This window comes from Rhopalosiphum padi, chromosome 2 (genome assembly GCF_020882245.1).
Source record: "Rhopalosiphum padi isolate XX-2018 chromosome 2, ASM2088224v1, whole genome shotgun sequence".
NCBI classification, from domain to species: domain Eukaryota; kingdom Metazoa; phylum Arthropoda; class Insecta; order Hemiptera; family Aphididae; genus Rhopalosiphum; species Rhopalosiphum padi.
The window spans coordinates 59,977,822-60,187,144 of NC_083598.1; the positions used below are offsets into that span (position 1 = coordinate 59,977,822).

Below are 209,323 nucleotides of genomic sequence, written 5' to 3' on the forward strand. Positions count from 1 at the left end.
CGTTCTCCTCGGCGGTGCCCGCGACACGAGAGAGATGTGGTTTCCGGCGTCGTCGGTCCGGCGCGGGTCAGCACCGTCAGTGCAGTTATAATAATATTGCAGGACTGCGGGACCGCCGCCTGCGTGCGTAAACGTCACGTCGTAAACACCGGTAATCGGCTTTACGACGACACCGCGATAATAACTCGATACCCACCCACCCACATACCACCTCCCACCCACACACACACACACACACGAGCACGCGTTCTCAGTACGCACGAACGAATCGTCTCGTGAATAATAATAATAATAATAATAATAATACTTTTATTCGTTTTCCCGTTGGATAGGATTCCGGGAAGCTTCGATAAGTTCAATAACGAAACGCGGAATCGTATGCAGAACGCTTCCGCTTGTCAGTGTCGCCGTTTTGTTTTATTTTCGTTTCTCGGACCGCATACGTTTCCCCCTCAAATTACTGACGAATGAATTATGGCCTTTTTCGATACTATATTATATTCGGGCGGAATGAACAGAAAAACCAATATCATAATTTTTTTATTCGTTCTGCCGTAGTTTACAACTACTCGCAGGTTTCTGTACGATTTGATATACTTAACAATTTTTTTTCTCAATCCGCGATTTCGTTAATTTAACGACTAAAATGTTTTAGAATAATCCATTTTAATTCATATAGTTTACGATACTAAACAAAATAAATATAAATAATACCAATTAAAATGTATGTATGGTGAAGTACAATATTATTTATCGTTTATTCATATAATTGTCCACCGCAAAATATCTCTAACGTCTTGTACGATTATTTCGATCAATTCGATGGTTGCTCATCTTTTTGCATAATAATCCTAATATCCCGAATAAATTTTTAAAACGACAATGATGGTAGACCTCTTCAAAAAATTCCACGGCGACATAATAATGTTATTATTGTGATTTGAATAAACATCGCATGGAATGAACCATTGTGGTAAGGTTATCTTCTTCTCTGCTGATATGTAAAAAAAAAATGTCTGTTTAATAATATATAACTTTTACTTATTGTGTAAACAAATTGAAAAAGTATTATTATTGTTTTTTTTTTTTTTTTGTAAAAAATAAAGTTTTAAAAAATAAAATACTTATATGAGATTTAATAACAGCTGGTTTCTTTATTCCCTACACACTTTCATTAATCATTACAGTGTCTTAAAAACGAATTCAATTTTATTTTCAACTTTTGAAATATTAACATTTTATACGATTATACCATATGACGTACTGAACACCTATTGTAGATTTCCTAAAGTTGAAAAATAAATAAATTAAAAACATTATAAAGAAAATATATTAAATATAAATTTAAAGTAATATTATGACGTAAGACGTGACTGTTTGTACGTATAACGTTGAATAGTTTTCATACTTCCTCAAAACTATTAATTTTTGTTAAATATATAATTAATATATTACATAAGATCAAGATATATTGCATATTCGTTGCATTAACTTGATATTGTAAATATAAATCACGCGATCGTGTGATCATCATAAGATCATTTGTACACGTCATGAGCATATAGTCAGATAAAGGATTTTACTGAATGCCTAGGCACATAGTCAAAGAATTTAATTTTTATAAAATTTTACTATTCACCTAGTCATTTAACTAAATGCCTATTCAGACAAATTATAAAAATGATACATTTTGTATTATTTTAAAACTTAACTATATTTATTATTAATCATTCATTGCTATTCTATATAAAAAAAAATATTTATTATTTATTAATTTGTAAAATACGTAAGTGTATAAAATATTTTTAATTTCGTATCCTTCGGACCTATGGTTTAAAAATTAAATTATAAATAAGTATAGATAATTACTAATTAGAATTGATAATACGAGTAAAAAAATTCTTAAAAAGTTTATATTATAATTACAAATTTTTGTTAAATTTTAGTTATTACATGTTGTTACATATATTTTTACATGTTATTGTTTGGTGGCATCTACTGGAACATTTAACATTATTTTTAATACAAAAAATAGCGATCGTTTAAATTTTTTAAGTACGTTATATAATATGTGACACTTTTATTATTTGCCTGACTTAAAATAGGTATATTTAAATATTTTGAATAGGTATAAATTTCTAGGTGGATATTAGTAAAATTGCATAAAAATTAAATTCTTTAACTATTTTCCTAGGTATTTTGTAAAATTCCTGATTTAACTATTTGGCTATATGGTATATATAAAAGCAGCCAAATTCTCACTGTGTTCATTACATATTAGTTTCTCCTAGGTGTACAGTGTACATCGTGTACTCGTATATTTCGTAACTCGTAAGCATAGTACTTATTTTGGTAAAAGATAATTTACCTTTCATACTTAATATGTGTTTTAGTTATAGTGAAATATTACTTATTATTACTGTAATTAATTATTTTGTTTATTTTATCTTTTATCAATCAATCCACAATTGTAATAAAATAATAACAATATAAACATTACCTAGTTATTACTATTTAGTATTTACTACAAACACGATTATTTGTGTAAAAAATTAAATCATAAAGTTATATTATCACAATAATTTGATAACATTCGGTATAATTTAAACTTTAAACTTAAAAAATAGTTCATGTCAATAGAATTCTAAATTATTTATTATATACACTATATATTATACAGTGTAAAAGTTTCAAAGATTTAAAATTATCCAAATGTTGTTTTTAAGACTACACTATCAACATAACACGTCATTCTTTCTTCGCTAACTTCGAATGTCGCCATGACCTTAGCGTTATAATTCGCTGTTATCGTTGATAAATCATTGGACATAAAGAATCACGATTTTCTATTCAATTTAATAAATTACGCGACACTGACAAATAAAATATTTGTATCTGCCTATATCTATGCAAATATTAATAACTTCACTCTATTATAATTTATAATAACATGCTAATACTATATTTTGTTTGCATTTCTAAGATTGTACCATTAGCATTACATTATCTTTTCAAATGTCCAATGTTAGTAATGTTAGTATATTATCAAACGACCAATCGAGAATAAAACTATATCAATTTATTTATTTATATATATTATAATCCCACCGGAATACGTATAATATACATAACATAAAGTTACAGCTTTTACTTAAAATGTTATTGCAACTATTACAATTGTTGTCGGTTCTAGATTTTTCTTAGAAACCGATTTTTCGATTCTCAATTATTTTTTTTTTTTTATTTCCATATTATAATAACATTGTTTGTATGTATTTTATTCCTGTCACTTGATAGTTTTCCGGTACAATAGTTTCTATGTTTCGTGATGAAGTACGATCGAACACAGTTGTTATGGTGTTGATACTTTTTGAACAATATGATTGAGGGTGCTCAGCCTTTTTATTTTCGTGTTATGTTGCCAAACTTTTTGTTATTTCCATTCGGGTGATTAAATACGATATATATTTTTGTGGTTAAATTTTCACTGAAAGTTTTTGACAATATATATCGTTATAGATATATTTTAATTCAACCTCAAGCTAAAACTGCATTAAAATTAACTTGCAAAGTATCATCAAAATAACGTTAAATAATGTTATTTAAATCTGAAATTAAAAGGTTATGTAAGTTAAAGATAATAATTATTAAAATTATTTAATAATTATTATTTTACCCATTTCCAGTGTAAAACTGTTTTCTTATTAAGTATATATTTATTGTTTGAATTTGTATACATGTATGCAATTATGTAAACATAATAAAATGCCGTTACACTGAACTGGTGTCTTTATCATTATTATTTTTTTTTATTTAAGTTACAGAATACAGTTATTTATATTACATCAATTTGGTTAACTACCAAGAGTATCTAGTATAGAATATTTGATAAATAATTATTCAATATCCTACAAATAGTATTCAACAATTTTATATGAATAAGCGTTTTAGGTAAGTAGGTACCTATTTCTATCTTCCGATATTTTATACCAAAACTTTAAATTATTCCCTTTGATTTGGTGTTAATATACACATAAGGTTTACCCACGTTTAAGAACGGGTAATTTGTGTTTTATTTTTCCTCATAGTGAATCATAGTATATAATCTATGGTTGGTGATAGTCAAAAATTAAAGTCAACTCAGTAGATACCTACTTAGAATATTGAAAATTTTTGAAAATTATATTTAAATTTAATCCTATTAAATCAATTCACAAATCTTTTTGCACCTACAATTTTTGAAAGAATATATACTTGATTTGTATAAAAATAAGTACCACTTTAGGTATGCTGCACACCTCGTTACGTATTTAGTTTTCAGTTGAAACATATCTTCAGAAATTCTGTACTAACCACTCTACAAAAGTGTAAAGTTAATAAACAGTGAAGCTAAGGTGGATTCTCGTTACTAATTGAGCTGGTAATTGTTTATTTTATAAAAATTTCAGTTGAAGTATGTATACATTAATAGACGTCTGAACAGTTTTTTGTCATGTCACGTTAAAATAATATAATTATTTTTTTTTTAAACAATTAACTAGCATTGTATTACCAGTTATCGTGTGGCTGTATATTACTCGTATATCATAAAATATTTAATAACGCCCATAAAAAATGTGTAAGATATTTTTTAGACTTTTGTAAGCAGTATTAATATATTATGCAAAAATATTAAAAGTAACACACATAATAAATAAAATAATACATACTAATAAAACATAAAAACATTTAATATGGTAACATAAAATCAATATTAGAAAAAACTAAAATTATTTTACCTATTTTATCAACTGATTCTAAAAATAAATGCATGTAATAATTTTTATGAATAAAATAGCAGGTACAGTGATTATTTAAGATCATGTAGATTAATTATTATTAACATAGGCATTAGCTAAAAAAAAAAAGATAAATAATTTAAATCAAGAAAAATATAGTTTTATACTAATAATAATAGTATAGGAATTAAGACAGCTAGCTGATGTTTAATTCTATACAAATATTTCTATCATTTTTGTCACAGTTATAATTTTAATTTCAAACAAATAAAATCATATTAAATGTAAAATTGTAACTAGATCATGCTGAATATTTAAAATAAAAACATTTTCCTTCATAATATTAAACTGCATACACATTTTAAAAATTGCATAAAACTTAATATCTGATAAAATAACTTTTTAAAAGTTCTAATGAAAAATTCTTTAAATTTCTATTATGTATATTATGATGTATGATTTCCAGTATCCATACAAGAATATAAGTAGATATTTGAAAATATCGAAAGTGAATAATGTTTTAATATATTTTAATATGAATTAAACTGTTTAATATGGCCATATAATTGTAACAAGACAAATACTAAGTAAATTATTATAATATTTGTTGATTGTAAAAAATATTAGTTAGTAAGTTAATATTTCATTCGAACAATTTAGACTAACATTTCGTGGCTAAATATTTTATAATTTCTCCGCAAAGTAGGTACCTAAACACGGTTTGCCAATTCAAAGAGGTAAACGACTGCCGCGAACACGTACAGTTAAAATAAACGACCGAATATAAATTCAAACCTCGTTTTGGCGAGATGTGAGGATGGCAAGAAAAAATATGTGCATGTGGGTAGGTAGTACATTCTGGAACAATTCTAATCTCTACCAAAACCTCCGTGGTATTAGCCCAATACGATTGCTTACAGTTGAACTTTTCTTTTAAATCCAAACGTTTATATAATTATAATTTATTGACTCGTTCCCTTGAGTTTTTTTTTACATACAATTTATATAAATAACTATTTTATTATATTTTATTAAAATATATAATAATGAAAAACAGAATCATATATAACATAGGTATAAGGCAATTAAGTGATTGGATTACTATATAGAACAAAACTGTTTTGATAGGTATAATAAAATCGTCTAAAACGAAATATTTTGATATTGCTCTTCGGGGACCTTTAATAATTTCTGAAAATATTGAGCCATTAATATTTGTTTAATATTTACCACAAACTTTAAATGTTATTGCTTATGAGTAAGCAAGCATAATTAAATATGTTTAATAATAATGTATTATTGTCCTTGTCCTATTCCAAACCAAACTCAATGTTAATAAATTGCATTTCACAGCTTTAGAGATAATAAGGGTATCTTTTAAGCCGGTTAATGCAATTGTTATTAAGGGATGTAAAGACTTTATGTACATAAATAATAATGTTAAATAGTACATTTTATCAAGTTTTATCGTAAAGATTAAACATTTTTTTTTTTTTTTAATCAACCCATGAAAATGTCTTTGATAAGTGGTTACTATGTAAAAACTTATAAGACTAGGAGGTTCCCAAATTAAATTAATAATTTTAAGTCAAGTTTTTTCGTTTCGTTTAATTAGTAACATATTATATTAGTATACAAAGTTTAAATAAAAACGTTATTTTTTCGAATACCTACTTGAATAAATCAATTGTAAAATTACTAAGTAAAAATAATTTTGGTAGTATTAATATTCATTGAATATTGAAATAAAATATATTATGTACATAATAATTCATAAGCATAAATAATTGTTTATTTATTTTATTTTAACTTCGAATTCATAATGTACATAAATTATAAAAGTAAAAACTTTAAATTAATAAAATTAAACTAATATTAAATTATATACTTTAATGAAATGAAAATGGTTTTTGTATTTCTAAGTAAGTCGTTGACTTGAATACTGGATATTAACTTAGATTTATACAATTTATTAATCCAACTCTAAAATCAGAAAATATCATAACTCATAATGGGTCACTGCACTAATCAAAATTGTGTTAGTTTTACTCTTATTTACATAATATTACATCTAAGTATAAATTATAATAAAAAATAAACAATAAAAAAAAAATGAATTAAAATAAAATTGTCTTTATTTTTAACTTGATACTTACTAAGCTTTAGGCTTGAGTAAATTTTAAATATTGATATTCTGAGAAAATATAACGTTCCACTTCAAAATTTCTTACAAACTTTGAAAATTGATATTATTATTTACTAACTTTTGATATAAATTTAGTCGTTAAGTACCAAGTATTAATGCATATATTAATTTAATTTTTGTTTTTTTTTAAATATTATATTTCAAGATTTTCTTTAATTTTTCTTTAAATTATATATTGTAATATGGTATCTTAAAACTTTTAAAATGTTTCAAAGGATTTTATATTATATCAATAAATTGTTATATTTCTTGATAAATCGATGGATTTAATATAAATTTAAGATAAATTACCAGTAATTTTATATATATATATATAATAATAAAAACTTTGAATTACGTGTGAATTCTCTGAAGTAGTTATAATATATGGTAGGTACTCTCAAAATTATATAGGATACCTTAATGTATTATGTATGGTGTATACCTTAGGAAAACTGTATCATATCTTTTTACAAACAACTTTTATACCTATCAAACACAAACGTAATTATCAAAGTAGATATCTTAAAGCAATGTACACAAAGGAAAGTTTTTCATCATTTTGTGTAAAGTAATGTTGCGAAAATATTAGAAAATACAAAATAATAATCAAATAATGAATATATTATTATATTGGATATTATGTAATGAATATATTATATTTAAACAATAATGATATATTTTATAGACAGACAATCGTTTAAGTTTATGAGAGCAACAAATGGATAATATATAAGCATTTACACAGAATACTATGGATACCGTAATATAATAATATACTACATCGTGTGTAGCATCTGTTTATTTTCAATATAACCGAATGACAAAAAATAAAACGCGGAGATTATTCAGCATAATGTCTATATTACCATATAATCGGCTCCCTTTGGGATAATTATTGTTGCTACGCGGTGTCAGCGCATCCACCTCGCTGGAAACTGTCACGGCAGATGTAATCATTATAAAAGCATTAAGTGTATACTGTATAGCCGTATAACCGTATAGGTACAACGAATAATCACGATCGCGGATGATTTTCCTGCATGTCGTATAATCTTTTTTGCAAGTGACGGCAAAAGGCGAATGACTATTATTATTGTTTCCCTTTGTGAAGTAACGTCAAAAATAATAATATTATGAACATTATATCATGTCCAGTTTTCGTGTATCCTGGACAGCGTGAGCACGTACGCCTACGCACCGGTTGATCGATCGGCAGCTGTTAACTGGAAACCATGATTACACGCGCGGTATAGGGCCACAAAAACTCGGTCGATTACGATACCTGTGCCTCGTCCGGCTCACGCGCGGGCAATTGCAGTGGCACGAAAATCACTGGAATTGATCAAATATAATATCAGGGCCCAAAAATATTATTATTATTTATTATAGCCAGTATAGAAATATATACGTGCGCGATTACGGTTGTACATACTCATAGCCCATAGGTATATGATTATACAACCTATACTGGAGCAAATTATTATAATATTATTATAACCATTTACCATGCGTGTTAGACGATTGCGTAAAGTTGTTGTCAGACTGTCCTCTGGCGTTGATAATCTACACCGAAAACCAACATAATTGTATTAACGTCCCATAAATGTGATACGCGATCGACTTTTAAAAGGCTTTTACTAAAACGATTTTGAAGTAGTCTCCATTCAGATTCAATGATACATTGGTACAGGGATCTGTAAATTCTAAATGACTGAAATCTTTACAGTACCTACCTACTGCGTCTTCGGTGCATCAACAGGTACTACACCACTACATCGAGTTCTACAACAGCTAGGTGATCTCTGTACAATTACCCCGGGCAAATAGCCGACATTTTCTTCTACGCGTTGGCCATATAAACTGTAAACATACAATACGAGATAGTAAGCTGTGAGGTCGGGGGATCCCTGATTCTATTTGTGTTATTTATGTGCATTTATTGATCATTTCGAACGAATTAATAAACATAATTTAAAAATATTTGTTTTAAAAACGATAAGATTTGTTACCTGTAGATTTAAAAATAGTAATACTTTAACGTTTTTAACTGAAATTTAGATTAGAGAGCTATGTTATTTTAATATTATATTTAATTTTCTGTTGTACATAAAAGACAATAATTGATATAATATCTACAATTAAATCATTAAGTAAAGCTTTTTTTGAATAAAATGTTGCCTATTAATTGTATAACTTACAATGGTTTATTGTTATATGAGTATATATTTTAAACCATTTTTGTAAATAATAATACTAATAAATTATTATACTTAAAAAAATTTCAATTATAACATTTATTACTATACCCTAAAAAAAATATCTAATACTTTATACTTAGCAAGAACTGTCAAAGTTATTATTTTTCCAATTGGATAAGTACAAAATATTTCAATACAATCTTTTTTTTTTTATTTGAGAAAATACAGTCGTATAAAATCATAGCTTTATTGTTTTATATTTTTTTAATAAATGCAATAACATCTCTGCCGTTCTTTTCTTGTAAAACCATTTTAATTGTAATTAATTTAACTGCCACACATTTATGAATTTAAGAACTACAGAAATTGTACAGAACTATACTAGGATAGTATTAAATATTTAACAAAACAATAAACAGATAAAACAAAATTTGTTTAATGTTCTGGGTATAAATGAATTCTTATTTTAATATAATATAAACGGTTTTCATATACTTTAATTAAAAATATTCAGTTTGTATTTATATATTTAAATCTTCACTTATTATACTAATTAAGATAATAATAAAATAATTTGTTTGTAAGCCATTTGGATTTTGCTTGAGGTTTTTTTTTTTAAATAAAACCTTACTGAAAAATCTCACCAAATCCTCAACTGAAAGCAATGATGTGACAAAAGTTTACATCTACAACTCTCGAGTATCATCGTACCAAACAGCATTACGTACATACTCATACAAACACAATACACACAAAGCTACATACACTCGCATACTTGTCAAGACCTTGATGTGAATATGTGATGACAATATACGTCAGCCAAGTATATATGGCAATACATCTGTAGGATACAATTTGTTTCTATATTAAGTACATAAACATGTAAAAAAAATGTTAAACGAATACCTACTTGAATAACGTAGAAAAATTATAATAATCGTACAAACGTATGCAGAAAAATTCGTATTGATATACAGTCTAAGAATTCACATTTATTTTACAAAAACATTTTAAATAATTTAATTAAAAAATAATTTATAAATACTCAAAAATCATAAGGTATTTGCCTACGGCCTATATTATCAAAATAGTTATAGCGAGCCTATTTTTATTTTGTAAGTTAATCATAAACTTGTTTATAGTAAAATTTAAATCACTTTATTTCAAATAAATTTGTTTTTTATAAATTTAAAAGATTAATTTGTCAGTTCAGAACATGAAAGAAGTTGGTAAATATATTTTTAAATATATAAACTGACAATATTTGTATTTTCTACCTGTTCTTAAAAAAAAAAAAAAAACATAGTTAAAAATTGAAACTTTTTGAATGAAATTAAAAGTTAAAAATTATATAAATATTGAATAATATGATTTATATTTTACTTTGAGAAATTATTACTTCTTTTGTACATTATTATAACCTAATTTAAATATTTTTTGTTGAACAGTTCTTTGCTTATATTTTAACTAGAAAATATACACACCTACTCAAGTTTTACATCAATATTTGGTTTACCCGAATCATGCTAGAATTTATAAATAAAGTGACTATCTATCATTTTAATTATTAAATCGTAATTAAATTTACTCTCATTTTCGTTTTAAATTAAAAATTATAATTGAAGATAAAAAGTTTTAGTTAAGTTTCTGAACTATTCTACATTTTTATTTAACCACTTTATCATCATATTAGTAATAAATAAATTGTATGAGAAATTTAAAAGTAAGAATTTTAAGTTATAAACTATACAAATATGACCCTTAGGTCTAATTAATTATTATTTGATGTATAATAGTTTTTAATGTAGTTCTATTACCACCTAAATTGTTTGTAAATATATATTTCAAATTAATTTAGTAATACATGTATTAAATTAGAATATATCATGTAATATTTAATAATATCAATTTATACGTTAAAATTATTCTTAAATGATTATATTGCAGTGTACGAAAAATGAAATAAGAAGTTTTAAAAATAACCTAAATTGTTTATATACTATCACACTCTATCAAAAATCTTTTTTTCATTTCATACTCAGCTTCAAGTTAAAAAAATTAAAAACCACGCTTTAATTATTTCTGGTTTAATAATTTATAAATAAATATTATTATTATTTATGAATAATAAATTTGGTCAATAACAGTTATTTATATTCAAGTTTAAATGAGAAACGAGAACTATTAATGGAATATAATATTTAAGTTATTTTTTAAAAATATGTTACACGTATAATATGGTGATTCAATTTACACATTAATTGTTCAAATTCAGTTTTCCACAATCTTAAAATAAAGTATAAATTTAACAAAAAGTGAACTAATTTTTAATGTTATCTACTGCAAACATATAAACATTATTAACTGATATACATAGATCAAACGTTAAAAAAATATTTTTGTAAGATTATATACGCTTTGATAATTGTATGATAAAAATATTGTAAGCATGATAGTTAATATATAAGAATGAAGTACAATTTGAACGATTTTTAAACAATTTATACATATATCTAAATAAACTTAATATGCTATTATATTATTATATGTTATTATATAATTGTATAGAGAATAGATAAAGTATGTATGATTTAAACTGCCAATATTGTATATTAGGTTTCAATATAATATACAATTTAAATAAATATTATATCTTATGCAATCCGAACATTTAAAATTTAAAATTTTAATTACTTTCAAAGGGATAATAATAAATCTATTAAAAATGTAAAGTTTTAATTTTCTAGATACTGTGTATATTATCTATTATTTTTTTCTTTCTATGTTTTGTTATACGAGCCTCTCGATAAAAAATTCTTAACTTAAATATTCACTGTTTCTCTATGATAAGTTTGACTCAAGTTCAAGGGATGGTAATTTTATCGGCTATAAAGTTTCACTGTAATAATAGACACCATATCAAAATTTAAATTACATAAACTTTATTCCAGTTTGTTATCTGTGTCTGTGGATAATATATATATATATATATCTTGTATTCACAAAACTTTAAATATTTAGATCAAATATACTATATATTATTAAAATATTATATAATACTTTATACTATATTTTTTGTTGATATACACATCAGTAAAGATGCATAAGAATCATAAATACTATAAAACGCATCATATTCTAATAACGGCTCTGTTAAATTTAATTGAAATTTAGGTATGACTGGAGCTGATGTAGTCATACTAAAGAAAATCAAGAAAATATACAAGAACAACGACCATAATATATTTTAAAATCACTATCGACCTTTACTTTGTTAAATATAACATTGAAAAAAAATCACTTGATATTTAAGAACACAATTATTCAGGTATAATACGATAGTATATTAAAATATTCAAGATCTGATAGATAACAATTTGTCATCTTCTCATATCGGTGATACAGCTTGGTAGGTACTCAAGTAACCAATTGTTCTCATTCATTCGTTTTTGCTTCTAACCAATTATTTTCTTTTATGCATATAATATATATGTATCATACATATCAAAAGTTAATAGCGTAAAATTAATCTAAATGTTTTAAAAATGTCATTGTATATGGTGTATACTATGAAATATAATAATATACGTAAAAGTTTCAACACCCACCGAAAATATTTTTGAATGACAACAAATTAAATGAAATCGTTATTCTTTATTTAAATACTGAATTTCGTCCAAATTTAAAATTCAAATGTTAAGAAAAAAATAATCAGGCCATAGTTTTAATATTTTTAAATTGAACAAAAAAAAAAAAAATCAAAATTAAAAAAAAAATCAAATTTGTGAAATGACTAATATTTATTTAGTATTTACTTCATAAAGCGTCAAAATATTTTTAAAATGTTAAATGTATAAAAAAAATGATATATTATAAACATTATGAAAAATTTCATGTATCTACGGCCATTAGATATTTTAGTTATACAAAAAAAAAACAAAACCAATTTTGTCATATACTGATTTTATGTGAATGTGTACCATGTTTTTCTTTATTTATTATTTTAAAAAATACTAGATATTTTTAATTTTAATTTCTTAAGATAATAATTTTGTATCAGTTATACGTCGAAATTATTTTTTCTATTTTACGTTGTGTATATATATTATATACACATATACATACAAAATACATTATTGTAAAATCAATACATATTGCTTCGCTCACGTAAAAATCATTGGCAAATAAAATATTTTTAAATTAAGTGTGCACATGGTATTTAAAAATATCGTTATTAATAGTGGATTTCGGTACCAAACGATCGTATAAAATAATATGACGTAATTGACCTAATATCGATACAATTACACGAAATATTACAGACGATAATTATATCTGTAGGAGATTTATACTTTAACTTTCATTAAATAGTAAATTCTTAATCTCATAAAATGATTGTATTTTTGTTAAGCCAGTAACAAGCCAGTCGTAAAAACAAATGAACGCAGCAGTATAAACGTGTTTTGAAGTTTCGCATCCTACGGATTTTAAAAATGCCATTTAATAATTTCAGAAAGAAAAAAATGTTTCAATACTTTGTAATGATTAAACTTAGTATTTATAAATGAATTTTCTACAATATCGCTAGTTAGATTGCAAGCACAAACAAACAAACTGGTGGAAGGGGAGTCGGCGTCTGCTATATGGCACCTGTTGGGTCACAGTATCGATCCATAACCTGAAGGTCCCTTACCACTCCTCCGGAAATAGCTCTCCCTTAAGACTAGGTTTTACCTTCCAATAGCATTATAGTTGGATGAGATGAATTCGAAAAAACTAATAATTTAATATTATGGTGAATAAACTTTATTGTATATAGTCACATCGTGTTTATCGTGTTTAAAATATATATTTTAGAGAAGAATATAATAAATATTTACTTATTCTACACTAATATATTACGTTCTATGTATTTTTAAATAATTTACATTAAAGTGATCGAACATGAATCATAGTAGTATAATTATAATTTATAAATTTTTTTTTTTTTTATACTATTGTTCTTAAGAAAATTATTTCAATAAAAATATTACTTGTTTTTAGTAACCGCGACAACAATATTCAAAAATATTATTTTAAAATATATTTATTAGAAAAAAAAATAAATATTTGATTGCTATAAATTAGAAATTTATAAACACATTAAGCTAAGTTATGTATGAAATGTATTTATATAGAACCAGCTCATTACATACTACTTAATACGTTAAAGAACTTTATAATTTGGTTAGCCTAACCGAAAATAAATTATGAATAATTATAGTTGATTAGTTAAAATTAATTTAAACCCTGTAACAAGATGGATTAAAACTATTAAATAATATTCATAATTATTAATTTCACAGTGATGACACATTTTCCCTGTATAAATATTTTCTAAGACTCAGAACCTTGAAAAAATGAGTAATTGTATTTAAGTAAGATTACTTTTATTTTGGTTAAAACTTGTTTTTATTATCTACCGGTCAGTTTAACTGGATATTTGATTGCAGTAAAAGTACGATTAATATCGTCGTATTATCGTAAGTGTATAAATAATATACAATAAGTGGGATTAATAATTCTACGTTCTACCATACACTGTCGTTTGACGTTCACTCATAATAACAACACTAATTATAATAATTATTAAACAGCAAAGCATCATGGAAATAGAATAGTATAGAATAGTATCCACAAAATACTGACCAAAATCCATCATCAACATTAAAATTTTACGTGAATTACGTGTGCTAAAGTCAGTCACTAAAACTCGTCTTTTAGTATAGACTAGAATATAATTTTTTCAGGAAAATTAAACTCTAGGTTATTTAATAATACCGTGAAATAATTATTTATCCAACTATAATATTATAACCTCGATAAAACTTAGCTTATCTTGTAGTTGTGTTATGTCATTAAACACTACAATAACTAATAATAACTCAATTATTAATGAGTAAAAGTAAACAGATTAAAATACTATTCTAAAGACTAAAATAGATATCTTGGACGATTTACAGGACACAGCAACTTTTCTCAATACTCAAACTATCGATTAATCCATTCAATAAATTACTTTCTACTTTTTCAAACTGTCATAAATAATTTAATTTTATAACATACATTTAATAGATAAGTTAATTGTAAAATTATTTGTATTTCGTAACTCATGGTGAATTAATTTGTTTGGATTTATGTACAAATCATTTTTTGCACTACGTTTAACGACACTTCTGATGATTTTTCTTGCCATTGTTCGATTATTATGCTCCTCATGATTATGAATTTTGTTTAATTTACTAACAATAACACTCACAGAATATTTTTTTATTAGCACATCTACATCATCGTTTTTCTCGACGCGTTTCAAAATTATTTGACATTTCTACTTCCATATTAAACAGTTTACTGGCATACGTTTACAATTATCGCATTTTAAACACACTGTAGTCACCACTGTACTGAACCATAACTACTAAATACTAATACTGTACTAAAAGTAAGTAGATACAGAAAATCTAAAATGATAATATATTGAAATGATACAAACAATTGTAAGAATATATTGCTATCGAATATTTGATGATTTGGACTTCAGTCTGTGACGATATACACATATGTGTCGTTGTGCACACAAGAGTCGTCCGTTTTCCGGTTAACGACGGATTTCACTGAGCAAAAACGAATCGTCGATTTTCAGGTAAAAAAATTTGAATGTGCACGAACGAGTTACAGTGATATAAGAAAATATAAATCTCTCAACATTTAATAATACATCGACAATACCTATCGTGACCATTATATTGTATTATTATGCACACGTTATACACCGCCAACTGACTTACCCGACCGGCGACCACATAGGTCTGTTGGAGTGCGGTACGACGACTTATGCGATAAACACGACCCGTACCGTACGGTTGACCGATTGGCCTGTTTTGTCTCAAAGATACATACTGCATAAGTTTTCGGATTTTCCCGTCGCATATTATACCGAGTCAAACTCGTCTTCGTTTTCCGTTTTTTCCAAAATGTTAACGAGGAATGCTAATTGTTTATCGTTGATAACGGAAACATCGCAAGTCCTTTTTGCGTGTATAGTATTATATTAGTATTATTAACTATTAATATATATAAAAAAGACCGGCGGGGTTTTCTGTCACCCTGACGTTAGTGTTTGTTATTTCCTATTAAATAAACCACAAATCATTACAACCAGACCGTATCTGGATATTGTCTAGGAACTCTCCGCCACCTACATAATCCCCGCGTTCATATAATATAATCGACGACATATTTTATAATGGGCTTAAACAATGTTATTAAATTTAAAAATATTGACAATATTTTTCCAATAAGCTATAATTTATTTAACATATAATATATTATAATATTATACATGCTGTAGGTATATTATTTTGATGCGTGCAATAATCAAAACTTGTGGTAATATTATAGATGGAATTGAAAACACCAGGTCAGTAATCATATAATCGACTAAGATATATCATATGACGCACTAACATCGAATAATTATTAAAATAAGCTACAAACGTCTTCATCGCATTACTCAACAAGTGTGGTAATCTCCAAAAGTTTCCCCCCAAAAATTATGAACAATCGTAAATTTTATAATTGTTGTCTTTCGTTCATTTGGTATTTAAGTCACTTGGCTGTTGCTATTAGAACTATTGTGAATAACAAATGCAAAATGGGAGGTAGAATGTGTAGTAAGTAAGTACAAAATGTATTTATAAAAAAAAAAACTTAGAAGATCGAGTACTCATATTGCAGTATTGCACGGCATACAATTAGTTTAAACTAGCTAACTGTAGGTATAGCGATATATTCTAATACTCTATATTCCATTAATTTGTGGAACCATGTGAGGTAAAAATGAAATAAAAAACTCTTGAAATCGTATTTCGCATATTATCAATGCGATTGTTTCACGCGGACAAAAGCAAAAGACGTGCGTAAACTCTCAAGACTTGAAAATGCGAGGCGTCGAATAGGATACGGTGATGGAGGCGGTGACTATCTCGACGGCGTAGTCCGCGATCGCCGCCCGAAAACTGTGGGTGAAATAAATCTAGAACAACAATGCACGTCCACAGCTCCTCACCCGTTTAATATGTTGGGCCACCTTTTTTATTTCATTTTTTTTTTACGAGCCACCGGCGGCGAGTAATCTACACACATTCGTATGCGGCGCAGCGATATGGGGTCCCACAAAGGTTTTTCGTTCATCCACAACCCGCTCACCGTCTCATCAGCTACTGAACACAAAAAATGCATATTTTACGAAATAATATATGACCCGATAAAATATATAAAAATTCGATTGCATTTGTTTGGGAAGCCGTCAGTGTGGCCGCAGAACTTTCGAAATCGGTGTGATTTGCAGTTTTTATTTGTCACTACATGCAATTTTGTACTGTCCGTTATTGTAATATTATTGTAGCGCGTGGTTTTTAACCTTGTTACCAATGGATTTTTTTTTTAATTTTTTCATCAGCTATGAAAAGCTTATATTTTATATCGCAAAATTGATTATTACAAATAAAACGAAGTCGATAAAAAATAGAAATTGCAATACCAAATTAGTCATTCTAAAATAAATTATTAATAATTTAATAAATCATTTTATACAGAATCTAGATTATTTATTTTTAAAGAAAAATTATCATAATTTAATAATATTAGAAAATACTTCTCGTTCGCAATAAAACGATAGTTACATGGGTTGTTAATTGGCATTTATCGTTATTGTCGTCGCAAAAAAATATTATTAGTTATTAGTTATTATTACTATGTTATTCGTGGTCGACGCCGCGCAGAATACCGTTCAAAAATCAACTACACAGCAATCCATCAAAATTGCCTAAACACAGCGCCATTCAACAGATAGATTTTTTTTTATAATAATAATCGTTTGAAAACTATACTTACATTTAAAACTTGTTTACTAGCCTTTTATGTTTTTTTTTTATAATTATTATTTATGTATAATATATTATTAGTAACAAAAAAATATTTGTTTAGAAATTTAATTTTTTTATAAAGAATAACGACATATTTTCTTTTTTGATATTTCGTAAAATTCTAAATGTCCATCAATTCTAAAAGCTACTTTGTATACTCAGATATAAATATAGATGTTTATGATTAAGATGGTAAACACTAATCAGATGAAAACGATAAAAAAGTAAATTTCCTTATACTTATTAACTTTGATTTTTTTCTAGTGAATTAAAAAAAATTGTAGAATAAAAGGTATAATAAATAGGATATATCGTACAGTTTTTGCATCTTCCTCACAACTTTATTTCTCTATTACGACAATGGATATATTATATTATTAATGAAATCTTTTTTGTAGTAATAGTAATAATGTGGTGAGGGTAATGAGAAAAACAATTTTTGTGTCAAAATATAACACCTACCTGAAACTAAAAATAAATAACCATTTGGTTCCATTTTTTCCAACTGTTATAAAATAATAAAAACAATATAAATCATAATATTGAAGGCGTGGTATTATTAAAAATATTGATAGTAAACAACCAAAAAAATACTTACACTTTTATATGTATAAAGTAATTATTTGTCAAAATATTAATGAATCAAATAACTAAATTAAGATAATAGAATATAAAGATAAAATAGTAAAATACAAAAAAAAAATCAATTTTATATTAAAATCAAAATATTAACCGAAAATTAAACAAAACTTAATTAATAACCAAATGTTAAAATAAATATAATTTATATTTATATTACACTTACACATTTAATACTGTTGCATAATGAATAATACATGTTTAAGAACTAAATAATAAAATAGAACAAATTACTGAGCTTTAATTACAAGTACCTACGTGACATTTTTTTTATATTAGATAAATATTTACTTCATCATTAATTATTTGAAAAATGCGACCCATGACCCATGATACACAAATAGCTAGAAATAGAAGAAATTCAAAATATAAACTGTACAATTGAATCACCATTTCAAGTGACGTTTTTCTAAATTAAAAATCAACTCTTTATGATATTTTGAAGAGAACATTTTCGATTACTTTTTCAATAGCTTCTGTAAGTAAAAAAAAAAAACTACAGTTTGAAAATTTTGAAGAATTAATGTAAACATTCTAGCATATAGACTCTCTTTATTTATTTTGACTATCTTGATCTTATATCTTATATACCTACAACAAACCTTAATATTTTGTCCGTAAGCTATTTTAGTTTATAAATTTATTATTTAGATTTTAAGCTTTAATGTTTTGAATGTTTACACATAACACCAACTATATACATTTATTAGTCTATGCACTATGAAAATTAAATTAAAAATAATATTTAACAATGTTTTGTTAATTTATTGTAATGTGTATTCCATATTATGTATTATAATAATTATTATTATTTCGTTTTCAGTAATTTATCGTCCATCAATAATCAAGCAAATAGGTATTTTCAATTTGACTCTTATGAAAAATAAAAATCATTCTTTAAAGTGAAATAACTGAATATTTCATCTAGAACTGTATTCTAAAATTTTTTTTCATTATACTAGTGTAAAAATTCTTTGACCTTGCTTAATCACCATATTATATTCTCTTAAATGTATTAGAATATTATCGTCTATAACTGAGAATTGTCTTCATTTGGAAATCAATTGTCATATTTTCACGACTCGTTAGTTGTTTTAATACTTTAAAATAATCCAGCTGTTCAAATAATAAATATCATATAATTTTCATTAAAACACAAACGTGAATATTTGGTTTAAACTGTCTTTCTAACCTATTTATATATGATGAGGTATAACTAATTATATTAATAATAACATTGTATTATATAATGGCATTTAGATACAAAATTAGTTTTGTTTGATTAATAATAGTCAACTAAGAACATTTCTCTAAGGAATAGAAATATTATGTTTGAATATTAAGTACAATAATATATTGTATTACTCCAAGATATTAAAATTGTACATAAATTATTAATTACAAGCTTAAAATAAATGAAATTATAGAGACATACAAATTGAGAAACAATTATACTTGTATTATACAATGCACAATGTACATAGATTTTATGATTGTGTATAACATAATAAAAGTCAATATTATTACCAATAAGTTACAAAAATAAAAATATCCTTTTGGGATTTTAAAAACCTTTAAAATATTTTTTTCTGTCTGTGGATCAAGTACAAACGGAGCGAGGTACCTATTGGTTTATTTATGTGTTTGTTTTGGTTAAAGCTAGTTAGGGCCGTAAATCATAAAGTATTAAGTCTTGTTTGTATTATTCATTACAACGTTAATTTTATGGAATAAGGTAATTAAATGTATAATATTGCATAATTATTAACACGTTTTAAACATTACATAACAAATTTAGATTTGTATATAGATTAATAAAATAATATTGAGCAGAAAGATAACCTTAGCAAATCTAATGAAATTAGAAATTTATACAAGCCAAAGAATACATGATGGAACTTATACCAGATATAAAACCCCATTCAAACTTGTATGTTGAATAAAATATTACCTGGGATAAAAAAAAAAAATAAATAAGAAGAAGGAATTATTACCAACATAATATAGGCCAAGGGAAAAAGGTTTCTGCTATTTAGATCATAAGAGTTAGATTTTTCATCTTACGCAACGCTTTGGAAAACTGGGTATAAATTCTTACCCTGGAATGAAGTATAGTGCATAATATTTCATCGTAAACCAACGTGTCTATTGGAAAATAATTATGTACGAGTAAACTATATAAAAATATATAATAAGTACATATTATACTATATCAATGCATGTTACTATGTTAGAAGTTCTACAACTAATTGTTAATTAATTTGTTTGCTAATAATATATTATATTATTTAAATCGTTGTTTGAAAGTTAACAAAACTAATTAGAAGATATTTTGTATTAACTCATTATCATTATCATTTTTTATAAAATATCAATATTATGATTATTTTTATAAAATTAGTATTAATAATTGATTCACAGACATTCTTAGTTGAAGTTTAGAAATCTAAATTTTAGAAATATTATTCTAGAAATCATTCAAATCAACAAAATTTTATTGTACATATTTATTTAACATTTAGTGTATGGTATAGTTTTATAAGTAATTTAATGAATTAAAAACTTAATATAAATAACAATAACACATTTATTAGTAAAATTCTCGCATAATTATAATTGATTTTTGTAAAATCATTGGATATAATAACTTTGACATTGAAATTTATTAATGTTTATGTTATCGTTAAATATGTTAATGCAGGTATCAACATAAATAACAATGTTTCAAATACAATTTGGCGTAATATTATATTGGCAATGCATTTATGACCCTAGTGCACATCGTTTTAAATCAATAAAAATACTCGTGCATTAATACATTTATTTATAATTATTTTTAATATTTCTAAGAAAATAAAATACATTTTGAACTTAAATAACTCATTATATTATATGCACTTAACCTATGTACTATTATTTATTAGCTTATTAATTATTAACGATTTGCGTGAGTAAGCACTTACGTGTGTCATCGTTTGAAAATATAAAATTAATAATTTTCCATCTCCGAACGGGTGATTCCATTTCTAATCGTAAAATCAATCGTTCTCGGAGAATATAAGTAACTGTAATTTGAAAAGAAAATTTACATGATACTTATTATGGCTAAATACAGTGGTATATACTTTAACAAAATATTGTATCATCGACGCAGGCATGTTTTTATTATTACAATGTCTACATTTTGCAGCACAAAATACTGACAAGCAAACAGTGTTACGTACCACACATGCGCAGAACCAATAAGTTGAGAGCATATATCAGTGTATTTAGCCATGGTAGCTATATTCTTGTGGTTCCCCTGTTCAATGTTGACAATCGTAACTTCATACAGAGAAAACAAAAAAGATGAAAAAAGTGAGTAAAACAAAAATTGATTTTCATTTTTCATAATTAACATTAACTTAGATTTTGTTTATCATTTAATAAATCAAAATAAATAACAAAAACAATAAACGAAAATTAATTTGATCGTTATCCATTACTATCGTAGATCCTAGCTATTATCATTACGTGGTCGGAAATGTAAATCATTGAACTTTTAATGCATTGTTAACATTTAACTACGTACATTGTATGTTGATGCATTATAAGGAATTTACGATAATGTCTATAGGAAAATTGACATTAACACGAATACGTATGATACTATGCTACGTAAATATATATATATATATTGTATTTGAGTCATTTACCAGAGTGTGTATTATACCATTCGGCCACAAAACACCCATTGCATTATTAAATAATTTACATATAGTTTTGTGGTTACGTTTATCTAATTCTTCACAACATAACAAAAATGGTTTAGATGGTTCAGTGCTCAATTTTCCTACAATAACATTTGCGATATATCGACCGTCGGCGTCTGTCGTTTCATCTATTCCAACCCAAATAGGCCCATCTCCAATGATATTTTGAATTTTCAAAATAGTTTCTTCATAAACTCCACTTACATAATTTTTTCGAAGTGTACTCTCGTCGGGAATTTTATGACCAGTATATTTTTCCATAAATTTTTTAAATGCAACATTTTTCAATTTAAAAAGAGGAATGTCTGAACGTATTAGTGCACGATACAAATCATCATTAAAAACTGACTTACTATTGGTAGATGCGGATGATGTAGAAATAAAATTTTGTTGAAATTTAAGCTTTCTGTCTCTATTGCCTCTATGTTTACTGGTATATTGATGTGCTGAATAACTTGACCACGTTAGTCGACAGATACTGATTTATCGCAAGACTGACAGTATAAAACTTGTCCATCACTCCTAAAAGTTTCATTCGGAAATTCTTCCAAATAAATACTAACTTTTTTCCTTTTTGTGCGAGTGACTTTGGGCATATTTAAATAGTTAACAATATTATATTATACTAACTACACAAACGGACAAATACGAAAATAACGTGATCGAATAACGCTCATACGAATACTGATCGAAAAATGAACGTATATACTCTTCTACTGAAATTACTACCTACTACTTAGATAAGATATCGAATCGTTGTCGTTTGATGTCAAAGGCGTATAGTACAGAGACCTAATCGTATGGCATATCATATCGTAAAATACTAAAATAAAAACGGAAATTCTTCAATAATACAGAATTCGTATATTTATTTGTAAAATAATTAAAATATACACGAAAATTCTGCAATATTACATAATTTATGTATTTATTTATAAAAAAACTAGCAGACCCGGCGAACTCCGTTTCGCCACCAGATTCGTTTTATGTAACATTTCGTTTGGTGATTAAAAGATAAAGAAAAAAAATTTTTTTTGTTATATATTTGAAAAGGAAAATATTTATTTCATTTCACAACAGTAATAAATTCATTTCAATTACCTACTAAAATGAAGTGTTATTTAATTGTTTCATTGTAGTGCTCTTTGGTAAACCACATTTTTTGTTTTTTGGTCTGACGTTAACACAAACAAAGCGGATGGTTTCCCAACTCGTGAACACGCAACGTATAACTGTCCATGTGAAAAACAATGATTTTCCAAATTTATCCCGCAAACACTAAGCGATTGGCCTTGCGACTTATTAATTGTCATTGCGAACGCAAGGCGAACTGGGAATTGCAATCGTTTGAAGTCAAACGGAAGATCAGTCGGAATCATTGGTATTCGAGGAATACATACATTTTCACCTGCGTACTTTCCGTTAATAATGGTTGCCTCAATTAAATTCGGCATAAGTCTCTTTACCGAAAGTCGAGTACCGTTGCAAAGTCGCGGTGGATTCAAATTACGCAGTATCAAAATAACTGTACCAACTTTCAGTTGCAAGTTATGTGGTGGAAATCCTGGTATCTCCAGAGAGTTCAAAAACTCCGTTGGATAATTTACTACATCATCGGGATTTGTTATTGAATCAACGGATTTGTATGTCACCAAATCGCCAGCAATTTTTGATTGAATGGTGAAATTCAGTGCGTGGACATCATTATTCTTTGCTGCAAGAATTGCTCGTTGACCTAACCAAGCATAATTCTTATAATTCTCACTAATGTTTGGGAAAACATTTTCAATAAGAACTAATTGAGTGTCTACAAATCGGCAAAAGTCGTTGGTAAGAGTAATTAATCCAGATGTCGCATCAACTGGGACTTTTCCATTTCCAAGATCTAACAATTGTTTGGAAAATTGTGCAGCACTTTGATCATTTTGAAGTTGAACTCTCATATTAGTGGTTAGCGATAATGTTTTTACGTTATTCCATAAAGGTGATGCCTTTAGGCAAGCATTCAATTCATCTGCAGGCGTTCCACGGGGAACTACTGGCAACGTCTGCCTGAAATCGCCTGCCAACAATATCATCAAGCCGCCAAAGATGTTGTTATTTCTCCGAAGATCCTTCAGTGTGAAGTTAAGTGCTTCAAGTGATTTCTTATGTGCCATTGTGCACTCATCCCAAACAATGAGCTTGCATTGCATTAACAATTTTCCAATTGCACTGGATCGGGAAATATTGCACGTTGGAGTATCAATTGTGTTTAAATTGAGTGGCAACTTAAGCGCAGAATGTGCAGTACGACCGCCATCTAGAAGAGTCGCCGCAATTCCAGATGATGCTAACGCCAAAGCTATGTCACATCTTGATCGAATAGTGGCCAAAATCAATGAAATGACAAATGTTTTCCCTGTTCCTCCAGGTGCATCCAGGAAGAATAGACCACCAGTATTATTGTCCACCGCTTGCATTAATGTTTTGTATACTTGTTTTTGCTGTTCATTCAGCAACGGAACATTATTTCTAACGAATTCCTGCAATGTATCAACATTGTATTGCAGCTCTCGATTTAATTCTTGGTTGAATGCATCGTGCATCGATCGATTTGGCGCAATCATTCCTACTTCAATCAGTAGCTTGTTTGCAATAGTCAAGCATTGATCCTCAATCAGAATCAATCCTTCATCGTAGATTTCATCGGTTATTTGGATGTCAGGATTATTCGTTTGAATACGCAAGCGATGCAAGATATCTTCACATATGGCGTCTTTGTATTTGTTCCATAACTGAATTGGTTGTGAAGGAAAACATGTGGTGATGATAATTGCGAACAGCGTTCGTATTTGGTACGCATTTGATGAAACAACTGAATCTGCAAGTGTTAAATCCCAATGAGAATCGTTCTCCAGCAAACCCAATAGTTGACATGCTTCTCGATATGTTTGGCATTGGTGGCCATTCACAGTTTTCAAATGCGCAAATGATTTCGGTCCACGTACATTTACTAACAGCAGTCGCAAATAAAAACATTCATCGTTTCTAGGATGAACAGTGTACATACGACCTAGTGCATCAGTTGAAAACCTGTGGCCAGTCTGGAACTGGGGTTCCTTGTTTGCGACGTTGGAATTTCTTTGTTGATTGATTCCAAGTGTAATACTTGGGCATTTCAACGTACATCAGCGTCGCTGCGAATGGATCTGCTTCACACATTGCAAAGAAGCTAGTCAATGTTGTCGATGGTGGTCTCTCAGCTCGTTGTGCCGCATTAGCCTCAGTGAAGTAAACTCTTTGGCCATTTTCCAAATGCACTGCTAAATGTACAACTGTGGGATATCTTTCATGAATTTGAAATGACAATAATCGCCACAGTGCTTCATTAGTACTGACGTATCTGCCCATTTGGAAGTTGCTGATTTCGTCATTCACATTTTCCGACGCAATACCAAACACAGCCATGTCGCTGCCTTTTGTGACGTACTTGCACAAATATTTGATTGATTTGGCCGAATGACAACTCTCAACGTTTGCATGTGTTTCGAAAATTCGTGATAGCAGCGGGCAATATGGTACAATGAATTCATTTCCGATCTCAATCTCTTGATTTTGAACTTTAACTTTGATAGTTCGACCGTTATCTTCTTTTGAACGCCGACGATAAACTGGATATCCATCGTTCCCTGTGACTGTTTCAGCAACTAACGGTCGCGGATATCGTTTTGTGCACTTTCCATCAGCCATGCAAGGCGATAATGGATTTAATGCACCGCACGGTCCATGCACCATCTGTGTCGTCACAATGTCGTGTAGACGGGGATCAGTGACTGGATCAGGAATTTCAGCTGATATGATGTCATCCACTTCATTTGAATGTAATTTGTTCAGCAACCAAATTAGGATATGAGCATGCGGTAGTCCACGCTTCTGCCATTCCACCGAGTACATATAACAACGTGTGTCACCAAAAACTCGATACTTAGTAAGCACATCCATCATAACCTTGAGTTTTTGCTGAAATACTCTGGCGATTATGTCATGGCGATCTTGCGGTTTTTGACCCGGTTCCAACTCGCGTTCAATTTCCGTCCACTTCGGATTGCATGTGACCGTAATAAATAAATCCGGAGTTCCATAATTTCGCACGTACGTCATAGCGTCTTGAGCGTATTCGTGCATGTGGCGTGGGCTTCCGATATAAGTTGATGGGAGAATCGTCAGTCGTCCAATATTCTGAACATCACCATCTGAATGAATAGCATCACGCAAGTGTATATAGTCCTCAGATCGTAGCTTTGGCTGATTGAATCTGATGAACGCTAAACGTTCGGTCTCGACTTTGACATACATGTCAACAGCGAATTGCTGGAATAGCCGACCGCACTTCAGAATGACATTCTCCTCATGTGTACGAATCATCATACGATACGCATAGTAATTCATTGCGCTTAGATTTTTATTATTCGTTGATACTCCTGAAAATGCAAAATTAAATGAATTGTTAATGGAAACCAATAAAAGTAATAATGGAAATAATTAGTGTATGAATATTGTACCTGTAATTGGATCGACCATCTTCAACGTGATGTCGTATCCGTCTTGCCCTTGTCAATAAATGATTGGATATTGTAACGCATCGTACAAACGATGTGTCTCGTTTACACGATGCATGATATTGCTTCTTCGCTGAACGACAATGTCTCGTGATTTAGTTGGATCGCCAACAATAATTGCAGCAACATCATAAACGGTGGGTGCATTGAATCTTCGCACATGTTCACCTGTCGGAGTACAATCCGCTCTTATGACAAATTTGTGCGTATCCGATGGCATTCGTTCCAATGCTGTTTTGAACATATTAACCACAGCATTATTAGCGTGAAAAAATGCTTGCAACTGTTCAATAATTCGTCTCTTTAACTGTTGTGCTCCCTGTATATTGCACCGCACGTTCAGCTGATCCACCATCGACGAAATGAAATATATTTGCAGAAATTGATGCGGTTCATCTGGTGTTGGCACCATTGAACCATGCAAATGATATATTTGACCTTGTATCTGTAATTGCAAATAATCATTAAAATTTGTTCATGAATACATTGTAAATCGTGTGATGGTGTAGTGTGTGGTGTATATGAAGTTGTTATGTGTTGCAATTATGTGTTGGTTATGTGTGTTGTATCTTTTACCTTGCAAGTCGGCATGAAGCCGCCTTCTCGAATGATATTAGCTCCAAAGGAAGTCATGCGAAAGCAGTTATTGTATTCAAGGATGTGTTGAAGAAAATGGCTGGAATCGGGATCACTTCCATCAAACAATGTTTTCAGTGGCTGTGGTGGTGTAAGTAATGGATCCAGTTTGACTTTTCCACTTGCGCAGCACAATCCAACCGTTTCTCTTTTGAACTTTACCGCATTGCAATATCGGCATATAGTCGTCATTCGTCCAATATCCAAATTTTCATCATCACTGTAGTTCGCAGTGGGATCATATTGGAATGCCAAGCGATTGTATGATGCCAATGATCTTCGTGTGCTCACGCGATGTCTCAATCGGTCATTTTCTCTTATTATATTTTGTCTTTCTTCTCTTAAGTTCCTTGAATAGACTTGTTGCTGGCTTGCATGTCTTGTGCGGCGGCCGATGTTCGCACGTCGTTCTCTAGGCATTTTGGACTATGGACATAGTGTTGAATTTAACTTCAAATGCACGATCCATATAATTTACAATAAATGAAATTAACTGAACAGAGAATAATGATATCTGTCACACACTTTATCACGCACCGTTGCTATTGGTTTGAAGTACATGCTATGTATAATAGATGGCGCTGTATGTGAAAAACGATTTCCCCACTTTTCTGTTGAATTTTTCCTGAATTTTCCAGAATTTTCTTTGCTATAAACCTCACGGAGCCCAAGACCTTTCCAACGAATGCAAAACCGTGGAAATCGGTTCGTGCGTTCTGGAGTTATAGCGTCAGGGAGGAAAACCGGACTTATTTTTATATAATAGATTTAACTATTCTAAAATATTTAAAAATATTTAAAATAAAATTAGCATCCGATTACTTAAAATTAAATGAAACGTATATATATATCGAAAACTTTCCGATGCTATTACTACATAAAAATATTTATTTAAATTAAAATCCGTTCCCTATATATGACTAACAACGTTGTCTAAATTGTGACTTTGGCAGAAATATTTTCACAAAATTATAAATCTATATAATTTGAGTGTATATCATTCAAATTTAAAATATAAAATAGAATGATCTCAAGTTAGAACACTTTATTTTAATCGTCATATTTTATCATATTTCTTTTATATAGAAGACTGAATATCTGTATGTCATTCAAATAACGGAAATATTCATAGCTATTCAGTACAAACATAAAAACTATAATAATGATATTGTAAATTACAAACTTCGACCTTTTATAACATTAAATTTACAAAAAAAACCATAAACCCTAATGTTCAGACGACGTAGGTACTCGATAAAATTGAGTGCACTGAAAATAATGAAATATTGTATAAGCAATAAATCGACATGCGCTGAAATATCGACGATTAATGAACGCTACATTAAAAATCTGAAAATAGATTGGTTGTAATTAAATAGTACAATATTTTATACAAAATATTATTTATCTCTATCGTATGATATTATGTATTTTTAGCATAATTTGCATAAGTAATGTATTGGTATTTTTAGATTTTAGAACATCAATAATAAATTATAATATTTACCTCAATTTATATTTTATCAAATTTATCAACTGTATAATACTATATTTAATATAAAATCTATTTGTAAAGCTCTCACATTAGCTATACCGTAATGCAAAATAAGTGTATTATTTTATACACAAAGCAAAAGAGAAAAATGGTTTTTTTTAAACTAGATTTTTTTATAGGCTATAGTTCGGAGTTTCATAATTTCATTTATAAATTTCAAAGTAATCGCCTTTGAACCATGATAATATTTTTTTACCTTTCTTACTATAAAATAAAACTAGAATATAAGATTTTTTATCAAATATTTTCAATTAATCAAAGGTAAATATATTAATCTAAAAAACGTATGCGTAACTCGTGAGAAAAAGAGAGAGAGAGAAAGAGAAAACCTTTGTTTTGATTTGGTGACTTCGTATAAATTTGTGTCTTGGTCAATTTTATCATGTTGTAGATGTTTGTAAGTTTGTTGTTGAGGTATTTAGCAAGACTAATTGGAAAGTTGTATTTTGATTTTTCCTCATTAAATCAATGCCATTCTTATTGTAGATTTTTTATTTAGATTTCGGTTCTTCGAATGGTGCATAGTTCAAGCTCTATTTTTCCATAAGATGTTAGTGGGCATGCCAGGAATATCCTAATCTGAAACTTGTCAGTATTACATCCTGTTTTCTAGTAAAATTGAATGAATTAACATATCTATCGGTGCTATGTTTGATTTCTCCTTATTTATTTCTCAAACAATATTATTATTGTTTATTTTATGAAAGTCTTTGAAAATTTAAATAAACTTTTTCAACAGAAAAATAATTTTAATTTATAACCTTTTTATAGTCAATTTGCACAGCTTGCAACATATGGTTCATGGTCATATAACTTTTAACAATTTAAACAGAGTGCTCTGCGTATGCTTAATATTTAATTTAAATTATATTAATATTTATAAACTTACACCAAATTTGTGCCTGTTATCTCTTTTATTTTTTTTAACAATTTTTAAACTTTTATTTATATTTATATAAACAAATTTTAACTTTATGGTGATAATAGTTTAAATTTAATTAAGCGGACCGAACAAATATTTTTTTAACAATAATTATTTATTAGTTTTATTCTAACAAATAAATATTAATATTGGTTTTAATAAATAATAGTTCATAAGTTAGACACACCTAAGTAGCCTTATAGCAACGTTGACTAATAATATTATAATTATCGTACTTTGAACACCATAAATTTAATATCAAACCACAGAATTATCTATGAGTTTCTGGAATATCATTAAAATTAGGTTAGTCGTCCCCTCCCCAATGACGGCATACACTATACCTAATAGTTTAGTCGTTACCCGCGGTGTGTCAAGTACGGCCACGGCGTAAGCAATTACTCTACTGATGATTGCGCGAAGACAATACAAAATTATAATAAATATATATATATATATATATGTGTGTTTTACCATTATGATCAAACCGCTCAAACACGTGCGAAATTATATGAGCGACTTCAAGGGGTGTCCAATTTATTAAGAGCTGTTCAACAATAAACGTGATGAGTGGAGTCAGACTATTTTTTAGATATCATAATACATCTAAGCATGTAGGTCATCAATATGACGTCAACGCCTTTACTTGTACCTACTTTAAACAAATAACGTATATAATATGATAACATAATTTTATTATAATCTTGTACGTTGACGACATAATCAATCTGTAGGTTGATTAATTACATTATACAGTTATTACTTATTAATATAACTTTTCGACTATTGTTGGACGTACAATAAATATGACTTTGAAGTTGGAGATAATTATGCAGCGTGGTTCCGTTCATAGATTAATATTATAATAGATTATCATGATAGTAATGATTATCCGTTCAATAAATCACTACTCGTTTATCAATGATAAGCATTTATTTATGAATTCAAAAATAAAAATAGTGATCTATCTCATTTGAATATTTTAAAACATGTTTAAGTTAATTATTTTTATTTTTATCTTCTATAATATATATATTTTTATACATCATATTATATAACTTGAAACAACATTTTATTTGATACCTTATAACTAAAATTAAAATTTAGGCGTTAAATTATTGTGGTTATATGTAAAATCAAAACGATTGAAATCGTATCCATGACTTCGAAATACGCTAAAATTATTTTACAACTGTAATACGAAAATACAATATAACTATAATAATTGAAACGTATTTTTACCGGAATTCAGTCAATACGGTTACCTGGCATTTTTCATCTTTATTCTATTATTCTATATATCTATTGTTTAAACTTACAATGAACTTTCAAAACACCGTGTAAAGAAAAACATTTGATTAACCTTTTCAAAACATGGCACCATCGCTTCAATTTTATTTATTTATTAAATGATACGGGTCGAATCCAATATGTGGGATAACAACAAATAATTTATTTATGAATATAAACTAGAAAAACTTTTTTTTAATTTTAAAAATCAAACGCGGTTATTTCTTGAGTATTTTTATATTTTAATATTTAAACCTTTTTTTTTTAAAGTTTGGTGAGGTTTTCATTTTACTTAATATGATACTTTATCATTGGCCATGTATACAACACAAGTAATCATTTCTTCTACCACTAATAAATAATAATATAGAAGATTGAGTTACAGCAATTTTAAATTATAATTCTTAGTAGGGGAAAAACAATATGTATACAAACAATTAATAACCACTTGAAAAATAAGAAAGAATTATCGCTGGAAATACTCATTAACCGGTACAACGGTTTATTTCTAGTAAAGCTTGAAGTGCATAATGGAAAAAAGAAGGGCGTGGAAACCAACAAACCTATATTTCATGAAAATAAACATAATAATATAATATAAAGCGCGTCAAAATACTCAAGTTTTCCATCATTGCCATTCACCACCATCACAACTATAGTGTATTTGGCGCGGTGATCCGACAAAGTGCAAATATTTACTTAAAAAAAAAAAAACAATGTTATTATTACGATTAATTGACATTATTTACACAAGCATTTTAGTTAAAAATATCATACTCATATATTTATATCATATAAATGATAAAAATATGCTTGTGTAAAACCAATTAAATACCAATAGAGATAAAACTACTGAAAAAATGAAAGTGGTCAATGTTCGTCCTTCTGAGGTTTGGTGACTAGGGGGATGTTGTGTTACCGAGAAACTTCGTAAATTTTGTATGAAAATATAATGGTGTTCACTTAATATCAAAGCTCGCCAATCAATCGTTTCAGTTAATACGGGGAATTTTAGCTGGATGTTTGTATGAAATTCATTTGTTTCTGGTCATTTTAGCTCTGGTGTAATAATCAAAGGGTTGACAATATCAAAGAGCTAATTACTAATTTTCGTAATGATTTTTAAATTAATATGGAAATTATATTGATATAGAGAATTTTTGCCAACGCACAAAATAACCAGCTAAAATAAATTAAGGATGGGTGGGAGGAAAATGATTAACGTTCGTTGAAACGTGAAAGTGTATATTTCAGGATTTCAGGAATAATTATCGATATAAATACATTTTTTGTACTCATTCACGTTAAATTGTAACTAATATTATATACCTCGACCATATACATCTTTTAACTAAAATTATTTACATTTTTGAAATTGCATTCAATTATTATAATTATATCAGTTTTAATTTTTATAAATAAAATTACACAAATCTTTTTAGCAACACCACAATCAAATTATGTCTTATTTAGTAATACTTATATTTTACATGATAATATTCGTAAATTAAATTTTAATTTTTCATTTACGAAGATAAGGTTAAAAAAATTGTTAAATTATTACTAGTATATACTTATAATTATCTTACTTGTAAGAATTGAATAATTTTAGAACAAGTATGCACTGTTAAATATTTAGGTATAACAATTGATTATAAGTTAAAATGGAATGATTTCTTATTTAACTAAGGCTGTTCAAATTTTTTTTTATATTTTTAATGATATTAGATTTATTATTAACACAGATATTAAACGTATATTATACTTAATTTATCACATATGGAATTTGCATTTGGGGTCAAGCATATGACTCTCATAGGTATCGTTTAAAAATTACTTTAAATAGACTAATTAAATTTTTATTGCTTAAGCCTATGTTTTATAGCAACAATTCAGCGTATTTAGAACTTAATGTAGCGTCTGTTGATAATCTATATCTAAGTAACACCCTAATTAGTTTATTTAGATTTAAACAAAACATTACCCAGTTGGATCACTCATACAATACACGTTATAAAGATAATGTTAATATACCTGTGCAACATTTTAAAAAACAAATTGGTCTAAAATGTTGTATATCAGTTGCTATTCAAATCTATAGATTATACAAAATTAATATTTTTGACTTTTTTAATTTTTATATGTTTGTCATTTTTAAAAAAAAATAGATTTTTATAAATTTCAGTCACTATAATCCTATTTATGTATTTATATTTTGTTCTATTCTCTATTTAAAAAAAATATTTATGATGTCTTTTTAGTTGGTTATTATAAAATGTATTTTATTTTTTGTTTTAATTAACTATACTCTATATTATACTATATACTATATATACTGAACTCAAATTCTTAATCCCCATCACAAACATTACGCTTATAGGGGAATTTGCAGCTTGTATTAATTTGTTATTTCTTTTGTTTTTTGTTGTTTACAAGAAAAATAAAATTATTATTATTATTATTATATCATAATATTTATTAACTAGTAAGAATTAGTATATAATTTGAACACTATAACAAATAGTTATTATTCAAGGATTCGATTTGGGTCAATGTATAGCACGTGATGTTATAGAACTCTTCGCTAGTGTAAGGTATAGAAAGGTCGATCGATAATAGTTATTGTTACAATGTTACCTGTTGGCTATTGGCAAGTGCACAACTGCAACTGTTGGTAACTGCAAGTATAATCAGTAGTCACCCATATTTAATACCAGCTTGATTCGTATCAGACACCATCACTTTTATTGTGCGACAACTAGTGGTCAGATTTTAACATTTTTAATATCATAAATTCAAGAATTTTTCATTTATTAAAGATAAATACTGACCAAACTTACAACATAAAAATACAAAAAAGATTGTACAATAAATAGTGTTTACGATATGATTTTAATAAGATAACTAAAAAAATATGCACATACCAATCATGGTTTAATTTTGATAAAGCGAGGAAAACTTACAACTCTCTTTTTAGTTTTTAATTTTTTATGAATGGAGGTTAAGTTTGATTTGTGTAATTATAAATATTATTAATTATTTTATTGATAAATATATAATTATTTACATTTAAAAATTATTATAATGTTATACGTGTTCAGTGGCGTAATTACGAGAGGAGATTAAGGAGATATATCTCCTCCCTTGACCCACTCTTTTTTTAGCTATTTTTATATAGTTATAGTTGTGGTTTTTTCTATTTATAAATCTATCGGTAGATAATACAATTTTGAGCCGTTTGTCATCGGAAATTTTAATTATATCTCCTCCCTAGAAATCCTAAATACGCCCACTTTACGTGTTGTTATTAAGTAATATATATTATATTTATCAAATCATGTACTTAACATTATTCTTTTTTCTCATATTTACTCGAACTCCGTTTGACTTTAGGTGAAAAAATCAAGTAAGAAGTCTTATCCTAATATTTTAGGTATATTTTTGTACCTACTGTGTCTAAATATCTAACACTATTTTAAATAGCAACCAATCCATAAGCCACTGACACTGTTACTGCAATAACAATAATAATATCCAGTTAGACGCTTTTATCACCGCAGCACATAAATATAAAACGCCTACACTGCACTGTGGCCGTATTGGTAGGTACAGTAAAGGTGACTTATAAGGGTGTTGGGAATCCCATTGACTGTGGACATTAACGACGCTTTTTGGCCACCACAATTCACCAGCATCGTTAAGGGTTGAAAATAATAAAAATAAAAACGATTATTTCACAGTTATCCCAATGACAACAATAAGGGCGCGAATATAGATGGATCGTTTTTAATTAATCGTTGCCCATCTGGATACAAAACCCGTCTAAAAGAAAAACGAAAATTGGTAGCTATATACACTCTGAATAGAAACTTGAACCACCCACCACCGGACACATAGTTGTTCGGTTACACATTAGAGTACAGACATATCTAAACTCACATTTATAAGTCTGTTAAACAATATTATATACTTATGAATTACTCGTCATTTGATGGGCTAAATATAAATGTATAATCATGACATATATAGTATCGATATTTAAAGTTAATATGTTATGTATGTAATATAAATGACTAATGGTTATTATATGTGATATATATAATACATTTATATTTAATATACAAATATCATGATTTAAATTAAAAGGATATATTATAAAATTGTAATAATGACAAGTTTCTGATTTTTATAATATTATAATATATATATATATATTATCATTATTATATACTCATGACAACCAACAAATAGTATCATAAATACCATAAACTGTTAAAGGAAAACGTATTTTTGAATATAGTATTCCGTAATTAATACAATACCATTTAACTTTTAAAATAGTTTATTACCCTAGCTAATATAAAATTGTAAATTTATAATTTTTTTTTTTTTAAAGTCAATGTAAATCTTTTAATATATTTTTTATTTATGAATTCGTGATTAAAAAGTAGAAAATTCATGTTTAAGTAAATACAAAATTGTTATTAAACAATTTCTGAAATCTGATAGGTACGTCTACAATGTCAAAGTGCATTAATTCGTTTGAGACATGCAGTAAAAAATTATATTTTACTGAAATGTTATTTAAAAAAAATCTAAAACCAAATTATGAGTTATTTTACTTTGTTTTTTTTTCTTATTTTATCATCTTGGAATTCTAAAATGAATTTAATGAAGCTTGACAATCTAAGAAGTAGCTGAAACGAATTCAATTCCTTGGAAATGTTGTATTTTTATAGAATTCGTCCCAAATAAATAAAATCACAATATCTAAGAATTGATATTACTCTATGATAAACAGTTTTTATTCCTACATTTTATATAATTTAATTTTGTATGCTAAATAAAGAACTAAGTTAATTCCATTATAAGTACTAAATGTATTCACTGACATACATCACAGATTAAACACATTTTATCATAGATTTGTCTTAAAATATTTAAATAATAAAACCAATTAGTATTGTATTTATTTTATCAATATTGAGTTGAGTATCATTTAAAAAATATAATTGAAATATATTTAGATGAATGAATCAATGAAAATTCAAGCTTTCCAAAAGTCAAATAATGTATTAATTATAAAATAACATGATATTATTTTGTACGTTTGAATGAGTGATTGATTTTACTATTAGTAATCAGTAAGTTGAATTAATTTTTTCCAAAAATATTGCGTTTAACAATATCATAGTACGTATAAAAAATGATAACATACGTAAAAGTTGTACTATCCCCATTCCCCATGAATGATGTTTTTAAACTATAAAAAAATAACAAACATCATTATCAATTAACATCGTTTGATATATAATTTATTCCAAATTTGAACTTCAGATGTCTATAAAAATTAATTCTGATTGTATATTTTTGGATATTTTTAGTTCCAGTATAAAACGTTTATGTGGATCATTGTATTACATTTTCATACCTAAGCCTTATACATTTTTATAAACACATAAAAAAATTGTACATATACATATATTTTTAATATTTGTATACAGGTATAGTAATAATTTTGTATTAAATTTTCAAAAATTTTGACCCAGCAAATATTTTCTTATCATTTATAGAAAAAAATGTGTACATTTCAAATTTCTATAAATAGGTCAAAAACTGAAAAAATATTTAGAAAATTATAATATGTATAGGAAAAGCAAACATAAATATTTGATCTAAATTTCAAGTATCTACGATTATTTATAATTGAATTATAGCTAAAATACAAATATATTTGACTAAAAATTGGTTTTGTTTAAACATTTCCGTATTTCATTATTGTTTTTTTCCCTGCAGTTACTGAGAATTTTTTATTACCTTCACTTTCTCCACCAAAAAAACTAACAAGATGCAATTTGCTACCAGAAACCATCATCAAAATTTAAAATCTAAATATTGTTATTGCCTAAAAAAGTAATGACAAATAAAAAAAAATACACATCTTTATAAAATAAATACATTCTCCTAGTACTTTGCTCTATAAAATATTTTAAGTTATAATGAGCTATAATAAATAATCATAAAATTACTTTTATTAAATATTATACTTTTAACATTTAAAAATATTAATGGTCCATAATAAGCAATTATGTAACTATTTTTTTTAGTTTTTAGTAATCAGCATACTAAATCGTCATTACTCGTCATTAATGTTTCGTTAAATATTGTCATTGCGATACTAACAATTTCATAATATCATTAAATACGAAATGTTAGAAAAACTACAATGACATTTTAGATTCTACGTTGTTGAAATGTTGCGACAACTTTTTCAAACGAAGACATTTCCTAACTACCTAATTGTACGATTCTTCAGCTGTGGTATAAACATTTTCTTTTAGCACACAATGCCACCCTTGTGGCCTCGTCTCACACAAAAACACTATTTACCTCTTCTTCTTCTCAAAAAATGTTTGATAAATACGACATACTCAAACACAAGCAACAAATCATTTTTATAAACCAGTACAATAATGTATTGTGGGTCAGGTGTGTTTTGTTCCATCATAATTTTTCATATTTTAGATTCTAAGCGGAACAAGAAATAAAGTGGTTTTTACAAATAATGAATTTTTCTGTTCAGTTTAATATGTTACTGTTACTGTTACATTTTTTTTAGTAGAACGATTGATATAAATATTTAACTGTAAAACTGTTAAACTAAACATAGATAATATTCAAGTGAAGTTTATTTTTTGGAACGTTTTGTTATATTTCGGAAATTTTGCTTTAACGAAAAAACAATGAAATTTACTGTACACCCAGTTTTTATATATTACGATGTTCATGGAATACTTATTTGCTTTAGTATCATATTATTGTAGTAATCGATTTATAAATAATTTTATTTGCCAACTGTTGTAGTGTTATTTTATTTTTTAAAGTAAAAAAACATAAATGTATGCCCGTTTTTAATTAGTTTTTTAAAACAATGTGATACCGATAATATATCATCAATATTTAAAAGGCGTTATAAGTATACATATTTTTTACTTATTACTTATTAGTTATTTATAATAAAATATATATTCAACAGATGATATAATGTATGGATTTTTTAACGGTGTTGTTTGAAAATTTAAAACCCAAAGACAATAATTTATTTTCGAATATAATCTTTAATATAATTTTTTTTTACACCGCAAAAATCCCAAATTTTTTTCTTTGTGAAATACCACGTCACACAATAAGAAACTCGTAAATAACAATATAAACTGTACAAATACATTCTAAAAAAAATGTATCTTAATTGATATTATTTAGTGACAAAATGCTATTTTTACTTATACAAGACAACAAAAAGATTAATATCAAGCTATTCATCCTAATGAATATGTATAAAGCATAACATGTTATGTCAGCGATGTGAATAATCCGGTATTACGTCTACGTATAATGCCTAAGCGTTTTATAAAATAACAAAAAGCATCAAACTCAGGTATTGTAGGTATATTGGTACTTATATACTTATGTAATAATCAAACTTAACATGTACTTAGTTATAAGTATAAAACCGGACGTGAACGGGGTTAAATATTTTTTTAAATAAAATAGTTAAGATATATTGCGATGGTAATCGAGCACATGCTGTATAATAATATTTTTATTTAAAATTATTTTTCATTGAGGGTGGATGAGAATTAAATTTCAGATTGAAAATCACAATATTCTTAAAGGACCTTATGATCATACTTTTTTTTTGCGTATTTGTGTGTGTAAATATATACAAATTGTTCACTTTGCCCTTGTTGAATAATAATATATCGCTGAACATCTTCATTATGAAATATTTAATTCTTGAGCATACTTAAAACTTCGTGGATAGTATATAAAATAAGTAAACGTTACTAAACATAATTGTTATTGATACTAAAAACAAAATACATATAAATCATATAACTATTTATTGGTGAGTTATTTAATTATTTTATTTATTTTTCGTTTTGTACATCGTTTAAGTCTTATAATAACCAACCAGAGTAGTTTCACTCTATAATTAAATTCTATTGGCATCATTACTAACAATTTATAATCTCGTCCTTCCAATTTAATATATAATTCTTTATAAATATGTAATGAGAATAGTAATGTATTTGTTTTCTGTTATATGCTATTACGATAAAAGTATTTTACAAAATCAGATACTATAACGCTGACTAAAATGTAATGTATAAATAATTTTAATTACACATAATTTTTAAGATTCTATACGGAACAATTGAATTCACCAAACATCATGGTCAGCCCATTTGATCCTTTAATAATACATTTATTCAAAATTTGATTTTTAGAATTTTCATTTAATTTATTATTAAAAGACCATATTTTCAATTTGTTAAGAATATAAAAATAATATAACCAAATTAAAACGTGAAATAAAATTACCGTAAATATTATTTATTATCATCATAAGTTAGATGCAGACACGTAAAGTTCTAGACTTCTATACACGTCTATATACTTTTATCGCTGATCTAGTACAAATACTCGTAATCCTAAAAATATAAAGTTTCGCTATTTTAATTATAAAAGACTAATGATTCGTATTATTTTAAATTTAGTGTACATTTGGTTTTTATTAAAATACAATATGATTATAATAATATGTATTCTATACATTATTCATATAAAATAAGTATGAATTCCCGAATTATATGTGTAAAACTGTTAAACATAGGATAAAAAGTAAATACGACAGAAAGCGTTTGGATATTTTAAACACGAACGCGATATCATCATGTCCCGTGCGTAATTTCGTATTTCTTTTATTCTTTATCTCCTAATGACAAAGGCTAACGTAGGCTTTTGAGTATTTTTCAGTTCTCTGACGTGAGATGTCAAATCTACTGCGGACAGCTAATTCATTGTAAAATATGTTTCTTGTTTGGTTTTAATAAATAACAATAAAATACAAAAATAAAACATATTTCTTAATAAATCTTATTAGATCCAATAAATCATGAAAAAAATACAATCTAATGCAAAATATTATTTATCCATAGCAATAGTATGTATAAAGATAAATATCATATAATATAATACATTTAAATCAAATTACTAAAATGCTTTAAAAATATAAGAAAAAAAAATTAACAATTTAATTAGTTCAAGAATTTTAACACTTGTTCCTACAACATAATATAGACATTTATACATTTTATAATAGTTAAATTATAAACACATAACATTAAAATATTTAAAAATATATTATTTTAATAAATGTTATTATTTAACAATAATAACAGCAATATTCAATTTAATAAAATATAACAAATAATAATAGTAAAAAAAACCACATACCTAAAATTTATAAATCAAAAATCCAAATTACGTTTTAATTTTAACGAAAACCAGGGATTTTCCCTAAACTTATAGTCAACATTTTCTATAAAACTGCAAAAATAGATATTAAAATGTATTTTATCATTTAATTTTATGACAGGCTGATATATATAAAATAGTTTGAAAATAAATTAAAACAATACACTGGAGACACAACTTGTGGTTTTTGAAAAGACTATTTTAAATGTAGACCTTTTTAAGTTATATAATTGTTATGCCATTGATTAAGCAAAAAACCGCACGCTTTAAAGTATATTCAAAATCTTTATAGTGAACATGTAAATGTAAAATAATAGACACAATAAACCCCAATTAAAATAGTACGATAATTTAGGGATAATACATTCAACTTTAAATGTGAATAACTATTGATTTAGTTTTAAACTAAAACTAAAAATCTTGAAAAATAATAAAATAAAAAATATTTATGACTTCGGTTAATTATAAATGGCGGAAAATATCACAACCAATTCATTTCAATATAATAGAATTTGTTGAAATTGTGATTTTTTTAACAATAACTTTTAATTTTGTAAATTCCATACAATAATTATCAATCTGACGTAAATAATAAGATAATCACAAGTCACAACACAAAATAATGCTCTTAGAAGTTCGATATATAAAGTTAGCACATAGTTACCGTTCTGCTATACATTAGGTGTAAAGTAGGTCACAGTAATGGATGTGTAAAATTTGAATTTAATGATATATGATTGACGATTGTATACGAAAAATGATTCTGAGCAAAAAGACAGGTCTGTCAGCCTATATCACTAATTACATGACATTATATTATTTGATAACGTATAATAAAGTAATTTATTTTACTATAAGTATTAAAATGGGTTGAATTAATTTGACGAAAATTGCATTTGTTTTATTATTAATATTAAATTATTATAGTGAATTTACTATGTTATAATATTGTTATTAACTTTTGAATCAATACCACTTTACTATAAAATATCTTCATAGGTTAATGGTAGAAATTAGTAATATCTAAAAACTAATGTACATTGTTAACCATTTATATTTATATATGTGTTTGTAGAATATTAAACAACATATTGTAAACTGATATGCGTTTGCTGTTCCTTCATGCGACTGGTCGAAGAAATTTGGTGAATAGACCCTTTTAACCGAACGACCAGCTCGTATGCGAAGACGTACACACGTAGCAGCCAGTCTTTAAGTAGCGCTTTTCAATTACAATATCATTCTTTCAGAGTACTAATCTTAAGTTAAACAAATATAATTTAATAAAAAATATAATTTTGTGCCAAAGTAATTTCGTCTCGTTACATTTATTTGTTGTGAAGTTGCTAAGTGCGCGTCCATAACATTTTTGGTGCCAACAACATATTTTAAACATTTCATTGCGTATTATAGTAAATTCATAATATGACAAACAGTTTTAAGTCCCCGCGAATAATGTTTTTGAATAAATTATAACAAAATAATAAACAATTTCAACATTCGTCGTTTAAATATTTCATTTCATCCAAATTTGGACTTCAAATGTCGATAAAAAAAATAATTATGTTTAAATATTTGTTTTAAGATTTTTTAGTTTCAGTATGAACTATTTATGAACAATATAGTATTAAATTTTCAAGTTTTTTTTGTTTTTCCCAGTTCTTTTGAAAAGTACTGGGAATATTTTTACCCCTTTCCCCAGAATACTAACTAGACCCAATATGTTACCAGAATCCACCCATCAAAGTTAAAGATCTAATCATTTAAATTCCCTCAAAAAATGACAGATAGAAAAAAAACACATTATAAAATACATATAATATAATATTCTATATCTCGCTCCGCTCAAAATCTAAAACATATAACTGTTGTATGTAACAAAAATACAAACGATTACCTGATTCAACTCACTAATAGGTGCTTCATTACGTAAATTAAAAAAATATATATTATATAAATAACATTTTCACGTACACCGAAGACAAATTGATAAATTAGACAACACACCTTAACATTTACATTAGATATTAATAGAAAACTACAACGGGTTTGGATTTGACTCAAACACGTGGCTTGAAAAAACGGCTAGTACAAGAGATCAAAAGATTGATAACACACAAAAGAAGAAACACGTAAACTAAGGTGAAAAAAATAACAAAATCAAAGCCAACACAATGAAATGTACAAATTATGGTTAACTCACAAACACCTCACGGCTAAAGAGAAAACCCAACCACACGATACGCGTGCAATTTATAGGCACATTATAATATATACACAACTATAAATTGAATAAATGCTTCTCATTGAGTACAAAATACCTAATATTCAGTTGAATTAAATCTATTCATATCATCTTTAATTAAAAATTAATGAACTAATATTTTTAGTACATTATTTTAATTCAATATTGATTTAAAAGTTTTTCGTTAATATTAAGTACATTGAAAAGTATAATAAGTAATAAAATAACAATTTTAAAAATAATTATAATTAACTACAACCTTATATCCCAAATAATTCCGGATACCATTTCACGACTAAATGGATTTGTTTTAAATAATAATTATATTAAGTGCACAATTTATTTTATAACGTTAATGATAATGTTGTAGATATACAATTGGATCTAGTTTGTACTTAAAAATGTTCAAACTTAAAATTCCCAGTAAGTACTTATTTTTATAATTTAAATTCCCTACAAACAATACATCTCGAGAACTTACAGTGTGTGTACATTTATTTTGTGACGTTAACCTATATTTACTAAACATAGATATAGAAATTAGTGAAGTTTTCGAATCGCGGCGTGGAAGTGTTTGTATTTTTATAAATAACTAGCTGTCCCGTGCACTTCGTTTTCCATACAGGTATCCTGACAATTGAGCGAAAACTTATAGAGCGAAAAAAATATAATATTATAATTTAATTAAAATAAATTATTTGCACATACATATAATTATATGATTATATTATATAGTATTATAGAATAAAAATAAATAATAAATTAAAAAAATAATAAATATTTCATATTTTTCATACCTACTTAATGAATATTGAATTAATACATTTATACTCGCAATGAAAAATTAACCATCAGAAAACCAGTGATCGGATTCCGATATCAGATCCAAACTATGAGATGTACAAAAAACTATAATTCGTTGATTTGACAAACCATAGTCGTCGATACTGTCATATAAAACAAATTGTTTACCACGATCAGTCAATTTATATTCAATTGGCAATTGGTGTAAATAATCGAGAATTTGAGAATTAGGTGGAGCTAGGCAATTTCTTTGTCTCATTCTTTGAATTGTTCGTTTCAAGTATGCGATCTGTGGAAGTGCACAAAAAACAATTAGAACTACAGAAGATGACTCACTTATTATAACTTCAGGATTATCTTGAGTTTCAACGGCACGCTTTTTAATATTTTCGACTACTACTTTCGCTTGATTTTTAATTATATCGGCAACATGATTATGATCGGAAGGGGGCATTTAATAATTTCTTCGTTTTTTAAATTCTAACGCCCTGTACATAGTTTGTCTATACATCGCCAATATTCGACATCTTTATGTATTTTTTCTTTCCGATATGAGAAACTATTTAACTGTAGGAAAAGTATTCCTTGTTGTGACTGAATATACTGCTTTATTCATACACGTTAAAGAACACATTAATAGAAGAACTCCGGCGGACGACTAAAATGACAAATTCAACTTAGGTACGACGACAGTGATTCAGATAAGACAAATTATCATAAACGTAATCTTATCGAATCGTTATCGCGGACTTTTCGAATCCTAAAATATTTCACTGTACTTTCACATAGTTAGTACACAGCTGGTATAAAATATTTAAAGACGAAAACGTTTATATATATTTTTTCGCTCATATTTTTATTCACTTATTTACGTTCGCTCTTTTTCTTTCGCTCAATTGTCGTAGAACCGCCCGTACAAAATGCATCCGTGTTAAGTTTGGTTGCCTTATGCTAACATTGAGCGTGAGGATAAATACTATTTTTGGTTTTATGATTTGGTGTATAGATTATATTTCTGACATATGCACTTTATATCAAATATGCACTTAAAAATATCTGTTTTTTTTTTATTAATATTTTTAATATCCTAGCAACAAAAAATCTGTAATGATAAATATGTAAAATATGCACTTAAATATGTCTATGTTTTTTTTTTAATATATATTTTGTATCCTAGCAACCGTTAACAAAAAAAAAAAAAACTTAAATTTTTTACAGAAGTTCCTTAAGCAATGTAGAGGCGCGTTAATAATTAACTTTATCGGGCTGATTTGTGAATCTAAACCATCCAAGGCGTCTCCCAAACGCATACAAAAAATATTATTCAAATCGGTCCAGCCGTTTAGGAGGAGTTCAGTGACATACACACGCGTACAGTAGAATTATATATATAAGATTTTAAATTTAAATTTACTAAGTATTGTATTTTATTTTTTAAAACTAACTAACTAGTGATTTTTATTTTCGTTGTTCTAAGTCTGTTGAGGGGTAAGAAAAGTGTATGTAAATACTTTTAAACAAGCATTAACCAGTGCCGTATCCAGTGAAGGGGGTTGGGCTTAAGCCTACCCCAAAATCTTTTATTTTAAATAGTATGTGTACATATATGTTTTTAAATTATTTCCTATTTTCCTATAAAGTTAAGTATGAATGTTTAAGCCCCCCCCCCCCCGTAAATAAATTCTGGGTACGGCAGGCACTGGCATTAACTATTATCAATTATTAACATGCAAGGTAATTAAAAGTTAACTGTGCGCAAACCATGTGTCCATGTGTATGATTTAACTGTTTAAGCCTCAACTGTCCCCAAACGAGTGGTAGTTTTGTGCGCAAACAATTTGTCCTTTTTGGTATTTGTGCACAAACCAGTACCGCCTATAATTTGGATTATCAGATTTATTATAACATAAAATTATTTCCTGATTTGGAAACTGTGAATAACTATAGAAAAGGCAATAAATACTGTATCATCATAATTTTTATATCTAAGTTTTGAAAATTTAATAGAACATTCTACATAAATAATTCATACTGTAACCATAAAATCTAAAAAAAAAATACATAAAAACAATTATTTTTTATAGACATTTTAAGCTCCAATTAAGACGAAATTACTTATTCAAACGATTTATATATTATAAATAACGATATATTATTATTATGTTATAATTATTTGAAAACAGACATTATCTATTCATAGGTACTATGCATCTATTTTTACTGTTTTACGGTATTTACTGAAAGATAATTTTGTGTTATATTAGTTAACATAATGTGGTATAAACATATTATATTATTATAATAATTTAATACTATCTACTAATATAATAAGTGCAATATTTTCGGAAAAAACTATATCAACCTACTACTCGTATTATACTTAAAGTAAAATAAATTACTAATCTCTACATGAAAATAAAAAATTATTACTTGGTGATGTAAGCTGAAGATTTAATAATAATTATTTAATATGGTATAAGTATATCGCTTGTTTGCTGGAACAACGACATAACACGAAAAACATGATTTTACACAAAACGAATTTGAAAATTTTATTTAAAATTATATGATAATATATTATATAAATATTTTTATTAAATTAATTAAATACCTTTTAATAATATAATAAATCACGAAAAATACTACTCTAGTTCAGTATAAAAAGACGACTTGAATTAAAGTTTAACACGTGCATTACAGTGATCTCTCTCGACATCGAGCAGTCGTGAACTACACTCGAAACTTATTGTACAGTAGAGCAATAGATCTCCCAGGTTTTTTGTTGAGTAGGTATATAAACCATTTCAACTCAAACAATAAAACATATAGGTGCATGCAATATGAATAATAAATAATTAAATGAAAAACAATGTTTTGTTTTTGAGTACACAAAAGATGTTATTTTTTATATTATAATAATAACAAAAGTAATTTTCATGACAATGCATTAATAGGTATAAATTAACCAATAACAATAACGAAAAAAGGAGGGAAAGTGAATCGATGGCGTTCGTGAGAATTGAACTATTACGACTTCGGGTCATCTATATTCACGTCACTGCAGCCGGTCCCGATAGTCACTAGCGGTCGAGTGTAGTGATGGACATAGGGTTGCGGGCGGGCAATAACTGTGACCCAGTGATATTGACGGCGCAACTACAACGGACCACGAGAGCGATGTGACCCGTGCAATGTGGTGCTCTTGAATGGTAGCGGTCGAAGCAGGCGATGATGGAAATTCGAGCGAGTGCAAGTACGCTTGCAATAGAGTGCAACGGCTGGAACGAGCCGAACGCTCGACGGGATGCTGGGGCGAAAATCTGGTGAACCAATGTGATGGTTCATATCCGATATACGTTATTTTTGCCCCGGTGCCCCGCGGGTCGAATTCGAACGGCCGATCGCTCATACCGCTCACCGATGTGCTCGGAAACGCTGCGACCTGTTGCAAGACGTGCTTGCAACTGCGTTACGTGGTGTCGCGGACATCCGATTCGCCGCTATTTTCCCGAATTTGCGCCACTACTGTCGCCGCCATCGCTACCATCATCCGCGGATACCGGTGAGCTGTGTTGATACCCAACATCCGGCATCCTTGACACTGTCCGATCCTTACGTCCGTCGCGCCGGCAACCGAAGCCGACCAGTAGGTCGGACGGTTTCGATATAAATGACGTACTGTACCGCAACCGATATCCGCCTGAAAAACACGACCGTAGAAAACGTGATATTGATAACATACCACCTTACACGATTGTGCACTCTCGGTCTCTTTCCCCTTTTTATGTCCGCCTATTTTTATGACCTCTGACGTCATCAGCTACGTGAAATGCGCCGGCGTCAACGATCGCTCCTCTGGGCAATCCAATGGGTATAATTCATTTGACGTTTCAGCGGCCGTTTCCTCTGTTAGATAGACGCAATCTATCGGTCATTAATTTGATGTGTTTTCCGGAACGTTTTTCATAATGGTTTCTATTTACGTAAGGAATAACAACTCTTTTGACAATCCGTCTGTTACAGAGTATAAAAAGTAAATGATGAATTCAAAATTATTTCCATGATGTACTTACGAGTATAAATATATCGCCTTGACAGGCGCGAACGCAGAGGGGGGGATTAGGGTTTAAACTCCTCCGAAATATCAGGAACAAAAAATAAATTACCTGACCTACAAATGAATAGTATGATAATTATGTACATTTTTTTAAAAACCTTCACCGAAATTTTTTCCAGCGTTCGCGCCTGCGCCTTGACAATAATTATTAATGACATAACAAAATACTATAAACACCCCGTAATATAACTATATGAAATAAAATACTACCCTTTTTTAATTTAATCATTTATTGTTTTGTCAAATTTTATTGGAAACACATTTGTAATTTTGTGTATCCATTCATCCGAATAATAACTTTTTCTTTCCAAACGGTTTTTATTTTTTATTGTAATTCATAAAGGAATTACTGATTACTGTAAATGTTTGATATTTTCACAAAATGCTTATATTATCATTATATTAAGTTATGATTTTGACCAAAACGAAAATATTTTGACCATTTTTTAGCTATAAATATAGCCATAGGGTTTTTTTTCTATAAATATTGATAAAAAATTATTCGCTGCGTTAATATTTTTGAAAATTAAATCCAAAATCCCAAATAAGCTATTCTTATTTCCGAACTAAAATATTATGAATACATATTTATTAGCATATTTTTTTTTACGTGCATTTTAAATTAGAATTTTAACGAAATTCGTTAAAAACACAAGAATTGTAAACTATTTTGTAAATTCATAAAAAATGTCCTTTATAAATCTAAGTTTTGAAAATGTAATACAAGATTAATCATAAGTCATAAGTAATATAAGTTCATACTGAAACCATACAATTTAAAAAAATGTACATTATCTTTAAAATTATTAAATTTGGACAAAATGTAAACCTTAAATAACCATATTAATTATTTTTTTATAATTAAAAAATTTGGGGGAACTTAAAACTTTTATGAATACTATATTATTATGAACTTTACTATACACAAGGATATTTGTATTTATTTTTTAAATATTTTCTATTTATATTATTAACATACTTATGCTGTTTTACGGTAGTATTTACATGTAGTATTATGTTTTTGAATTATATAAATTGATCATATATTCATTTGATATAAATACATATTATTTAATAATAATAATAATTAAATATCAATTATAGAATAATGCAATATTTTCGGTAAAAATTATATCAATCTACCGACTACCGTAATACTAAAGTAAAAAATAACTTAAATATATCATAAAATATACTTAGTGATAAGTCTGACACTCTGACAAACCGTCTTCACTCAGAATCGTTTTTCGTATAAAATGATATATCATTGAATTCAAATTTAACACTCTCATAACAGTGACCCCGTCGACACCTAATATACAACAGAACATTACTGGTTACTTTACCTTTATTTCTTACTCTTTTCTCTAGATTTTGTCTTAAAAATGCTATTGCTACAAATAAACTATTGCATTTGTATTTTTTATAACGTTAGTATTATTTATTAAATCAAATAAAAATGTATCAACTAATTCTATTATATTTTCAAAGTTCTAAATAAAATTAATTTATTCTTATATTAATAAAGTTTACGATTTAGATTTTTGTAAAATTTATTTACAACATTATTACAACTAAATTATTTTTAGATTTTACGCACTTTATAGGCACCTATTTAGATTATTATATATAAGAGTTATTAAACAGTTTCTATATACCAAATTCAGTGCACATCATTATTCATTGTAAGAAAAAAGTTCAACAAATTCTCTAAAAAAAATTTAAATAACTGAAAAAATTGTAAAATTTTCTGTTAATCCAAAATTCAAAATTTTACTTATCTCTTAACGTAATAATTTTTGATACATTTCAATTATAGATAAAAAAAAAACAAACTGTCCTATCTCCTATACCATACGTATTTTGATTTAACCGTATTATTCTCATCTTATATAAGCGATAATAACATATTATTTGCATTCTTTATAGACTGCAGTAGCAATAGACTCTGTATCAAAACAATTTTAGTTAACTGCTTGAAATTTTATAATTAGCAATTGCTAAAACTAACCTAATGTTTTATTTTAACAAAATATTGCATCGGTTTAAATAAATTATGATAAAAAACAATTTTAAATAAAATGTCACAATTTTTAATATAATCTTAAATTATAGATTTGTCTAAAAGTTGTATAGAATTCCCATTGGTCTTACTTTTAATTCAACATTGACTTAAATTATCCAACTATTAAAGAGTATTAATATCTATTCATGAATACTGCTATATATTACAAAATGAATATTAATAGCATAGAAGTGTATTTATGATGAATTTATTATAATTACGAGTATAATAGTTATAATATAAATGTTTACAAGTTACAACTATAAATTCGATCCGCATAGTATAACATAATTACAATATAGCATGGCGTTTAATAGCACATTGTTATAATCTGCGAGTATAATAAGTCACAAATCAAAAAATATATTGTGTATATTATGCATATTTATTTTTTCGTTTATATATATTAAATATTTTCCCATTTAATTAATTATACAGTTATCACTGACAGAAATATATAATACGTAAATATAATAAAACGATATAAATATTTAATATACGTTAGCTTTATATTCAGAAAGAAAATTGTAATGTCATTTAATTTAAAATAAAATAAACATTTTTTTCTTTTTTAACTCAAATCTATTGTTATAAAAATATGATTTCGCACTTTGCTGTATTGTATTATTGCGTTGTAATATAGAATGGGCTGAAAGAAAATAACTTTGAAGAAAAATGTGATAAACAAATCGTATTGTGTATTCGTGTTGAAAGGTAATTTAAAAAAACAACCAATAGGTTTCTGGGTATTTTATTAATATTATTAATAACCGTATAGCTTTTTCATAACAAATTCTGTGATTAAGTATCACAACCTATAAATACTGCATTAATGTAAATTATCAGTTTCTGTTTCTGTCATCTATTAACTGTATACCAGTAAAATAAAATATTTTAAATCGCCTGAAATATTTTTATTAGTTGGTTAGTTGGTAAAATGTTCTAATAACAGTATTTATCCCATTATTTGATCTATTTTAATAAATCAGTATCTTTATCTAGGATCTATAAACGATTAACTGACATGTATTATCAATTAATTAGGACGGATATAGAGTACACAATATTTAAATATATTAGTTCCTGAACAAATAATTACAAAGATGTTCACCTAACATTTTTTTTAAATACATAAATCTTTTAATAGTAAATTTTTTTTCAATTTTATATGTATATGAATTTAATGAAAATAGATCTCAGTACAATAATAGCTGCATGGTGTGTGCTATATTTAACATTTAATTGTTCAGTACATTTTTCAGGTATTAACAAGTTAACTTAAAATATTTTGGAATTAAATTAACTTAATTTAATAAATATTTCAATATCTTTGAATAAGAAATATTTAAACACAATTTAAATATTTTTTGAGTGACCATAGATATGAAAAAGTTGCTTAAGGAACTTAGGTAAGTTTTTCACAAAATAAAAATATATACTTAGATAACATTATTTAAATGTATAAATTGAAAATAAATTAGGATATAATAATTTATAAATAATTAAATAATATGAGTATTTTAAAATTTATATTTTTAAGATCAAATTTTTTGTTATATTATTATACCTATTCATAATATATACATGTAAATTATATACCCGTATAGTTTTTTTTAACAATTTTTATATTTTATTTAAATTATTTCTTTATTGTATCAAAACTTTCAAACACAAACATTTCAACAATACATCTTTGTCAGCGTACTAGATTTATTAACTATAAACATCTTGTTATATAATTAATTTATAGAACAGTTTTTTTTAAACAAACTAATTATTTCAAAATCATTTAATATATAAAGTTAAAAGAAAAATATGCTTATTAAATTATTTTTGAATAAAGATAAAATTAAATAGTTTTTGGACCAAATTATATTTACTATTTGAACTTATAACTCTTGAATATTAGATATGTTAGCTGTGTAAATTTATCAAGTAATTGTTTTTTACCTTTGTTAAAAATTTAAATCATATGGCCCCTTGTTATAAATGATTCTACAACTGTAATAAATGTTCTTTTTTCACTACCTAATGTATTATTTAGTCTATACATACTGTATTTACAAATTTGTTAATAACATTTTGTTACGAATAAATTTAAGGGAAAGGTAGTAAAAAAATGGGGAAAACACAAATGTACACATTTAATGAAAATTTTAAAAAGGTAATAATTTGAAAATATATTATGATATCATACACAATTAAAATTGTTTAATAAAAATAACACAAAAAAATTTACCAATTTTATTTTGTTTTAGTTACATTCAACACTTTTTTGACTACTGGTAAATACTGCCTATCTATTTTATTATATAAAAATAAAAAAACCAATTAGGTATGGTACAAAAACCATTGGGAACTTGATTCACTTTACTCGTTTTTAAGATACATATATATTGGTATGTTGTCGTGTTGATATAATAAATTTGATAACAATGATAAATCGCATTCGGAAAACATTGATGAGTTTAGTAAAAAACACGTTAGTAGATATTTTTTTCACATTTATTTGACGATAGTGTTTCCATATGCTTAAAGAAACTTTATTATTTCATTGCAAAAAAAAAAAAATAAATTACCTTTTAAAAGTGCCGTTTGATTCATAAAATCAACTAAACTAATGAAGAATACTTTTCAAATTACTACAACTTCTATACGTAAAATCATTTACAAAAAAAAAAAAACTAACAATATTAAACTTATAACATTTCAATGTATTTATTGATACCATAACTCCAATAATAAAATTTATAATTTACATATTCCATTATCATAGCCAAAATGTATGTAATTCCGTAGTTCGATATACTATTCAATATTAATTTCACATTACCAATTCGTTTAATTGAAACGGCCTCAGGAAGGTCCAAAATATTAATTAAAATGATACGTACTACTGATTTTGGTAAACCACAAAATAGACAAACTAATTGAACAAAATATGACGTGTTAGAAATGTGGTCAGCCCTTAGTCAGTTAGGTTTAATAATATTGTTCAATTTATTTGTTAAATTCACACGAAAAAAATCACATTATTTATTTCATTCGTTATTAATTATTTCTTTATAAATAACTGCTATACTAACCTGTTCATAACAATATTCAATTATATTACAAAAAGGTTTTCCTGTATCTGGACAAGAGAAAGAGATTAGACGTAAACACCATTAGACCTTTTGTTCTAAGAAGTGCTAATTCGTATCTGATTATAGTAGCTTTTATAGGTAAATGATTTTAGAACAATGGTTTAACATATTTTAATAATGAGAATGTGTGTAGAATCAAATACGTTGCTATAATCTGTCATATCATTCATAATATTCATTTAAAAATTTTAACAATTAAATAAAATTAATCTATAAGTGTATCTTTATAGTAATACAATTAGAATATATATTTTTTCATTACAAAAATAATAGGATGTCTTTAAATTCATTAATTTTGAGTAGAAATATCCAGATCTAAAAAATAATAACTTTTTTTACAACTGAAATTTAGTGATTTGACATCTGTCAATATTATTTTTTTAAGAGTGTGTGTTTTGCAAGAAAATAAAAACAATTTCTAAAACGAAATTCAATACATAAATAAAAAACAGTAACATTCCCCATATTAAATAGATTTCCTGTCGATGTAAAAAATATATATCCAAAATAATTTCTGATTTCAATCTCAAATGTTGGTAAATTGGATTACAATATTAAGAGTATCTTAAGTTATCTTTACTCTTTTAGTTTAATTTCCTGTTACATACCTACTACTTTATTCTTCTTAATATAATATTAATCGTGCTAATGTCTATTGATTCTCTGTATTGTAATTTAAATCTGCAATCTCAGTTGAACTTTTAAATAAAATTTTATTTTACATATTCTAAGCGAGATGTAATAATGTAGTATTTTATCATTTTTAAATGATCATAGTTTGCTATAAAATTAAAATATCAATAAAACCTCTTCTCTAAATAATATTCTCATTTTTAAAAGGACACCACACCCACGTGTGTTGTCTCCGTCTTACAAACGTATAACATTGCAAATTTTCGTTCAGTAGGATCGATTTTATGTGTTTAGCTTTAATATATTTGAGTGAAATGACCTATTATCAAACTAAAAAAGGTGTAAACATTATCTGTGTTATGTAGCATTTTTAAGTATAAATATTTTACATATTCACAACTCGCTTAAAAATTAAAATACCGTAAAAAGCCGACGAGAAAACATCAATAAGTTACCCTTAAGTTTGAAAATAAGTAATTTTACTCTAATATTTAAGCTAAACATACAAAATTGGTCCTACTGAACAGAAATTTACCATGTTATACGTTTATAAGATAGAAAATCACCTCCAATTGTGGCGTCCTCTGAAATGCGATGATAAGTCAATTCATTTTCAATAACCGTTAGGCTAATCCAGTTAATAGATAGGTGAGAGTGAAAAATTTAATTACATATTTGTATGATACAGTTTTGCTTGTAAGATTGGTGACATCGTCTAATCTGATTATTACACGAAAGTCTAAAAAATGTATTTTTGTTCAGGTGCACTTTTGGATAAATTGATATTTACTATTAGCTGTGCAGTATTATGTACTCGTTTTAAACACAAGTCATCGGGTTTGTGTTATGTTTATCTTGTGTTGTGGTCGATTAGGCTAGTGATGTAATATTGTGATTGGTTCGGATCGTGTGTGTTATTACAATTATTGTCGCTACGGGTACTTGTTTATGTACTGTTATTTATAGATATTGCTAGTAAACTTGTGCTTTTCTATTATAAACCTGAAAATGACCATTTTATGATTTTTACCAATTCGGCTTAATACTTTTCATAGTCTACAACGGATATTTAAATTTTATTATACATACATATAATTTTGTGATGAATCATAATATCTCCTGCTACTATTTTTGCGAACGTAGCATCAACGGCAGCTGGCTATAAAACACGGTCATTCAGTTGTAAAGTCCAGTTAAACGTCATAGTCTATAGTTATCTCAAAGTTCATTGGTGACATTATATAGCCTTCTGTGAAAGGTGTTTGTGTTTACAAATCGAGTCACTATAATAGCTACGTCATCTCAGTTGGTTAACTTTTTAACTTTAAGTAATTAATGCCTCATCCCTTACTCATAATTACCATTCATGAAAGAAGAGGATAGATCCTCAGAATTATGTCACCCATCAAAGTTAATAAATTTTCATCACTTATTATGCCTCTCAACTCTAAATTTATAGTCTATAAATATAAATTATAATCTATAATGACCGGTGAAGTATACATGTACAATTATTGAATTCGTTATATTATGTAAATAAAAAAAACAAAATTAATCTCCATATGAAAGGATTGTACCCGAAAAATAAGTAAATTTCATTAAAATCCTAGTATAAATAGATTTAGGTATAATATAAGTAATTATTTTATATACATCATACTTTTATTCTGCATTTTTCTGCAATTATTACACAAATTTATGTAAATAAAACGCATGAAATACATTTAACTTGAAATCAAAAACACATAATACCTCCAAATTTTGGATTACTTCATCAGCCAAAAATAGGTAGGTAGTCTTATCCAAAACTATTTAAAAATATAAAAAAAATTATAGAACCAAAAAACTTAACAATAAGAGTATAAGACATTCATAATCCATTACAGTATCAACTCAAAATATACATAATAAATTACCTAGAATAAAAATAGTTCCCAGAGCTAGAGCTCAAATATTGAATATCAACGACTTTTTATTTTTATTTTTTTATTATTCACCTATCTGCCATTAGTTAAACACTTGGATAAATTAAGTTTAGTAATTCACTGTGATAAAAATGACATTGTTCAAATAGTTGCTATTACATAGTGAATTGTCTACATATGTTTTACTTTTTGCTTTTATTTGATGAAGCTATTATATTAAACTTTATACAGTTGGTCAACTGCATCCTATACACTATTATATTGATATAATAAAACTTTAAAAAAATGTATAAATATTATCAATACTCGATGTATACTAACCCGTGTTTATTGTGGAATTTCATAGTACCTATCTAACGTTGCATTTTGCTTTATTTTAATTTTAAGTCATTATTAAACTTGTAGGTAAAACTGGTATTCTGGTGTGTATTTTTGAAATTCCTAACTTATTTAAAACTGTAAACAATGAATTATGAATATTGAATACATAATAAACAAAAATGTATATTAAGAATTATTATTAACAATATAATTAGTGATAAGTTTATTGACTATACATTTTTACGTGCAAAATAAAAACATTTATAATCATTGATTATATAGATTATCATTTTGTTATTTAATACAATTATTCTTATGTCCATTCAAATATTATCTAAATTAAAATATACTTTAAAATGTTAGCTAGGGTTTGTATAGATAGTTAAATATGAATTAATGTTTTTTTTTAAACTTAAAAATTGTAAAATTGTATTGCTATATATTATATATTATATAATTTATTAATATTACATTATTAAAAATTAGATAAAAATTGTAGAAATATTGAAAATATATAATAATAACAATAACGTAAACATATTATTTATGATTAAAAAGTAATATTGTTTTATCTTTTTGTGACTTCTAACACTAATCATATATAATAGATATAATAATATGAATAATAATAATTACATTATATTAAATGTATTATTTTTTTAGGTTTTTATATTACTCGCAAATTTGATGATGTCTTCAGACCAGTACATAACCAGTAAGAATATTTTGCGTTTCTTTTCACTGATATTAAAACTACCTTTCTATTTATTAGAAATATATTTTTGAATAATAATAATTAATTACTTACGTCGTTTCTTTCATCATAAATTAATTTATTAAAATTACAAATTATATTTTTACTTTATGATAATTATAGTTTTATTCTTTTAAGAAAAAATTCAATTAACTCAAGTATAATAGTATACGATTAATAATATAAATATATATATATCTGTGTGTGTGTGTGTGTGTGTGTGTGTGTGTGTGTGTGTGTGTGTGTGTGTGTGTGTGTAATATTAAAAACATATTTTCACCAAGTTTTAATTTTTTTTATACCTTAGAAATCGACATCTCCAATGAAAACAACAAGCCATATTATAATACAATGATTAAATCATTTTTAATTACTTAGTGAAGTGAGCTGTATCTAATTAATAATGTAAATAAATAAAAAATATAACTTAAGAATATTGAAAAACCTTTGAAGTAAAAAAAAAAATATTTCAATATATATCAAAAGTTAATTATTTATACATTTTTAAAGTCCTATTTTTATTAGTATAAAATAAAATCAGTAAATTATCCAATTTGAGGTCCAAATATTCTAATGACCTAGAAACGACTATAAACTATAATACAACCGTGACAAAAAAAAAAAAAAAAAAACGTATCTTATTATCACCGCAAACAATGCTTGCAATGTGATAGCAGCTATATACTAAATGAGTGAGGTGCAATTGTATCATGCAGTACCTTTATACTGGATTAGTTTAAGTTTATTCACACCTACATAAAGCCGTGTTTTAAACATTTGACTCGAAGAATTTTTCATTTAACGTCAGAGAAAGCTTATAAAATGATTATATTAATATACTGTAAGTACCAATACTATACGTATAATATATTATATACTAAACATAACTATACAATATTTTTTCATTTTTTGTTTTTAATACAAATCAACCTTTTTCTTATATTTGTAGTTAAATAAAACCAACTAATTATCATTAATTGTAAATGTTTGTTTTTTTAACTGTTTTAATATTATAGGTAGTGAAATTATTAATAAGTTTTATTTTGATTTTTGATTTCATTATTATATCTAATTAAAATAACTGAAACTAAACAAAAAAAATAAATTACATAATAAATACATAGTTACATCATTTATAGATAATAAAACAGTAATAGTTATATGGTGTTATTATTTCTTGAAATCGTTTAAATCCAATTAAATTTATAAAAATCTAAGGATTAAAAGATACTGATATATTACATTAGAGACCATATTATATAGTGTTATAATTTTATATTGTCTATGACTATCAAACAACAATTTTTTTATTTTTCAAAGCTTTATTCAACATCAAATTGTAAAAAAACATAATGTATAATACTTTCGAAAACCTTTGTCCACTAATAGTAATAAAAATTTTAAAATCTCTCAATTCAAATTAACTTTTTGAACATACATTTATATTTTATATACAACATATAGTTATTATATAATAGTTGTTAAGATATTGAATTATAATCTGTTTGGTGGTACATTATTTATCAAAAAAAAAATTAAACCAATGACTATATTATTTAAACTTTAAAAAGTCGTAATAAAAGATAAAACTATAATCATTTTATATTCTTAGTAAATACAAAAATGTTATAATAATAAATTATGTCATTTTTTGGACGATTATCTTTAATTTTTTATTTTTTCAAATAGATTAAATAATTCATTAAATATTTTATTTAAAATTAATAAAACCATTATTTTATTTGCAGAATGTAATACTACAAACAGTAACCTAAATTATTTATTTTCAATGTTTGTAAAAACTTGCACAACTATTATTTTTACGCTATACATATTTTCAATTATAGTTTGAATGTGATACTTTCTCCTTGCTATTTTTTACACAATATGACAAATGGTCAGTTTTTTATTTTATTTTTTGTAATATTAAAAATTACAACATATCACTATTACTGTATTTTTAAACAAAAACTATTAATATACACAATTAAAAAAATAATAAAATCGATAAAACATTAAATGAGTACCTATTCAAAACTACAATAAATCGATTTATTAAAACATTGTTCATTCATCATGATCAAGTTTGTTTTGATTAAATAGCTATTAATAATAATATCTAGGGATTCGAATACATTAAAATAATCTAAAATTATGTGATATAATTCAAATATTAATAGGTACGTATATTATATACTTAGAACCGATATCAATACCATATATTACCATAATATAATGACATTTACCATATTGTAAACTATTATTCTTATTTTTGAATATAATGTATCAAAACAAAAAATTAACATTAACCCACGCCAAATTACTTTTATATTACTTTATAATTATACCTTATCCTTTTCAATTATTATTGTTTACCTATTATAAATATGGTTTTTATTACTTCTATTAAAATGTCTAGTCGCAAATATAACAAATATGTAAATTGTAATTTTATAAATAATTAATGTATACTTATATCAGTTATAACTTAAATTTAATACTTCTACTTTCGAAAAAAATGACATGTAAGATATAACTAAAGTTATTTTTAAATTAAATCTAGTTAAAACATCAACTTAAACATATTAATTAATATCCTTAGCTTTTCAGTATTAAATCAAAATATTAAAGTATGTATAAAATATACTTATATTTCTAAAATTACACCACATTTTATATTAAATACGGAAACAAAATATTTTTAAATAATATATTTTTACAAATTTTGTAAAAATGTTTTAATTTCCTTATCGTATATAAATATTATAAATAACCCAAATCTCAATAATAAGAAAAATCTCTTGAAATTATAAATATTCCTTACAGAAAAACCTACTTGATATATTTTTGATAAAATAATATTTATTTCTGTTTATTGAAAACATCGGCACCAGCGGAAAACAATGTATAAATATAAATAATATATTAATAACTAATAGTTTTTGATAGTGAATCCATAAATATGATAAATTTTAATAATCTTATTAACTTTCAATAAATGTAACTAAAAATAAAATATTTATGAAAGCTCACTACATAAAAAAATGTTAAACTAATCAATATTTATAAAATATATTATTTTAAATAAAATCTTAAAAATTTTACAAGTGCAACGTACAAGATGCAACTTTACTCATAAAACATTTTACATACTTTTTACACGCGTGACTTTTAAATTACTTAAATGTTCGTTCTATCAAAAATACAAAATAATAAAGATACTAAAAATAAATTAAAACTACAGTTGACTAAAAATACATATTTTGTATTCATGTGTTGTGCTTGTGTATATTAACAATTATTAAACTGTACAAAAACAAATATAAAAATGTAGATAGATGACAACTGTGTCTATAAAACATGATAGCAATCATTTTAATATTGAAATAGATATCTTATTTGAGAATATATTGTTTGACATATAATAATAATACATTATGATTATTCAAGCCCATTAAGAACCATTAATTTTTAAATTTCCGTTTGATAGCTATTTAATTTTTTCAATTATATTTGAATATAATTATACATATTATAAAGTAAGTACTACAAAAACATAAACTGACAAAAAAAAAGCATTTGCTTTATTGTTTATTATAGATATACAATTTTCAAGATTTATTTTTATTTATTAAGTTAAATTTAAGTTATATTTATATATCTTCAGCTATTCCTTACAAAACATATTATACATACACAAAAAATTATAGCTAAACGAATAAATAATTATTATGCGCTTGTAATTTACATGATTGCATTTATTCCGTATTATTTAGATACGATTAACATTATTTCAACGTTTTTAATTAACTATGTTAAAACAAAACAATTATGTAGTCTTAATTAGCATAGGTGCACGAATGAGAGAAACTATTTTAAATATGTATAATTAGTAATTACATTCATTATGAATAATTACCCTAAAATAAATGTTAAATTATCGTTTTGATAAGTTACAAAAGTAATTATTTTTTATTTTCGTTAACAATATGTAACAATATACATATATTTTTTAACATGAATAATGAAAATTTATAGACAAAATCATTTTATCGTGTGATGTTGATTAAGACTCTCTTAACTCATGTGTTTCTAATAAACTTTATATCGACAATTTAGTATTTTACAATTACGTAATAAAAAGAAAATTATATTGAGAAAAAGTACACAAGAATAAGTATATATAGAATGTATGAATAAGAAAGTTACTTTATTTTCACACCTATATAATTCAAATTTAAAAATATGTTCAATTTCTAAGTACAACCTTCTAAAAATTAACAAGAGTGCGAACTTTTTGATTACTGTAATTAGGACCGTGGCCGGATCTTTTTTTTTTTTAATATTATTATTTGATTATCTATTCGCTTCTTCGCTAGTGTATTGGAAACCCGTAAAAAGCGATAGCACGAGGGTGATAAGGATGTGTGACAATCTTAACAATATTAAATGCAAATACTATTAGACGGGCCCCCATTACTGGTCAAGTAAATTAACGTAATTTATGGGTTTATTATCAGACATTCAGTGGGATTGGATATAATATGGGGGAACTGGAAAAAATTAATTTTGCTCAATGACTCAGAATCGTGTGAATGGCGCCATGCACTTCAATTGCTAGTGTAGTACAAAAAAATCCATTTGTTTCGCTATTTACATTTAACCGCAATAAATGTATTATATATGCACACAGAATGTACACATAGAATAAAAATAGTTTTAATATTTAGGTATTCACATTCGCCATCAGTATATATTATTAAATTTAACATTTAGATATACACTAATTTTAATTTACATTATTACCCATCTTAAAAACATACCACCAATAAAAATATATATTATTAACCGCTCTTAGAATGATGGACTACGACTAAAATTTTATTACATTTTGAGTTATATACGTTTTATATAATATGGTAAAAATAGATATTATTATAAAAATTAAATACTAATAATGTAATAAATGCAACATTTTTGGAAAAAAATAAATCAACGTACTACAGGAATGCTAAAAGTAAAATAAATGACTATAATAGCTATATCATGAAATGTACTTATTTATATAAATTGACACATCGTCTTTACTTAGAATCGTTTTTATATACAAATCATTGAATTTAAATTTAACACACCCATAACAGTGATCAACTCGACTCCTAATGTACAGTAGAGCGGGGTACTTGACTACCTTTTTTTTATTATAATCAAGTCATCTATTATGTGCTTAACTAATACAGTAATTACACTTACACATTAAATAAATTGTTTTAAAGTCTTTTAGATATCGAAAAAAATCATTTACATTGAATAATTTTTGGAAAATTCACAAGCATTTCTAATAAGTCATAAGATAGGTTTATTTTAAATTATAATATCATCGTTAAAATTCTATTAAATTTATATTATTCTATTAACTTATCTCATTGTAATAAATCTTTTACTTCACATAAACAAAGATGGAAGTCTTCTTTGTAATTGTTTTAATCTTTTTACGAAGTCTTTAATGATCTATTCTCTAATACCACATAAATTAGACAAAACTCAAACCACGTAATAATGTATCACCCTGAAATAAACCAGTAATCACCACAGAATCTTTTGACACTTTAAAGCCTAGATTTAACCCATTGTGTAGGTTTAGGATATAGGGTAATTCCTTTAATTAATTAAATTAATATTTGTGAGAAACTACTAATTTATTATAAATCCAAAAAACTCATACACTACATTAACATCATTGTCTACATGTTAAGTTATTATTTAAAAAAAAATTTGAAAATTTTCAAAGTTATTCAAAGTTATTATACTATGAATATATTGTATGCTACGTATGCAGGAAATCATTTTTAGAATAAAAAATGAGTATTATCCATTGCGTTTGAAATCTTTAATTTTAATGAGAGGCCATATCTAATCTAACTCAATAAAACAGCTTGACCGAACAAATAAAAATTCAAATGATAAGCCATACAATATTAAAGTTGATGTTAAATTTGTATTATTTATTGTATCAACTAAAGTCTTTCATATGATTATACTGAAACTTAAAACATTTGTAAATTGTATTGTAACTTTTGGTAGGTAGGTAACTAATTAAATTATATAAATAAATGTATAAGACTATGTTGAATTATTATAATTATTATCCTACATCATTTTCAATATGAACATTCAACAACAGAATACATATCTCTAACACTTTGATTGATACATATATAAGTTCATTCAACGATTTCATGAATTAGAGTTTGGAGTTAATAAATTGAAAATATAAATTGGTCGGCTCATTCAAAAAAATTTTTATAACAACTGTAAATGAAAAAAATATATTTTCAAAAACGTTTTATATAAATTTATATAAAAAAAGAACAGGCCAATTTTATGTTCCAAATTTGTGACCACACTATTTAACTTTCCAATTTTTTTTCACAGAGCTGTTCCAAATACTCTTCTGAGTGTCGCCATGCCACCCGGTTTTTCATTTTTTTTTTTCTGAGGGGAGAGAGAGGGGGTTTGTATGTAAAAGTTACGGTTTTTTAGCGTGTTATTTAAATAGTTCAACGATTTTTTTTCTCAAGATTGTACCAAATGAGCCTATGAGTATATCACTCTTATTATTTCCAATTTCATTTTATTTGTCATTTCAGTTATAAATATCAAAAATTAAGTTAAATTATAAAAAATATTATACAGTACATGGCTAAGCTTTAAATAGTTTAATTATAATAATAAAAAAAAAAACAAATTCTATATGAATCGAATGGTTGCATCCAAAAACCGCACAATTTTGATTTTGACCCTAAAAAGGTCAATAGACAAAAACCACAGCTTATCGATAATATTATAACAAATTACCGAACATTTAGAATGGGTTAAAACCGCACACTATTTTTAGTGAAAATAGTGAAAAGATAATATTATAAGATTAGTACTATACAATAATCAAGTCTTTATAGTTGCCACTAAAGTTGCCTATTTATTTATAAGAGCATTTGTTTCAATTTTTAGAAGAATTTTTACGTGACGGAGATTGTATAAAGTTTTTAAATAACGCGGCAGTCGGTTTCAGCCAATCAAACTTTGTTTAACTATATTTAACACATACATGAAGCCAGCTTATTTATCTATTTCTCTATAAGATAATGAATGTCTACTATCTACACGAGATAATGATTAGATACAATACATTTTTACGTATTATTATTTTATCTTTAAAACAAATAAAAACTATAAACACATCGAAAATCCTAAATTTTACTTAGTATAATATATATATTTGAATCAATTTCAATTGAAAAAAAAAAATTACACTCGAAAGTAAAACAATCAATACATACAATTTCCGTGTAAGTATATACTTGGGAAGAGCTATGTGTCGGAGTCGAAGTATGCGTACGAGTAGCATTTATATTTCTTATATCTTACTACTATTTAAAGTATTGTATTTATTTAAATAAATATAGGGGGATTCGATAAACGATAATACGACTTTTCTACCTATATTGTTTCAATATAATTTGCATTTTATGATGTCATTGTATATTGAATTTATTATATAATTGAAATAGGAAGTATTTTAAATAAATGTGAACAATGTTGTTATCAATACTACAAAATAGAACAAATCACTAATAAGATGTGGGGAAAGTTCGATGGTGTTATTCTAAATAGTTAATTACATATTTTATAGTCATCAGTGTTAAGATAATTATGTTTTCCGAGAATTCTGATGACAGGTGTGGAAAAGGAATATGAATATTATTTTATTTTAATTATTATGAATTAATTTATATGAAAAAAGAGAACTTTATGGAAAATAATGTAACTGTGAATGAATACACATATATATATATATATATATATATACGATTATTAATGTGCGTAAAAAACGTTATGGGTAGAACGAATTGGTTAACTAAGAAACTAAGAAGCTGGTGGACTGAAGGTCTAATAGTATGGTGTTTGACTGGAGTAATTTTTAATAGAAAATCATGGATTAGGTATTAATTATTATTTGTTTAGCTTGTTTTTTTATTGAATCTTATTAGTGATATTTTAATTATTCTGTCTAAATAAATTAAGTATTATTAATGAATTATATTACATATCACCTTCACTATATTCAATAAATAATTGTTTTAGATTTATTTGCATATATTAAGTGTCTGACCAATTTCCTTTTATACAACTTTCAACTCATTAATTTCAATCTCTAACTTCATTTTTTCTATTAATGATTAAATAAATTCATGATTTTGGGATGCTTATTTCATAAACATGTAGTTCTATACTTCCATTTGAGCAATAATAAATAATATATATTGTCGACACATTTTATACGACATATACTTTGTTATTTTTATTTGTCTTAAATGTTTATGTATATCATAAACATTAATTATAAAACAAGTTTTGGAATCAAATTAAAAGTGTGTTAAGGAATTTTAGTTTTTAGTTTGATAACAAAAAAAAAATTAATTTAATTTTTACCTGATACCGATTAGAATAATATACGTAAATATTATTAACTTTTTCTTCGAACTCAATTTTTCTCTACCGCAGGATTTATCTAATGCAATACAATATAACTTTTGATTCATTTAGTAAATTAAAACAATCATTTTTTTTTTGAACTCATTTATTTTGTGTTTAATATTCTTAAAAGTATATTATATATTACACTGATTTTATGTATTTGTAGCTACTGAAATGTTCACCAAAAATTATTCTAAAGCATAAAGTGTATATTGTACACGTTAATAATACTTTTGTATGTTAGTATTGTTAGGATTGTACAAATGATAGACATAAAGCAGTGATATATATCAGTGGTTTTCTAACTTTTTTTAACACGGTATTCTTTGCTCTTTTGGTTAATATTTTACATAAAATAACTAAATAAAATTTTTTTTAAATGTAATTTTATATTATTAAATATTTTCGTATATTTTCACAATTTACAAGACCTTTTTTTAGACATTATTATATTTTTGGAACAAAATCGCATAGCGCATCAATCTGCCTAAATCCTAACCCAGTTTTACAATTACTGATATATATACGTACCTATATTATAAGATTAACTTGCAAGTATTAATTAAGAATACCTAATAAATGTATAAAATAGTATACTAGCTGTTACTTTTTATAATTATCGTTAAATTAAAAACTAAAAATATATATATATTTACGTATAAATTTTCGTTTGTATTTACCCATTGATACTATTGCTGTTATTGTACGATTTTTATACATATTTTTTATAATTAACAGCTTCATACAACGATAAAAATCGCACGATAATGTCGTTTTATATAAAATCGTTTTTGATTTGTGAACAAAGCCAGACAAAATCGTTCATTTGAATAGATTTATAATTATTACAACAATAATATTTATAATTAAGACGTGCAGCTTATTAAACAATTCTACTACTTAATTTAAGTAGTTTTTATCACGGAACATTACATAATGGAGAAAAGATTGTAAGTATCTAGTGGTATACCACTACACTATGGGGACGTATTAAAGTTTGGACTGCAGGCGTCCCGAAGGACGTTCGGTCGGGTGTTCTCGCCATGATAGGTATATGAAATAATGTAATATAATATACATACATAGGTTACTACCTACTGACTACCGTTGTCACAGAAACGTGTACATAGGAAAATACTCGTAAACATTATGCATTTTTTTGACGCGTTTATAGAGACGGACGAACAAACACACACACACACACACACACACACACACACACACCACACCAACATAGGTACTACATTATGTTATTATAATTTAACGGTGTGTACTGTGTAACCATTGCCTTTATTTCGAACTACACAATATTTGCGTCCACTGTATTGGGTCGTTATACTAATGTCTGTAGGTAGCACACCAAACAATAAATCGTTTATAATATTAGTGTATAGCTTTTTAACAAGCGCGCAAGAGATAAAACTGGGAGTCAGGGAAAAAACGTATTTGCCAAAATCAAAATATTTTATTAAACAGTGAAGATAAACATACATCGTAGTTCATAATAACATTTATGAATATTTTGAATACTTAACGATTTAAAGTCAAATTTATAAAGTTCTATAAATACTTATAAAAATGTGGTTGAATCATAAATTTCACATCTTTACGAGGTTGTACTGATCTTAAGCAAATGTTTACAACATGAACTACAAAAAACCTACATTAAATATGTACCATGAATCACATTTTGATTTTTTATATTATTTATTGAACTTATTATTATTACAACGTTTTCGTTTTATACCTATAACCAACATAAAAACTATTAAGTATTTTACGACTTAATTAAATTATTTAATGATCTTAACCGAAATACTTGTTACCTACACCAAAAGATGTGTATCGTAAATGAAATATTAATGTCAGTAATAATATACCAAATGCATATACGCATTTTTTTAATTAATTTGAAATAATTTTAATAGCCTTACAGATAACACCTTTTTAAAACTTTTTTTTTCAAATAAAACCTTAGCTTCATAATTTCATCTTAACTTAAATTTTTAATTAACTCTCTCTCAAATATTTAACTATTAAAACGTTTAAGACTTAAAGCTATAATAATTAAAAGTGCGTAGGTACCCATTTGTCCCATTTAAAAAATATATGAAAATTATAGTAGTTTAACTAACCCTTTATTTTTAAGATTCAAATAATATAAATTATTAATAGTTAAGAATAGGTAAGTAGATCATAGTTCTTACATTTATTATAAACATCTTAAATACGATCCAGTTTCGGGCGACTGCTTCCCAAACGAAAATTAAAAAACTTCAGATCATCCAAAATAATTGCTTGAAATAGCATAATAATAGCAATAAAAACCCTCTGGTTAATGTGAAACAGACAACTTAATAACAACACAGGACTACCTTATCTGTGGACTTGGATAATCAACCAATTTAAAAACTACCATGAAAGACTCAATAAAACTGAAAGTATACTCCATTACAAAATAGGCAATAAAACCATTAATCCTAGGCTGAAATCACGCCTGCCTCAAAATATATTTTTAGAAACCCAAAAGAACCGATCGGATAACTAAAAAACTATCATAACTATAATTATTATGAAATTGTATATCAGGTATAATTTCAAAAGACTATTTCTTATGTATAACAATACCTATCTTGTAAACTTATAAAAGAGTAATTTTTTTAAATAGCACGAGTATTGAAACAACTTAAATTAAAAAATAAAAAACTATTCCATATAAATTTATAGGAAATAATAAAGGTATATACACGGAAAAATGTTTATAATGTTAAAATAATTTTTTTTTAGTTTAAAAATATAATATAAAATCACGATATTATTAATACGGCATAATGTTATGTTAATATTATATATTATTATAATTATTTTATAGTTAACAACTTAATGATTTAAAAATACTTAGTTAATGAAAAAAAATAATTATTTAAAACATTTAATCATTTATAAAGTCTAAAAAAAATGTTTGTTTTATAATCTTCCAATATTTTTTTTCGTTACACTAATTAGTCACGCTCTCGTGTTCCAAGTTTAAATTAGATAAAATGAGATTATTAATAACTATGTTACTTTACACTATAATCCTTTTGTTAATAATTTATTCAAAGTAGATATAATATAAAATTTCAGCTTAATTGTAATTGAAATTGGTTTCGAAGTGCACTTCCTCGGTTATATAGGGATTATCTATGTACCAAATGTCATAACCATAAGTGCAATAGATTTGGTAGAGGATCGATTACACACTCAAACACACAAATATTTCTGTTCATTGATATAAATTAAATATTATACAAAAATAAATAAATACATTATAATACCCTTAAAACTATATAATTAATTATTAAGAATCACAATGTGATGGTTTATTGTTAATGGTAGCTTAAAGAATTTTTAGAATTTAACTAGAAATTAATTTCAACATATAATTTCTTAGAAGATTGTTTTTTCTCTATCACCACTAATAATTTAACCTTAAATTGAAAATCAGTCTACTTTCTAGATTTTTTAAATATTATCCATATATTATAAGTTGTATAATTTTAACTATTTAAAGGTGTTTTTGTTACAGTATGGATTCTGAGTTGTCTAGTATCAAGCAGAGGTGATTTGAGAGATTTACCAGGGTTCAAAATGTTTGAAAGTTGTATAGAACCGCCATCAAAGTGTCCAAACCCAAATATAACATTCCATTTATATACAAGGTAAAATAAAGTTTCGTAATTCACATAAGATATGTTCTTATACGTGAGACACAAATTTAATTAAAATTATGTATCGTGTAAAATGAAATGCAATATTTAAATTATTATTATTATTATTGTTATTAATTTGTATAAACATTGGTTTATTATTTAAACACTGTTTTAACAGTATAAGCATAATATATTTATATGTTTTCATCAAAAAAATTTAATGTTATACTTTTGGTTTTCAATATTAAAATACTGACAATTAACGTTACATAGAGTTGAAGATTTTTATACTTAGAGTATAAATCGAGTATATTATTCAATTTATACCACTTAAATTTTCATTAGTATAAATTAGAATGTTTACAAAAGTCTAAATTTTGTATTAAGAGCTAAAATTAAATATAAAGGCATTTTTATGGTAAGCCTCTTCCAGTTCCTTATACATAAATAAACATAGTATTATAAAAACCTAATTACTTTCAATATACTCATTAAGAAGATTAAAAACATAAGAAGGAAAAACAACCATGTTTAATTTAATTTTTAAATCTAATCGATGTATTATATTTCCATAACTCATAAAAACATTTTAAAAGTAAGATTTCAATCGTTATATTTTATAATTTATTTTAAACAACTACAGAAAATACTCTAAAATAAAAGTAGTCTGTAAAAAATTTTACCTCCCATTTTCCAATCTCTATCCTTTTTTTCTTTTTTTACGGAAATAATTCATTTTGATTTACGGCATCAAGTACACGGATCTCATACCATGGAATTTTCGTTATGATAGCTGTTTGGTAAAGCTATTAATTTTCACTATAGTAATAAATAAAAAACAATTTTCTAAAATCTGTATTTTCTATTTACTTTGTAGTATAAAGATGAAAATAATTTATAAAATTATAACTGCCGTTGAAATATAAAATAATCTGCCATTTATAATCATATTTTACAACATATTGATACGAAAAACTGATGTTAAAATCATTAAAAATGAAATGAATAGGTAATAAAGTAATTAAAACCCAAAACAAATATTATTTCAGCTAGTAAAAAGTATTAGGTTCTTGGTTAATAATTTATGTGCATTATACATTTTCGTATACCTAAAAACAACTTACCTACTAACTCATTTTCTCTACATTTCAAGTAAATAAAATAATTTAAAATAAAATCAAGCCTATAACTACTGTTACATAATATGCTATATAATATTATACATAAACCTATTTATATAATATATGTTATTAAAATTTAAAGCTCATGATAAATACAAATATCTACATTCTACACCTATTAACGTAGATTAAACATAACTATTATTATTATTGTACTATTATTTTATATTAGTATATTATAATATACAAACATTTACGTATTTACTTTAATTATTCATTTTTTTAACTTCATACGGCTGTGAAATTCTGATTTATGTCCGTCTAATTGATAAAAAACTATTTTACCATTATATGTATATAATATACATATTACTATTATCTAATAAATTATTATCTATTTATACTACATTAGTATTCAGCTATCACTATAATATTATATATTAATACATTTTAAAGAACAGTATTACAATACGCAATGAAACACAACAAATAATGATATACATTAAGTATGTATGGCATAAGATATTAAGATATTAACAGAGAAAAATATCCCGAAATTGGTTTTCCTTTTGCAAGTTATATCTTTATTGACGTAGGTACAACTATACAACTATATACAACTATTCTCCCGTAAAAGCACTCAATTACGCAGAATACTGTAGACTATCATTTTAATTTTAAATATGAATTTGTAAACTTATACCTACACGGCTCGTTAACTCCTAGAATATCATTCAACAGCAGTTTAATTCTAAATCAGGATTATCTTATAATTTTAATTAATATAGTAACATAATATATTCATCTCAACTATTCAAAAAAATTATATAGGTATTAAGTATTCTCGTGAATAAACTAGGTATATATCTTATCATACTTACCATATCATCAAAGTTTAAAATTTAAACTATATTACATTAAGATATTTTATAGATTTTAAAATTAAAATTTAATATCACACCATAATAGGTTGTCAGTTATCATAACTAAACAATAAGGTAAATACATATTTCATTATGTGAAATTAGTGAGTTTTTTTTTTTAATATTAATTATCTGACATATCCAAAATAAAACTTTAAGCTGCAAAGAGAATACTGTGATGATTAAATATGCATTACTATCAGTCTATAACGCATGAGTTTATTTAACTGAGATGGTATTCGCAAACAAAGTAAAAAAAAGATATTATTTAAATTTTCATGAACTGAAAACTAACAACTTAAAAAATAAATACATTATTATTTCCCTGTTAGGATACCAGATACGTGTTGGTGAAATTCGTCAACCAAAAGACGCCTAAAAAAACCATAATTTGAATCGAATTAATAATGTACTACACGTATAAACCTTCCCCGTCTCTACTCATATCACCCAAGGCAACGTAAGGTCATTTCCATATAAATTTTACTACCCGCTTGCCTATCGCAGTCTAAACTAACCCGGTTTATGCCTATACTCACAGGTTAGGACGATTTTGTTATTATACGCATATACAAGCAACACATATCGGTGTATTGTTGTACGCAGTCTGAATAATGTGCCAAAGAATGAGAACGCAATACAGAGTTGAAAGAGGAATAAACACAAAGTGGCAAATAAATCCAGGGGCACGCCGCTTACCCCTTTTTTTGTTTCTTCTCGATTCTGTTCTCCTCGCACGTCCATGATTTGTCAAAGATAAACGTAACCACGGGTTTCTCGTCGTGTTAGGGAAATGAAACGCTCTCAATGATCCTTTTCTTCGTTTTATTCTCTCCCTTTTTCTCGCATTTTTTTTTTTATACTCGAAGTGGGTTTTTTTACTCCATAAAACAACTTTCCTTTCAAAAAAAAGAAACTTACGTAGATTTTATTCCGGGTCAAGTACAGGAAGCAGACACTGGAGTTTACAAACGATGACGGGTCTCCTTCAACAATAATTTCAATGTATACGACACAACTTTTACTCGAAATCTTTAACGTAATTTTTCCAAAATTCTGTGAAGAACATAATCATCCAAATAAGAAACTATCCTATTCTGAATCATATCTAGTAATAGATATATTTTTTTACTTATTTATTTATTAAGTACTTTAATAATAATAAACAAAAAAATGATATGATTTACCAAGTGTAAAAATATATTTAAATAGATTATTTATGTAATTTATTTTTAAATTTTGAATAGAACGATGAAAGTAATAATTTTATGGTTATGTATGTGGTTTGCGTGTGTGTGTGTGTGTGTGTGTGTAGTCAAAGTAGTCAAAAAAATACTTCGATTTTCCACTTTGAGGATTATTTCCGATAGCAATTTATAATTATAGATTACAGACATTACAATACATAAACAATTAACATATTATTACAAAATAAAAATTATAAATCTGTATCTAATATTATTAATTATCTACAGTTTGTATTTATATTTTTAAATTAAAAATTTGCAATTTATCTCATATCTTTTTCTGAAGCTATTTAATATTAATATTAAAAAGCAATTATTATAGTATTCATTTTATATTTTGAAGAAAATATAATATAATAGCTCATATTATACGATGCCTATCTTAAAAATATAAATATATACTAACTATAGATTGATTTTAGATTCTGAGCGAACGATGAATTTATTGATTACACAATAATCGGGTTTTTCATTTAAATGTGTACCTATTATGTTACTAGGTATTATGCATTTATGTCGTTTATGACGTATGTTATAAATGTTTGAAAAATTGTCTAATTTAAATTTCAAACAGACACTATAATTATTTAAATACATCTAATTTATTTTATTGTTATTCAAATTAATACATTCGAACATTAAACATATTACAATGTTTACAACTTTACAACAATTTAAGTAACAATAAAGGAAAAAATATAGATAAATATTTATATACGTCTTAAACTATAAATTCTTAAATAAAAATGCAGACTTACCCGCGCTATTAAAATTTAATCTACTTAAGTCGTTAGAGCCCATTGAGTAAACGACCAAAAAATCATAAATAATAATATTTGCTTATAAATTAAATAATAATTAACAAAAATTAAAATGTAAAACTATGTTATTATAATTCTTTAAGATTCTCTTAAGTTGTATTTAAAATTTTGTTTCTTAAAACACAATTAATAGTACTACAATAATTATTTTCAGTTAATCAATTACAGTTAGACGTATAACACTATAGGCAATATGTATCTACCTATTAAGATATGGACTAAAAAAAACATTGCTAATGCATAGGTGTGATTTAAACTAATTGGATGGCATAGTTGGCCTAATACAATTATAGAGAAGGAAAGAAGAAGAACCCCTATGTTTTACTATCCTGTAAAATACCACAGTGCAAAACAATAAAAACCTAAGGTAGAAATAGTGACATAAGATTAACAACTTAAGATCGATGCTGCTAAAGAATAACATTGCAATGTTTTGTTTTGAAAGGTATTGTGATTTTAGAGCAAGATCGAGTATAATTCAACGGATAAATCACTGAAAATAAAAATTCTTAGCTAAGTGAAAATACAGGATATACATTTTTATTTTATTAAAAACTAAACAGATTAATTCTAAGGTCTTATGAAGACTTCTTAATCAAAAATTTATAAAATATAATATTAAAAATATTTTCACTACCCTGTATCATTATACTAAATTATTTTCCAAATATACTTGTTTTAACTTTTTCTCGAGTAAAGAATTTATTTAAATTATATTTTTCAGGACTTTAAAGTATAAATACTCTTAACTACTAAAATTTTAACGCAATTTAAAAATGCTTGTGTAGCGAGTACCTCATTTTTTTATTAAGAATTGTAAAAGAGTGATTGTTTTTGAAAATTTTAATTGATATAATGTATTGAAATTCGAACGAGTAGATTCTGAGTTCTTAAACTTTGAGTACAATTGATATAGTCTAATAATAGTCATAATTGTTCATTTAATTTTAAAATATGGCATAATAAAGTAAATACTTTACCATGGAATACGTTACAGTAGTCTGGTATCCTATTACTAATCCTGATAGGTGAGTATATAGTGTTATCTCAAGCGTGTCCATCGGAAATTTCTTAAGTTTTGTTGAGCTTTTATTTTAAGAATTGAATGCCCATCACAATATAATTCTCCTGTTCTTCATCTTTTCGACTTAAAGTCATTAGCTGATTGAAGGTAGAATAGTAATCTTGTCTTTAATTTATTGTCTAAAATTATTAACTCCGATATAGATGCTCCAGTATTATTAGGTAATATTAGTATTTAGTTTCCTTATTACTTTTCAAAACCTTCGCCATTTTCATTATTTTTTATTCCCATTTATCCTACTCATTATCTGCATATTGCACAGGACAATGAAGCAGGTTAACAGGACCCATTCCTCATTCCTCATTTGATTTACCTATTATTATTAGAATTATAAATGTTATTAATTTTATTATAATTTCATATTATTTCAAAGTAATTTTCTTACTGTTTTTATTTTAATTATTATGGTTACATATTACAAATTTTAATTTATCCGATTAACTTAGGCATATTATTTTGAATTGGTACGAACTTGTATGTATATAAATAAATAAATAACTTATTCAAAAGATGCTATGATGATTTGAAATTGATAGTAATTGTCATTAATATTTAATTTATTACAATTTTATAATTTGTAAAAACTGTAGAGTATTGATGTAAATACTAGACTAAATAGTAAGTATTTCACATATTTTATATTTTATGTACAGCTTTCAACAAAAAAATACATTGAGTACATAAAAGTTAATAACACGACTACTATTAAAAAAGAATACCTAGTTTTCATTTGGAAAAGGGATTGTATCACTATAAGCCATTGCAGCTTAAAATATCTAATTATTTGAAAATACAGTCTTTAAGTATACTTAAATATTAAAATTTGAATAAATAATATTGATTAACAAATAAATGGTAGGTACCATTATCGGGAAGGGGTCAGAATATTTGAGCCACCAATGCAAATAGGCCCCAGCCAGAAAATAAGATAAAGTTTTAAAGACTTTTTAGCCATTCTCCAATAAATACTAATAATATACTAATAAAGGAAACAAATAATTCTATTTAATATAAAATAAATACATTTCTTGTGTAACTAAAAGCACTTTACTTAAATTAACAGATTGAATACAAATTAATTATATAGACAATTAAATACTAAGCACTGCCAATTAAAATATTTTTGTAGATACCTAATATTAATATCAAAGTTGAATTGAACATACAAGCAAATATTATACTACATGTATAATATTTTCACAATTTATTAACATAATATATTCAACCATTCGTTAGACACTATTTACGTTTTAACAATTGCCCCTTGTAGTTCAGTTACGCAGGTACTACACTCAAAATCTATCTCACTTGTAAGTACACTGTGCCACTGTGGCAATTTCACCATCATGATACAAACATATAATACCTTTGGATGGTAAAACCATAAAATGACCCACACGAACAGTAAAACAGTCCACTAATATAAATATATTATAATATTATGTTCTCTGCAGTGTTTAATGTTATTAATTGTACCGAATTTGCATAATATACAATGTGATATATCATATCACATTTAATAATGTTTAATACTAATATTAAATATATAAAATAAATTATTTTGATAATAAATATATATATTATTTATATATATACGAGTTCATAATGACTCAGTTAATATCTAGAGAAAATTACTAATTTCTATTTTATTTTTATATTTGTCTTGTGGTAATAATATGCTTATATAAGTTAACCATTTATATTTAAATAATAAATATGTACCCTATTTACTTAAATTATATTACCTAATTAATAATATGTTAGGTACAATGTACCTACGAATCACAATTAGTATTAGGTACCTGCATTACATTTTATTTCATATTTTATAAATCAAAACTATTTATAATTACAGATTTCTATCAAAATATGTTTATAGATATTATTCCAGTTGTATATAAGCAATCATATATATATATATATATCCATTCAAGAGTTTTTTTTATCAAACATGATGGTTAACTAACAACTAACTAAAAAACTCGTAGTGGACTCTTATCGTTTTACGACTTATTGACTGTGTAAAATATGCATATTAAATACTATTTTATGATTTTAAAATGTGGACCAATCAACAATTTACTAAACATTAATAATTATTTATTAGTAGGTACCAATTTAAAGCGACACTATTAATGTATACGAGTTTTTCAATGTTTTTTGTTTATGTGTTTTGCCCATCCGTTGTTGTAATTTATTTTTAATTTAAAATTTTTCATTTAATTTTATTTTTACTAATTTTTACTATAAAAATAAAACGAAATACTCATCTTTCAATACTCGTAATTTTTCGTTATTTTTTCAATATCAATAAAATCAAAAAAAGGTATTTTTAATATTATAATCATTGTTTAAATATATTATTTTTAGTCAATTAAAAACATATCATGAAGTATCTATCTATTGTAATTGCAATTTATATGATAAACTCTTATTTTTTTTATTCTTGGTACATCACTGCAATTTGACATTTCACCAGCTTAAAGTTTAAATAATAATAGTTCATCGTACTTAAACCATTTCAACCAATCATTTTTTTTTTAAATTATCTTTTTTAAAAAAAAAACATCAACTATTATTTGAAAAAATTCATACTGTTTGATATTACAAGAAAAAAAATTATCTCGATTTTTTTTTTGAGACATCTACTGAATAACCTATGTATAACTTATGTATATTAAAAATATCACTCTTTAAACATAATATTTCACAATACATTATTTATTAACAATGTTTATTGTTTATTTTGTTAGTTATATTGTGTTTAACTTAAATTAAATTAACTCAAGAAGTAAGTAAAATTATAACAACTAATTCAATACAACAATAAAAATAATTTTTTAAACGATAGTGTTATAATTATATAAATAATTTAAGCAAATAAAAAGTGTTTAAATACAGATATGATTTTCTAAATTCAATATATTATATATAATCAGTACCTTTGGGTATTTAGGTTCTTATAAATATATGTGCTATACTCGTATACCTCGTACATTTATACGTATACAATAATTTCTCAATATAAATTATAGATGTTAGTTTCGTAGTTTCGTTCATGGAATAAAGAGAATATTTTCTTTTATCCCTCTCAAACCCTCTTTTTAATCTCCCAGGTGACCTGTCAATTTAAGTTTTGTTATTGTTTATAATAATGATTACAATGGCCTTAGTTATTAAATTAATTCTACAAGTTTATTTTATAATGAAATTTAAATCGCAATTAAATAATATAATTGTGTGCCTGACATTAACTATTTTAAGTGTTTTTCTAGCACGCTAAATTTATTATCATTTATTATAACATTTGATTATAGTTTATAGACTATAGTTCCATAAAAAATATTAAACATCTATAACAAGGTATCAACTTTAATATATATATGAAGTATATAATTACTATAAGATTTTAGACATTTAACATTTTTAAATTTCAGAAAATAATTTAAAATTTAGTAAACTGACATCTACAAAATTATTACAAGAATTCGATTTGCTTGTATTAATTTCTGAATAGCATGTAACAAAATCAACTAAAAAATACCCTCAAATCACCATTGAACTGTTAATATATTACCAAAATATCACCTTTTTTTTAAAATAATTTTTATATCCAGACACTTGGCACGCTCATACATCATAAGATGATTAAGATATGAGTATAATAAAAATTATTATGTCATAATCTCCAAATATTAATTTTAAGAAATTGGACTCCTGGTGTGCTTACACGTCTGTCACGTTGCGTGTACTTTGTATTCTTCTCTGTTCTTAAATTTACTTATTTTGTATTACGTGTGTGGAGTGTTAAATCAACTTCTGTCAATAAGTAAATAAGACTACTTTTTACTACAAATAATTTATGTTCTTATATATCACTTAAAATATTTTAAGCAATACACGCCGTGCATATTCGAACTAATATACTTAGATTAATACTGTATTCAGTAAACAAAATGCAGTTAACTTGGAATTTAATATTAAAATATAAATTTTTCATTACAATAATATATAATATTAAAATACTACAGTTCTATAGTTAGTATATTAAATATTTGTATTGCCCAAAATTCAATCCAAACATTTTTAACAATAATTTTAATTAAAGAATATATTTATACCAGTAAATGATTCAAAATGTTTTAAAATTTAAAAGATTTAAACTGTTGAAAAATTGTATATAATTCTTATAATTTGTCTCAAAAAGATTTTAATTTTAATACAAATCAATAAAAACATCAAGTAAGGCGTACAGACGTACAGTTAAAATTAAATAAATGTACGTCGTATTTTTTATAAAATATAATATCTATAGAACTATAAGTACTTAATTATAACTAGTAACCCACAAATCAGGAGCAGCACGTACCATTAAATTTTTCACTTTTCAAATAACTCTAAATATATCTATTATTTTGATATTTTCTTAAGTTTTTCAATCTTTCCTAATTATATAAATGAATTATTTTCCAAGCTTAAAAAGGTCCGGATTATAAGACGTGTTCTTTGATAGTGAAAATTGCCTCTTAAAATACCGTTTTTCATTGATTTACCATATTTACTAGAAGAAATAAATTTTATTTAGTTATTAGTGTACGACTCGAAAAAAATGTAAATTGTCTCTTATAGAATATAACGAAATATGCAGAGTACAAATTTAGAAAATGGATAAATAAAATAAATACGACCAATGGAAGAATAGTACTATACAGACGCACTATCTCATGTATGGTTAACCGGATTGGTTGTGTAACCGTAATAATTCATTATTGCACCATGCACATTATCATATTATTTTAAAGGTACCTTACATAAAATAACTAACTCTGTTTTGGGTTTGTCATATTTATCTATCGGGTTACTCGATTAGTGCACATTAGAATATTAAACTGCTAGTAAATTTCGAATAGAGTTGGGATTGCCTATCTACAACACTATTCTGAAGTATGAAACCGAAGTATAAAACCTACATGAAATATTGGTAACAAACTCAAACTTTTCCAAACTTATGAAACACGTATGTCATAAGCATATTAATTAGTATTCTACAGAAAGTCTCATTAAGTTACTGACGCACAAAATTGCAATGTTGAGGACGTACCGAGAACTAGGATAGACTTATATCTTAGTCCGTGGGGAAATACCTATCTAAATTGCCATGATTTCGACGCCACAGACCGCTAATCCATAAGAAAAAAATTTGTTTAATGATTTACATTCAATAACACCATTGATATACACCATACACCTACCTACCTATGTAATATTATTATAGCGAAACTCGTTGGCGTATGCGCTATACATAACTTTTGCATCTAAAACATATATTACCTATAGGTATCTTGAAGATTTGAAGCGTTCCCAGGGTAAATCACGATCCGTTGAACACTGTACTTATACTCACACTTCAGATGGTGGCGATGAGGGGTACGTGGTAACTAACGAGCGAGACATGTCAACCGAGACGTATTGTACTGTCATAGTGCCCTGTATGCATATTGTGTGGAATACGCGATACATACACATTATATATGTGCATTGTACATATTATGGAACTAGAAAACTCAGACGATGATGGGAATTTCCACGCGTAGACGGGTTTTAAGGTGCGTTAGAAATAATTTTAGTCTAGCGCATCGACCATAATATTATACGCGCGTTACACATGGTACCGCCAAAGTGGATAAAAAGCTGATGGGAAAAAAATCCGACGACATAATATGTCTGCCGTGTATATCAGTCAGAGTTTGAGTACACGACTGGTATGAACGTGCATAGTTCGTTTGACCATCGCGCAAAACATCGCTCTGTAGATTAACAGGTCCAGAAAAATCGCCTAACAATAATTCATATACACAACTACTATTTATATTGTTATAATATTACAAGACTACTTGCCGGCTTTGTATATTCATATATATATTATGTATAGGTAGGTATTATTATAATATTGTATACGATCATTTTGCAGCTGTGACAGTACATACTATACACGACGCAAACACAACATTATAACTTCCAATAGTCCGACCACATATGCATATAGTAAAGGCCAGAGGAGAAACTATATATGTAGAAAGACAGGAGCCGGGTGGGCGCGCAAAAGCCCCGTGGATAATTAAAATACCCACGGACCATATTTATATTACATGTGTGTTTGTGTGCGCGCCATGCGTTTATTATGCGTTTTTATACGCCCCGTGGACCGTTGACGATTTTAATTAGACAACAAGCGGCAACGGTGGCGAAAAAGACAGAATAATTATTGTATTCATAATAATCGCGTACCTATATATGCGTGTGTGTTGAATTTCTGTACGTGCGTTTGTGCCCTAAGGGCTACGTAGCAAAATAGTAAAACAAAACGAAAAAATAATTAATATACCAGTCTTTTATTTAGACGTATGTTGTTTTTCTCTTGCTTTCGCTGTATACACAACACATATAATATATATGTATATATAATATATAAATAGGTACACGGACGATTATGTGCTAGACTTCACGAAGCCGGAGACCTTGTTGGAAGCTCCTTTTATACTGCACGCACCCATCAAGCTGCTCATACACGGTTACACGGGTCACAAGGACTATTCGCCAAATACCGAGCTCAGACCAGGTAACTGTAACCCTTAACCTGGTAAAACATAACTATTAATTTTTACACTGCAGACAGCCTGCATTTTTTGTCGGTCCGCGGTGTAAAACTATATAGCGGATTGAGGAAAAAACAAAAAAAATTCCCCAAAATAAAAATGAATCCATCATAATATTTTATATGTGTACCTACCGCCTAACTAATAGTTAATAATAATTTTAATGTAAGTATAAATCAATAAAAAAATATTGATAAAGCTTATGAATAAAATAAAGTGTAAGAGGATCGCATAAAGAATACTATTAAGACGAAGTATTAATAAATGGTTATACAATAAATTATAGATCATTAACAAAAACACTTTTTTTAAATATGTTGATAAAAGGTGGACAAGTGGCTATATGCTGTACGGTAGGTTTTGTATGGGTCACTGTGATGAATGTATTACATTTTAAGTCAATGATTTATCATTGTAAACGAAAAATGATTCTAAACAGAGACGGCCTTAGCCTATAATATGGGCATGTGGCTAAGTATATTTTCATGTTATGGTTTTTGATATTGCTATTAGGTTATTTTACTATTAATAGTACAGTAGGTTGAAAAAATGTTTTTCGAAAATATCATTGAGTGTTTAAAATATAGTAATATTTGTAAAAGTTGTACGTCCCCATGAATAATTCTGTTTTTTAATAATAATTAAATAATGGTAATATCGTTATTCATAGTTAAAATATGTAATTTAATTGAAATTTAAAAACACATTACAATAAAATTTTAAAAATCTCGATTTAAAAACTAACAAATAATACAATGTTATGTATAAATACATATGATTGTGAATTTTGTGAAAATATAAAAAAATAATTATTTATATATTTCTAAAGTTTCCGTGCAGGTAATGTGTTTCTAATTTTTATAAACTCTATTGTTAATTGGGTTATATAAGTAAGATGTAACCTAATTGTATTTTCAGATGGCTGGTATTTACTTTTAATGTGCCTATCTAAACTCTGTTACAAACGTTGAAAAACATTGGCCTGTTTATAAAATTATATTTTTGTAAGCTACCCACTAGCTACTTTGTCAACATGTTTTAATATTTACAATTATATTTTTTAATCACCCCATATGGAGTTTATCATATTACATAATACAACGTATTTTAAACTTATTTAGTAGATAGGTATGCAATATTAATCAAAAATATTATTCAACAAAATAAATATGTTATAGGTAGTACAGATAACTAAAATTTCCGTTTAAATATTAATAGCTTTTTAATATCTGTTCTAGTTCAATTTACACAAATTCATTTAACTTTACATAATAACAAATTTTATCAACTTGCGCAACTTTGTATTTTAAACTAGTGTTTAAGTTTTGGTATACTATGTATTTACTAAGAATTTAGTAAGTCACTTGACACGTCGTTTTAAAGTCATACACATTATCATCATAATTATGAAACATTATTATTGTACCACATCACAGCGGATATAGTACTTTAGTATGTTGTTAACAAAAGCAAATTAAACGAGTAATGGGATTTCGGTGACAACCTTACCACATTAGACGAAATGTGTCGCTGGTCAAAAATATATTGTACGTAAACTAAACGCGTAATGATTATAACCAATAGACGCGTATAATGTATTAATGTATACTTTAGTCTTTAGTACTCAACACTCGTATAAACTTTATACTAATTTAAACAATTTAAACAAAATTAAAAAATTTATATTTTAGTTTTTTAATACTCTAATTGTTAAGATCTATTAAGATTTTAATTGTAAACCACAGCTATAGTAGGACTAAGTTAAGAAGATGACTATAGTTAACATGGGATAAAACTAGCTTATTACGCTAAACTAGTCATCGTTTCAACTTAGATAGTTAGATGATCTTCTATAGTGCGACTAAAAAACAGTGTTAGAGTGAGTCATGCATAAATTGAATAGTGAATATAATATTCCATTAGTATGTTCAGCATGAAAAATAATCTGTACAAAACATCATTTTCACAAAACAATGACTATTTTTTTAGAATAACACAATTTATAGTTTTTAATGATTTTCATTAATTTATTGAACACATAGTATAAGACGTTATAAAGGATTTATCATCAAACGGTTATTATATTTTATTTTAATCAAAACAAATATAATCGCAAAAACTTGAAAGATTCCACTATTATTTAAATTATCGATTTATATATTCAATTAAATGTTTAAAATATTTTAACTAAATTTAGGCTATTTATAGGTTAAAAAACTTGAAAAATCATCAAAATATTCCAAATAATTAATTCTTATAGTAGTCTAAAGATATAGAAAATTTTATCATTTTTAGGTATCATTTTTTTACAGGCGTTTGAAGTTAAAATTTTCTAAAACCGTCAAAATACTAAAGTTTACCAATTACTTTTTAATTAAAAATTTATAAACATTTTAATATTGATTCATTTTTATAAGAATAATATTTCATTTCTTATAAATTGTACTTACAGAAACCTAATATCTCAATAACACGGTTGCACAACCTTTTGTTATAAGTAGTTCAAGTTCAAATTTGATTAAATTTGATATTTGAACGAAAAATAACATTTTTTTTTATCTTTTGTTATTTAAAAAATAATATTTGTAGAAACTTAAAACTTTTAGTTAAAACCTATATTATTATTTATTATATACTCTGACATTTTAAAAAATATTTTGATTAATTTTAAGCTGCTGAATAATGCATACAAATCCAACCTACAGTAATAATTATTGTAAGATAGGTATACTACTAAAATTAGTAATTAGTAATTTCCATAGTAGCTATATAAATATATCACACAATATACTTAGTGTCATAAACTGACAAACAGTTTCCACACAAAATCGTTTTTCGTATGCAAAGATTTATCGTTGAATTCAAATTAAACACATACTTCACAGTGACTTACTCAATTACGAGGTACACTATAGAGAGTAGAGACAGCTATATAGCAGATCGGTTACCTTCTTGCCCACTTTTTAATTATTATTTTACATACCTACACAATCCTTTGATCCTAATGTTTTCTGCAATGTAGTTGCTTCAAAGTCTGATAATTTCCATAATATTACAAAACACGTGAAACTATACACTTTATAGTGTGTGTGTGTGGATATTTTCATACATTCAATATTCATAAATCATTTCACATTATATTTGATTTAACTTGATAATAATAACCTAGATAAAAACTAATCTCTCATAGGTATGTTTAATATTTTCACTGGTTTAAACATATTTTACATTATTTTTATATTTTTAACGTGTGTTTATTATTGTTAAATCTTAAATTTAATAATAGTTGAAAAAAAGTATAAATAACGAATTGTTATTATTAATATTAATATTAATTCAGTTATTTTTATGTTAAATGTTATTTTATGCAGTATGACATTTTCTTTTGATACCTAATCTTTTTCTTTTCGTTCAAACCATCAACATGACTTATTAAGTCTTTATATACCTATCCTATTATTTTATTTGAGCACTTTTAATAAATATTTATAAACATACATAGATATACAAATAGAATGTATTAAAAGCTTTTATTATACAAATTATGTTAGTTGGAGTTATATCACCTGATTACGCTTATAAACAACACCTTTGGGAATAAAACCGTTTTTTATCTATCTAGATACGTACTTGACATAATTTAGATTTAGTTTTTCTAAAATTAATTATTATTTATTATTACTATTATTATAATTTTGTATTTTACCATATCAGCAAAGTCAAAAACACAAAATAACTTGCTTTTAATTAAAGCAAAATTCTAGTCCGTATACAAACGCATTTAGGTATACCCTCGTGTTCCCATAATAATAATATCACGCACTCACTAATGAAATGTTAAATGTCTATTTCGGACGAACCATTATATTTCATGAATAATTACACGTAGTATGTGTAGCCCTCAAGTTCCATAGAATTTAATTTTTAAATAATACACTATACCGTGTATCAGTAGTTTTTATTAAGGTAGTCTTTTCATACAATAATAACAATTTAGTATGATTAAACCAACAATTACAAAAACAAGTAGTAAAATATCATAACTATACATCGTCCTACAACTCACTAATGAATGAATCTGTACCTCGACCCTTCGACCAAAATATTTCCATGTTAGCGCATACCGGCATACCAATCCTACACCTACTTCTTACGCGATCCACGCTCAGTAAATCAACCACTGATCGATCTATATCGACAATGATCAGCAACGCAGTGACCTGTTTAATATGTAGCCATCATGAGCCTGAAGTAACTGAATGAGCGAATTAGGACCCCAGAAGGTTAACTGATATCTGATGGTCAGTTTAAGTTGAATGTGCGAAATATTTATTATTCTACTTTACATAATTATAATTTATGGTCTCAACGGTAACATTATTATTATATTATTTTAATTCAAAAATATAAAAGATACCTACATATTATGATAAGCTCTCTCGATTATAGAATGAACAATAGTTTGTTAACTACTTGGCATACTTTACATGGCCATTCCTAGCCAATAGGGTACTTTTGAAAAATACTGTCTCTAACTAACATGAATAAAATAAAAAATTTGTAATTGTTTAAAATGATTTATGAACAAACAAAAACGTTACTAATTTTATATTACAAGAAATCATGATAGTATCTTTGGAAGAATGAGGTATGAGGAAAAACAAAAATTATGAAGATAGAAAATTGTGCGTAGCTATCCTATAGATCAGGGGTTGCCAACTTTAATAGACTTGCGATCGACCTCCGAAATTTTCTAGGTTGTCGCGATCGACCATAAAAAAAAAAAAGTTGTCAATGAACAATAAATATATTATAAGTAATGTACATGCGTGTTACACTTCTTTTACTCGATATCTATGTATAATCTCGTTTTGCATAGTTATTTATTGTTTTTTCTAAATATAATTTTTATATTCATGGGATATACAAAGATATACAAATTTACAAAAAATAAATAAATATATTTTAATTGTTTTCTGAAAAAAAATTCAAAAATCAAGAAAATGCGAAAGGGTGTCGCGATCGACTTGGGTGAGTTGGCCACCCCTGATATAGATAGATGAGGTGAATTATATGCGCATAATCAGGTGTGTTAAACCATGTCACGGATGGTTAGGAACTTAGCAACCTAAATTTGTGGATTTAAAGTAGCTTCGGTATACACCTCTCCAGTAGGAATTTATCCCAGCTCCTAAAAATAAAAGGTTAATTCATCTAAATTATAAAAATCGTTTCCTTCACCTCACCAACCCATAGATGAAAATTTGAAGGACAACATATTCATACGTATAATCTTATATGCTAAAACTCAGCACTAACTAGTTTAAAAGTTAAAGTTAAGTTAAAAATGTACTTCTAAAGTAACTTTCTAACTCAACTAGTCGGTTTTAATTTCATAAAACTTTCTAACTAAACGAGTTGGATTGAATGCATAAAATAATCTATCATAATGCGTTAAAAACAAAAAGTAATTACACTCTATCCAACTAAAAAATACGCCGACTATGTACAGTGGACACTGTACACCCTCCCAACCCTCGTCTCCACAACGCGATACTCTTCAATCGAGACTGGTTACACACTATGCAAAATATGGCGTGGGGATGCGCAGAAGAACCGATTTTCCGTTGGGCCACAATGTGTTCTCTTGCTGGACAGATTATAGTTATTTTTATAGTTTTCTTTATTGCAAAAATCTCTAAGTTGCGAGTACATATAACTGCCAAATACTGAGTGCCAACTAAACAATAATTAATAATTTTTTTGATTTTAGTATTAACTACTTGTGTATGAAGAACTTTGTAATTTGTATTAACTATGAAAATTACACGTTTTTATACATTTCCAATTGCAGCAAAAGGATTAACAAATTTTCGCGAATTTTGTTAAAATTTGAATTCCAAATGATTATAAAAATATTAAGCCTTTGTAATTTTAAATTTTCATATAGAGTTGTATAAGAAAAACTTATATGGAATCTTGTATTAAATTTTCAAGAATTTTGACTCAGTAAATAATTTTTTATCGACATATCTAAAGAAATAAAACTAAAAAAATTTCAAACTTCAAATATTTATAAGTATCTCAAAAAGACTAAACATATTTTGACAATTATATTTGGAGAAAATAAAAACATATCTATGGTTATTTTTTTTGAGATACACGAAAAAATCAAAATTGGTTTTGTCAAAAGGGTGTTGTCAGGCTTTTTCCTTTTGTTTGATTTTTCAGATCGGTTTTTAAAATACTGGAAATATTTAATTTTGACTTCTTTAAGTACAAACTATATTCAATAAAATATTATTATAAAAAAAACACAAATAATACGAACAAATAATCTATAAAAATGAATTTAAAAAAATATTATTTTATGAAAATATCATTACTACTATATTTATACTGTAATAGCCGCAAAAAGTTGGTTTCGCGTAATTTAAAAAATCATCAATAATTGAATCTTTTAATGATTGCTAATATCTCAATATTTCTTCTTACAACCACCAAGCAAAGAGAAAGTTTCGTTTACACATTATAGAATATTTCTGTTTCCTAATACACTATAAACATTCAATGTGCTGGTTATAGGCTTATATATTTATAAATGTGGGTGGCCCTTATTGTTAGTCCAGCGAATTATAGATTATAGTATCATACTTATTATGGTATATCACTTACGACACCGCTACCAAAAAAACTAACTTTTTAATTTCTATTCTAACTTAATTCTTATTTTCACCAAAAAACTTTTAACTAAATTAAAAATTTAGAAAATTTCAGAAACTAACTTATATTTTAGCTGATTATTATTTACATTAAAGTAACTTAACTTTAACTTGTTAAAAAAATAACTATCTTGTCCAGCTTGATTAATCTACATTATTACAATATAAGTAATGACATTGAAAATATATATTTTGTTACGATTGCATGAAAAGTTTAATTTTTTAATTTCGGTTGGAGCATTGGAAAATGACCTTTTTCCGTCCAATGGACAGTAAATACTATTTTTCTCCTCGGCAGACAGAAAAGATTTGCCGACGCATGCTGTAACTACTAAACTACCTGTAAAATGTTTTCCACTCGCTATATACAACTGTTGTTACGATGCGTTTGGCTTACCGGCCTATTTAATAAATTATTACATGAAATACTATCTGATAGTTGAGTTATTCCCGTACTGTTCTTTAAAAATAGATACAATATAGCCATAACCTCATAGAATGACGAACATACGTTGCTGTCGAAGTAAAAAAATTGTATTGCCATGATGGCTGCATGTTACTACCTATATAATAACCATTGCCGCGGTAAAATCGTACAGACGTAATTAGGCCATTAAGTTAGGCCAGTTAGGGAGCTGCAAGCAGGAGTCTTGCAGAATGTCTGATGTTTAGAGGTTTTACTGTACGCTCATTATCTCCAAACAATAATGAAAATTTAAAAATACATTAAAATAAAAGTATTATGGACGAAAAACAAATCATAACCACATTTATATATATAAAAAATCGGCACATTGCCAACGACTGTCATCCAGCACTCAGACGTCTAGTGTCTGACAGATATAAACAATTCATACACTGATGCTTTTACCGGAAATATAAACGATTTTTCATTGTTTCCAAACTTTGAATTGAGATTTAATTCTGAATTGATTTAAACATCTATAATAAAATAAAGTAGCTGGTACCTATTATATATATATTTTTAAAATCGTAGCGACAATAGAGTTAGCAATATCGTGCATACATAGGCAAACGTCTGTCCAAATACGTCTGCAGAATGAGCTTTAAATACAATTATGTGGGGGAGCTGTGAAACACGTACGAATTTCGTGCGTGAAAAAAAATAACATTTCGCGCGTAAACTAATATATATCCGTCTGTCGGGTTGTTGTCCACCAGCATACCTCGAATACCAAAACCTGAACGTGATATCGGTGGACTACAAGGAACTAGTGCAACCGCCGTGTTACGTGCAAGCGGTGCACAACGTGCCACTGGTGGGCAAATGCACCAAGATGTTGCTGTTGAGGCTGTTCAGATTGCGACCAGACCTATACCTGCGCGACTTGCACGTGGTCGGATTCAGCTTGGGCGCTCAAGTAGCCGGCCACGTCGGGCGGCTGATGAACAGCACGATCCAGCGGATAACCGGTACGTGCGAATCATATTCACATAATATCATCATGCACCGCATAGTATAATAGTATAGTAATGTTGTGTTCCGAGTTTATTGATTAATTAATTTAGTTTGGATGGTAAAGGTTCTATTACCTCTATATTATATACTGCCAACACAGCTTCTCCCGACTTATTATTTATTATAAATTATTTTTTCTTACGATTGTCGTTTTACATTGAACTCGTAATACACCGATATCGATGTGTATATTATAATAATTACAATACAACACCGTATTATTCGACCACCAGATGATAGGAAGTTTTCCTGGTCGAGTCAGTGCATACCATAACTACTTGCCTAATGCCGCACCGTCGATCAATAAATTACTCGTTTAGTCGCTTTCTATATGTTAAGCATAATCACTAAGACAATACATATACACAATTTAGAGAATTTATTATATGGTGAATGTTGTTCGTCATCACCGTTGTATACCTTTTGGCTTTGATAATTAAGTCAAGGAAATTGGTTCGAAATTTAAACATTTTCCAAGAGCAGCTGTTTCTGAGATCTATGTACCTACACCCGAAATCAATACTATATATAAACAGAATATAGATACATCACACATCCTCGTAAACTATTACATTAGTTAATTGAGGGTTTAAAAATAAATCTCGAAATAAAAATCATAATATCATTAATATCTTTATAGAACCCGCTATCTGATGACGAAATAGAAGCGCATTCAATAGGTAGATTAACATTACGGCAGCAGATAGCAGTGCCACTATATCGTCCCGTCCTTTCGAAGGAACACGATTTAAAATATACCTTAGGATACGTTTAATCGTGTGATAATGTAAATCTTAAATCATAAATCATAATTTATTCATAATATGCAATGATGAATGGATAGAGCCTACTAAATATTTTAAGAAAACATATAAGTCATAACTATACAGAATGCATAAATCATCTACCCATTTTTTTACAACTAAAACTTATAAACGGATTTAATCACAAAATTACTCATGTACCTACCACGGATATAGATACTATATAGTATCTACTATAGTATCTATATCCGTGGTACCTACACAATTTATATCACATTATTGCCAATTGTTATGAACCGCGATTAGGATAAGCACCAAATATATTATGTAAAACTTTATTGTTATTATTATTAAGAATAAAGACTTCAATGGCTGAGTGATAACTGATAAGTAGCATTTGAATTCGCATTACGTTGCAACTTGTAACATACATTAAGATGATAATAAATATATTTTTTTATTTAAAAAATTTAACTATGTATCATTATTATAATAAACTACTTATACTAGATAGTAGATACCTACTAGAAGAATATGTAAAAGACACTATTAAATTATTCTTATGGTTTGATTGTAAAAAAAAATCTTTGATTCATATGTGGTTTATATTTAACTACAAAATATGTCTAACGTCAAATTATAGATATAGTTTGACTTAATAGGTATAGATATTTTATTCAAAAACAAAAATATACTATAAATAGTACAAAATATGTATATCAAATCAATGAATGATATAGTCCCGGCTGGATTGATAAATATTTTACTTTTAAATTATGCTCGACTATATTATTATACTTACCCAAGATATTTTCGACAATCATCTCATAAGACTCAAATATTCAATAATTGATTAAACTTATTATAGAATATTAGGTACACAACAATAGGTATACATTATTGGGTATATGAAACTTGTTTATATTAATATATTTTAGATAAAATCTGCGGCGTTCTAAAACAATCTGAAGAGGAGTTAGGTAGTATGTAGGTAGTATGTATATGTTACTGCGAATATCCGCAATTGGTGAATGCTGACAGTCACCGGTTAATGATGTCATCATACACCACAGTCATTGGTGAATGTTGGCATATTGGTTAAGTTTGTACTGTTTGTAAACATTTACTAGCGAATGTCGACATTTATATTATAACGACGATATTGATGAATGTTGGTAATGCCGACATTATTTAATCTGATCTTATCAAATATTCTAGTACCTACCTATACACGATGTAATTGCAAAACAAAGTGCACCACAAAAAATTGTGATTATAGAAATGTTTGCATTTTATTCAAACTTGAAAAATGATTATGAACAATGAACATCATACGTAAATCAGTCAGTACTCTGTAGTTACCTATACATATATCTGAATTTTGAATTATTGTAAGGAAATCGGTAAAATTAATTTTTATTCCTTAAAATTATAGTGAAATAAAATGCAATTAGAACTATTCTTTCTCTTTTTAATCTTAAAACATAATATCTACCTTTTACCGAACTATTTTGGAAATTTATGTCGAAACATATCATAGATTCGGGCGCCGTAGAAAAACATATATAGACAATAGATTAAATTGGTGGTAATCACAAATTTCACCATTACTATAATCATATTATATTGGATAATTACGATAGTAAAACGTGCAACAGCTAATATCATAAATTCCTAACACTATAAGTCTATAACCAAGGTGCAGTCTTGTAAAAAGATACTTTTCATTTGTATTTAAATAGATAGGTACAAATACATGAGATTAAAAAGTATTTAAAGTACTTTTTTTCAAAAAGTATTAAAGAATAAATACAAATACCTATCTAAATACATATATATATAAACCAGATAGCTACTGGTACTATTGGTACTAAACAACTTATTTTCTAACCTAGGTACCTAGCACCTGCTGTAGACTAGAACTATCCTACAGCTATAAATTACGAGCTAGGTAATATACATTATTGTACTTCATATAATATATAAGTATATTATACTTAATAAAATAATATTTCATAATTTATGCCATAATTTAAAATGAATATTATCTATCTCTAAATAAATAATTCGAAGAATACCATCTGCTGCTGGGCACGTGTTTTTTAATTAAATTACCAATTCATTTTTAAATTTCTTCTTTAGAATAATATATAATTATTATGCTTATAATATGCACACATTGTAATATACACAAAACCCGTATCCCGTAAACGTACATTTATAGTTTCCAATAATTCACGTCACAACTCACAATATAGGTACTAATATAGGCTTCAACGAAAATAATCAATAATATTTCGCTTTTATTTTAAAATATAATAAATAATTAAAATAATTAAAATAAAATAAAATAACATTTCAATGATTTTACTTTTGAGTTCTACTTCTATAGAATAAAGATAATAATTTTATTGATCATTTATTGAAAAATAGTCGATAAAGTATTTAAATAAAAGTATTTGATTTTCAAATACAAACACATCCAAAACCATATTTAAAACACTTGATTTAAAAAGTATTTTAAAAGTATTCTAAATACTTTAAAAGCATTTAAATACGTACATTTACTCAAATACTTTACAAGACTGCCTAGGTGGATATATATGATATATATCCACGATCCACCTTAGTCCTTGACTATATAACGTCTATAACAGTATTATCATTGATACTATTAAGTATACTTCTTTTTTTATTTTTGTGAGATTTTAAAAAGGATATTATAATATCTCAACAATTATTGGAAACATAATGATAATGAACATATCATTTACATCAAACACATACATTAGAAAAGCTCAAACTTCTTAATTTGGAAGCTAGATGAATATTTTTCGTATCTATGCATAATTTATTACACTTACACTATTAGCTGAAAGAGCGTTGACGAGGAAGAAATTGATATCAAAAGTGGAAAAAACTGACTTTAAGAAGGCTTAACACCCGCACGACGTATTGTCTCCGTCTTACAAGTACGTAACATAGCAAATTGACACTCAGCAGTGAGCAGATCACATTTAGCTCCATCAATTTAAAAATTGGAGTAAATCGACCTATTATGGAACTTGATGGTAAGAACATTATCGGTTTGTATGCTGGTTTTATACAACTGTTCAATTTTTTAGCAAGTTATGCGTATATAACATAGCGTAAATTAAAAATGCTCATAACTCACTTAAAAACTTAATTATCGTAAAAAACCAGCATACAAACATAGATAATGTTCTTACCATCAAGTTTCATAATAGACCGATTCACTCTAATAATATTTTTAAACTAACGGAGCTAAACGTGATCTGCTGAGCGTAAATTTGCTATGTCACGTACCTACTTGTAAGATGGAGACAACACATGCGGCTTCTTGACTGAATTTTTTGATAAGAGAAAAATGAACAATTTAATTGGTATTATATTATAAATTATAATTATTTTAATATTTTATTATTTATAAATTTATAATTATTATAAACATTATAACCTATAGGCGTAACTAGTTTTTTTGAATTTAGGAGGCTCGAGTATCACCTAAAATTTATCATACACTTGTTTTTATTTTTAGATCATTATAAATACTTTAAAACCTTTATTTTTTGTGAATAAGTTTCATTTTATTACTAAATTATTAATTACTCATAAATCATAATAACCAAAATAACCCAAAAATGTGTTAAAATAGGACATTGTGTAGGTTCAAAATTAAAAATAAATATTAAATTTTCGTTAGTTATGTAGTCCAAGAAATTTCCGACGAGGGAAAAATATTAAGCAATTATAAACCCCCACGAGTACGACCTTAAATTGCTAATCTACCAGATAGTAAACGATATAGTGAACTCACCAAGTAAAATTACCCTTTTGTCTATTTCAGGTCTAGACCCAGCTTCCCCATTGTTCGACACGTTCTTACTCAGCAACGAAGTATTGGACAAATCAGACGCGCTATTCGTAGACGTAGTGCACAGCAATATAGGCTTCAAGGGCAAAATTTCACCACTTGGTCACTTGGATTTTTATGCCAATAATGGTATCGCACAACCTGGATGCGGCACTAGTAATTATACCTTTTTATTTGACATCGGTAGTGTACTGACATACTGTATAGTGTACACAGTACACATTAATATCATAAAAGTAGATCGTGCCCATTATAAGGGTGTATTATTGTTGTATTTACTATTTAAATGTATTTGTTGTTATTGTTTGAGCACTAATTGATTTTGTTTAATTGTCCACAGATACGTCGTGCAGCCACGTACGAGCTGTTGAATATTTTGCAGAGTCAATAAATACCAACAACCCATTTTTAGCTGTCAAGTGTATAAGTTACATAATGTACAAATTAAAATTTTGTAAAACCTCCGACACGTCGCCATTAATAGTCATGGGTGAACATGTGGACAAAAAGTGAGTGAACACCTGTGTAACAGTCATAGATTAAATATATATACTATATTTAATCTATGTCCTACGGTAACAGCACACCTGCATCAGCTACCTCATCACATATAATATACACCTTACACTGCAGAAAACGCAAATATGATAATAACTAATAATAGATGCAATGGTAATTTAATAAATGTTGATTTTGTTTTATAGCCAAAAAGGAATTTACTATTTTATGACAAACAGTAAATCACCATATTCACAAGGAATGGAAACATACGAAAAGAAAAAGACAACCTCTCCTACATCGTCAACATCAGACTCATCACAAATTGACCAAAATGACATACCTTAGACTGAGTCATAAATACACAAGTTGTCTAACCAACAATATGTCCAATATTCCAAATCCAAAAACACAAACATCAATAAATTTTAATTTTGTAACATTTAAATTTTAATACTGTCTATAAAATATATTTCAATTACTATGTCTTAATACATATAATTTATAAGATAACATCTAAAGGGTGTATAATTTAATTAGTATCTAATAAGTTTTGTAATTTTACAGTATCAAATAATAAAAGCAATAATTGTCCGTTGTTACATTACCAATAAAATGTTAAATGTTTGCAAATGATTATTTATCTCAACCAATTTTTGTTTTTGAAATTGAACCTCTGCAAAAATCATAAATGTATTAAATTCATTTTAATATAAAAAAAAAAATTGAATTTTTACCCATGGTTTTGATGAGTTGACTTGGTTCCACTCAAGACAATATAAGGAGATTGTGTTTGTTTTTGTTTAGATTGCAACATATTCAATGTACCAAGAGGTGTGTCAGTTGAGCTCATTTGTTTCATAAGCTAAAAATGAAATTAATTATTAATAAATTATTAAAATGTATGAATTTAAATTAAATTTATTATAATTAAATAATTACGGCTTCTTGTTCAGCTTTTTTTATACGTTTCTCTATTTTATTTTTGCCAGGACCCTTGCCGTGGAATTTATGTGACAAATACCTAATACATTTATAATTTGGGTATTGAGTTATTCGTATTTTTATTAATTTCTTCTAATTTCTGATATTAAAATGTATACAAACCTAAATGCTTCTTTTTCACTTAATAAATGACCATCATCGTCAATGTAATCTAGTTTTATATTTGGTTTATAACTGTCTTTTTCTCTAAACTCTACTGTAGGACCACTGTATCTGTCTCTTCTACTTAATTTATCATCTTCAGCTCTAAATTCATAAACATAATTAATTTAATTTAAAATTAAAAATTAATTATTTATAAATGTATTTTATCATACTTGATGAAATCAACAAAATAAAATTACAATATTAAAACATTGTAACTTACAAAAATGTTTTGTCTTCAATAGAATAATTTTTAGCTTGTAGATGAGCAAATCGTGAAGCCGATGGCCGAGCATTTTCTTCTTTTTCAATATATCCTTTACTCATAGCCAATCTTAAAGCACCAGCTACACCTTTACCCAAATCAGGTTCTGGTTCTAAAATCGGCTTGCTATCAATTGTTTTTAGATCTATCAACTTTTTCTCTGAAATTAATAAATTAAATTTAAAAAAAACAATTTATATTTAAAAATATAAAAACATGACAAACCCATTTCTACTTCTCTCCATCCATCGTTGGATTCATCAGAGTTAGCTGCATGTTCTTGTTTTATATTATTTTTATCATAATCCTTAAACAAATATAATTTATATGTATATTTAAAATTTTAATAATATTAGTCTGATGTATATTATATGCAATATAATATATACTACCATTAATGATTCATCTTCTTCTTCTTCTCTATTCCCAGCTTTACCATAAGTTGGTATATCTCCAAGAGTTCTACAAAATTCAGCAGTAGAGTTTAACACAATTGCACCTAATGCATTATCATTATATTCAGTTTTCTAAAAAAAATTAAATCTATTATGAAATATCAAATTATTTGTTGAGTTTTAAGCTCAATGTTATTATAAATTATTAAATTATTAAATTTACATACCTAACTAATGAAATAATTAACAATAATAAAAAAATAGTTACATTACTATATGAAAAAAATACTTACAACCAATGTATCAGCAAAGTCACATTTTCTTTCCATTTTTTCTAACTGTTTTAATTTTCTTGCTTTTTTTAATGCCAATTGCAATCCCATGTCATCATCTTCTTCATTTTCCATCTTCATATTATAGACATCCATTGGCTTGTCTATTTAATATTTAAAATACAATTTTAGAAGGTTTTTAAAATTGTTTATTTTTTCTATGGTTATTATTATAAAGACTTTTATTTTGATTCATAATTTATGGATAATAAGAACATAGCATATTGTATTAGTTACATTTATAGGTGGTCACTAATCCAAGGAAAAGAAATCTAAGAAACAGTATTGTATAACATTACAGTAAAATCACATTAATCCGGACAGCTTTTTATAATATGTAAATTATGCTAGTTTATGCCATAGATTAAAATAAACTAACTGAAGCCCCAATTAGTCCAGATTAATGAAATTTTACTGTAGTAGTCAATGCTAATTGGTATATGCACTTTATCAAGCCACACAATATTAATATTATTCATTTAATATAATACATTGAATATTATTACTTTTTATCTTTGGTGGTTATAACTGGATAATATGACGGTTGATATTTTATTCAAATTATTTTATAGAAAAAAAAATACCTTGACAGTAAAATGTAATGCAGTTACCAATTAAAGACCTTATTGATACTAACCACAATAATTTGATACTATGTTATTCAATATCTTTGGCTGTAATTGCACTATAATATATGAATAATTATATAATAATTGTACTGAATGTATAGCAGATATTCATAACTTTTGTTTACCAATTGATGTTTGATGTTCAATCACCCAAGTTCAATTAACACTAGTCGTGATTAATAACTAGATACTCAAACTTAGCTTTCAACTTTTAAATTAACTATTTTAAACACAAAATACGACCGGGACACCATGTCCATTTTGACATGAGTCATTTACCATCCAAGTTCAATTAACACCGATGATGAATGACAACTAATTACTCAAACTTAGCAAATAACAACTTTACTGCATTAAAAAAAATGCATCAGACATGCTTCAGACCATCAAATCATTGGTACCAATATTACAAAATCTACTTGCTCCTTAGAAGATTATAAACTATAGACTCCTCTTAATTATGTATCTAGGTAAATTTCTAACCAAGGGTACTACAGACAAAACAAAGTTTATTTACATTGAGGCTCCTCAGAAGTTTATATTTAATAAAAATGTTAATACAATCAAAATGATTGTATGACCAAAAGGATCATATCAAATGAAAGATAAAAATCAAATTTAATGTCAAAAAGCAAGTTACTTTTAAATGAGGAAAATTTAAATACAACAATTACATAAAGGCTATGACTAATAAATCTACTGAAGTCCATACATTCAATATAAATAATGATTATTATAAAAATAAACATACCATGTAATATGTCATCAATATCATCAAGATCATCATTTTCTTTGGCATTATTATTTGCAAGCCGTAAAGATCTTTCCAATTTATCTGCTTTCAATGGGTTCACTCTTAATTTTTTTTTCTATTAAAAAAAAAATAAGTTAACAACTTATTATTCAAGTTACTTATTAAATAAAATTACCTTAACTTTTTTAAATTTAACACTCATTTCAGTATCATTATAATAATCAGATGCTAGTTTCAATTGAGTTGTATTTAAAGTTTCTTGATTCAATTTTTTTTTTAATTTCTCTTTTATAGTATCTCGTTTTACTTTGTACTCATCTACACCTAAAATAAATTCATACATAAAATTAATAACGAAAAATTATAATAAAAAATTATGTTATAAGTTATAAGCTGTTACATTTTAACTTAACCTAACTATACTTGGATGATGCTGTTTATCTTAAAAACAAACTGAACATTGTTAAAATTCTAACCCAACTAAAGCTTTATATTTTAGTTGAAAACCTGAACTAATGATTTCAAAATGTGTACTAAATTTGATGAAGAACGATAAAATTATAAAAAAGAATTATTGTTAGAAACTTAAGATAATATAATAATTTATTAATATTATACGTGTGTTTCATTACAATATTATTAAAATAATAAATTTTCTAAGATTTAAAACTGTTTACAGTTAAGTTAGTTGTAATTCATTCTACATTTTGAAATTAGATTTGATTTAGATAAAATAAAAATTGAAATGGTTAAATTTAAAAAAAAAGTTTTTCCAAAATTTGTTTAGCTCAACAATAAAAAACAACAACATTTATTAGTTATTTTTGATAAACTAATAATTTTTATAACATATATTTGATAACATACCTAGTTTAAAACTTTTTTTTTTCAAACCCTCAATTTCTTCATCATATTTTCCAAGGACCACACTTGGATTGTCAATATCCATGTCTTCTAACTCATCATAACCACTATAATTTAGACGTTGCTTTCGTCTATCGATATTCTAAATAGAAAATAGAAATATATTTTTATAATAGTTGTATATAAAATATAATAAATAATTTTATTATTACTAGTTTATATGATTCATTATCAACCATATTAACATTGACCAAAACATCTGCATCTTCTGTTAATACATCTTTATCTTGTAATGTTAAAATAACTTCTTTTCCTTCAACAAATTCATCCTAAACAATAAATAAAATTAAGATAATTAAATAAACATAAAGCACAAAAGTGTTGTGTTATATACCATTGAGTGTTGAACTTCTAATCCCTTCAAATGTTTACTAGAATAAAAATTCTTCATTTCACTTTTTGTACTCTCTTCTATGAGATCACCAACACCAAATACATTGTCCATTTCTTCCAATTCTTGGGCCTTTTGACAAAACAAAAACATTGCTGAAAAATCAGTCCAAACAACATAATAGTAAAATAACTCAAGTATTAATAAAAAATAAAAACTAATTAATCACCTTTTTCTTTGCTTTTTCCATTTCTTCTTGAATAGTTTTTGTTTTTTTCACCCAACTAACAGCATCTTCTTCTGAATCACTATCTGCTAACTTTTTAACATTTAATATTTTGTTTTCAATCATACGTTTTTCTTTTTTCTCAGCTATTCTTGCTTTAATTTTATCACTTTTATTTTTTTCTGTTAAGCTTACTAAATAATTATAAAATAAATAGTTAATCAAAACAATAAATATTTTTCACATTTTAATTATTCATTACCAGCTGGTTTATGAACAAATTCCCCTTCATCACCAGCAATAACTTCTAATCCATCATCTCTACTTTTAGTAGTTTCTTTATTGTCCATCTGTAATGGCTTAAGACCTAATTTAGCTCTTATTTTATTTGTTTCTTCAATAGACAAACTATCTGATGCTGATGATATAGAAGGAGGAGGAGGTGGTGTAAGACTTGGAGGTGGTGGAGTTCGAACCTCATTTCTAGATATTTTTGGAGGTGGTGGTACAAAAATAACATCGTCATCTAAAATTATAAAATAAAACAATATAATCATGTATATCTAAAATAAATAGAATGAATTTAAACAATTTTATATTAATCATATGATAGAATGCAACATTTTTCATAAAAAATAATTGAAAAACATTTTTTTTTTTTACTATTCTCAATAATATATTATAATAGGTGTATAACATATATTAATTAATATATATATTTATTATTTTTTAAAAAACAAAAAATGATTTGACTGCCAGTAATTAGTATAGATAATTATTTTAAAAGGTGCATTAACAATTATTTTACACATTCTATATTATATGATATTTTGGTATTGTAGATGTCGAAATACCAATACTAAAATAATAATTTAGAAAACAATTAAATTTTAAAATTATAAAATTATGAAATCATTATTTGGTTGCTCCAGTTGATTTGTAATACTCTTTTGATTCAACACATTATTAAAATAACTTGCCTGAACTGTGATACTTGGCATGTTTATCCTTAGGCTTTTCTTTTTTCTTATGATGTTTCTTGTGTTTCTTATGTTTATTGGATACATCGACATCCGACAAATCACTAGATGGATGTCTTCTTTTCCTGTGTTTGGACGATAAGTCACCGTCCGACGAATCGCTTGAGTGATGTCGTTTCTTCTTGTCCTTTTTTTTGTGTTTAGATGACCCCATAGTTGCAAGCGGGTACTAAATAAAAATTACCAACTAATATATAATTCACAGAACGACAGAACGTATTAATAAGACGTTAAAAATACGTCTGAGTGGATCGTTTAGTCTTTCATATTCGTTTTATCGTTTATGATCGTTCATAAAAATATATATATATATATATAGTAAGTACTTCTAGTGTTAATCTATTTGTTGTTTACCAAATCATGGTTGTTCGACAACCGTGATAATCTTTTTCATCATGGAAGAATCACTTTTATCTTTTATTGGTATTTAGAGAAAAAATAAAGATCCAAGTACTATAGATACAAAATGGTACCGGTAAAAAAATATATTTTTATTATATTTATGTGATTGTATCACAGAACAATTATTGTCACCTACACAAATATTAGACTAATATAGTATTATTCTATGACACAGATATACGTACAATAAATTGTTGTTTATAATATCTATAAGTACCTATAACCACAGTCCACGACTGTTACTGTTAGTTGTATGTTGTACTATCATAATGTGGATTGTATTATAGTATGCAATATAAATTCGTTCGTGGATGTAACTTGCTATATATAAGTTAAATCACCGATATAATATTACATTCTATTATTCCCTACAATATCAATTTTGTGAGGTTTAATTGGAATAATTGAATGATACTAAAATGACATGACTGTTATAATGTTGTGTTAATATAATGTAATGTTATTGTATATATCTATTCTGTGGTCCCAACTTCCAGAGCATAGAGTAATTACTCTTAAGTTCCAGAGCTACCGTATAAATTATACAGTCAAGTGCTTGAAGTTCTTCCAAAATGTAACATTCCTGTAATCAAGGTGGATATTATACCACCTTGCCTAACGCCTGTAATATACTAAATAGTAAATACCATGATTAAAGATCTTTATTTTTTAATATATATCTTTAATCGTGCTAAATACTAATATTCTATAATTTCTGTCTCGAATAAATCTTTAATAAAAGCGTTGGCAACACTGGAAACTAAACGAAATCACAAAACATAAATAGATATTTTTATTTACATAAACGTACTTTTAGGCATATTATTCTAATTTAGGCTTCATGTAAATGGTTTTTTTTATTCTGTATTCTATATTTATTTCACGTGCTTTGGGAGGGGTATAGTGTAGCAGCATCTATATTATGTCCATTGCACTATGCAGGCGTGTGGCAATGGCGCGTTGCCCAATTGGCGGCAACTGGCAACTGCTCAAACCATTCAAACCCCGAAGTTCAGAGTGTCAGGACTCTAATCATCTTAATACGTTGAATTATTATTTATTAAACGGCCAATAGTACTTAAACAGTAAGTTGCGTTTCTACGTTAAAGTGACAATCTATGACCAATAATTTTATTTTGCCTTGGTTCAAGTTTTCGACGATTGTAATTTGTGTAATCGCTAAATAGTTGGTGTCTTTTTGTGAAATTGTGATAGTTAAGTACTTGAACGTCTCGAATTCGTTTTCAGATTTCAATTATTTTATTATTCTACAATAGTGCGTTTTGTGTTACATATTCTATTTCATTACCATCTTATCGACTACACAGATTTCAGTATTCCATACAAGATTTTAACCTATTATATTAATTGCCTTTTTATTATTTATTTATTGTTTTTGAATACCCATTATTGATATTTATCGTGTAGTGTATACTGTTTATAATGTTTGCGTTTTAATTACATTCATCATGTTTTGTGATTTCGACATGAAAATGTTTAACCGTGATACCAATGATTTATTTTATACGGATTGTTTCCAAAAAAATGGAACCATGGGTGAGGTGTATGTTGCATTTGCAAAATTACCTACTGCGGGGGATAAATTCTTGTATACATATAATCTACTTAAAAAATATGAAAGATTACCTATAGTATGTAAATTGACAAATCCCAAAAATAATGAAAAAGCTCGAAAAATCAGAGCTGACGCAAATGTCAAATTTCAAAACAGAGACTATACCTCTGCTCTTTATGAGTACAATAAGAGTGTTATGACTGCAAAAATTGATAGCCAAGACTATGTGTTGGCTTTGGCAAACCGTTCAGCTGCACTCTATTATTTAGAAGAATATGAGGCTTGTATCCATGATATACACCAAGCTTTAGCTAAAAAATATCCTACTGAACTGGCCTACAAGTTATATGAAAGAGAAGTGAAATGTCTAGAACATATGGGGAAAACATCACAAGCCAAATTAAAATTTAAAGTAAGTGTACCAGACAACATTATTACAAAGTATAATACTAGGAATTTTTTTTTAAGGAATTTTTGACTCATTTATCGCAAGCCTTGCTGTCTAAAGAAAAGAAAAAAAATATTGAAATGCAAATTAAAAAGCTTTTAAAAGAAACAAATAAAAAGGAGACAAATAATGAACTAAATGTAATTAAATTATTAGGAGGTTCAAACAAAAATATTCCAGCATTATCCAAATTTGTCAAAATGAAGTATTCTGAATCAATGGGTAGATGTTTGGTTGTTTCATCTGATATTAATCCAGGTAAAAATGGGTATATAGTAAACTAACAGTTAGGTTAATATAATATAATCAACCTCTACAGCATAGTTTGTTTGAATTAAGAACTTCAATTATTTGAAAAAGTATTAGCTATTGTTAAACATTTAAAATACATGTACTTAATTTTTAATATCTTATATTGATTACCTATATTTGTTGGTGAATTATCTTTGAACTTAGATTTTTAAATACCTTCCTATATTTTCTATTTGATAATTGAAATAAATACATTTTTTTAATATTGAATTATTGAATAGTGATGTATAAAATAATAGATCTAATAGTTTTCTTTCCTAAGCATTTTAAATGTTGATACATAGAATGGTGTTTTCACTTATCTCTATATTTTTTTCATTCATCAATAAAACCATAAGTATAATTAAATTAATAATCTAATTATAATATAATCTTTAATTATATTTCAGGAGATGTCCTTGCTATTGAAAAACCTTATGCTGGGGTACTAAGACGAGAATCCTATGAACATAACTGTCAGAACTGTTTTAAACGTTGTTTGAGTGGCATACCTTGTTTAAAATGTACTTTGGTAAGAATTTATGACATTTTCATTATAATTACCAAAGTAAAATATATATTATATTTTCTTTTATATTTATTACTATTAAAAAGCATTGTCTGGTCATTTTTCTGTTAATTATTAGTGCTTAAATTTTGTAAATAAATAAATTGTTTAAAAGCATTTATTTAGTTTAATATTAAAAAAATACATTTAAGGGAAACAGCAAAATAAACATTAAAATTAAAATGATTCAAAATATATTTATACGAGGCATATCCAGAAAGTAAGAGTACTGAGGCTCTCACTACCGCAGGAAATATTTTTTTACTATATTCGCTACACTGCTGTATAGTTTAACTCCTCTCCTTTATAACAAAACCATAACAAGTTATACACTATACGCATGAAACCAAGAGACAGTCCGAACACTAGCGTCACACCATTGTTCACCCTCAACCAAAAAGTTCAAAACCACCATTTCAGTTAAAAAAATCATGGCATCAGTGTTTTGGGACCACGAAGGCATCATATTGATTGAATATTTACCTCAGGGGGAGACCATCAAAGCAGCAAGATATTGTGAAACGCTAAAAAAATTGAGGAGAGCTATTCAAAATAAAAGGAAGGGTCTGTTAACAAGAGGAGTCTGCCTGCTGCATGACAACGCCAGACCCCACACAGCCCATGTTGTGAAGCAATTTTTGGGCTTATTTGGATGGGATGTTTTGAACCGCTCTCCATATTTCCCGACCTGGTGCCTTCAGATTACCATTTGTTCACTTCCCTGAAGAAGCACATAGATGGAAAAAAATTTTCTACTGATGAGGAGGTGAAGGGGCAGTCGATAAGTGGATAAAGGAGGTGGCGGCAGACTGATCGACATTTTTCACGAGAAAAATTCTTATGACCACAGTTTTCAATGTACTGAACTTGTTATGGTCTTGTTATAAAGAAGAGGAGTAAAGCTATACAGCAGTGTAGCGAACATAGTAAAAAAATATTTCCTGCAGTCGTGAGAGCCTCAGTACTCTTACTTTCTGGATATGCCTCATACATATATGAATTGCCTTATTTATTTATTATAAAATCAACATAATTATCAAATATGTATACTGTTAAATAAATAGGTAATCTACTGTAATGAAACTTGCCGAGTACAATCATATGAGAGTGGTCATAAATATGAATGTTCTATTTTTTCAACATTTAATAATTGGCCAAGTATGGATCATATGGAACATCTATCACTTTACATATTCTTAAAATCAGTTTGCAACTTAGGATTGGATAAGTATATTGCTACTGTACATACTTTGAATGCTGAAACTACTGATCCAATGATGCGAGGTTTTAATAATGGCAAATATTTATCTAACCAATTTTATTCCGTGTACACATTAGAAGGAAATGAAACTAAAAGAACAGTTAGTGATCTATTTTTAAGACATTGCTATGCTGCCGTTATGGTTTCAATTATGAAATTAGCGGGTCTACAAATACCGGATCATCAACTAGGTACTGTTGGTCAATCATTAGTTCATATAATATGTGCAGTTTCCTCTAATGCGCATGGTATAACACAACCCCCAAATCGTAAGACATGGAGTCTTGTGCATAAAAATCAATTTATGCCAGTTGCTTCTTTGTTAATGCCAGTATTGAGCTTGTTAAACCATCATTGTGATCCTAACGTAGTACGACACAACTATAATGGAACTATAGTCCTCACAGCTATTCAACCTATTTCTAAAGACTCACAGGTAATAATTATATAATTACTATTAAATTATACAAATTGTTAACAAAATAATGTGTACGGTTTTAATTTAAATTGAATTTGTAAAAATTATAAGCCTATAATGCTGTATTCATTTTTATTTAATCAGTTTGAAACTACTTAAGTTTCATTTTTAATAGGTACTTCTCTAAGCACGTTAACTTGATCTTACTAAAATAATTTTTTTTTATTTTTAGCTTTTTGATAACTATGGATTATTGTATGCTACACATCCAAAAGAAACTAGACATCAAATACTTAAAAACCAATATTGTTTTCGTTGCCAGTGTTCGTCCTGTGAAGGCAATTGGCCAATGTATGATGTATTATGTAATCAACCACAATCGGCGTAAGAAATAATAATTATCTTTATGTACCTATTATACAACTATATTTTCAATTATTTTATTACCTTACAGATGTAAAATATTAACTGACATCAATCCACACGTATTAGAAAAATCATCAATTAAGTTGTATGAAATAATTGATGAAATTAAAGCAAACGAATGTGATGGTCTCCAATACATTCAGTTCTTGTACTCTCATTTAAAACTTCTTCACAATAATATAAAAAGACCAATGGTAGAGTACTGTGACTGCCAGGAAACTATTAAAGAAATTCTCTATAGTACAGCCAATAAGTTTATTATTGAAGATTATTAAATTATTATAAATACTATTTGAGTATTTTTTATTATTCAAAAACATTTTAATTTTTATGTAATAACCAAGAAAACAAGAATCTTATTTCTTATTAACACAGAGATTAAATATTATTTTATTATTTTATGGTAATGACCAGTCAAAAACTTTTTTAAACCATTATTAGAATTTGTTCTATTCGTATTTTATTTCTTAGACTTCTAAATAAGGTATAAAAAATTGTAATGTTGAAAAATGATGTTCTTAACAGACATAAGGTTATTAAATTAAATATATATCATTATTTAATATATAATAAAACTTATTTTATTATCAGGTCATGAAATGGTATACAAAAATATTCATTGTATTCTATACTCAAAAAAAAATTATATTTCATTGTGCAAAGGAAATTATTTAAAACACAAGAAATTTAATGTTGATCTTTGTTTGATTTTTTTGTATCAAAATTGATTTTATTTACAGTTTAAAAAAATAAGAAAATTTCTTAATTCATAAAGACAAGTTTTGCAATCAATCTGCATTGGATTCCTCATTTGGATTGTCTTCAGCAAGACTATCATCATCTCCAGAATCCGTGCTATGTTCATGTAAAAGCACATACTCCCTAGAGCTGAACCCAAACTTTATGACGTCTTTCTCCATCAATTCCACATATTTTTTAGAATCTATACGCTGGTTATTAACATATGTGCCATTAGCTGATTCTAAATCAATAATATATGGCCGAATACACCTGACATGACGCCCATCTTTTTTGGCTGAAATTAACCTGTATTGAAGAGCTGCATGCTGTTTTGAGCACGATGGATGATCTATTGGTATGTCTGCCACCTTGCGATCACGTCCGAGTAAATACCCACTTTGTCTGTGTATGTGTAATACAGGTAATTGTTTTTCTCCTTTAAATGGGTATAATCGCCAACGTCGTTTAGGTTTTCTCGCCTCTGCTGGCTCGCTATACTTTATAACAACGCCATTAAAAGTATTTGTATCCTCGGCCAATTTGCCAGTAGTTTCAAAATTTGGTTCTTCTTTTTTTACTACCGGTTTCTTATCACTAGACGAGTCTTTAGTGCCCCCCCATTGGTGATCAGAATCTAAATTGCTGCTTGGATGTCTTGAGTTATCTCTGCGATCATGCCTTGGTCTTTTTCTACGATCATCATCGGAATTTGAATTGTGTCTTCGGTGTTGTCTTTCAGGTGATTTATTGTCACGATACTTGTGTGATTTTCTTCGGTCAAAATTGTCCTCTCTAAAATAAAATAAATTAAGATTGATTAATTTATCATTTTAAAGTTTATGGTTACATTTTTGTAATCCTTTATAAACATTTGATAGCCATAAGAAAAGCACAAATAATATTATTAACAGTCTCTAGGCTAGAGATTCCCAGCCAGGGTGCCGCAATTATTTAAAATATTTTTTTTAGTCTATAGGCCATAGAGCATAAGGTGCCTCCGGATTTTTAGAAAATGACTTAAGGGTGCTGTGAGTCAAAAACGGTTAGAAACCTCTGCCCTAGGCTAAAGCAAGACCCGGGATCGCAAATGCAATTTAAAGTTTGAAATTTCTTAAGTAAGCCATCATAATTCATAACTGCTATGTAAACCGGTACCTATTGTACCTAATATAAAGTACGTCATGACTTATTCTATTACTATGACGCGTAACGTATTCGTTACTTCGTTAATGTTAACTGTTAGTAACTGAGTAAAAATAATTACAAAATAAATAAGGAAACTATACGAGTTATTATTTGTTTAAGTAAGGAATAATAAGTAATAAGACAAATTATTAGATAATATTAAAAATTATTAGAGAAAACGTAAAAAAAAATGCGGAAGCTTTAAAAAAAATGGTACAAACAATTATTCAAGATAATTATATTATTACTAAGTCTGACACTCAAAAATGTTGATGGACGAGATACGACATTCACAATCACGAATTGTCTATGTGACTATATGTCCATACTCCATATCATAAGTATTAGTCAGTCAATTTTTAGATAATTGGTTTATTTTATACGACTCCAATTTCAAATAATAATAATAGTAATTATTTTAGTCTTTAGACGTGATATATGTGCATGTCTATTTACAATTAAAAATTTACTATTTGAATTAAGTTACTTAAGTACCTATATTATTGGTACTAAGCATTGGTTAAATATAATAGTATATTTAATCAATAGTAATAAATAATAATAAATAGGTAACTAATGAAAAATAGTTTTTAGTGATTAGTGAACCGATTTCCAATATATTAGTAATCAACCCATAAAATATATATTTACCGTTCAAATTTTGAAACCGAAAGGGTAAATATAGATGTCTATCTTTACTGACCATATTACAATAACTAAAATAGAAGGTAAGGCCGGTAAGGGTACAGGCGGTGCAACTATTCACCATGCACGTTAACAGTTAGAAAGTCCAACCCCGTTCATTTAATACTTTCTGTCGACTTGATCATGCAAGAATAAATTGTACTAATTATAACCTATGTGTATATTTATAATTATATAAACAAAGTTTATTTTTCAATGAGATAAATGAAAAAAATCGTTTTACTTATTTTTATTTTTAACCATCTCGAAATTGTCATTCCGTATCTATGTTTGTGCACAGCCAACCTGTCGTAACTAAAACTAAAAATAAATCACATTAAAACTATTGGAATATTTGTTTCAATTTCCAGTCATTAATGATTTATCTTTAACCGATTACTTTGTTAAAACATAACTATATCCAGCGAACTGCATTAAAATTTAAATTTAATGAAAAATATGTTTTTGGAATATAACTGTTTAGAAAAAGAATTTTATAAATACTATTGCAGCAACATTAAACTTGAGTATATTTTCATCTGACTATTCTCTATTTCTGGCCTATTTTAGGTTACTACTATTAAATACTTTTAATTCCTATGCAATATAACGTAGAGAATTATTCAAAAGTCAATTTTATAAATATAAAATATTCAAGTTTATTTTGCAATTTACATATAATTTAATAAAAATATCTTTATCTAATACATATCATGCAGACATGCAGCATCAAGGGGGTCATCGTCCAATATTTTAGTTTTATTTTGGTGATTAAAAATGGACAAAAAAAACTTATTTAGTATTTTTAATATACCAAAAAAATTATATTTGTACAATTGTTACTATTGAAATGAATATAATCCAGACGATCCTCCCTCCTAGTGTTTTAGAATGTATGAAAGTACATTAAATTAAATATTTATTTTGGGCCTGCAGCCACCCTTAATATTTTAGACCTAGTTGCGCCAATGCTTATAGTATAATCTATTTGGGAAAGTAGTAGCTTATAACAAATTATTCTTGATGTTGATATCACTCATAGTTACAGCATTTCCATGTTATATTTTAGTTATTTTTAAAGAATAATAGAAATAAAAAAAATATTTGAAAAAGTATTGAATGGTAGAAACAATATAATATACTTATCACAATTATGCTTTTAAACATTTAAAATTATTGTTAATAGTTATATATATATTTATGATAAATGATCTCACTTGGTGAAAACAATATGTAGCCACTATTGTTATTCTATAATATTAGAATACAAAAATAAAAACACATTATTTTTAACGAAAAATAATTTGTTAAAATGTATAAATTAATAATTTTTTTTAACATAACTTAATGTATACTATACACAAATACATTTTTACATAAAAATTTGGACACAAAAGAAAACAAGTTGGTATTGGTATAATAAATATAAACAAGTTAAAATATAATTTCATCAATAATATGTCTTAATAAATGCACACTTATATGAAAAATATTGCTCCTTATTAAATAACTCGTTAATACTAATAAATAATTAACATTTAAAAGGTTATTATTATCACAACAATTGAATCACCAAATTGCATGACACTATGTGCCTGTTGATGCTGGTAATATACTATTCATTTTATTTTTTGTCATTAACAGCTAACACAGGGTAAGCTAACGTAGTAGTCAGAGAATCATTATGCTCTTCTAAGGAAGTTTGAGAATAATGCATGACTAGATCTTTTAGAGAAGAATATATATTGTAAGGTTCAGCAAATCCAAATCCTTTTGGAGTTCTATACACTATACAATGATTGACAACTCCATTGCAAACTATAGATAATGCTGATTGCCCTGTACGACTAGGTCGTATCAAAAATGTTCCATTTCGCTTGCCATTTAACAGACGTTCAGCATCTGCACGTGAACAGGATTGTAGCAGCCAAGTACCTTCATCTAAATGAGAGAGGTTTAGAGGCAGTTGAATGTCTTCAGGCTTACATGTGTTCCAATCAGTGCCATTTAATACTCGATTAATTGCATCTAAAGCCACACCATGAGTCAATAACCACCGAACTGATTTATCTTTTTGACGTGTGACTACTGACCCTTCTTGTTTTAACTGATACATTTCCCGCTCCAATGTTTGACTGTAAGCCACTTGTCTAAAAACAAATTTTTATACTAATTAATATCAAGTATAATTATAAATATTTAAATCTAAACTTACGTGTATAATTTGTCTTCAAGTGCCGCTTTGCCATCTAGCAGTAACTTTATCCGTTTTTTTACTATTTCAATATTTTCAACTAGATTATCAGCTTCATGACGTTCGGCTTTTTTAAGAAATTTATCATGTACTCTTAGCTGATCTTCAAACATTCTATTCACCTCCTGATACTGTTGCAGTCCCATACGCATTGCAGATATATCTGCCATTGCGGCCTGAAATTCTTTAGATAATTCTTCATATGAAACAGATTTTTTCAAAATATCTTTAAGTAGATCAATCAAACGCATCCATACAACATCTACATTTAAACTTTTCCAAGTACCAAACTCTTCATCTTGTTGAAATCTGGACACAGGGTACAATAGTTTTACATCTAATGTTGCATTATATTGTGACAAAGAAACTTTACGATAATGGTTCACAAGATCAATAACAGAAGAAAAATTGTAAGGTTCTGAAAAACCAAATTTTTCATTTTTATGATATATTTTTATTAATTTATTAGTTCCTCCTTTTCTTAATGTCAACGTATACTCTCCTGCCTTATTGGATGCATTTCGAACCAAAAACGTACCATCAGGCATATCAGTAAGTTTTTCTTGTACATCATCTCTAGTTATATCACCCCAATACCATTCTGCTTCTTCTATGCAACTAGGTTCTTGCAATGGATTTTGCAGTCTGGTAGCAATTGATTCGACAGATTGAGGGCGATTAGTTTGTGATAGTTTACGAGGTGGTAAAGCCGGTGCGCCTGTTGGAGACATGGTGCTCCATGACTCATGGGCTTTTACCATAATCTGTTACAATTAATTGTCAACGAACAGCAGGATTTCTGAAATAAAAAGAATAAAAAAATATATGAATAAAAATTTGATCAACCAATTGACGTAAAACTATTTTAAATTTTAAAAAATTACAGATATTATTATTATTCATAATATGACAAAAAATGAACTATCCTACGATCATTGTTTTGATATAATTTAATATAGATTAACCTCGTATAAAAGTTTAGTTTTAGTTTAATTAACACTTACCAGGAGCGTTTATGCTTACTACATCGGCGTTAACTAAATGACTCATCAGGTTTTTTTTTTCAAAATGTAATAAGCAATTTGAAATTGCCATCAAATTCTAGAAAATTACACTTATAAAAAATATATATATATTATTTTTTAATTTACAGTTAATATTAAAAACTAATTTGATATTGATGTTTTCACACTTTTTAAGAGAAATCACTTGCGTACACAACAAATAATGTAAATTAACAATAACAACAGTATAATAATAATAATAAAATTTTCAATATTTTTATTTTAATATACAATTAGTTAGGTATAGCTAGAACAGTATAATAATTGTATTTAGGTAATATAAAAATATTAATAAAATTAAAGTTTTAGGTACATAGTACCGATGCATAAACAAAAACACTCCATTTCTTAAGGGCACCTTATACTTAATATATAATCTAAAAAATAAATGAAGTATTTACCTAAAATATTAAAATTATGTATAAATAATTATCAAAAATATAATTAAATACAATTTTAACTAGCTTGCTAGTTGCAAGATAATTCTATTATCAGTTGGATGCCGTTAATATTAACCAGGATATTAACTAACTATGAAAATAGGAATACCTAGTTATGTAAAAGCTTTATACCTTGTAGGATATTTTATTGAAAACTTATATTTTGATTCAATCATTTTTGTTAAAATAAAATAAAAATAAAGAAAATATAATTTATTTTCTATTACACTTTCTAATATAAGATAATGTATGCTAGCACATCAATTAATGTTAATTTAAACCATACATACACATAAGTCTCAATATTAAAATAATTTATCATTAATCCTATTTAATGATTATACGACTATCATTAAATAGTCTGGAAGAATGGGAGATAATTCTATCTGTAGTTTATCGAAAAAAATACTTGTCTAGTCAAAATGAACTTCTCCTTCTTATTTCTTAAGTCAAATAATTATCAAAATTGATTTCCACTGTAAGTAACTTATGAATATACATAAAATTTTTTTTTTGCTCAAACAAAATAAGACCTACACATTAATTATCATTGGAGTTGAATACCTAATTATAATGAAATCACTGTTTTTTTCTTATAAGATACAATTTTAATAGTATTGTACAATAATATTTAAATAATCTGAGAAAAAAATGAAATATAGGTATTAATATACGATAATAGTCCTAAGGTAAAATCTTCAATACATAATAAAAAACAAAATTGATTTGTTTTTTATTTTTTGTTGACGATTTTCAATTAATAAAATACCTAATATTATTAGAGAACATTAATTTTATTTAAATCAATAATATATAATAAACCAATTATTTTAATTATATGTAATAATAATAAAATATAAAAATATTCAATATAATTTTTGAAATAAAAAGCATATTTTATATTTTTGTAAGGCATTTTTGTAGGTATAAATTGCAAGTTACTATATTATATTTTATAATTAAGAAACACAGTCGGAGACAACCAGTTTTTATCGGGCATGGGCTAGGTAACATTGAGTAACACCAATTTATGTAGTTTAGTCACGGATCTGTGCACCAGTGTTTCTTAAATTGAATAGAATATAATATTAATAAACATTATTATTTAAAAAAATATTTGATACAAAATCCATATCATTCACTCGCACATAGTTCTCCCTAACTGTATGAAGAAATATACAGTATTTCTTTAATTTTTTAGAGGAACATGTATTTTTGTTCATTTATTCTTAAAAATAGGAAATTTAAATAGTTTTTAGAACTAAGAGAACATTTTTTTTAATTTTTCTTTTATAAATTAGTCATTATAATGAAATAAAATTCATCTTGGATACAATAATATTTCAATGTTAACAAAATTTTAAGTTTTAATTATGCATATTAATTTAATATTTTAAATTTAATTAATAAATATTGAGTTTAATATAAGTATTATTATAAAAACTAAAAATAGTTTATCAATTGATAATTGTTAAATTAAATATTTATGTTTCTATAAATTAACTTGTTTTTTATTATTAGAAATTATATAAATACAATTTTAAAATTATTGAATAACAGAAGTGGTTCTCTAAGTCCTCCCTCCCCATACCTATACTACTGCGTTAAAATATAGCTGGATACAATTTATTGCCTAGTTGAAAAATAGAACTGTACAACCATTGCTGCAGTGTATGCTTTTATTTAGAAACAATGGAAGGAACTAAATACTTTCTTAAAGCCAGCAATGGGAGACAATTAAGTTCCTTAAGAACAAGATGAAAGTGACCTAGTTCCTTTTTTAAAGGAACTTTCCAAGCACGGAGACTATAAATGCTATTATGAATAACCAAGTTAATAAGTATATTAAGTAGGTATAATTACAAAATCAAGTAATCTAAATACATAATTATATTTAACTCTAAATCAACTAATTGTATTGGTTAAAGACATGTACAACAAATAAAGTAGTAAAAAATAATCTTATTTTTGAAATAGAAATAGGTAGATTCTCAAGAAAAATCTTCAGAAAAATGAAGATCAACTTATCATAATCAAGAGTACAAGAAAAATTCCATATACATGATATTATATATTATATTATACAAGGTTTAAGACTAAAAAAAAATTAATTAAATTGGTTACATAGTACAGTATAATACTTTAGTAGGATAAGAAGCCTACGGTTAGCCACTATCGTTTAAAAAGATTTAAATTGAGAGTAAAATCAAGAGCTGATATTTTATGGCGATGAGGATGGATTTCAAGAAATATTATTATCAATAAGAACAGTTATAGTTGGTTTTAAATAAATAAACTTATGTACAATCTACTTTTATAATCTATACGACTGTCATAAAGATGATAAATTATGTTGAACGTGATGATTGCAATTACTACTGGATTGGTTTAAATAAAAATTAAGAATATAAATAGTTTTCTAGACACTTAAAATTATTAAATCTTATTCTCATAATCTTTAGGTTAGTACAGAGTAGGTTACAAAAAAATGAATAAATAAATATTTATAGGATTTTTTTTTAATAAGAGAAATCTTTATATAGAAGAATACTTTATTTAGCTTATAAACTTAAAAAAATAATTGACTAATTTCAATAAAAGTTTCAGAGATTATTTTCGGAGATATCAATAAAGTTAAGAGAGTAATTTTAACTATGTTTAAAAATATACCAAGCATGCTTCACATGTGAATTACCTACCTCAGTAAAATTAATTTACAAAATGAAGAACACTGATGTCAATTTGACTATGAACTTATGCACACTAAGACCAAAACACATAGATATAGTACTACTTTTTATAGCAAAGTTGGGATATACAGATCATTATACCAATACCTACTTAAATTACCTAGGGATTATTAAAAATTAATAATTACATAAATAAACTCAACAGATGGTAATTTTCTATCAATTATCAGTATTAATAACCTGGTTAAAATTAGTGGTGAACTTAAATATTTGTAAACAAAAAAAAAATTAGATATAACACAAGATTATACTTAAGTGTTCAAATAATTGAATACAAACAAAAGCTGAAATTAAATGAATTTTCTGCAATGAAATTGTTTGATTACATACCTACCCAATTATATACTCTATTGGCCATATGTGTAATAAAAGTACCTATACATAATGAAAAGCTGAATCTTCTATAGGTAGGTAATTTCAGATACTATAGCATCATTAATAAGTAATCTTATAGTGGAAGTTAAACGAAATTCACAAAAACAATATCAGTAATATCAAAAGAACATACATGGTATAACTTTCATTCATATACACGAAAAATGTAAAACAATATGTTTAGGGTCTAGATAGTAAACATGGACATTTAAAAATAGCGTAACAAGCGAAATCGTCGAATTTAAGGTAGCGTTGAAACGAAATAAATCGTCATACCGGAAACTCATAGAATTGGCAGTATTTAATGAATCTAACGGCAACTTGCATATAAATTAAAAATAAAAATAAACCACCATCAACGGGCGTAAGTCGGATCGGTACCAAAATTTCAACGATTTCACAACAGGTACACTTACCTACAATACCTACCGAAGTCCTATTCAATTCACAAGTATATAAAGATATCTACAAAAAACCTATCTACGTTTTAATTTTATTGACACTCACTCTTCGTGTCTTTTCGACGCGTGTTTGTGTTTTCTTTCGTCCCGTCTCGATGACATCTCGATGAAGTCGACGAACGGATACGTTCGTTCAGCGGTCGGTCGCGTTTTCACTTGTCTGTTGCCTAACCTATCGCGAATACCGATCAAGAGGCATACAGAATACTCGCGATATTTCGTTATTGAAAATTAGCGACCGTGAAAAAACAAAAAAAAAAACAAATAATTAGAAAAGAAAAAACATAGGTGATGTACAAAGGCCTAAACAGTACTAGGATGCGTGACAATAGGTGTCACGGATAAAAGCGCTGCGATTGACGTCACACGACATTACCGGCAACATTAGATCGGCGTAACTATTTTATCCATGCGCCAGCAGTCGTTAACGTTACCTATGGTCGTTCATGGATCAAAAAATCGATCAACGTTGTTTAATCAAGGCGTTTATAACATTTATACCACTTGGAAACGAAACCATAAAAATTACCAATCTAAAAAGCATAGACATATTATGATATGGACTGCTAGTAGAGAGAGAAGTCAATAGTTAACATCAATAGAAAGAGACAAGACATAACTTAGGTATCATGGAAGATATGATATAATTTCATGGAGTCAAAAACACAGTTATCAATTTAAAATGGTTTTATCATAGACAAATAAATAATAATAATTATTATTTATAAATATTTGTATTCATTTATTTCATTTTATATATTTATTATTTTTCATTTTATATTAAGTCGAAGTAGAAAAAATGGTTTTCAAATGTTCATTAAAAACTTGCAGAGAAAGCACTCAAAAAACAGAAAACCTAAAAATGCATGGGTAAGTATTTATTTTAAAATTATTTACTAGGTATTTATCAAATAAAGTATATAAGATACAGTACCTACTTGATATTCTTAATTAAGAATCCACATAAAAAGTGTGAAAAATTTAATTTATACAACCTGTTTTTTACAGTATTCCTAGATCATTATGTATGATGGAGAAATGGGTGAAAGCTATTCAACAACACCAACCAGACTTTAATGCTACAACTCACTCTAAAATATGTAGCATGCATTTTTTAGAGTCTGATTATACTTTAAGTTTAGTTAATAATCAAAAAGTTTTAAAAAAAACTGCCATACCTAGCGTTTTTATGAACTGTAAGTATTTACATACCTATGTATTATTATTATTAGTTAGGTATATATTACAGTTTATTACTTAGAATATAAATTCAATTTGTAAATAAACATAAATTATATAATTTTATACTAGTTTCATCTATGATTGAAGTCATTGAAGTATATGAAGATAATAATATGGTTCTTAATATTGAATGTAAGTAATCATTATTTTATATTTTTACTATATTACAAATGTTTCAAACTTATCAAACATATGACAATTTCAGCTACTAGCTCAATGTCTCCAGAGTTTAGTTCATCAACTGCTCAAGAACTTACCATAGATACGCAGTGTAATTTAATAATTTTTTAATATTTAACTATATACTATGTGTTGTATTAATTAAATTTTATTTTATCAAATTGTCTTTAGTATTTGAGAAACATTTGCCAAGTAAACCTGCTTTAGACTCCACATTAAAGTTGTCTCAAAACATAACAAGTAAATAATATATACCTCAAAAATAATAATTACTTACTTTGTAGTTGTATAAATTGTATGATCTAACATTTTTATTTTAGCAGAAGTCAACATTGCAAATGAAAAATTGCCACCTCCTGCTGTTGAGTTAACTCCTGCATTTATAACTCCTCCTCAACCAAGGCATGTTCCATTTTTTTTTTTTTAATACATTTATTTTTGTTTTTATTTTCTGTTACTTTTAGGAAACGTAAGTATTATGTTGGGGATTTCAAAAGCATAGATGACTTAGAAAGTCCAAATAGTCGACGGAAATTATTATATGCTGCTAAAAAGTCCAGTGAAAAACATGTATCAACTATCAAAAAACTAAGAGTACAAAATTATAGTTTACAGCAAAAAATTTCAAATTTTGAACAGCTGATTGATCATCTTAAAAATGAAAATAAAATTAATGAAAATTGCTTTTCATTTCTGAAGGTATGAATAAATTCTTTGGTATTTATACTACAATGTGTATGTTTACTACTAATACTTGTGTTATGTATTTATGTTTGTATTTTCATTTTTGCAGGTATGAATAAATTCTTTGGTATTTATACTACAATGTGTATGTTTACTACTAATACTTGTGTTATGTATTTATGTTTGTATTTTCATTTTTGCAGGTATGAATAAATTCTTTGGTATTTATACTACAATGTGTATGTTTATTACTAATACTTGTGTTAAGTATTTATATTTGTATTCTAATTTGTTTTATTTAGCTTTTATTATTGGTAGATGAATTTAATGTGAATTTTACAATTAATAAAAAATTAGTTATATCAACAATTATTTCTTCTTTTTTAATTACATTTATAAATCTCTGTTTAGGAATGCCTACCAAATGCAGAAACTGCTCTCCTAAAAAGACAATTAAACCATGAATGTGGTGCATACTCCCCCGATTTACGTACGTTTGCCTTGACTTTACATTTTTATTCACCGAATGCCTACAACTTTGTACGAGAAACTTTTCAAAATTCCTTACCAGCTCCTAGCACCCTACGAAAGTGGTATTCATGTATTGATGGTAAACCAGGTTTTACGGCTGAAGCCCTGAATGCTGTTGAAATTAAATTAAAAGAAATGAAAAGTAAAGGAAAACAACTTATATGTGGACTAATAATAGATGAAATGCACATCAAAGAAAATGTAACGTACAAAGGAGATAGATTGATGGGGTATATAAATTATGGAACTGGCACTGATGGTTGTGATGGACTTCCCAAAGCTACTCAAGCTCTTGTTTTTATGCTTGTAGCTATAAACTCTAATTGGAAAGTACCAGTTGGTTACTTTCTTATAAATGGGATAGGGTCAACGGAAAAAGGTAACTTAGTGAATACATGTATTGAATTAGTGCACAAAATTGGAGTCCCAGTTAGAACTCTAACATTTGATGGAACGGTATCTAATTTTTCAATGGCAAAGTATTTAGGAGCTGATTTATCTATGCCTCATCCCAAACCTTTTTTTAAGCATGAATCTGGAATAGTAGTACATATTTTATTAGATGCTGCTCACATGCTTAAACTATGTCGAAATACATTGGGTGACTGGAAAACTTTATATGATGAGGGCATGAAACCTATAAAGTGGTCATTTTTTCAAAACTTGGTTTCTATACAGGAAGAAATTGGTCTTCATGTAGGAACAAAAATCCGTACCAGACATATTCAGTATCATAAAGAAAAAATGAAAGTGCGTTTAGCTGCTCAAACTTTCAGCTCAAGTGTAGCAAATGCACTAGAGTATTGTTCCAAAATATTAAATTTAAATATTTTTACAAATTGTAATGCGACAATTACATTTTGTAAAAATATAAACAATATATTTGACTTTTTAAACACTAGGAACTTCTTAAGTAAGTCACAGTACAAAAAACCTTTGAAACGAGAAAACAAAATTGACATATTTAATTTTATTGATGACTCCATTAAATACTTGCATTCATTACACTGTGAAATTGGTAAAGATAGTACAAAAACAATAATTCCTGTCATCAAATCCACTCGAAAAACTGGGTTCATTGGATTAATAATTTCATTACAAAGCATCAAAAATATGTTTATTGATACAGTTATAACAAAGGAATTAGATTTTTTATTAACGTATAAAATGAGCCAAGATCACCTTGAAATGTTTTTCTCTGCAATCCGTTCAAGAGGAGGTTTCAACAATAATCCCACTGCTTTACAATTTGAAAGTTCTTTTAAAAGACTATTAGTTCATACAGAAATAATGACATCATCTGGTGCAAATTGTATGGTGATGGATATGACAAAGATTTTGTGGGTCAGTAGTAGCACCTCAAAACCTGTTGAAAATTCCAATATTTATTTAGATATGCTATGTGCAGAAATAGAAGATGACGATATTCATTTCAATACAAACCAATTTAATGTTTTACAACAAGTCGTTGAAGATATTGTGGAGTATATAGCAGGGTTCATTGTCCGGAAACTTTCAAGGAAATTAATTTGTGACGAATGTACTGAAGTTTTGACTCGATTTAATACCGAAATTGGATCATTAATTAATATTAAATCCCGTGGAGGATTAATAAATCCATCAGTAGATGTTATCTATTTATGTAAAGTAGCTGAACGAATTTTTAACTCGTACAAAAATTTGATACCAACTAAACCAAATATTATCAACTATTTAATTATTAAAGCTTCTTCACAAATTAATCTAAAAAACATTTTTATAGTAATATCTGATCATTTTTTGAATCAAAATCCATTAGACAATCATTTACTAAAACTTACACATTTAATATTTAAGACTTATTTTAGAATTCGTGTGAATCACTTTACCCTGAGTGAGAGTCAGCCAAAAGAACGCATACGATCGTTTTTAACTAAGACTATTCATTTTAAAAATCAATAGATATATTTTAAAGTAGTCGGTCAAAATACAATAGCAGATTTTAAATTTATTATTTTCATATTATAATTATTATTAATTATTATTTTATTATTATAATTTACCTAACTATTTCATTTATTTTTATATTTTAATTTGATAACTTTATAATTCCGTGTTATTATTTTGTGACTTTTTTCTAGATTCATATCTTATATTTGTAATTGCTTTATAGGTACTCTATTTACATTTAAAAGAGCTAAGAAAATATTAAAAAAATTCTAAATTCTTTATTTAAAACATTGTATGTTGTATATTAAGTGGCATAAATATGACTATCATTAAATAAGCCGCGTTTGTTTGTTTATTATTCCATGATATTTCATTCTTTCTTACCTAAACTATGCTCTTTCTCTTTCTAACAATCTTGTTTCGATAAACTGATGGCAGGGTGTGGGGGAGGAGCAGTCCATATCATAATATGTCTAGGGATGGGGCCAGTTGGACCCCGTGATAAGAAATTATAGGTGATAACAGAAATTAAAAGTTCGAACACTAACCTCAAATCGCAAAAATTCAAATTAATACCAACTATTCAACATTGTAAATAATTCTACTACGATTTTTGAGTATATAAATTTCTCAGCCTGGTCCCCAGAACCAGATACATTATTTATCCGTCGTATTCTGTCGGTCGAAATTAATAAATTACCGTTATTCAACATTTTAACGACTTTAACGGGCAACGAATAACGATTACTTGTTTTACGTTTGCTGCCCCTGGCTGGAAGTTTGGTTCAACATTTAACATAAGTAAAACTTGTGTATAATAAGTGCCTAAATCAATTGTTTGTAATATATTTGAATTTTTATTAATTAATTAATATCCAACTAGTAAGTACTACCTTTATTTTTAAGCCATTGGCGCAACTATAGACCTAAATAACAAATGTTTGTTATAGAATTTCACACATTATTACTTATTTGTATGTTGTACATTAACAACTTATATATTATTACACTCATAAAGTAAATAATTTCCTTATTATTTCAATATAAATATATAATACATAAATACTTTACAACTCATAATAAGTTATAAATTACATATATTTTATATTTATCAATAAGATCATTACATGTTATTTTAAAATTATTTTCCTTTTTTTCTTTGTTAATCGTCTTAGTTGCACTGTGGTCTCTATGTTACACTGTCCTATAAATGTTAGTATTCTATCTTATGTGTTTTATGTTTTGTTAATAGGTACATGTTTAACATAATTAACAGTGTAACAACAATTCATAACAAAATTAGTAAGTTCCATCAATATTTGTATTTAGTCTAGTATATAAATTGTTTTTTATTTGCTGTGTGTATTTATCATATTGCCTTCAAAGCTTAACCTGGTTTCAACCTAAATTTGAACAATTCCCTTATTAGTCAATCATTGATGAAAAAAATTAGTTTTAATTTTGAGAAATTTTTATTACTTCAAATACTAAGTTATATGTAAATGTATCATTATAAATAGAAATCGTGTACTGGATATTTTTGCTTTTTAATGGTGTGTATGAAAACAAATTGTTTTTAATTATTGTTATTGTTGACAATATTATATCTATTATTAAATAATGATTATTTTATATAATAAACAGAAAGACAGTCTTTCAAAGATTGACTATTGTTGAAAATCAGTTCTTTTAGAATTACAACAGTACACAAATAACCTCACAGAAATTGTATAATTTTTATTTTCTGAATAAACATGATTTGTTATGTTTATGGTTGAATAATGTAAATTTACTTTTTTAAATTAGAAATTATACTTCCAGATCTGAAAGAAAAATACTACAAGGATTATCAGAGAATCTGTACAGTAACTGAACAGAAACAATGATCTGTTGATGTTTTTGAAGAGGACTGTTCTCCAAAATCATGACTATGTTCCACAACAAATTGGACCTTATCCCTTAGTACCTATGTTGTAAATACTGTGAATATTGTAATTCATTTAAATTTAATTTTCTACTTGTCCACTTACAAAAAACTATTCAACTGGGGAATTAATTGTACTTATTATTGTAGGCGGTCTGTTATTGTTCAATGTTATAAATTATAATATTCCTTTTATTATTAAATTATGTAATTTATTAAGTTTATTGTTATTGAATTATTTTATTTATAAAATTTACTGTTATTTAATTATATTATTATTAAGTGAGTAACTACCAGTAAAAAATTATACTTTATTTTTTCAAAAATGATGATTTTAAAATAAATTATAGAGTTAATAAACTAACGTACCCATTACATTTTTTTTTAAATACTACTTAAAAATTAAAAAGTGATGTTCTTCTTATTAAAATTAATCTTATAATGTTTATACAAAAACTGTATTTAAGCATTTTCAGATCTGTTGGTTGCAGTAAGAACTATTTATGAGAAACTTTTGCTTTCAATTTTTAATCCTAACTATAAAAAATTGAGTAAGTGGGTGTTGCTTTGCTGTACAATAGGTTAATAATGGGTGTACTGACATTTAAATTCAATGAAATAAAATCATTATATCAGAAAAACAATTATGAACAAAGATGTTCTATCAGCCTACATTATTACTAAGTAGATTTGATGGCATTGTGAATAAAGTAATTAATTTTACTATTGCATTAGTACAGCAGTAGGTTAAATTCATTTTTACAGGAAAAACAATGCATTTGAAAATGCCATTATATGTATAAAAATATAATAATATACTTGCTATATAACTTCTTATGAAGAATCATGTATACAATTTCCAAAACTTAAAAATAGAAGAAAGACAACTTTTAACTACGAAAAAGTTTGTTCTTTTTTTGAAATTTGATAGGTAAATGTCAAGGTATAAACTTATAATACTTATAAAAACAAATCAAGACTTATGAATTATGATTATCCTTATATTACATTTTTAAGCTTTTTTACACAACAAAAAAAAGTTTTATGGACATTTGTGATCTGTGTTTTGTTTATATTTCAATAATATTAGTTATAGCCAGGCTATCAGATCCTTATTTCTTTCATCAGTAGAAGGGGTTTATATAGGCAAGTTCTATACATTATAATTATTTTTTAAAAATAAAATATTGGTTGGTCGGTTGATTCTTCTATTATTCTATCTCTATGATACAATTTATTTTATAAATTATTTTGTCATACAGTACACCTCAAATAGTGAACGCATTATGTATTTTATTAAATTGGCATACAGATTTGAAGGTATTTTGTATAGGCAACCCTACCGCACATTCAATATTTTCGCTATTTTCTATTTTCCTCATAAACTATTGCATAATATTTAAAAACTGTCGACTCATTTATAATTATATAACTGTCCAAATTCTGATTTTTTTATGAATTTTTGTCCAAAAATTCAATTTATTATTACGTTTTCAAAAATCTAACTCCAAAACTAAACCCTTTAATACTGGCCCCATCTAGATAAAATCTTCAATGATCGACGCAGATGCGTCCCTAGATAATCTTCCAAATACTAAAGGTTTTTCAACTCAATTATTTAGACGGTAAGTGGTGATTTAAATTTAAAGTTTTCAAAAAAGGAAATTGGCGGGAAATTTGGTTTTAGCAATTTCTTAATTTTAAAATTAAAATTCAACATTTTTGAGAACAAAAATTTGATCTCAAGGTGTCACTGCATTGAACCTCGAAGATTTCGAAACGATACAACTATGAACTATAATATTAAAAAGTTAGTACTTCAAGTTGAACCTCAAAATCTATGGATGAATATCATAATAACAACATATTATATCATGTGTTAAAATAACGAGTTGTAAAATGCGAAGTTTTAGAAAAGTTATGTTGTATAACATAAAACTTTTTAAATATTTATTTTATTTACTTAATGCAAGTCTGCGTCATATTCAACATTAGGTACTTAAGTCAATTTCTTTAATGAATCTGGTTTCAAAGTAAATAATTATATTTTTCAGTTATATAAAAGTTTAACATTACCCTAAACAGTATAATAATACTGAATCTTCTACATTTTAATTACCAAAAGCAACAAAAAAATTATGAAAAATTACGACTCGGTACAATTTGTAAGAAATACGATATATTCGCAAACGTCAAAGTCATATAATATTCTATGTAAATAAAAAAACTACATTACTTATTATACGTACAATTACAAAAGGTAGACCTTAAACACCTTTTCAAAAGCGTAAATATTCTTAATTTCGTACTGTGTTTCATCATTATCTATGAGTACTATTATTACTTATTAGTACTGTACACTTGCATTAAATTGTTAAATTTTAGGAAGGCATTCATATTTAGTAAAACACTAGGTAAGTATACATATTATTTAGAAATAGTTTTTCATCAAATCATATCGAGAATCATGCGGCAATGATATGATATATTATAATTTTGAAAAATTCTTACGAAAAAACTATTGTCTCTACAGCTATAAAAGTTACGTTCCTAAACAATGGTTAGGCCTCTCCAAAAATTACCCTGTAGTTGGGGTACCTTTAACCCCCCCCCCCCCCCCAAATATATTTTTGAAAAACCTTAGTGGTCGTTCTACGTGTCTGAAACTCAATATTCTGGTATTTTTGAGGATTCTGATTAAAATTGATATCTTTTGTCGAGACCGTAAAAGCCGTTTTTACCCCACTTTGGGGCTTTGGAATTCCGAAATTTGAGTTTTTTAGTCGAGTGTTACTCGGCCGGGTTTCGATGTAAGGGCATAGTTTCTTCACCAAAAATTTTGTTTTAAGTTATTTTACATAAAATCTTTCGGTGGTCGGAGGGTCCTATGCCCCCCCTCATGAATATTTTGAAAAATGTTTATTTTTTGTTCCACGTTTCTGAAATTCGCAGGTTCGATTTTTTGTAGATCGGTGATCAAAATCGGCGTCTTGTGTCGAAACTGTAGGAGCCTTTTTTACCCCTCTTTTTGGCGTAGGAAATTAGGATTTTGCAGTTTTTGGACTTTGTTGCCACGAAACACTTAGACTTTGGGTGGTTAGAGCAATTTTTTTCTACGCATCGTTAAAAAATTTTTGTCAAAAATCGAACGGTACCAAAACCAAAGAAATCGGACGTTTTGTTGGAAAGTTATGATTTTCTTTTTCTTTTTTGGTACTTAGATTTTACGTATTTTCTGAATTTTTTGAAATTGAGTTTTTGTTCAATCTTTTTGAAATTTGAGTGCTGACTTATAAATGCCATGACGAGTTATAAAGGTTCTATGGTCAAAATGCCTAGGATCATTATTTACCCCGTAATCGGGGTGCGAAAATAGTTGAAAATCGAATCACTTGTTTTTTTGTATACACATACGTTTCTTTGTGGTATACCCCCGTATATCGATTTAACGAATTATATTTTTGAACTTTTTTTGAACTTTTTACTCGTTTTAGGTTTGTTCGCGTTTCAACGTTTGGCAATTACGCCATCAGCATAAAAAATAATTTATTTTGAAGTAATTTTTCATCAAATCACATCGATAATACATTTATTTAATGTTTATACCCCTCGTTTATATAAGCAATTTCGTTGTATATATGAGATACGACCATCATTTTTAAAATGTACGACGCAGTCAGTCGATCACTCGATCGTAAGCCATACAATTTTTAATAAGTCGTTTTACTCTAACACTATATTTTATGATCCTTCATTAAGTAAAACTTAATTAACTATTCAGTATTCGACTCGCAATCAATAAATTAAATTCATCAACCAAAATTGTGTTGATATTTGATTTTCATTCCTTAAGAAGAACCGACTAGGTACCAAACAATAAATTAAACAACCGTACAAGATCTGACTGGAACGGGATATAACAGTGTTATATATCAACTAGGTACCTAGGTATCAATAATTGTTCATATAACTGATGAACTTTGAATTTCAATCATCAAAATTAACGATATATACTCCTAAAAAATGCTTATAATTAAATGTATATTGTTGTGAATGTATAATAATAATATGACAAGTCTCAAAATGTATTAACGCTGAACAATAGGTATAGTAAATTACAAAATGACAAGTGTAATATTATGTTTTCTATTCAAAAATTTGTCATTGTTCGTTTGTAGATGAGGTTAATCCCACATAGAAGAATGATAAATGGTGAAATCTAAAGTTTATCGATAGAGAATTTTATGCAGATTCCATTTAAATGGTCAGTGTAATGAATTTTTCAGTAGTTAAATAGATAACTTTCAAAAAGCATAAAAAAGCTAAAAAACAATACAAAATTAGCTTTATCAATATTATCATAGATTATACATTAAGATAATGAATTATTAATTAGTATAACCATGGTTTTAGTTTTATAAGGTTACCACTTCGAATGTCTGATAAACAATTGCGGTTATGTTCAATTTTTACGTAAATAATAATTATACGTTAATTTGATAATTTGTATTTTTTTAATTTTACTTTTTAGTATTTACGTTCTAAGTAATTAGTTTTTGTATAATTAAATAATATGTTCTTTACCCTGTACAGTATACAAATTACAGATTAAAACAGTTCTCTTTAGATGTGGTCTTCATCAGTCATTCTTATAGTCATTGGAAACAACCGGTTTGCATAATATGTAGATTTAATTAACAGTATAACAGTATAATTATTTTTACTTTTTAGGTACAATGTATCGATAAATAATTGAAACCATTGCAAAAAACAAGTTAAATTCATGCTATCTACAACATTCATATTCAAATCTTCATAACTTAAATCATGTAAGTTCTGTATAGTGTTCCTAATGTTCCTATAATGTAGTACTCATTTAAGGTTTATTACCTATTAGCATATCTGAAACAACTTAAGAGATACACTGACAAGATAATTATTTATCTTATAAAGTTGTAGTCAGGTGTTGGTTGATACCTGTGATTTTGTAATTGTTGGCTGATCAATTTTATAGTAGTAGTAAATGGTGATAGAATTACTATTTTATAATATTAAAAAGGTTGTATATATCTATATTGTTATTTTTTTACTTTTCTATATCAAGTATAGATAATAATAAATAATATAAGTATATATACTTTAGGTACACAACTATAACACAAAGATGTTTGCTATAATAATATTGATTAAAGATTGGTTTCTATTTTACATTAAATTTCATTATAATATTGAGCTATTGAAACAATTTTCAAAATTATTTAGTTAATATAATTTTTTTTTTCCTAATTATAGTTAGCAAGATACAGTAACTGAAGTATACATGTATCCAGGCCAATAAGGAGATTATTCTGTTTGGAAAAACATCTGAAAAAACTGTTCCTACTAACATAATTGTTTATCCGGTAAGGTAGAAGAGTTCATATTATCTGAATTACTATAGTGTGTCACTTTACTATTATAAAAGTTATTTTATGAATACTATCTATATTTTATTAGTCTGTATATTACAGCCATAGCAACACAGGGGATCAATGCAATTTGATACTGCTATTAATTATGTTCATAATTATTTAAGTTTTAATTTAACCCAAAACAATATTTTTAGATATTTATAGGCATTGTTACACATACAAAATAAGAGATTTAAATAATACATTCAATTTTATAATATTCTACTCTTTCTTATAGAGGAAAGAAATAATATAAATTTTTATGTTTAATCAATATATATAATACATTGTCAAAATGCATTTAATGTATACTTAAAATCAGTATTGTATTAATTGCTATCTGGTTAACTGTCTGCTATTTTAGTGTTCCTGTTTACTTATTTTTCATTTTTATCACAATAGTTTAAACATTTTAAATAACCAGATATTCTATAATATTGTTATCATAATTAACAAATAAAAATACTACATTGGTGATGGTTATTTTACATTTATAATCAAAAAATGTATGCTTATGGTTTTATTTATATGATTTTGTTTTATTGTTATAGTCTGCAAAGAAGAGATTCCAGATAAATTAGTATAATAGTGACTAACATGGACTACTCAAAAAAGATGTGTTGTTCGCATACAAACTAATCGCTATCCAGCAAGCTGTCAATATTACTCTATTGATAAATATCTGATAATTGATTATCAAACAAAGTTTGTCGGTTTAAATGAAATAAAAGAAAACTTGATACAAATATTATTGTGACAATTAATATTATTTTTTTTTACTTTAACTCCTTATAAGGTGTAAAAGGCTTTTATTTATTGACTTTTTAATGTGTCAACAAACTAATTAATTTTATTATTATTATTTTTACACTATTTAAATCAAATTTCATCTATAAAAACAAAAAAATTAAAATAGTGACTTCTTGTATTATGGATATTTACATTCTTTTAACAAACTGTTTTGTATTCAAACCTTACAAACTTTACAAATTTACAACTTATACTTTTTAATATATAAATTAAAATTAAGTCATTAAATTTAATTTCTTATTTAATGACAAACAAAAGCAAAATATAACATATATATTTATATTTGGGCAATATAATGTTTAATAGATATATAAAATAACAGTTTTATAATTTATCCATAACTTATAACTGATGTGTATATTAACTGATACATTAAATATTTATAGATTTTAATCAAGTAAATGCTATTTCTAAGATTTATTTATGCTTTATAAATTATGTTGAGTTTACTACTGATATTAATATGTATGTATGTTTTTGAAACTGCATTAAAAAACGATAAGAAAAAAATCACAAATAATTGTTAATGAATATTAAATTAATTGCATTGCATCAAATCCAACATATTATAAAAGAGTACAAACACATACATTTTTTGTCATATAAGACATAATCAAAATTGTTATGAATTTTGTGTTACATACTACACAGATTCACCAGTATAAGATCACAACATACTATTTTTGGTCATTTGGGTTTAAGTGTGTGTGGGTCATTGGTCAACTTTATAGTATCTCTTATGAATAAAAAGGTTGACTGAGTAATATTATAAAATATATATTTTTTGTTACATTTGTTACACAGTGTAACTTAGAGCTTTTTCATTTTTCGAAATTTTCAATTTTCATTCGCTTTTCCTGGGTCACCTGGTGGTCCAACGACAATTTATCACAGAAGTTAAAATGTTCTACATGTAATTCCAAACCAGAATCAGTTTTTCTTTTTTCCAAAAACTCGTTATTTCAAATTTTTGGTTTTCAAAAATCGTTCGACCTAAGTACGACGTTTAAAAATCCTTAATAACGGTTTTTCGAAAAATCAAAAGCATACACCTTATGAAGCTGGTTATGGGGATCAATTTTATGTCTCACGACTTTCGTCCTATCTCTCTCGGTTTTCCCGTAAAACACTTCGTAAACGAGAATTTTCATTTTTCGAAATTTTCAATTTTCATTCGCTTTTCCTAGGTCACCTGGTGGTCCAACGACAATTTATCACAGAAGTTAAAATGTTCTACATGTAATTCCAAACCAGAATCAGTTTTTCTTTTTTCCAAAAACTCGTTATTTAAAATTTTTGGTTTTCAAAAATCGTTCGACCTAAGTACGACGTTTAAAAATCCTTAATAACGGTTTTTCGAAAAATCAAAAGCATACACCTTATGAAGCTGGTTATGGGGATCAATTTTATGTCTCACGACTTTCGTCCTATCTCTCTCGGTTTTCCCGTAAAACACTTCGTAAACGAAATATTTTTCAATTTACGAATTATACAATAATATTTGAATTTTAAAATACATAAATTTGAATTTTACAATAATTGTACAATAATTGTACAATAATATTTGAGTTTTAAAATACATAAATTTGGGAATTATTTGGGAATTTTCACATTTCACTGTTGGTATTTCTGCATTTTCAGTTGGACCCGATTTTTGCGTTTCTTCCATGAAAATTTCGTGATAAAAAATCTGCTTGTTATCACGGGGTCCAACTGCCCAAGCCCCATATGTCTATGCTAAAAAGACAGTGCCTATTCGGACATTGAACCAGGCTACACTGATTGGTTCGAAAGACGTGATTACAATGATTACATGAATGCCGATTGTATCCAAGGCATAGAAAAGAGATTTTAAATTATCATCTATCAACCTTGGATGGCATTGTGGCCTGGGTGGGCTCATAAGACTGCACAAGGGCGCAGGGCCACATCTGGACATCTGGTTGTTCGCCTCAACTGACTCGGGTAGAAACGACTCCGCAGCGCACAACTTCGTCTGCCTTTACCCAGTCGCGACTGGTGGACATCGATATATATAACAGACCAATGTCCTCACGGACGCCGGCCTGTAAAATCTTTCTGTGCGCCCCGCTAAAAAAATATAAGATTTTCATAATCTTATAATAGCTATGGATTGCATATACCACAGACTAAGATAGTAAATACTATTAATTACTTATAGTCCATGACAAATAATATTTTAAATATATTTTGTCATGTTATAGTCATAATAATTACTCATTAGTCATTAAATGATTTAAGTTTGACACCCAAAACGTAAAAAAAAAAAATAATTCCAGTCCGCGCCTGGGTATTGTTTAGTATTCTATTACCAAACTTTTTTAATAAATTAATACATTGGTATTTATTGGCAATAACTTACATACTTAATACCTAAATCTAGCTATGACATATTCTGAAGCAATTCTAATTCCATTGCTATTCTTAGATTAATAGTAATGCAACTAAAAAACAACTACCCACTAGAGACATTTCATACTTGTAAAATTCTTGATGAAACTGATTGAAATTATAAAACTTTAAGTAAGATAGTAAGAATATCCTATTTATTTATTTTGTTCTTTAAAAAATGAAAATGTATCAGCAAAAAATTATCATAAAACAAAAATCATTTATACAAAGCATAGTTTTAATAATAAATATTTAATGTCTTGTGATATGGTGTGTCTTCCAACATTGCAGCATTTTCTCTTCGATAACCCCATAAATAAGTATCAACCATAATAGAATTGCAAATCTTATGTACATTTTTTTTTGCCATTAATTTTTTCACCTCATTTACAATATCATTAACTGCTACAATAGAAGCTGCTCTAATTTCCACTTCTTCTGGTGCTCCATGCTCAAGAAGAATACCTGAATTATAAATAATGTAATACAATAAATGTTTAACTAAATAAACTCTAACTTACCTTGTTTGAGAGTATCTTTTAAATCATCTGAATATTTCAAAATACCAAAATATAATAAAACTTGGGGGACTCTGCAACAAATATAATTCTAAATATTAATAATCACTGTGTTTAAATATTGAGGATGCAATATTTAATTTAAGTGGGTGATGTAATGGTGGATAATAGTAGTCGTTGAATACAATATTTACAATAATACAAAATTCATAATAAAACTTACAAAATTGAAAAAGATAATTTACCTATAATCTGCAAACATGGTTAAAGTATCTATGTCATGAAATTCACCAAAGCCGGAACCTCTAAATGATGACCAAATGTCAGCAATCAAAATCTGAGCTCTTTTATAAATAGCAACTTAAAAAAAAACAGCATTATTTGAATATAGTGTATATATTTAATACATTTATAAATGATAATATATAACATTACCTGGTTGGTTGTTATAAATAGATTCATCTCGAAAATGAAAAAAATTTTCAGAAATAATTTCTAATAAGTTCTGAGCTGAATGATTTGATTCTAATATACAATTCACAAAGTTTCCTAACATAAAAATTAAAACTTTTACAAATATCAATTCTACATAATAGTACAAAAGATAAATAAAATTAATTTAAACAACATACCTTTATATTTTTTTAGCAACACATCTGCAGATTGTTGTAAACACAAATACCTTTCTTGTAATAGTGGAAGAGTTGCTCCATCATCTCCTAATAATATTTCATCCAATTGCTGTCTAGTTAATTCCAAACATGTATTCATATCAGTCATATTTATTCCTTTCTATAAAAATAGAATAATTATTTTAATAATTAATTTAAAAATATAATTTTTTTTAAATATTTACAAACTTCTATAGCTCTATTGATAGCAGCACACAAACCAAAATATCCTGTGTGTTTTTCATTTTTCCAAGTTATACTCCAATGAGATTTATTGTTGGGATCAAAAAAACAATAGTTCAAAGAATCAACAATAAATATCCAATTAATTGCTTCTTCATCTTCATTTTTTGGATGTAATGGACATTTTTTAAACTCATCAAGAGTTAACTTATCTTCTTCTATTAATGTATGAATCTATAACAAATATTCAAAACTTGGCAAAACAAAAAATAGTTATATGGTATCAACAATTACTAATTACGCATTTTTAAAGTTCAAAAAGTTAGATTATATATATTAAAAGAAATGTAGTAAATAATAATAATAATTCTATTATTACATATAATTTATAAGTACCTATCATAAAAGTATAAAAATAATTATTTTTGAGTAGGTCCTTAATTGTACTCTGTTTCTGTTAAGATCGTTCTATTCATACAGTATTTAATACACAAGATAAATAAATATAAATTCAAATTATTAAGCAATAGATAAATATATTAAATAACAACTAAATAAAAATCACTATTTACGTAGGATTTAATGTTTAAATAACAACAAACCTAATCAAAAACTTTAACATTAATATTCAACTAATTAATAACATTAAATAAATTATTTCTAGACTTAAATTGTACAGAAAAAACTCTATTAACCATCAAGTTTTACATTACATTATATAAGTAGTTTATTAATTTTATTGTTGTTATTTAACTGTACTTTACTTGTATATTATTAATTATATTATTCAAAGCTTAAAATAATAATAATAAGTTAATATATCTTAATTAAAATAAATGGACATGATAAATTCAATTAATGATAAAATAATAATGTAATAAATGTAACAAATACAATTAAATACCTTTAGAGCCAATTCTGGTATGTTTGATGAATTGATTTGCACATCTTTAGCTTGACTTACTACTTTCTGACAAGTACTTAATATTTGTAAAACCATTTTGAGCCAAGTGTAATATCTAGCAATTAAACTGTGAAATGTTCAATATTTATTGAGTTCATAAAGGGCGTTTTCGCAGAGTTACTGTCTTACCGAGAATAAACTAGTTAACTAATAATAGTTTAGGCAATAATTTTTGTCAGAACACTCAGAACTGTTTACTTAAATATTTGCTCCTATCAGACTTTTTCAATGATTTAGTTTTTTTGGTACCCCTGATAAAACATTTTTAATAAAAACATTAAAAACCTCTTTTCTGATAGTTTTAATGATGAATAATCGTCATTATATGACATAAACAATTAACAATCAACTAAAACAATCAGATAAACGTTTGCTTTGAGTTTTCATTATCTCTGCGAAAAGTCGTTTATTAATAATTGTAAAAATGTATTTAATAGGCAAATATTTCCAAATATAAACGAGTATTTGAAATTACTATTAAATAAAAAATACGATAAAATCTTTTTTTCGTATTTAAAAATATACGAAAATAAAACAAAAAAATACACCATATAGCTCAACGTAAATGGTGTTTAACTGTAAACGTATACAGATTAATATAATAATTAAACCTGGGTTTTACTTATTTTTAAATATTACTCGTAAACATACCATAAAACCCTTAGATCATAATATATGATCATGTATTATACCTTATAAATCTAACTAAGATCTAAGATAAGACCCCATAAACCCATAAAAAGAGATTAAACCTATAAAGAAATTTAATATTATATTATTATATCGATGTAAAATCATAGAATATAACAATTTTTAAACATCCATATTTTTAAATGGCTTATATCTCATAATAGTGAATAGTGATAATCACTGATATATGTAGATACTATTCACCACGGTCTTAGAAGATCGTGCTATTCACTAATTCACTATTATACCACAGAATATTCTGTGATTATACGATTACAGCACGTGATTATGATAACACTTGTCCTTATCAATCCGGCTTTGCAAATTCGACTGGCCGCTAAGAGCCTAAGAAAGCCAAGACGATTTTCCAAAAATGTACTATGTAATTTGGTAGTAACAAATATTCTTAATATATTTATACTAGTTTATTTTGTTTTCGTCAACACTAAATGTAGGTTTAGAATATTATACAAAATAATAAAAATAAAATAATTAATTTGTATTAAAATTATATTATTTAAATTAAAGAACAAGCAACAGTTATCATGTATACTGTTACTTCTGTAACCAAATATCTGTCTCGTATCCATTCAGTTAATCGTTTTTATTCTGATGATACAACACGATTAAAGAAATCTATATTCTTACCTGTCACAAAATTTAAAAATCGGTTAAATGCAGATCAAACTATTCAAAGAGATAGCCATATTTTTAAGGTAATACATAAATAATTGATGTTTAAATACATATCAAGTAAAAATAATCGTTGTTGTAGACATGTGGATTTTCTGAACTATATTCTTGGCAAAGGCAACATGTAAACAGTGAAGAATATATTTTGCATGATGGACCACCGTATGCAAATGGCTCAGCACATATGGGCCATGCCATAAATAAAGTAACTTAATACTATGTAGTAACTTAACTATATCTGTTTTTTTAAATAATGTATTAATTAATTTGTATAGATACTTAAAGATATTACTGTACGTTATAAACTTGTAAATGGAAATAAAATAAATTATATACCAGGATGGGATTGTCATGGTTTACCCATTGAGTTAAAAGCTGAAAAAATTCATGGAAACAAATGGAAAAACTTTGGTCCATTAGAAGTACGGAAAAGTGGTACGAAGTTATGACTTTTATTCATCCTCATTAAAAAAATGTCAAGTTAATAATTGTCATTTTAAAAAATTTAATACCAATGTATAAATATTTTTCAGCTAGAAAATATGCTTCAAAAGAAATTGAAAAACAAAAAACTGTTTTTAAGTCATGGGGTATACTTGCTGATTGGGAAAACAATTGTTATTTTACCTATGATAAAAAGTATGTCCAAAAGCAAATTCAACAGTTTTTTAAACTATATAAAAAAGTAATATTATATATGTCTCTTATAAAAATTTAAAAATATTAATAATTTATATTATTTATTTATAGGGATTAATTTATAGAGATCTTAAACCAGTTTACTGGTCACCTTCATCCAAGTAATATTCTATCAATTAAACTTTAGTATTTTACAATATTTAAATTACCCTATAATTTTGTAGAAGTGCACTAGCTGAAGCAGAACTGGAGTACAATCCTAATCATCAAAGTAAATCAGTGACTGTCAAACTTGAGCTATGTCCCTCTACACTTTCAATAGATTTAATTAATAATAACAGTGAACCAATTTATGCACTTATTTGGACTACTACTCCATGGACATTACCAGGAAATATTGCTGTTGTATATTCACCTAATTTATTATACTCTTTTGTAAAAAATCCTGGTACCCTTGGTATATATTTACTAGCAACTGATTTAGTAGACAATTTAAGTACCAAAATAGAAAAACCTATCGAAATAATCACAACTGTTAAAGGTATGTATTATAAATTAATTATTAATTAATGTTTATATAAGTTTATAGAATAGTTTTATAGGTCAACATCTCAGTGGTTTGAAATACAAAAGTTTAAGGTATGGTGAAAGTGATAAAAAATTTTTAGCGGGTGATCATGTGACCACAGACAAAGGTACAGGATTAGTTCATACAGCACCGGCATATGGACATGAAGATTTTTTAATTGCATTAAAACATAAAATACCCATTGTGAGAATCCAAAAGTATTTCATTATTTAAACTTAATATTTTTTATTAATCTTTAAACAATAAATATTAAATAAAATGTAATTCATTTTTTCAGGAATGCCACGTGGATGAGCATGGTATTTTTATGCCACAAACATGGTCAGAACTTGTAGGTTTACCTGTTTTAGACATTGGAAATGAAACTGTATGCTCATTGTTGAATGATAAAATATTACATACAGAAATGTATGAACATAGTTATCCTTATGATTGGCGCACCAAATTGCCTGTGATTGTTCGTGCTAGTAAACAATGGTTTTTGGATACAGCTGCGATTAAAAACCAATCAATTGTAAATATTTATCTATTACAATTTGAATATTCATCTAATTTGCTAGGTACAACATATTTTATCAAAAAAAAATATTTATGATTTGGATGGTAATTTATGTTAAAATTATTTTTTTATTTTTTTTTAATGAAATTGTCTTAAAAAAAATATAACAATTTTCCAAAGACCACGATAACGTTCCTAGATTAAACTTACGGGAGCAATAAACTTGGTTTAATTTCAAAAACAATTTAAAATATGCATTTTAGTAATTTATAAATTAAAATAAATACATTGTGAATAGTAGATAGCATATTAAACTGATACATAAATATTAAATTTATAAAAGTAATATTATAATGTTAATATTTCAAATTTTAAATCTAAAAATATTAGGTATATAATTAAATTTGATTTTATTATTCAACTAACCATTATTTCTGAAATAAAAACCCTAAATATTATATAATTTATTTTTTAATATTATAGTAATGTTTTACTAAACATCTAAAATGTTTTTTACATATTTTCATAATTTAAGGAATGTTTGAAAGACATTAAAATATATCCTGAAATTGGTGGAAGTCGTAATGCTCTATTGTCATTAATTGAAAAACGTCCATATTGGTGTATTTCTAGACAACGTTCATGGGGTGTACCCATACCTGTATTATATGACGAATCAGATAGTACAATTATAGATGAGTAAATACTTTAAATTTTATATTTTTAATCAAAATTTTTGTATTTTATTATCTTTTTATCCTTTGTCCAGACAATTGTTAGACCAGTATTATACACTGTTAGAAAAAACCGGGCAAGATTTTTGGTGGATTCATGATGTTCAGAAGTTAGTTTCAAACACACCTCACAGTCCAGAAAAATTAAGAAAAGGACTTGTAAGTTCAATTTTTTGAATATTATTTATGCATTTTGTTATTATTGCCTTATTACAGGATATTTTAGATATCTGGTTTGATAGTGGAATTTCGTGGAGCTGTGTATTAGGCGATGACAAAATTGCTGATTTATACATGGAAGGTGTTGATCAATGCACTGGTTGGTTTCAAGCATCTCTTATGTCATCAATTGCCCTTAGAAATGTTTCACCATTTAAGTAATACAGTATTGTTTTTAAACATTTCTATTTTAAACTTAATATTCAATATTAATACAATAATACAAACACTTTTATTATTTAGATCTTTGTTTGTACATGGTTTTGTTGTGGATAAAAATGGTAGAAAAATGTCAAAATCTATCGGCAATGTAATTGATCCTCAAGACATAGTAAATGGAAATTATGATCAATTAATTAATGGAATTGACATACTCAGGTAAACTAGTTAAAACTACAATTTAAATTATTTATATATTATCTTTTCATACTTGACTGTAAAATATTATTAGATGGTGGGTTGCTAAACATGGATCACACCAAACAAACATTCCAGTTACAAAAGAAACCATGAATGATAGTAAACAATCAGTGGATAAGCTTCGCCTTATTATACGCTTTTTACTTGGCTCACTTAATAATATCAAAGATAACAATTTTAAGCATGGTATAAATCATCTAAAATATTTAGATAAATATATGATGTTGGAACTAAAATCATTTGAAAATGAAACATATGAACTGTATAACACATTTCAGTATAATAAAGTATGTGCTAAAATATTACACTTTATCACAAATCAAGTTTCTGGATTATATGTTCATCACATAAAAGATAGGTACAATTAAAAAAAGAAATACGAGTCTAAAATAAAATTAATTGTACTCATACTACCTATTACCTATTCTTAGGCTCTATTGTGATTCTATAGAATCAGATGATCGACTTGCATGTACAGCAACATTACAGGCCATATTAGAAACTCTTCTCAAGAATATAGCACCAATTTTACCTCATTTAGCTGAAGAAGCATTTTCTTACTATCCACTAAGTATTTTTAAATTTTCTTCAGTGTTCATCAAAAAATATTTATTATTTATAATTTCAAACTATTTTAGGAAACACCACATTTTTTAAATCGTCCATTACAAATGTTCATCAAATAGTTATTCCAGATTCAGAACAAGTAATATCAACCATGGAAAATGCTTTAATGGTTAAAAATAAATTATCTAATTTATTACAAGGAAAAAATTCACTTGAACAATCTTTAGTTATTGCATCACCTAGCAAGACATTCAATTTATTAAAGGTAAAAATGTATTTTTTTTTTTTTTAATTTTATTAGTTGAAAAATATTTGAATGTATAAAATATCAGTTTAAAAAAACAAGTATTTGAAATATTATCAAAAATAAAAATCTTGCTGCTGAATTATATATACATACTGAATATACACTTAGTCAAGATCAAAGTCTATGAAGTAGATCATTGTAATGAATTTGTTTAATTTAAATACAATAATTCATACAAATGAGACTACGATAAATTTTATTTTTTTAAATTTTCATAAGAATAACTTAATCAATTTCTAACATTCAACCTTATATTAAAAATTATATGCATTTTTAATAACAAAATAATCAGCAAACTATATTCTTGTTAAAAAATTGTGACCATATAGTATGTATTTTTAATTGGTGTAAAAAGCTTATGGAAAACCTTGAACTACATTTTCAAATTTTTTTACTTACTAACTAAAATGTTAACATACATAAACTCAAACTAAAAAATATCAAAAATTTAATTTATCTTTAAATAGAAGAAAAATACTAAAATAGCAATAATATTTAGTGTTTTATCATGTCTGGTAAATGTTATTATGAATATTTGATGAAAATTTCAAGTTTTTATAGTTATTAATTTTTAAATTATAACAAATAAATTATTTCATTTTTGTCAAAAAAAATAAATTCCTGTTTTCCTGAGTGCTTTATAACATACTGCACTTTTTAAAGTCTATAAAACAAATTGTTGTAAAACAAATACATTCATTGTCAAGTTCAGAATTTAATATTCAGTTGTAGACTAATGATTAAATTAATAATGGTGTTTCTGGTAGGTCATGGTCATCAAGTATTCATAACATGATATTTAAAAAAAAATATTATTTAAAATGGGTTATAAAATGAATGTTATAATTAGATTTTTTGAGACTAAACAATTTTTCTTGTACTTCTTTGTTAAATTTCTTTAGTTCAATAAATTAAAAATATTAAAACATTTCATTCTATACCATTTGTATTAGTGTTGTGCATTACTCCCTCACAAAATAAAGATAATAATATTTCATTACATTATGAAAAAAAACTGTTAAAACAAATTATGAAAATTAATATATGATTGTTTTAGATTTTACATCCTAAAAACAATGCTACAAGATCTGACTTAATTGAATTACTTCAAGTGAGTTCAATTGATTTAGTTCTTAATGATACAATTGACATAAAAACAAGTGACACAAAACACATTTTATGCAAACGGTGCCGTAGATGGTCAGCAGAAAAAGAAGATTATTTATGTAAACGATGTGAAAAAACAGTTAATATCTTTTATTCATAATAGATGAGTAGATAATTTTAATTTTAAGTTAATTATACAAGTATAATAATTAATACTGTATTAAAAAATTATAAAATATTATTTGTTGACTATTGTATATTAGGCTTTTGATATCCTGAAACCTCTGGTGTCAGCTATCCAATTGTATGTTATAAGTCGACCATCGACATTTGTAGTATATGAACCCCGTTGAACAAGAATAGCATCCTCTCCATTGTTGTTTGATAATAGCTTCCCCATCTTCTCTTCTCCAGTACCATCATCCAACTTATAACTGTAAAATATTTAATTAAAAGTAAAATAACCTTATTATAGTATAATATTTATTAAATATCAATACATTACCGTGATAAGAATTGACCTGAGTCATCTCTTTTATTTGTTAGAGACACTAACTCTACTGGGTTGCATTCAATGAAATTAAGCATTATACAACCAATTACAAATAATAACACCTAAGAATTATAAAACTTACAAAATTAGATAACATATTTACCAAGTATATAATATAGCCTAAAAATATAAATTAACTACTCACGAATTTCATTGTAATTGATATTGGTATCGAATTATATGGAGCTGATTGTATAAGCTATTCAACCATAAGAAGACTGCAATGTAAAATAAATTCCTTCTCACTACTTCTAATTTATTTATTTATTTTTTTTTATGTGCCGTATAGTGCCATTGCCTTGAAGATTAAACAATAAATTATGTTTCGGGGTGTCAAACTGGTTTTACTAATGTATTCTTAACTATACATATATTATATTATATATACATGCATATGTGTGTTTGTATATATATATATTTGGAAGTGTTCGCAGAACATCAATTATCGTTGGACAATTTGTAGATGACAGAATTAAACAGTTTTTAAATGTTTAAAAAATGTATAATGCAAAAGTAATCGGATATAAAATTATATAAATTATAATGTCACATATAAAGTAATATAAAGTTGTATTAACGTTAACCTGTTTTACTACTTTTATTATGACCTTATACTTGGTTATTTTAAGTTAATAATACATATAATATAAGTTAGTGTTATGCTGTAATTATAAAAAAATTTGTATAATTTTGATTATTTAACAAAAATATCACAATAAACATATATTAAAATACATAATAAACTAATATTATTAAAATAAAATAAAACAATACAATAATATTGATAAAATATGCTAAATAAATAAATATTGAAAATTAATTGTTGGAATTAAAAAAATTAATTTTAGTACATTGAGCAGATAAGATAATGTATAACAAATTACAAAAACATACATATTGTTTTATGAACAAATTTAATAATAGACAACTTTTTTGTGAATTTCAGTTATTTATTAATATGTATTTGGATTCAAGTTATTTTTGTTTTCCATTTGAATTAAAACTAAATCCTTATAATGCAATAAACAATATCTTGGAAGCTATACAATTATTATTTGTATTAAATAATAGTTAAAATTTAAATGTAATATTGGAAACCAATTTATATCTGTTATAATATATATGCTTTTGATTTGTTTGTTAGACTTTACATTATAACTTGCTCAATCACTCAAAACACTTAAGTATAATTAGTGGCAACAATTAAACTAATCAATGATTTCAACATAATTGGCTGGAAACAAACCATATTGACCTTTGCATAAACCTCTCCACCAACCTTTATCGATCTAAAAAAAAACAAAGTTATAACGTGTAATATATTAATTTAAATATTATTATTTAATTATACTTAAATTTATATCTGTATTAAATGCACTTTTGTCTTTTAATATAAATTGTATTTAATTGTTTATTTATACAATAGGTACATACAATTATGTAATTCAATAAATTTGTTAAGTGATAATATACTATAATTTTAGTTTTTACCATTTCAATATTTGTCACAATATCATCAGGATCAAAACTTATTTCATCATCAGCCGCTAAAAAATATAAATTAAAAACATATATTAATCACCCAATTTAAAAATCTTAACCAAAGTGTTTTTTATAATATATTTTTAAATTATTAATTAAAATAAATTGTTTGATAATCATATTAAAAAGCTAAATAAATAAAAGCATTTAAGTATAACACTTGTAGAATAAAGTCTATACTTACATGCTTGATAATCATATAAAGCCACAGCAATATATCCACCTTCTGGATCTTCTTCAGATGCTGCTCCATTCTTAAGTTGCTCATGCAGCTTTTGTTCTTCTAATTGTCTTTCTTCTTCAAGTCTATTTAGCTCTTCTTTTTTCTTGGCTTCTTCTTCCAATTTAAGCTTAGTCGTCTCTTCATCTAGTTTTTTCTTTGTCGACTCTTCATCTAGTTTTTTCTTTGTCGACTCTTCTTCTAGTTTTTTTTTTGTCGACTCTTCTTCTAGTTTTTTCTTTATTGACTCTTCTTCTAGTTTTTTCTTTATTGATTCTTCTTCTAGTTTTTTTTGGATTGCCTCTTCTTCTAATTTTTTCTTATCTTCTATCATTTTTTCTTCATCTGCTTTTTTTTTTAATTCAGCTCTAGCCAATTCTTCCATTTTTTTCCTCTCATTCTCCTTTAATATTTCTTCATTCATTTTTTGCTGTTCTTCTAATTTTATCCTCTCGTGTTGTCTTTTTATTTCTTCATTAAGTTTTTCCTCTTCTTTCAGTTTCTGTTTCAGTATAGTATTTTCTTTTTCAATTCTAGCTTGTTCTTCTTTTCGTTTACGTTCTTCTTCTTCTGCTGCAATTCTTTTTAATGCTTCCTCATCATTTTTCACAGATGGTTGAATAGTTGCACCAACAACAACTGGAGGACGAATAAATTCGCTAGATTTAGGTAACTCTTCTTCATCATAATCAATTTTCTAAAATAATGTTAATTATCATGATTAATTAAAATATGTTAATATTTAATATTATCTTAGTTACAAATTCTAAAATAGCTTAAAAGTGCATAGGCAAACTATTGAATAAACGTGTTGTAAAATCAATAAAATGTTTTAAAAATATCTTTAATATGATAAAAAATACTTAATAAAAACAAATATGAAAAACATTATTCTAATATTCTCTATTGATGTAATCATTCCTGCTTGTTTTTAATTAATCCAGAATTTTACGCTAAAACACCATAATAAAATCTAGTTTCTTATGTGTTGGATTGGCAATTCCATCAAGTTATGCATATCTTAGATATTTGTATAAAATATATTTATATTAAACGGGGCGGTATTTTTTTATATGCTATTATTATTAATTAATACCTTAATCAATATTAATTGTACAATAGGTTAAACATAAAGTTGTTAATTTTTTATCATTATTTAAATTATAAAGATTAAGATTTTGTCTTTACATTAAGCTACATACTTTAAGCCTAAAGTATGTCATTATTAAAGAAAATCAAAAAGGTGTAAATAAACTTAATTTGATTAAGATAACTGACTTCTTGATAATCTATAAAACTAAATGACATAAAAATAAATCATCTTCATATTTACAATGAAATGTAGTTAATTAGGAGTGGTATCTTTTTATAGTAATTTATATATTTTAAAAAGCTAGCCAATATCTAACTAAACACTGTGTTAAGCAATGATATTCAAACTTAAAATTTTTTTTAATCTATTTCTTTAGTATTCTAACTTATAAGTATTGTTTTATTTCTTAAAATTACTTTAAATATAATTTACAGAGCTTACAGTAATTGGAGTGTTTTTAACTTGTTCTGAACCATCAAGAAGCTTTTGTTTCTGTTCTTCTTTCTCCTGTAATTCTTTCAAACGTTTTTCCTCTCTTTCACGAGCTTCCTTTTTTTCTTGTAATTCTCTTTGTTTTCTTCTTTCTTGTTCTGCTAAACGCCGTTTTTCATTTTCTTCTTCTTCTTGCTTAGCCATATTTTCAAATTTTGCTCTTAGACTTGATGGTTTAATACTTGCTAAATATAATAACAATTGTAAAATAATTAATTTTATGAAATACTGCTCAAAAAGTAAATTGTTTTAACTGTTAAGTATATTGAATACTAAGGATTTTAAAAATTAAATATAATAAACATTTAATTTAGATATAATATATATTTTAATACATACTTATCTCTGGTTTCTGTTTTTCATAATTTGTTCCAACTTGACCAGAACTTTCATTATAATTATGAGCAGATTTATCTAACCTATCATTTTGAACACCAAATTTTCCTCCAAAACCCTATTCATTAAATTATTCCATTATATATTATTATATATTATTAAAGAATAATATAATAAAATTTATTTATTTCACTAAAGTAACTTACTTTACTATGGTCAACTTGACTTTGATGTTTTTCAACAGTTTCTACATTATCCCACCCAACAGCAGACTTATCTTGACGATCTGACTGCACACCAAATTTTCCACCAAAACCAACAGCATAATCTATTGATCATAAAAATGTAATAAAAAATAAATATTTAAAAAAAATAATGTATAATCATACCTTTTTGAGACTCATGCTTTTGTAATTTTTCCACATAATCCCAACCAACAGCACTTTTATCCTGACGATCAGCTTGCACACCAAATTTTCCACCAAAACCAGAACTATAATCTTTTTGAGATCCATGTTTTTCTACTTTTTCTTTATGACTCCAACTGACAGCACTCTTAAATAATAAACATTAAATAAAGTTATGAATATAACCATTTTTAAGTATACATGATAACTATTTAATCATGTTATTTTGAAAACAGATCAAAGATAAAATATTAATAATCATACCTTGTCAATTCGATCTGATTGAACACCATATTTACCACCAAAACCAGAACTATAGTCTGTCTGTGAGGCATGCTTAAAGTGAGGTGCAATATAGTCATGTCCAACAGCCGATTTATCCATTCTAAGAAAAACACAACATATTACAGTTCATTATTAAAATGTATTTAATTAATAATAACTATACCTGTCAGATTGCACACCAAATTTACCACCATATCCAAATGCTGCTTGAGGACCTTCTTCCATTTCTTTTTTCTTCTGAACTTCATGAGCCTTAGTCACTTCTTCTCGTAATTGACTCATACTAAACAAATAATAATAATAAGTAAAATTAATACAAATACCAATAAAAATAACAAAAGTGACTAACTCAACGTGATCTAATACGCGTCCAGAACCGGGGATGGTGCGAGAGCCCCATCTTTGTTCTTCCTCGCTAACATCATTCACAAAATCTGGATCAGTCTCCCAGTCGTCATCTGTGTTCTCGACTGGTATCTCAATGTTAACTCCGGCAGACGACTTCCACATAATGTTCTTTAAAAACTTTTCTGCCAACAACTATAAATTCATATAAAAAATTCTTTATATATATGATATACAAAAACTCTATAATGAAAATTAAATGAGCACGAAATTTGAAAACAGCCACATAAATAATTAAAATAGTGAGTAATGAATAATGACTAATGAGTAATAATATTAGTAAAAAATATTACTGTATACGCTATATCGCTGTGGACTAAGTGTCTGTAAGAATATACCTATATAATATAAGTATTATAAGTTAATATTATTATAATCTTTAGGACTATGATACAGTTATGAGTCCCATCATCCGTTATCACTTAAAATAAGATGACAACAAATCATGGTAATTCTTCTTTATCATTTTTTTGCAACGATGATTTCGAAATCAGAGGACAGAGTCGAGTCCGCTGCCAAACAAAACGGTTTTGTAAAAATGACAAAACAACTTGTGGTCGATCAGGATAATATAAGTTGTAACAGCGTATTTGTATTGTAATAATTTAACTATTTAAGTGTATCATAATATCGTGTGTAAACATGTATATTGTGCGCACTGACGCGCGCAAAGGTGCTGGTTCACACAATCACATACTCCCATAGTCCCATTATATAGGTACCTACTCGTTATTATTCATTACAGTAGGGTGTTGGTTTGGATGTTTTAACGCGTTTTCGGTCTATTAATGAAATCTCCGGTCGTGACGCGGCCGCATATTATTATAATCTATAAGTGCACTGCAATGTGTATAAATGGTATTAAGCTATTGATATTATACATCACAATCTATAGTCTAAATGTTCTATACATTAGTCCATTACCTGCCTATATTGTATTTGACATTAATATTATTGACAAATGTAGTAAATGTACCCGAACGTTGCGTGATCAGGGCGATCGAAAATCGTGTCGAAAACGGACTGCATCCAAGTGGCCGAGTACCTCACTCGACACATAAATCGTATTATATACAGGATGATTCACTAAGCATGCTCACCCACAATTTTTCCTTTACTAAAGAATTTATTCGAATTCTAATTCTTGGAATTATAAATATCTGTACTAAGTTTTTATATTTTAAATCATTGAGATATTTTCACTATACTTAAGGGGTAATCCTGTGGCGATACAATGAAACTTTTGAAAAATTATAAACATTTGTTTTTAAAATCAGATTCCCGCTTTTTACTGTACATTATATTTAATCATCTTTTTAAACCTTTATGCCCTAAACCAAAATTCTAATGTGTAAATATTCTTTAATTATTGAAATGTTTAATCAATATGGTCAATAATATGGAACACCAGTAAATAGCCTTATGGTTTACCAAAATATTAAATAGATGTAATACTGATTTTTTAAACATTTAATATACTTGAACCATTTTTACGAATTATAAATATTGATAAATATATATATATATATATAAATTATTAAAATTTACAAATCAACATATTGGCATAGTCAAAGCATCCATATCTTTCAAACCTATATTATCCTTTATATATATATAAAGTTAAACAACTCAAATACTATACGTCTATACTGGTACGATTGGGTGAAATTTGTTTTTTATACGTCGAAATTTCCAGAAAAATTCCAGCTAAATAATTTACAACAAAAATGGGGTTGCTCATTTTAAAATCAGAAGTATCTCAAAACATTCCTTAAGTAGTACAAAAAATCTCAAAAATTTAAAAATATAATCCTTGAGTATTTTTAAAAATTCAGAAATCAGATTTTGAACAATTACATCATTGAATAACAGAGGTATGGATCACTCTGTATAGTAGGTAACATAATAATATTATATTGTATTATCACATCTGTTTCGATGTCCATTACCTATAAACTATAATAATATGGGTACCTATGTAATATATTGTAGGTATAAAGTATATCATTATTATTATTATAATTGTTGCGGTGTTCCAGTGGTTGCAAGTTGTGTTGTTATGTTAAACCTTTATGGTAAATGCGCACTACATTGCCCACCGTGACAACAAATTTTTGCGTCAATTATTACATATTAATGTTTTATTATTATAAAAAATTATGTTTTTCTATAGCATTGTGTATATCACGTGTGTCGTTGGTTGCGGTTTTTTTGGCGATTCGTTGGTGGTGGGCGCCGACAGCTATTGCAGTGGCGGCGACGTGCATTTAGGGAAACCAATTATCTTAAATCTTTCGATTTTCGTATAAATAACGGCCGCGTCCACGACAAACTCATACTTCGCCGTCGTATCTGCACAGTAAAACAACTCGAGTTCAACGTGCAAATACAAATATAAAAATATCCGATTTGTTGTTAACTTTTACTCAAGTTTTTCCAGCCGTCGTTGTATATTCGTGTTTCGCGAACTTTTTAAATTCATCACAATAAAGTTTATACTTATATTTTACATATCTAATTATTAAAATTTACCCTTCAGCCGCAGCTAAATTGTCTGAACTTACGACTGCGTGCATTTGTTGACTTGTTGGACAGAAGCAGTCTTCAGACAACTCGAATATTACATATATTTTATATATTCACCGATTCATTATGTTCGGAGTACTTGTGAGTATATAATAGTATTATAATATAAAATCTTTATTAAAAGCACATACATTGATAAGTTTTAGTTATCACGTGGCACAAATAGTCGAAATAATATGCATATTGCATTTGCATAGATAATAGTCAATAGACAATAGTTTAATAGTATGTACCGTCAACTTTTGATAAAGATATATATTTATATCTATTTTAATATTTTAGTAAATTTTTTTATTTTTTTTTATTTTAATAGCCATATAGGATATTAATATACTATATTTATTTCATATTTGTATACACATGCGAATTTCATGACTTATGAAGTCATGTCAGTCATGACTTCATGAGGTATAATAAGTATATAATAAAATATGTTTAATAGGTATTTTGAAATCGTACTAATAATAAATTATACATTTATATGGAGGTTTAAAAATTTCAATTTCAATTCATAACTTAATAACTACCTATTATTTCAAATTCGAAAACCTTACTCTAATTGAGAAAGGTTATTGAATCATAGACATCATGTCTTAAATCACAAGGAATTTATTCAAACAACAATTTTATTTAGCACTATAAATTGTATATTATTTATGCATTCGTCATAGGTATCTCATAATATAACAGACGATGTTATACTATATTATGACATCATAACTTTTCAGATAGACACCTAACCAAAAACAATGTTCCGAAATTCAAATGTGAAAATATTACTTTGCGGATTTTTGACCATATTATCTATAAGTAGCTACCATAATAGCTAGGTTTCTTCCCAACATTTTTTTCGCAAATATATTCTTTAAACAAATCAAAAAAAAATCATGTGTATAGTAAGTTTCAGTACTTTAAAAGTTCATCATTATTTCACAAACTTGCACACCAATGGCCCATTTCCAAATATATTATAATAGGGATAAATGATGTACGAGAACAACCTATAATATCGTAATCCGTTGTGTTTATATAATAACCATTTATTGGATTTTCAATAACATTGACTATATGTACCTATAATATTATCGTACATGGAAATGTTGTTAAAAATCGTTGTTGATCTGTTGTACTCAGGCTGTCGTTTTCGCCGTCCAAGCCGCGGCTGTGCTGGCCGGCGGCGCCCGGTACCCGTCCGGACTGAATCCGGCGCTGTGTCCCAATTATCCGCACTGCGACAACGTGCTGTTGGCCGCATACGCCCAACCGGCGGCCGGCAACGATTACAATGACCACTACACCAACAACAACGCGGGTCAGTATTACGGTTCTGGTTACCAACACCATCCGTCCGAGGCATCCAACTACCACAACAACCAGCCGCTGGTTCCGTCACCGTACACCGAGCCCGGTTACCCGGCCGGTCTCACGTCGTCCAATTGCCCCAACTACCCGTACTGCTCGCATCAGGTGCCGGCCGAGGCGCACAGGTACGTGCACAAGAAGTACCCATCTGGTGTCAGTCCGCATAACTGCCCCAACTACCCGTACTGTCACTGACGGTCCATCGCCTACACACTAAAATAATATCATGTCATGCGCAATACGCATGCATATTATTATCATTATTATTACAGTGCAGATTTTAAGACGCACTCACACTGTTAGCACTAAGTACATAAATATTATATTTAAATACATTATATAGTGCATTATACGCATTATACCTATGTTATGTTTATGGCTAAAATCTACACACACATATATAGACAACACATTATATAAGTGTATACATATTATACATATTATGCTGAACACCCAATTTACCTGTATATAATTCATGTATGCACTTATTATAATGTCGAAGTGCTGTGGCGTACTTCACGCACGAATATATATAGCTATATAATTATATAAAAATTATATATTATAAATTATCATTATTATATTACATTGTTATACTTCTTGCACTTATAATATTTTTTTAAAGTATATAAAAAGCTACAATTAAAACATACGCATTTATTTATTTGGAACAACTTTACCTATACACCTATTAAGTACTTGCTACTATATGGTACATATATATAAAAAATAAAAAATAAATAACAAAAACAAAAACATAATCCACCTATAAATGACAAGGATTATTGATTAGTATTAGCTTGGAAGTTATAGAAGCGAAAACCGGTAAAATATGTACGAAAAAATTGTAAAATATGCATGAAAAAATATTAAATATGCAAAAGAAATATTAAAAACTCTGAAAAAAAATATTTTTTAAAACTACTTTGAATGCCAATCGGCAATCGTGTATACAACAAATTTACTATCGAATAAACAATAAATAGATTTACGATAAGTTAAGTCGATATAAGTATAATACTATAATATAACTTATCGACATTTGACAATAAGATACTATTTCAGCTTATTTGCGCAATATATAGATTAAATGGACATCACATCATTGTTGTCAAATTAATATTCGATTGCTAAAATATTATTGAGTATTATATTCAATATAATTTAAAATAAATAGATTAAAAAATCCATTTTTTTTAGAAAATATTAAATAATATGTTAAATATGCATTTTTAATTTTGAGGTTTTAAACTTACCATCGTATTATATAGTTTATATTTCTAACTTAGTATCTGCTATAATAAGCTCGAGAGTATTTAGAACAATATGCAACTCCTATAGGATATTAGGATAGTATATATACATTTGCACGTATTGAATTATTTCGTTAAGTAAAAGGAGCCATAGATTCCACTTTTTGGCCGCTCTTCATCGTATCCTATTATAGATACTACAACTAACCGTTTTTTAAATGTTATTTCTTATCACGTTTTTTTTCGTAAGAAACCAAAACTCTGACCTTAGTAACTTAGAAATAAATTACTTTATAGGATTAAATTAGAGTAAAACAACTTAAATATTTTAAAACATAATACAAAATTTACAATTATAAATATAAGATATACTTTATGTATTATAATTTATAATATAAATACGCTTTAGTATGATCATCTCTCTTAGGATCACTCGTCAGACCTACTGAGCCCAACGCTAAGCCATGGCGCAGAGCCTCTTAAGCAGAGGGATATGCGTCATTCTTCTTACACATTATTATCAATGCATAGCAGTTATCTGTTATTGCTCCATGTAAGTACTAAAATATACGTATTAAGGAACTTGTTGGAACGGAAATATAGCATTTAATTTAAATTTTGAAATTTAAAAAAATTAAATGGTATCTTAAATTCAAATTTAAAAATTAACTACCATATTGATAAGATTATGAATTATGACAGGAGGCTTAGCCCCCCCCCCCAAGTTTTGATAGTTACGCCAAAAAAGTACCATTACTATGGATTTTTAATTTTGACCTCTATAAAGTACAAACTAGTCTAATTTGAATCGGACTTGATTATATTACTGATCATCCCTCCAAACCAATACAACTTGAAATAGCTACTAATGTAGTATAACAGCATTGATCTAATATGTATATTTAACAGCATTGACTTTAAGTCTTTAACGACTATAAGATACAAAATTAATTAGAGATAGAATTTCTCGTGAACGCATACAAAATTAACCGAAGCTTTCTGAAGTACACTGAAAAAATAATTTAGTAATTGTAAACAGTTAAATATTTTGCAGTTTAATTAACTATTATGTGACTACCGTAACTATAGTGGTTTCATTGTTATCACTACAATGTATACATGATGAGTATATTAATAATAATACTAAGCCAATTACAGTTACACACTAATGTTTTATTATAGCAAATGACACGTTAAATAATAAATAATATTTTAATTTGATTCAAATTTGATTGTATATATGATTGTCGTTATATGTTCACGGTAAATTTAAATACTGTACGACATTTTTATCACGCAAATAGTTATTTAGTATTCACGCATATCGTAATGGAGTATTTGTATCAATAATTGTGTTCCATTTGCTTTTAAAAATTATAAAAGATACATATACACAGTGCCGCAACTATATGTTTCGTAGGGCCTTGGTACAAAAAATATTATTGGGCCCCTGTACCTGTATAATATATTCATAAATAAAAGCTTTGTTTACACTATTGTAAAATAATTAATTGGTAAGATGACATTACATTAACCATTAACCTAAATTTGTACATATTGAAATTTCTTTTTTTGTACATTACGAGTGACATATTTTTAATTTTAATTATATTTAACTATATTTAAAAGTTTTAAAATCGTTTTTTGGTTAAGGTTAAATAAAAATTGTTTTTTTGCTAACAAAATATTATATTCTTTAAAACAGTCTATTATCGTAAATAGTACCTACGTTTTGACAAAAAGTAGGTATATATATATATTGCTGCAAAACTTCTTATTTCCAACAATTATTCTTTCATAAGTTACTATTTACTTAAATAGTCCATTTCGAACCAAATAGGTACTAAAATAAAAAGAGGAAAACATGAGTGAAAAATTAATAAAACTTAACTACTGATTTTACATTCTAATTGTAGTTTTTAGTTTTTATAATATATTAAGTGTACTACAAATTACAATTATTATTATGTATCTCAGAACAATTTGACACTTGGCAATGGTGTTGTAGGGTTTTAGAAAAGAACCTCTCAATTTCTCTTACAATCAAAATTTTTTAGAAAAAAGATGCTTTATACAAATTTAAACGAATAGTATTTCAGTTATTAAAATATTTATACTAAGATTAACAAACCTAAAAGATGGTTGGACAGTATGATAAAATAGGTTTAATTTTGAATCTTATTGGATTTAATATTTAGTACTTGAATTATTTTTACAAATAATAAATGTTAATAGATATTTGTGTTTAAGTAGATTTAAAAGTTCCAAAAATAAGATTTTAAATATTAGCATTATTAAGATGTATAAAGAAGTGAGTATATGCTTACTAAATTACCCAATATATAATAGACAGTGTACATTTGTAAGTAAATAATATATATTATTATATTCAAAATTCGAATACGAGGAGCTCCAACAGTCCAACACTTCGGTAAGAATACAAAAAAATAAAGCACAAAATATATAGGTGATGGAGTAGTAGTTTAATATTCATACAATAATACATATAATTGTATAATGTATATGTGCACATATGAAATAGTACTATGGACTAATTTTATGGTAATATTGAATAATTATAATATAATTTAGGGAATTTTTTTTTTATTGAAAAAAAAATTTTCGGGAATCGGGTGGTTATTATGTAAATATAAATTTTATATTGGTTTTAAAAATCTGTTATTACCTTGAATGTACTTATCTACAACAAAAATATGGTTCTACGTTACTGCTGTAGATAATATACATAGGAAATTAGGAACGATTGAAAATATCATTGAAGTTGGTATTATTATGCAAAGAAATTGTGCAGCATAAAACCGAGATATTAAAATAATCTAGGCTATAATAGGATGTAGGTACTAGGTATAATAATATAGTTAATAACATTAATAACAATTATTTCAGGTAAATAATAAAAAATGTGCGCAAACAAGTTGCAGCCAAATGTATACCATTTTATTTTATCAACTTACCTATATAAATCAAAATTTAATTAAATCGTTTTGTAAATACGTACCTAAAAAATTTTTAATTAGATTTAAAGTACTTATAAATAAATACTATTTTAAAATAAATCAGAAATCGCATTGCGTATAGTAAAATTCATAATAATACACATATAACATAATATATTTATACATATTTCATATGTAAAAGTTTTAAAAGCAAATAATATTTTTGATTTATATAAAATAATTAATATTATCGCCTAACATTTAAATATATATAATTTATAATATAGGGTGTTTCAAAATAAGACAAGTGCACAATTTTTGTAAGTGTATAATAAATACGCTAATGGTTACTGAATCTCTCCATGACAAGTTCAATAAGAATGAATTTGACTTCTATTCGGACTAATCGGAGTGATAATAGATGACAAAAATAACTAAAATAAAGTTGACAACCTTCAAATAAACAAATCCCACGCGATTAAAAAATTTCGCACTATATGAAACACCCTACTATTATACATTAGATTTTAATATTACAATATAATAGTAACTAAAAAAGAACCTTATATTACATTTTTAAATCTTAAGCATAATACCAAAAAAATTTATGAGTGTCCAACTATAAAATAATTAACTAATTTTTGCGATTTTTATGAATTTTGTCAAAATTCTTTAGTTTTAAATGCTTATAACCAAATTTCGAGAAAAATTATGATACTTTAGATTTTTGATATTTTTAGTTGATAAATTACTATCTTATGAGGAGGATTGTGTTACATTTTTAAGCATTTCTATATCCATTATCCTGCAAAGAATTTCTATATTTATTTAACAATTATAAAGATGAAAGTGAATGCAAACTGGGTTTGCATACAAATTTATGTTTTTCTTTAATCTTTTGTCTGTTTTCCTCATTCATAAAAATAAGTAGAGGACATTTTTAAGTTTGACTTCTCTATAATGTACAAACTAAACCCAAGTGAAGTGAACATATCAGACCTGGGAATAAGTGAATAGACTTTTACTCGATAACGGAGGTATTTATTACCATTCACAAAAATATTTGAATATGCAATCCAGTAAAAATATTTTTTGAATACATTTTGAATGTATAACCTCTTTTAATTTAACTAAGCATTTGTTAAAATTTTAGTCTCAGGAATTTTGAATATAAGTACTTACTACTTAAAGACCATAAAATTTATGAGATCTTTTGTACTACTAAATAAGAATTCCGTGGTGTTACGAATTTCGGTTTTCAAATGAAAACACTTTTTTTCCAGTACTTTAATATCTATAACTCTTTAAACAACACAATACAGCTTTACAAAATTCAAAATTCCAATACGACGAGCAACAACACGCCGAATAAAATAAAAATATTAAAATAAAGTTTAAAATATAAATGAGATAGAGTAATTATATTTTACTATTCATGCAATAATACATATAATGGTTTAAGTATATTAAGTCTATCGATTACACGATATAATTTTACAATAATTTATGGACTTAACTAAATTAATAAAATAACAATAATAATTTAGATTAATTATACAATAGAAGTAAATAATATTAATTATTAATATAATTTAGGTAATTTTTTTTTATCGAAAAACAAATTTTTGTCGTCAATTAACGGTTGACAAAAAGTTATTGAAGTGGCTTATATCAAATTCAAAAATAATATGTGACATATTATCGTGATCTAATATCAGTCATCGTTGTGATATATATAAATATATACATAATTGCAATTATTTTTTTACCTAGCTTTCAGGTTGGTATGGAACCACAGCACAAGTATCGTCAACCATAAAAGACGGCCAATCGCATTGCAACTCATACGGTTCCACATTTATCGGGCACACGTAACACGCACCGCCGCACGTGCATACAGACATGATCCCACACGCTACCTTACATTCAGCTTCAGAGTAGAACTGATAGTCAAATTTAGCAGTAGTTTTTTCACAGATGAGACAATGATATGAACCATTTGAACCGAGAATGCATGTATGTTTTTCCGTTTTATGGCATTCCGATTTTAAGCATGCTTCACACGACTTGAATTCAGTGAGGATTCCCAGCGATTGAGTGGTATCAAAGTAGAAGACATTCAACACCACCGTAAAAGTGAACACAGTTATGACGACGTGCGAAAAGACAAACATATTGTTTTTCGTTTGTGTATAATAAATATTACGGTAGGTAGGTATTTATAATATTATTTCAATATGTGCGCCGTGTTCCGCGGCAGATTGGCGCTCTCTGGCAATAATTCACTCGGAGTTGATTTCGTGGTTATATATTTTTTATTACCGCGATAAATAGATGTCAGCGCACAGTAAGTATATAAAACCAACGATATTATTTTACTTATAATTTGTATGTGCGATAATGGCTGATGGACTGACACTACAATTTAAATCCGTAAAACGTTCGTATTTATATCCAAACTATTGCTGTGTGTGGATCGTGGTGCCATTTAATTGGTTCGCGGATGTAAGCAGTGGCGGTCAAATGATTTTGTCATGGGGGGGATGTGGCTGATATTTCAATATGTCATAAAATTAAAATATAATTTATGTTTATGTACTTATGCCTATTATCTAGTATACATTTTTTAAATTAAAGTAAATTAGTACATTATTTATAACAAATAAGAAATGTATTGTTAATTCATGATTGATGATTGATCATCAAGTGGGGTAGTTCCTGTTTATAGGTTAGAATTTAAATATAATAATAATATACGCTCATAATCGTTGTTTTGAGAAAAAAATAAAACAAAATTTAATACATTATCATTATAGTACAATAAGTGCCGGATAAACCGCCGGTGCAAGTGGTGCATTGCACCTGGGCCCTGACTGAGTGACTCTTTGAAATATTAGGGGCCCAAGGCCCCGATATTATGTATATCAAACATTCAAACATTAAAGTACCATTTATGAAAATAGATACTTGGTGAAATTTGGTTTGTTTTTTTTTTTCTAATGGTGTATAGGGTTTTGGTTTGAAACTATTCTTAAGTTATTCCTATATCAGTATAGTTGATTACCTATGTGAACCTTACCCAAGACGTTTTAAATTTTTAATGAAACTTGATTTAGATATTAAAAAATGTCGAGGCCACAGATAAGACAGAGCTTCTGTGATGAGTAGAGCACATTCAGGAGTCCAAACAAGGATAAAACACATTGTTCCATCAGCCAAGTACCTAATTGACAAGTCAATTGCTGACTGCGCAGTAGCAATAACTTAAATCTAGTATTTTAGTTATTTCGGATGCAGCAAGTGTCACAATAAAATACAATTTTTTTTTGAAACCGTTCAAACTGTGTTCAATTTTTTTTTTGCCAGTAGATAGTACCCCAAGATGGGCTTTATTAACTTTAGGTCAAGATTTTTGCGATAAAGTAAAAATAAAAAGAAACTCATGTCGACAAGAACGTTTATCTATAATATATTAATTTTAAATATAGAAAAAGAACAAACTATAGTTCTAAATATTGAAAAGATATTTGACAATTTTGCCAACGCAAAATCAAGGAAAAAATATATATTTTAAAACATATTTAGTATACATATTACATGTGTTATATTTATTATTTATAATAATATGTAAGCTATTTGCTTTGTACTGCATTCCTATAGATATTTATGTAATGAATAATAAGTATGTTATAATACATTATTGCCATGTACGTTAAAATTTAATGGTTATAAATTTATAATGCAATTTTATTTGTAATAAAAATACAAAAGTAAAATACTGTATGTAAATTTTTTTTATATAGGGGACCCTAAATTTTGTTTTGTACCAGGACCCTCAGAGTTTAAGATCCGGCACTGGGTACAATATAATAATATGTAAATAAATTTAATTGTATTAAATATTAAAGAAAAAAGTCATATGGAGGGATCTATCCTTACCCTATAGGTTAGGATCTAGTCCTACATTATATAATATATATATATAAATAAAATGTATAAAATGATAATATTTGTATAATAATTTAAAATAAATATGTATATTCTAATTAATACGTGTGTTGTGAATGTATTAAAATGTTTATGTGGCATTTTCAAATATTTAATATTTTTCATACTCATAAGTCAACTAAAAATTAAAATATCGTAAAAAAATAACAAGAAACACAAATAATGTTATTATCAAAAAGTTTGTTATAGGTCAATTCACTTTAATACCAAAACTAAAAGTACGCTATTGAAATTGGTGAACGAAAATTTACCATATCCTACGTGTGTAAGACAGAGACGACACATGCGAGTGCGACGTCCTCTTAAGATATGGAACATATATACATGGGGCCGAGGTAAATGGTAGTCATTTTTAGTGATTTTGACATATTTCGTAAATATTTGAACTTTATAAATGCTTATAAACAAATATTGTGACCAACGATTTTTAATACGATAAGTATAACTTATAATAAACATTGTATTAAACTTTAAAGATTTTAGGGAATGCCAAATTTTTTTATAGGTATTTCAAAAAAAAACTTAGAAAAATCAAAAATTTAATCGTAAATAAATAACACTAATATAAAAATTTTCTAAAAATTTCAAGTATTTACAATGATTCGTTTTTGAATTATAATAAAATAAAAAAATTGATTTTGTCGAAAACTGGTTAAGCGAAAAAATTTCCGGTTTTTCGTTCCCTTTTTTGGATTTTTCCTGGCGCTTTTGAAAACTACTTGAAATTTTTTACTTTTGAGCTCCCAAAGTACCAATTAGATTCACTTCTCTTTTTAAAACTGAACTGAAGTCAAAAATTAAAGCACTATTATTACCTCAAAACGCGATGACAAACGCACTAAAATAAAAAAAAACACACACCATTGTAAAATTAATACATTCATCACTCATCCGTTCAAAATCTAAAATGTGCACAAACAAGTTGCAGCCAAATGTATACTATATTATTATATCAACTTATATAAATCAAAATTTAATTAAATCGTTCTATAAATACTTACCTTAAAAAATTTAAAATATATTTACGTATAGTACCTATAAATAAATAATATTTTAAAATAAATCAGAAATGTCATTGCAGCGTATAGTAAAATTCAAAATAATATACATAATATAATATATTTATACATATTTCATATGTAAAAGTTTTGAACACAATTAATAATGTTTTTGATTCATAACAAAATAATAATTAATATCATCGCCCAACATTTAAATACATTTATATATATAAATATATATATATATATATATATATATAGAGTGTTTCATAATAATTGCACACATTTTGAAAATGCAATAAATACGCTGATGGTTACTGAATCTCTCCATAACGAGTTCAAGAAAACGAATTTACATTCTAATCGGAATGATAATAGATGACAAAAATAACTAAAATAGGGTTGACAACCTTCAAACAAACAAATCCCATGCATTTAAAAATTTCGCACTTTATGAAACATCCTATATTCCTATATACTACCCTATATACACTTTGTATACTATAATATGTTAAATTTTATGATTGCAATATAAGTAACTAAAAAATAACCTTGTATTACATTTTTAAAAGTATAAGCCGAAATATTTTATTTAAAAATATAACAATTGTCACTAATACTAAGTATTAATAAAGTAATACATATTGGCCGCGTTGCACTCTTTTTCGTACACAATTGCGCTACTAAAAGAGACAAACATACGCAATGATGTATCCATCGAAGTATTTAGGTATTTGAGTAGGTAAATATTATAGTACAGAGGCTGCCGTCAGTGTACATACACGAAACTGACGAAACATCTGTTACATAATTATTATGGCTTAAAAATAATAAAACATAAATATCGAAAGTTCTCCTCATCATTATAATTGGGGAAACATTTTCTATGTTACGTGGATTTGACACTAAAGTAGCTTGCAACTTGATAACACCACCAACAAAAAACGCGTTATTATGCAACCTACTTCTTGGAACATAATGTAAGTATGATGAAGAAATCCAATACTTATATAATTGATTGTCACTTAATGAATGCTTAGGTGTTGAGGATACTTACAGTGCAAGCATGCAGCTTAAAATATATCATAATTATTTACAATATATTAACATGTCAAATATACCTATACCAAATGAAATGGTCATGATTTTCACTTGAATATCGTTGAAATAATAAAAACTCACCCAAGATATTTGTCCTATTGCGATTTTAAAAATATAGTTATTACCATAAATATACATTTAATATCTACTGAATAAACTTTTACTCGGCAATGAAGGTATATTTACCATTTACAAAGATATTTGAATAGAGAAGACAGTTAACATAAATTAATAAAAATATTAAAATAAAGTACAAAATATAAATGAGAAAGAGTAATAGTTTAATATTCATGCAATAATACACAATATAATGGTATCGATTACACAATATAATTTTACAAATTATTATATTTATATTATATAAATTAATATATTATATATTATAATTATATTTTACAATTGTGCAAACACTTCCTATCTTCCTATCTTTTATCATTATGATAGTGGGCCGAAAAAAATGCACAACTTGTAACTGCCACCGGGAGCACCGACTACCCGACGAGGGCTCAAACATACTAAAGTTTGTATGGCATATATTATGTGTCAGTACATAATGCATTTTAGCATTTATTCTTACTTTAAGCTCGTGTCTTCTGAAGTTTTATTCCCTGCTGTTTATATATTTTATTTTGTTTGGGTAACCTAAAATACACCCAGGCACAAAACACTTAAGATGCATATACTAAATAAGTGAAAAAAAAATTCAAACCACATTTGTACAAAAAGAGTTGAATGTTAAATTAATAACAACACTGCAAAAGAGTACACTAGGATAATATGATTTAAATACTGTCATTGTACATTTGAACACAAACATTTTATAGATATTTAGAACCACCTAGTTACTTTATGTATTATAAAATAAATACGCTTTGGGATAATTATCATCTCTCTCAGGATCACACGTCTGCAGACCTACTGAGCCTATAACGCTAAGCCATGGCACAGAGTCTCTTAAGGAGATATGTATGTGTCAATGCGTCATTCTCTACACATCCACATATATAATATACATTTTATTATTTTATATTTTTATTCGATGACATGTAATGTACTTGATCTGAAGTGTAATACAAACATGTTTGAACTAATTGAATACATTTATAGTAAATGGTACATGGTTTTTTAAAATTAAAATATAACAAATCTAAAAATGAAAATAAAAAATCTAAATAATCAATATTTATCTTGCGTTGTGTTAATAATAAATTAACAATCTTATTGAACTTGGATAAAGTTGATTTTGGAATACTAAGTTGGTCGTTTTCCTCGTCGTTAATAGAGAGTGAGTCATAGCTGCAAAATAAGACAATTTAAAAACTGTTTAGTTTAATTAAATAATATAATTACTTAGTTAAAAAAACAATGGTACAGCAGAAAAAAGGAAATTTACAAAGTATTGTAAAAAAAGGTAGACAATAATATGTGCTGTACGGTAGGCGACGATGATGTTTGCATTTTATTGGGCCACAATGAAGCTTTTTTCAAAAAGGTATACACGGTAATTGGGCCATTATTATTTTAAACGATTTCTCATGAAATTAGGCCACTATTTGTCTATTTATTAATAAAATAATAATATATAATAGTTTAAATAAACATATAATTTAATTTTCTATACCATTACAACGACACGATATTGAACATTATACAAAATGTGTAGTTTGTACAACCATCATCTCTGTTAATTATTATTTAAATATATTTTAAACAATTAAATAGTATAATATATTAATTTATATATACCCAATAAATAATTCATTGAGTTCCATTGACGCATAGTTGGGCCAATTGTTCATACAAGCCTGGCACTGACATTGAAATTGGTACTGATCAAATAAATGTATACTGCGTTCTTTTTTGTTATGTGACATAAATTTGACGCCATAATCAGTAAATACCTATAATATATAATACAATTATATTTTTTCGTAAAAACTATACGTGTATCTACACAGGCTACAGTTTAATATGATTTACTTGAGATCCTTTTAAAATTGGTTGTATTGCCCGAGTCACTTCTATACCACTATACGTCTGAACTATCACATTTGGATCACATGAATGATTTATCAAACTATACGCAGTGCATAGAATTAAAGCAACAGAATCAAAAGTTGCTGGTCGATTTGCGACAATATTATCACTGCTCTTGCCGATATATTTAGATAGCTCTATAGACGCATAAGAATTCAAGTTGGCTATACACAGCAAATGAACTAGCGATTCACCAACAGTGCCTAACAAATTTGATGGGATATCAAATTTATTTAACAACAATAGAGATACCATCATTGATGCAGTACAATGCATAAAAAATAAATTGGATACTGTTCTTTTGACTTCATTTCCATCCAATGCATAAATTGAGTAAAAAGGGTCTATCAAATGATTGCTACTCCCGTCACAACTAAAGTTTGATTCATTATACTTTTGTACCATTGAGCAGTAATGATCGATACCCATTACATTTACGAGCTGCATGAAACAACGTAAGGCCAGATCGTGAGTGGGTTCAACAGTTGGGTCCTCTTTGAGAGGATAGACTAATGAACACTCTGTATTATGGTAACTGGCGTACGCTTTTTGTAAACACGTATCATCACAATAGACAACCTAATATAAGTAAAATATTTGTTTCGTAGTCATTTAAAATTTTAAACTCGTATAATTTAAAATGTATTAATAATCGATTTACCTGTGAACATTTAGAACACGGTATAGCTGATAAACATCGTTTGAAACAATAATTGCAGTTGAACATCCACATACTATTTTTAAATACACCAGCAATAGGCTCTTCTATAATAAGTATTTCACCTGAAAAAAGTATATTTAAATTTTATTCGTGTAAATTTGTTACAATTTATTGGTATATTTTTAAATAACCAATTTAACAACATTTTTATCTAAAAACATATTTTGATTACAATATTATTATACTCGTATTTATCAATAAATAGGTACCAGCATTGTTTATAAATACTAGTATTTATTTTATAATGAATGGTACCAGCAGGTATGCCTGAAATTCCATCAATGAATCTTCAATAAGTTAATCGCAAATTGTTTTATCGCATTGACAATTATTAGCATTGTACTTATAACTTATTGATTATTATATCTAAATAATAAATATTTATAGATTATGTTATAATAGATAGTAGCATAATTATACGGGTTTGGCGTCCACTGCTTAGACTATACCTATTTTAATTATTATCTACCTATTAATTATTATTATACCTATCTCAAGTTTATTGTAAGAATAAACAAGGAAGTGTATTCATCATAAATAATTATATTATACCTATTTGTATCTACTATCTATATAAGTACATCTAAATATCTAATTATATTTTAACTTAATTAAAGTATTCAGTTTGAGTATCCAGTAGCAGTGCAGCAGTATTATACGTAATTTATAATACTTGTGTAATTCCAAATTTTTAGAAGGCAAGACCACATTCATTTTACATCTCGATTAAGTTATTATTTTCCAGATAAAATATCACATAATACACATAACACGGGTAAAATGTATTATTATTATATATTTATACGTAAATTCATATTACCACGCTAGGTTTCATGAATAATTCAACAATTGATTAATTTAATCCAATCACGTGTCACTAAATCGTGTTTTAGAGATATTAGCTCACTATATTGAATATTGATTTTTATGCAGTCTCGCATTAAAATATATTTTTTTTGTCATTATTATGAACACAATTTTTCACCAATAAAATAAAAATATTGATACCAGAAGTCCAAAAATGTAAAACTCTTCAAGCGTTTATGCATGATGGACAATGGTGCTAACGTGCTGTATGCTGACTGCTAACTACTTATACGTAAAAATATTTACTTATTATGGGCGCTTTTTATGGGTATGGAAATTTATCGATGTATAACGGTAATCTGTAAACAGTATAATAGTATAAATTATTAAGTATAAATCGTACCAGGCTTTATGTTTTTTGATGCGAATAATCCTCTCCCCATTTCTTTTGAATTTTGTATTTCAACACATTTCAATAAATTAGTACTTTTGTCAATTTCAAGTTTTTTGAATCTTTTATATTTAAGATTCATTTTTTTAACTTTTTCTTCTGCCTCTTCAGATTTTTTCACGAACCCTGATATTCTGATTTTGATTTTTGCTCTGGCGTCTAGTGTTAAATATGTATTACTATCTAAATATGATAAACAATCCTAAAAATAAATATTTAAAATATAGCTAGGTATTTATAATCAATATTATTAAAGATGTAATCAATATTGTAGACTAATAAAAAAACTAAAACTTACCAATCTAAAATATCAATAAGCAAATGGCTACTTTGAAATTTTAAATTAAATTGCATAAAAAAATTGCTATTGAATTTTTAGAATTTTTGAAAAAAATATTTAGAGACATTTAAACATAATATTTTATTAATTTCTATAAGAACCCACATTTATTTATTTTTTTAGTTGGTTAACTATAAAACCTTAAAATTGAGTGAAAATGCACCAGGTTAGAGCAAATTAAATTTTGATTTTATAAGAATACTAGTTATAAAACTTGTTAGTAAGCCACAAATCGTACGCTTTAATCTCGGTTTAATTATCTCTATTGGAACGAAGAATTGTATGTCCATCTGTAAATAATGAATTATTAGTGGAGCTCTTATAGCTGGAGTTAAAATTAATAGTATTAACAATTAAAAAAAAATATTTTTTATCTTTATTGTTAAAAAAAAAATTATTTTAATATATTAAAACGAAAATAAATAATTAACTTTTTTATAAATGTTCAATGTTACATAGAATTACATTGCAGAGTTTTTGGATCCAAACATTCTAAACATTTTCTAACAATAATTGTAAGGTCAGAATTTTTTGCTTTCTTTGATCTATTAGACTTGTTTGATATTTTGAATATTTTTGTTGGCATTACCTATACGTTAAAATTGGTATTTAACAATAAAATTTGATAATCAATAAATCAATAAATAAGTAATAACTCAATATATTGGCATACTGCTAAAACATAACATATTACATATACTATTTAAAATTCTCAAGATTGTGTCAATTTTCTGGAATTATCCGTTTCCGCCAAAATATAATATTGGCCGTTTCCGCTACAGCCCTTCTTGGCCAAAAAAAGTTTGGAAATCAATGGTTTTAATTGTTAAGAATATTAGAAGTGGCAGTGTTAGTGATACATGATATTATATATATAACACATAATATAATTAACATATAATAATTAATAGCAATGACATTTGTAAATAATCTAGAATAACAGCGATAATCGTCGATAACGGAAATATAAGCACAATAATTATCTGATAAAAGTTATATTTCGATTCAGTACGTGATGTTATCACAGAATATAACGTGTTATTTCGTCAAGCAGTTAATTCCGTTCTTAAAATGGAATTTTTCGAAAGTAAAAGAGGTGAAAAGATGTAGATTTTGGATGGTTTTAAATGTTTTTGGTTATACGGTTATACCTTTTTAAAAATATTGAATGACACAATATAGACAAGCACATATATAAAAATAAACAGTTCTAACAATAATTTTAAAAAATATTCCAAAAAGTAATAAAATATTAACACGTTTAAAAACAATTGTTTTAAAAAATGGTTATCTTAAAAGTTAAAAAAAAAACCAAATTGAATGAAAAATTGTTTTTGAAATTTTTGAAAAAAAATAATTCGAAACGTCTTAATTTGAATTTTCTTATTTTTTAGTTTAAAAAACGTATTTAAATATAATGATTTTCCGGCTTTCCGCGAAGATACTAAGGAATACGCACAGAAATAAACAATATTAATTATAATACATTATATCTGCAGTGATACGTCAATACTCAATATAAGTGACTTAAGGACATAAACTTTATATACATATCTATAAAATGGGATACATAATTATTAATTTTATTTTAAACTATATTATTAGGTAGCCAATAAGTATATCTAATTGAATAGTTAATATTATTAATTCAGAACTAAGAACATAGATTGAACAATTGTAGAATACCTAATACATTGATGTTTCTGTAAAAGATTAAAAAAATTATTATCTAAGATAAGAGCTTTTTACTATAGTTTATAGACTTATAGTAAACATTGAAGACTGAACTGTCTGAATTTTTACCTATAAATAGCGATTAAATTTTCAAATGTCCCCAGAACATTGTCTCACGAGTCACCAAAGTCTTTATACGGCTATACCTATACGGATTTTTTAGGGTTCAAGTTAATGCAGGTGTTACATCTTTATTTGCAATAAGAAAGTATTATTTAAATTAAATCAATAGTTAAAAATATAACATACCCAATAGAATTCTAAAGCAATAGATGGTTGGTTCATCTGACGGTAACAATTTCCTTTTCTTTCAAATAACTTATAATGATTCTGCAATGGATACTGTTTGGATTTAAATGCTTGATCAATATCTTTTAAACTATGCTCATACTCTTCTAAATAATACAAAGCAGCAGATCTATTTGCCACTGATAAAGCAAAGTTGGGAGAGTCAATTTCTGCAGTCATTATACTTCGCGTATACATTTTTAACGATTCCTCATAATTTTTAATTTTAAACGCTTCATTGCCACGTGATCTATATTGATCAGACGTATCATTATTTTTGTTTGCTGTGGTACAATCCATATTTATAAATATTCCAACCTTTTTAAGGCTTTTTTTCAGTCGTTTTCTCCATTGTCGATGCGCCTGTGATAGTCTAATATAACCGTCACATTTTGTAGGTAACCAATCATATTGTTTTAGTAAGTCATAAACGTACAAAAATCGATCGTTAGAATTCTTCTTGTCAGTAAATGTTAAATAAACATCTTGAGCTACATTCATTTCTTCGAAGTGTTCTGTGTACACATATTCAGCAATTGGCATATTGTAGTGAGACATTGTATCTATTAAAATAATTTCTGAGAAAACTAAATACTAAAATTATTAAAATAACTGTATTACATTACATATATATTTCAACAAACTTTAAATAAGCACATCACAATAAATAAATTTAAAACGTATGTCTATTATAATCCACGCTTCAGCATAATACTTAACTGTTTAAAATTCAAATATTGTTGTTATAATTATTATATCAGCTATATCTATTACACATTTACACGAAATTAAGCATTTTTATATTTTAACACAATTGAGGTACCTATCTAATACTTGTGGGTAAGTAAGAACACTGAATAAGTGAATAACGCGTTCTATGATTTAGTTTTATACATAGGTCTGTCGTCTGTATAATGTATGTATATATACCCAGGCCATTACCCACTACTTAGTAATACTAACTATTTACTGACCAACACGTAATTGTTACTGCGTAGTCGTAGTATAATGTTTTCATGATGTCAACTGTTCCTGTGTATCCGCTATAATTGAATAATATATATAATATTTTTAATATTTTTAATTAAGTACTAAGTACCCCAGACCCCAGTAGGTAAATATTAGCATTGATTATAAATACTAGTATTTAAATGATATTAGGTTGTTACTTTTATATACGCGTGAATGCATGATAAAAGATAAATACGATCATTATGGATTATAGTTAGTGAATACTGAGTCTACAGCCCAAACCTACTTTCACTTTTGTAGTAATGTGTAGTTATAAATGTATAGGTACTTAATTAATTTTTAATTAACATAATAACATAAATGGATAATATTATACACATATAGAACATATTTGTTGGTAGGTACTGACGTACTGTCAACCACGTAGCATATTATTGAATTGCACCAACATTTGATCTACCTACACCTACACGGCTACAAATTATTATTTATACCTTATATTATCTACCATTTAAATATTGAATATGTATAAATAATATATTATACAATATAGCCAATATATTATATTATAGGTATATAAACATAATGATTTAATAGTTATAAGAAAAATATATTTAGCGTATTATACTGTGTACACTAATACACTTTAATATTATACATTTATAACAATATGCCAATAATGACAATAGTAAATAGTAGCTATCTCAATGATGTATTAAAAATGAATATCGAATATATATAGCCATATATTTAAATATTCTATATACACCACACAAATATATTATATTTGTTATTTATCTTTTACATTTTTAAATATTATATTTTTTAACGTTGATTTGAAATATACAATTTAATATTTACAATAATTATATAGGTACTTTGATATAGATACTAGCAGATATAAATAATTTTACGATTAACTAAGAAATAATAATATATTTTTATTTACGGATATGAAACACCATTTTAAGCATAACAAAATTAATTTGACGCGATTTTAATTTTTTTTTTTTATTTTACTAGTAAGTCTCTACTCCAAAATCTCTTTAGTCTTCTTGGACGGAAGATTATCTGGGATGTTAAGTCAAAGTTAAGGATTAGTGAGTTTGAAATAAATTACAAGGTGGGTTCGAAATATTTTTTCAGGTATAGATTCTGCTACTTCTGAGACTGTTAAAATTTTAGGTCCAAGCTTAATAAGTGGCAAATGGGAGAACGATTTAGAGATGTAAAATGATACTTTTATATAATGATACGTATAAATATTAAAATATATAATATTTTTGATTGTAATACAGTGACGGCTATCCTTAAAAATATAGGTGTAACGAAATATAAGAAGTAATAACCATATATCGTTTTATTTACTGAATAGTTTATTCAACATGTTAAAAAATAAAATAGTTACTATTATACTATTAAAATATTCCAAAGTATTATTCTGTATTATTCGCATACGAACAATTACATATATAGAAAACCCACTCCATCCACCTCGAATTAAAGGTGTAGCAGGTGCTATATCTCTATTACTCTACACTCTATAGGATAGTTGCTATACTGATTGGAAAGTTTGTATTTTGTTGGTATTTGACTTCTTTGCAATATTTCATAGTTGGATTCTATAAGACCAAATTGGTTTTAGTAATTATATGTTATTATAGTAGAATAGTAGAACAATTTGTTTTTATGTTAAGTTTGAAATGCTAACCCAAAAGAGAATAAAACGACTTAAGTTTAGAGCTTAACAGGAATCTTTTTTTTTTAATAACGCCCAGATTATTAATTGTTTAAAGTCAGTGCTCGAATTGGAAAAAAAATTGAGGACGGACGCTGGTTTTAGTTCAGTAAACACCGTTCCACAGCAAATAAATTATAAAGTAACCCGTTGTACACTTCGTCCCCCACACCCCCTGTACATATAGTAAGGTGCTATAAAGCTAGTATTTTTCTTCGCTTAATTAAATGAAGGGGGACGCTGAAATCTATGAAAAAATGAAAGCCTGTGTCCCCCCCAATTCGAGCACTGTTTAAAGTTCAACTTAAATATTAGACTTTATTACGCTAATGGTTGTTAAAATAATTAATATGTGAAGATATATTTTTGTTTATTTTGATTTTCATTTAGAATACCATAATTGAAATATCATTTAAATAATTTTGTAGGTTTAGTCTAGAAAAAATATTATACAAGTATCAAATCCATTAGTTGTGCTTATTGTTAAATATTCATTAATATGTATTCATTCATAAATAAAACCCAATATAATATGTATTATATAAGTAAACTTTTATTAAATAAACAAAAACTTTAAAATTTTTATTTTTAAACGAAAAATTTATGGATTTATACGGAGTGTCTTGATTTTTTTTTTTTTTAGAAATGGGCGTTTGGTCTTTTGTGACCCCTAACACACAACTACACATACTGGAACCTTTCTGAGCTATCAAAAATTTAGATATGTAGTTGTTTCATAAAATAAATGTATTCTATATTTCCGACTTATGATGATGCAATAGTTAGGTACTATATTATCCTTTTTTCCTATACATCTAATCTAATCATTCGATTATGATTTAAATAAAGGATATTTCCCTAGACTCTTGAATTAGAGGTTTAAGGTAAAATATTCTTTTAACTTCTGAACAGATATAGAAAACTATAAACAATTTCTAACTAATCATCATGATGTATATTATAATTTAAATAGATTTTTTTTACAATAAAAAAGTTTAACAAGTTTTAATTTGAATGAAATTGAATGTTTATATAAAAATTAAAAATTTTAGTTATTATAATATATAGCTATATGTAATAGCTTCAAGCTTGATAGCCACTATAGGTGAATCAGAATTATAGGGCTAAGGTAAATCAAAATTATAATTCATGGGGACTGAGATACGCAGAAATGATGTATAATCTTAGAACTACAAATGTATTCTATAGTCATTACTCGATTACTCATTACTAAAATAATATTAAAATATAGTGTACTTTATTAAATCAACTTACTTAACATTTATTTATGACATCACATCTTTAAATATTGCTTAAAAATCTGTTTTTTTTTTTTTTTACTTGCCGTTTTTACACGTAGTTTGACGAAGTGTTTTTGTTGTGATATCACCAATCATTACATAAATAATTTTTTGTTTTAATTTTTCTCTTTAGGATTATTATATATTAACGTATTTACCACCACAAAGCCATTTATCTTTATTAGTATCGAGGTCAATTAGTCCATTGGTGAAATTTGAGTTTTAAATTTTGGGAGGGTGGGGCTATTATAATTTGCATGTATGTACTGTGTGTATACTCCCTGATAAATATAAAGGTAAAAGGGAATATATAAAACCATGTTGGGGGTCTTAGCCCCCCTCAAATTGCGCTTATGCATAAATCATTACATCTAAACCAAAGATTTGAAACATTAAATATAGGTACAACTACAACGCGTGGCGCAACGAAGCGATAGTCGATAACGAGATGAAACAAATAATAAATACACGAATGCGTACCTATTAGAGTGGTTGAACGCGAAATGCGGCCGCCGTGATTCCAGATTTAATTTTAATTTCTCATTAAAAAGTTTGCACGTTTCCTTTCATAACTTAATTTCTAACCGTACGATTTCGATGATTTTTGTAAAAGGATCATCTGCACAATTTGTCTGATTTTTTCCAATTTATTAGTTCTTAATTGATTCAGTAGATAATTATTTAGGTCTGATTAAAAAAACACCAAAATTTACACTGTTTAAATGGGCAGCCCTGCTTATAAATAGTATAGTAAAGTAATGCACTGTCGTGCCGCCGCTATATTCTTTTTACTTAGCTTAAGCCACGACCGTGGTGCTAGATAGTGGATATAATATTATAATACCCCGATATCCAAACCTATTCAATTTGTTCTATGGAAAGTCGGTATTGAACTATTGACAAAAATAATATGATATAAGTATATAACATATAAATAAATATCAGACAAATCCAAGTTTTTCAATCAATTGCACTGGGGCTACTGAAGTACTAACAAACCCAGGATTGGGCAAAATATTATCTAAAATTTTTTTATTCGAATAATATTGTTTTTGAATTATTCGAATAATTGTGAAACAATCATTCAAATAAAATATTATATAAATTATCATCTAAATAAAATTTTATTAGAATGATGCCCAACTCTGCACATGCCACATACACCTCATTCTCATGGTTATGTTTCTAACCACTCCTTACGGCTTACACGACAACTAACGAGTACAACAACTTAAAATTAAATACCATCACCGAACTAGCCAAAATACAGGGACGTAGCCAGGATTTTATTTCAGGGAGGTCAAGCCAGAAAAAAAAAATCATAATAATAAGTAATTTTAACTATTCATATTAATTAAACAAAAATTAAATTCGTAATGACCTATAAAATGCTATATTGTGTACACATAGTAAAAAAAAACCTAGCTATATGGTATACGTATACTTTATATGTCAATATGTGTGCTAACCGTATCATTTTGTAATTTTTTCCATAACATATAATTATTAGATTTACCAGTACAAAAAAAAACATCATTGTAAAAACACTAGCATTTTCGTTCCACTCAGATTCTAAAAAAAATTTCGTCGATGACATTTCGGGGGGGGGGGGGGGAGGTCCGGACCCCGTGGACGCCCCTTCTGGCTACGTCCCTGCCAAAATTATGTACAAACGCTTCGGCTATCTTCCAATATGCGGTCAACCTAGGTTTTGTATACTACCATTGATTTTATAATATACTATAATATATTATAAAATCAATGGTACTACTTAGTACTTATAATTATATTTATTACTTTAGTATGCGGACTAGCACTGTTTTGTGTTCTACCTTTAGTTGGGAACCCCGCATCATTATTATTTAATATTTATTACCTACCAATTTATATTTTATTATCTTAATTTTTTATAATGATACATATTTTATCATATAATGACAGTTAAGTGTTTAATTGATTTAGTATCGTTTATGGTGAAGCAATGGTTTTTTAATTTTGAGCCGAAAAAATAGTTTTTAAAATGTTTGTTAATCAGGGTAAATCATAGGTTTAACATTTTTAAATTAAAATATTTTTATTTATATTTTTAATATTATTATGTTAGACCACGTCCATTTTGGTAGACATGCATAAGGCATAACAACACTAATATCCAACATGTTTACCGCCAATCTTCCAAAAAATATGCCACGCAGACTCAAACATAAATGGTGAAATCTATTAAATTATAATATAGAAGTGCTACCAATGGATGCTACTCGTATTATTTTTTTTTTAATCTTGTATAAATATTATATTATTTTATCTCAATTGTTGACCGTTGTGTAAATAAAGATTTATCACCTACATTTTTGATTAAATTTGCTTTGTAAACAAAACACACATAAAAAAAAAATAAATATCTTGTCAAAATATTTAATACATAAATGATAAATAGCTATTCAAATAAATTTATTATTATTTATTATACCCACATTTCTTTTCAACAAATAAAACACAAAACAATAATTTTCTAATTATTAATTTATAAACAAGATAACAAAATAATTTAATAGATAATTAAAATCTTATTAGTTATAACAGCCAATTTGAACTATAAAATTTATATAAAATAAAAAATAATAATAATAATAATAATAAATCAATTTCCCATTATGAATATATTATTCTACATATTCTTTGGTGAACAAAATATAAAGGTTTCATAAAGAACGCTGTTTTTTAATTTTGCAATAAATATTTAATTTTTTTTTAATGTATTAGCTTTTACATATTTTGTTTCTTTATAAGTTGAAATTTAAATGTGAAGAAATTCAGTTCAAGATGGATGTTGCTATTAGTCATATATCTAATGTGACAATTACCTTGATTCTTGAAAAATTTCATGACAGATTCCTTTACCACTGCAACAATTAGCAATAGCTACCATAAAATTAAATCCCGTGTGACACTTTAATACATTTCAAGTTTTTGAAAACAAATTGCAAAATTTAATGGACCTCAAGCAAGAAATTTAACAGATCAGTGAACTCGATGGATAAAGTTCAGAAAATATGATTAAAAATTATATTTACTTCTAGTTACTTTAGTATCCTCTAGCTGAGTAAGTAAAGTTGGTGATATAACCAATATAGTAGTTCACATTTGACTCTCAACTTATAGTAGTAAAACAAAATATAAAATAGTTAATAATTTTTTTTTAATTAAATTGATTTATATCAAAATTAAAAACTGTGCTATTTATGAAACACTCTTTAAATTTGTATGCTAGTAATGTAGATGTATTGAGTTTAAATTATAATTAAAATAAAATGAGTGTAATAAAAATATTACATTTTATTTACATTATGTATAAAACTATATTCAAAAAGATAGTACATCATTGCCAACTCGGATCATAATTATGCCATTCTTTAACGGGTGCTAAATACACTCTCCTATTATCATATGTGAAACTAATTATGCCTTTGTACGCAGTTCTTGGTACACCGCTTTTGAAATCATCCATGAGACCAAATAATTTTGTTAATGATTTCAAGTTATTCTTGGTGTAATAGATGATTCTCACAGGATCACTGTGGTTAATTTGCTTATTTTTAAGTTCATTAATACTAACAAGTGGTGCTTTATATACCATCTCCACAAAATTGTTATCATATTCATTTTTTAGCAAATAAGTTAAATTTAATTTGGTAAAATCAACTGGTAATTCATTCAAGTAAATATATTTTAAATGTTTTTCATAAAAAAGGCCATTGCTAACACCTATTTTTCCAAATGTTTTTGTTCTGGATAGCTCAGGTCTTATACATGACCTGCCCTTTCTTTGGTCAGGATGTCTCATCCAATCATCCCAATAACTATGGGGCCATTTATGCATTAATTCTATCCATATTTTACGAGTTAACATCCATCCAAGACCAGGAAAAAAATCTGACCGATATAACAGCTTTGGATCATTTCTATCAATCAATGCAAATTTTCCATTATCATTCCAAGCAGAAACACACCATAAAGTTTCATCTTTTTGAAGAATTGGTAATGTAGCTTTAAAATATTCATAAAAATCTGGAGCTACATCCAAGTCATCTTCAACAATTATTGCAGTTTCATAATTATATGTGTTAAAAACTTGATTAAGTGCCCATTTATAGTGTCTCGATATTTTGAAATAACCACTAAATTTTTTCTCTTTAGATGGCACTTTAATTTCTTTTTGATCAGGTTGATGTATATGAATTAACTCTCTACCAAAACTTTTTATAACTTGTGATGTTCTTTCATGAATACAGTCTTGAGACACAATGATAGGAAACTCATCTTTTGATTTGCGATATTTTAGTAATTTGTTTATGCACCTTGATATAGATGGGCGATTACAAGCAATTACTAAAATAGCAACACTTGATGAATTTGACGAACTGTGTTCATTAAATTGATAGCTATCTTCGTGGCTTGAATAATTTAACTGTTTAATATTTTCACGTATTAAATTGTGTGTTTCTACTTCAATTTTCAAACGCAACTCAAAATCATCCAAATTTTCATCGAGATAATTATTGGGCTTAGCAATGAAATTATCATTAAGTATAAAATGATTAATACCTAGCCATATAAATATACTGAACAAAACTAATGCTAAAAACCGATTTTTTTTCATAGTAGCATATGATAACTAAATGATGGATTTTAATTTAATTATCAATAGTATTTGTGCCATAATATTCAAAATCATGTTTGATTGATGATTTTCCAGCTACTTGAATTTTAATACAAATATAGTTTTTTCTTGTTAAAATATAGGAATTTGAAATCTGTAAAAAAAAATTCTTAATAACAATTTTTAATGTAGTAAATTATCAAGGTGTATTCAAAGATTTGACAATTTTACACTAAATTAGTAAAATTTTTGCAACATACCAGTTTGTTATAAAAAAATAAAACCATTATTTATAATATAAACCAAATATATTTTTAATAAAAGTAAGAGTAATCAGCACGCACATGCTGGTGGTATCCAACTAGAATGGGAAATAGATTGAATATTGTATGTATTAGGATATTATGAAATTATCTCCAATTTATTAAATACGTTAAGATTGTGCAAATAAATTTAATTTAAGTTTAATGATATTGAATTTTATTGGTAGCAAAAATGATGCAATACAGTAAATTAACATGATGTACAAATGTATAAAAATTAATAATTAATTATACCTATATATTAGAGTACTAATTTGTCTAATTTAATTGTACAATAAATAATATTTAGAAAATATAAGCTATTATAAACAAATTGTGGTAGGTATTAAGGTACATATTAAGCTTCATATTATATTAGATGATTTATATAAAAAATACAAATTGTATACTTACATCAGTCCAAATATGAGGATTGATTATAAGATTGTTGTCATAATTGCACAATAAAAAATATATTGATGTAGGGATCTTGCAACATAATACGTAGAAACCTGTAAATAAATTATTCTATTACTGAAATATTTATCATATAATATAAAAGTTAAAAAAACATTTAATACTGTAAGTACAAATATAATCATAATCAAAGTAATTTATAGTTATTAACAGTTAGGTATGTACCTTTACACATTATTTTTATGAACATGTATGTTAAAACTTTTTTTAAACCTTGTGTAATAACATTGTAATGTAGTTAAATAATGATCAGTTGGACAGCTAATTATTATATTAGGGATATATTCTTATTCATTCACATATTTGTCAATGACCGAGAGCATAGGTAATCAATTTAACTTTCTTAGGACACTTGAAAACTATGTTTATAATTATGTAACTTTGTCCACTGTGTAACATACAGATACAAAATTCTATATAATGTGACAAAATTAATTGCAGTGGTGTCATTTCAGTTTTTGTTTTACAAGGGCAACTACTCACTGATTTGTTGACTCAAATTTTTTTCCACGCAGATTCACATAGGATATAGTGACATAGTTGGTGGTGGTTAGGGGGGGAGGTAAATTTTCAGGTATATGAGTGTCACAAACATGATTTTAAAGTATTAAATATAAACAATTTTGTCAAGTATTTATTAGAATTAGAAAGTCAAGTAGAATAATTGAGTAATGTGTAAATAAATAATAAATAGGTAATAGGTACCTTTTAATACTGATTTACAAGTAGTTAGCAGTATTTATAGTCATATAATGTAAATAATGTAATATACTATTTACTAAGATTATAATTAAGAATATAATATACTTCTTTAAAAAATATAACAAAAAAATTAACAATAAATCTTTATTTATAAAATATCAATATTCAATATAATGATTTATGACAATAGCCTTAGTAGTTAAAAAAAAAGACTTCTTATAATTTTTAAATGTGCCGATTTAAGGTTGATGTAAATGTTAAACTAGGGTAAATATAGTGGATTCTAGTACGGAGGCTCACTTTAAAAAAAAAAATCTTGTTTCATATCATTTACATCGTGTTTGTTATATTTTTTTTCTTTTCTCTTTCTTTTTCGCCCCCATCAATTAAGTTTTTCAGATTAGTAATATTATAGTAAGTATAAGTTATGCATCTTATATTATGTTGTTATATGTTTTTATCTGTATTTCTTGTCTGTATAATTTTGTAAAAGCCATCTGACATTGATTATAATAATAATAAATAGTATAAATGTCTAAGTTGCCCCCTCCCAAATGACGCCACTGATCTATTGGATTTTATTTAGTTATAAACAAAAATAAAGAAATTATAGAAATAAAGGATCTTTAATAATAATTTGTAGAATAATTGAAACATTTTCATTTTAAAATGATGGAATGTTATAATTGTTATTAAAATGTTAATTATTAAGGTGTTGATAAGTATTGAACATGATTCGTAAATAGTTTAGAGTTTTAGATAAAATGAATTAAGATAAGGATTTTTACTTAAAGTATTATAAAGAGCATAGCATATTAGCTGTGTACACTTAGTAATAGCCATTTGGCATTTAATTTATATAAATATATAATGAATCATTTTTATCTAAGAATAGTTATAGATGACAAAGATTGATGTTTAAATTTAATTAAACATTAATATACCTAGTTAATCTATTAAATGATTATAAGCAAGGATTTACCCAAAAAATTTTTATCAAACAGTAATATATAAAAATTAAAAATTATGATTTTTTTTTTTTGGACAAGGTAAAATTAATAAATTAAGTTCTAAAATGTATTAATCTGGAAGTAGTATTGATGGAAACTCCCTTCTTTCATATTTTTCAAGTCTTATACAAGCGTTCACAAATTTACTTATTGTATTAATTGTGTAAACAGATTGTAAATGTCTTTTATAAATAAAAACAAAAATAATACAATTTAAATTAGATATGACAAATGTCAATAGAACTTTATCATTTAAAATAAATGAAATAATTTTTCATGATATAATAATTTATTTTATTTTATTAGCTCATTAGTTACTAACTAAGTAATAAGTTAAGTAACTCAATAAAATTTATACACAGAAGCCAATAGATAATCACTATTGGGAAAACATTAGAAAAATATTTTATTGAAACTTTATGATCAATAAATTATAATGTTGGTATTAGAAAAAAAGTTGATTTTTAAATAATTAAATAGATAAATAAGTCAAGAAATAATAATTTTGGAAATAAGTTTGTAGTAGGATTTTGTCTAATGAAAGTTTTATTATTAAAATATAAGTAGTATATTATAACTAAGTGATTATAAATAAATTGTAATGAATTTTGGTACTTGTCTAATATGCTACCTACCCCCACTTCGTTGGTATAGTATGCTACCTACCGTAAAATGATACCTACCAAAAAAAAAAAATAATAATAATAATTTATTAATTTATTGTTGTAAAGTACTTTATAATATTTCTATACGCCATTATATATTATTACAATATATTTTATATTATTTTTACATCATCCCAGAAAAATTCTAAACTGTGTTGTGTATAAATGGACCGCCCCACCATTCTTCTTTAAATTGTAGGTCTACAAATATGCTGCTCCTCGGGGTTTAATTTCGTATTTAGTTTTGACATGTCTCCATATTATACACTCGATTGTTTGTGTTTGTGCGCCCGTTGTAAGATCAACAAAAAACTAGGAATGATTGATGGTTTCATGATGATAACCTATATCTTTTAAGAATTAAGGTACTATATGCTCGCCATTGATCTAAATAAATGAAGGATCATCATCAATAACGTCAGCATCACCTAATACATTTTCATCTACATTTATTGTAATGAATCAAATTTACTTCCACAATAAAATGAAATAAAATAAAAATAACTATGGTAGCCTACCGTCGGTAGGTAGCATACTACACGTATACAGTTTTTTGGTAGATACCATTTTACGGTAGGTAGCATATTAGACGAGTGCCTGAATTTTTAAATATTGAATTTATGATTTAAATTAGTTAAGACAATTATGAAGGATTTTAGCATTAAGCATTAAGCATACGTCTTCACTCTTTAATCAAGTTATTGCAAAAGAAAGTAGCATGTAGGAGATGGACAACATCACACCACACTTGACGATGTGCTGTTACAACAACAATAGAGTAATACTAATTGGGAGCTTTTGTATTTGACTACAAATGAGAAAGAGATAAAGAGTAGATATTAAGCAACATACCTATGTTCAGGAAATAGAGCATTTCACGTATTCGCCGCTACAAAATCCAATTGTCGAATCGTGTAGGAGAGCTCCATATTATTGGCTCGGCGAACACGTATCTGTAACGTTATAACATGATGCGATGTAAATGTGTGCTAAGACAGTTATTAGTAGTCCCACTATGGGGTTGAAGTGTACAATTACGGACGTGATGTTCAGTAGTTGGCCAACAAAACAGTTGGCATACATTAATTTTAATCCGTACGACTGTTAAAACACACCTACAGGTCAGAAAACGAGAAGTCCGAAAAGTAAAATTTGTAATTATCACCAAACAAATAACCAAAATAACGATCATCTATAATATGTATCGTGTAATTCGTTTATTAGCCCGTACGACGATCCGGACGTTATCACAATAATATTAATTAATAATCCTATCGTCTATGTACATAAGCCTGACTTATTATTGTTATTATCCTATTATATTTATGCGGTGTGATAACGGGTGATAAGAATCGACCGCACCGCCACGAAACTTTTAGTGTGATGGTAGTGCATTTCTCGACCATCGGTGAATGGTTGGTGGCGCTAGTTGGTTTGCACATCAACTGCAGCTGTTGCAGTCTCCTCTCTCTCTTCGTTGCCCGCGGTACGGCGCAAACTTTAAATATCACAGTTCTACGAACCAGTTTACTATTATAGAGTCCACTAGTACCGTCTATGACGCGACCGTGGTTCTGTTATATTCTTAAATTTTGACTCCTCGTTGTCACCAATCGCTGCCCGCTGGTCCGGCGAATTCAGATTTAGATTTCAGTTTTCCCGCGACCTTCGTATGGTTCGTTCGGTTGTTGTTAATTTTTACGCTGCCCACATGCGTATCTTCGTCACTTCGACGTCCCGTTCTTCTGTATTATAACATAACTTTTAATAGTAAATCGTTACGCACTCACACGGTATATGATCATGGTTAATCCTTACTTGTTTGTAACTCTGGTGTTGGCCATTGAAATCTCAGCGCATACAGTTTCTCAAAAGGATACCATTCGTTTGGAATGCATTGAAAGGTGCCATTTACAGGTAAAATAATTTGTTCACGTGACTTGGACATTTTTCAATTTTAAATAAACATTAATGTATTAAGTATTACATTATTATAGTATAACTTAGGATTTTAATTTTGGATAACCAATAAGCACCTAATACGAATAATTTCTCGGAAACGATGTAAATAAAATATTTGTGTCGGTTTCAGCAAATCTATAAATAAACTTTTTTTAATAATTATTAATAAAATCACTATTTATTATACTTATATAGTATTATAATAATATATATAAGGTAGGTACATATACTTAATTATTTTGCTTTGATTGATAAATACAAGATAATGTATTTAATTTACTTATTTTTAAATATTATACATACTGCCAATTAGCTATTGTTTTGTCATCTGAATACCTAGCGATAAAGTTTACGTTATTTCAACTCTTTTGAAAAATATTATGTCAATTTAAAATAATCACCATCCATAATAATAGATAATTTTAAATATCAGTGTAAATACGAAATACCCGTATTTCATGATGTACTTATACTTATAAAAATTAAAAAAATTATTTTATTTTATTTGGTTGATTACGATTTTTATTAAACACCTACAGAATTACATTTTATACATTTTTACTAATACTTATATGCAAAATTATTTATACATAAATTTAAATACTGTAAATGTCAGGAATCTGAATAATTTTGAGTTAATATATCCAAATTTAAACAATTTTAATTACTGCTAAACTATAATGAATTTGGAAAAATATTTAACGTATATCAGATGTACTCAATATTAGTATTTAGTTTTCATAATAAAGTATTACAACAATAAAGTATATTTTGACTCCAAATCGCAAATCCTGAATGAATATGTAGATGAGAAAATAAATTTATCATTTAATAATTTATTTATATTTTAGTTTATTTGCCCAATTTTTCCTAATTAAAATTAAAACTGCTCAAGTACTCAACGGCTTTTCTCTTTGTCTTACTCTTAATCATTCAAAAATTAAAAGTATTAATTATAAACTGGATTACAAATAATTTAAAAAATTGATATATATATACTTGTATATAATATGTATAGCCATTTTTTTAAAATTAAATACTGTTTTATTTTTTAATTGTTTTTAAATTAGGTATGTCCTTATTGTATACGTTTTTGGTCTATATTACGACAAATGGAATAATATGTAATATTTCAAATATAGGGCCCCTTAAATATAAATAACGCTTAACAAAGTTATGTATTTTGATTTTTGAATGAAAAATTTGAATTTATCATTACCGAATAGAGTAATTTTAGCTTAAAACGAACTAGTTTATAGACATTATTAAAGGTATTACGTATTTATTTACGTATTTTGTTGTTCTTCTATAAAATTCAATTTTTTATGAGTAATAAGTACCTAAATAATTTTATTAATATAAAAACAAATAATTAAGTGGATATTGTACGTAATATTCATATAATAATGTTAAATAAATTTATGGTTTTGTATTCCTTTAAACATTCATTTGATGTAAATAATATTTTATATCTAGAAATAGTTGGTCCATATTGGTATATATGCCTATTGGTGTAAAATTGAAAAGTTAAAAATGATAGGTATTAAGGTCAGGTAATGAAGGAAGAATGTTTTTTTATAATATTCATAAATGTAGATAAGATACTAATATTTGTTTACAACTAATGAGTAAAATTAATAATTAATAAATCTTTAATGCGTGTAAATGAAATAATTGTTGTTTTACCTTTATTCTATATAAATAATTGATCACCATTTACCTACTACGATAAGCGGATCACAAATATAATCAGAATTTGAAATATTTTACGGTACTACTATAGTAAATAATATAGAATTCCACTTTGAAAGGTATATATTATGTTTTATCTTTTGTCAATAATATTCGGTTAATATTATTAACTTCAGTTCAAATTATTAATTTGTTGGTTAACATATTATTCGTATCAATAAAATAATATTATTTACGCATTTGTAATCGTACTAATCACCTGATACTAAATGTAATTATAGCCCATAGGACCTATAGGGGGGCATAGGTATATATTTTAATTTTATTGATATTTACATCAAAATTATCAATTAGTAAAGATTTATTTTACTTTTGTCTAATATTATTACTGGTTTGGATGTATAATTGTTAATTAGTTTTACTTCGTAAATTATGTATAAACAATTTTTGTATTCATCGCCTAAAACAACAATACAGATATTGTATATAGATATGGATATTTCCATGTGTAACCTGAATTTTTTTAGATTACAGACAAAACATCATGGCTCCTGTAATTAAAATTAATGGTTTGAACTGAGAGGTTATCAATGAAAATGAACAGCTTTTAAATGCTATTTTGGGAGATTATAAGATTATAAACATAGTATTAATGAACATAATAAGAGATGTTAATTGTTTTTTTTTTTTAATAAGTAATACTATTAAGAGCAATTATTACAATTGCTTTCAAGTATGGTTAAAATATTACAAGATATTTTCTCTCTGTAGTTGTACATTTCCTGGCCATAAAATTCACAAATTAATTAAGGCAATTTAGTTTGCTGACATGATGAAACATTTTAGTTAAACTATTTCAATACATTACCCCTCTAGAATTCTAGGATTATATATATGTCAATTGTTTATATAAGTTTAAACTTTATATTTTGTATTAACTTTACTTGTATATATTTATTATATATGTATTTATAACATATTTATTAATATTTTAGATTATGATAATTTTATCACTAATATATTATGAAAACGTATTATATTAATAAAATAAAATTATTGTGCACTTTTAACCATTTTGGACGTAGAATTGATAAATTGATTTTACTACATATGCAAATAATAAAAGAAATTATAAGAATTATTTAATTGTTAATTTCAATCATAGATTATTAAAACTATTTCTTAATATAAATAATAATTGATTATATTAAATTAGTTAATTGACCTATTATCTAACTAACGGTAAGAACATTATCTGTGTTTGTACCTTGTTTTTTTTTACGAAAATTCAATTTTTAAGAAAATTATATTAATTTTAATATTTTACATACTCATATAACTTGCTTAAAAATTTTAAAAATCTGACGCTTAAGCACTTAAATAGATAATGTCATTATTTTCAAGTTTGATAATAGATCAATTTACTTTAATATTAAAACTAACAACACGTAATCGATTTTGATGAACATAAATTTGCCATGTCCGTACGTTTAGAAGATGGAGAAAACACATGTATGAGTAGTTCTCTTAAAGATTGATTTAACCTGTTAAATATAAATCAGTACAATCTTTTTGACTTTTTTTGATTGAAATTACCTTATTTTATTTCCTGAACTATTTTTGCATACATTGCGTTTCTTTGTATTTATGAAATACGTTTCTACTCCAGCAGACTACCGGTTATCGGTCAACTATTTTGTTATTAATTATGACCGTGTTGGCTATTAATATTTAGTAACACATTGGTATATATAGTATAGATACGCATTGCTGATATGACGTATTTTAATTTATTTTAATGATAATCTACATATTGTATTGAAAAATATTTTTACAAATTTTATTGACACAAATCTGCATCAAATATAAGGTTTTAAATGTTTACCTTTGTTTTTTTTTAATTCCTAAATCGTGAGTATATTCAATATAATGTAATATAATATAATAGAATAGTATATTATAAGTAGATAATTCTATAATAATATTTAAATAATTCAATTTATTATTATATTTTTGCTAATTTTAATTTATATTGTGAAGTTATATTACACAATTATTTAGTTTGGTATATTCGCATAATAATTACTGTACTGTTTTTTATAAACATTAATAATCAGTCATAACAGAATTTTACTATAAAAATAATGTGAACTTAAGCAATACTAAATAATTGACTAATAATTTTATCTAAAAGTAGTTTAAAACAAATTTTAGTAGTATGTATCGATAAAGAAATAATGCTATACGTTTGTGTTAATAAATAATGGTAGTAATGATCTTTATATTTAAAAGTAGTAAAACTATTCTCTTCATATCCTACCTCTTGCAAGTAAATAAAAAAAAGTAAGTGTTCATCCAGACAGTTACAAAGGTAGTTAACGTGTCTACAGGGGCGTACAGGATGTCCGCTTATTTCACTCGCAGGTAGATAATGAACATTTATTCAACCACCTGTTCAAAAATGTGATTCTTTGGTGTTTCTTATTAGGCACTTGTTTTAACGTAAATAAATTCTCACGCATATTTGTTTCATTTTGGTTATATTTTATAACAATTCTGTTATACTTAGTTATTTTTTTATTTTTGTTTTGGATTATAGGTATTTAATTTAATTTTTGTAATTTATTGTATACAAATAAGATGATTTTTAGTTCCCTATTATCATTTTTTATACTTAGAAAATATACATTTATGGTCATTTTTATTTTAGTATGCATTATTTCAATGTACAGGTAATAGATTTGAAATAAAAAAGTTTAATTGTGAAATTACAAAATCATATAATAATATACTAGCATAGTTAAGTTGGTTGATAAAATTGTATATATACCTAGTTGTAGTTTGTACTCTAGCTGTTACAATTTAATATTATACAGATTACAGACCGGCCGTCGTGTTTATTCTTACACGCTTATTTACGTGCCTAATTATTAATTATTATACACTCCAATTTACTTTATTAGACTATTTAAATGGTTAATAGAAATTAGTAATTAAACTTAGTACTAAATATTTAAATATGTTGGCTCTAAAAAATCTTATATTTTTGAAAACATAAACTTTTTTGAATGTAAGCAAACAAAAACATACAATCGCTCTAATTTATAACTAAATTTCCACTATCATATTTTAAGTTCAAGTATATAATATATAATAACGTTATAATTATTCGAATAAAGTTATTAACGCATAATTTAGAGTGATTCACACATATATATTTGATTTACTCATATTTGTTTAATTTTAATTTACTCATCTAAAGAATACGATCAGTAGGTAAGAAACAAAAATAAAAACCTTAAACTTTTATTAATTTATAATAATAATTTTCTACACTTAAATTTTGAAAAACGTAGAACAATAGAGGTTAGTATTTTATTAACTAAATCAAATATAGGAATAAATGTCGAATAAAACCTAATGTATACATTTTATTATTAACTTATTTTAATTTAATCAATAATTCGTTTTAATTGATTGTTTTTTTTTACCCTTATTGATAAATAATTATTTTTGTGAAATTTTATTTTACTAAGAAACCGTAACTTGTATAATAATAGATATATTCTTAATGGTATTATAACTATTATAATTAATTAAATTTTAATTATTTTATTTCAGAATGAAACTACAAATCGTGAAGAGCTTTTATGCAATTCTGAATGTGCAGTAAATCAGGTAATATATATATATTATATTATTTATATCTATAAACTATATTTCTATTTTCACATTATAATTTATAACAAATAATAACTTCCATTAAATACGAATTATTTTGGTTTATACCACTAAATTTATTTGATATTTTGCATAATGTATTTATTTATATACTAGAATTTTAAAAAGCGAAAAAAAAAAATCTCCTTGAGAATATATTTTTTTTATATCCGGTCTTTATATATATCTGATTTTACATGTACATCGTTAATGGTTTCCATGTCGGGCGAATTTCTGATATCTATATTCATAATGTGGTTAGGTATAAAATTATTTTTTTAACCATGTCATTTATATGCCGAAACCCTAAAAATAATTTAAATTATAATGTTTAGGGGTTTTAAAATAAAATACTCGTATTCATTCTTATATCATATATCTATTTCTGTTTCCGCTGAGATTCATTATAATGTATAGGTTATAGGTATTAGGTATTCAATTGTTTCAAAAATTAAAATATTTTAACTCTAGAAACAATTTATCAGAATATTATATATTATTATAATATAATATTATATGTTATGAAGTATTCATTTGTTAGTTTATCACATTAGTACAAAATATTTTAATATGCAACTTTACAACCGGATACAGTTTAATTTGTAGGAATTTTGTAAAAATCTAAATGTCAGGTGGTTATTTGATGGGATATGAAGGGCGCTACGGAAGTTCACTCGACCGCTCACAAAAAAACTGCTGAACAATAGGATAAACTAGACTGTGTATTAATGCGTAGATCCTTTTCATGTTAATATTTCTGTTAAATCTGTAAAACATTATCCTATATTATTACGATACTTCTTAGAAATATTGAATTATGGTTAATACTATTTATTATCGTATTGATTTTATGCTTTATTTGATTTATATTTTTAACTTTAATTTATAATATATTATTAACACCTTATTAATTACAGTAAAGTTATATTATTCAGTACAAAATAAGTTTTATACAGGATGAGTGAAATTTATTATTTTGTCACAGTTAATAGCTAGGAAAAGTACTAAACCGTGAACATCATTTATACGTCATAGAGTATACTATAACATCCGGTTCTCTCATAACCAATATATTAATAATATTATTAAATATATCTATCTTCAAAACCCTGTTAAGTAATATTTGATTTGATGTTCTGAGTATTATAGATGATAATAATCGTAATTAATTATAAATACAATATTGAGTATATTGTGTAAAAACGTTTATAGAATTTTATATTGGTAAATTGTATGTATAATAACATGTAATGTATATTAATTTATAACAAGACGTCTAAAGATGGGATTTGGATGTGTTTTGCATTTATTTTCTCTCATTAGAGTTAGTTTTAATAATAAAAAAAAGTGATGCAGATGGTCACATCTGCTTACTGCTAACAAAAATTATATAGTTACTACTTAAATTAGGATATTATTGAAATAATAATTCAAGTAACTCTAATAGATTCTATGAATAATATTATTGTTACATGTCCATCTTATGTTGTATGATATTATTAATATTATATGTATCTAGTTTTATTTTACTAGCATACATTTATTGCGAGTGGTTCGTTTTTCAAAAATTGTGTAATTTAAAATCAGCAAAATTTAATCGCTAGGTTATTATTATGTGTAATTATTTTGCAGTACGGAATAATTGAATCAAGTGGTCGGGATACTTGTACATATTTCGCTGTGAACAAATATTTATTGAACGTTTCCTGTCTTGTTGCAGACAATAGAAGTTAATTGTAATTTATATAAAACTTTAATCCTTGGTTCATACGTGAAGAAAATGAATCTTTCAAATCTTTGTATATTTTATATAACCATGTACGTTGTTCCCTTCAGCCCTTGGTGGATAAAAATAAGTTACATTTGACGTTGTCTTATTAATTTACTTTTTCCAAATTAATTATCTCTAATACTCAAGATTAAATGTAATAAATTAATGTAAATAATATGCGTGCTTTTTTACTTCTTCGAGCTACACAAAAAGTCTAAGCCCTTAATACATAATCCGTGTAGTGGTGTACATAAACATTTCTGAAGGGAAGAGAAGTTTTATACTGAAACATATCGAAAATTAGTGTCTATAGTATTTAAGTAGACGCTAAATTGTCAATACTTAATAATTAATCGTGATGAAATATCTAAGTTACGATTAAAAATGTAAGTTTAAAATTTAAATTATTAACAGTTTTATAGATGTGGTTACGTAAGTGTGGCTTATCTTTTAAGGTCAGGTACTTAAAATATGAACAAAAATTACAAACTACTATTGCTTATATTCAATTAATATTCATTATTTGTTTGTTGATGTTTGATAGATTTTTGAATTCAAATGGAAACTCAAAATATTACCTTTCTAAATTACAAATTGAGTTTTATTGGATATACGTTTTAGGTATACATTAAACATGTATTTAAAATTCCTATTACAAAATTATTTTAAATCAAATAATTGTTTATTTAACATTTGAAAATATTTATATGCTCAGAGCAGAAAACATTTTTTTTTTAAATGAGAGTGTTATCTTTTTATATATCTACCTAGTTATATTTTATAACCTTTAATATTAATATATTGTATTACCTAAGTAAAATGTAATATTTAATATGGCCTTATTTAAGTTTATTCTAGTCTATTATTCTAACTCAAATGTTTATGTTTGATGTAATAAAGAAGTGTGATCAGTACGTTTAATAATAATTATTGCTACTAAACAAAGTCAAATTGATATGAAGGGGTTCTCGACCCGCATTTGTGGATTGACTAATAAGTAACCCTGACTATTATTTTATCGAATTAATATATTGTTAGGGTCCCGGATGATGTACCGTGTGAATTTTATTGCCGTGGATCTGGTCAACATCGTTCAATTTAAATAAAAACAAAAATGTATTAATTATTTACTACTTATTTCATTTAGCCAACAGTTGTTAGTTAATATATATTTTGTTTTGTTCTGAGTGAGCATTATAACTAATAAAAATTCAATATTTTTATTTATCACTATTAAGAACAACGTTTTTGTTATTTAATCAGTAATTTCTAAATTGTAGTGGATCAAGTTAAGTATTACTTTTTTTCCGCCTTATCTGTTTACGCTATTAACTATCGAATTAATTATTATACTCAATGCATATTTTAAAAACTTCAAAACTAGAATATATTTTGTATTCCATATTTAAGTTGGTCCTGTTATTTAAATTATTGCAGTATGCCTAATATGTACCTATGCAACTTAAATAAATATTTAATTATACCATTATGTATTTATATTTTAAATTGTCATTTGTTTTTTATATAACTTTTTAATTGTATCCTTGTTATCATTGGTATCAAATGTAATATCAAATCTACGTTATTTTAAATGATTTGAATATTTTCTTCTAATGTATCATTAGACTATATTAGAGTTTAAAATTATACAAGTACCTTGTTTGTCCGTATTTTTGTATGACGTATGTACTTTGCTCCACGTCTTATCCTTACTCAGTATACGCATATTAATTTTTTTTTCAAATTTACTTTAAATTTAAAAGTTGATCAAAATATATTAATAAATACCTATTAATGCATTAAGATACTTCTAAAAATATCTGTATTTGTATAGGTATCCACATTCGGCACAAACTAATGTCAAATTTGAATTATTTTACTATTTTATTGCATCTCTAACAAAATATATTATTTACACCTTGGAACCCTAGATCATAATATATATTCAGTTATCGTACTTTAAACTGTTGTTTTTTCTGTAATTTTTTTTGATATATTGCAGGTAAATCACAATTAATTTTGTCGTACGAAAATACGATTAGTGTAACACTCAAATTTTATTATTTATGGCAATCAGCTAAAGGGTGGATTACAAAAATGATCTGGGATTCATTGATCTATGTTAGAATGTTGTAACTTGCAAGGCCGCATCCAGAAATTGTTTTCGGGGTGGGGGGCGTTCAAAACTTGTATAATTTACATTGTATATTTACTGAATTTAGGTAATGATAATAATATTTTCATGTAACTTGTCAATTGATTATAAATATTATACCGCGTGCCTGCGAAAACAGGGTACATTTAATCACTCATTAGTTATTACTTATTAGTTTATTAACCTATAAATATTTTTCAACTCTGTCTGCGGGACGTTAAACTAGACTAATCGGTCATAAATTCCTATGACTTATAATTATTTTAACTCATGGCATGCACAACACACTTAATTTTTTTTTTTAATGACAACCATCGTTTTGAATATAATTTTCGAGTTAATCAATTATTTTCAAGCAATTTTGATCTTGTATTCAATACTAACGTGTTTTTTTTTTATATTCTAAGCACAAGCACCTTATGATACATGTGGGCGGTTTCTCCACACAAGCCCTTCTGTTAAATTGTATTTCTTTTTATAACTATATCTATTATGCTTCTTATACTTAACACTGTATAGATTGTATAAAAAAAAAAAAAAAATTATTTACTATTTATGAATTAGTATTTTATTTTATTTTATTTTTACACATTTATGAAATTACATAATTTTTTTTAACAGTATTATATATTTTTATTTAAAATTTAATTTATAAATATTTTATATCAAATTATAAATTTATTAATAATAAATATATAATGTATCATAATATGGTGCTTAAAACGAAAAAAACTCATCTAAAAAAAAAAACAAATTTAATACATTTTTTAAAAAATTATTCCCATTCACCAATTTTGGGTTTAGAATACAATTTGATAGATCAATCAAAAAAATTGATTAACACAAAAATGATTTTCAAAATGAGGATTTTTATTTTAAAAACAAAGTTGTGTTGAGCATGCACAAAATACAGGAGTTCAAAAAATTGTAAGCCATAGGAATTTACGACGGATACACGGTATAGTAATTCATTATAATCAATGGTAATATCTATAATCGTAGACCGTAGTGTATAATACTGCAGTTTGAAATGAGAATTAGCAATTGTATTAAAATCCATTATCCGTATAGTTATCGCTTTTATAAACTGTTAATTTGTTGGAATTTCTCAAACTGTAGAATAGTGACTATAAATAAATTATACGAACTCCAATATTTCGCCGCGGCCGTTTCTCTGCCCTAAAGAATTATCCTTCCTACGAAATATTAATATCAATAATGTACTTATCATTTAATATACAACTATAAATACTAACATTATAACCTTTTTTCATTTTCAGATATTTTGCATGCATTCATTCCTGATTAATAAACTTTGAGTTGTGAAACATCAATTTTGATATATTAGGTCAAAAAACTTGAACATTCATTACAATGTTACTCCTTTCAGTTGTTATGATTTATTTCGTAATTAAAAATTAATTTAATGTTCAATTATTAAAGCTAAAAATTGATAATTTAAACAAGATTTTTCATAAGTAGTTCATATTGTAACCAAAACATCAAAATAATAGATAAATATGGTATTTTTTTTTTAATAGCTATTTAAAGTTGAAATTTGGGAAAAATAAGATTTTTAAACAAAGAATAACGATCTTAGTAGTTATTTTTTTATAATTTAAAAATAATATTCTTGAGTACTTGACATTTCTAAAGACCTAAAGTTAAGACCTATATTATTATATTTTAATTTTTAAACACACAATGACGTTTTTAAATGCAATATTTTGGTTAAATATTAATTCTACCTATTGTACTACTACTACTTTAGTATGTAGACTGTAGATAGCACTCTGTTGAACCTTGTACTGGTAGTGTCGAGTTTTTCACTATGATGGGTGTATTAAATTTTAATACATCATTCAATCATTGTACGCTAAAAAAAGATTCTGAACGTGGATAGTCTATCAACCTATATATAGGCTATAGCACTAAGTATATTTTATATTTTTGATATTTATATTAGCTAATGTAATTTATTCTACTATTAGTAATACAGTAGATTGATTTAATATTTGCGAAAACATTTCATTTGAAAAATATAACAAAATATAATAATAATATACGTCAATATTTTATGTCTCAACAAATAATATTTTTGAACTATAACAAAATGGATATCGTTATTTATAGTTTAAATGTGTAATTTTGTCCAAATTCGAACTTGAAATGTCAATAAAAAATAATTATGCTTATATATTTTTAGATTATTTTTGTTTTCGTATGAATTACTTATATGAGAGATCCTGTTTTAAATTCTCAATCATTAGCTGTAAAAATTGTACATTTTATTAATTTTTCAACTGCATGTCTGCATGCATATTTTCGCGATTTTTATGAATTTTATCAAAATTTGAACTTTAAATGTTTATAATTATAAAATTATAAAAATAAATTGTACTTAATATATGTATTAGTATTTCTACATATCTATAACTGTAAGAACAACTTGTATTACATTTTCACGTTTTTTAATTGAGCAAAAAGTTTTTTATGATTATGGATGTTTATATTTTATAAATATAATAAAATGAAAAAATATACATATATTAAAAAAAATTAGGTAGTGCTTTCACTGGATGGCTTCTTCCCTCACGTTTTCATGTACAAAATTTATTATATCACATATTCTTATTGTGCCCAAGGGTACAGATTGTATATTTCTTGTTAAAAATTAAAAAAAAAAAAAAAATATAATAAATCTCTAATTAACTTAAAAATAAGTATTATTGAAATTCAAAATTTAAACGCTTAAAAAAATATTATATCCACAAATATATTATTTTTTAATTGATAAACGAACTTAATTAATATAAGGTATCTTGTATTAAATTTTTAAACATTTTTAATCCGTGAATAATTTTGTTATCAATATTTATAAAAAAAAAAAAACTAAAAAAATGGAAAATTGTATGTCTTTAATAAATAGCTCAAAAATCAAAATTATAGTATGTATAGAAAATATCTAAAAAACAGAAAATTTCAAGTATCAGAAAAAAAAACAAAATCTATTACCTATGTCAAAACTAGGATTTGTGTAAAAATCCAAGATTAAAAAAATTATTAATTATATTTGTAAATTTAGATTTTAAAACTATTTTCATTAATTATACCTTTTATTAAAACAATTTAATTGCTTAAAAACCATATTAGTGATTATTGGATGGGGTGGGGTTCGGGGTGTACACTAATTTCTTGTTAGGTTAAAAAACTAAAGAATTTGAAACTTTAATATTAATAAATATTGTACCTAGACATATGCTTGAACATTAAAATGTATTTAAATGACTCTTTTTGGTATCCATAATATTAGCTAACAAGATAAATAATTATACAATGTTACATTGTAATTTGTAAAAAAGTTACTTTACATGTTTTGATATTATATGAAGCAGTAAAAGTACTCACTATCTTTATTTAACATTTAATTATAAATTCCTACATTTATAATTGTACTTTTTTTATACTAAAAAGATATTTTTGTTTATTTTTCAGTGTATTAGAGGATGTACTCTCTGGAACGAAGCACTTGATAATAATTGTTCAAAAGTTTGTGTAAGTTAATGTAAATTTTATTAAATAATTTCATACTTAAAACTATATTTATTAATACAACTTTAAATATATTATAGGACAATTTTAATGCAAATCATATATCTCAAAGCAAATTATATTGTATTGCAGGATGTAATGATGCTATTACTTTATACTTTCAAAAACTCCAGTGTATGTTTAATATTTTCCTAGTTAATTTAGTAATTTATTCAATTATAATATTAATAATATCAATATAATATATTATATTTAGTTGAAATTGGTCCTTTACCATCACCGACATTAGTACCAGATTCTCTGTTTGATAAATCTCTTAAGCTTCAATGGAAGGGTGTAAGAAGGAAAAATTTTAAATACAGAGTTCAATGGAAATTAGAAAATAATCCAGGAAATTGGCAATACTGTCAAAAAGAGACATGGAACAATGACTCTATTATACAATTGGACAATCTTCGGCCTTATACAAATTATCAAGTACCTACTAATTAATTTTATGAGATTATATTCTATAATATATTATTAGAATGTTTGATGACTTATATCAGGCCATCAGGGGTCACCAAAAGGGTGGCCCACGAACCAATGTTATCCAGCCCGTAGACTAAGAATAAATAACATATACTATACGACAATATTAAATGTACTAAGAATCTTTATGGCTCGCGAAAAATTTTCAGATTCCTAATGTGACCCTTAAAAATATTAATTGGTGACCCCTGACTTATATTTAATAATATTAATTCAAGATAAATTAGTTTTATTCTCTTATTTGTTCTTTATAAATAAGTATTTAACTATTGATCAATTAATTAACTTTGCTATCTGTTTTTTTATTTTATTTATTTTATCATCAATACTTATATACCTAATTGTTTTTATCTTTATTAGTTTCGTGTGGTATTATTATTAACATGGTCTGGAATGATGCAGTTTGTGGTTTCTGAACCAAGCGTGGTAATCAGCACACATCCCAGCAGAGTACCACCTTCAATGTCACCAGAAATTGTGAGAACAATTCCTGCAGATTCTAGTATATCAGTTACATGGGCTGCTATTCCTTTTCCTTTAGCCCCAATCCTTTCCTATCACTTGACCATCCAAGAACCAACAAAAGAGTACACCATCTTCAAGGTCAGAAAATAATATGTACATACAATATCTGTTTGGCTTATATGTTCTTCTTCACCAAAATGCATGGTCTTCAAAGCACAAATCAATACTACTTTTATTTAATGTCTAAGAAATAAATTTAATTAGTTCTAATAATTGATATTCTGTTAAACTAAATCTACTATACTATTAATTAAATGTAAATATTTTTATATTATTTGGACTAATTGTATTTCATAAGTCAAGTCTAAATTTGCTTAGTATCATTAATAGAGATTCTATAATGTATATTATATAAAATACTATATCGTAATATTTATTGATATTTTAAATTCTGATTAGATGAAGTATATTTTTATTATTATTCATTTATACATCACCTTTTAGAGCAGTAAAAATATTTCAATCTTGAACTTAGAGTGTAATTCACATAGAAGGTTTGTATTTGGGAGCTCAAAAGTAAAAAAATAAAAATACTTTTCAAGATAATAGAAACTGGAATATTTACGTGATACTAAAATTGATTATTTATTTTGTTGTATTTTAAAAATGAGTACTTAAAATTGTCACAAATTATTTATATTACCATTTTCTTGACATATACAATCTTTAAAATATTTTGGTTTTTTTTTTATCTATTTGTAAACAATTCACAAGTGTTACATTTTTAAAATTTATGTTGATAGACTTTTCAAATCAAAATACTCCAAAGCTTAATACAAAAATTATAATCTTTACATATAGCAATTCTAAATTATTGGGATTGGCAAAAAAAATTATTTGAGGATTTAATTCAAATTTTGACAAAATTCATCAAAATTATGATCAATCACAATTTATTTTGTTAAATGTTATGAACATTTTAATTTTAATAAGTACATAAAAACACTTCTTTTTATAGGCATTTTAAGTTGAAATTTTGACAAAATTAGATATTTGAATGAAAATGTATGACTTTTCCTTGAATAAATAAAGCTATTTTTTTGTGTTATTTATAAAATATTAATTCTATTATCTTAAAACTTGTTGACAATACAATTTAAAAAATATTTAGCCTTATTTTAAGTTAATTATATTTATATACCTAATATTTTTACATATGTTGTTGGGAAAAATTAGTTCAACATACATTATTATTAGTATTATAAATAAATTATAAAATATTCTTAGAAATTAAGTCTAAGAGCACTTTTTTTTGTTCAGAATCATTTGCCTTTGAATTCAAATATAACATATTTATTACAGTGACATTCTAAATGATGAATTGCACATATAACTTACTATACAGCAGAGCAATTTCCGTGTTACCATTTTCTTTAACTCAGTTATAATATTGTGGTATTTGGGATTTTTGATATTTTTAACCTTTCATTTCTTGTTTTAGTACAAATTTTATAGTAATTTATGCTTTTAGTTTACCTTTATCCATGTTAATTAATAAATAATTGAATGTCTTATTAATGTATTATAATATTTAACTTTCTAATGCATTATTAAGTATCAAATATTTTATTTTTTATTAATTATCTGTTTTTATTTTATTAATTAGATTGATTTATTTTCCTTAAACTAATATTCTATAACATTTAACACTTCTCTTAGTATTTATCTATCATCTATTTTTATTGTTGTATTTTCTATCTTTTAAATGTTTTATATTTATTAAATGTAATGATACTATTTAGGAAATATTGACTGGCAAAGAAAATGAGACAGAATTTTTTTACATGTTCCGGAATTTGGAATCTGCAAAAAATTATTCAATTTCACTTGCTGCTAGAAATGAATATGGTGTTGGTCCAATGACCAATGTTTTTGTCAAAACCCTACCTACATCAATGAGTAAATAATATGTTGTTTATTAGTCTGATTTATAATTTTAAAATATTTCATAAATTAATATTCTGTGATTCATTATTTATTTTTAGTAAAATATACTCCCGAACCTGTGCACTTATTCCTTGTATCTAATCATGATATATATATGAAAACTATAGAAATGATGGATACTCCTATTAGTGTTTATTTCACAAATCAAACAATCAATAGTATGTATGAGTATTATTAAAAATTATTTTATATTTTATTTATGTTTTGAACTTAAATAAAAATGTATCTTAGGTGTATCAATTAATATACGTACAAATACTACTTATATTTTGGATTCTTCGGGTTCTTTACTATCATTGTCTAACAACAAGATAAACACTTTATTAACAACAGAAAAAGAAATATTAATGGACACCACTATTGATTGGCTAAATAATTACCTATATATTTTAATGTCATCAAAAACTAATAGAAATTCTATAGTCTATAGTATAAAGAAATTTGATTTAGAACAAAAAAAAATAGAAGAAATAATTTCTGGATTTGAATATAAACCACTCCAAATAGAAGTTGATCCTTGCAATGGGTAATTATTTGATTGATTATAAAATATATATTTTTATTGTTATTATATTTATTTAATCTCATTGAAATCAGATACTTATTTTGGACAACAAAATTGGGTCTCTATCGTTTGGACTTAAGTAAAAAAGCAAAAAACTTAAAAATGTCTAGTATGTTAATTCTACAAAATAAAAATATTGGACCATTTATAATAGACAGTACAAAATTTTGTTTAATGGTGTTATTCCCAAAGAATAACACAATAATGTCTGTTTCTTTAGATGGGTAAGTTTTTAAAACACAATTACTAATGATAATCATTACCCAATATAGATGTATGTTTTTTGATTGCATTTGTGGACTGTGATGATCAACATTTTGCTTTTTTCTATTTATTTCCAAAATTTTAATTTATATACAAATTCTAAACAATGTGGAAATATTTTTATTTTTGATAAAAATTATATTAAACATTATATAGGTACAATATTAATATAATATAATATGCATTATTGTTCTAATATCTTATCTATATTTTTTTTATTAATATCTGTTGCTTAATAATACATTTTTGTTGATTTATTTTTATATTATAATAGTTTTGGTGACTATAATTTAATATTTTAATAAAATTGTATTATATTAGTATATTCGATACATTTTTCAAATTATTATTCTTGTTTTTAAAAGCTTTTTTAAATCTAAATATTTTATAATATATAGATGATATAAAGATTAGTGCATCATGATATAAAGCTTATTTTTTATCTTGTTTGTACTAGTATTACGTTTTTTCTTTGTTGCTCATAAAGTAATTTATGTTGACCACCACTTACTCATATTTCTTTGTCAAATGTATTAAATTACGACAAAAAATTTATTTTTTTGTAGTTGTTAATATTATTTTTTAAATTAATCTCTTTAAATTTTATGAACATTGACTATCTTAGATATTTTTGTACTTTACAGTCAAGATGTAATAGATATTAGAAATAACACAATAACTGCCTTGTTTAACGATGCAATAACCTTATCATATGTTAATGGATCATTTTATTGGTCAAATGGTTCAGTATTGATGGGAGAAGACTATTTTATTAATGAACAAAAATACTATCAAAATATTTATCCAGCTATGCATTTTTCCTACAATTTAATTTTATCTAATTTTACTGATCAACAACCAATACCAATTCCAAGAAATCCACCACAGTCTTTGCAGGCAATTTCTACATCTAGTAAACTAAAGGCTACTTGGCAGGTTCCGCATTTATTAGGTGGACAAGGTAAAATACAAATCAATTACTATTTTGACAGTTATTTAGAAATGGAATACACTATAATTTACATTTGTAGGACGTAATTCATGGCAAGGATGGGGTTATTTGTTCTCAATAGAATTTGAAAATGGAACAAACTGGAAATATATTGATACTAATAAAACAGAAGTGTTAATAAATTCGCTATCACCAAATACAAATTACATAATAAAAGTTGCTGCTTATTCGTCATCCGGTCAAGGACCATGGTCGTCAGAGTTTGTAGTAAAAACATTAAATCACAATGTTTCTGTACTTTGGGGAAATGCACAACAAATTTTGATATCTGATATCATGGGTGATTTTATAGAATCAATTTCAATTAATGAAGATGAAGTAAATATATATATGTGTTTTATATTGTTTTAACATAGTATTAACTAGAAAATATTTTGGACAAAATATTGTACATCTGTCTTACACATTGATTCACTTTGAATTTTATGATAGATATGATAATATTCTTAGCATTATTCAAATATTATTTTATATTGCAATATATTGAGAAAAAATGAGATTATTTTCTGCATTTTTTTTTTTTATAAAGCTAGTTAATTTAATTGATACATTGTATTTTGACAATTATTTGATAAATGTTACTTTTTATTTTCTAGATCAGTATTAAAAATTCTTCATTAGATGATGTTGCTTGGTATGAAGATTGTGTTTTTTATGTAGTTAATTCGAGTAAAATTAATTGGCTGAATTTAACAAGTCGCCAAGGAAGTACATTAGAAGATATTAATAGTGTTCAAAGTATTGCAATTGACTGGTTAGGTCGCAAAATATATTGGGCAGATCCATCAAAACAATCAGTAATAAATATTTGTATTTCAATTAATTAATGAATACTAATAGTACTAAGTGTTAATTTTTAGATATTAAGAGAAAATTTATTTGGAGGTCAAAGAGAGTTGCTTTTAGCATCTAATATTGCTAAAGAACTGAAAGTAGAATCTGTTGGTGGTTATTTATATTGGTCAACTGGGTTTGCAGTTAAGTCTTCAAAACTCAATGGAAAAGAACAACACAGTTATTATAGTACAGATTACTTTACTGGAAAAAGGGGTATAATACCTGAAAATAAATTAAATTTTAAAATTTCAATTATTTAAAAAATAATTTTTATGTATGTTTTTACATTTAATTTTAGTTATGAGTTTAGCCGTGGATTCTGTTGGTAGTTGGGTATATTGGATACTTCGAGAAAATGAAAAATCAAAATTATTCCGTGCACCGACTGCGGAGAAGCTAAATGATTTAAATAATCCAAATCCTATTAAAGAATTTGATAACTCATGCACTCAAGGTATACAATATTAATATAATGTGCATTAGAAGTAGATATCAAGTTATTTTGTTTTATATCCAGGACCTTTATTCTATGTAGACCATCATTTGCTGTGGCTTCAAAAAGGCAATGACATAATGATGAGTGATACAGATGGCCAATATCCTGCAATTATACGAGCTATGAATTTAAATGGTATTCAGACATTTAGCGTGCGTGATCAATACGCTCATCCAAAACCAAAAGGTACATAGTATAAATAAAACAAATTTATAAATATAGTTAATAATAATAAACAAAAATAGTCATAACATATTAATTGATTGTTTTAAAATTTTAAAATTGTATTTTCTTATTATGTTCACAGTAATTTTATGTTTAATAAAATAAATAGTAATATTATTTTATAATTTTGTAAGTGACTATATTACATACACCGATGTTAAGATACGCATTTTTTTTTTAAAATATGAATATTTATTTATATTTAATTATTACCATTTAAATATATGTATTGTTATTTAGGTTTAGAAACAAATGTTATTCCAGAAGAAGTGGACATAAGAATGATAAAAGTTAATCCTAGAGTTAATGAAAGTGTGTATGAAATCATCTGGGAGCCTGTTAAAACTGTTAACCATGGATTAGTTTCTTATACTGTTAAAGTTTTGGAAAAAGAAGACAGTAAAATTGATTCTCTAGTTAGTATTTAAGTTTTAATTATATTATACATAAATATAATTTTTATAGATAAACATAATACTTACATATCATATATTTACCGTTATTATATGTAAATTCAGGTTTATACTTGTCAATATCAAGAAAAGGTATTTTCTATATTATATATGTCACGTTCATTTTATGTTCTGATCCATTTCGTGAACTGGATAAAATTTCTATTTATAAAGCATTTTATTCGATAAAGCAAAAGTTAGGTATAAGGGGTAAATGTGAAATAAACAAATTTATCTGTTTTAAATCAAATCTAAAATGTAATAACCCATATTCAAACAAAAAATAAATTGCGTGCTTTGCAATTTTACTTAATTATTTATTTTTATTATTATTATTTACAACATAAATTTACCTAATAGTTATCTATAACTAGAATGCATAAAAATTATTCAAATATTATTTGTTTCGTCATGTGTATGTACAGATTATGGAACAATTTCATTACTACTAAATATCCGTATCCATTTTGTGAAATGGATGAATTTCACAAAATAGGTTAGAACGCAAAATGGACGCAACATGTACAATAATTTTTTAACAGACCTACCTAAAAATTTAACTTGATTATATTAAAATATGACATCGACTAGTCAGTGTGAATCCATTTTATGATATATTAAGCATAGTTACTACTAATTACTAATGATTTAAATTTTTTCTTATAGTTTGAAACACCAAATACTAAAGTATTAGTTGACAGTACACCTTTAGAAATCAGTATCAAAGCTTCTACAGTTTGGGGTTCGTCTCAAGTAGTAACAGTTTATTCACCAATTCCTACTGTACCAACAGACATACGAATTTTTGCAAACTTTAGTTATGATAATCATACTATGAATATCATACTTCAACATTCTATAATTCAAAATGTTACAAACTATGAAGTTAAATGTTATTATCAACTAAAAAATGTTTGGCAAGTGTGTTCAAAACAATCTATTGTGTCTACTAACACACAAACAAAATGGACAGGACTTTCTATTTATTCAGATTTAATGTTTAAAGTAATATTTTGTTATTTTTATTATTAATAAACTGTGTAAATTTAAAAATTTTGTTTTAAAATAGATACGAGCTTGTTCTATGGCTGGCTGTAGTGGATGGAGCCAAGATATAATATTCAATCAAACTTATAACTCTGCAAATTTCAAATTTAAAACTGCTTTAGTGAGTGGTTCCAAAATAATGATTTACCATTCAAATAAACAAAATAATCATCAAATAGTGTTATTAACAAATAGTTTGGTAACTAGTTTTACCTTAAATGATGTAGAAGATATTGCATTTTGGACCGATAGTAAAACTATATACAGTTCACCAATTAATAAATCAATTAATAATAAAGTAATTATTTAATAAAAGTAAAATCTAAAACTGATTTTAAAAAGTGAATTAGCGATTTTGTTCTATGTTATATATACAATATATATATTTTTTTAGATTTATTCAATTTCTGAAATTGATATAAAAATTGAAAATCTTTCATTTGATTGGATATCAAAAACAATTTTTTGGTCTGAAGTTGCTGAAAACCAATCAAGAATTATGGCTTTTGATATCAGGCTAAAAACAGTTAAAATAGTCATGTCTAGATCAAATAAAATATTTCCATCCTCGGCTGTTCTTTCTGAAGGGTAAATAATAATTATTAAACTTTAATTCAAGGTATTTGATTAAATAGATGATTTTTATAACAAAAATATTAAATTTATAGTTTATTTATTTGGATTGAACAAATTCCTGATTCCAATGAAAAACATATATTGAAAAGTAACATGAGTGGTGCAGATATTGAAACTTTTGTATACTCAAGCAATAATAATTGCAATTGTTCTAATTTGTACCCATTTGATAATGTATTAACATCTTACATATCAAATAGTGGTAAAATGAGACTTCTTTGGGTTGAAGGCAAATATCGAAATATTATTGTTTCTGATATTAATGGTTGTAAATGTTCAGTTATATTTCCTGTAAATTCAAATTTAAATTTAACATCTCTGGCAGTTGATAAACATAATATTTACTGGACAACAAACCAATCAATGTGTTCAATAAGAATTAAAGATTTAAATGACAGACCCATTATAGAAAATAATACATCATTATATTGTTTAAATCATATAACGGCTGTATATACAATTGATGGATTAACTGAATCAAGTAAGCAGTAATAATTCAATATTCATTAGTACTAATTTATTGTGGGGTACTTTTTAAATCATTGTATTTAAGATTTCATTATATTTTTAGAGATAATAGAAAAGGTTTTAATGTATGTTAAGTATATGACTGTCTTAGAAATACTATTGAAGGGTGGGATGTGTTGTGAAAGTTAAGTAATATTAAATTTGTAAGAAACTATTTATATATTTTATTTTAGTGAATTTTCATTAAAGTTATCTCCTATGGATTGACTATTAATTTTTCATGTATAGTTTCCACACAAAAATTCCATTTATAAGTAATATTTTTCATTTTTCTAACTTGAAAAGTGAATGTTTTTTAATGCTTTTTTAACTTTAAAAGTAAAGATAGTAGTAAAGTTAAACTGGTTATCACAATATGAAATAATAAATTGTTTTTAAGTTTTAGTTTAATAATTAATATTTATTATATTTCAAGTGATATTAAATATAAATTAAATAAATAAATAAATCTCTGCTTCTTGTGTCATTAATTTATCAATGTTATATTATATTGTAGTTAAGAGACCGTGCCCACCTGGATTTCCTCAAGTAAATCAAACATTACCATCTGTTTATATAGTATATTGGGATCCATCAGAATCGCGTGTTAAAAGTTACTCTTTAGAAAGAATGATTATAAGCGAAATAAGAAATAAAAGAAGTTTGAATTTAAATACAACTAATTGGACAACTGTTTACAGTGGACCTCGTAATTACATTTTTTGACAACTTTAAAATTTATTATTATAATAATGTACTATTAAAATGACTTTTAGAAAATCATTGGTTCATGTCTGATGTGAAACGAGACTTGGTATTTAAATTCCGCGTTAAGGCAGAGAATCATCATGGTTGGTGGAGTGAATATAGAACTTCAGATGAACCATTCAACCCCCAATACCAAGTAGAAACTTTAAGAAATGAAGATGTTCCTTGGAAAATACTAATAACAGGATTTATTTTGATTTGCCTTTTCTTGACAATGTTAATTAAGTATTGTATGTAATATTATATGCAATTGTGCATATTATTTTTAATTAATTAACTTTTAAACATTTTACTATAGTAGGTTCAATTACTTTCAATACCAAGGGACCGATGAGACCTGATGTGGAATTAGGGAGAATAAGAGAAATGCCACAAAGACCCACATTTTTTCATGCAGTAAATGTGGGTTACCAAGGCGCTGTGTTGTTCCAAAAAAAAGATAAAAATGAATTGCCAAGAATCAAAAAAGAGCAAATAAGAATAACTAAAAAATTAGGATCAGGAGCATTTGGAGAAGTCTTTGAGGGGACAATTAAAAATATAGTAAGAGGAGAAGCTGAAACACGTATTGCCATTAAATCATTAAAAGAAGGTGCTACTCAATGTGAAGTAGTAGAGTTTTTAAAAGAAGCAAAACTAATGAATAATTTCAAACATAAACATATTTTACAATTGATTGGGGTATGTTTAGATAATGATCCTAATTTTATTATTATGGAACTTATGGAAGAAGGTGATTTATTGAGTTATTTAAGGAAGAACAGACAAACTAATGTAAGATTAATATTATTATTATTATATATAAAAAAAAAAAAAATCATATCTATCCAATTTACTTATTTAGGTATTGAACCTTATTGACTATATACAAATGTGTATTGATGTGGCAGAAGGATGTTCATATTTGGAACAGATGCATTTTATTCATCGTGATTTAGCTTGTCGGAATTGTTTAGTATCATCTTCTGACCCTAAAGAGAGAATCATAAAAATTGGTGATTTTGGATTGGCAAGAAATATTTATACACATGACTATTATCGAAAAGAAGGAGAAGCTTTACTGCCTGTTCGGTACTATTAATATATTATAATATATATTTTGTGTATCTATATTATATTTTTATTTTAGATGGATGTCACCAGAATCATTAGTGGATGGTGTTTTTACCAGTCAATCTGATGTATGGGCTTTTGGTGTATTATTATGGGAAATCATGTCTCTGGGTCAACAGCCCTATCCAGGACTGTCTAATATAAATGTTATGTACCATGTTCAGCATGGTGGAAGACTTGAAAAACCAATTAATTGTCCAAGAACATTGTAAATATACAATAATAATTAATAATTCTATTCAGGGTATACCGCTGATATTGATCCTGGCATATAATTCAATCAACAATAGTAATGTTTTGAATACCTATCTACCATTATTGATCAAGTAATAGAAACCCATTTATTTGACCTTCTGAAATTTATAATTTCTATTTTATTATTAATTTATACCATAGTTTTTTTAATATTAACATTTTAATGTCTATATTAATTATAGCATTTTTATGATATTTTATATCTATATGAAATACTCTGTTTAAACTGATAAGCTCAATTTTGCACCTAGTTGAAGTTAAGTATGTAAATATTTTAAAAACTGCAATAGACAGTGCCGGATCTAGGATTTTTGACGCCCAGGGCTAATAAAATTTAGCGTCCTTATATAGTATTAGCAACAGGGTTCAGTATTTTTCATATTCTTAAGAGCTCCCTTATACCAACAGCATCTAGGACAAGGATACCCACTTGCTCCCCCTCCCTCCCTCTAGATCCAGCACTGGCAATAAGATTGTCTAAACATTAAAGTTCAAATTTAAAATACAGATTGTAAGAAAATAGTAGTTAGTGAGTGGAACGATAATGTATTGATTTTACAATGCCTAGATTTCAACTTTGGGAGTATTTTATGGTAGTAAATTGGATCTAATTGGTACTTAGTGTGATAAAAAGTAAAAAATTCCCAGTATTTTTCTTAATATTTAAAAAAACAAATAAAATTAAGGAAAACCGGTAATTTTTACTCAAAACCAATTTTTGACAAATTTGATTTCTATATTTGGTTATTACTCGAAAACAAATAATTGTAGAAACTGCAATGTTCATATTATCATATTCTATGTATGGTATAATTTTCAAAAAATGTTATTCATTTTTTTAATTTTCAATACAAATTGTATGCATATGAAATATCTTAAGTTAATATACCGTCTCCACTCAGAATGGTTTTTTGGTATAAAATGATTAATCATTGAAATTAAATTCAATGCATTCAATAGAATGGCCCCACTATACAACAGAGCAGTATCCACTTGTCCACCTTTCATGTATAAAATTACAAACATATATATTTTATTGTTTCTATATATATATGTATATTAAGATTATTTTATTTATAATGAGACATATTGTCTTATGATTAAATAGGACATACATAGTAGATTTTGAATGTGTGAAAATAAAAATTAAGGGACAATTATTTATTGTAAATAAACACAAGCTTAATTTAAATATATTGTGCAATATTAAATCGTTAAAATTAAAACATTAATTTTACATGTTTTATTGCAGATATAGTTTGATGCTTAAATGTTGGCATGTACAACCAGAAAAACGTCCTAGATTTGAGTACTGTTTAAAAGTTCTAAAATCATACATGGCTATGCCACTGGATTATGTTAATATTTCTTATGATCGTATGTAAAATTATTATAAATTATTGAATATTTTAAATAGTATGATGTATCTGAAATAATATATTATTTAGCACAACTACACAATGTATCACTGCCTTCAGAGAAATACACAATAGACCTTATTGCGTGTACAGATTCACAACAAGAATTTTCATCTCAACCCATAAGTAATAATGAAGGATATGAAATACCAATTAAAATAATTAATAATGAATATCTAGAGTTGTCATGCGAGTACCTAGATTTATCTGGAACACCTACAGTTAATTTTGTTGATAATAGAGATTCAGAACCAGAATCAATTCCTGAAGATATAAATGTACTCTATTGCAACATGAATCAAGAATTTTCAGGATGAATTCAACGATTCTCTCATGGCTGAATGTTAATCAAAGGCAAAAAGACTTAAAATTAGATGTATATTATTTTTTTATTTATTAAATTTTGTAAAAGGGTTATATAATTATTGCTCTAAATGATTTCTGTAAATATTGAGTCAAATCATAATTTTTGTTAAATTATTTTCTATGTTTATCTGATTATTGGCATTTATTTGATGCCAATGACAACTATTGAATAGTACACAGTAAGTGTACTTTATAATAATTACTATAGTTATTTATTGTATACAATTTTTATTTTTAAATAAAAGATGAAACACTTGAAAGTGTATCACTTTTGGGTGTTTAAATTATATGAAGTACAAAGTTCCTATATAAAATATTGTTTATGTTATATAAAAATAAGTTTACTGTAAATTAATGTAATATATTAAATAATGTGTCGTTATTAATTTATATATTTTTTTAATGGTTTATGAGTTTTCAGTGATAATATTTAAAAGGATTTGATATTGAACATTTCTGTATTTATCTATTGAAGCGACAAACATTTTTGAATAAGATTTGAATTTGTCATTAAGTCTTCTAATTTATTTATTAAAGAATAAACGTCAATTTGGCTCAGTATAGTGCGTACAAATATTACAATTAGATAACATAATTATTATTGATGTAGAATAGATATATTGATGAAGAATAGATATATTGATGAATTAACAGAAATATTGACAGCTCAAATGCGCATAACAGCTTATTATAGACGTCTCCACAATCAAATTGTTCTTAGATAAATTAATGTATATTTTGTTTATTTTGTTTAAATAGTTTAAAAAAACTTAAATTACTGAGGTTCTGCAAGATGCTTGGACAGTACTACCTATATGGCTATTTACTTGTGTATTTGACGTTATATAATCCATGATTATTATGAACAATTTTGAAATTTCCCCCCCCCCCCCACAAACAACTAAAATTCCTAGCTATGCCACCGTATATGTTTATAAAAGTATTGTGAATATACATTTTTTTATATTTTTAATGAATAAATTAACAACTTATTTAGAATTATTAATTCAATTTTCAAGAATTTTGACCTATTTATCAATTTTTACTATTAAAAAACACTAATAAAGCACGCAAATATAATTGTCTATAAAGAGCTCAAAATTAATTACAATTATTTGAAAATTATACCATTTATAGAAAAAATGATAATATAAATACTTGGTAAACATTTTAAATTTTACGGCTATTCGTTTTTGAATTTTAAACAAATAAAAAATCACTTTTGTTGAAAACTGGTTAGCGTAAAAGATTAAGAACATAATGATTTTAGAGGAATTGTAGCCTATGGTTAATAAAATCCAAATGTGTACAATCACATATTTACATGTAAACATTAGTATTTTATTATAAGACACAAATACCTACGTAACCAATGCGTCAGTAAATTAGTAAAATATGTGTAAATTCAATGTTTTAAGTAAAGTAATAGATACACACAATATTTCTGGCAATATTAAACTTGACCCGCTTTTGTTAGTGTATTTGTAAAATAAGAACTAATATAATAACTATACTTGGAGTCTTTTATAACAAGTCAAAGAATATTTTTTAAATATTAAATATTATTTTATTGAAATACTTATAATAAATAATTATTTAATTGGTATTTAATAAAAAAAAAATATAAAAAGAATAACAGTGTTAGGTAATTTTCCACACCACCTTTATTATTAAACGTCGTACAATTACATTGTCCGTATTGTTTAATAACTTTATGAGGTATTACACGAGGCGCGTTTTTTTTATTGTGGTGTCCCCAGTAGGCCTAATCCACATCGTAAGCGAGAACGCATCATATGCAGGGGCGTATTTAGGTAGGGGCTTTGGATTCAGTTGTCCAGAATGGCAAATTTTTATTTCGTACTTTATGAGTACTGGCGCAGTGACGTCAATCATTAATATTTTTCACAACATATGTGTGCCATAGAGATATAAAATACTATAGTATTTATATAACATGGTATTCTATGGTATTAACAGTTTGACCACTATTGCGCGGCGTAGAAGTTTTTTAATTTTTTTTTAATGGGGGGAGGCGGCAAAATATGTGTTGCTCTTATCCTAAAATTCCTAAATACACAACTGATCATATGAATGCATTCAAATAATAAAAAAAAATATACAATAACTTAAACTATGTAGGTGTTAATAATATTATATAATATAAAACGGGTAATGTGTATAATATATGTGTGTTGCCGGCCGGCGATAGTGAATGTGTTGGATGAGTGGATGAGAGATGAGCGCTAATGCGTAAAGGGGGGACAACTAAATTAAGATGAGCTTCTTTTTGCTGCTGCCAATCTTCACACATTTCCCATCAGCTTTGTGACAAATTCTTCTTCACTAATAAATATTAAATAATTATATATAGTATACTGTACCGTCTGTACCTACTACGATTCTAAAAGTTATAATATAAATTATAATACAAACAAATACTTTGGACAGTTGATTATCAGTTGAATTTCTTTTTGCTGCTGCCTGCCAATCTTCCTTCCAGGTTGAAACGAAGCCGAGTGCCGACACATTTCCCATCAGCTTTGTGACAAATTCTTCTTCACTAATAAATATTAAATAATTATATATAGTATACTGTACCGTCTGTACCTACTACGATTCTAAAAGTTATAATATAATACAAACAAATACTTTGGACAGTTGATTATCAGTTGAATTTCTTTTTGCTGCTGCCAATCTTCCTCCAGGTTGAAACGAAGCCGAGTGCCGACACATTTCCCATCAGCTCAATGACAAATTCTCCGTCGGTGGGTAGTCCATGATCCAGCCAAATGTTCGGTTCCTATAAAACTTCAAATAATGTGCTAATTAAATGTAATTTAAATTTATAGTAAAATTTTAATGTTTAAGAAATCTATGTTGGTGTTCTTTTATTTTTGAATTTAAATTAATTTGAAATTTTATATTCATAATTTATTAGTTAAAAATGTAAACAAGAACTAAAAAGATTATAGTATATTGCAGTTTAACTTTCTGTTCGGTGGCCACCTTTTTAATTCCTCACTCTCTTTTATAAGAAAGTTAAACAGCACAATAACTATAAAAAAATATAAATTTAAACATACACAAAGACAAACTAGCTTTATGATAAGAAAAAAAATTGGTAATTTATCAACGTATTATTAAAATAAAAAGAACACCTAAAACCGTAGTACAGTATATTATCTGAAAATAAACCATAAAAATTAAATATAATTTAAGTAAATATTCATAATATACTGTACTACTGTTCAAAAAATTATAGTATTAAACAAACACAGCCTTGCGACATTTATTTTTGTTATTCAGATGAGCTTCTTAATCATATTGCCAATCGTCCTCCGGAGTGGTGCACCGCTTCCGTAGAAACTCCAAATTTTCTTCATACGATCTTCATCATGATTCTAAATGGGAGTATAAAGATATTTTATGAAAATAAACAGCACGAAATGAAAAGGAGAGTACTTGTCATGTACTGAAGACTGTTATTTAACGACTGTTCATTAAGACTATTATAGAATTATTAATCGTCTTCGACGAATGTCATCGATTGTCGTTATAATATGATAAATCTATGGTTTTTTTTTTATATAACTGTGATATTATACGATCTATTTTTCTATTTTAGCTGTTTTACATATTAACGTAAAATTGAAACATATAAACTATAGACCAAATCTTTATAGATATTGCAAAGTATTAATATTTTATTCTAATGAAGATGATTACAAATTATTTAATTTAATCTATAAAAATAGTGAACTAAACAAAAATAATTATATTATTATATATATTTAAAAAAAAAAGAATTATGATTAATATCGTTATGTTTCTGAGTTATTATTTCTGCATTCTTTTGGTTTTAGTCACGCAGTGCTTTAACTTAATCTTACATATTCTTACATGTAAACTTACATATATATATCTGAAGACACCTATCATAATAGAAACAAATTCATACATTTCCTTTATTATGGTTTCATGTAACAAATGTCAAATAGTACCTATAGTCAATGCTTTGAGGAATTTAATTTTCAGTATCATTTTACAAAA

General features: G+C 26.1%; 17 protein-coding genes and 3 long non-coding RNA genes across 30 annotated transcripts; 8 read left to right on the forward strand and 12 right to left on the reverse strand.

The window, feature by feature from the left end:
* Window positions 1-23,473: 23,473 nt before the first annotated feature.
* Window positions 23,474-25,191, reverse strand: LOC132922100 (ATP-dependent DNA helicase pif1-like). Its single transcript, XM_060985435.1, has one exon. The coding sequence runs from the start codon at window positions 25,128-25,130 to the stop codon at window positions 23,652-23,654; it is 1,479 nt and encodes a 492-aa protein (XP_060841418.1). The 5' UTR covers window positions 25,131-25,191; the 3' UTR covers window positions 23,474-23,651.
* Window positions 25,192-25,205: 14 nt separating this feature from the next.
* On the reverse strand, window positions 25,206-27,111 carry LOC132922102 (uncharacterized). Its single transcript, XM_060985436.1, has 2 exons — window positions 27,066-27,111; window positions 25,206-26,984 (listed from the first exon to the last, which is right to left on the reverse strand). The coding sequence occupies exons 1-2, from the start codon at window positions 27,082-27,084 to the stop codon at window positions 25,585-25,587; spliced, it is 1,419 nt and encodes a 472-aa protein (XP_060841419.1). The 5' UTR covers window positions 27,085-27,111; the 3' UTR covers window positions 25,206-25,584.
* A 6-nt stretch (window positions 27,112-27,117) lies between these two features.
* On the reverse strand, window positions 27,118-28,521 carry LOC132919021 (uncharacterized). Its single transcript, XM_060980373.1, has 2 exons — window positions 27,699-28,521; window positions 27,118-27,567 (listed from the first exon to the last, which is right to left on the reverse strand). The coding sequence occupies exons 1-2, from the start codon at window positions 28,176-28,178 to the stop codon at window positions 27,118-27,120; spliced, it is 930 nt and encodes a 309-aa protein (XP_060836356.1). The 5' UTR covers window positions 28,179-28,521.
* Window positions 28,522-56,092: 27,571 nt separating this feature from the next.
* On the forward strand, window positions 56,093-94,936 carry LOC132922612 (pancreatic lipase-related protein 2-like). 2 transcript variants are annotated; one of them, XM_060986207.1, is made up of 8 exons: window positions 56,093-56,203; window positions 56,766-56,817; window positions 68,963-69,095; window positions 80,759-80,901; window positions 88,843-89,094; window positions 93,773-93,955; window positions 94,140-94,308; window positions 94,504-94,936. In XM_060986207.1, the coding sequence occupies exons 2-8, from the start codon at window positions 56,790-56,792 to the stop codon at window positions 94,643-94,645; spliced, it is 1,050 nt and encodes a 349-aa protein (XP_060842190.1). In that variant the 5' UTR covers window positions 56,093-56,203; window positions 56,766-56,789; the 3' UTR covers window positions 94,646-94,936. The 2 variants fall into 2 exon arrangements, with proteins under 2 accessions (XP_060842190.1, XP_060842191.1); XM_060986208.1 differs by lacking the exons at window positions 56,093-56,203; window positions 56,766-56,817 and adding an exon at window positions 57,546-57,697.
* On the reverse strand, window positions 94,724-100,644 carry LOC132922609 (U4/U6.U5 tri-snRNP-associated protein 1). Its single transcript, XM_060986202.1, has 16 exons — window positions 100,283-100,644; window positions 99,565-99,828; window positions 99,306-99,496; window positions 99,080-99,208; window positions 98,898-99,014; window positions 98,689-98,827; window positions 97,997-98,145; window positions 97,819-97,936; window positions 96,400-96,542; window positions 96,104-96,238; window positions 95,937-96,018; window positions 95,670-95,871; window positions 95,405-95,548; window positions 95,240-95,321; window positions 95,035-95,162; window positions 94,724-94,973 (listed from the first exon to the last, which is right to left on the reverse strand). The coding sequence occupies exons 1-16, from the start codon at window positions 100,494-100,496 to the stop codon at window positions 94,943-94,945; spliced, it is 2,268 nt and encodes a 755-aa protein (XP_060842185.1). The 5' UTR covers window positions 100,497-100,644; the 3' UTR covers window positions 94,724-94,942.
* A 951-nt stretch (window positions 100,645-101,595) lies between these two features.
* Window positions 101,596-106,169, forward strand: LOC132922610 (SET and MYND domain-containing protein 4-like). 2 transcript variants are annotated; one of them, XM_060986203.1, is made up of 6 exons: window positions 101,596-102,732; window positions 102,774-103,026; window positions 103,470-103,591; window positions 104,692-105,324; window positions 105,539-105,690; window positions 105,761-106,169. In XM_060986203.1, the coding sequence occupies exons 1-6, from the start codon at window positions 102,214-102,216 to the stop codon at window positions 106,005-106,007; spliced, it is 1,926 nt and encodes a 641-aa protein (XP_060842186.1). In that variant the 5' UTR covers window positions 101,596-102,213; the 3' UTR covers window positions 106,008-106,169. The 2 variants fall into 2 exon arrangements, with proteins under 2 accessions (XP_060842186.1, XP_060842187.1); XM_060986204.1 differs by having other exon boundaries at window positions 101,606-102,732; window positions 102,789-103,026.
* A 351-nt stretch (window positions 106,170-106,520) lies between these two features.
* LOC132919022 (smad nuclear-interacting protein 1) lies at window positions 106,521-107,992 on the reverse strand. Its single transcript, XM_060980374.1, has 2 exons — window positions 107,988-107,992; window positions 106,521-107,265 (listed from the first exon to the last, which is right to left on the reverse strand). Exons 1-2 carry the CDS (start codon window positions 107,990-107,992, stop codon window positions 106,521-106,523), a joined length of 750 nt encoding a protein of 249 aa, XP_060836357.1.
* Window positions 107,993-109,457: 1,465 nt separating this feature from the next.
* On the reverse strand, window positions 109,458-116,015 carry LOC132922611 (phosphatidylinositol 3-kinase regulatory subunit alpha-like). Its single transcript, XM_060986206.1, has 3 exons — window positions 115,733-116,015; window positions 110,558-111,395; window positions 109,458-110,492 (listed from the first exon to the last, which is right to left on the reverse strand). The coding sequence occupies exons 2-3, from the start codon at window positions 111,355-111,357 to the stop codon at window positions 109,967-109,969; spliced, it is 1,326 nt and encodes a 441-aa protein (XP_060842189.1). The 5' UTR covers window positions 111,358-111,395; window positions 115,733-116,015; the 3' UTR covers window positions 109,458-109,966.
* Window positions 116,016-116,391: 376 nt separating this feature from the next.
* Window positions 116,392-120,589, forward strand: LOC132922002 (THAP domain-containing protein 1-like). Of its 4 annotated transcripts, XM_060985298.1 has the most exons (8): window positions 116,393-116,556; window positions 116,695-116,882; window positions 116,998-117,060; window positions 117,134-117,199; window positions 117,280-117,348; window positions 117,429-117,510; window positions 117,573-117,793; window positions 119,230-120,589. In XM_060985298.1, exons 1-8 carry the CDS (start codon window positions 116,486-116,488, stop codon window positions 119,238-119,240), a joined length of 771 nt encoding a protein of 256 aa, XP_060841281.1. In that variant the 5' UTR covers window positions 116,393-116,485; the 3' UTR covers window positions 119,241-120,589. The 4 variants fall into 4 exon arrangements, with proteins under 4 accessions (XP_060841280.1, XP_060841281.1, XP_060841282.1 ...); XM_060985297.1 differs by lacking the exon at window positions 119,230-120,589 and having other exon boundaries at window positions 116,392-116,556; window positions 117,432-117,510; window positions 117,573-118,161; XM_060985299.1 differs by lacking the exon at window positions 117,573-117,793 and having other exon boundaries at window positions 117,429-117,521; window positions 118,768-120,589.
* A 174-nt stretch (window positions 120,590-120,763) lies between these two features.
* LOC132920879 (uncharacterized) lies at window positions 120,764-122,540 on the forward strand. 2 transcript variants are annotated; one of them, XR_009660796.1, is made up of 3 exons: window positions 120,764-121,134; window positions 121,505-121,554; window positions 122,074-122,540. It is a non-coding gene; the product is annotated as an uncharacterized LOC132920879 (long non-coding RNA). The 2 variants fall into 2 exon arrangements; XR_009660795.1 differs by lacking the exon at window positions 120,764-121,134 and having other exon boundaries at window positions 121,143-121,554.
* Window positions 122,541-126,663: 4,123 nt separating this feature from the next.
* LOC132921028 (uncharacterized) lies at window positions 126,664-128,374 on the forward strand. Its single transcript, XR_009660817.1, has 4 exons — window positions 126,664-126,847; window positions 126,908-127,005; window positions 127,469-127,578; window positions 128,178-128,374. It is a non-coding gene; the product is annotated as an uncharacterized LOC132921028 (long non-coding RNA).
* Window positions 128,375-130,981: 2,607 nt separating this feature from the next.
* LOC132922466 (queuosine 5'-phosphate N-glycosylase/hydrolase) lies at window positions 130,982-133,586 on the reverse strand. Its single transcript, XM_060986006.1, has 8 exons — window positions 133,314-133,586; window positions 133,125-133,251; window positions 132,227-132,454; window positions 131,999-132,158; window positions 131,802-131,915; window positions 131,612-131,726; window positions 131,370-131,440; window positions 130,982-131,313 (listed from the first exon to the last, which is right to left on the reverse strand). The coding sequence occupies exons 2-8, from the start codon at window positions 133,218-133,220 to the stop codon at window positions 131,087-131,089; spliced, it is 1,011 nt and encodes a 336-aa protein (XP_060841989.1). The 5' UTR covers window positions 133,221-133,251; window positions 133,314-133,586; the 3' UTR covers window positions 130,982-131,086.
* A 607-nt stretch (window positions 133,587-134,193) lies between these two features.
* Window positions 134,194-139,905, forward strand: LOC132920141 (isoleucine--tRNA ligase, mitochondrial). Its single transcript, XM_060982304.1, has 17 exons — window positions 134,194-134,325; window positions 134,403-134,590; window positions 134,650-134,772; window positions 134,843-135,002; window positions 135,101-135,252; window positions 135,318-135,367; window positions 135,431-135,747; window positions 135,809-135,978; window positions 136,073-136,309; window positions 136,830-136,993; window positions 137,064-137,187; window positions 137,245-137,405; window positions 137,491-137,625; window positions 137,699-138,025; window positions 138,099-138,238; window positions 138,306-138,499; window positions 139,599-139,905. The coding sequence occupies exons 2-17, from the start codon at window positions 134,420-134,422 to the stop codon at window positions 139,806-139,808; spliced, it is 2,835 nt and encodes a 944-aa protein (XP_060838287.1). The 5' UTR covers window positions 134,194-134,325; window positions 134,403-134,419; the 3' UTR covers window positions 139,809-139,905.
* LOC132920143 (uncharacterized) lies at window positions 139,778-140,527 on the reverse strand. The gene is made up of 3 exons (XM_060982307.1): window positions 140,347-140,527; window positions 140,154-140,263; window positions 139,778-140,082 (listed from the first exon to the last, which is right to left on the reverse strand). Exons 1-3 carry the CDS (start codon window positions 140,353-140,355, stop codon window positions 139,908-139,910), a joined length of 294 nt encoding a protein of 97 aa, XP_060838290.1. The 5' UTR covers window positions 140,356-140,527; the 3' UTR covers window positions 139,778-139,907.
* Window positions 140,528-140,715: 188 nt separating this feature from the next.
* On the reverse strand, window positions 140,716-145,416 carry LOC132920142 (src substrate cortactin). The gene is made up of 11 exons (XM_060982306.1): window positions 145,275-145,416; window positions 144,926-145,116; window positions 144,740-144,859; window positions 144,556-144,676; window positions 144,274-144,439; window positions 144,091-144,212; window positions 143,888-144,002; window positions 143,498-143,733; window positions 141,928-142,660; window positions 141,693-141,748; window positions 140,716-141,490 (listed from the first exon to the last, which is right to left on the reverse strand). Exons 2-11 carry the CDS (start codon window positions 145,084-145,086, stop codon window positions 141,410-141,412), a joined length of 1,911 nt encoding a protein of 636 aa, XP_060838289.1. The 5' UTR covers window positions 145,087-145,116; window positions 145,275-145,416; the 3' UTR covers window positions 140,716-141,409.
* A 1,882-nt stretch (window positions 145,417-147,298) lies between these two features.
* LOC132920509 (cuticle protein 1) lies at window positions 147,299-149,577 on the forward strand. Its single transcript, XM_060982957.1, has 2 exons — window positions 147,299-147,648; window positions 148,702-149,577. Exons 1-2 carry the CDS (start codon window positions 147,634-147,636, stop codon window positions 149,122-149,124), a joined length of 438 nt encoding a protein of 145 aa, XP_060838940.1. The 5' UTR covers window positions 147,299-147,633; the 3' UTR covers window positions 149,125-149,577.
* Window positions 149,578-160,203: 10,626 nt separating this feature from the next.
* LOC132921097 (SET and MYND domain-containing protein 4-like) lies at window positions 160,204-166,969 on the reverse strand. The gene is made up of 6 exons (XM_060983933.1): window positions 165,589-166,969; window positions 163,218-163,467; window positions 161,948-162,069; window positions 161,230-161,865; window positions 160,996-161,150; window positions 160,204-160,545 (listed from the first exon to the last, which is right to left on the reverse strand). Exons 1-6 carry the CDS (start codon window positions 166,183-166,185, stop codon window positions 160,269-160,271), a joined length of 2,037 nt encoding a protein of 678 aa, XP_060839916.1. The 5' UTR covers window positions 166,186-166,969; the 3' UTR covers window positions 160,204-160,268.
* Window positions 166,970-172,313: 5,344 nt separating this feature from the next.
* Window positions 172,314-178,747, reverse strand: LOC132919315 (alpha-1,3-mannosyl-glycoprotein 2-beta-N-acetylglucosaminyltransferase-like). Of its 2 annotated transcripts, none has more exons than XM_060980820.1 (4): window positions 178,497-178,747; window positions 178,307-178,407; window positions 175,015-175,112; window positions 172,314-174,452 (listed from the first exon to the last, which is right to left on the reverse strand). In XM_060980820.1, the coding sequence occupies exon 4, from the start codon at window positions 174,296-174,298 to the stop codon at window positions 173,018-173,020; it is 1,281 nt and encodes a 426-aa protein (XP_060836803.1). In that variant the 5' UTR covers window positions 174,299-174,452; window positions 175,015-175,112; window positions 178,307-178,407; window positions 178,497-178,747; the 3' UTR covers window positions 172,314-173,017. The 2 variants fall into 2 exon arrangements, with proteins under 2 accessions (XP_060836803.1, XP_060836804.1); XM_060980821.1 differs by having other exon boundaries at window positions 178,487-178,747.
* Window positions 178,748-178,865: 118 nt separating this feature from the next.
* Window positions 178,866-205,660, forward strand: LOC132919314 (proto-oncogene tyrosine-protein kinase ROS). Of its 4 annotated transcripts, none has more exons than XM_060980817.1 (28): window positions 178,866-179,371; window positions 184,730-184,786; window positions 192,250-192,309; window positions 192,387-192,480; window positions 192,563-192,783; window positions 193,198-193,440; window positions 195,105-195,261; window positions 195,348-195,467; window positions 195,541-195,835; window positions 195,907-196,098; window positions 196,783-197,099; window positions 197,170-197,468; window positions 197,747-197,947; window positions 198,011-198,200; window positions 198,286-198,441; window positions 198,505-198,669; window positions 198,949-199,124; window positions 199,827-200,165; window positions 200,230-200,505; window positions 200,602-200,795; window positions 200,876-201,324; window positions 201,868-202,059; window positions 202,127-202,348; window positions 202,420-202,892; window positions 202,963-203,189; window positions 203,248-203,439; window positions 204,739-204,863; window positions 204,935-205,660. In XM_060980817.1, exons 1-28 carry the CDS (start codon window positions 179,252-179,254, stop codon window positions 205,219-205,221), a joined length of 6,039 nt encoding a protein of 2,012 aa, XP_060836800.1. In that variant the 5' UTR covers window positions 178,866-179,251; the 3' UTR covers window positions 205,222-205,660. The 4 variants fall into 4 exon arrangements, with proteins under 4 accessions (XP_060836800.1, XP_060836801.1, XP_060836802.1 ...); XM_060980818.1 differs by having other exon boundaries at window positions 198,523-198,669; window positions 202,417-202,892; XM_060980819.1 differs by having other exon boundaries at window positions 193,198-193,314; window positions 202,417-202,892.
* Window positions 205,661-206,954: 1,294 nt separating this feature from the next.
* On the reverse strand, window positions 206,955-208,336 carry LOC132922043 (uncharacterized). Its single transcript, XR_009660982.1, has 3 exons — window positions 207,923-208,336; window positions 207,713-207,833; window positions 206,955-207,616 (listed from the first exon to the last, which is right to left on the reverse strand). It is a non-coding gene; the product is annotated as an uncharacterized LOC132922043 (long non-coding RNA).
* Between the last annotated feature and the right edge of the window lie 987 nt (window positions 208,337-209,323).

Excerpts from the sequence above, each read along its gene's own strand:
- LOC132921097 (XM_060983933.1), bottom strand. The coding sequence starts at position 166,185 with ATGTCTCACTACAATATGCCAATTGCTGAATATGTGTACACAGAACAC. Across the intron at positions 163,468-165,588 it reads TTGCTTTAGAATTCTATTGG|GATTGTTTATCATATTTAGA; the intron begins GTATGTTATATT and ends ATTTATTTTTAG. Across the intron at positions 160,546-160,995 it reads CTCAATGAATTATTTATTGG|CTATGACTCACTCTCTATTA; the intron begins GTATATATAAAT and ends CTTATTTTGCAG.
- LOC132922466 (XM_060986006.1), bottom strand. The coding sequence starts at position 133,220 with ATGGTTTTACAAATATTAAGTACTTGTCAGAAAGTAGTAAGTCAAGCT. Across the intron at positions 132,455-133,124 it reads TACCAGAATTGGCTCTAAAG|ATTCATACATTAATAGAAGA; the intron begins GTATTTAATTGT and ends TATTTGTTATAG. Across the intron at positions 131,314-131,369 it reads AAAAGATACTCTCAAACAAG|GTATTCTTCTTGAGCATGGA; the intron begins GTAAGTTAGAGT and ends TTTATAATTCAG.
- LOC132920143 (XM_060982307.1), bottom strand. Across the intron at positions 140,083-140,153 it reads TCAGGTCAATTCTTATCACG|TTATAAGTTGGATGATGGTA; the intron begins GTAATGTATTGA and ends AATATTTTACAG.
- LOC132922610 (XM_060986203.1), top strand. The coding sequence starts at position 102,214 with ATGTTTTGTGATTTCGACATGAAAATGTTTAACCGTGATACCAATGAT. Across the intron at positions 102,733-102,773 it reads AAGCCAAATTAAAATTTAAA|GAATTTTTTTTTAAGGAATT; the intron begins GTAAGTGTACCA and ends GTATAATACTAG. Across the intron at positions 103,027-103,469 it reads TTCATCTGATATTAATCCAG|GAGATGTCCTTGCTATTGAA; the intron begins GTAAAAATGGGT and ends ATTATATTTCAG.
- LOC132920142 (XM_060982306.1), bottom strand. The coding sequence starts at position 145,086 with ATGTGGAAGTCGTCTGCCGGAGTTAACATTGAGATACCAGTCGAGAAC. Across the intron at positions 144,440-144,555 it reads AATCAGATCGAATTGACAAG|AGTGCTGTCAGTTGGAGTCA; the intron begins GTATGATTATTA and ends TTATTATTTAAG. Across the intron at positions 143,734-143,887 it reads AAAACAGAAACCAGAGATAA|CAAGTATTAAACCATCAAGT; the intron begins GTATGTATTAAA and ends TATTATATTTAG.
- LOC132919314 (XM_060980816.1), top strand. The coding sequence starts at position 179,252 with ATGATCATGGTTAATCCTTACTTGTTTGTAACTCTGGTGTTGGCCATT. Across the intron at positions 200,506-200,601 it reads ATAAATCAATTAATAATAAA|ATTTATTCAATTTCTGAAAT; the intron begins GTAATTATTTAA and ends ATATTTTTTTAG. Across the intron at positions 200,796-200,875 it reads TCGGCTGTTCTTTCTGAAGG|TTTATTTATTTGGATTGAAC; the intron begins GTAAATAATAAT and ends TTAAATTTATAG.
- LOC132919021 (XM_060980373.1), bottom strand. The coding sequence starts at position 28,178 with ATGCCTAGAGAACGACGTGCGAACATCGGCCGCCGCACAAGACATGCA. Across the intron at positions 27,568-27,698 it reads GCTTCATGCCGACTTGCAAG|ATACAAGGTCAAATATATCA; the intron begins GTAAAAGATACA and ends TTGCAATTACAG.
- LOC132922609 (XM_060986202.1), bottom strand. The coding sequence starts at position 100,496 with ATGGGGTCATCTAAACACAAAAAAAAGGACAAGAAGAAACGACATCAC. Across the intron at positions 99,209-99,305 it reads TGGAAAAAGCAAAGAAAAAG|GCCCAAGAATTGGAAGAAAT; the intron begins GTGATTAATTAG and ends TTTTGTCAAAAG. Across the intron at positions 95,549-95,669 it reads ATTGAAGACAAAACATTTTT|AGCTGAAGATGATAAATTAA; the intron begins GTAAGTTACAAT and ends TTATGAATTTAG.
- LOC132922002 (XM_060985296.1), top strand. The coding sequence starts at position 116,486 with ATGGTTTTCAAATGTTCATTAAAAACTTGCAGAGAAAGCACTCAAAAA. Across the intron at positions 116,557-116,694 it reads GAAAACCTAAAAATGCATGG|TATTCCTAGATCATTATGTA; the intron begins GTAAGTATTTAT and ends TGTTTTTTACAG. Across the intron at positions 117,349-117,428 it reads GTTGTCTCAAAACATAACAA|CAGAAGTCAACATTGCAAAT; the intron begins GTAAATAATATA and ends TTTTTATTTTAG.
- LOC132919315 (XM_060980820.1), bottom strand. The coding sequence starts at position 174,298 with ATGAAAAAAAATCGGTTTTTAGCATTAGTTTTGTTCAGTATATTTATA.
- LOC132922611 (XM_060986206.1), bottom strand. The coding sequence starts at position 111,357 with ATGGTAAAAGCCCATGAGTCATGGAGCACCATGTCTCCAACAGGCGCA. Across the intron at positions 110,493-110,557 it reads CTTGAAGACAAATTATACAC|ACAAGTGGCTTACAGTCAAA; the intron begins GTAAGTTTAGAT and ends ATTTGTTTTTAG.
- LOC132922100 (XM_060985435.1), bottom strand. The coding sequence starts at position 25,130 with ATGATTGCGCCAAATCGATCGATGCACGATGCATTCAACCAAGAATTA.
- LOC132920141 (XM_060982304.1), top strand. The coding sequence starts at position 134,420 with ATGTATACTGTTACTTCTGTAACCAAATATCTGTCTCGTATCCATTCA. Across the intron at positions 136,994-137,063 it reads GATAGTACAATTATAGATGA|ACAATTGTTAGACCAGTATT; the intron begins GTAAATACTTTA and ends TCCTTTGTCCAG. Across the intron at positions 137,406-137,490 it reads AGAAATGTTTCACCATTTAA|ATCTTTGTTTGTACATGGTT; the intron begins GTAATACAGTAT and ends TTTATTATTTAG.
- LOC132922612 (XM_060986207.1), top strand. The coding sequence starts at position 56,790 with ATGATGTCTTCAGACCAGTACATAACCA. Across the intron at positions 69,096-80,758 it reads ACATTCCATTTATATACAAG|GTACACGGACGATTATGTGC; the intron begins GTAAAATAAAGT and ends ATATATAAATAG. Across the intron at positions 80,902-88,842 it reads AAATACCGAGCTCAGACCAG|CATACCTCGAATACCAAAAC; the intron begins GTAACTGTAACC and ends GTTGTCCACCAG.